Source organism: Scomber japonicus, chromosome 5 (genome assembly GCF_027409825.1).
Source record: "Scomber japonicus isolate fScoJap1 chromosome 5, fScoJap1.pri, whole genome shotgun sequence".
NCBI classification, from domain to species: Eukaryota; Metazoa; Chordata; class Actinopteri; order Scombriformes; family Scombridae; genus Scomber; species Scomber japonicus.
The window spans coordinates 32,217,847-32,459,131 of NC_070582.1; the positions used below are offsets into that span (position 1 = coordinate 32,217,847).

The following is a 241,285-nucleotide window of genomic DNA, read 5'->3' on the forward strand; positions in this document are numbered from 1 at the left end:
CCCTACAGTCATAAAGCGCCCAGTGTTTCAGTCTTAAGACTTGTCAGCATATTTCAATAGCTGTAAAAAACAATGTAAAAAAGTAATGTTATTAAACAGCCAAAGAAGAAGATTTAGATATGTGCTACATGTTAGTATAGTAGTAGTGTAGTTACTCTAATGGCATAGCAAATGAAGCATCTGAACATCCAAAAATTAGATGCTGAATGCATTTTTCATTATAGCTTTACTAAAACCTTTTTTGTTAGGGTTAAGGCTATTAATGACAAATTATAATAATTGTTAAATCAATACATTTTAATTATTACAATTGCTTTATCATATTTAAATGTGTATTTAAATTATTGAATTATTTTTATTATTATTTAGACATCCACCATCATGCACAGGTTGCCAACCAATTACAATTTTAAAAGTTGATACATGCACAAGTAGCGCTGACTGTGTCCACAGCGAGCATCATGGGAGATTTGCATTGCAAATAGGAAACATTGCCAGGCCTGCAGGTAATGCTAGAATATACTCTAACCACAACTCAATGTTTAACTTTAACTATTAAAAGAGTATGACCCCAAGATTTTAAAAAAGAAAGAAAAAAAGCACCTTGATGAGCATAGTAAGTAATAACTTTATTTTGTAGAGCACCTTTTATACAATAAATGCAGCTCAAAGTGCTTTACAACAAAAGCAATTACATACACCAAGTGCTTCACAAAAAAAGAACATAAAGCAATGTTAAAAAAAGAACAGAAAAGAAAGAGGAAAGAAATAAAAACATGAATATAATAATAGTACATAATAAAAGTAGCTATAAAATAGAATAAAAACTATATAAAATCAACTAAAACGCAACTATTAAAAGAAGTGATAGAAAAAAATTTGTTTTTTTGTTTGTAAAAGTGTTTCGTGTCTTGTTAGTTTTCTGAAATGTCAATTTGTTTCAGGACTTGTAAATATGTTATGGTAATGTCATTTAGTTTTATGATATGCAAAAATGTTTTCCAAAATGTAAATTTGTCTCAAGCTTTGTAAAAGTGTTTCACATGTTGTAATCTTGGTTTGCACCTCCCGGGCCACCGTACTAGAGTGAAGAGATACGTTTTTAGCTTCCTCTTAGAAATATTCGGTGGACTGGTTTCCCTGATAGCTATAGGTAGTTTGTTCCATAGTTTTGAGGCATAATTGACAAAGGCTGCAAATAGTTAACAAGGGAGTTCGCCATGGAGCTTGGTCCTAGCCCATTAAGGGTTTTGTATGTAGAAAAAGTCACTTCCGAAACTGACAGGAAGCCAGAGCATAGCAACTAAAAATGCACTAATGTTTGTGATGCAAAGATAATGAGCCCTGACATTCAAAACCACCTCCTTGAAGGACTTCCAGAAAGATGGCGGAGAGAGTAGGAGCATAATTAATAACTCTCTCAAGTAGGTTCAAATAAATCCACAAAATACAACTCAATAAAGAAAAAGCAAGACAATGTTAGAGAACAATCTGTAATGGAAGAAATGTGTGAACACCATGCTAACAAACACAAGGACACAATGGGGGAAATGGACCAGCAAGACCTCACAGAGACACTGCGGGTTGAGCTTGCTACTATCAACAAAGATACAAAAAAAAGCTCAAAAGGAGTTATGACAAGAGCTAACCACACTTTTAAGAAATCTAATCTCTAACAAGAGATAGACCATAATCTAACAGAGAGCAACTGTGAACTACAGACACAAAAGGTGAGCATTGTCCAAGTCCAGTCATACATAGCAGAACTGGAAGAGTGGAAGACAGAGGGGAATGATACAATGATGGTGATGTTGGATCAGATACCTCAGATGCTAGAAAAACAACTGAACAACTCTCAAAGGGAGATCAAGGAGAAATAATATGAGAATTTAACTGGAGTTCCACTATCAAATACCTGGAGCATCTCCTAAACATAAACTGTAGCACACTTACTACAGCAGCAAATGAAGAATAAAGAAAACATAATAATGACTAACAATGTTAAAAATGATGTTGCTGATTGTGAATGGTCTAAACAAACCAATACAAAGAGAAAGGGTTACGACAAATTAAAAAAGAAAAAAAGCACAAATCATATTCCACCAACAAACCCATTTGTGGATAAATGAGTTTTTTTGTGTCCATGTGGTTTAGTTAAATTTAAAATAACATTTACATATGAATAACTTGCACACATTCTTTTTTTTGTGGACCCAGCATCAAATTTCTGCTTTTAATCCATTATAAGAGAATATATTAGAGGATTATGGCAAAAATGTCTAAGTGGTGTAACCATAAAAACTGTGTACCAAATCATTCAACTTGCTTAAAAACAGTAAATAGTCAATAAAACAGCATATCAACTAGTTTGGCATGATCTTACATTATAACTTTTATATTAAATAAACATATATAACAATATAATTGTTCTAAATATTACATTTAATCTGGAGAATCATGGAGATCAGGAAACATTTTTTCTTTTTTTTTTTTATTAAGTAATTATTTGTATAAGTCCACTTAAATACACTGTAGGTGATAAAATATTAAATATTTATCATTCTTTTGTGGTTACACCATTTGACATTTTCAGGAGCATTCAGTCTTACTTTTGGTTAAAAACAAATGGCGCAAATGTCATTTCAAATGATATAAAACCAACAAAAATACTAAATGTACATTTTAACAAACCTGATGCTGCTTTAAAAACTAAAGATATTTTTGAATTGCTCATCTTGTCAACCCTTATTTATCACTGAGCTTTATCACACTTAGAACATGGGAAACTAAAAGGTATGGCTATAGGAATTCATATTTCAGTTCCTATAAAGAGGGATGCAGAAGAGGAGTCGTAACATTAATATCAAACACAACCCAATTTGATTATGAAAAGGAATTCAAAGATAATAAAGGAAGAAAGAATTAAAGAATTAAAACATGAACCAATGACACTGATAAATGTTTATACACCCCCAGAAAGCAATAAATACCTTTTCAAGTCCCTGTTTGGTGTCATAGCTGTAGAAACAGAGGGAAACTTAATTACAGTCTGGATACATGGAGTCTCCCAAGAACCAAAGTGTAGTTAACAAGATTCATATACACTGGTAGAGGTGGAGATGATAGATATATGGAGAAGCCTAAATCCTTTGGAAAAAGATTTTAACATTATTCCACTGCTCATAAATTCCATTCAAGGATAGACTATTTTTTTTATGAATGTAGGTGATAGCCACAAAGTGAGGGACAGTAAGATTGGAGGAGCAGATGTGTCACATCATAATCCAGTCCATTCAAAATATGCCTAAATAACAGAAAGTGATGTTACAGTATGGAGACTTAATGTTGGAAATATTGAATAATGAACAAAGTAAGGAGAAGGTAAAATCTGAAGCAAAAAGATACACAGAGGGAAATTACAATCAAGCTGAAACTGCATATGTAAAAAGAGTGAAATTAGAGACATATAGAACATTTAGTGAAAAATGAATGGAATTGGAGCAGAAAACAAAGATAAATGACATAGATGAACCTGAAACAAAATCCCACTATTAAACATTGGATTTGTAATCAATTGGCTCTCTACAAAATGATGACTTATGGAAAAAAAGGTTAAAGATGCAATAAATACACAAAAAATGAATAAATCTCCAGGTAGTGATTGATACCTCACACCAAGAATACTAATTTCAATACTGAATGTAGACTATAAAATATATACAACCAATCATTTATAAATGACTGACCAACTTTACAACAGAAACGATAGAAGAAGATTCAACAAGATTTAAAAAAGGATGTCTATCACCATCATTTTCATTTTAGGAACCTACGTATTGTAGATCAAGCACAAAGTCAAAAACTTCTGTATTAGTAATCATTGATGCAGAAAAAGCATACAACATTTCTATAAAATGTGTTAGAAGATTTAGCAGTAAATCAATGCAATGCATAAAGACACCATATCAACAGCCCACTGCTAGAATTACTGTAAAAACCAGTGTATAAGACGCACCTGCACGCTCCAGCTGTGTCTGCAGCTAATGAAAATAGATAGGCTATTGATGACCAGTTAATGCTGTATACTGATAAAAGCAGGGGGGTTCACCGGCAGGTGCTGATTCAGTGTGATCAGAAGTATTTCAGGCATTAGTTCGGGACAGCAGCAGATGTTTGATATGCAAAAGCACACAGAGGAGCAGCTTTTATTGAGCTATGACAGAGACACACAGTATGAGCACAGATCTGAAGAATAAAAGATTCACTAACTTTCTTGTTTTTCCAATGGATGGAACAGAGGATGGTGCTTTATTTGTCTCTGGGACTGACACACAGTCTGAGGACAGTGAGCTTGGTGAGCCTTACAATGACTCAGGCACAATATTGGCGCACATCGTTTTTGAAACTGGAGTAAGCATCAGGGATGGGCAGTATTTCTAATACATGTATTTAAAATACGTATTTCAAAGACAAAATACTATTTTGTAATTTGTATTTGTTTATTGAGATTATGAAAATGCCTTCGTATTTTGTATCAAAATACCTTAGTGCTGTGTATTTTTGAATTTTCAAAATACTGTAAAATACTTTCTGTGAAACACCGTGATGACATCCATCTATCTATCTATCTATCTATCTATCTATCTATCTATCTATCTATCTATCTATAAAGCACGAAATCTCTGTCTCTCTGTCTGTCTGAGGCACCCTCGCATGGTCAAGCCCCTGTGTTACCGCTCTCGCTGTTTTACACTTGCTATGGTCATGCACATTGCACACGCTACAGGCGGGCGTTTATTTTCCTGAATGCAACACTGTTTGAGAAGTTAGTTGTGCTTAAAGACCATGTAAAGTGAATTCAGACATTTTCTTCTAAACACATTAAATAGGTCATAAATGTATTTCTAAAAAAGGTGTAAAAAGCATTTCAACCATTTAGATTTGAATTGTGGAGCTAGGCTTCACAAACTGTGTTTCAAGATTTCTGTGTTCAGGATTTAGTGATTAGCATAAACCCGCCCCTGCTGCTGTAGAGGTATAAATACATTCAGCACACACTACTACTACAGTCTACAGTTAGCCAGTTAGCCGCCGAGCTAGCAGCTGAGTTATTAGCAGAAAGCTCTCAGACGGAGCGGAGCGTCCATGTTTCGGGTAGAGGTGGTGACTTTGATTGACAGGTGACACTTGGTAGAGGGCGGGGTTTCAGCGAACTCGGTGGGCACTCCCACAGTGTTTGGGAACAGAGAAAGAGACTGATTTTTACACAACTTTGAAGCCTAATTTCATATATTTGGCATTCAAATTTGGCAGGGTGGTTAACAACCAGTGATGACTAACGCTGTACACTCTGTGCTGGAGACAAAGTATTATCTAGCTTCAAAAACACAACGTCAAATTTGAAGAAACAGAGTCGCGGCACGGCACAGTCAAACTCATGGAGAAAGTCCCACCAGGTGGTGCGAAGGAGAGAGCTGTGACTAATGCAGGAGGTCCCCCACCACCCAAACAACAAAAGCTAGACTTCGGTGCAAAACCGGTCAGTGGGGGAGAGTTAAAGAAGTTGGTAGGGCAGTATGTTGTAGAGGAAATGCTGCCCTTAAACACAGTTGACTCGCCCTCGTTTCGTGCCATAATAAACAAGATCCTCACACAACATCTTTTTCTTCTTACCTGGAGCTAGAGTAACTAATAAAGTAACTTGTAATCTAACTTAGTTACTTTTAAAATCAATTAATCAGTAAAGTAACTAAGTTACTTTCCAAAGTAGTAATCAGTAGTCATTAATCAGATTAGTTTTTCAAGGTAGCTGTGGCAACACTGTTAACAACACACTTTTCTGTGGTATGTCAAACTCAGAACACATATTTATTCTTACTTACACGGACTTTAAGGTGGCTAAGGTTACACATACTCCTTTGCTCACACAAGGACAGCACAAGGACTTGAGTTCACAAGCTTTGATAGCAACACTTGAGTTTGCTATTTTTCTTTCATTTTTCTGTTTTACAGTTTTTTTCTAGACTTCAAATTTGTCTATGTTCTCTGATCTATGAAATATTTCAGTGCTATGGTGACTTGACAAGATCATTTCTTATGATAATGACATTTCCAACCTCTTGCACATTTCAAATAAGAAATGATTGATCATTTCATTACTGGCTTCTAATTGGCTTAACTGATTCGATGGTATTAATGTGACAACCAGATTTTTTTTGTATTGACATTGATAGAGGTTGTGCACACACCAGTTTCACGTGTATACAAAATTATTCAACTGTGGTGAAACTCACCATAAGTTTGGTAGTGATGGTGTTAAATAACTGAAAAGGTTCAAATGCTACCTAGTTTAAATTTGTAAATAAATCATCAATTTAGATTGTTTATCTTTGAGTTAGTGTCACTGATTCATAGTAATCTATTACACCAAGAGAGTAAATAAGTATACTTAAGGAACATTTCTCAGGGCAGAGGTTTATATTGGGATGTCTCTAACATGAGGGGTCAGCATAATGTAATCTGTTGACTGATTATGAGAGGAGTCTCCTGCTTTCAGATGTTTTCCAGGTAGTGAACAAGTGAAGGGACAGATGAAAAAGGCTATTAGAGAAAGGTTGTTTAAAAAACTGCCTTGGGGAAAGAAGTATTTTGCAGTATTTTGAAATACAAATATACAGTATTTTATTTTGATACATTTTTTGGCTGCACACTGTATCAAACAGCTGTATAAAGTTACTGTATTCTTCTAAAAGGTTTAATTGATACTCATAGACTAACGTGAACCTGGTCTGAGTTAATACACCAGTCCAGTTCAGATAAGCAAATCATGACCGGACCAACAACCCAACACACTGTTTCAGGTGCAATATGTGTGTTTTGTTGTGTTTCAAATCAAAGTAAATTGAATAGTTTTGAAGTTTAAAAGTAAGTGTTTATAAATGAATAATTACTGGTGCATTCAAATAAAGCAGTCTTTAATAAAAAAGCATTTTCCCCAGCATGACACTCCCTAAAATAGATAATAATTTCCTGGAAACCTTACAATATTAATTAGTATACAGAGGTCGACTAGAGTTATGTTAAACGACATGAAACATAAAATAAGACTCTTTGCTGATGATGTCATAGCCTTTCTTGAACTCCCGAACAAATCACTTCCTGTACACCCAGTAATGGCGTTTCTAGAAATGTGGACACCCTATAGGATATAAAAAATAATAGTTCAGAAACACAGGTCATAACCCTTACAACAAAAGTGTTTCAGGAATTACATTTTTAACAGGAATTGTAATAGGAATTTAAAGAAAATTAAATATCTGTCACTAACCATACAAAGCAAACTATAACAACATAAATCAAGAGATTCAAAGACATTGAAAGATGGTTTACTCTGCCACAAGATTTTATCATGAGAATTAAGATCATCAAAATAAATGTGCTTCCTAGCTTTCTTTCTTTATTCCAGATAGATATGTTTATATGGGTCGCCCAAGACTGAGAGAATACTTTTATGCTGCCCAGTTTAGATATATTGTATGTTGATGCAAACCAGATTACACAGAAGAGTGGAAACAATTGAAACATATAATCCAGAATATTGTTTGAGTTAAAGAAGCAGACAAGAACATTAAAAATGATGTAGATTAAATTACATAGTTTATTCTAGAACTATGGTTCATAATAATAAAAAAACTACAGGATAAAAAAGATACAAATTTGCTTTGTAATTGAAGGAAATCAAACCCCTCCATGGAAGTGTGAACGGTGTGACCCAAATTATTACCAGTTCATACAAAGAAAAGAAAAATAGAATTATAACTGCATTACATCAAACATTTATGACAAATAAGTATTCAACTAAACATATATTTTTAAAAATGGGAATCAGTCAAACATAACAATATCAGATGATGGTTGGGAACAAGTGTGGAAAATACACCAAACATCCACCAATTCACAAAGTATTGAAATTTTAAGGATTAGATGCAGATCACTCAAATATATTTGGAAATGCCACAAAATATGAATGTTTTGCACAAATGGCATACAAAATGTAGCTAAAAATACTAGGATATGATATCCATATGAGCTACATGCTACTCTAACTGTGTCATTTCCCTGGAGAAAAAATGTACAAATAAGGGATCGATATCTGGTCAAAATAATGTTACTAGCTAGTAAAGTTTTAAGGAAAGTGGATCCCCCTACTCAGAAACTGTGGATAAAGATAATAGAGAAAATCTACAGAATGGACAAATTGAGATTGCAAAAAGAACCACTTGAAGAAAAGACCACTGGGAAATGAACAACTGATTGATGATTGTTGTTTCTCTGTTTGTTTGCATGTTAATCTGTTTTATATGTTTTATAAATGCTGAAATACTCAATAAATAAAATCTGAAGTGGGGGAAAAAGACAACTTGGGAGGAGGAACTATTTGCTGTGTGTGTGTGTGTGTGTGTGTGTGTGTGTGTGTGTGTATGTGTGTGTGTGTGTGTGTGTGTGTGTGAGGTACATGCATAATGGAAATCTGAGAGACAGAGCTGTACGGATTTGTTGCAACAGAGGATAGGACATTATCTGGCAGCACTAACAAAACGTTGGAAGTAAAAGAACCGCTGCAGCTGGACCCTGAATTGTGTGTGAGGTTTTTTCAGTTTTGATGGGATGTCAGTCACATCAGATGGGAAAGCAAGGGTGCTTTTTCTCCCAAGCAGTGAATGTACATTGCTCATTACTTTTGATGTCTATTATGACCCGTTTTAGATTCATCGCACCCTTTCACAGGCCTGCAGCCTCGCTCTTTAAGCAGCGTTCCACATATATTAGATATTAGATGGAGTTCTTAATCTGAGTCTGTCAGTCGAGTTTTGACTTTATGTGACGTCATATTTTAAACACTGAGTGAGTTTGCAGTAGAAGCTTGCCAGACCAAAATAGACGCCCAGTCTCTTTTGCAACAAATACAGACCAAGAGGTTCGTCTTTCTCCTTGTGGCATTTTCTAAACTGATCATTGCCAGTGATTTTGCAACAAAAAGGCCTAAAGTCCCCATCTGTTTCAGTCACTGATTGCATGCACGTGATTGAGGGCCTCAAACAAACTTGTACTACATTTAAGAACAACTTGGATGAGTTTTTTTTTTTTTTTGAGAATCACTGGGCTTGTTGATGACATCATGGAGAAAAATGTGCAGAAATGGTGCTCGTAACAGGAAATGACTTCCTCTACAATGGGCAGGTCTGCACCAATTAGGAGTGACTTGGATTTGCATTCATTGTGGAGATTGACTCTTGACTCTTGACAGACAACGATTGAACCATTTTCAATACAACTGCTGATGAATGATGAAGTCTGCTGCCTCCCTGCTGCCTGCATCAGACTTGTTGGGCCAGATTGGAAATTGCATTATGGGCTCGGAGTGGAACAACATGAACTGAACAGTATTTGGGCAATCGATCAAGTGAAAGGTGAATGGGGGTCACTCGTACCGTCCCTATTTGTAGTCTACGACTCGTGATGAAGACGTATTCCCCGACAGTTTACTTGGTGTTTGGGTCACATTACTTGTTCCAAGCTGCTCCGTGGAGCGTTTGTTCTACAGGAAGACTAAATAGCCTCTTGTTGCTTGTGTTTGAAATGGAATCTAATGAAATAATTGAATAATTTAAAGCCAAGTCACACCGTCTTGCCCTTTTAAACCTTCAGCTTACACAGGTAGGCTGTATCCCAACAAAGTTTACTGTAAATGTTATTTGGGGAATGTTGTGTATTTTCTAGTTTCTTTTGTTTTTTTAATATATAGTGTTGAAAATAATCACTTTTAATACTGTAATGTTGTAGTCAAGCCTATATAAGGAGAGCAATGGATGCATATCTTTTTGCAGAGGTGCACATCAGTCTAGCCTTCTCTGTGCTGTAGAGACAATTACATGAGGCACACCCAGGTTCTCTGATCCACACCCACACTCTTTTTTTTCTTGCTACACTGGTGAGTTACTCACAAATGCATTCTATTCCCTTTTAGAAGTGGGGATTTCCTTTACAGATCAACAGGAACCAGATTTTTCTTACCTTCAGATAACAACAACAGTTTTTTTTTCTTTCTTCTTGTGTGTCTGTAATTTTTCAGATGATAAATTTGTGGCTAATGAGTTATTCTGGTATTTGTCTGCCATGTCCGAAAGCATGTGATTTGCTTTGTTTGGATGGCATCCAACGTAAATATATAAAGACAAGAGTGTTTGGGTCTTCAGCCCACACAAATGTTATCCCTCTGTTGTTGTGTCTTAGACAGAGGAAACTATCACACCAGCTTCCATTGTTGACATAAAAACTATCAGACCACTGATGGCCTTTCCTTACAGAATTAAGTTTTTTGTTTGTTTTGATTTGACTTGTTTGGTAGGTCTGAGTGTCTCAGTTCCTTGTTAGTTTGATTTGTTACAATGATAAATAAATACAGTATATATATATATATATTTAAATGGCATGCAGAAACGTCTGTCAATAAATGAACATAATTTAATAAAAATGAGTAAAACATTTGAATCCGACTGTAACATAAAAAAAATAGTAACATAAAACACATTAAATATCTATTTATTTCCAGACTTGTTTATAACAACTTCTTCATTAGTTTTTTTTAACTGCACATAGTGTTGATCATTCAGCTGTTGTAGCAGTTGGTCATATTGACAGTTAACACATAGTCAAATTTTATTGTGTCAAAAGTGAAACTTAAAATTTATTATGATCAGTCATATGTAAAATTCATTTCAGCAAGACACCAAAAACAATCCAATTCAATCCGACTTCATTTGATAAGCACTTTAAAACAACCACAGTGGACCAAAGTGCTGCACAGAAGAATAAATCAAAGACGTATCAGCTCACATGAGGCATCAAATTACATATAAATTACAAATAAAATAAATCAAAGACATAAAAAGTAGAATATTAATTTGTCGTTACTCACACAGTTTCATGACCATATTACAGACTAACATTTCAACAAGACAGACAGACAGACAGACAGACAGACAGACAGACAGACAGACAGAATTATTTAGAGTGATGGTTTCTTTCATTCATATCTGTTGATACTGCTCTCACAGTGACCTGAGTGATTCCATGTGATTTGGGACAATTTTTTATTTATTATTTAATCATTGAATCTGTGACTTTGTTCAGCTTCACATTGAATAGAATCTGTTATTTTGTATTGATCCCAGACATACACATACATGTGCTGGACTACTTTTCTTGGTTAACTGGTTAACTGTTTTTGATGCCATTTATTTATTGATTATGGGTTATGGTACTAATACATGCACCCAGTGACTGAGCATGACTTAATTATTATTATGTTAATAATTATGTGATTTGCACAGGATTGCATTGGTTTTAAGTAACCAGTAAGCAGAATTTAATTATTGTGTTTGAATAGGTTGCAGTTAAGTATGAATAACATTTTTGGTACATAAGATGCAACTGATAGAAATAAATCCTATTGAACATGATACTGTTCACATTAGTAAGCTTCACCCATAGTGTTTTTAGTGATTTGAAACCGTTCCTCCAATTAAAAATGCACTCTCTTTACTGTAAGATGACCAGTATTTTTTGGCAGTGCTTCTGTTTTAGAATAGCAGTGAGTAAAATAGAAAGTACAAGTCATTCTTCACGAAACAAGACTCATGTTTGTGAAGTGAAACATATTCAAAGCCTCTATTTACTGTAGATGATTTACCATCACATTTTGGCCAACCAGCGTTTACCAGGGCATCAAAGCGTGGCTCTCAGGCCACGGCAAGTAGGTCAACAAGCATCTAAATCCATCTAAATAAACTCGTTTGAATGCGTGCACACAGACCTTGTTTATTTGCAGAATGTGTTTGTGCCTTTAATATTTTTTAAAAATATATTTAAGTAAGAGAAATTGCAATTTGTATGAAGTTTGATACTCTAAAGTATTTCAGTTCCAGTTGGAGCTCTTGTCCCAGGTTAACCAAAGCATTGCATCAAAATTGCTTAACAATAATTACACGTTGGAACATTCACATTGGACATGACACAATCAATTCTAAGCATCATTGTCTCATTTTTCCACAATATTTTTTGTCAACATCATAAAGTCCTACAGCTGCGTCTCCAAGAACTCCCCAGCAAGGCCCCTGAGTGCCAAATCAAGTCATTTTGGTACCCCACCTACAGTACCAGTTGTCCAGCGTTATCATAGGATGCACATTAGATATAGATACTCTGACCCCTATCACTGACTGTAGACTGCAGATTAGTGGAGGTGGGCCTCTTTCCTGCTCCCATTTATCTTTCTTTCACCTCCCTATACCCCACCTCCCCCCTCCCACACCCCCCTCCCTCTCTCTCCCTCTGTAATGTCTCAGCTGTTCCCTGCAGGCAGGGCTCTCTGACTGAGTGCCTGCTCTGTTATGGGTTCATTGGGCTGGTATGCGGCAGGAATCTTTGGATCAAGGTAATTTCACACTGTTCAACTTTTTCCCAGGCTGTTAAGCTTCCCTTTTACCTTTGTGCCACTCGGAGAGCGAGATAGGGAGCGACACATGTAGACGTTAAACACACACAGTGGCTCAGGGCTGACGCCACCAGCCGAGCCGAGGGGGAAGACTTAAAAGATATGGCCTATAAATTACAGTCCAACACCTCAGTTTCCTAAAAGGATCAGATTATTGCAGCTTGATTCAGAGCGGTGGGGAGGATGGTGCACATTCATGTGTGGTGCTGTAATGAAGCTACACGTCTGCCAGGGGAGCCACTGTGGTGGGCCCCCCTCATTTGTCTCTATCAGTGATCACTAAGAAGATGAGATGTGTGTGTGTGTGTGTGTGTCTGTATGGGTGGTTGCATGTGTTTCCCTGCTTGTCTGTTTCACTGTCTATCTTTTTTTGTTTTTGTTTTTTTTTAAAAGTCTGATCAGGTGTTTTCTCCTTTCTGCCGCAACATCTGCATCAGTATCTTCTCTTCTTCCATCTGACACGTGTGTGATTTCTTTATTAAGCCCTCCACCTCAAAGCAGAGCGCTTGCTGTTATTATTAGTGACAGTAAGATAGGTGAGCATCTGATGCGCTTTTACAGCAGGAGGGAAGCACTCTGTAATTGTCGGGGGTAATCGTGTTCTCATCTCCTCTCTCGCTTTAACATCCTATGTGCCATCTGTTACCATCTGCAGCTGAGATAGGGGAACAAGGGCAACAGTAGCACCACTTTGTGCACGCATGTGTGCACGTGAGGGCCGACATACGCTCAGGTGTTCAATATGTCTGCTTTTTTTGGGGGATCTATTTTTAATGCCTCGGGTTATTTTGGTAACTATATGGTTAACTTTTTTTTTCTGTTTGCATACCTCTCCATCTGTTTGACAGACTTTGTGTAAATAGGCAGGTTTTCTTACGTTCATTATTGGGAGCGGTATGTGAATCATAGATTAAACAAGATTTGTATGAATGCCTCGACTTATTGGGTTATTCTGTTGAAACTGCCTGAGGCTCAATCACTTTGCACGTGATGCATGGTGCAGATATGTTTTTCATAACATCCTATAATCCTCCTTATAGGTGTAATGGCCATATTTTATTAAGATGTGTGTGTTGAGATTAGTTTCTGCTCTGATAGGTGTCATTATTCTCATGCCTGTAAGCTTTATTGATAAGCTCAGCCGTGAGATCTCTTTGACCTCAAGTCCAATGTGTTATAGTCTGAGCTTGTTGTGATCCCAGGTGGAAGTCTTCAGTATGTTGATCCTCCCAAAGCGCCAACAGACACAATTTTCAAACAATCTTGAGAGGGTTTTTTTTTTTTGTGCAAAAATGTAGTTATTGCCTTGACGTACATTACCTCTCCCTAAAAGTCCTTGCGTTCTGCACCAAGGACTCGGCTGGATTAACAATGCCTTTGTTCTTGGTGCGTGTAGTGAAAGAAGGGAGAGTAATAGGCTGGAACTGTGGTGTGGTATCAGCAAGCAGCTGTTGCATGAGTGACAAAGTCAAGGGCTAGTGATATGAACATGGGAAAATCCTGGAGGAGCTGGAGGGGAAGAGACAGCGGCAGCAGCTGAGCCACTCTCTGCAATGCTCTGTGCACAGCGAGGCTGGCTTCACTGTTGCTGTTTTGTGGAGAAAGAGAAAAGAAAGAGTGAGAAACAGAAAAGAAAGCAGTTTATCCTCGTTTAGGACAAGGAAATATTGACATTATTTAACAGCCACTGCTCAGAACCCACCTCTCTATGTGGCTCATTTAGCCTTCATATTTGATGACCGCATGAAAGGTTGTTGGTGGAGTTCAGCAGACAGGGTCAAGCATGTGAAAGAGGGGAGGGATGGAGGCTAGGATGAAGGAATGGGGTGGAGGGGTAGAAGTAAAGGTAAATGAATACCAGACGGTTCGTTTCTTGTGTTAACTGAAGGTTTGGCCAGAGCTACTAGACCTTATTGTTCTAATGACGCACCTTCCACAACATACACTCTGTGGAGAGGCTCATCTGTCTCTCAACAAGCTGTCGCTAACCTCTGTGATGGATTGAAACGTAGGACAAGGCTGCTTTTAAGTTATTAATGATGATTTGGGTGTTCGGCTTTCCTGAAGGGGCTGATTGTGTGTGAGAAGATAGACCAAAAAAAAAGGTCGAAGGTTCCAAACCTTCGACTAAAGTAACCTTTGGGTTTTTTTGTGTTGTGACGACCGGGAGAAAAGTGAAACAAATGACTCAAAGTTGATTTTTCCCAGAAGCAGCTGCACCTGCAACATGGTGAAAACCAGAGTGTAACACTGTGACAAGACCAACAGATACAATGGTTGTATAACTGAGCCATTAAATTATCTTTCTGCAACACCTTCTTTGTGTTTAATAAGAGGAGTCAAGGATAAAGGCAGCTACATGTGTGATGGGATCATGGCAGCGTTATTGTTCAAACCCAGTGACGATGAATGTTTGAGAAAAGAAAAGAAAAGAAAGAAAGGCACTTAACTCATTGATGCATTATGTTTTGGACTTTTCACCTGGGCAAAGTTTGATGTGAAGCAGCAAGAAGTCAACCTTGCTCACTTTGAATAATGCACCAAATATCTATCACACAACTCGTCAAGGCTGAATGAATGATTGAGTTTATGGTTGATAACGAGACGAAGCAATACAAGGAAATGGTCAGCCCACCTGAGACATGCATAGAGACATGTCGATGATGAATATAGCCTGTTTAAATGAATGTCATGTTTGATGTGTGCACCCAACCCTAACCCTAACCCTAACCCCAACCCTAACCCTAAGCCAAATGTAAAAAGGTAGCACACACACAGATCTCAATTTCACCAATTTATTCTGAACATGTCCCCAAACATGCTAACCGTAGAGGCAAGTGATTGGCTTAAAGGGTCACATGGTAGTTAACTCCCTAAAGTCCCATATACATCTTTTCTTGACAAATATGGCAATAACTAAAAACAGGGGAAATGGCAATTATCATACAATTAAACAGTTCTAATTCATGTTTTGTGATCTACAGTCTATGTTTCCATGTGTTCATAAGAAGCATTTGAAACTGAAAATCATTACTCAGTGCAGCAGGTGTCTTAGGATTGGAATGTTGAAATCTAGTCCATCTCTCTTTGGGAGAGTAGTTTTGGTAGATCGCCCCCTCTGGCTGGAGGAGTTATATGTTCTTAAGTCCAGAGTGGCTGGAGAGCCGTGGTTGGCTTTGTGATACATCTTGGCTCAGGCATACTCCTTTTTTTCTTGTGTGAATGTCTTGTTTTATGTTCTGAGATTGGTTTTTTGAGTGCTCTCTTTCATTGTCAAACACATGCTTGTGAGTATAGATTACTGATGTTGTGTTGCCATTTCTGAATTGTTTGAAACCTTTTACCAGTGTGCTGATGGATGAAAAACTTCACATGAACAGTATTTATATTACAATGACTGCATTTTTCCACATCTGAAGTTTCCTTTTCAAGTGAACCCAATGATTACATGTAGTGGGTTTAAATGTATGTCCGAGGTTGTCTTTGATTGTTGGTGCTTATCAGAATAATAGCAGAGGGGGGACTTTTAGTGATCTCACACAGGGACGATTCTGTTTTCAGGATGGACTGAAGTCTGAACTGTTTGTTGATGAAATCTCTGGTGATAGTGATTGAATTCAGTTGTGAAGGTTATTCTTAGATCTGTCACATACTGATCAGCTTACATTCATTTTCATATTCGTTATTAAAAACGGGAAAATAATTGTCGGCTTTGAATCAATTGAGAGTCATACAGGGGGAAATCTGGCTAATACTGTAATGGTTAAGCACCACAGTTTAAGCATAGATTTTGCTAACTATTAAGACCTAGCCTAAAACAATGCTGGTAATATGGCTTAAAGAAGAATCCATTCATTTATTATATTACCTGCATGGAACATTGTCTCAATTTAGTTGGTTTCAACAGTATGGAAGGCAGAAGTCAATATATAAATCCAAGGAAATGATGTCAATATGATTCAACTTTATTTTATTTTATACAGCAGGGGTGTCAAATATGCAGCCTGTGGCCCAGAACTTGCCCGCCAAGGGGTCCAATCTGGCCCACTGGATAACTTTACAAAGAAAGAAAATTGTAGAAAAAGGATTTCAATTTTTCTGCTGCTTCGGAGATTTTTTTCCCACCCTTACCAGAACACACATATACATATTGTGGTCATATTTAAAACATTCATATGTTAAACATTGTGTAAAATATTGGCAATCAGCAGCTTCTGTGCAAAATAATCTCTAAAAGACATGAACATAAATTGCACTCAGTTTTCTTAAGAAATCTCAATCTCTTCATGTGTTTCGTTAATAGATGGTTTATTATAGTAAAGTTATAATATACATATAAATTATATACAATTTTGTACATTATTATGCAGTGTTTTTTACTAGTCCACTTGAGATCAAATTGGGCAGTATGTGGCCCTTGAACTAAAATGAGTGTGACAGTCATGTTATAAGGTAATGTTTGTCATTAGGAGGAGAGAGGTTGGGTTGATGGATAGATCATTAGTTAGGAAAAGTTTCAAAAGCAGCAGAAAAGTACTGTTCAACTCCACCGACCTGACACCGACACATTTGTAATCCAAACCATGATCTGTCCCTAAACCTCACCAAGCGCAGCAGTTATTGTCACTGATGGTCAATGAATTTGAGCTTGTGAGGAACTGGACGTTGAGGAAGTTGTGATTCCTCATAATAGGAAAGAGGAGAGGTAGAGAGGACGAGATCATCAGATAGAAGACATAGAGACAGACCATGGATAGTAGGAGAGGAGGACAGAAGACAGACTGATAGAAAAGAGACAGCATCAAGTGTGTGTGTATGTGTGTGTGTGTGTGTGTGAGTGTGTGTGTGTGAGGACAACCTACATTAAGCACAATATTATCATAAAAAAGGAAGAAGGAAGAAGAAAAAAGAAAACTGGCTGTGTTATTTATGTATATTATGTAAGACATTTTTTAGTCAAGTTGTATTGTAATAAGTACTTTGAATGGTTACTCTCATAATGTCTGATTTATTAAAGAAAGGGGGAAAAAAGCCTGCCATCACAAAAAAGGGAGATGGGGTTAGATTTAGGTTGATCTGTGCCATTTCCATCCTTTTTTATAGCTAGAAGAGGAGGAGGAGGAGGAGGAGGAAGAGGAGGAAGAGGAGGACATGGTCAGACAGACAATCAGATAGGAAAGAGACAGCAACAGGTGTGTGTGTGTGTGTGTGTGTGTGTGTGTGTGTGTGTGTGTGTGTGTGTGTGTGTGTGTGTGTGTGTGTGTGTGTGTGTGTGTGTGTGTGGACAACCTGCATTAAACGTAGATTTATTGTTTTGAGAAAGGGAAAAAAAACACTTTGGCTGCTTTATTTTCCATTAAATATCAGATACTTTTAGGCTTTTACTGTTTTATTGTATTATAATGGTTTCCTTTTATTTTCCAGTGAGGTACAGTGCTCTGCTATGTCTGATTTATTACAGAAAGAAAAAAAGCCTGACCACAAAACCAAGTTACCTAGGGGCCAATCAAAGTTTTGGGCACAGGAGTATCAGGAGTATGTAACTTGATGATGGGGGGGGGGGGGGGGGGTTAGCACCACTGCACCACCCTGCAGCTGATGCACAGTGAGGCAGAGGCTCTGAAAGGGATCCACCTGTACCACACATCATCAAGTCAACATCTTAATCCCAAAGTTGCCCAAAAAACAACAATTAAGACTTTGTTCCTCACTTATTTTTTAATTTTTTTTCCTTTTTTTGTTGTTGCTCCCTCTTGTTTCTTTTCCAGTTAATGAGATAAGGGCATGTTTCAAAGAATTCAGGGAGGACATGTTTGCATGAAGAATTTCTGAGGGAGTCTGAGGGAAGTCTGCAGAGCGAGAGCGCTCAATGCCAAAGCTGCATTGTTGTAGCATCAGTCATTGGCAAAGGGGGGAATCAGAGAAATCCCTCAGGTTGGTTAGTGGAGACGTCAGGGACCAGCCTCACAACACTGCTGCAAAAAACACTCACATCATACAGGATCAAAACAGAGGGGTAACAGAGGCGCAGGAAGTTCAAACAAAACTGTGGATTTGAGAGTAGTCATTTGGGGGAAAGTTCATCAGCTGATTGTTGGACAGATACCTCAAAATTTTTAGAGCCTCCTCTTTTATCACCATTGAGATGTTGAGAGATGGTAACTATATGATTGTTGTCTTTCTCTATCTCTGTAGGAATGTGTGTGTGTGTGTGTGTGTGTGTGTGTGTGTGTGTGTGTGTGTGTGTGTGTGTGTGTGTGTGTGTGTGTGTGTGTGTGTGTGTGTGTTAGTTATTTTGGGACAAAAGGAACTGCTTCTTCCCCCTCAAGCCATCAGCAGTCTGAACACACCCTCCCTCTCCTCCCCTCCCCTTCCCTCCACAACACCACTAAACCGAAGACACACACACACACACACACTTTTCTGATTGATATCACTCCAATTATTTCAAGTACTATCTGTTATTAATGAGCTTATATATTTAACTGAAGCCATTCTTTCTCCCAGGGACTGATATCAAACAAGCACCTAGCCACTGTCTCATTATCACTGGGACTGATGCTGATGCTGATGCTGATGGTGATGATGCACCAATATCACCCCATTTTGCTATTATTTATTATTTCCCACTTTTAACACCACTAATTATTGTCTTTGTCATATTGATTTTTAATGACTTTTTATTAGTGTGTTGTTTGTTGCACATGTTAAACTGTGGAGAACGCTATTTCGCTTCTATGGAAGTGAAACATGATCCAACTGTCTTTTTTTATTTTTTTATTCTATATATAATTAAGTTAAGAATCCAGGATGGTTGATCATTTAGATTATGATTTCTGTTAAAAACATTTTATAGCAGAAGGCAGTAAAGTACGTGTAAGCTCTTTCTATCTATCTACAATTGACCAGTTAACTGTGTGGTGTTCGGTTGGGGAAGAATTTTTCCAGTTACGCTTTGCATGAAGGCTGGTGTTTTTTTTATCGTGGATGAGTAACCCTTCTTTCTATTGTTGTTCTTTGGCGCACACATCTGCTGTTATTCAACCACAGAAAAATAGAAGAAGAAGAAGAAGAAGAAGAAGAAGGGGGAAATGTTGGCATGATAAACAAATGATACGCATGTGTGACTGATGTTTTGACGTGACAAAATTAGTGAGTCATTTTAACCATTTTACCGGGCCCCCCCTCCCTCCCCAAGATGGAACTGGATGAATGTACAGTTGTGTATTTGTATTTTTAATTGTAGGTTTTACAGCTGCTGGTATAGTTCTGTTCAGTAATCCATGATGACAGTGTGTTGTTGTGGTGGGATGCTCCTCTATGAGATGTCTCCATGTTTCTTCTGAGACCTGCTCTGTACTCACTTGAGGAAGTGACTTGAGAGGTTTAGCTAGCAGAGGAACCCCCTAAATTGGGGAGGAGTAAGGATGCTCATGTATCAGTGCTGTGCTATAGACCTGCTGGAATAAACTGCTTTCTTATCAAGCTGCTTCTTTTTTGTTTCATGTTTCAACACCTGTTGTGTTTCTACATGTGAAGACATATTTATTCAGGAAAAACTGCAACACTAATTACATGAAATTCGTTTTTCCTCTTCAGATTTTCACCTTCCTAAGCATTACTGCGTGTGTATTGTATTTTTATTTTAATAGTAATACATTTGATATGTTCTTAGAATCTAAACAAAACGGAAATTAAACAGATTTCTCATCCAGAAAATTAAGAAATGAGCACGTGTGAATTTTAAGTATGAAATGTTTCATTTTATTTGTGTCGTTTTGTCACAAATAATTAAATCTCTGAATTAATTTCAGGCGATCAGTCAGTTCTTCATCTGTTCAACAATAAACTATTACAACTAATGAGTTCAAATCATTCTTAAAAATATTCTAAAAATTATTCTTTAGATGAATTGTCATAAAAATGAGGACAATGTGTATATAAGCCGTTTAAACACAGATAGCCAAAAGATTAATACATAATTCAAAGTGAATGGACACAGGTGGAATTTCACATAAATCTACAAATGTTTCTTTGTTGCATTAAATATATTTAGTTGATCTGTTACTTTGAATGTTTAAAAGAAACATGATGAAAAGTGGGATCATGTCAGAGTGTAATAACTTAGCAGATATGTTTTTAATTGTTTTATTTTATTTAATTTTTATTGAATGAAGATGTGTGTTTCCTGTATAACAGGTGTGCTGTTTTTACATTGTGTTTGAAGTATTTTCTTTCCACATACCTGAACAGATCTTATCTATTTAAACTAGTTTAACTACAGTTTTGAAAAGCTTTGTGAAAAAGAAATTTTAAAAAAAATTAAAGAAGGAAGGAAAGAAAGAAAGAAAAAGAAAGAAAATCTTGTCTTGTAAATTGTAGTTTCACTTTTAAGTTGACATGTAACCTAAGAGAAAAACATGAAAAGCTGCTTTGAATGATTAGTTGTTTTAATGCATAGATTTAGCCATTTATTGTATGTAAATTATTACATTAAAAACTCATTATTTCTTCATTAATTTTGGGAATAAAATTATATCAAATGAATGTTCCATCTGTTTCCCATCTGATCCTATAAGAATACCTGACTGATTGATAGAAAAGAATCATTGACAGACTTCATTTAGAGGGCAGAGCTGTTTAATTTGCCACTCTGTCTAACCTGACTCCAAACACAGCGATTCAGATCTGAGCTGCTGTCATTTCACAACTCACTCTGCATCGATACAACTCTGCTAAATTCCCCTCCGACACTTTTTTTTCTTGTCTCATGTGGGACATTTTTTCTCAGCGTCATGCCATCCCATGTCGGTAAGAGGAGAGGAGGAGGAGGGGAAGGGGAAGGGGAAGGGGGGGGGCAGCAGAAACAGTCATCCTCCTCCTCATCCTCCTCATCATCATCGGCATGCACAGCGGGGTGTTGGCTGTTTGTGTGTAGAGTGTTCTAACGGTGCTTTAAACTGTGAAAGGTGCGGTGATGATGAGTCACTGGTCGATTCTCAACTCTCTAAAAAGTGACCACTCTGAACTCTTACTCCTCTCTTCTCTTCTCTTCTCTTCATGTCTTTTAAATCTTTCATTTCTCTCCACGCTGAGCAGACAAAGCAGCAAGGAAGGGTTAATAATTTAGCTTGATCTGAATCAATTAATTTCGCCCATTTTTCTAAAAGCCTTTATTGTGAAATAAAGAATAATAAAAGGCAGATCCATCACATGATTTACTGCTTAATATGCTGCATGTATGTAAACTTCTCCTGTGCGCTCTGGTAGATTTATTTTATTTTTTTTTTCACTCATGACATTAAGATGTCAAAACTCTTCATAAAACAAACTGACCCGATGGACATTTCTTGCAGTGTGCAGCGCAGGAACTTCAAAACTTAGCAAAACATTCGTTCTCTTTATTGACTGTTTACCTCCCAGGAAACGTTTGACTGTTAATGCCAGAACCTTTGTAACGTTTCTAACCTGGGGTGTGTTCCGATTTCATTCTGATATGGTAATTGAAAGCTTCCGGGGAAATAATGCGCCACCACCTCTGCTGCTGCTCATGCTGCTGTTGCTGCTGTTACTGTGGCGTCACTGCTCCACCACAGGAGCTACAGGGAAGCTGGGAGGGAAAAAAGCGTCCTGACAAGTGTGCTAATACAACAGAGTCATGATAAGTTGTGTGGTAAAAAAATGATAATAATATAAGACCACTCAGGGGTTCGGGAGGATAGTGTTACTCTTCTCATTTTGGCACATTACGCAAAAAAAAATCTTTAAACGTGTGAATTCACTATTTTTTGGCAGATTGTTTCCCTTTTTTAAAGATTCAGTTTGTACAGATATGCTTGAGTACGCTGCTGCACGTTCACTTTCTTTCACTTCACCACTAACAAAGCAGAGGTGACAGACATCAGCCAATGTCGGAGAGTATGGCTCTGTGATGCGTAATTGCGCATCCTGGTTGAGCTGAGAGGGGAGAAGTAGGGGAGAGAGAGATGGGAGGAGGGGCGGGGGGGGGGGGGGTGCCACTGTTGGATCCTGTGTTTTTTGGAGCACCTGCCTCTCAGCCCGCAGCAAGCATCCCGTTTAGCCACATTTCATGAGGTTGTTTTAAACTGTGTGAAGTTGTCTGTTTTTTATCAGAAGCAGCACAGCTCTTATACTTTCGATTAGATTCTGTTTTTTTTATTTTCTCACCATCTTTGCCTGCGACGTCATTTTAATTGTACGTGTGTAAAAGTAGAAACATGATCATTTAAAGTCAAGAGAGCATTTATGCATGTTTAGATGTATTAATGAACTATATATCTATCAATTGGAATCATTTATGTAATGCATTATATAGAGGAGAATTTTTTTCCAGCTGAAAGCATCTGCTACTCAGGATGAAATCATTTCGATTTTTTCCCCCAATTAAATTAAAAGTTTTACAAATGCTCTAGAAGAAGGGAGAGTGATGTAATTGTGTCTTGAAGTTTCTAAAATGTTCTGCAACAATTCAGTGTGCTCTGGGCGTGGAAATGTATCACTCCTGTCGCAAAGTTTCTCTCCTCTTCTGACTTTCTAACACTGAATATGAGACTATGAATTCTCATAAAAGCTTCATCGCAGCTTCTTTTTCTGACCGAAAATGAATTCGTTTGAGCAGAGTCGACAGAGACACCGCGGTGTACGTGTTAGATAGGCTGTCTGAGCAGCAGCAACATCCTTTTAAAGGGTGAGACTGATAAATGACCACAGCAGTGGAAGGAGAGCAGAGAGAGGAAGGTATAGTCTGCCCAGTAACAATCGCACAGCCTCGGTCGAGCGCTGTGAACTATTGGCTATATGCAAATAGACACACGGGGAGGAGGAAACAACTTAGACTGGAAAAAAAACTTTAAAGAGACATTTCCCCCACTTTTCTCACAAGCATTGCTATATAGCCAACAAGCTTCGGATGGAAATTAACAGCTCTAAAGCTCTGAGGACTTTACAGTGCCCAGTCTTCCCCTGATGCACTGAAGTCTCGTTTCATTCAAAGCTCCGTCTTTGAAGTCGACTAAGAATAGAAGGGGGATTAACATATTTACCCATGCAGATTCTCTTTGTGACTGTATGTGAGGCTAAATCATTTGGCAGTCATTTTTTTAATTATCTGCTCAATGACCTGCACTCTTCAGCTTCGTTTCCACCTGCTTGTTTTTCCATGTAAATTATTACAGAGATCTAATAAAGAAAGAAAAGAGGAAGAAAAAGAAAAGAATAGTGATGTATGGCAGGAATTGGTGGATTGGTTGATATTATTTGGGCTGAGTAAAGCAAGTGACTCTCATCTTGGTGTTATCTTTAACAGAAGATTATGCAAAGAAAAAAAAATCTAACGCTGCTTCTAATTTCCTAGAAAGCTATCGCTGTAAACCACAGTGGCTGCTATAAAAAAAACATAGTTCATAAGACCGTGTGTGTGTATGTGTGTGGGTGTGTGTGTATGTATGTGTGTGTCGTGTGCGCGTTTCCATGCGCGTTCACAGTCCCCTTTAAGTTGACATGCGTGTATGTCACATACGTACAGTATGCGTCATGCTGTGCTCTGAGGTTCGCTGAGTTCATTTTCAAAAAAGTTGGCAGGCACATTAAGAGCAAATCAATACAAATTAGTCGCTTTTTGGAGCTTTTTTTCTGTTGAATCCAAACTAATATTCAAATTACTTTCACAAGGGGGCACTTGTTGCACTAAAGCAACTAAAGCTGGCCTCTTGGGGGCTTTTTAATGCTGAAAATATGCGAAATAATAATGATGCAATAATGAATACAGTAATCATTTATTTCATATTTAGTGAGTGTAAATGATAGTCTCATGAGACAGTGAAGCAACATGAATAAATAATGAACAAATACATTTAAAAAACACACAAAAGCATCATTTTCTCAGTAATCACTTTGCTCCCCTTTAACATGAATCAATCACATACTTTGATATAATAACATAAGTTTACATTATAGATCCATGTCAGCTTTAAACAGCAGGTAAAATGTAAAAAAAACTGGCTAAACTCCAGTTTAAATGCATGTAACGCTGTGTTACTGTAAAATTGTAGTGGTGTCTAGTTTTGGGGGAAAGTGGCACCCTTTTAAAATGATAAATTAAAGTAAAGTGCAACTTGTCTTGCAAGGCAGAGCAGAGGAAAGAGGGACAGGAGTGTAGCATGTCTGGTCCATACAGAGGTAATGAAGTGCATTGCGTCAGTTGCGCATGCAGGGCAGGCTTGATCTGGCCAGGCGGATGAAAGTAGTCTAGAGGCGCACTGTGGGGAGAGAGGAAAAAGTTCTCAACAAGGAGAGGCAGGACTACTCTTACGGAGCCCCTGCAGTCTCACTTTTTTATGCCTCTAAAAGACTTTCCCTTCCATCCTTTTGCATTTTTGCTTTGCAACACTGCTATCGCGTTTCCGAGAGAGTAAATCCTACTTTTTTTGTGTGTGTCTGTGTGTGTGTGTGACTTAAGTGAAAGCACCAGCACCATGGAGCTGCTCTGCCTCGAAATGGACACCAACATACGAGCTCGTCCCGATCCGAACCTCCTGTGCGATGACAGAGTCCTTCAGAGCTTGTTGACCATAGAGGAGAGATTTCTACCCCAATATTCCTATTTCAAAGGCGTCCAGAAAGATATTCAGCCGTTTATGAGGAGGATGGTCGCGACTTGGATGTTGGAGGTATACCGAAAGACCCGAGTGCTGACAAGTCTTATTATTTCCGTGCTCGACTTTAAAGCCTCCTGATTTTGTTTCATTACTGCTTTACTGAGCGCTCTTTGCAATTTTCGGACAGTAGATAAGACCTATAGCTCTCATTTCCGACTGCTTATTCCTTAGATTAAGCGAATGTGTCGTTTTCTGTCATTTCTTCACCATTTGTAAAGTCCGCTCATGTACACCGTGTTTATGATCCAGCGAGCTTCCATATGTGGGACAGCCGAGAATTTCTTTGCCATGCCTCACATGTTGTCTTTACAAGCTGCCTGTTGATTTTTTAATGTTATTATTTTAGATAGCCTGAATATTTCCATGCACACGTATGCACTCCCCAATGCAATGCTGCTCTGTGTGTTCTATCGCCATGTTGGTTTTTTACAGGAGCGCCTGTGCTTTAAAGAGGACTTTACAGTGTCATAAACGCAATAACAGCGGTTCAAAGCCATCTGTAATGACAGAGGAGGGTCTTGGTCGTCCGCAGAATATAGAAAGGATGATAAAAAACGTTGCAAACATTTTAGGTATCTATTTTAAATGTCGGAAGGGCGAGGGCCTTATCTGTCGTTTTAGTCTTCCCCCCGTCGCTATGCTTCACTCTGGAATTATGTTCGATTTTTGACACTTTGTCCAATATTTCTGATCAACATCTATCTGTAAACAATCTTGAACCTTTTGGCTTTATTTTCATGTAAATATTGTCAGGGTCTGACCCACTGGAGATTTTTAATTAATTTTTGAAATAAATATATCGGCTCGGCGGTGACGCACACCAGACCTACCTCTTGCGACTTGCCGTTTATTTTGACATTTTATTCCTATTTACCGTGAATAGATTTGGATATGAAGGGTCGGGTTCATACCCGAAAGCCCCCCTGAACATTATGGTGCGAAAAAAATCGGTCTAGACAATTTATTTATATTTTTAATTATTTTATGAAAATATGACGAATGAAAAAAAGTGTGTTTCCGTGTGCTGCGCTGTCGGGGTGGTTTTTTGGCTCGGCTGATTGTGACTTGAATTCATTTCTTAGTGAATGAACTGCAGGAATGCGACTCTATTGACAGTATGTGTCTGAGACCTAATTCATTCTTTGTAAAATAATCTATTTCCAATTAATTTATGATGTCGCAACCGATTAGGGCTGGGCGCAAATTCTTGGCCTGGCCCCAACTATGTGTGTCATTGAATTTATATGTGCTCTTTATGTGATTAGTCTTTTGTTTCGTTATCCCATGAAAGTTTTATATACATTTCAAGTGCTGGAAAATAAGTGAGGTCACTGCAGGGTGGGTTACTGATTCCAAATGCTGAACATTGCTGCATTGTCTGCTGTCTCTTTATTCAGGTTTGTGAGGAACAGAAGTGCGAGGAAGAAGTTTTTCCCTTGGCCATGAACTACTTAGACAGATTTTTAGCCGTGGTACCCACCAAAAAGTGTAACCTGCAGCTGCTGGGAGCAGTGTGCATGTTTCTTGCATCCAAATTGAAAGAGACTCGTCCATTAACCGCAGAGAAGCTTTGCATCTACACAGATAACTCCATCAAACCCCAAGAACTGCTGGTAAGCAACAGTTGGTTCAATACATTTCACAAAATTCACACTGCCTCCTCTGAGGATTCATGCTTGTCATCATCAGCTGGTTTAAGCCAAACATACTCTTCATGACATATTCTGACTTTTGTTTTGTGTTCCTTTTATTTTCATCATGTTTGCTTTTGGAAACCAGTGTTTTATATCTGTTGTTTTAAGGTGTTGTTTGACTCAACATATGTCCATTTTAATTATGCAGCACAAAACATCACACACTAAACACCAGAGCAGTTCTCCTTTCTCTCAAGCTGTTGTGCAGACTCCACTTTGGACTGCAGCGTCATCAAAGGTGCATGAAAACTGAAAGCCTCACGGTGGATTGTTCCACAAGGGCTCTCTTTTACTGTACAAGACCCTCTGGGCTTTACTTTACAGTATCCATCCAGCCTGTGCAGTGGTCTCCATCGCCATCTGGTGGCAAATATTTGCACAGAGCAACGAGGTCAGCTTGAACTGCAGCCAAACTTCTGACTCTGTTCCTGTCAGAGAGAGAGAGAGAGACACAGAGAAATTCAAGTTTGCCTTTTACAGTTGAGCTTTCATCCAAAAATAACCATAGATGCACACATTTCTGATATTATGTCATGCTGTGCTATTTCTGATTCGTGCACATCTTCCGAGCACAAATGGGCCATACAGTCACAGCTACAAATATAGCTGATGCAGGGTGGATGATTCTGTGTCGTTTGCAGTGACATAATTTGTCATTTCCTCCTGTCCTATTTATAAGAAAAAGGCCTGTTCTTCTCGATAATACCAGCTGCCTTCACCAGCGCAAACCAATTAATTAACTCAGTTTCACATCAGATAAGTATTTCCCCACTGCTCTGTGGTGCTACATAAACATTCCTCAGTAAACAACAGCCAATCCCACCCATGTTGTGAAAGAGGCCACATATTATGAATCAGATGTGGCTGATGGTTGTAGCCCTGCCTCGCCGCTTGACTGGCGGCTCTACCCGCTGGGCTTGATTGCAGCAGTATATGCAAGTTCCTGACGAGCTGCTCTCGGTTTTGTCGGTTTCTGATAATTTTCTGGAATGTATTTATGCCTGAGAATATTTTTTCTCAGATTTAATTCCCCCACCACCATCACCACCACCACCTCTCTCCTCCAGTAAAGGGCTCAATGGTCAGCTTATGATAGCTGTTTGTAGAATTGTGCATTTACATTTTTTTTAAAGCCCAAACTGCAGCACTGTTAGTCAAAGGCAGACTCATGTAATGTGTGTAATGCTGCACTTCACTAGAAAATGATTCCGTCCTACCTTTATGTGCAGTCTGAAGACAAAGCCCTCAGTCCTTGAACTGGTTTACTGAGGCCTCTTCACTGTTTCTGTATAAGGCAGTATTTTGGCTGACATGCAGATACAGGAAACAGAGATCAGCTGCTCGGGGCATGTGATCGTTTTTTTTTTTTTGTCCTCATCTTTGGTAACAATTTCTTGTAAAGAGAACCACAAAGTTACAACGAAGGTGTGACCAGAGGAAGCAGTAGCAGAAGGAAGTGGGTGCCACTCTGTCAGCACCGAGCTTGTGTTGCAAGGGTTGTCACAGCTCTCGCTTTAAGGCTTCAATCTTTCAAGTTGGAACTGATGGAAAAGGCTTTTTTTGAGAGCAGGAGGCAGCCATGTTTCCATCAGAAAAAGCAGCCGCAACAACATGACACAACGCCACCGCCGACGCTGCCGAGCATTGTGATTTGCATATGATCAAATAATTGAATCTTTGAGATACAAGCAGGAAGATGCGTTTCACCTTTAAATCAAATGTGCCTTCCTCCTTTTTATGAGTAACTGTGGGTATTTACAAACCCCCCTGTTTAAATACCCTTCCTCCTCCCTGGCAACAAGGAGATCAGGAAACATTACGAGGCTGAAAAGGTCACTTTGATTAGAAAATTGCAGGCTGGTAGCAGGGTTAGTGGCAGCCATGTTGAAATCGTCTCATGACTGAGTCCATGTGGTCTCTCTGGAGGAGAAAATGAGTAGCATCCGTGGTCCCAGTCACAAGGCTCGCAGTCCGGAACCAAACCACGAAATTTTTTCCCAAATTAGTCACCGACTCTTTCGTTAATCACCTCCTCCTCTAGGAAGTGAAACTGACAATACCCTCTAAGAGACGAGAACACCACACCTAGTGTCCCCTCCAACTATACGCAGCCACACACAAGCCAACATGTGTCATCACGCTTTGCCAAAGAAATGGGCTTAAAAAAAAATACGTGAACTTTACAGCAGTTTATGCTGGTGGATCTGATGCTGTTGAGTCATGCATGATTCAGAGTCACAAATATGCAGCAAATTATTTGAAATAAAGTGTTACACTTTATTTGGCGCTGGACACTGTTGATATGAAGCTTAACATGGGCTAAGTGGGCGCATTCATACAGCAAAACACAAGATTCAATGAAGAAAAGTAATCACTCATTAATCTTTACCTATTGCAACATCAAATGGAAGAATTTAGAGTTTATGTAAGATAAGATACACAAATAAAATGCTGTTTTTTTGAAAGATTTCTTCAATTTTTTAAACATAACACAGCAGATTTATTGCTAATTCTACCCAACAAGCACAGTCTTCCTAGTTCCTCTCTCTCTCTCTCTCTCTCTCTCTCTCTCTCTCTCTCTCTCTCTCTCTCTCTCTCTCTCTCTCTCTCTCTCTCTCTCTAACACTCTCACACACTCACACACACAGTAGAACCTCTGGTGGGCCTCTTTAGGAAAGTCCCCAGATGCCAGACAGACGGGGAGGGAGAGACAGTGTTGTGAGGTCACCTGGGTTGGTGGCGCTGCTGGTGTTTCTCTGTCCCAGAGCCGGCCAAGCAGACACTAACGTAACTAGAAGAGTGCACTCAGTAGAGAGCAGATCTCCGCCAGGTGTGTCTGGGGGCATGTACAGTCTCACTTTTAGCGTAATGGTATTGTAAGCGAGAGTCCTCCAGGGACGGCCTAACTGTCTAAACTTAATAAGGTAACAATAAACAGGGCGATGAGTCCAGACTTCTCAATTGTTATTTATTTAGAACATTTTGTTATAACACACCACACCAGAATAAAAACCCCTCACTACCTCCCCTCTCCCCTCCCAAACAAAGAAGAGTTGAATCTCACTCCCTCCAGGCTTATTTACAGTCAAGATGGTGGCAAAGCTAACGGAAATCACGGATTTATTCTTCTCGTATCGTGCTTATTTTTAGCCGATTGTAACATATCGGTAATGGAATTAATCTGCAGATTCTCCACTTCAAGATGAGACCAAAAAAGTCTATGGATGTCAGTTTTTGAGCCATGACAAAAGCCAAAATGTGGCCTGCAGCAGACTTGTTTTTAGCCTAGCCCATTGCCAGAAAAGTCTTTTTCTGCAGCTGTTGATCACTTGTGGTCCGTACCAGCAGGTTAAGAGGAGTGAGGAGTCAGCAGTCAATGGTGGTATAAAACATTATAAAATAGGTTTTCCAACAGTTGTAACCACAAGAGGTCCTTGAATGAGTCATAAATGTGCACAAAAATATTAGACTGATGAGAGATTAGTTGTAGACAGATACACACAGACATTCAGACACACACTTAATGCTTGGTGGAGATAATAACAATAATGCTCAGCTTTCACACACTCCACACCCAACAGGGCCAGGGGCCCCACAGAGTCACATTCACACACTCTGAGCTGCAGTGTAACCGGTAAAGTGCAGTGTTGCAGCTGAGTGCAAGCTGCTTCATTATGTAAATATGTGGTTATAATTTGTGTCACTTAATCATTCTGAGTCTTTTTCATTTTCATTTATCTCCGACTCTACTTTCTTGCGCTCTCTCTCTCTCTCTCTCTCTTTCTCTCTCCCTCTCTCTCTTTCTTTCACTGTCTCTCTCTCCCCAGGAATGGGAACTGGTGGTGTTGGGGAAGTTGAAGTGGAACTTGGCAGCAGTGACACCAAATGACTTCATTGAGCACATTGTGAGGAGGCTGCCACTACCCGAGGATAAGCTGGCACTTATACGCAAACATGTCCAGACCTTCATCGCCCTGTGTGCCACAGGTAGGCCATGACGAGGGCAGATGACACACACCTGTCAATGTATCTGTCTTACTGATGTCCTGCATTACTACACGTTTATCCTGATGATGAGTTCTAATGTTTCATTGGGAAGACTGATCCAGAAGATGACCATAAGTGCAATGTAATTTTGATACCATGTCTCTTTTTTTTTCTCACTTGGGTGTTGCAAGTGATACTCGTCATGGATTAGCTGCCAAGTAAAACCAAGCGATCAACATACTTTCTCATGTTGCAAAATATCCCGATCCGCACATTCTTCTTTTAGTGCTATATCAAAGCCCTCTTCTTTCAATAACATGCAGCAACAAATCTGTTCATAGGTGTGCTGTGGGCCAGTCACGGCCCGCCCAGGTGTGGCATTATGGGTGGGTCTAACGGGCCTGGGACTACCCACTTATACAACTGGGCCTTGCTACATGACTGCGAGAACATACGTTTTCATAAGTTTTATTTTTATCAATTAAAATTAACACTTAAATGCACAATGCAGATTAAAAGATGATCCCCTTTCTAAAAAAGTCAAAAATAGCAGTCTGGACCAATCACATCAGACTATCTTAGGTTGGCCTAGGCCTATTAAACCTATGCACGAACATCATTGTACTAGGGCTGGGCAATTAATCAATATATCGATATCGTGATATTTTATATCGTCTTAGATTTTGAATATCATAATAAGATGATATGGGTTAAGTGTTCTTCTTTTCCTGCTTTTAAAGGCTTCATTACAGTGAGCTTAACAGACTGTTCTATTATTATGTTCATTATATCCATGACTTATTTATCAAAAACGTAATTGCCTAAATATTTTGTGAAAGCAGCCTTAGTCATCACTACAATATTGTCAAAATATCGATATTGAGGTATTTGGTCAAAAAATATCGTAATATTTGATTCTGCCCGTATCGTCCAGCCCTACACTGTACAGGGATTGTTCAGGAGTAGATTTGGTTTTTCGTGTGTTTTCATTCAGGCTTTCAGCCAGCGTTCAGTGCTGGCTATCGTAACACTTCCAGTTTCCAGCTGTGTAGAATGCGTGTTTTAGTGGTTTAGAATCCAGATGCAGTCATCGTCTAATTTCATAGTTGCTATTTCATTTCCTATGGAGACTAGAAGAACCTTAAAAAAAAAAAACAAGAAGAAAAGCATGTGTCATGAAGGACATTTCAGCATTAAACTCTTCAGTCTTGATGTCCATCATCTGTCTTCTCCCAGGCTGGTATGTGGTTATGTTTTAGAGGCGTATCAGTGGCTTCCAGAGCATCCAGTAACACTTCAAAGCAGATTCCGCCTGGTTGAGGGGTATTCCCATGTCGCACAGGGTCGAGAAGAGGAATGGACAGGGGGTGGAGGCGGGCAGGCCATTGTCTCTCTGCTCTTGAGGTGAATTGTTCCCTCAAGATCAAACATCCAGTGAGATTGTGGGAGAGACGGTGGGGCGGGGGGGGCTTTAACATGATCTGACGAGACAGCAAGATCGAGGCGGAGAAGATGCAGGAGGGAACAGGGGAGTTAGGGAAAGCCAGAGGAGTGTATTGTTTTTGCGCTGCCAATTCTAAGGCATGTCATGTTTTCATATCTCTTTCCCCTACCGCCTTCCTTCTCTCTCTCCCCCACCCCCCACCCTCTAACTTCTCACGCCTCCCCACCCTACAGCTGGAGGACATGATAGCTTTCCCATGTTGAGATTCTCTAGGCAGGTTCCTCCTGTTTGCGTCACCTCCCAACACCACGTTTAAAAGCTGTATGCAAAGGCAAGGGAGGGGAGTGATGGGAAACACCTCCACCAGGATGGATTTATATCAACATCAATGAGGAATATCAGACTGTTTGCCACTCCTTTTTTCTCACTTTCTGGATGACCCCCACCACTACCACCACCAGCTTCTTTTCCTACAGGCCTCAAACAGGAATGCTAACTACCCCCTTCTCTCCCCTCATGGGAAACAGTTCCTTCTACTGACATCTTTCAGAGGAGTGTGTGTATAGTTAGATGAATAGGTACAAGGGAGGTGACAAGTATTTAAAACAGAAAGTGATGGAATCCCCTTTGCCGATTGTGCAATGGATATTATAGTGAGAGAAAATGCTAATTATTGCAAGGTTTGCGGTGAAAAATACTTCTATATCTCCTCTTTTTGCGTCTGCTTTTACTTCCCTTTTACTTATCTCTCGCCGTCTTCCTCTCTCCATCTCACCCCGTTCTATTTCGTGCCAGCGGATTGATGTGTGGAATGACAGCGTGTCAGTGATCGGACCTATTCCCAAAGCAACATTGTGAAAGACTCAGCGTGCACTTTGTCCTTAATTGCTTCAATGAGGCAGTGGAAATAAATTTACGAGCCTCCTGGAGTCATCCTCCCGACATTGTGTTTTAGGAGAGAGACTTTCTGGAGATATAGCTCTGGATTAGCAACAGGCCATTTATCTGTTGTATGCTCTCCTCAGACTTGTATCCAGGCAAACAGAGAGCGAGCGGATGAGCGAGCGAGCGAGGGCAAGACAGAGGGAGAGGGAGAGAGAGAGGGAGAGAGGGAGAGAGAGAGAGGGAGAGAGAGAGATAGAGAGGGAGAGAGGGGGAGAGAGAGAGAGAGAGAGAGGGAGAGAGAGAGAAAGAGAGAGAGTCAACAATTTGGTGCATCTGAAGATCTCTGGGAATTCGAAACCCCATTTGTGGAACGTTCCCAGCCGTAAATCTTGAGTTATCTGGTGAGAATCCTCCTTGAGACATCCTTTTTGAGCGGAGCTGAGAAGGTAAAGACACAGCAGAAAGAAGGAGGGTCTCTTATGGAGGATTTACATTTGCAAGACAGTTGACAACGGCTCACCTGTGGCCTTCCTATTTCATACAGTCTCATTCAACCCACTACCACCACCACTGCTACCTCCCCTCACCCACTGCTGCCCCTATACTGAAAAAGAAAACATGCATAAAACCACGGCTCGCTGTTTTCAAGGGAACAAGAGAGAGAGAAGAAGAGGAGAAGTGGAGAATAAGGCCTCTCATTCCTAATGGCTCCTCTCTTTTGATGAAACAGTTCCGTTCGGGCCACTCGGTGGGATTTTGTCAGGTGGCGCAGGCTGGCTCTGTATTAATTAATAACATTGGCTGGTCCATTCAGGACTATGCAAATGGCTCGGGGGCTCAGCTAGAGGCTGGGAGAAAGGAGACAAAAGGCCTGGCCCTTACATTTCATATGCAGAGCCATGCGAGGGTCAGCACTGCAGGGCCACTTGATAGGAAACACCAGCGTTTCCCTCAGGCAGGCCGCCGGATAATAGCCCAGAAACAAGCTCATTAAGGGAGATTATGAACCTCCATTCCTACACACAGACACCAAGCACTCCGAGCTTCCTCTTCTATTCTTATTCAATTGAGGTAAAGTGGGAGAATGGACGGGGTGCATGGGGCAGACAGATGCACCCCAACCTGTCTGCCATGGTTATTGAGCTCCGTCTTCTTGCCATATTGGCAGGGATTATGGTCTTCTTTTTTTTTTCTTTTTTTTTTTTTTAAACCAACTCCAATAGCTCTTGCTGTAATGGTATGCATGGAATGGTGACAATGGTCATAGAAGTTCATCAAAAGAAAAATCTGGATCAAGGCCAACAGTGCCATCCAAGAGAGAGTCAATTGTCCCGGAGGACACAATGAAGATTTTGCTACAAGTTGTAAATAACAAGTCGTTCAGCTTTCTTTTTTTTTTACCTGTGAGTAGTATTTGATTACTTTTTTTCCCCCTGCGTGCTGAAGCATCTTTGGACTGTGAAGTAACTTGATGATTAACTGGTTAGTTCCTCTAAGAGAAACTAATGATTCACTAGCTAACAGGTGTCAAGCTTTGCTGCATGGGTTCACTTCGCCTCTCGCATAACTATAACTATCCCTACTTATGGAGCGTGTAGAGTATATAAACTCCACCCTTTATACATTTACTCACAGCTGTGCCTGGATTCGCCATTCATATACTCTGTAAACTCCAGACGTACACTCCACTATATTCTGCTGTTTGGTTATGGAGCTTCTAATCCATGAACCAGTGCAAAGTTGGATGACATACTTGCATACGTTTTTTTTACGCTGTATTTCATTTTTATTTCAAAGTAATGGATATATGCACAGAGGATCAGTAAATCTATCCAAAGATGTCTTCAGAGCCAGACAGATCTTGATCTTTTCTCCTGTATTCTGCACTTCTCTCAAAGTTTTTTTTTTTACCTCAAATCCGGTGTTTTTTTTCTTTTGGATACACAAAAAGAGACAAGCTGTAGGCAAAATTGCCCATTTTTATGCAGAGCTCCCACTCAAATATTTTCAAATGATTCATAAGTCCTCATTCATCTTGGCTGTTACGTCTCACTGGTCCAGAGGCTGGAATGCTCATAGTAGCTTCCTCTCTAAGTAGCTGTTGCACGGAGAATCCCCTCCAGGCTCAGCCCCTCATTCTAGAGATGAATGATTCATCTCAGATGTGGTCAATGAAATGCTCCTTGCTGGTGTTTGTTTACATAAAACCCTCTTCATGTTTGATGAGTCAGAACCCAAACAAATTAGCCACCTCCTCCAACAAATTATCATCTCTCGGTACGCTCGACTGATGTGAGGAATCGCGTCCGGTCCAGCCGCGTCGTCAAACAGATGAAGCAGGATGAAGCTTCCTAACAGTATGCGCCCAAAAATGTAACACACAGTGTGAATCATCGAGTGGCATGTCCTGAGTTCTACTCCTTCACTTTGCTGGTGTAATCAGCACCATACTATAAATACTGCGGCCAGCTGAGTCACACCAGAAACACAAAGAGAGAGATTTTTTTGCTTTGGGTGCTGCAATTATGCCTCCGAAAAAGGTTTAGAAATCTAAATCTTTTTAAGCTGGGGTGTTTACCTCAGAGGTCACGTTTAACCACAAAGACTAATATTTGCAATTTGAAGAAGGCAAATGTTAAGGGCAGCTAGTCTGACCTGAACATTTTTGCCATCACACCAGAGCGTCTCTTCATTTGCCTCTTCATCTATACACACAACTGCTCCTCTGATCCAGTTTTTAATTACTTCTGCTAAGCTCCTTTTGTCCAAATCATATCAGCTACAGGGATAGACAGACGTAGGAGAGAAAGAGAGATTTAACAGCTTTCTTAAACTGCTTTCACCCAACAATATAACCATGAAGAGAGACTGGAGTATTTCGAGCAATGCAAGTCACCGATCCGGAGAAAAGTGAACTCTTCTGCATCGCGCCCCTCGATCTGATCCAAATGGTGTATGCTCATCAATGGCTGACATTACCAGTGCCTCACAAGGCTGCAGCTGTGACAGTGGAGATGACAGTGCAGCAGTGAAAACAACTTGTCACAGGATGCCACGATTATGAAGGAATTCTCTTTTCTGGCAAATGAGTGGAAATCATAGTTCGAGCAGGCCCGCGTGACTCAGAATCTCCCCCAGTTTTGTTTTTTGTTTGTTTCCAGAGTGACAGTCTGGAACAAGAAATGATGGAGTATGACAGATCGCTCTATCAAATGATTATTTCTTCAGTCATGAGTGACTATTCCCTATGTTGTTACATGTGGAAGAGCGCTTCGAGCCCAGTTGGGAAGTTTTTGTTTTTGTGTCTAAAGAAACTACACTCGGTGTACCGTCTGAGTAGCTCTCCACAGACCTTGCTTTGACTACATGACTGTGTTGCATTAGTGGTGAAACATACTGTCATGCCAATACCAAAATGATGTTTGTTTTTGACCTTAATCAGTCAACAAGGCTCTGAGTCCTCGTAATGCTACTCCTTTAATAAACAAGGTCAATAAGCACAACATGTATAGAATACAAGACCCTGATTTATGCCGCTGGAAAGAGAGGAGAGGGTGAGAAGGAGAATTTGGGCTTTTTTTTTTCCTTTTTTTTTTTTTTTTTGGCTGTTGTTCAACTTTCCAACTTTAATTAATTTACAAGTTTAATGTGCATACTGTGCATTGCAGCCACCCAGAAGGAGTGGACCATGTAGGGCAGGAGACTGTGTGACCAGAGGCCTGAGGATGAAGTTTCAGGGGGCAGGAACACTGGAGGAATGGAGACGAGGGGGCACGGGGAGGAGAAAGGGCCATTGAAGGGGGTGAGAGGCGTGCAGGCCAGGCCAGCCAGCCGCTGCTCACAGGGAGCTTTCCATCGCAGGCGTCCCCACTCAGCTACATACACTGTTTATCCTCAACATGAATATCAATGAGGGCCTCCTAAAATACAGCCATTCTTCCCCCCACATGCAGCAGCCACCAGGCCAGAGTGTCAGCCCGCATCGGCTGCACGCGCTCGTCCTTGTTCTGCTACAGACCTGTCTTGTCTTGAGTGCGAAAAATCAGCTTGCTGCCCACTGCCCCGCCACTCAGCTTGCCCACAAACCTATGTCTGTGCTGCGTGTGTGTGTGTGTGTCTGGGTGTCGCCCTGCATCTTAAAGCACGCAGGCATATCGGCGCATTGTTTCTCGCCTGCGTCTCCGAGGTGTCTGCCTCCTCGCCTGTCAGTCAGCGCTCACTGCACACGTACAGTAAATCCATGTATGCCTTTGTCCTTTTACCCCTCTGTAGAAAGTTGTGCTCTTACAGCAGTGATGTAATGCTGAGAGGCTTTGTGTGCGCTTTCCTCTTGGCTCGAGGTAGCCTTTAATAAATCGCCCCTTGGCAGAGGCCCAGCGGCTAACACAGGGGTGTATAATAAGTTCATTTATTTGTCAACACTGAGCCCACAAGATGAGAAAGCGCCTGGCTGTGCATGTTAAAAAGGCAGTGAGGGGCTGCCTTTACAGCTATCAAAGGGCCTACCTCTTTGATTCCAGATTTTAAAAAAAAAAAAAAAAAGGAGGAAGAAAAATCTCCTTCAGAGCCATCGCACACAGTTTGCTTTGCAATTGAATATGGCAATATGTTAATGTGCAGTCTGTTTCTATGCCCCCACTGCCCACTCCTCCAGCCCATAGGTGGCCCAGGAACAGAGGCATACTTGTGGGGGGCGGGGGGGGGTTGATGGGAGGCAGGAGGTGAGGGTCGCTGGAGGGCGACTCTTTTCTTCTTCCAAAACCTCACAAGGGTCTGGACACAGACTTGAGAGTGATGTGCAACGGAGTTGTCTACCCCCTCTCCTCTCCCACCACGCCCACCACCTTCCCTTCTTTTCTCCTTGTTGCCTTGTCGCCATACCGTCCATCCCTCCTTCTTCATCCCTCTCCCCCCGCCCCCCCTGTCCTGCCGCATTCTTTGTCCGGCCTGTCTCGCTGAATTGGTATCGGCAGAGAGGGGATGGATGCTGTGTCTCTCAATTGGGTGAAATGAGGTGATGACTCTAGACAATGGAGTCACACTCTTCTGCCTTCCCTCTTGCTGGCCCGCCACTCTATTAATATGCTAAAAGATAGGAGGACCGCCAATGCAAACCACTGCCTGTTGTAGCAACAAAGACTGGGGCATGTGTGCCATTCAGTGGCCCCATCTAAGCAGGCCATGTGTTGTCCAAAAAGAAAGGTAGAAGTTGAGCAAGACATAAAGAGAGAATAGAGAAAGGAGAGTGTGTGTGTGTGTGTGTGTGTGTGTGGGTGTGTGGGTGTGTGGGTGTGTGGGTGTGTGAGAGTGTGCGTGCATGTTTTTATGTGTGTGTCTCTGTTTGTGAAGAGAAAAACTCTCTCTCTCCCTGTCTGTCTGTCCCCCTTGCTCTCTCTCCCTGTATGCCAGTTGCCTTGCCTTTTCGGGCTTCTGGCCCGTTCACAAGCTGTCTCATTTGCATTATGAATGACAGTGAGGGGAGCTAACAAGGTTATTGGTCTTTGAGACGCACGCCTGTGACCACACGTGGAAAAAGGACCTACAGCAGTGAGCATTGGCAGAGGCACTGAGCCTCTTTATTCCTCCCTTTCCAAGCGCTATGGGGCTTTTTTCAGCGAGCACACGATTTACTCAGGAGATGGAAGAAAAGGGGCCGGGCTGGGGAAAGGGGGACTGGGGCGGGGAGCGGGTGAGGGTGGTTGCTTTTCAGCTCCTTTACAAGCCAAGTGAACCCTCATTATCCAGGCCCCTGGTCATTAGTGAGCGCTGCGTTCAGACCCAGTGCAATAGAAGGATTATTTATTAGCTGACTGCTAGATTACCGAATCATATTGTCTCTGGGAGGGACGTGTCTGTACCCTTTTTGTGGAGCGTATGAATTGAAAAGTGCAATTTAGAAACTGCAGGTGAATAAAGAATTCTGTAGTAAATCAACAGTTTTAGTCATTTGATCCACTGAACTAAACATTTTAACTCCTTACATTAAATGCTTCTTCATGGCTTACCTAATATATTATATCGTTAATAGCGCTGAAGACACATGAACTCACTTAGTATTTCTTCCTCTCACAGATTTCAGATTTGCCATGTACCCTCCCTCCATGATTGCCACAGGAAGTGTGGGGGCAGCGATCTGCGGCCTACAGCTGGATTCAGCTGACCAGTCACAGTGGGGCGACAGTCTGACAGACCTGCTGGCCAAAATCACAAATACAGAAGTGGTGAGTTTGTTTTCTACTTCTCCGTTGCATCCAGAACACCCATTGCAGCTCGGTTGAAATATTTCTTCTTTTTTTTGTTCTATTTTCTACATTGAATTTCTAAGAGTTTAATACTTCTTTTCATAAAATTTGGGGGATGTTTCTGAGTAATATTTACATGAGGGGGAGAAGTATGAGCAGAAATCAATTAGGCGTGTTTAAGCACAATTATTACTGTAACCCATTATTCATTCAGTGCTGCTGTCATAGAAGCTTTTCATCTCTTCACGCAGTTTACATCTCCAGTTAAATGCCCCAGTTTACTCATTTGATTACCTCTGAGTCACACAGTTTTACTGGGAACGAGCAAATGAAGTTTTTTTTTTTCTACCAGACTTACTACTACTCTGAGAGAAAACATCTCTGTTATTTATGTCAAAAGTCAAGAAATGCCACATGCTTGTTGAGGTTGTGTGTTTGCCTCAGACAGTAGCTGAAATGTTGAAATGTCACACTCACATTTGGCTTCTTCTTCGCTGGGATTTGGTTTCCCATGAACCCATTTTTGGAAGGTTGCGTCAGTTTCGGGTGCGTTCTCTTTTCACACACTTTAACTGGACTTTAAGGTAGCGTTGTGGCAGGTTTCTTTTCCTTTCCTTCAGTCCGGTCCGGCTGCCTCGGGGCCCCCTCGTATAAAGAATCCTCTAAATCGAGCCAGGTTGAGAGCATATACAGTATGCTCTGTCGCTGACAGGAATGCTGGCCAGGCCGTTGTGTGGCTGTCTGGGTACAGTGAATGTTGCGGTGGTGGATGAGTTGAGTCCAAACACATGCAGGGCCTCTACTGACTCTGAGATGCCTGGCTTTCATCACACAGATGCAAGAAGGCTTCAGCTTGCTATAGCTCATTGCAGGCATGGGTAGGTGGGCAGAGCTATAGAGGGTAAGGAGAGTGCGACTGTGATAATAAGTGAAGCTATTAAGTTATTCTTTATTAGTCCCTGAGGGGAGGTTAGTCTTCTTCATTTGACCCATCTTGACTATTGAGGAGAAGTGGGCAGCCACAGAGCAGTGCTCAGGGACCAACTCCAGTCCTGAGGCAACTGCCTTGGCAGGAGTGCTCCTAATACCAAATATGATGAAAAATGCTTTTGGTTAGTAATGGCTGACTTAATTTAAACATGAACGTTTGAGTTCATGTGTGCACACTGCGCAGGGAGTGGATCAAAGGGCATGACACTGATCCCAGGCCTCAGCCCTGGTATGTTAAATTCTGTCCCAAAAGGAGGCAAAGGAGGAGGAGGAGGAGGAGGTGGTTGTGGAAGAAAGCTGTTGAAGTGTGAAAAGGACACTGAGGGGGTGTCATGCCTCCCTCGCGACAATCAGCCCTCTCTCGTCTCCTCCTATGGTCCATAATGCATCGCTGCTGGAAAGCATGGCTCCCTCTGGTGCGAGCTGTGTGAAGTCTCGCTCAGCAGCTGAGGAAAAACAAATAGCTGGCCTCAGCAGCACAGGGCCTCAGTGTGTTTAGGCTGCAAGGTCTTAGACTTGAGGGAATTAAGTCGCTCTGTGTCTCTGTGATCAACCCCTTACATTCCTGGATTCAGACAAGCCATGGCTCGCAGTAAACACAGGAGGCAAAGCAGAGGGCACCCTTCCTAATTCAACATATATGAGGGGCTTTAGTATAAACTGCTAAGAAGCCAGCCAAAAGTAAACACTTGGAGTATCTTTTGGTTTAAGAACTTATATCAGCCTTGTGCACCACTTGTAATACAGCGTATATAACACAGTTTCATGGCAGATGCCCAGAAGTAGTAGTTGGTGTTGATATGTTGCTTTGGTGCTTTTCATGGTGTTTGTCAGCTATAGAGCATTTAGGCTTTCACACACTCAAAAAGAGGAAACGGTGATCATTGGCCATGTCATTTTCACACTTACCCTATCTTCTTTTCCCAAAAGTTGAACCACTTTTATACGTCAATTCAAAACCCACGGGACACCTCAACCTCAGTTTTGACTGTAGTCATCAGGGTGGTGGTTTGAACCTAAAAGTGTACACATAACATACTGTATTTGGTTTTGGCCGGCAGTGTAGATGCTCAGCAAGATGGTAGCAACGTCTCGTAGCCAGCGAGCCAAAGAGCCAGGCAAAATATGAAGGGAAAGCAAGTTTCGCCAACCTCTGCAGCTGCTGCTGCTGCCAACAGCATCATGGCCAACGCCACCCCCCTGGCACCCTGCTGGCATCTGTGGTATCCAGAAGCTGTGGTTTTCCAGTGGAAATGTGATAGGGCCAAGTCACCATCTTGGGCCGCTGGAAGAATGTGTGTAGCCTCACATACACCTGGTGTGGCCAAGAGGGGCTCCCTGTAAGGGACAGCAGACGAGGCTGTGAGTCTGTGAGCCAAGTCAAAATGTCCAGAGAGAAAGTATGAAATTTGTACAAATATGTTGAGTTGGGACACAGATCAGTTGTGATCCCTCTGAATTGCACAGGCCATCTGTAGTGTCTGTAAGAATGTTTGCTGCAACATGAACTGTAGACAAACAGACAAACATTTGAGGACTTCAGTCTTACATTAAGGTCAAATGTGAGGAACTCCGCTTTATTCTTGAATGATTAAAACAGGAAATAGAGCTAAGGGAAGTGCAAGGATTTCTGACCAACACTTCCTAGATTTTATTGTTTTGACACTCATTATCTCTCAGTCGCTCATTCATCTTTTTTTTTCCTTCGGTCAGGGTCACACACTGAGACACCGGAAACACATTTTCCCATTTCTCCCATTCTTCCTGTTTTTATTCCTCTTTTTTTATCACTATGGTTTCCACTGTGGTCTGACTATCACAGAGATGGTTTCATATAAGTTGCACGCTGTCTAGATGTGAAATAGAAATGTGACTTATTCAGAGGAATTCAACAGTAACCAAAATGCTTGCAACAAAGATGCATTTATTAGGAAAGATTATCTCTATTAACACAGCCTGTGGCGTCACCACTTGCGGTGTTTCGGCATGCAAGCTAAAGAAAGAGAAAGGTCACATTTTCTATTGTAACTTGTGGAAATTCGAGTCATGTGGTGACTCCTTATTTCCAATGTCAGCCTCCGGATATTTTGTTTTAAGATTCCCTGAGATCCGTAGTGTGTGTCATCAGTGTGTGTCTGCCTGTGTGTTTGTTTCAGCTGTCTGACCACCGAGTCCTCCCAGAGTAGCTAACGCTGTCTTGTGTGGTACAGTCAGCAGTTAAAACACATTCCATGGCTTCACACATTTCTTCCTTTTGGTTTTGTCTGTCTGCACGACTTCCCCCTACTGCCAGTGTCACAAAGGCCGCCCAGGAATAATGTGCATGCCTTCATTTGTCAGAAAGGCAGATTGTTGCAGTATGATGTATGTTTGAGGTGGGGCCGATGTACGACTGTAACGACAAGAGAGGATCTGAGACAGTCATGTGTTTTCCGGGTCAAGGCTGCAAAATAAGATGCTTCAGTAAAGCACTGTACCTCCCATGGCCCAGTTATTCAGTGCTGTTGGCCCCCCCTCAGCCTCTCTGAAAACAGTATTGGTGTTTCCAGTAGTCACATATTGAAGTCATTAAAGTTTCTCAAATAAAGCCCATGGGGCTTGGCATAGGATTCGAACTGCCGCTCTAAAGAGCAGCAGAGACGGGGGGAGAATGTCTTTTAAGAAGTGAAGGCGTGCATTCTTGCGGTAAGACACAGGCAGTTCCTTTACATGTTCTGTGCTTTACTTAATTTTCTCACAGGAATTGAGATTTTATGACCAATGGGGCACATGTTGATGGGAAGATTTTGTGTTTTTCTTTGTGTGTGTGTGTGTGTGAGTGCGCACACGCCCAAGTTAGCGGCCAACCTCTGGAGGAGATTAAGGGACAGCGCTGGTCGGGTTTCCTCCACGTCAGGCCCATTGCTGGGGGAAACGTTCTCCCGGAGGCACCCAGCCCAGATCAGTCCAACCTCCTCAACATCAAATCAGTCTTCATGGATTGTGACCCAAAAAAAGAAAAAAAAAAACAACTCACTTGGCCCAATCATTGGTAGATGCTGGAAAAATGAAAGAGATGTCAAGGCAGGAATTACTTCATACATACTTCAGATAACCTCCCCTGTAGGATGAATCATTTTGTCAGAGGTCCTGTGAATTAATAGATTTTTTTAACAAATGATATTAATTAGTGTTGTCAGAGTTCAGAAACTTGTGTAGCTTCCCTCTGACAACATGGTGCATGTCTCTCCTTGTATCGTGTCATGCTGTTTGAACTTTGACACCGTGACCTTTTGTCACTCATCCGTACGCAGCTTGCAAAGACCAATTCCTTGATGTGAGCGAGGTCTCCGTTCTCTTTTACATTTTTTTTTTTTATTTGAGGCTCAGTGGCACCAGAAGCTATAACACAGGTTCAAACTGTGGCCCATCAGGTTTAAATTAGCTGTAAATTTCTAAAGAATGTTTCCCCCACTGCTCCACAAGCGGTACACTTTCACCCATCCCTCCGGCCATGGGGCACTCTCAGTCATGTTTCCCACAGACGCCTGGTGCTTTAAGGCAGGGGGTTATGCATGTGTGTGTTGGCTTCAGTTGTGGTACAGTATTTCACCACTTGAGGGCAGTGTTCACTTTCTCTGTCGCCTCTCTCAGGCAGATTAGTTTGTGGTATTGTAGCAGTGCACTCTTACTTTAGTGACTGTCATCACTGTTCCTCACCACACAACAGTTTGACCTCCCTCTGATGCTCTTGCCAACAACCCATTCAGCACTCTACTGACCCCTCTTGCCCCTTCCTAGCCTCCCCAACTTCTCCCCCCTTCCCCAACTTAGTTGCTCTCTCTTCCTGCACTGGGCTGTCCCCCTCAGTCAACCATCCATCAGGGAAGGATATGAGGGCTCAGCGCTGTTGAGAGGCTCCTCTCCCAGGTGGATTCTCAGATTGCCGCGGCTGCCTTTGATGGTGAAAGGCGAGCCGGCCGGGTCTCACATGGATCCCCTGCAGGCAGGCAGGCACACAAGACTGGCTCTCGTTAAAAAAGCACCACCTTTGTGTTCCCACAGGAGGTGGATGTAATTAACATAGCTTTAGTACTACCTGTGTTTTCAGCCCGCCGTTGTCAAGGCTACTTCTGTTTGGGTTTCGTGTGTGTTTGGGAATGGCGGAGGTGGTGGGGATAGGTGGGTGGTTGGATGGGAGCGACGACAGAGCGCGTGCACGGGTGTGTATGCGTGTGTGCATGCTTATGTGTGTATGTGCACTCAAGCACTATTAGGGGTGGTGTTCAGTGCACAACCCTGGTGGGCTGATGTAATGCTTGGGTCTGGTCCGTGTCTGTGCTCAGCCTTGGCGGTAGCTGGAGCTGCTACAAAGTCAGTGGTCATTTAAAACCCCTGGTCTAAACTTGCTCAGAGGCCCCTCTGCTGCCACATCAGGGGCCCCTATTTCCCATGCACTGACTGTTCTTTTCAGATTTCTCTTGTTACTTACAACATTGGCACTTTGTCTCTCATTTAGGACTGAAGTGCAAGATGTAATGCAAGCTGAACAATCTTCTAGCTTTATTAAATACAGAGCAGATCAGTAACTATGACAGCAGCTGTTTTACTCACCTGTGGAAAACATTTGTGGGCTTGTCTGACTTCTATTTGCCAAATAACTCACCCAGATGTAAAATCCCAGATGTTAAATCTTAAACCTTGTAGTCTTACTCTCTTAAATAGACAAATTCTGCTCAGATGATAAGATAATTCATGTTTTCAGAAGTGTGAAACAAAGTTTAGCAGGCAAAAACCGGACATGACAACATGTATTTTCCTGCCCCCCCTCTGTAAGCAGATGAAAAGGAATATATTTTTACAGCCCTCTCTTGCTACATTGCAGGATGTTCTCAAAGAGTGCCAGGAGCAGATCGAGCGTGTGTTGGTGAGCAGCCTGCGTGAGGGGCGGCAGCAGCAACAGCAGCAGCAGCAGACACAGAGAGGCCCCAGCGGCAAAGGCCTGGACGAGCTGGATCAATCCTCCACCCCGACAGATGTCCGTGATGTCAACTTGTGAACCAGCAGAGGGCGTCATTGCACAGGATTTACAGAAAAAAAAGAATCATGAAAAAAAACCTCAATTTTCTTAAAAGCAGAAAAAAAGAACAAAAGAACAAAAAATGTTAAAAACACAAGCCCTTTAAAAGAAAGAGAACAATGCTTGCTAGTTTTTTTGTAGATTTTCTGTTCTTCAAGTCAAAAACAGCTGCCCACGAAATAGATTTTCTATGATGTTCGAGTCTAAAAGCAACAAATTTGATACAAGATGAAGCTCTGTGGTGCCTTGGATATACAGAAGGGAAGCCAATCATATTCGCATTCTGCCTTGTATAGTATGACCTTTAAGTTATATTTTAACCATAGCTTGATAATGAGGCTGTTATGGTAGAAAATGTGGAAACCATTCAGAAATTGCATACGTGGGATCACGGCGGGGCTTTTTTTCTCTGTTTTGTTTTTATGAGTATTATCACTATTACATTCGAGACTGGTCAAAGAGAAGACTCGCGGTTTGAGCTCCTCGACCATCACAAGGTTCACACTTGTGTTGAGGATGAGACGGAGGAAGCCTTGAGAACAGTATGCTTAACGTTGGTGGGTCCCAATTCCAGGGAAGAGACAGGATTATAATAATTATTAGTAGTATTAGTAATTATTATTATTATTATTATTAATATTATTATTGGATATATTTTGGAACTGAGTAGTCGAGATCAATAAGCTCCTTTTGTCAGGCTGCTTGTGTGTGTCAGTTTGTAGATGCTGTGTGCCTCAATGTGTGTGTGTGTGTGTGTGTGTGTGTGTGTTTGTGTGTGTGTGTGTGTGTGGTCTGAATGCTACATGTGATCCTGTATCTATATTAGCAGTGTGCATTCTAAAGTGTGAGGCACTTGAGCAAAGTCGTAGACTTACGGTGTTATGTTAAAAGACTATGGAGCAAGCCGAGGCTACATATACTTTGTCCATCAGTATAACAGGGCATCTATGCTATATCACTGCCTTCATGCATTAACAGTGTACATGGTCCATTGTTGGACAACAATAAACTCATGTGCATGGACTATGAGTGAGTAAGAAAAGGCGAAGGGGCTTCCTTTGACGCCCCTAGCTTTCTAAGAGCATTTTGCCTGAGGTGTTAAGCCTCAGACTCAGAGGTCATGTGAGGTGTTAGAGAATTACTGCCATTCTGGTAATGAAATATTACCAGATACTTCACTCTTTTTCACGTTTGTTACAATATGGTGTTCCTTAGTTGTGAAAGGCTGCTTTGAGTCTGAACAGAGCAGTGATGACCTCTCACGTGTGCAGCATGTATGGCACATGTGAAAACATGAGGCCAATGTCTTGAAGAAAGTGAGGCAATGCTTTTTAAAAGTCTGGAGGATGTTAGACTCCTCTGTATTAATTAGCAGGGAGGGGACAGGGTGTGGCGTGGAAGGAATTGGAGAGAGAGGGACAGTTTGCAACTAAGAAGCCACTGTGGAACTGTGGAGGCACATGAGTGCACAGCACAGGATGGTAGGACAGAGAGGATTTTAGTGGTGCAGGAGCATGCTGCTGTGTAGGAGACGAGGATGATGTACAGCCAGTGGCTGGAAGATGATAATGAACAAAAGACACCCAAAGGCTTCATGATAAAACTTTGATATCTGCATAGTTGGGTGGTATCAACATTAATTTCTCATAACAGATGTCAACAGTGACACAGCTAAGTGAACAAAAACATTCTGAGTTTCCATTTACAGTACATGGAAATTAAATGAGGAACCAAGACTGTACGCTGCCAGATCATGCGAGGATGAACTTTCTTGGGGGGGTTTAGAGGAGTACAAGATGATAAAATACTGTCAATGCATCTGGAGTCCCACATAGGGTTGTGTTCAGCTCCCCTATATGATTTCAATGGCAAAGCACTTTGAGAACATGCTCCCCAGGAGACAAATAAAATGAAAATGCGTTGGGTGGTGATTGGAGGTGAATAGATGTTTTCTTTTTTCCTTGTTAGCTTTTTCTTTGGTTTACTTTGTAGGGCTGGTTTCCCAATCGTCAGACATACCCTTGTCAAGCAAGAGTCAAACAAAATAAGCTTTCCACAACTTGAGATGAGAGGACATTCCGATCAAAAAAACATTCCTATTCAAGCAAAGTGCAAGTTGATGGGGAGCCCGATCGTTTCAGAGAATTCGAACGAATACAAAACGCTGATATGAATTGGCAAAACGCCTACACACACAGCTCACTGATCCATGGGTTCTGTTTTATTTTATTTACATTGTCAAGAAATGAATGATTTGTTTTACTTGAATTTTTCTTTTTATTTATCTGCATCACAGCCACAGATAGTCACACAGGGCGGCGATGAGCTACAAGGAAGGGTGGTCGTAACATCCGATATTTGCACATGTTCTTCAGAGAGCAATGACATTTGCATTGTTCACCAGAACAGAGCTTTTGTTCAAAACCACCTTAACTGATGTGTATCCTAGTGGTTGGTCAATTTCTTTTTTTTTCTTTTTTTTTGGTGCTGGCTTGAATTTGCAAAATGTTAAACATTGTGTCGTTCAGGCCTGTTGTCTGTCAGTCAACACATCAGTCCCCTTTGAGCTTTGCTGCTTCAAATCATTGGCAAAGGGGCTTCATCAGCCAGACAGACACCAGCACAAAACAAGAGACGGATGATTTTTCTTTTTTTTCTTTATTGTTTTGTTTTAACGGGACACACGGCTTTGCCACAGCAAGGTGTCTTTCACTTGTGCTTGAGTTTTTCATGACGGTATGTGACTTTGCTGAGTGTATGTTTGTCAGACTGAAGAAAATTGCGGGGATCCAATGTTTTAGTGATGTTTTGTTTTGTTTCGTTTTTTTTAGTAAAACTGGGCAATTTAATGACACACTTGCCAAAACATCCCCTTTTGAATATTTGATGTGACCCTTCATTTTTGCCTCTGTTTGCCTGATGTAAGCTCTCTCCCAAACTTAATGGTTGTGATTTTTCTTTCCTGCAATGTATTGTTGCATGTGTTATATATTGAGACCACATTTTCAATTTGTCTTTGATATATTATATGGGGGTGACCAGACCCACAAAAGGGTTTTTCTAAGATTTAGAGATACTGTATTCCAAAGTGAAGAGAGGACAGAGGAGGAGGTGTGAAGACATCAAGAAAAAAGTGTCAATATTTTTATTGAATTATTGTTGTCTTTTTGCGCTGCTAAAAGCTATGAATTTGTTTCATTTATACAAAAAAATAACATTACCTAGTTGTGATGTGTCACTTGAGTGTGCTGCTATTTTATAAACATTTGTATTATAATATAATTATTTTACTGCTTAAGAGATACATTCAAAAAACGAAGTAGATGGTGATAGAAGAACATGAAATGAGTATTCGACTGGAAATGTTCTTTGTACAGTTTGACAGTTTGCTTAGATAGCATGTCTCCTTTCCCCCCTTTTTTTTATCTATTTTGCTCTATTTCTTCAGTCACATTCTGCATCAGTGGTATTTTCTATACCTCAGGATTACTGGACAAATATTAAAAAAATAATACACAAACAAATCCATCATCTATACCTCTGCATTTAGGGAGCCTGGAACAGAGAAGAAAGAGTACAGTGGGGGAGGAAAAGAGCAGCGACAAATTAGCATTTTTGCGGATGATTCCCACCGTTTTGGTGGAGAATCAACTCGTTCAGTGAGATGGAAATGTGCAAGGCTTACACTTGGAGGTGGGAGGGGGGCACAATGGAATCTCAACATTTTTTGGGGGGTGTTTATGCTGTAAAAAGTTGAAGCATGTTCACTTTTGTTCATGTTGGTGCTACATCTGACTTGTTGTGTGCAAGGGAGGGAAAAACAGCATTCCTATATGATGGCCAAAGTACAGTCCTCACTTTGTACAACCACAATCACTCTGAATGTCAGTAAAAATGGATTCTGTATGTGAGAAAAGTTTTTGGTCTGAAATATTGTGTGCGCGCACCATTGTAACTGCCGCAAAATAATGGGTTGAGTTGCACCTGTCATAACCAACCATAAATATCCTGATATCTGGAAGTTTCAATGGTGCAGATTTCCCTTTGAGTTCCCACCCCCTCCTCCCTCACCCTCCTGCCCCCCTCCACTATAACTCATATCATGTACCTCAAATGTCTGTTGCACAACCTCTGTTCAATAAACTTCTGCTTTAAAGGGTGTGACACCACATCAGTTCACTGGTATTTCCCACGCCTGCGTTCCTTTTCAGCTGTATGTTTTCAATTGTGTCATGATCAATAGATTAGTTTGTGTGTGTGTGTGTGTGTGTGTGTGTGTGTGTGTGTGTGCAAAGATACTGTGGGGTAAAGTTCAACAGAACCACTCGTATTACTTAAAAGCTACACAAGCAGTCATGGCAAACATCAGACAGTTTCCCTCTCACCAGAATATAAGGAACAGTTATAAACACCACCTGCTAAATGTTTACACATGCACGGCAAAAATAATGGGATGTATTGATTCTCAGTACAGCCCAATAAATCTTCAACCAAAGACACAGTAATGACTGACCGTAGTTTTATTTCATAATTGTGTACTGAGAAACAGAAATGTGATAGAGAACATACAGACAACTAAAGCCAAGATAAAAATATTAAAATGAGCAGTCAGCTTTCCTCTGTGTTCATTCATTGTGGTCATGATAACTGAAGAGTGATAAGAGGATGGCTAGAAGGTCACTAAACTCCTCTGTAGACCTGGCTGGGCCAAAGAAAAGGGTCTGCACTACTGCCATTAATGCTATAAAGCCAGAAGATAGAGTACAAATGCCAAACTATGCCATCTAGTGGCTGCATTCATTAAAGTAGAATTAAAAATAGAATGAAAACATTAAATACCAGAACAGATATTGGTTTTGAAAGCATTTTTGGCCACAAACAATAGACTTTTACCCCAAAATAATTCAGTGGGGGGTTTCTATTCAAAATCTATGTAGAAATTGATCAAATATCACAGGTTTTTGGCTTATGATCCCTAAAAAAAACAATACCCATGAGTTGTGAGCAAAAGCAGACTCATTTTCTTTCATGTGAAGATTTCTTAGAAGCCTGAAGAAGTGAATGTATTCAAGACTGTGGAAGCACTGGAGGTTTTCTTGGGAACCACTGGTCTAAATGTTTTTCAAGCAACGCTATGTTCTTCACACTAGGGAAGGAGACCATTAACTCATACAGATACTCCAGGAGACGCTTACCATGGTTTCAAAAGATTTCAGAACCTGTTTCGAGATGTTAAGTCTAAAGTTAGTCCTGAAAACGTCAGACCAGAAATGACTAATATAGAAAAAAAAATAGTAAAAACCATCCCATGTTGAAAAAGACAAAACACGTGAGGTGTGTCATGTGTTCAATAACTTCTTTCAGTCAATCACAGGGCTACTTCTACTAATGAGCTTGGGGGCACCACACATGCCCACAATATGTTTCTGTGGATAACACGGGTTCAACCACATTTTTATTTTATTGAGTGTTAGTTAATATTGGTGCTATATGTAGAATTAATTCATTAAAGGATTATTTGCGCAGTCAACTGTTAAAAAAAAAGGAAAACATCAACATTCAGGTGGTGTTTGATGGCAGCTACAATCTACTTGACATGTAAGTATTTTCTGTTTAGTTCAATACTTTCTTGTGTAAAATCTGACATCTTATAAAAATGTATGTGTGTATTAAAATGTAGTTTGTCAAGTGAATTTTTATTAAATGTAATGTCATTTGACTTAGCATTATTATTTTATTAATATAATTTAGTGTCATTTGATACTTTTAATTTAAATTAATTCATTTATTTTACTGTATCTAATGTATAACAGAATAGAATAGTCTTTGTCATTGTACAAGTACAACGAAATTTAAAGCAATTCTTATGGTACCATAAGTAAGATTTAAAAAAAGAAAGAAGGTGCTTATAAAAGAAAAAAATTTAAAAAGTAATTAGTACTAAAAGGAAGGTAAAAACACACAATACAGACATACAAGACATTCCACATGCTGCCATCAATATTAGACAATTCCCCTTAATATTACACATGCAATTGTTGTTGCAGCTATTACAGGATGAGGTTTTTGGAGCATTTAGAGCAGTTATTGACTTAGAGTAAAACTCCTTTTTACAAATCTGCTCATCTGTGTTTTAACTGTCCTGTAACGTCTGCCTGAGCAAAGCAGTTCAGAGTGTGTCCTGGGTGGGATGGATCTTTGAGGAGACTGTGGGTCTTTTTGAGACTGTAGGACTTGTAGAGATTTTCCAGGGAGGGGAGAGGGCACCTGATGATTTTCTGGGCTGTGGTGATGAACCTCTGGAGCGCCTTCCTCTCTGCTACTGAGCAGTTTCTGAGTCAGGTGGTTCTTCCTAAGATGTAATTAACCTAATTTAATACAATATATTTGAATCAAATCAATGTTTTATCTTCACACACACAAGCGCATGTTTGTACATATTATAATTTAGTTTCATTTTATACAGTAGGTTAACATCAGGAAGAGACAGTAAAGTGAGGTGCCCTTCTTTTTAAATGGAGCCCCTGCCCCTCCTGTCTGTGAACGCACCTGCATCTTCCTGTGCATGCGGTGACTTCCTCTCAGGCGCCCAGAAGTGACTCGAGACTTTCACCGTCAGTGCAGAGAAAGTACCCGACAGTTAATGCGTAGGGTTAGTTACTTTGTCCCTAATCTCCACAGCATGACAGAGTTTACATTTGGGATCACATTCGTGCGACAGTAAGTGCAGTTGACATCATTATAATAAAGGTTAACCGCAGCACAGGCTGTTGCTGCTGGTCATCTAGTTAAATGCTGCATACAATGTGTTAATATTGATAAATTCATGTGGACGACATTAATTTATAGTTGATAGCCAACATGTTGAGCTTGTGTGTAGTTTATAATACATGGTTGTTTAGTCTGCAGCATGCATGTGAGCTATAGGTTAGATGTCACAAACACCTCAGCTGTGTCACATGACAGCCTGGCTATTTATACTGCACTCTAATTTTGTAATAATATCAGTGCACCAGGGAGGTATAAGAGATTCATACTAACTGAAAGTAAGGACCCCTTACCCTCATGAAGGGAGGGCTTACTGACAGACCTGTGTGCTTGTATACAGCTTTTGGAAATTCGCACTTCTTGCTCTCGTTTTCATTCTCTTCCTCCCCCTGTTGCATAGGTTTTCATTAAGTTTGATTTTCAAAGCTTCACTGGTCAGTTTTGGCACTTCCTCAGACCATGACACAGCTGCATGGTGCTTTAACAACACCGGCATTACTGTCAGGAGGACTTTGTCCGGGCTGGAGCGCCACTGTCGCACTTAATTTGTTGTTGAATTCTTTTTTTGAAGTTCCTGGACTGGAGATACTATTGTTACACTTTTTTCGGGGGGAGGGGGGCGTCATCTCACCCGTGGCTACACCCTATGTACCTTTTTACTCATTCTCGTTGTCCCAGACACACTTCAGAAGTTCAGTCTGTGATCTGTGGACACTGCAGTGCATCAAAATGGCCACCAGGGGTCAGAATGAAAGTATCAACCTTACAGTCAGTGGGATTAATGAATTCTGGATCTAATGCCAAGCAAATTTGTCATGGTAATAATGTTTTATAATGATAAACAATCCTTTTGGGTTACGAATCCACTTCCTTCCTAATATATTTTGTTTGTGGGTCACAAATGGAACCAATAAAACTAAATGAAGCATTTCTATCAATTGAGTACATATCAGTAATGTTACATGATAATGTGAAGAGGATTTACACAAAACTACAATCCATACAATACTGCTATAAGTGGTTAACACCACAGTAGAGCTGAAATGATGAGTTGGTTGACAGAAATTTTTAATTAATAGATTTATATTTGAGGATTTACAACTTTTGTCTTAAAAAAACTATGGATATTTGGGCTTTGTATTGCTGGGTGGACAAAAACAAACATTTGAAGATGTCACCTTGAGTTTTAGGTAAAAGCCATTTTAAACCATTTTATGACATAGATTAAACAATTACTGAAAAAAATAATTGAACAAATTGATAACGAAAATAATTGTTGCAGCTGCCAGACAAGTTCACATTTGCCCTACTGACAGGTGCCCGAGCAGAGCAGCTAGGCAAATATAAGATAATAATCCTGCATGAAATCTAACATTAGACTTTATGAGTTTTCTTCAAATGTTTATGACAAAATTCCCTGTGTTTTGACTTTAATAAATCATTTATTTCCTGCAGTGGGGAGACGCAGTATAATAAAGATGGCGTGCTTCAAGGTACTGTATGATTGAAATTAACTGTACAATCAAAATGATGCAAATGACTTTTTGTGTAGATATCAGCTGTACATTGACAAAAAAGGTGTTGTTTAAAAGAATGTAAATTTATCATGTCTTTGTTTGTTTTCTAAAGCGTGCTCTCCATGTCTCCATCTTGTTTTCATCTTCACCTCTTCCTTCTCCTCTTCCTCCACCCAGGCCAGACTATTGACTCAGACTTGTCAGAGATTGGGCTGCAGCAGGCTGAGGCTGCGGGATGCTACCTGAAAGATGTTAAATTCCACAACGTATTTGTCAGCAGTATGCTGCGAGCCCGGCAGGTACGATGCTTTAGTTTCACTGTGGGAGTGAAAAAAGAAAAAAGAAATCAAAACATGGCAGAGAAACATTAATTTTACTGTATAATTACATGAAACGTCTATTTACTGTGTGAAGATATATTGGAGTAATGGCTCTGGAACAGAATTAAGCCACACTCCGTGTGTGTGTGTGTGTGTGTGTGTGTGTGTGTGTGTGTGTGTGTGTGTGTGTGTGTGTGTGTGTGTGTGTGTTATGTGTGTGTGTGTGTGTGTGTGTATCTGAGCTTCTGTTCTTTGTTTTGGTTGTCGCACCAGCCACGCATGTGTGTTAGTTCATGGGGGTCCCTTCATGTCCTCTTAGATGACAGCCACGTCACAAACTTTCTCAAATTACATTTAAACAGTAGAATCTTGATCCACATTTGATCAGCACTGCCTAGTTTGACAGTTTGATCTGAGTTGCATGAGTTATGTCTTTTTTTTTCTCCAACTTTATTGAGAGACATTTGATTTGGTCTGAGATGTTGGTGCTATAGTGCGACATCTAGTGGTTGAATGTGTGTATTTGACAACCTCTCACATTGGGATATTTATTACACAGGTGTAAATCATGAATAACCTGAATTATCTGTCTTCAAATCAAATAACTGAGAAGGGTTTAGTTCAGTTTATTAGGATCCCCATTAGACAAATATACACAATACAAATCAAGAACAAATTAAAAGAAAATAACAATGGACCATGTTTTAACATCATGAAGTGAAATGGTGAAGAAAAGAAATAAAAAAATGTTTAAAAAGTAATCTCTGATTAGGGGATAGAGAGGCTAGAAGTATAATTCTTTCTAGCAGAGGGGCAACAACAGATGGTTTTCTCTTCAGTCATATTAATATAAGATGATTGTGTGTTTTGTACTTCCAGACTGCAGAAATGATATTGAAACACAACAGCAGTTGTTCTGGTCTACCAATGGCATGTGACCCTTTACTGAAAGAGGTGGTGAGTGGCACTTATTTATTTTCTCCTTTACATATTTACTTATTAATAAATACCCTGACTCATCCAGTGAGTGACTTGCTGTTTTGTAGAACTTTGGGGTTGCTGAGGGGGGGCGAATGCAGGACGTGAAAGATATGGCCAAGGCAGCTGGTCAGTCATTTCCAGGCTTCACCCCTCCAGAGGGAGAGACTCAGGAGCAGGTGAGGCTGTTGTGTCTCAGAAAAAGTTGATGCAACTGTTTCTATGTCATGTCATCATTTGTTCCCAGAAATTCAAATAGTTGTGTGTCGGTCTCTTATCACTCTGACTTCTTGTTAGTTGGGATATTTTCACACAGTTTATTGTTGGTAGAGCATGTTGTGCTCTGAAAATACTGTACTATAACTAATCTTTTTATTTGTTTACTTGGTGAGTAACTAACTGATTTACATATTTTAATACGCTACCATGAATAATCCAACACTGAAAAATCACAGCATCAAGGCTGACAGATGTGTTGTACTGCTTTGCTATCAGTATTTAAATCAGACTCTTCCCCACACTTTATAACCTTGTCCTGATATTAAATGTCTTAATTTTCAAGAATTAGTTACACAAAAAAGATTAACCTTTTACTATTCATCTGTGCTTTTGGGAGCATTTGGGTGGTGGTAGAAATAACCAAAAATGTTGTGTCTTTGTGCAGGGCCATTAACCTCTAGGGGCAGTAAAACATATCTAAAATGATGTAATATTGTTAATCATATTTGGTCATTTTTTGGAAGTAAACCTTTAATGTTAAGACCATCTTAGACCATAGATTTGAAAAAATGGAAAACTGGACACTACTTTTCTGCCACTAGATGGTAGAAACCTTCTCACTCAGCCACTTGCGCTGCAAGGGGCGTCGTAAGGAGGGATGTTCTATTTAAGAGATAAGCTTCATCCATTAGATCCTGGCTTGGACGTTAACTCTGGTCCAGCCCAGTGCGTGACCAGAACATCATGATGATGATGCAGATATACAAAGATAGATTTGACGTAAGCACTGAGCGTCCCAATCAGTGTGGGCTACAGGCCTCCCTCCCAGTTCTCCTAAAAGAGTTACAGGTTGTTGAGTCAGGATCAAACTGGAGTTGGTATGTGTGTTTTTGACAGAAAATCTTGTGACTTTGTTGTAGTGTTTTGAACACAAGAACGTTTAACTTGGAGTTGGAGTAGTTGCATGTGCTCACACTTCCATGCTGTTAAAAGAAAAAACACAAGGTGCAGTGTATAACTGGTTTTTACTCTGTTCAGGTGAAGGAACGGTTCAAAAAGTTTTGGGAGAAAATGCTCCAGCAAATCCAATCCGAACATTGGCTTGACAGAGGTGAGGGTGAAAGTGCCGTAGCTGTGACACCACAACCATCTCCTGTGGAGGGAAAGGCAGACGATGGGGTCAAAGGTGTTCCTGTCCATGTACTGGTGGTCACCCATGGGGCTTACATGTGTGTGGCAATGCGCTACTTTGTGGAGGAGTTACATTGCCCATTACCTGAGGGTTTTGACAAAACACGTATGTTCTCTGTAAGTCCGAACACAGGCCTCTGTCGGTTTATACTAACCTTGAGGAAAGATAAGGACACTCTCAAATCATCAGGGATCCACTGTGTGTTCATGCACAGGGCGGACCATATTAAAAAGTAGGAGCTGCATGTATCAAGGTTTAGAGGTTAACCCTAACCCTTACGAAATGTATGGGAGTACAATGTGGAAAAACTCACAGAAAGTTTACAATTTACATTATGTATTTATTTATGCATTCTGTATTTATTTTACATTTGGTCAATGTAAAATACAATTTATTTAACTTTTTTTGATGGATTGATGGATGAACAATGAAGTTTTTTTTACTTCTAGTTCTTTGTAAGCATGTTAGTGAAAGGGGAGGAAAAAAGGTGAATTTAGTGAAAGAAAAATATTAGGTCCTGTTTATTACTGTGCAGTTTACCAAGTGGAAACATCTTTTTTTAAACCATTGTGCACCTAAATTCATTTAATTCATAATTCATGTAGTAAATTACAAAGATAAAGACTTAGACATATAATCTATTTAGATGATTTTATACATCAACTGTCAATAAAACTTCTTAATTCAGGATTTGAGTGCTGTTTCATGATTTGGTCATCATCACTTTGTGACATTCTGGTTGTTCATTACTGTAAATGTGGGCAGCTTTGTGCTATAATGAGTCTGTGTTTCTATATTTAACCTCCAGGATTTCGTAGGAACACAGCAGAGATGCAGCTGTGTTGACTTTTGGGAAATCAGTGACTCTTTCATTGTTGCGAATTAACACTCCGGGTCAACAAGGACAAATATATTCCAAAACCTTGTGTGTTGTACTGATCCTCTTAGGGTAGGATATGACCTTTTAGTGGATTGCATGTCTTTTTCTGATAAAATACCCCCCCCCCCAAAAAAAACAAAAACAAAAAAAAAAACACCTGTTTCTCATTTTTTCTTTGATATATTTAAAAATCTAAATGTAGAATTGATGCTAAATAACAAAGTATGTTTTGACCTCATTGGCTTCTCTATTTGTATCTTGAAAACTGATTTGATAGGTGATTTTATTTTCATTTAGGCATTTCCAGTATTTGCCAGTTACATAACACATTTTGTTAAGTTCAGGTTATTCCTTCATGCTGTTTCACATGTGCAAATGTTCCTGAGTAGATTCATACATGTCTGTGAAATCACTGTTGTCAAAAATGTAGCGCATGTCACTGAAATTTATGCTCTTTTTTTTTAAGCTACTTAAAGTAAAAAAAATACAAGCAGACTGATAAATGCTAGAACAGTTACCATTTAATTTTTTCACATCAGAAATAACACAACATGAAATATATAAATAATAAAACAGTAGACTAAGAAGGAAATTATTTTACATATTTCAATAAATAAATATATTTTTCATTCCTGTGACTTATTGGTGTCCGGCACCTGACATAATTATAGATCCTATTTATGAATGGCTGCACACAGAAGATGGTTTCTTTCAGTAACAACAGTATGTACTGGTCGATCTCTGTTCATTCAACTCCTTATGAAACATTACTGTGTCAACACGTATTTTGCATAAATATTCATAATTACTCACAGATTACACATTTTTACATATACAAAACAAACATTGCCACATCTGGCCCGAGGTTTAAAATTTAACTAACAAAAGAGGTTAAAGGACAGCAGGACGCTGGACCAAACTTGCCTCATGATTATGTCAAATGTTGCCAAACTTCTCCTTCATCAGCTATTCAAACAGAAGATCTGCACAAGCTGCAGTGATGTAACATGGTTTGTGAGGACATTAACAGGCCATATTGCCATAAACACAAATTCTGTAGATTTTTATTTCTTTTTTTTGTGATGTTTTATTAAACACTATGTCCTCTTCCTAAAAATTGTTAGATATTTAATGATTTCATGCCACTTTCCAGTGTCAGCCCTTTGTTGGACATTCTGTGGCTCCCATTCATTCTGCAGTCCACAAATGGAGGACAACGTGTACTCATTCACACTATACAGTCAAAAACAAAGTTTTCAGAACAAACAACGACTTGCAGCCTCTCTTAACTTTTCACCTTTTATACCCAAGTTCAGTATCTTAGTTCTGTTGCGCCTGGTCTGCAATATTAGTCTTGACGGGACTTTCAGGCCCGTTGGGCTGTAAGACCCGCAAGGGGTCATCACAGGAGGTGATGGTCTCTTTGGACACAGCGCCAGCCTGGTCCTGTTCAGGCTGTCTATGATTTGCATCTTTGTGATGTTTGATAGAATGTGAGGGACGTGACTGTGATCTTAATGGGTCAGAGGGGTTCACCTCGTGACTCCTCCTCTGTCTCTTTACCAAAGGACCCAGGAACCTCTTCAGCAGGTGGGCTGAGGTGGGTTCAGGTTGCTTCTGGTGAACAACTTGCAGCTCAGCTCCCACCAGTTTGAGCATCTGGCCCCCACTTGTAGAATAAAACACATTGCGGTGGTTCACCAAATCTAACCAAATGCGCTGGAAAAGGCAGTCTTCTCTGTCCTTTTGTCTCTGTAGTAATAGTAGTAGGAAAAAATAGACAAATACAAAAATTTAAATATGAATACAAATACAAAATATTTTAGATTACTGTTTTTTTCTGCAGTCATTTTTTCTGACTTCACTCAAATGAAGTGCATTGTAAAAGATACTCACAGAGGTGTACAGCTCTCCCTCTAAGTCCATGCAGAGAAAGCGTTTTCTTCTCAAGTCAAATATTGACACAAAGTTGCTTGTATCTGTTCTTACTGGCAAAATAACTGCAAGAAAACAGATTTAAACATAACACCATCAGTTAAATGAAAAAAGGACATACTGAAAAATGTATTTCACATGTTGTAGATTTAGAATAGTTTTAGAAAGGTGTTGGCTGCCAGAAATCTTGCTTGTTTGTTTTGGTGACATGCAAAAAAATCATTTGGACGCTCAAAGTATCAAAATACACTTTTACGTTTTTTCAGAATATATCATACAAAAAATATTTCCAAACTTTCATCCTTATGTACAAATTATATCTTTTTTCTTTCAAAATACTTTTGGACATGTGAAATATGTAAATGTGTTAATTAGATGAATGAATATATTAAATAATTTACAACATCTTAACAGCTACTGTCTGAAATGACTTCATATAGGCCAACTTACCCAGAAAGTCACGGTGAATGCCTTTTCTCATTGAACTGCTTAGCTCCAGATAGAAACGTTCCATACCGGCTGGTGTATCTGCATGTGCTCCTGTATTAAGGCTGCTCTGCTGATGTAGTAGCTGTCGTGGATCCTGGAGCCTCGGTTTACAATCCACTGGTACAGACACATGTACAGCAATCAGGAAAAGTGAGAAAAAAGGTTGCATGATCAATGGGGATGCCGTGCTGTCTTTACTCTAGCAGAACAAATGCTCAGGTTGGTGTTTGGGCAGCTACTGGAGGAGGAGAAAGTCCAACAGGCCTTTTAAACAGACGCAACTGTTTCTATGTCATGTCATCATTTGTTCCCAGATATTCAAATAGTTGTGTGTCGGTCTCCTATCACTCTGACTTCTTGTTAGTTGGGGTATTTTCACACAGTTTCTTGTTGGTAGAGCATGTTGTGCTCTGAAAATACTGTAATATAACTAATCTTTTTATTTGTTTACTTGGTGAGTGACTAACTGATTTACATATTTTAATACGCTACCATGAATAATCCAACACTGAAAAATCACAGCATCATGGCTGACAGATGTGTTGTACTGCTTTGCTATCAGTATTTAAATCAGACTGTATAACACACTGTATAACCTTGTCCTGATATTAAATGTCTTCATTTTCAAGAATTAGTTACACAAAAAAGATTAACCTTTTACTATTCATCTGTGCTTTTGGGACCAAAAATGTTGTGTCTTTGTGCAGGGCCATTAACCTCTAGGGGCAGTAAAACATATCTAAAATGATGTAATATTGTTAATCATATTTGGTCAGTTTTTGGAAGTAAACCTTTAATGTTAAGACCATCTTAGGTCATAGTATTGAAAAAATGGAAAACTGGACACTACTTTTCTGCCACTAGATGGCAGAAAAGGCTAACTTCCTCACTCAGCCACCAGCTCCGCAAGGATGTGAGGTGGTATGTCATGGCCTCTTTACATCCATAGGCTTGTATTTCTTCTGTATCTGCCAGAGCACTTGGTGTGAATCAGGGGGATCAAAGTACATGCCCTTCTGCTGTCAAACAACTGCAGAGTGTTCGTCACTGCCCCTGATTAAAAAGTCACCACTTTGTGTTATTTGTGTGAGAGGTTGTGTGTGTGTATGTGAATGTGTGGGGGCGTCGGAAGGAGGGATGTTCTATTTAAGAGATACCTCGTCAGGCTTCATCCATTAGATCCTGGCTTGGACGTTAACTCTGGTCCAGCCCAGTGCGTGACCAGAACATCATGATGATGATGCAGATTTACAAAGATAGATTTGACGTAAGCACTGAGCGTCCCAATCAGTGTGGGCTACAGGCCTCCCTCCCAGTTCTCCTAAACGAGTTACAGGTTGTTGAGTCAGGATCAAACTGGAGTTGGTATGTGTGTTTTTGACAGGAAATCTTGTGACTTTGTTGTAGTGTTTTGAACACAAGAACTTTTAACTTTTACCCCTCATAGTTGCATGTGCTCACACTTCCATGCTGTTGAAAGAAAAAACACAAGGTGCAGTGTATAACTGGTTTTTACTCTGTTCAGGTGAAGGAACGGTTCAAAAAGTTTTGGGAGAAAGTGCTCCAGCAAATCCAATCCGAACATTGGCTTGACAGAGGTGAGGGTGAAAGTGCCGTAGCTGTGACACCACAACCATCTCCTGTGGAGGGAAAGGCAGACGATGGGGTCAAAGGTGTTCCCGTCCATGTACTGGTGGTCACCCATGGGGCTTACATGTGTGTGGCAATGCGCTACTTTGTGGAGGAGTTACATTGCCCATTACCTGAGGGTTTTGACAAAACACGTATGTTCTCTGTAAGTCCGAACACAGGCCTCTGTCGGTTTATACTAACCTTGAGGAAAGATAAGGACACTCTCAAATCATCAGGGATCCACTGTGTGTTCATGCACAGGGCGGACCATATTAAAAAGTAGGAGCTGCATGTATCAAGGTTTAGAGGTTAACCCTAACCCTTACGAAATGTATGGGAGTACAATGTGGAAAAACTCACAGAAAGTTTACAATTTACATTATGTATTTATTTATGCATTCTGTATTTATTTTACATTTGGTCACTGTAAAACAATTTATTTAACTTTGAAATTGATGGATGAACAATGAAGTTTTTTTGCTTCTAGTTCTTTGTATGCATGTTAGTGAAAGGGGAGGAAAAAAGGTGAATTTAGTGAAAGAAAAATATTAGGTCCTGTTTATTACTGTGCAGTTTACCAAGTGGAAACATCTTTTCAAAAACCATTTTGCACCTAAATTCATTTAATTCATAATTCATGTATTAAATTACAAAGATAAAGACTTAGACATATAATCTATTTATATGATTTTATACATCAACTGTCAATAAAACTTCTTAATTCAGGATTTGAGTGCTGTTTCATGATTTGAGCACCTTCATGGTTCGTGGAGGATTTGTGTTGCAGGGCAATGTCATCATCACTTTGTGACATTCTGGTTGTTCATTACTGTAAATGTGGGCAGCTTTGTGCTATAATGAGTCTGTGTTTCTATATTTAACCTCCAGGAGTACGCAGGAACACAGAGCAGAGATGCAGCTGTGTTGACTTTTGGGAAATCAGTGACTCTTTCATTGTTGCGAATTAACACTTCGGGTCAACAAGGACAAATATATTCCAAAACCTTGTGTGTTGTACTGATCCTCTTAGGGTAGGATATGACCTTTTAGTATCAGTAAAACATAATATCTTCAATATCAGAATTAAGAGATTGTACAACATGCAACGACTGAAGTGGATTGCATTACAAAACCCTTCACAGATTGAACCCCTATTGTTGATATAGCTGTTGCATGTTCCTGTATCAAAGTGGTATCTGTGGAGACTTGCCAATAGAGATAGATGTCTTTTTCTGCTAACCCCCCTCCCCCCAAAAAAACCCTCAAAAAAACAAAACAATATTTCTCATTTGTTCTCATTTTTTGTTTGACTGATATATTTAAAAATCAAAATGTAAAATTGACGCTAAATAACAAAGTATGTTTTGACCTCATTGGCTTCTCTATTTGTATCTTGAAAACTGATTTGATAGGTGATTTCTTCATTTAGGCATTTCCAGTATTTGCCAGTTACATAACACATTTTGTTAAGTTCAGGTTATTCCTTCATGCTGTTTCACATGTGCAAATGTTCCTGAGTAGATTCATACATGTCTGTGAAATCACTGTTGTCAAAAATGTAGCGCATGTCACTGAAATTTATGCTCTTTTTTTTTAAGCGACTTAAAGTAAAAAAAATACAAGCAGACTGATAAATGCTAGAACAGTTACCATTTATTTTCACATCAGAAATAACACAACATGAAATATATAAATAATAAAACAGTAGACTAAGAAGGAAATTATTTTACATATTTCAATAAATAAATATATTTTTCATTCCTGTGACTTATTGGTGTCCGGCACCTGGCATAATTATAGATCCTATTTATGAATGGCTGCACACAGAAGATGGTTTCTTTCAGTAACAACAGTATGTATTGGTCGATCTCTGTTCATTCAACTCCTTATGAAACATTACTGTGTCAACACGTATTTTGCATAAATATTCATAATTACTCACAGATTACACATTTTTACATATACAAAACAAACATTGCCACATCTGGCCCGAGGTTTAAAATTTAACTAACAAAAGAGGTTAAAGGACAGCAGGACGCTGGACCAAACTTGCCTCATGATTATGTCAAATGTTGCCAAACTTCTCCTTCATCAGCTATTCAAACAGAAGATCTGCACAAGCTGCAGTGATGTAACATGGTTTGTGAGGACATTAACAGGCCAAATTGCCATAAACACAAATTCTGTTGTTTTTTATTTCTTTTTTTTGTGATGTTTTATTAAACACTATGTCCTCTTCCCAAAAGTTGTTAGATATTTAATGATTTCATGCCACTTTCCAGTGTCAGCCCTTTGTTGGACATTCTGTGGCTCCCATTCATTCTGCAGTCCACAAATGGAGGACAACGTGTACTCATACACACTATACAGTCAAAAACAAAGTTTTCAGAACAAACAACGACTTGCAGCCTCTCTTAACTTTTCACCTTTTATACCCAAGTTCAGTATCTTAGTTCTGTTGCGCCCGGTCTGCAATATTGGTCTTGACGGGACTTTCAGGCCCGTTGGGCTGTAAGACCCGCAAGGGGTCATCACAGGAGGTGATGGTCTCTTTGGACACAGCGCCAGCCTGGTCCTGTTCAGGCTGTCTATGATTTGCATCTTTGTGATGTTTGATAGAATGTGAGGGACGTGACTGTGATCTTAATGGGTCAGAGGGGTTCACCTCGTGACTCCTCCTCTGTCTCTTTACCAAAGGACCCAGGAACCTCTTCAGCAGGTGGGCTGAGGTGGGTTCAGGTTGCTTCTGGTGAACAACTTGCAGCTCAGCTCCCACCAGTTTGAGCATCTGGCCCCCACTTGTAGAATAAAACACATTGCGGTGGTTCGCCAAATCTAACCAAATGCGCTGGAAAAGGCAGTCTTCTCTGTCCTTTTGTCTCTGTAGTAATAGTAGTAGGAAAAAATAGACAAATACAAAAATTTAAATATGAATACAAATACAAAATATTTTAGTTTTTTTCTGACTTCACTCAAATGAAGTGCTTTTTAAAACATACTCACAGAGGTGTACAGCTCTCCCTCTAAGTCCATGCAGAGAAAGCGTTTTCTTCTCAAGTCAAATATTGACACAAAGTTGCTTGTATCTGTTCTTACTGGCAAAATAACTGCAAGAAAACAGATTTAAACATAACACCATCAGTTAAATGAAAAAAGGACTGAAAAACATATTTTACATGTTGTGGATTTAGAATAGTTTTAGAAAGGCTGTCAGAAATCTTGCTTGTTTGTTTTGCAAAAAAATCCTTTGGACACTCAAAGTATCAAAATACACTTTTAAGTATTTTCAGAAATATATCATACACGTGAAATATGATGATGTAGATGAATGTATGAATTAAATAATGTATAACAACTTACCCAGAAAGTCACGGTGAATGCCTTTTCTTATTGAACTGCTTAGCTCCAGATAGAAACGTCCCATACCGGCTGGTGTATCTGCATGTGCTCCTGTATTAAGGCTGCTCTGCTGATGTAGTAGCTGTCGTGGATCCTGGAGCCTCGGTTTACAATCCACTGGTACAGACACATGTACAGCAATCAGGAAAAGTGAGAAGAAAGCTGGTTGCATGATCAATGGGGATGCCGTGCTGTCTTTACTCTAGCAGAACAAATGCTCAGGTTGGTGTTTGGGCAGCTACTGGAGGAGGAGAAAGTCCAACAGGCCTTTTAAACAGAGGGTCGATAAACCGGCTAACTCATTTACCAAAATGACACAAAGCCTGCCTGTTTTTCAGTGGTTAAGGGTTGCTGATGTGGAATTCCTGCAGTCTTGAACTCACAAGACACCATTTTATTATTATGAAGGAGTGCAATTGCTCCCTGAATGGAAATACCTTGATAGAAACCATATTTTTCTGCCTCCGACGGAAGTATAATTTACTGTACTGTTCTCTACTGTTTACTACTCTACTCTACTGTTTACTCTATGTGTTCAAACTTAAAGAAATCTAACACAATAAATAAGTGTAACTGTAGGCTAGAGCAGAGGAAAAAGGCTTCAGAGACAGCAAAGGCAAGGATGGAGAGGAGTGTTAATTCATCTTTACACATATGTGTCCATGGTCAAAAAGAAGGAGTTAGGTAAGAATAACAGGGTTCTCATATTTCATTTAAAGACTGTGTAAAGTGAATTCAGACATTTTCTTCTAAACACATTAAATAGGTCATAAATGTATTTCTGAAAAAGGTGTAAACAGCATTTCAACCATTTAGATTTGAATTGTGGAGCTAGGCTTCACAAACTGTGTTTCAAGATTTCTGTGTTCAGGATTTAGTGGGTGGGTCTGAAAATCACTGCTGCGTTAGCATAATCCCGCCCCTGCTGCTGTAGAGGTATAAATACATTCAGCACACACTACTACTACAGTCTACAGTTAGCCAGTTAGCTGAGTTAGCCGCTGAGTTAGCAGCAGAAAGCTCTCAGACCTAGCATCCATGTTTCTGGTAGAGGTGGTGACTTTGATTGACAGGTGACACTTGGTAGGGGGCGGGGTTTCAGTGGACTCGGCGGGCACTCCCACAGCACTTGGGAGCAGAGAAAGAGACTGAGTTTTACACAACTTTGAAGCCTAATTTCATATGTTTGGCGATTTTTTTAATTATTCAAATTTGGCAGGGTGGTTAACAACACACTTTTCTGTGGTATGTCAAACTCAGTACACATATTTATTCTTACTTTACACAGACTTTAAGGTTTATTGTTTGAAGCCTAAATCACAAGTCCACTACTCACAATGTGAATAAGAGAAACAATCTTTAAGAATGAAAAATACAGCAACTCCATGATATAGGTCAAATTTTTAAAAGTTATTTTATTTTATTTTTGTGCAGCTGGTACACATTTTTGCACATAGAGAGTGTTAAAGGTTATTGTGAAGCCTAATATTCAAATGTTGTATCATTCACTTTCAATAAATGAACAGAAATGATTATGGCTGTTATATTTTCATTTTAGATAACAGGAGATCATAATATAGTGTGATTGTAAATGTATTTTCACTATTATAATGTCAAATCTTAACATTACACATGAACAAACATACACTGGTGGTTCAAATTTGGCACGAACTACAAAGGAATACTTAAACCAGGTCAGAATATGAACAGTCTGTAAGGGTTAATTACTGATGCCTAATGAAGATTTTATTCCGATCGATCATGTTGCCCTAATGACTAATGAAAAGAGAAATTAGCGGGAGTGGTGCATCTGTGTGTGTGTGTGTGTGTGTGTGTGTGTGTGTGTGCACGCGCGTGTTTGTGTGTATTTTAGCCTTTATATATATCCATTGCAGATTGAGTAGACCTGTATATAAGGAGGAATGTGATTATTTATACAGCTTAAACATGTAGCCAACAAATCTTTTGCAGCAGCAGATGAGGAAGAAAAAGACAGGGCAGCAGACCTGCCAAAAAGAAGAGGGTCCATGTCCTCCAGAAGTTTTTAATGACCCTCTAAAGTCCCATATCATGCATTTTGCACAAAAAAATTGTAAGCATTGAACTGTTAAAATAAAATTCAATACATTGAACTTACCTGAGTTTTTATTTGCATGCCATTATGGTACTTGGCTACAATCCCCTATTAAGAATAATTAAATATGATGTGAAATATGATACACTGATATATTTACTCAAATGTTGCATATTCTCTGAAAAACAAAAAGCACTGAGAAGTCTGGAAATTAGGGTGTGGAAAAGTATGGAATTTTGTAATTCCAAATGTGTAGGAACCCTGTAAGCCCATCACAAGGAAAGAAACATGCACTTGTTATGGTAGATATGTGGTCAAAATGGGTGGAGGCATTCCCAACAAACAGACAAGATCCCAGAAATCTCCCACACTCCCACAGCACTTGGGAGCAGAGAAAGAGACTGAGTTTTACATAACTTTGGAGCCTAATTTCATATATTTGGCGATTTTTTTAATCATTCAAATTTGGCAGGGTGTTGGCAGGATTGTATTTGTTCATTAAATGAACAACGGGGATGTGTAGTAGAGAAATAATATTCATTACAGTTTCATATCCACTTTAGTCTTTTGAAAGAAAACCTGTACTCTTTGCAATGCTTGTGTAAACAATGTATCTCTCTCATAGTGTGTGAAAGTCCTGTGACTCATAAAATCAATAGAACTGATTAGCCTACATCTAAGTAAGGCTATAGCCTGTGTGTGTGTATGTGTGTGTGTGTGTGTGTGTGTGTGTGTGTGTGTGTGTGTGTGAGAGAGAGAGAGAGAGAGAGAGAGTGTATGTGTGTGAGACAGAGTGAGTGAGTGAAACAGTATTTACAGTTTTATTTTTAGAAACTTGAGGGACACAAAAAAATTGTAAGCATTGAACTGTTGAAATAAAATTCAATGCATTGACCTCACCTGAGTTTTTATTTGCATGCCATTATGGTACTTGGCTACAATCCCCTATTAAGAATAATTAAATATGATGTGAAATATGATACAGTGATATATTTACTTAGATGTCACATATTCTCAGAAAGAAAAAAAAACGCTGAGAAGTCTGGAAATTAGGGTATGGAAAAGTATGGAATTTTTGGAATTCCAAATGTGTAGGAACCCTGTGTAATGTGAGGGGAGTGACTCATACTTTACTTATTAATTAACTGGACATACTTATCCCGCCTCTCACTTCCTTTTACTAGAGCGCTTTATATGGTGTAAAAAAAGGCAAGGACCTCACTTCGGTGGTTTTCAAATTTTCACCTCAGTGAAAAAGAAAATCTTGACATCACATTTACATATTTTTAACTTTTTCGTAGAGATCTGAGGATTTCACTGTACAGAAACAGAATGTAGGGTATGTCTAAATGACTACATTATTATATATTATTTATTATACCATGTTCATTGAGGTTGTGCAGGCAACTTGGAGCTCTCTACCATGAGTAGCAGACTACATAGAGCCCATTAGTGTGTAGAGGCATATACATTTTAAATACTGCACTACTGGGATGGTTCAAGCCAATGTTGATTAGAACAGTGTCAGTGTTTTATTTATTTACATTTACAGAACTAAGTTTTAAGGTAATTTCTTATTGAATTATTGAAAGATTGACTATTTTATTATTATTTACTATAACTATTTTAATGCAATTATTTATTTTAGGATACTTAGTGATTTTAAGATATATTTATCATTTTAAGACTATTAGGATGCTATATATGCTGCTGATATTGTTTTATCAGTGCAATGACAATTAAGTATCTATTCTATTCTATTCTACTTTAAAGGCTCTGTGCAAGTTTGGCACTTAAGTAAAACTAACTAATTATGAGTGTACCAGTTGAACTTGTTGAACATACAACTTATTCATTGTTGATAATTGGTGCCAAATTTCTAGATGTTCTAGATGTTCTAGACCAAAGTGTTGCTGCAGTTTGCCCTAATCTCTGTCCAAATGATTGTTGCTGTCCTACCTGGTGATGCCAGAAGAGGGCGCTACATACTGATTCATGATGATTCACTGGGGTTTTTTAATTCTCTTGGTCACCCCTAAATGTTCCTCCCCAATTCTTGATATCTGACATTAAGTGTAATTAAAATGATATCATAATATCAAATCTGTGTCATTCAGTGTCAAGAGGTGTTTAAAGTATCCAATCACCACAGCTTTTACAAAACGTCTTTTATTATCATTTCAGGAATACAATTGACTGCTGTGCACAGCACATACGTACAAAAATAAAAGGAAAACCATTTGTAATATAGTATTTTACTTACTCGTCATCATATTTTTCAGAAACAAATGATTGGAGAAGTCTGTTGTTTCAAACTAATTTACAATCATTTCAATAATCGGAACTAAGGCAGAAGGTGAGGTATATGTTAAAAAAGAGGAGGGGGACTCAGAGGAAGCACTCTCCCCTCAGTGCAGGAATAGAAAACTGAGAGAGAAACACAAAGGCTGCCGGCACACAGGGACACACACACACACACACACACACACGCACGCACACACACATGTACACAAATCTGATCCCAGATCCTTCCACAGACCTCCAGTTCCCTGTGAACCAACACATTTTAAAACCAGCTGAACAGGTATGATAAGCACAATGGCAAAATCCAGACACTGGATCTTCAATTAAAATGGGTAACTCATACTGAGTCCATTCAAAACTCCATATGCATAATGGGGAATTTAGGGAAGTGGGAGTTAATGATGAAGAGTGATATGTTTCTTCCCATTAACTACCTTCTCTCAGTTAATGCAATATCATACAACCTTTTCGGCCTCGAAACAACATCATGCAAAAGTTGTAGGACTTAACAGAGTCATATTTCTTTTTAGATTTTAAATTTTTTCTAGCTTTAAAAATTGGACACTGACCTCTGTTGTTTTTGGTGTAAACAATAAAATTCTTATAATATGAACTGATCAGGTGTCCTTTTACAGCGTGAGGAGACAGCCACTGTAACTTTGCAATTCCCATTCTGCCCCTCAAAATCATGGCTTGTTGTGCTGACAGTGTCCTCTGAAACATACCATAATAAACCAGAAATGACATACAGCAATGAACACATGAATATTACCATCAAAAACAAGTGCTTTTGATTTTGCGGGTCAGCCTGTTTTGATGGAAGCATAGCAAGGGAAAACAACATGTACCCCCTGCTCAGTGAATTGCACTGCATAAAAAAAACAAAACAAACAAAAACAAAAACAAATTTGCACCTTTTAGTATATTTTGACAAATTTGCCAAAATACTTCTCCAACTGACTCCTCACTGACACAAAATCAGCGGGGGAAAAAAGCTACAAGTGATCACTTCACTGATCATCGGTGATGTGGTAATGGCTGGTCAGTCAAACTGAGTAATAAAATGTTCAAGGTAAAATCCCAAAAAACACAGTTATCAATGGTGATAATATTTAAAAACATGAAATGTGACATCCTCAGTCTATCAATTTGCCCTCTTGGATCACAGTATTCAGTCTACCAAACAGTCTCTTTATCCCAAGTGTCCCTTTCCTGGAAGCATTTGACTCTTTTCTTTATTCTTTTGCTACATAATGACCAGCTCAAACCCAAGGCTGGATTAGTACCCTGAGGGGCCCCTGGGCACTGAAGCTCATGTGCTCTTCTCGACTTTTTACTGGACTTCACTGTCCAATTTCTACTAGTTCATTATTTTTCCCGCACACTCATTGATACAACCTAATCACAGTGCCGTCCTGCCATCAAATTGACAAATAAAACAGTCAATCATGAGACTTGATTTTCTTGACAATAACTTTTTTCTTAATCCAACTGGATAATTGCATTGCTGTCAGGGTGGAACACTAGGTTTCCAACACCACCTAGAGGATGGGTCAGGCCTTGTGTCTTATTTCTGTAGAGCCTGACCAAAAAAAAAAAGAAAAGTATTTTCATTTGGTGCCCCTTTCTGCTCAGGGGCCCCTGGGCACTTGCCCAGATTGCCCGTATGGTAAATCCGGCAGTGCTTAAACCACAGCCTTTTTTTTTTCTTTTGACAGATATCCCTCAGTAGCTTTTGTGTTGCTTCTTCCGCGCCTTTAACCTTTATCCTCTGCTGTGAGGAGAGTACAGTACCTACATCAGCTTGCACAGTCAGACAATGCCCTGTTATTCCTGACTCAAGGTCAATTGATCTGATACCATCGCTACCGACACACACACATACACATGCACACACGCTAACATACACACATTCACTCTGACTAGATACTGCACATTCGTCTCTGCTACTAGACATAAGCTGGGAGCTTAAAGGGCACGTAAACCATTGCTCACAGACATTTTGTCAGTGCGCTACAGTAATGTTAGAAAGGGCATGAGGTAAAATATGATAACATATATCTGTAAGAGCTTTGCTTTCCTTCTAATCATATTTCACCAAGCTGGCCTTAGTGGTAGTTAGCTACTCACAGAATATTGCAGGTCAAGTACTAAAACATAACTTAAATAAATAATAATCAAAAAATAAGCTCAATTGCACCTCATTTCAACATTAAAAAGACTCTACTCTGAGGATTGTGCAGAATCGTGACTACTACTAAGTTTCATTGCACATTACAGTACATGACAACCATTTTTGTCTTGATCAAGAAATACAGGTGCAGAGCTCTGTAAAATAACAAGTGGTGGAGATGGACCAGAGAACACGCCTACATCAGTAACACAGAGGACAGAAAGCCAACATCTCCAACCTTGGTACAAAAATGGCTCAGATGGACGGGACAAGAATCCCAGGGCCCAGCGCTGACTGTCCGGTCTGACATCAACTGACGAGTGGGCCCACTTGTCTGTTGCTCAGGTATTTTACCCGCAATATCCACATACACGCCAAGTTAAACAAACAACGGGTGCCACATGCAGAGTCCCATATAAGTCCTCTGTACGTCGTTGCTATCTTCTTCTTCTCCCTACGCCGCTCCACTGAAAGAGGAGCAAGAGCGGCCGTTGAATTCAAGTACGCTGCGCACACAAAGCCTGAATGAACATGGCCATTATAACCCTTTGGTTCACTGCTTTTTTTGCAACATCGCTCATATCCTTTTCCTTTCTTACGAGAAGCCATAACGACTCAAATAATGCATAAATATCTTAGAAATCTGGGAATAATAAGCGCAATCCAACATCATCTACATCTTCTGACTGAGTTACCTGAAATATTGTTCACAAATCCCAGAATCATGAACAGTTCAAGTACCACCAAAGTGGTACATCGTTTCATTTCAACACAACAGGCTTTCATATTTACAGTGAATTGACTAATCGACAGCATCCACTGTGACCTCGGTACTTTCTGCATAAACACTGTGCTGACGTGCCAGATAATCATCAAACCAGTGTCTACAAGTCTACAAACCAGATTGCACCAAATCCATTTGAACTGGTGGTGGTGGTGGGGGGGGGGGGAGGGGGGTGACATACAGCAGACATGAATGGAGGATATTTCGCTTCATAATATCAGGTCTGTGATATTCTGCTACACTGATGCCCCCCCACCCACCCACCTTCAAATTAAGCAGCTCTCAAACTGAGCAACACCACATACACACTAAAAACAAACGCATGGCCACATATACAGCGCACACTTACACACTCAATCTGGCTTGATGATGATCCGGCTAGAAAAATTTGTGAAAGTAAAACCTGGGATTGTCAAAGCTCCCTTGGACATGATGTAGGTGGGGGGGGGGTTGAGAGGGTTGGGGGTAGGGGTGGGGGTTGAGTGCTGACTCTAAATCTAACTTTCCATATTAACAAGAGGCTCCACTGGGTCCTGTGCAGCATAGAGTCTCAATGACTTAATTGATCTAATTATGGAAAGAAAATAAAGTAGAGAAACCTCTGGCCCTCTAGGAATTGGGCTAAAGCCCCCCGTTGGTGTCTGAGGGAGTGATGACTTGCCTTTCATTCCTATTTCTGACTCGAGCACCATGTTTCTCAAATGCAAGGGGAAGGGGGCCGCAAGTAGGAATCCAAGGCACCGCCACCTCATGACAAAGCAAGTAAAAACCACTGCCACATTTGTAAGTGCTCTAGTTAGCTCTAGCAAATACATATAGGGGGAGGAGAAATGTTCAAGTCCATAATGGATGACAACGAAACATTTTTTAAGTAAACAGGCATTCTTCTCTGTAGAAATTTCATGCACACATTTCTCTTCTTCTTCTTCATCTTCTTCGTCTCAGGATATGGTGCTTTGAGGTAATAACGTATCCATTTCATTTCCAAAAGGATTGAACTGTCATCCACTGACAGGACAAGGACTCAACCAATTCCAGCAAGCACCCATATAAACTGAGGGGACAAATGAAGCCTCTCCATCCCCTTCTTATCACAAAATGGTGAAAATCATAAAAGCAGCAAAGAATGGCATTTCCATCATTTCTAATACAAAGTAAGCTACCCAAATATACATATAAAGTTTGAATAAATACTATCAGATATAATGTATTTCTTTCTTTTACAGTCCATTTCGTCTTTTGTGTTTGTACGTACGTATACGGTATTTATGTTACCTGGGAAATAATCCACATGTGCAAATAAGTTTGTTATTGCCAGTCTTTGCTCATCATATTCGGGGTAGGAAGTGCGTTACAGTCATGGCAGTGGTGGCCTTGTTGCCCCTCTTCACGCGGCCATGCTTGCTGAGTGCTATGTAGAAGCCTCTGTAAACCAGAGACTCGTAGGCGTTGTAGTTGTTTGCGAGCAAGCTCTCCTTGAACTGGCACTCGTCATGGAAGACTGTCTGGAGAGGACAAAAGGGACAGAAGACATGCATTTTAATTAACAGCTTGATAAATAAAATATTTTTCAAAAGAGAGTTTGTGGTTTGAAGCTTTGGTGACACAACATGAAAAAGCAACTTTTAAAGGATCCTGAGCGAAGCGTAAAAATATAATGATAAATTTAGATGAGACACCAATTAGAACAATGAATTAACATTTTTGACAATGTCAGGTTATCTTTGTTCAGTCTCCCAGCAGCACGGCTTTTACATGAATATCAAGTTGTATTTAGTTTACTCCTAAATCAGATCAGGTAATATTTAGCATATACAAGGTATTTCTATTGAGCAATGGTCCATTCACAGAAAGAAAACTTAAAGGAATAGTTGGAAAATTCCCTTCATTTCACTTTCTTGCCGAGAGTTACAGAAGATTTATACCACACTACGCTAAATATGAATCTACAGCTAGCAACCAATTAGCTTAGCTTAGCTCTGTCCAGACATAACAAAATCTAACGCTCACTAATGAACACATTGTACCTTGTTTGTTTAAAACACAATTTTTTTATGTTTTCCACAGATAAAAGAAACAGAACAGGCTATAATGTTGTTATTAAAGAGCTTTAGAGGTGCTTTTGACAGGGCCAGGCTAGCAAATTCCCATAGTTTCCAGTCTTTATGCAAAATGAAACAAACATATTTTTTCAACAACAGATATTCTGCGAAGGCCCGCCCTACTATGTGTCTGATTGGCTGTTATCCTAACCATCTCACTCCTCATGCCTAAACCTAACACTTCTTCAGATCGGCCCTACTCTGCCTGAATATTAGGTCAGAGCCAATCAGGCGCATTGTAGGGCGGGTCTTTGTGAAATGCAGGTGAGCAGGAAAAAATTTGCAAACCTAACCAACTAAGCAATAAATACGCTACTAGCCAAACAGAAGCAGAGAAGGGCGGGTCTTCACTGAATACTGATTGAGAAAAAATCTAACTCTGCAAAAAAGTCAATGTCAAACTATTTCTGTAAAATGACCATTTCAATACTAAATTCTTGAGGAAATATTTAAACTATACCATTAAGCTAAAATATAGTATATTCTTATATAAATATAGTATATATTTAAACAGCACATTAGGAATATTTTTGGTCCAAAAGACACACTGATCTCTATTTTCCTCATACAGCCCTTCAATCTTAGAATAATCTCTAAATATCTGTCATTATAAAGAACAATAAGACTGCTCTGCTCTGCTCTGCTGATCTGACAATACATGACTCGCACAGTGTACAGCAGCAGCAGCAGCAAAGCCAATTCTCCCCATCAGAGGCCACGTGGCCTAATTCAATCTCTTATCAGATCATCAGCCTGCTCACAAGCTAACGCTTCATCACTCAGATAACCGACTCGCATTCTGTCTGTCAAATATGTTGGCCACAGTGAGCAAACCGCCAGCCACGTGTCAGCTGAAACACAATGCTTACTCCACGCACCATGCACATTTATTTATTAATAGCTGTCATTGCTCTAGATGCAAACTAATTGCATTTTCTAAAGGTTATCACCAGTAATTCTACAACTCATCTGTGGGATGAGAATTAAAGTTTCAGGTTTTAATTTAATTACACTGTCATTTCATCCATTCATTCATTTTTCCATCATCTTAAAAGTCCTTCTCTTACATATTGCTGGTGGCATTTGATATTTGAAGGGATCAAATAAAACAACTTATATTTTAAGCAGCAAGATTAAATTAAGGCTTTTGGGAATTGAAATTTACAGCGTGATAAAAGCACTGTCATTGTATACTGAAGGTTTGTGGGAATGTATTTCTAATTATATCTAATTATAGCCTGTTATTGACATTTTGCTAGTATAAAAAGACTTACAAATACACACCCTCACTCAAAACATTCAGTAAGTAGCTGATGCTTTTGAAAACCCTTTATCTGTCATTGTGACATCAGTAATATTGAGCTGAAGAGTTTCAGCGGTTTGTCAGACTTTGCATTGCAGTAATTCTGCAGTGCTTGTAAATTCAGGTGATCTTTGAGTGAGACACAAAGAACTGCAAGATACAGGAAACATCCAAAAGCTGCTCTGCTTTGAAGTGCCTTTGCAGCATCCTCAACCTCATGACAGGTGCCAAATTCACCTTCAATAACATGTTTTCTAGTATTGGATGCTATTTTTTTTTTGGAGGTTGGAGATGAGAGAAGCTGGTGCTAGTGGGGTGGAGTAGCTCAGTCTTTACCCATCAGGATGTGTGTGATGTGCTCTACCCTGCAAAAAAAGGGCTTTGCCATTAAAATCGATTTCCAACTCTGCTGACAGGTTTCTTTCTATCAGGGAGGGGGGTTTCCCTTCTCCTCACATATGACCACATTACAGCCTTGTGGGCTAAATCCTGCATCTGTTAACCTCATCATTATTTACCCATAGGCCACCGGGCCTAGCCTACTTGCTTGAAATAGAGCTGTATAAGTTCCTGAGAAAATTAAAAATATATGGATTTCACAACACATTTTGGGCAGCCCTCCTTCTGGCAGATAGAGCCATCCTAAAATCTTTTTTAAAAAGGAGGATCAAGCTGCAAGTGCGTCCTATTTTCAGACTCCCATGAAGTAACATTGCTGGACAATAAATGAAATACTGTGCATAGCCTACCTACCGTTCCGTATAACCTCCCACGGCTGTTCATTGCGACAAACAGCTCACTCTTCACCCCGTATAGGCTCACCACTCCTCTCTCCACCGTAGAGATCTCTATTAGACCTGATACAGGACAAGGAATTATTACATCAGAGTGAAATGTAAAAAAATAATAATAATAAAATACCAACCCATCCTCCTGGCTGATTCAATGTTTTAATCACTGTGACTGTAGCATTGTGCTCCCTCTGCGTCTGTATGGGTGTAACCTTGCAGATTGCTGCGCAGCATGCCGAGCCTTTGTTCTGCATCTTTCACCCCATCCTACATTTGCATCCAGGGCGCGTGCCAATCAAGCGCATTGTGGTTATTGCAATAATTGCAGTAATTGCATTGACGTGCACGGCTATTGGTCATTGGACCGCCCTCACAGGGGCTGCGTAAAAATAAGTTGTGTCTAAAAGCGTCCATACATTCATGTCATGGTTGAGCTTTGGGGAAGGTGGGGAAGGTGGGGGGGTTGAAAGGGGGGTGAGAGGGAAGGGGGGGGGGGGGTGTTCAGCACTGATGGATACTTGTTTTTAATAGATTTGTCTTTGCCGTGGAAGAAATTCAATGCTCCCTCAGAGTCGGATGACATATGATCATGCAAATGAATAGAGGGGATAGACTAGCCTGCTCATCACAGATCCATGCTTATTGACTCCTGCTTTCTCTTTTTTATGTCTATTGCATTACATTGGTGGAGGCATAACTCACTGTACTGGTTTTCATTATGTACACCGTTTATCCTGCCGTCGGGGAGGACCTGAAGGTGAAACCCGATGCCCACGTTGCAGTAGAGCCTCCGCACTCTTTTGATGCCCAGCAGATAGTCACTCTCCCAGTTCAGCTCCGGTTTCTCCCCGGAGATCCCCAGTACAGAGCGTGAGAAGAGGGTCTCCCATCTTTTCTCCAGTAAAGTTGCATTCGTCCTGCTGCTCGGTAAAGGGTACGCTGACACGATCCCCAGCAGAAAGCCCAGGAGAACCACCGCGGTCAGCGTCCAGTGCGGCGTGCCGGCCTCGCAGGACATACTGACGAGGAGCCTTTGCGCAACGGCCATCCGGTTTACCTTCGGGCCACGTGGTCGAAATTAATGACCCTAAAAATACCGCTCTTCTTGTTTTGCTTCCTTCGGCATGCTGGCTGAGGGTTATTTTTGGAGCGCAGATCAGGGCTTTGGGCATGAAACGCAAGCCCCGGTGCAGAGGAGGAGAGGAGACGGGAGAGTGCGTGGCAGAGCTGGAGGTGATGGTGATGGTGATGTTGGTGGTGGTGGTGGTGATTACCATGTTTTGCAGCTCCTCCGCGCCTCTCTCTCTCTCTCTCTCTCTCTCTCTCTCTCTCTCTCTCTCTCACACACACACACACACTCCCTCCCTCTCTCCCTCTCTCTCTCTCTCTCTCTGTCTCTTCCCCCTTTCTCTGTCTCCCTCCCGGTAGGAGTTCCGAGTAAATCCTGTACCAGTCACCAAAAACCCAGTTTCAACCTTGCCAGGGCTCTAGCATCCCTGGATGACATAATGCTGACTTCACCGCTGGGTTAATACATGGGTAGAGAGGGTGCTGACAGCAGAAAAAAATACCAAGTCTATGGAGAGTTGAGGGGAATAGTCTACTGTCAGTGCAGGACTGTGGAGGGGGAGAAAGCTTATTGGTGGCGATCAGCGGCCGTGGGACGCGATGGGGCACTCGGGCTGCTCCCAAATTGGGTCGGTGGTCATATGTCTGTCAGGCCGCTTCCTTATTTAGAAGGAAGGTGTAAAAACAGGCCCACTTGTCACTGGAGAGCAATGACAGGGCTCTTGTGGTCCCACTTCTTCTTCTGCTTCGCCGTTCAAGAACTTTTCCCACCCCTAGCAAACCCGTGTTTTTCTGAGCCTAAAAAATGACACATCAGCTGGAGCAAGAGAGCCAGCGGGGCGTCCGCAAGCCCCTCACACCGCAAAGATCAGGGTTCAAGACCTCACCGCCGCCCAGCATCCGCCCTGCTGACGTGTCCTTGAGCAAGACACTGGATCCTTCTCAGCTCGGTTGTACAGGAGGCCGAGAGTGGCATATTAATATAGTAGTACCATATACATTTTGGAGTGCGCTACACCATAACCCCCTGCGTTTCCCATGGTGCATTCGTGAGAACTGTGAGGAGCAAACTGGAGAGGCCCGTAATGAAATGGCACACATTGTCAGCATGCCATTCCCTGCGACATGAAAGCCTATCGTCTTTTCCATGTAATAGATAATGCCAGCAGCAGCATGCCCATGCGTCAGTGGGGCCAGGGGCAGTTGCGCACCAGCAGTCTCCCTTGCACACCATCAGTTCCTCAAGATGTCCAAAGGATGGCACCATTTCCAAGTTATTTCTTCATGCAAGCCACTAGTCTGTGTGTGTGTGTGTGTGTGTGTGTGTGTGTGTGTGTGCCAAATTGGACAAAGCTTTACAGGTATTTTACCTTCCAGAAGTCTCAAATAAAGAGTCAGAGTTACTTCAGATTGAATAATGAACAATTACTCAAGGACAACATCTTATTCACAATGCAGTTTTTTTTTATTTTGTATAAAATCTGTTTGGCAACTGCATATTTATACACAATCTGATGATGTACAACATAAAATAAACATTTTTTTTGTTATGGCTGAATGCATTAATGATGGTGACAACTAAAACTGTGATGATAAAAAAACCCCAGATCAATCGCATTAGAACAAAATGATTTCTGGCCTTAAGGTAGACTGACCACTGGCACTTTGCTGTCTTAAATCAAACAGGACATTTGGTTTGGAACAATATGGACATAAAAACAACCTCCACCCATTCAGTTAAAGATATCTGTAGAGTTCATCTGTTAAATTAAACAATGTAACAGATCTCTGATAGGAAACAAGTGGTTATATAAGACCCAGATAAAGCAGTATTGACAAAATAACAAGGTTTCTTACTGTATTTGCACCAGCTGCACCAGGGGGTGGGGGTGGGGGGGGTGGGATCACAAAGCCTCTCAGTTGTGTGACGTGAGTTAAGTTTTCAGCTGATACAGGCTACATGGATGATGTCCACAGGGGGAAATCTGATAACTTTAAGTATTGAATATTCTCATCTAAAACTGATCTTATACTTATTCTGAGTGACAGCAGTAATCAGTAACAAAACTCTGTGATGCTGTCAAAGCTACAGGATAATGTGGGAAATGTTAAAATAAATTATAGCTTTCAGGATGCTTCTATACCACATCTATAGAAATAATTTATCTTTTTCACAGCCTTCACCCTTGCACCTATGACAGATGCCAAAGAGGCCAATAGTTTAATACGTGCTATTTTTGTAATAAAAGCATAATAAATAAATACATTATGTACAAAAAATGTTGAAAAATGTACAGGCACTTGAAAACAACCTTTTTTTTCTGAAGCTTCTGCTACTGACAGACAACATTTTCCTGTGCATTGCGGGGTGGAAAGGATAATTCTTCTATGCAGTCGTGTAAACATGACAAATCCTCTGCCGTTTTTGCTTCCCCCATGCTGAGTGCACCTCAGGCAATGAGATCCTTGAGGATCCTTCTGTTCACAACACTAGCGTAGTGTTTACACCCACTGGCCAATTTGAAAAGCTCCACTGAAGGCCACGACACATATGAACATACAGCATCACATGGACTATAGTCAATACAGTTTATTATAACTGCAAGCACTCGAGTCACATCGCTTTTCATTAGCCTCACACTTAAATATTACTTATGCTTTCTCACCATCTACACACACACACACACACACACACACACACACTCATACATACACACACTCACACACTCAACTTGACCTTCAGCCCATCAATATACAGTGCCTACTCTCAAATCATTTTCAGTAACCAAATGTTTCCATATACTGCATGACTTTTTTGGTCTTTCAGGAATGGGTGCTATGAAGTGGGCGTCTGTCAGACATCACCCTACATGTTTACGTCTACATACAGCGTTACATAACAAGCCCATCTGGATGTCCTAGATTGTCATTTGAATACACAGTAAAACTTGAAAGGTTCGTGCAACAGGGAAAGTGTTTTATCAGTGGCATATAAACAGCGTGGGACACTAACCTGAGACGACAGACCTGATCAGAAGCATGGTTGGACGGGATGAGCAGTTCACTAGACTTGACTACTCTTGATTATCTCACTACAAAAAAGGACGTTTGACGCAGTATTCCAGTTCCAAGTATAAACAGCTTCATTCTTAAACCACCACAGTCGATATCCCCACCTCAACAGGTTGCATAACAACATTCCCATAGGGATATACAGTAAATTTGTATACAAGATATTTACAGTAAAACTGTTCATTAATTAATAAATGACACTAGATGGGGCAAACATCATAGCACAGGCAAAATTTTTAAAGGGGTAGTCCATCAATTTTACACATAAAAGTTTACTCGCCATGGAGAGCACTACTCAGCCTGTGAAAACAGGTGTGAAACATCTTCTGGGGCTCTTAAGGATCTTTGTAGAGTCAGAGAAAATGACCCTGATGATGTTATTAGGGTCATCTTGAATTAGGCTTGAGTATTCCAATATTTGACGGAAAACGTGTGTTACAAACTGAGGACATGGAATATGAAAGCTGATGGCAATTCAGGCCGAATGAAATATGCTTATGAGTTGCATTATGGGAAATGTAGGATCCAGTGTTTTTGGAATTTGACAGAACTAACAGGATATATTAACCTTTTTAAAAATGTATCTCTAACAAGTCCTCTTGGCTTCATGGAGTTGCCATAACAGATCACTGGAGTGTGTTTTTGATGCTGGACAAGTCCAGTGGTCCCACTTCTGAATGGGTAGAAACATTGCGCTAATCTATCCATTCTGCCATTGTCAGGAAAGACAAGCCTCACTCGGTAAGAAGAAGACCAGTCTCCAGAGTAGCCTAGCGATACTGCAGATGAGTCTGTATAAGCAAATACTGTGTTTGACACGTTGAGTACAAACAAACTACTTTAAAAAACTGACGATAAAAACCATTAAAAGTGAGTAGCAGTGTATCAGAGGTTGATGAGTTCTACAGTAAATCTGTCTGATGGTACCTGAGGAAAAGGACGATGGACAGAAAAGATGTAACAATAAAACTTTTAGAGAGATAGCGGGTACCACACCTGACTTGAGCACATCTTCCGTGGCGACTCTTCAGGCAACAATTCCTGCTGTTACGGAAACTGCATACATTTCCCTGGTGACATATTCTCCTTTGTTACCCACTTCATCTCATACTCTGCAACACACTGACTGACAAGACACGCAGGCTACGTCCACACTAATGCGTTTTCATTTTAAAAACTGTTTCTGAAAACAATCTCTGTTCACATGAGCGTTCCTATTTCAGAAATAATCTCCATCCATACTAACACACCTGAAAACGCATATCACATTACCACTCATGTGCTGGTATGAACAGAAAGCAGATTGTCTACTCGGCAGTCAGTTGCTTAGTTGCAGAAAAAAGTACAGAGGGAGAACAGCAATGGTGAAGAGTAAGACCAGAGATTTCTTTGCTTGGACCGATGAGGTGGAACGGATACGGAAAGTAACACGTAAGCACAAGTTGTGACTGACAAGAACCGGGAAAGATTCGGACGCGAAGGTGGGTGCCTGCGTCATCGTTTTCAAAAGTCGTCGTTTCCGCCCACCCAGACTAAAACGCAATCCCGGAGTTTTCAAACTAAAATGCCGTCACCAGCATTTTCAAAAGTCTCCATTTTGGGGGTTCGAAAAACGCCAGAGCAGTGTGGATGCTAAGCATAAACCTAGCATGCTAAAACCAAAAATGTATGGGTGTGGATGTAGCAAAACATTTCCTCAAGGCAGAGCTTTCGCAAAAAGCAAACACATGGTACAAGAGCAAGGCATTCTGGGAACAGTAGTGCATTATTGAGAGTTCCAACCCATGGAACCTGAATGATTTGATTGACATTTATGCTTCCATCGTCGCTCCCACAACTTCTCCGTCTGAGTCTCAGCTTTTGAGGTCCTTTTGGTCAAAGACGATATGACGGGCCAAGTAGATGGCGACAGCACCGAAGATGGCAGAGAAGGCGATGTAGGTAGTGACGGACTGTGCGAACTGAACGATCATGCCCATGAAGAGGGTGGGGAAAACCTGAGAGAGGAGGAAGGTGCTGTCTAAAATGGCAAAGTCCAAGCCCACGCCGCGTTTCTCGTACCCCGATTCCGCCTCTTCCTGCTCGGTGCCACCGGAGCTATGAGACGAGCCATTCTGGCTGTGAGGACTGGGGTAGTACTCAAAATTGTCGTTGGTGAGGAAAGCATGCCCATAGGTGCCTCCCCCCGTTTTGTGATTTAGTCCATTCTCCTCTTCCACAGGAGTCAAAAACACAGAGTCCCGCTTGGATGTAATACCATTTTTATGCACGCTTTTGGTTTTCCTTTTTGGCATGTAGACCTGAAATGAGACAACAAAATAATTAACGATCACAGATATTTCTGAACAGACTTTCCTTGTGTATAAAGTTATTACTTCTATATTTACCTCTTTCTCCTTGTGGTAATGGCAGGTGAGCGTGTAGGGCAGAGTCTGCAGCGTAGCATATGCATAGCCAGTGAGGGCTGCCATGGCTGTGACCAGGACCACACTTTTGGACAAACAGATGACCAAAGCAGAGACTGTGAAGCTCACCATACTGCTCATGTAGACCCATCTTGAGCCAAAATGGCGAACCAAATGACTCATGACCAGGGAGAAGAAGGTTGAGGTAGCACACTGCAGGAACAGGCCCAGACTGCCCATACGGATACCTGAAAGAAGAATGTGAACTTGTATCAGACCTATGAAGCTGATAGTTACAGAGCTTTGTCCTATTTTCTCATCAGAGACAGACACTATCTCACATAACTCAAATTATTTCCTCTTAAGGCCACATCTAGAAAAAGAAGCTCAGCATGCTTGAACACAGCTAATCCTAGTGTATGTCAAGTTTAAACTGTAATACATTAACTGCTCTTTGGTTAGCTAAAAAACCCCTTGTGTTTGCTCAAGCCCATAAACACACAGGCACAGATCCGGTATGGGAGATATTCACAGAGCTCTCAGGCATGGGTACGCTGTTTGGGTTGACTGACTTGGACCATCACAGACACCATTAACCTCAGATAAATCCCCGAAAACCCCAGAGAGGGAGGAAACACACAGGCCGGTCCGTGTTTAGTGAGGCAATGTGTGCCTCCTGGCCTCCAAGTCTGGCTCAGTCAGCCAGCCAGCCAGACAACAAGCATTTGGATGAGGTTTCTGCAACTAACCCAGGCGGAATCTGAAGTTCAAACAACAGGGAGAAGAACTGCAGACTCCTTAAAAAAATTTGATTGATTTATGTTGCGTGCTGCAGGGCGTCGACATGTTTTCAGCTTTCATATAAACACGTGAATGGTCCGTCCTAGTCTTGTTTTAAATGTTGTTATGCATCATGTCCTAATTGATTTATCTTAACCCACAAAAATACAGTGATGCATTCACATCTTAACCCTTACATACTGCTGAGGGTCAAATTTGACCCATTTGAGAGCTGTAAAAACATCACATACACATTTCTGCCAGGTGGACTTTGACTAATGTGACCCACAGTATATAAAAATGGAAATAAAATGCTTTAAAAAAATGTGTAGAGCTGATACACATTTTTTATGGCTGCAAATGCACAAATTTGACCTGAGAATTCAAACATGTTGTATTCTTCCTATTCAATAAAATGTTTTATTGGACCATAAAATAGTGATTGTGAATCAAACAGAAGGCTTAATCAAACGTGAATTGGTATAGAGACTAATTATGAGTCAGAATATGAGCAGTATGTGAGAATTAGGAAAACCTAAGCAATATGTGAAAAACATTGCTTGAGTTCTCGACCACAGTACAGTCATGAGTGTATTTATGTTCTCCCTTTGAACTCGGTCTTTCAGCTAGATCCTAATATGAAAAATTTGATTCCCATCTTTTGACAGAGTCACACTATGCGACAGTTTTCAGTGATGACAAATTTTAAAGAAGCTGTGGGATTTAGTATGCTATGGGAAAACTCTTCCCTTTTTAATAATGTTCCCTGTTTATCCCAATATGTATTTTACCCCCTTTAATTAAGTTCTTGAATTTTAGCACCAAATCCATGGAAACTGGACTGTCTTCATGTCTGGACTTTTATTTATATCAGCCTGCTATCAGCCTGATCTCTCAGCTCTCTCTTTGGTGAACAGAGTGGGTCAGAAGTTCAGCAGCGGAGCAGAGAATCACTTGTGTGAAAGGAGTATGTGGATCACATTACTTCAGGAAAGCAAAGCTGCTGAGCCCACTTTACAAACACTACAGAAGTTAATGAGGACCGAAATTTAAGCCAAGTGAGATACAGGACAGAGCCAGAATGCTACTGAATTTGTGCAAAGCAGAACTGCTGCTTTCAGTATGGGAAGAATAGCTATTTTTTGTAGTAAAAGCTTTACTTTAATAATAACCCACCTCAATAGGAAAAAATGGCCGCAAAAATATTAGTAGTTACTGTAATGAAGTAAAACTGTCCATGTAATTATGAACTTGAAGACAAAGATTGAAGAATGATTACTTTCATTCAGACGAACATCTGCAGGCTGAATGATGTGGTTTAATAACATACACTGTGTTTCAGATTAAACAAACGCGACTCAGACAGACCTCAAAATTGTGTGCTTTGGCTGTCTACCTGACTTGAATGAACATGTTCTTTGTGTGCTGATGCCTTGACATTAATTCTTTGTGAGTGTGACATTCCTCGTGGTCCAGCAAGCACAGGGAGGAGAGACAGAGAAGAAAAAAGTAAAAAGTAAACAAAAGTGTGGAGGGAGAGAGAGTAGGGGGGGGGGGGGGAGAGAAAAGAATGCGGATGGAAGGATGAATGAAAATGTCAAAAAGGGAAAGAAGGAGAGAGAGAGAGAGAGAGAGAGAGAGAGAGGCTGAGAACAAGGATTAAAGGATGAGAAAACACACAGAGCTTGTGGACAGCAGTAAGAAGTTGATGAAATGAGAGGGGATGGCGAGAAGCACATCAGTGAAGTAAAGTGATAATGACAGAGCTGAAGAGAGAGAAAAAGGAGGGTGTAAGATATAAAGTTTTGCTGAACGGTAAACAAAAGGAGACTAAAAACACTTAACTCAGACATGGCCCCGCTATGTTAACAAATCTGCAATGTCTCAAGGTGGTCTGCCTTACATCTGTTTACTTCAGCTCCATTCTTCCCCATCTACTGTTCTTTCTCAGGTGCTGTCTGCTAAAACACATTGAAGAAAGAAGTCCTTCCCTGCATGCATGCGATCTTACTAAAGGCTTATATTTAGGTGGACTCATACTGCTTGGCATTTGATTGCATAGCAAAAAGATGTAGTCAATAGCCATACAACTGTCTAGCCGGATTAGTGACAGCTCTATTTTGCACATTTACAGAGCGGGAACAGGAAAGGATAAAGACTGTCTATTTTTGTTTACAATTTCCTGAAGTGCAGGGGTGGGAAGTAATACCTGGAATGCCTTTGGATTAGCTTGAGCATACTTATCCAAAAGGATTTGTTAGTTGTTCAGTGGCATTACTACACAAAATGCTCATCATCTCATGTGAAGTCTTGTATTAAGAGTGGATATTAATGGTGGGTCTTCGCTCCGTATGTCCTGTACCTTCACAAGAGTCTAAATGAGGGTGGCAGGAAGGCATGTAGGCATGTAGGCATGTAGGCATGCAGGAACACAGGAACACAGGCTATGACTCCTGTCTTCCACCTGTGCCCGAGGAATGTGAGTGCATCCTGCCAAGCTGTGACAGAGCAGACAAGCACAGCCGGGAAGGACCCCCAACCAGCTGTGTGTTCAGGTAGCGGAGGAGAAGACATGATGAGAAAAGTGTAGGCTATGTCTTGAGTCTCACCAGCGCAATGTCTGTTTCGTGATATACTACTAAGTAATTAAGTGCTTTTTTTGGCTGTGATGTGAAAATGTGAAATGTGCCAGAACAAAAATGAACTTAATAGTTACTCATTAATTGGTGAATTGGGTCATAATACCTAGTGTCTGTACAAGAATGAGCTATATCAGAGGTCACTAATAGGCGGACCCAGATGCTGTCCTATCTGGACCCGGACCTGTAACTGATGAAATATTGAGGATGTTAAATTTTGTCAGAGCGTTTCTATTTTAATGGGCGCAGATTCTCCAGCTATTATATGATGCTAATCAGCCAATCAAATACATGCATTCCGACATGCGGGGAGACTCGACTGTCAGTGAGATACACACGGAGAAAAGAGGAGAGACGTTTTATTATAAGTTATTAGAATTAAGTTTATGGTCTAAGTTTGAGTTAAGTTTAAAAGTGAAAAGGGATTCTTTTATTTTCAAAACAATGAAAAGCTTTCTGCAATGCACTTTATTTTAAAATGTCATCTTTATTTGATAAGAAAAGACAATTTAATTATCTTATTCTTTTTATTTTATTTTATTAATTTTATTATTTATTAGAATCCCACAAGTTCAGTGTAAATATTAATAAATGAATTGTACTGTATTTATGTGACAGTCTATAATCTAGCTACTAGACACAGATGCTAATGGAACACAATGCTACTTCAAGATACTGAAAAATAACTCAGACATCATGATGATCTGAACCTTCACTTGAGGAGATTCTCACAAATTGGATCTCAGTGAATTTGAAGTGAATACCCCTGAGCTAAAACATTTATTAAAAATAAAGTATTGTTTCAAGACAAAAAAAAAATCACAGCAACAAATAAAAGGAAATCTGACCTTCATCATATCTTTGCCTGGACACGCTTCCTGGTGTTGCACTGGGTACGCCCTCATACAGGCCTTCCCCCACAAAGTCTGTGTAGAAGAGCATGAAGGACATGACAGCCATCCAGCTGCAGAGCTGAGCCACACACAGCTGCCTCATCACCTTTGGGACATGGCAGTAGCTCCTGTAGATGGCCGGAGTCATGGACCAGCACGTCCTCAGCAAGCATAGCACGGGTCCAGACTTTAGCAGCCTCAGCTTGCACTTCAGCAGGTAGCAGCATGAGCGTGGCACGCCGCACCGCCCTGACTCCATCGCTCCGGCTCCCGACTCCGATAAAGATCCAGACCCTGTCGAGGTGCTGCTGGCAAAAGAGGGTTCCTCAGACACCTTCATGGTGATCAGCACACTGGAGATGAAGATGAGGATAAGGAGAAAGAAGAGGCACTCGGCCTGGCCTCCTAGGTAAACAGAGAGCAGGCTGTGACTCCAGTCCAGTGCGGGAAGCAGGTAACCCACACAGCCTCCCAAGCTGACCATGAAGGAGAACATCGCAAAGGCTTGGCCGCAGTCCTCCTCGTCTCGGTACAGGTCCGATAGAAGCGCCTCCAGTGGTGTGAAGCACACTTGTCCACAAAAGTCAAGGAGGCCCACACCAAGGATGAGGAAACCCACCTGGAGGAAAGAAGCAATGACATTAAAGAACGTTTCATTTTAAAATCAACTCTCCTTCCCTTGGAAGAAGGACAAGCTGCAGGTTTCTCTCCAAATCCTTAAGGACTGTTGGCGCTGCTACCAGAATACTGTTAAAGAGACCAGAAGAGAATACCTGTCAAACATCATTGAAGCCAATCGTCATAACCCGCGGGTGTTATTTAAAACCATTGACACTGTTCTCAATGCCCCACAGCCTGTCAGCTTGGAGGCATCTCCTGAAATGTGCAATACCTTCCTGCACTTTTTTATTGATAAGGTTGCTACTGCTAGGACTCTCATCTTAGCTACTGCACCTGACCCCTCTGTCCCTGTTCCTTGTTCTGCAGCTCTTGATAAGTTTGAGCCTGTGTCTATGTCGTTTTTAGAAGATCTGGTTGGCCATATTAAGCCATCAGGCTCTCCCTGTGATGCTGTCTCTCCTAGCTTCTTTAAAGAGGTTTTCCCGAGTATAGGGCAGTCAGTGCTGGCTATCATAAACAGCAGCCTGTCTTCTGGTGTCGTTCCCCTAAGTTTTAAACATGCTGTGGTGCAGCCGCTACTTAAAAAACCTGGCCTTGACTGCAGCGTGCTGGCCAATTTTAGGCCCATCTCCAAGCTGCCTTTTATCTCAAAATTATTGGAGAAAGTTGTTCATGCCCAGCTACAGTCATTTCTGGATGAACACAATGTCCTGGAGGTTTTTCAGTCAGGCTTCAAAACCCTGCACAGCACCGAGTCAGCCTTACTACGGGTTTTTAATGATATTCTATTAACAAATGACTCTGGTGATCATGTCATTCTTGTCCTGTTGGACCTAACAGCTGCCTTTGATACAGTGGACCACAACACCCTAGTGGCTCGGCTAAGCCACCTAGTGGGTATCTGTGGTACTGCGCTGGACTGGATCAGATCCTATCTGGTTGACAGAACCATGAGCGTGAGCCTTGGTACTTCAGAGTCCAGCTCTGCTCCACTGCCGTATGGGGTTCCACAGGGGTCGGTCTTAGGGCCCCTGCTCTTCTCGTTGTATTTACTGCCACTGGGCTCCATCCTGAGAAAGCATGGCATCTCTTTCCACTTTTATGCTGACGACAGTCAGATATATGTGCCGCTGAAAAAGAAAAACGCTTTCTCCCTAACACCACTTCTGGCATGTCTTGAAGACATCAAAGCCTGGATGGCTTTGAACTTCCTTAACTTTAACGAGAAAAAAACAGAAGTGATGGTGTTTGGTCCCAGTGGCCTTTGTGAACCCCCTCCATTTGACTTGGGTCCTTTGGCAGATTATTTTAAGCCAACAGTCTCAAGCTTGGGTTTTAAGATGGACAGTGATTTTAAATTGGATCGGCAAATTAGTGCTGTGGTGAAGTCCAGCTTTTTTCATATTAGACAGCTGGCAAAAGTAAAACCCTTCCTCACACTACAGCACTTTGAAACAGTGATCCATGCCTTCATCACATCTCGGCTGGATTACTGTAATGCACTTTATTTTGGAGTCAGTCAGTCCTCCCTCGCACGTCTCCAGTTGGTGCAAAATGCAGCCGCTCGCCTCTTAACTGGAGTACGTAAGAGGGAGCACATAACGCCCATCCTGGCATCCCTCCACTGGCTACCTGTGCACTTTAGAGTTCATTTTAAGATTCTTTTATTTGTTTTTAAATCTTTAAATGGACTGGCCCCGCTCTACCTCTCTGAGCTCCTTCACCCCCACGCTCCTGCTCGGTGCCTCAGGTCAGCTGATCTGCTGCTCCTGGAGGTACCGAGGTCAAAGCGGAAACTCAGAGGGGATAGAGCATTTTCTGTAGCTGCTCCTAAATTATGGAATGAGCTTCCTTTAAATATTAGACAAGCCTCCTCACTGTCTGTTTTTAAAACTCGTCTTAAAACCCATTTTTATTCCTTAGCTTTCAACCGTGCATGAGACTCTGCTCTTGTTTTAGTGTTTTATGGTTTGTTTATTTTAATTAGTTTTATTGTTTTTAATTTGTTTTAAAAACAATAAACAATTATCTTAGTATTTATTTCCTGTTAATTGTTTTACGTTTCCTGTGTTGTTTTTATGTATTTATGTACAGCACTTTGTTTCAGCTGTGGTTGTTTTAAAGTGCTTTATAAATAAAGTTGAGTTGAGTTGAGTTGAGTTGATAAGCAAGGAAGTAAAAATAAAGATAACCAAGTTCACATTTAACATTTGTATTTGGGATTTCTCATAAGCCCTACTAGTACACATTTTCTGATACTAACTTACAGGGCAGCTTTGCAAAAGAACATGAACAGTGTCAAGTTCTGTGCCTTGCTCATGCTAAACCACTGAATTACAATTGGATTATATCCCACTGTTGTTGCCACGCGATCTCACTTTAACTTCACAGTTGGCCACTAAAGTGTGAATCATAACCATGCCAGAAAACAAATGAAACTTCTTGTCTTTTCTGCTTTGTAGGCAGAATTCAACAAAAACGCCAACCGCAGATGACGATGGAGTTTCCTACCTGGACGGTGCGGCCTCCCCAAGCCAGCCGTGAAGCCAGGACGTCGGCGTGGGGAATGACTAAAAGCGCCACGAGGACTCCCAGAGACAGCAGCCAGATGAAAGGCCGCCTTCTGCCATAACTGCTGTTGCAGTGGTCACTGGCTGAGCCGATCAGAGGGATGAACAGGAGACCAAGCACTGGGCCAATACCTGTGGACAGAAGCAGGGATGTAAAGGTCTAATCAAAGAAAGCACCAGTGTAAGACAGGTAGTGGAGAAAACGTAGAGGAGATGGCCTAAGTAGAAAGCAATGCAGAAAATGAACCTGGGTGAGAGGAATAAGGTATTTTATTTCCAAAACTCCACCACACTTATCAGTTAAGTATGAAAACTTTAAATCACATGCTGTATTTCCACTCATTTTCATTAAATCATTAAATTAAAAGCTACTAAAAGCATGTTGATGTCTTGCTGATGTGTTTCTACCAGTTCTGTCAGGTCCTCCTTGCTGCTGCCCTAGCAGGGGATGAAATGCCATCATCACTGAATGTTGATGGATCCTACAGATGGCCTGCTGCCTGAAGGTAACCCACCATCAGCTCATCCTCCACAGGTGGCCAAGTCTGGCTAATTAGAACACAACACGACACATGGGGGTGTTCGCATTCAGACATACACGCAGTGTCTAAATTGACCTGATCTTGGGGCTAGAGTTTGGCATTTAAAAAGGCTCCCCGTTGAGTTTTCATTACAGACAATAACTAGTGTGTTCCCGCTTGATGTTTCTCATCAAAAAGCACCGTGTGTAAGATTTAAGAAGATGCTGAACACATTTCCCCTCACATAACACATTTCCACTTCTTTTTTTAAATGTTTCATGCAAGTGCTGGTAAAGCTTTCTCCAGCTCTCCAAGACACTGAAACCAAGAAAAAGGAAGAGGAGAGTTGTGTTTCTGCAAAAGCGTTCATGACAAAGGCTAAGAGAAACGGAAATAGCAGAGCGCAGACAGACAGACAGACAGACAGACAGGCGATATGAGGAAGACAGACAAGCTGACTGCAGCCAGCCAGTCATCAGCCCCACTGCATTTCTTTGTGCTGCAGCTGTGGAGGGCCATCATAACAATTCTCACCATCTATAGCTGTAAGACTTACTGTCTCACACACACACACACACACACACACACACTCTACTCATAGCTGTTCTCTAGTCTCTCTCTTCAATTACCATATATCACACACACACCAAAGCATGTTTCCCAGCCTCTCAATTCATCGCAAGCTGTTTTCCAGCTCTTGTTTTCAGACACATACATAAATCGGTTTGCTATCTAATCTAACACAGACACACACACACACACACACACACACACACACAATACAATCCTACCCATTATGAAATGTGTGCGTTGTTACTTAAATACACATCTAAATATACTTTAAAAAATACATGAGTAATGGACACCACAGTGCTAAAAAGCACAGAATATCTCCTCCACTCACAGAGAGGAAACTAGAGAAAGAAAGAAACAACTGGGGAATGAAGCAGCCAACAAATGGCTATTAGATAAAGCAGAAAGAAGCCATCGGAGAACCTGACACTACTGCTTGGGGAAATTAGCTTTAAGCCTCCCAAGACACAATATCTGTCTTCATTCAAATAACACTCAGGCACTCCATTATAATACGGGGAGATGAGAATTAGGTTGAGTGCAATTCCCCAGATTGGCTTACAGTGCAGTGCTGTTTGGGAGGAACTCCACAGTGATATCATTTGTATTCATATCTCCAGCAGCTGAGAAATGGGAGAGCAGAAGTGTAGATTGTTTAATCTTCGTAGTTGAATAGTCACTTCTATCATCCACACGGAGCCTTTTACTTTGGTGGAGTTGTATCTATCATCTGTATGGGTCACAAGACAATGTCTCAAAGAGAAGCTTTTAGTGGCAACCACGTGGATGCCATTTGGGCTGACAGGATAATGCAACTATTCACATCGCTTACAAGTAAACTCAGTTACAGTGTACAAATATATACCATATGTGTGATGCTAATTGTGTGGATGTACACACATGCCATTAATTAGTGCGCACCGAGATAACATATCTGTCTTAATTTTAGGAGGATGACCAAATACTTTGGCAAATAGTCACAAACTATTGTTAGATTGAGAGGTCTGGGGCAACAGAAGCCACAAATACACCAGCCGAAGCCAAACTGAATTATACCTTAGCCAGATATAATGGTGCGGTCATCACTTACTGCAGTGTATCTGCTGTTCCACGAGGCAGAAGATTATCTACGCATCATGGCTCTTCCCAGAATCCCGAGGTAGAATAATGCAGTCAATTTACAAATAAATAAAAAATAAAATGTTTTAAAAGGTGGGAGATAATATCATTCAAGACAGGAAATATACAATGTTTAAAGTTTGTTGAGATGAAGACTGATTCCACTTGTTGGTATTTTGAAGCTGTGGTAGTAATATTTTTTCCCTTCACACATATAAAATAACGCACCAGTGAAATATTATGAGCTCCACATATGAAGCTTATGAGATGTAGTACTATAATGGATTATGTGGCTTCTCTTTTGCTGTAATTGCATTCAAATAATACTTTAAACTAGGTTATGGTGAACAAGCAAATAACTTTGGTTCAGCAGCAATCTGACAGATATTACAACAGCTTAAAACTCTGTGAAACAATGACATAAATATGTCCCTCACCTCTCTATTCCCATTTCCCCATAACCCTCACATACTGTTCATATCCACACAGTATACACAGTATCCCCTCATAATTAGTATCTACGAAATATCTCCACAACAAATCATCCATAAATACGTCATCAGTCATAGATAATAAGCGAGATGAATCCTTAATGAAGCTTTCAGAGAGCTGAAAGAGTTTATTATTCAGTTCTTACACTTTTTGTTCATGGAGAAAAAACATGAACTATATTAAATGTGAAGAGTGTAGGAATGTTTGAATAAATATGGGTCCAAAACTCTAAAAAATAATATGCATCAGCTGCACTCAAATGTTTTAAGGAGAAGTCATGAAATTTCAGGCTAAAAGTAAGATGTATTTAGAGTGACCCTGAACAGTATGTGAGGGTTAAAGGTGCAGTATGTAGACTTTTGTGGCATCTAGTGGAACGGTCTTGGCAGAGATGGAACATAATATTCATAATTATGTTTTAATTAGTGCATAATCACCTTAAATTAAGAATCATCATGTTTTTGTTACTTCAGAATGAGCCCTTTATATCTACATAGGGAGCAGGTCCACTCCCATCATGCCCACTATGTTGCACTGCCATCTCTTTATTGGTGTTATTTACCAAATTCAAGTACACTCGTTTCATTAAGCTCAGTGTGAGAGTCTCTACTGTGTGGGTGTACTGCATGGACCAAAAATGTATTCATAGAATTAAAACGTGCTACATCAGGATAGCTATCGTTATTGAGATATGAGATTATGGTCATGTCTCTCAGGCCGACAGTAGTAGAGCATTGTGGACTGACAAACATGCTGCTTGCATGATGAAACTTTTTTCACTGTTTACACTCCAGGCGGATTGTCCACATCTTTAAATAATCTTCAGCAGCATTTTTTTTTAGTAGAGAGGTGACAGGAAATGAGGAGAAAAAGAGAAGGGGAATGACATGGAGCACAGTTCCCTGGCCGGACCGACCTAGAGATGCAGTGACCACGGCACACCAAAACCACTAGGCTCCAAAATCATCATTCTTAACCTCTTGCACTTTGTACTTTTTAGCACTACCAGTTCCAGTAACCAGACTGACTCTTCTGGGCTGTGAGTCACACAGGTGATGACTGGAATGGTGTAACAACAAGGACAACACAAACATCAGTATATATATTTTTTAAGTAAAAAGCCCATTAACAAGCCTTTTAAATAAAGACCTGTAGATTAGCTTAGGCTGTAAATGATACTACGATTATGTAGCAATAGTCTATTCAGTGAATAGTGAAATCAACTCATCCCTACACAATTGGATGGATCTAATTTAATCTCTACAACAGATTGAATAAAACTGACTGAACATTATAACCCTCATGGAGGTAGGATTTATTGCAGGACTGTATTATACTTCATTTTATCTAGCCTACTAAACTGGCAACTGACTGTCTGTCTTGAGATTGTGGCTCTTCCTCTAGCAGTTTACTCTCCTGCTGCTTTTCAATTAGTGCCTGATTACCACCTCAACAACACAACAGGTGATTTGACCAGTGATTTGTGTAATGGCCTCAATTATGTCTTTATGACCTGAATGGGAAAGAAGATAGGAGCCCCGAGGCGACATCCCCCCACTACAATGGAAAACTTAGCTGGACAAGGTCACATCTTTATGTGTCAAACTAAATTCCAAACACAGGCGTTCCTTGGAGGGTACGTCCTATTTTGATTTTCAGTGTTCTCATGAATTTATTAGCGACTGATGAAATTATTTTCCATTTGTATTATAGCTCTAATGTAACCACTGTCTTATTTATTTTCAGCCCCGTGACAATACACTATGCCAAGTGATTAAAAAGGCACTCAAGGGCCATAAAAATCTATCATTTGAAAATCTTGGATGAGAAACAATCACTCATGTGGTCAGTAAACAAGCCACAGAGGAGATAGTTGTATCTTAGTCGTTCGCTGATCTATCTTTGCAAGTGAGCGTGTGCATGTGAACGAGGGAAGGCCCACCTCTGCCTTTCATGTTTTAATGAATATCCTGTCAGAAACAGAAAGGGACAGAGAGAAAGACATTATGTGTGTGAGAGAGAGAATGGGGCACACACACACACACAGACACACAGACACACAGACACACACACACACACACACACACACACACACACACACACACACACACACACACACACACACACACACACACACACACACACACACACAATGAGGTAGTAATGAGGCCTGGTAACCAGATTAGGGTTGCAAAATTCTTGGAATTTTCAAAGTTGGAAACTTTCCATGGGAATTAACGGAAATAAACTGGAAATTTACAAAATAGCATGTTAGCCTATACCAGGGAACTTAAATGTAGTTAGAGAAAAACATCTTGTAGCATAATCTGGTTAAAACAACCAGATTTAATGTAAATACAGTTGAATATCTCCCCTGTTCCTCAATCACGTAACTTACTGCAGGGTCACACCTACATGCACTGTGCATTCCTCCATCACATGCACTGATGATTTCTAGAACCCTGGACTACTGAAGTCACACATTTGAACCCAATTCTTTCAATAATCAAATCACAAATAAATCAGAAATACAAATGTTGTTTTCCTAATTGTAATAGTGACTGTCTGCTTATGACAAAACAAAATATTTATATTTATGTTTGTTGATACAGTTACACAGTATAAATTACCCAAAATTTCCAGTTAATTCCCGTTAATTCCCATATATTCCCAGAATTCTCATGGAAAGTTTCCAACTTGGAATATTTCAAAAATTCCTCCAGCTTAACTTCCCATGGAAAGTTTCCAGGAATTTACCCGAACATTATTGGAACTGTCCTGCCTTTTGTAACCCTAAACCAGATCCCACTCTTTTCCCAGATCCTTACCTAGCACCATGGTCATGTAGCGCTCTTCCACTCCCGCCTCCAGCAGCAGCGGGGGCACGTATGTGATCCCAGCTGCCACGCAGATCTCCAGGCCACAGGTCAGGGAGTTCAGCAGGACGAGACGCCACTGAGACCTCCATCCAGGCATATTTACAGGGGCTGGCTCGCCTTTCCTTCCCCTCTGGGATGGCCACTACTGGGGGCAGGGGAGGAGGAGGAGGGGGGAGGAGGAGGAGGAGGGAGCTGGACAGGGGCGAGGGGGGGAGCGTGGGGAAGCAGATGGTGCCCCAGTGGGACGAGAAGAGGGCTGTCGGAGAGGGACAGCAGCGAAGACACGTGGATGTCTCAGATGACCTGAAGGATTCATCCTCTTGTCAGCATTGTGGATCTGAGGAGCAAGGGGAGAGAAACGGAGAGACGTGAGACATGGAAAGAAGAAGTTTTTGCAACTTTAGAAACAGTCCAAATGTAAGAAACACCAAAATATGACACACAGCTTCCACACAATCCCTCTTCGTGTCATAAACTGCTGCAGTTTCAGACCGTTAGAAAATATGAGTCAAGCCATGTTGCGTTAAGAGAGGTCATCCCTGATTACTAACCCCGACTGCTGGTGGCCTAGGGTTGCATGTCCAATGTTAGCGGCGACAGAATCATATCTATGAACATTCCTGCATATTTTTTCTAGAAACGCAGAAATGGCAGCGACGGTGAAAAAGGAATATGATACTGATGTATCCTCACTGCTCCTCACCCAAAAAAAAAAAGCTTCAAGACAGCAGGAACAACAACAGGCGGACAGAGGAGATGAGTCAGCTGGAGCGACGTGGCAAACACACCAAACCATTTGTCAGGAGATTTTTTTTTCCTCCCTCTGCTGCTGCTTTGCTTTGCATGACACACATTGGAGGACTGTTTGAGTCTCCTTCTAAATCTCTCCATGTCTCTCTCTTTACTGTATCTCCATTTCCATTCTCCATACTAGCTGTACTATTAGTGGGAGGATCTAAAATGCAGTCTTCCTTTAGCAGACCCTGTCATTATCTGTCCTATTAAGCTCTGATTGCAGTTATAAGTCACATGTGTGAGTCCTCCTTCTGAAGACTTTTATTAGGTTACTACTATTGTTCAGCTGAGTGCAAAGGAGGCAGCTTTTAGCATCTGCAAAGACAGACTTAACAGAGAGAGGCTATGAGGCAGGAGGTAGATGAAATCAGATGTGAGGCGGGTGATGTAACACAGCATGTTGCAGTAGATTTTAAAAGAAAGAAAACCGTGTTGTGCCACATACAGGAAATGTGACAACAGTACCCATCAAATGGTGTCGTCAAGGTGATGGGGTAAAGTCAATCTATCCACACGACTTCTCTATCAAGATGAACACAAAACACCAAGGTGAAACCGCGACAACTGTCTCCTTGTTTTTTCCTGCACACTATCCCACGCTGACAGACGAGTCGACCGCATGCCTTATTCTTGAGACAACATGTGTTTATCCTGTCTCTATTGGCTCTAAACATAGGCCCATATGTGTAATGACAGTCTCTCCAGAGTGATTGACTTTCATCTGATGGAATTAGAAAAAAAAAAGAAGGGAAAAGCGCTAGAGTTTATCCGTGGCAACGCCCCGCAGCTTCTGTCTCACGGATCAAATATTAAGTGTGACTTCAATTTGTCTTAAACTAGTTGGTTCATTTCAAAGTGAAATGGATTTAAGCTGTGAAGAGAGTTTGAGGAGGCAGATTTATAGTCTGTCTCCAGTCTGTGTATATTTCACACATTGGATCTCTGCAAGAAACAAAAAAAATAACAACCAAAAAAAAAAAAGAAAGTAAAACCAAGGTAACCATTATCGTCATCGTCCGCCAATGAAGACGTGCGTTCTTTTAAAAGCAGAGGGAGAGAGAGCGAGAACAGTCAGGAACAGCCGCAAAACACAAGAAACAACAAGGTGCTATATTTGCATTTGGTGTGACATTCCTCTGCCAATGCTGCCCATCTGTTCTCTCCCCAGCAAACTAAATGGATGTCATCGAATCCAACGAGACTTGGTAAATCACAGAACTGTGGCTCGAGCTCGGGTAAATGATCTAAATCGGATTCATACAGCGTTCCGAGTAAATGCACTTTGCGGGGGTGAAATTGTTAGGCGATATGTGTGACGTGTTGTTTTCTCAAGAAACTAAAGTGGCTTAGGGCATCGCAAGAAGAAGTTTTATCAGATAAAGGGGTACGATATCCTGAAATACCTTAGTTTGCCCCTCACTGTCATCAAGCATCCAACACTCACAATTTCCATCTAAAACGTTTTGTGGCATTCCCGTCGCTACAATCGAAAATGTCATCAGCGATGCCATCTGAGTTCCTTGCAGCATTCATTCATTCATACATATCCAGCTTAGTCATTACGAGCCCTTTGATATACAGGCTCTTTGAGAATGTGAAGGACAAAGCCACAGTGTTAGCCAGGCTGGACCTCGCAGGGGCCTGGGTCACACGGAGAGAGGACCATTTCACACCCGTCACATCTCATTCCCGCCCCAGCCTGGGCACGCTGAAAGACGCCCATCAGGGGACCAGCCTTCGCCCCCTACGGCCTTGTCTGGCCACTATACCACCCCCCCCTCCTTTGCCCACATATTCACTGTGTATGTGTATGTGTATGCTCCACTCTCTCCCTCCTCCCCTTGCATTTCTTCCTTATCCTTCCCTCAACCCCTGAGGTCAGCTTCGTCTCTGACCTGCATTCTGAGAGGACCCTATTGACATATCTGCCCACGTCTGGTTATGCCTTTATGGCATCTAAAATCTCTGTGTGAATGCTTTCTATTGCGCCTCCAGCTGACTCCCTGTCAGACTTTTCTCATTGGAAACAGAAGGGCCTCCGAGTGGCAAGAATAGAGAAATCTGATTTGTCTACCCCGAGCAGCCGCGGCTTGTCTGGACGCCTGCCCGAAATGCGAGTCAGATTCCAGGGGTTGGTAAATTGAATGGTTGCTTTAGTCCTGACCAGAGTGGCGGTGGCAAGTCAAGAGTCAGGACGGAAAGACGGTTGGCAGGGAATGCGTCGAAAGTAGAGAAGAGCAGAATCTATCAGTCCTTTTCCCTTACCTTAGAGTCAGAAAATTCATTTGTTTGTTTTGAATTTTGTACTCTTTGACCAATGAAATCTTTAGACAGAGCTGTTGAGATGCTTGTTTGTGTTTTAAGATTGGAAGAGTGAAGAGTGAAGAGTGAAGAGTGAAGCGCACGCACGCACGCACGCACGCACGCACAGCAACCCACACAGCCGTTCCACTGCTTGCTTAATGACACCTCTGACTCGACAATGTATTCCAGTCATGCCCTTAATCGTCTTCCCATAGCCTTGGAGACGCAGACGCACGAACACACTGTTAGACAAACAGCTCTCCTTGTCACCTCATGTGTTTAAACACTACAATCAGAGCCAGGCCGGTGAGAGACGGGGGCGGCTGGGGGGCGGTGAGGGGGTGGGTGGGGGCATTTGCTGCTGCTTTTGTCAGCTCTCCCACCGCTCCATTACCGAGCCTTATTCAGCCACAGGCCCCCCAAAAAAATGCTTTAGTGCAAAAGCTCCTAATGACTCTGAGCGGTATTCTTACAATACAAAACGGGCTTTGTATACATTGTGCCAGGCAGAGTAATGTGATATAGTGAGGTATCAAGTTCAAGTTCCAAGTCTTTAATTGACGTGGGGGTTTATATAGATGGTAGGATATTAAAGGTGTGTATGTTCGTGTGTCAGTGTGTGTGTGTGTGTTTGGGTGGGCTGGGGTGTGGTGTGGTGTGGTGTGGTATGGTGTGGGGTCTCCCAGCAGACAGCAGAGCTTGGAGGAGTAGAAGGGAAGGAATTGCTCTGAGATGACATCAGAGCCACAAGCACAGTTGAGACTATGGATGCAGAAACCTCAGCAGGAGGCTCTGGTTGTGTGTTTGGCTCCAGCTGAATGGCTGCAGCACTGTGGCTTTCCTCCCCCTTTTTGAGTTTGTGCACATTAATGGACCTGCCCGTCTGCATTGGAGGGACAGCAAGCCCCAGCCTTTTATATGCTGACAGTTTTTTCCCCCCTTCCTGGCTTGCTTCCTGCAAAACCTTTCTCTGTGACTCTCCTTTGCTGCTCTGTGAATAACATAAACAAGCTAAATTGAAGCAGGCCCTAATCAACAGCAGAGGACTGCGGCAGTCTACAGTGCCACCACAGCATTTCTTAATGGTGCCAACTTGGCGTTGTCGCGCAAGTCCTGGGAAGAGGGGCATCACCGAGTGACGCTGTGCTCGAAGGGTGCCGGATAGGTTCCTTCTGGACACGTCCTCAAATGTCCTCTCATCAGACGTGGCAACTCCACACAGAGAAATGTAAGAGTTTCTACCTGATGTAAGAACAAGAAAAACCTTTTAATAACTTAAAGCTGGATGACTGAGATTCATTTATAGACGTCTATAAATCTTCCCCGTTCTGTCAGTCCCTCTTCGCTCTGGCATTTCACTTTTTTATCGTTAACAATTCAGCTGACAGTTCAACTGCTTTCATCTGTTACACTTCAGCTTCAATTAGTGCTTACTTGTCAACGTTTCGGCTTCTTTTCCCTGCTTACACGTCCATTAACATTTCACCCACTTACAGTAACTCGCTGTTTATATGACAATTCAGCAACTTACAAGGGCTGGAATTTGAGACTACAGGTGTTTACACTGATTTTCACTTCAAATAAAACATAAGCTCCTTTTAATGCCTACACTTCAACAGCTTTAAGTGCTAAGCTACAACTCCCAGACAACATTTCACATGCACACAGTAAAGAACTTAAACTGTTTTAACCTATATAGCAGGGGGATTCCATTAAAATTGATTGAGGTCCAACTTTTGAACATTTCTTCAAGTGAAGGTCCAGAACATCATAATGTCGGAGTTATTTTTCAATAGCTTGAAGTAGCATTGTAGTTCCATCATCATCTGTGCCACCACTCTGTCTCTCCCCTTTTCTCCGTGTGTATCTCACTGACAGTCGACTCTCTCCGTGTGTCCAAATGCATGGATATGATTGGCTGATGAGCATCACGTGAGAAGATTGGCTATGGACAGTGGTCTGTGAGTTTCCGAGGGCCGCTCCACTTTTACTGTAATAGCCGGAGATGCTGCGCCCGTTAAAATAGAAACGCTCAGACAAAATTGAACAATCCTCAATATTTCATCAGTTACAGGTCCGCCTATAAGTGACCTCTGCTTTTTGCAGCTGACATTTTCCAGCCAGCACACTCACGTCAATGTTCTTGAAAGAATTGTTTTAGAGCTGCAATGATTAAACAAAAGTAATCAGCAGCAACTTTGATAATCCAATAATGGTTTTAGTCATTTTTTCAGCAAAAATTCCAAACAATTTGCTGTTTCAACTTCTGAATTGTGATGATGCTTTTATTTGCAATACATGATAGTGTTCATTGTTTGGACAAAATGAGATACTTGAAGACATCAGCACAGATTAAATGATTAAATGAGGAAATAGTTGGCTGGTTAATCAATAATGAAAAGAATCATTAGTTGTAGCTCAACATTGTTTTGACTCTCTCTCTATCTTATCTTTTCTCCATTTCTCCTACGTTCATCCATACCAGGTGTTCTACATCACTCCACAGTCTGTCGTCCAGATAAACACCATGTTGGACCTCTACCACTGCTTTCCAAAACACGCTGTTTCCTTCTGTTACTGACAACTGGATAACGACATGGAACTTGTTTAACCTTCTTCAACAAAAAAAAAAGTTAAAAAAAAAAAGTTAAGTGTGTGATTTGTGTTCTGTCTCTGCTCACTTGAAAGGCAGCCCTAGTGTGCTGACCCGACCCCCCCCCCCCAAGCCTGTAATCTTAAGCCTGCATCCGTCACTGTGACCCTTGACCTCGCCTTTCACCACAAATCATGTGACCAACCTAACATTTCAAAGACAGTGCCAGCAGGCGGATGACAGTCTGCTGCTAATACTCTCCTCTTGTACTGTGCTGCCTTGTGAAAATGAAAAGTCAGCCTTGTCGCCAGTTATTTTAAAGCAGGGCTTCTGGGAGGAGATGTGATGGGAGGGACATCACATCTTACATTGGAAGTGGAAAGTCGACCTTGTCTTATCTCTGGAGGGTCCTGTGGCACTCTTTGCCGTGCCTACATGTGAGGCGTTCTTTCCATCTTTACACCTAATTAGGACGATGACTCAGAATAAATTGAAAAGAGCAAAAAGGATGACCAGAAACTAATGGTTCATGGTTCCTGAGAGAGCAATGTTATCACTGACTTCTAGAACTATTGCTTCACATTGCATTTATCTGCATGCACAGAAATAACCCCCCTCTACTTCTGCTACTGCTCTAGCCAGAGACCTCCGAAGATTGGAGAAGTGAGAGGAGGAAAAGTGCTGGTGCTTATCTGAGGGGGGAGACTACAGAAGATCCACACACACATACACACACACACACACACACACTCCCACACATTAGCACTTATCAGGTGAACATAAGAAGAATGCAGCCTAGGTTAGGTTGCCCTGGCATGTGTGTGTGTGTGTGTGTCAGAGAGTGAAATGAGGAGAGCCGTTCCACCTTTGTCCACAGATCAGGGAGGTGACCGTTATCGTACTGGCTCATGCAAATAAAGCAACAATGGAGTTCAGCCGTGTAGCCTCTTGTGAGTCAATGTGGCTGATAACGTGGCTCCCCGCGGACTGTGGCTTTCCACTCGCTGGAAATCTATTGTGTGGAGGTGAAAGGACTAATAAAGAGGGAATGCAAACGCTAATGAGTTTCCATTCAACCGTGATCAGGTGTGTTTACACTTAGTTAATAGAGCGGTCACAGTTTTAGCTGGGTTTAATCAACAATAGTGAATTGCTGTTAGATTCTGTAACATTTAAAGCATGGCGTTTTATGATTAATTTCTCAGTATTGTAACCTTTCTTCATTTAATTCTTCATCTTTACAATGGCGCTTCTTTTTCCATTTTTCTGATCAAACTAACTCATGACATTTCAGAAACACACCTCAGTTTGTGGTGATACTCTTGCTCAGTTAGTATCTGCAGATGTTTCTAAATTGCTTGACCTTTTTAAAAAAGAATTTGAAGTCAAATTATTAATGTAGTGATATAATAAGAACTGATGCAATATTCAAGAGCTTCTCTAGGCTTGTTTTAATCAAGATGGGATTTACTACTCCTAAGTAAATGGCAAGCTAGAACTTTTTTGGCTTATGCACCAAGTGAGTATGCAGCTAATCCAGGCAAACAGCTAATATTTCCATAGTCACTGACTGACTGAGTGATGAAGTTTCCCCATTGGTCGTTACTCTTTCTCAAAGAATCGGCACAAACAGTTTCAGTTACATCCTGAGGGGGCGTTCACAGAGAGCGTTGTCCCAAAATAAATTCTAAAAACACACATATACTGACCAAAGCGTCTCACATGGATGTTCTGATACTGACAGGAGAACCAGCTAGCAGCTAGTTAGCATGGCGTGGTTGTTAGTACAGTCATGCCATGCTTTGTGAAGAAGCCCATAGACTGAAACATAAAGGTGTAGCCACAGTGTTTCCAGTTTAACAGCACCATAAAGCACAGGAATACACTTTATAGACTTCCACTGACTATCCCCTTAACAAATTGGCCAAACTTGCACATGTTGACCATCGTATACTCAGTTTTGACCTATACTTGTTTTTAAGTCACATCAGAACTTCGCAGTCAAAAAACACGGCCTACATTTTAGTTAGAGCTGACCTTTACTACCACACAGAGGTACAGTTTGATTTCTTACGCTACAATGATCTCATCACATTGGGCGGAAATTCATCACGCTTGGCTGAAGGACAGCGTCTGATAATCCCAAATGTCGATTCGTGTCTAAAATTGTGTCTCTTTCCTATTACAAAAGAAATGGATTTAATCCTGTACATGTTATTTATTTTCAGCTCTGGTCTTTCACACACAGAGGTAAGATAATGTGAGGAAAAAGTGTGATAACAGAAAAAATAACGTAATGAGACGTAATGGAGTGGAGTTATTTGACAAAATGATACTCACCAGCCCAAGAGCAGCTTAAAAGGTCCATCTACGGACTCGCGTGGCTGAAAATTGAGGATCTAATCTATTTTAAAGGCCGCTTGCACTCTTTATCCAATCAACACGCTCCAATCACACGCAGAGCATATCAGCACAGACTCTTTTTGACCACCTGCTTCAAACTCTATGCTCAAGAGTCTGACTCTTTTTTTAATCCTGCTTCTGTCTGTATCCCCTGTTCCCTCCTCTCTTATTTAGCCCACCTCCTTTTGCATCCCTCCCATTATCCCCCCCACCCATCTCTCCTCTGTGCCTCAGCCTGTAAGGTGGGAATTGGGAAAATCCCAAAGCACTTGAGGAATCCTGTCTCTTTCTGGTTATCCGTCTGTCTGTATCTGTCTCAAATTGACTATATATTTTTTTTGTTTTTCCCCCTTGCGATTTCTGTCTCAAAGGCAAAATTCAGACGAAAGCTAAAATCGTGACACAAGGCATTTAGTTAAATACAGACACACACACACACACACTCACCTGTTTTGTATAATAGGAGCACGAGAGGCAGTTAGGAGACAAAGAATGAATTGATATCATTTTAACAACCCCACAAAGAGGCCACTCCCCCTCATCCCTTCTCTCTCACTATCTATAACCACTCCCTAAAAGTTCTGTATTATACTCCCTGACCCAGTATCATGTTCAACTGCCTATCAGGGCAGGGGGCAGCTCTCCCCACCCTCTCTCATTACCTCCCTTCCTCCAAGCCCAGTCTTAGTTAAGCTCACACTCCTGCATGGCCGCTTGTCCGTGGACCGCTTTAACCCTTTTCACGGTTCACCAGCTCAGCCGCCAATAAGCCTATTTGAGTAGACACGTATACACACACACACACACACACACACACACACACACACACGCACGAGTTTGCGCGCACTATTGCTTCAGTCCACCTCCGGCGGCTGGCTGCCATGTCTGTATCCCACGCCTGCAGGCCAAGACCAACCCTCTTTAAAAAAGCTTTTAATTTGATAACAGTGAGAGGAGGAGGGGGGGGGGGCAGAGGGAGATCTCAAATGGGGAGGGTTGTTAGTGGCGGGCGGGGGTGTGGAGTAATGTCATTAGACTACGGCTGGCTTTAAGGAATCTCCGTTTCTGGAATCCAGAGGCAGATCAATATGAAGACAGAGCGGAGGACGGCTGCTGGCAGTGCTTCCCCCTCTGCAACAGGAGTGGCTTGCCTGGAATTAAGAGAATTCTGAAAATCCCACTTTAGAGAGGAAGGCCGGGCCTCACTCGCTCAGCTGGGACCTCTGTGCCCTAACATTTCCTCTTCTCAAAATCTTTTACTCAAATAAAATTGGCACATGTAAACACTCACACACACACAAGCGCAAACGATGTCCTTCCCTTTAAAATAGTTGACTGAGATATATTATCTCAATTTCTGTGCAAATACCCACCCAAAATATAAATATACGTGTCTTGAATACACACACACACACACACACACACACACACACACACACACACACACACACACACACACACACACACAGTAGCCTAATAATTCATTAGGGATGGAAAATTCCAGAAAGTTTTCATTGTGTTGTTTTAGGAGAACTGTATGGAAGTAAGAATAATGAGGTATACACTGTAAAAGCCAAAGCTCCAGCCAAAACGCCCTGAACCCTCAAGTTCCACCCATACCAGACACTTAAAGTTGCCAAGCAGCTGACAGCTCTCTCTATAAATGACTTTGTTACTACATAAACTGACACAGTAACAAAACTTTACACATCCCTGAACTTTTTTTTTTTAATCTTTAGCTGTGCTACCGTGATGTTTCTATTGTTAACATGTGTGTGTGTGTGTGTGTGCTTGACTACAGCTTTGGCTAAAGATGACATGAGCAGTCTAGGCAGTCCGAAAAAGGTTTTAATTCCATGGTAGCCTTTTCCACAAAACCCTGCTTCTCCAAACGCCAGCCAAACCCAACATACCCATAATAAGCTACGACACACTGCTCTATGCTTTGATAAACCGAGGAAACCAAAACTGTGTGTCAGAAATAGAGCCCTAGGGCCACTGCTCTCTCGGTGTAGCAGCAGGGACCCAATAAAGCCTAAATGTCACCCACATTATACAGAGCACCAAGGATGGAAGGAATCAATCACTCATTGTGTGCTTCCACAGCAAATTAACCTTTAAGTAAATACGTGACGGAGATGCTTAAAACACAGAGCTGCTATACGTACCCCAACAGCTTTTAACATGTAGAGCCTTCATGACTACGACACTACCACCATGCACCATCAAAGACCAGCAGACAGTTACCATTCTCCAGGAGTCATCTATACTGGGACATAATTTAGCTGGTCTGTGACTGAAGGCTTGAGAATGCCGCCACTTGGCCATCTGCTGCACACTGCCACAGAACTGTCACAGCTGCCACACTATCATAAATAATGAAAATCCAATTATGAAATGTTGAATGTTGACGGTCCGCAAAGCTGCGCCCAGAGGCACGAATGATGTTACATCCTTGTAGGATCAATTGTACTTTACACAAGACTGCTTTGCGCTTGTGTGTGTGTGTGTGTGTGTGTTCTGAGAATGAACTCTGATCAACACCTGTGACACTTTTTATGCTACTTACCAAATATAACGTGTCTTGTTTCCAGTGTACCAAGGGTGTAAATCCTATCATATGCCTTGTAAACTTGAGTGTGTCTTAAGGTGTTTAATCCACTTTAACAACAACAACAACAACAACAACAACAGGTGCTACTGGTATACTTCCACCTCTAATGCATGATTTTATCAGATGTCTCACTAACGACAATGAATATGACTTTATCCCAACTAGGGCTGAGAGATATGGGCAGAATCAAATATCACAATATTTTTGACCACATAACTCGATATAGCGACAATATTGTAGAGTCGACTATTGGTGCTTTCACAAAATATCAACAGAATGAGATTTTTGATAAATAATCATCAGTGATGAAGATATATGACGAAGTTGATAAAGGCAGATCATAAAACAGTCAATATCATGATACTCAAAACCTAAGACGATAGCTATAAAACATCACGATATTGATATATATCGATTTATTGCCCAGCCCTAATCCCAACTAGATCTGTGTGATATAATGATATACTGTTTATCGTGTGATGACAGAAAAACATCTATCGTTTCATAATATGCTCTATTGTTTATTTTGTAGTGCTGTACATTCAACGTGACACAGAACAGGCTCATTTCCAATGGGGGAAGGACCCCCACCCAAGATAAAATGAGGAACTTGTACATAAAAGACGGACTACTTCAATCACATGGTCGTGAGTATGAAAAGTCCAACACATACTAGTAAACTGTACTTTGCAAATGATGCCACAGACCAGTCCCCACAACAGTAACACTCAATTACTTATTTTTATTCATTCATTTCATTCATTCGAATTTAAAGAAAATGTGCTCTATCATAGTATGTATTGTCATCTGATGACCTATATTAGGATATGAGATTTTGGTCATATCAATCAGCCCTAATCTCAAACATGTGAATGGCTTCTTCTCAGCACAAATGTAGTTTTCCTCTTAAAAATGCTTTTTGCAAGTCTGTCACAGGGGATTTTTCACTGGAAACTGGAATGAATCACCCCCAGATCTGGTCCAAATAAAACCTATCAGGCAAAATCACACAGAAAATACGTTTCCTCTTTTCCTAGAGAGTCACTGAGTGAATAACCTTACAATACCTCCATGTATACCCATTAGTTGGAAAAGTAACACCAGAAACAGCAGCAGAGAGAGCACTGCTTTCAAGTTCTCTGAATATTTTCATCATTCTTGCTGGTAGCATCTCTTCCTGGAAAAAAACAGCTTGAGTACAGGAGATGAGCTGAGCTACTGTCCTCTCACAGGAACATGTATTGACTGCTGTAGAACAAGCAGAGAGATACTCACAGGGTTCAGACAGAGATGCTGTTAAAAGTCCACTGAGGATCAAAATCTATTACTTATAGCATCCTTTAGAAACATCGCCTCTGACTTTAGGGGACATTTGTGGACAGTGTGTCAGTTAATTAAGCTATCAGATCAAGGGTGTGGTAAACAAACTGTAACTAAATACTAATATGAGACAGATAGCATATTTAGTGAAGATAAAAATGCAGTATGTTGGTTTATTCATATAAACAGCAATATTAATCACATTTAATTTCACCTGAGGCAGAATTTTAATTTCAGCTCAGTCTGGAGCTTTATGAATCAATAAATGAGACACTTTCTGGTTCATTTAACATGACACCTACTCAATCAATCCAGGCTTGTCTTACACTAAAATTAAAAGTTGTGGATGTTAACTTGGGTGAAAAAAGATGTCTGAAGATAAGCCCCATCTGGTAAAAACAGGATGTGGTACCATTTTTTCCCCATTGTGTCATGTTACCTAGAGTTGTCTCCATAATTGTGTAATGCCCAACCAATGTCAAGTAGCAGTGTGTGTGTGTGTACGTGTATGTGTGTTTGTGTCCCCAAAATGTATTTAAACTATCAAAAAGATGGATACACCCTGGTTTTAAGAATGAATATGGATAAAAGCTAACTTTACTAGCTTTCTTCTTATATTCAGCAGTTAACAGTGGTTGTAGTTTGCCATTACAGGCCTGTGTTTCCTTATTAGATTACATCCTTTACAATGGGACTACTGCTTATGTGCGCCTTTCATTGTTGATGCTGAGACATTATACTGTTTAGCCCTACAGCCGTGTTATAGAAGACACTGGTTGGTGGTGTTACAGCGTTTTTGCACTTTCTTGCAATTGTCAGGGATGAAGACAAGTTAGCTAACCATTCTTGGAAAAATAGCAGTACTCGATCACCCGGTGACTTGAGTGCCGAGAGACATTACCGAGAAGAAATAGTGCAGGGAAGTACCTCAAGCTGCTTTTTGAGAAACTGGAAACATGAGGTCATGAACCTTACAGCTGCATGGATACAGTTAATACAGCAGTACACAGAGGACTGGCAGAAAAAGAAGGACAGATGCACATCAACAGGTCCGTCTTCCCTTTTTCCAGCTGTTGTCAGAGTGAGAGCGGCCCCAAGGCACAATGATTAACGCCTCAGTCAAAAGCTACACAAACCAGATGGTAAAGATGGAAGAGAAGGGCAAAGTCCCCTCTCTCTCTCTAACTAGTAGCATACACAGGAAGTCATGAACCCCCCCAACACACACACACACACACACACACACACACACACACCAAAACTCTCCTCATAAAACTAATCTTGTGCACACACACGTTTAAATCATTTTTAATAAACATCCTGCCCACAGTCATGAACTTCTGTGCAGGCAAACCCTAATCATATATAATGTAGCCTTTTCCTTTAAAAAAAAACAAAAAACAAAAAACAAAAAAACAGGAGCAGCAGCATGAAAACACAATTATACAATAGGACACGTTTTACAACATTACTATCTTTGTGTACCCAGCCCATAAAAAGGCCGACTAAAAGGCGGAAGGCTACTCTAGGCCTGCTGGGAAAAATAAGAAATGTCAATCAGCGGCTTTAAAAGACGAAAAAGCCTGCCAGGAACAGAAACATGTAATCAAGACAAATCTTTCCTTTTCCTTCATTTTAATCATATCCTCTGAAGCTTGGACAGGACACTCGATATCAAACTGCCCAAACAAGATCACAAGAACGATATTGTTTACCATCAACTATGATGGAACGGCAATTCCATTAGTTGCGTGTGTGCGAGCGACACACACACACACACACACACACACACACACACACACACACACACACACACACACACACACACACACACATAGCTGTCAGTGACCCGTCATAGCTCGATCTCACGAGTTCGCCGTACAAAACATTTCGGACAAAACAAAAACAAAAAAACACACTGGTCTGGCAGAAACAAGCGTCGGAGCACGCACGCACATATTGACTCAAATCATGAGCTTGATCCTTTCACAAGGCACAGAGCATCTCACATATCAAAGGTCTCCCTCAAACACTCAATAGCATCCCTTTCAGCTTGCTACATGAAAGAGAACACTGTGGTGTCTTATAATATGCAGTTTTCCCCCCCTCCTCCTCCTCCACCCCCCCACCGACCCCCCTGTTTTCATAGAGCCAAACTTGAAAGAGGGCTAAATCAAGTTGGAAAACCTTTCTCTGTTCCCTTTTGCTCTGTGTTTCCTGATAGCTTCAAGTGAGACTTTATCAGGAGGTAGCAGGGTTATTCATAATTTGGCACACTAAAAATGCCTTACCAGATCTGCCACTTTACATGCTCTCTGGGGCGTCTCGCGAGTCAAGAGAGAGAGAGACAGAGAGAGAGTGTGAATATGTATTGCGAACATCTGGCCAAGTCCTTATCACCATGGGAAAAATGTCTAAGGACAAGCCTGTGTTATCCCTGCTGCAGGGCCCATACTTGTGTCATCTGGACCTCAACTGTGGTTTAGCAGCCATGTCAAACCGTCAAAGTAATGCCTCTCATTAATGGGGAATTACGGAAAGGCGATAGGCTCGTCCGCCTTCTGTTCTCCGCTTTTTTTTCTCGTGAGAGCTGGACCTCGAGGCTGTTTTGCCTTCAATGCCACGCAGTCCCCTCCACACTTGAACCATGCAGGCAGAACTAAGTAAAGTCAGTAAATTGAATTAGGCTAGGAGAGGCAGTGTGTGTGTGTGTGTGTGTGTGTGTGTGTGAGTGAGTGAGTGAGTGAGTGAGTGAGTGAGTGAGAGAGTAAAGATAATATGCAAAGAAAACAAAACTGCTTCTAGTTCTAGACATGGGATTTCTGATTCAATAGAGTACATGTAAACCCTGAGTAACTCCTGACATATCGAATGCTTATTTTTCCTTTTCCTTTAAGACGTGAGACAGAACACCCCCCCCCCCCCCCCAGACAGACAATTACTCCTGCCAGCCAAACTCACTGAAAAACATTTACATTCCCAAAATATACTTAAACGATCCAGGTTTTTTAGAAAACCGCTCCGCTTCTTGGCATGTTCTGCTCATTGTGTTACAGTGCATTTAAGTTTGAATGACAAAAATACAGAGCAAGCAAATCAGGATGAAAGAGAGAAGCAGTTAGCCAAGCAAGCCACTAGAGAACTGAACCGGTGCCAATGCGCCCACACACGTTGGCATGGAGGCGATTTGAAGCCAGACTGAAGAGAAGATAGGGAATATTCATGTCTTTAATCAGACCGGATATTAAAAGAGTGCAGATAACCTAGATGTCTGGATTGAATATGCCTCGCTTTGCACCAGTTAAAAAGTTAGCCGTGATCATAGGAGTGGTCCCGCGAGGGTCTCTCTGACAGAAGCTCTGCCCCACGCATCCAAGCTGTCAGAAGACTTTAACGTCTACCTTTGCCACAGATACAGAATAGATATTTTATAATGAATGAACAGATTCCTGAACTTTAAAATCATATCCTAAAGGAAATTGTCTGGTTAAATTCCTGGCAACAACCATGAGAAAGAGGCCATAATGCCAAAAACAATGGGGGAAAAAAAAAGCTGAATGATAACAATGTCACAAAGGTGACATTCCTTGGTGGTAGGGTAGCTGTCATCCCTTCTTTCAGCTTTGGCCCATTAGAGGAGTCTGTAAGCGGCCTTTCTCTCTGGCCCAGCTGGCTGCGAAGCACTATTACAGGGAAGCTGTTTGGACTTTGACCCTGCAGCCTGCAGAGAGCTGGGAAAAAACACATTTGCACTCCTCTGCTTCCCGTCAATGAGAGAGAACCAGGAGAAGAAGCGAGAGAAAGAGAAAAAAAAAGAAAAAAAGACAGGTTGCTTAATATTCAGTCCCTTTCTCCTGCTGTTAGTGAGTTATGGCGCTCTAATAATGTGCATTCCAGCACTTGCGAGATGTTCAAATCTTGCAGCAGGTGTTGTGTGTTGCTTTTGATTGCTTGTTGTCCTCCGGGGGGAAAGGGGTGGGGGTGGGGGGGTACACACCAAACGGAACGAGGAAAGAGGGGAAAAAAAAAAATCTAACACTTTTTCCCCTCATCAACTTTCTTTTGCCATTACCGTTTCTCTCCTCCCTCCTGTTACAACAAATGAGCTCACTGTTTTTACAATGATTAGCGCTTGAGGGACACATTCACTTCAGCAGTTAAAACGCACAAGGCCCGAGTAGTACCAATGTTTGCCTTAAGATAACAACAAAATACACCACCGACAGCGCCCCCCCCCCCCCTCTTAAAATTGGAGTTCACACAGAGATAAAGGAAATAGAGGCAGCCAGCGTGGATTTTGTCAATATAAAGCCAACAGCTCAAGTTACATGAAACACACCCCCCCACCCCCTAAGGCAGCTGGTCCAATGTAAGTGCAAGGTAGATCTAATCTAATTTCCTACAGGCATACAAATAATTAAAAAAGTAAATATAACCTTTTATCATGCGTGAAACTGAGATGTAGCAACAACCATGAAGGGAGGATAAATCTCAGGTGACACACACACAATATAAAACCAGTGGGAAACACATTTAGTCAGTGAAAGCACCATCACCTGACTAATCTGACTAAACTGGGACATGAAAGTTAAAACCTGACAGCGATGTAAAGAAATAGGATTGTCACAAGAGCTGTAACGCCCCGTCCCGTGCTCATGTGATGTGCCAGACGAGCATTGTGCAGATGGCATACCTGTGATTGTTCCTGGCTACACATGATACCAGAGTGACAGCCAATCACACAATGCTTTGAAGAGGACACAGGGCTTAAAGAGAAAAGAAAGCCCCTCCCCACCTTTTTAAAACTTCCTAAAAACCATTCCAGCAAAAACCTCCTCCCTATTAGGAAGCTTTAAAAAAAAAAAAAAAAAAAAAAAAAAAAAAAATCACACTCGCCACATAATCCACCACCTGTCTTCAGAAAACATACGCGGGAGTGCAGGGCCGCGATTTGTTGACAATCCAGGTACACAAGTGAAGCATGGGGAGGGAGGGGGAGGGAGGGGGGGTGCGCTCCGAGCCCAAGATAAACAGCCTACGACTGATTAAAAACTGCAAAGCCTTCAGTGTAGCTTAAGTAGCTTGGTGTCCTCGACGGAAGGTGATTATCCTGTGCTTGGCTTGAGGAAGGGTGGTGGTGGTAGTGGTGGTGGAGGTGGAGGAGGGAGGTGGGGTGAGGGGTATATTAGACTGTCAGAAAGCAGTTAGAGTACAACCAGCTGGTCTAGCCACAGCATCCTGGGTGAAAAAAAAGAAGCATTTCTATCACTGTGGAGCAGATGAGCTCTGCAGAGAGCAGAGCAAATCCCTCCCGGGGCAAAACACACAGAAAGTAGTGAGAGGTATGAATGAGGCTGCTCAGAGACAACACACCAGTTTGATCATTGTGCAGCAGGCGCATTGATCATCGGGGGGGGGGGGGGTCGTACTTTTAGATAAAAAGGTAACACACCCGAGAAATCCCCACTGCTATTTTACAGTTCTAACATGGGAGCTAGTTCTATGATTTGTGTAGTTATTTAACCGCTTACATACTGTTTGACATTTGACAGCTGTAAAAACACCCCAAATGTCTTTTACTCTGAAATTTGATGACTTTTAAATATTGTTAAATGTTATACTTTTGTATAGGTGCTACACATTTTTGTCCATTGAGGCTGTTCTGGGTCAAATTTGACCCGTATATATTGACATGTCTTTTTGTTAAATAAGTAGTTAATAGTTTTAATAAGATAGTAGTTATGAGGATGTTTTAAATGATGCAGCATTGAAGACTGATGACTCATGTCTTAGGTAAAATAGGACATGGTATTGTGTGATAGTAGCTGTTTTTTCTCCAAAAATGAATGATGTAAAACCTAAAAAAATACACTCTAAACACATCTGTGGTTCAAAATTTGGTATGGACAGTTGTTAATGAGGTGATTCTTAGAGTGGGTCAAACTTCACCTGGAACATACCTGGGTGTAGAATATGAACAGCATGTAAGAGTTAAGGAAAAATGGCAGTTTCAGGGTTTTGGTATACAAGGTTAACCAGATACTGAGGAAAGAAGAGAAGAGAAGAGAAGAGAAGAGAAGAGAAGAGAAGAGAAGAGAAGAGAAGAGAAGAGAAGAGAAGAGAAGAGCTGCCGGGGCCAACGGGACTAGAAGAGAAGAGTCTATTTTCAAGCGCAGAATGAATAACACACTTGAGTGGTCCATGGAGAGGGGAAAGAGGTCTTTGTGTAATGGCAGAGTCACGGTCACGGTGACAATAAAAGTCCCTCTGTCATGGGCTAGAGCTGTTTAACCTTTTGATCCTCCTCCCTCTCAATGTGGGGTTTGAGGCTTTTCAAAAGGGTTCTAGTACAAGCCAAAGATTCACTAAGAAAAAAAAACAACCAACCAACAACTTTTAGCTCTTCCCTGGCGTTTACCTTGTTTACATGTAGTTTACATTGCTGCTATGTTAGTCTGCAAATAGAGAAAGTAAAGTTGTCAGAGAGTGGCTTTAAAAAAAAAAAAGAAAAAGTGAGAAGAAAATAAGAAGAAGGATGTATTGTGTCCACTCAGAAGCAACAAAAGCTTTTAACTTTTTTTTTTTTTTGTAATTGGGAAAAGTCAATCCAATCAAACAGTGGATTTCATTCCATGTAATTTACAAAAATGAGTAACTGTGCATCACTGAGTGAATAACAAACTCATAATAAACACCTAATAATTGCTGGAGGCTATTTTGACAAGGATTACTGCAAAAGGTATCAGATGTGCCAGTCACACTACAGTCACAGTTGCTTAATATTAAGTTGATGACACCATATTAAAAAAAAGAAAGTGTCCAGTCATTATAGCAAATAAGGAAAGTTTCTGTCAGTATCTGATCAGGGTACCAAAGACGTTCAAAGATCCTGACCAGATTAGATTCACTCGGAATTTGTAGACAAGAGCAGTGAACGCTTCATTTTTTTTCCAGCTTTGGCAACTACACAGCTGAAAAACTCCTGTTAATAATAATGTAATGTTTTCCTCTCATTACACTTTTTCCCTTAAAAATCCAATACAGTAAGTCTTTAGCCACGTGAACAATACAAGATGCTGTTCATTTGCCAAGAATTGTGGTCACAGCTGCATCAGCATATCTGAACTCAGTTGACTCACACAAACACTGAGACCTTGAATCAGGCAACAGTGTCCACACACACAAGTAACATTATGACCATATCTCTTAACATTTTTGTTTACTATTGGAAGTACGCCCTACTTCATTAGTGTTTTCAATATGATTTATTTAAAAAAGAGCATCACTGACTGAATGATAAACTGATCATAAACACACAATAACTACTTGAGACTATTTTAACAAGGATAAATCCAGAGTTTGGGTGCAACTTTTCTGAACAGGGTGTCCTTAAACGCCTCCTCCTCCTTCTATTCATGTGTCAAAACAGCGGGGGTCTTGCCAACACGGCTACATGTTTACAGCGAACAACACGGAGGCTTTCATGTAGGCAGAAGCAGGTTTTATCGGTCGGTAACGTATCGCTACATGAGTGAGCGGGGAGCATGGTGGAGCATGGTGGAGCAGGAGCAGCAAGGCAGTAGGAGCAGCGACGCAGACTGGGGGGGAAAAAACTTCCAGAAAGCACCACGCTACTGGCTGGAGCCCGGCTATAACGATACACATTTCAGCCCAACGCAGTCCCTCTCTCTTCCCGTCCTCTTTTTAAAGCGCGGCTACATCACTGTTTCTGGCAGGCAGAAAAAAACCGAGCGACACACGCTGACGTGTGGGTCAAAATTTAAACCCTGTTGTCTGCAGTTTCATCGCGGTGGAGAAGAGCCTCACATACAATGAAGAAGTTTTAACCGACAAAGTGAAGCACCGCTGTATTCGTGTATTATAAAAAAGGTAAGGAAGCTGTGGAAATAAAAGATGTTAGTCCATTCAAACATTTTTTTAAAACGTTAACTTCACCTTAAGTTATGCGCAGCTCCGGGAAATCCGTGCAGCAACTTGCTCGTACCCGACGTATTTACCGCTGTTGCTCAACTTGAGGAGAGCCAGCAGCGGCCAATCTGTGACAGCCGTGTCAAGCGTCCATAATCACAACCGTAACTTCCGCTTTCGACTTTCCAAATAAACGTACCAAAGCACGGCTGGCAACAATATTTGCTGTTTGTACGAATTAATAATTCAATATAAACAATAAACTGACCGAATAAGTAATCTCAGAAGAGCTCATAATAAATCATGATGTCAACTAAATATAGATTTTAATGTTGTACAATGCAGTGTTTCACGAGACTGAAGTGGCACACCAGCTTTTATTTTTTTAAGCAAAACAAATGGCATGTTCCGGTAGTATAACCTGTGGCATGAGAGGAAACTGCTGTAAACAAACAAACATAAACACACAATTAAACACATGAATACATGAATAACTAAATAAATAATAATTAAACAAACAAATACATACATACATTAATAAATAAATACATAATGTTTTTATACCTTGGTTTTGGGTATTGGCCAATACTGGTACCAGTGCTTAATTAATAAGCTATATATCTCACTGTGTGGAAGAGACTGGGGTCATTTTTTTATGGATAAGGCAACAACAAGCCTGACTTAAACATTGCTTTTCTAACTTTGTTAAAACAAAATGTAACAAATAAATACAAATTTACTCAACTGTTATTATCAAAATGAGTGTGTACCAGATCCAGCTGGTTGAGTCAGTATCAGCAGATATCCAATATCAGTGTCAGTATGTGGTGCATCTTTAGTTTTTATTTAGTCAAATGTTTTCTAAAACGCTTCTGATATTATTTGTTGACTCCCAATTACAACTTTTTCCTCAATCAATCTTTTGATTACACGTCTTACACTGCACTGTAACTTTTATTCTCCTGTTTTATCTTATTAAATTTTAGCTTATTTATTTCCCATTTTGTATGTCTTTTTATATTTTGCGTTGCTTTTATATTGTCTTGATGCCTTCTATGGTTTATGTAAAGCGCTTGCTGAAATGTGCTATAAAGTTGCTTTGCCTTATTACTCCTAAAATTCACCCTGCTTCAGATAATACAACCTTTACTCAATAATAATAAACAGGTTTGTGTTTTCAGCTGTAATACCACATCGTTTCATCTGAAAATTACTAATAGTTTAGTTTCCTCATTTATACTTCATGGCGTTGGTTCACTTGATAAAGCAGAAATAGCATCATCTGACCATAATCACACAATTTCAAAAACAACAACCACCTTTTTCTATGAAACTGTGTAAAAATGTTGTACTGGTTAGTCTCTAATCTTCACCCATTCAATTCAGCATCCAAATGTAGGAGTTCCATCTGTCTATTACTCACAAATGTAATGTCTTTTCCTTCTTATTCACACTATTGTGTAATTCCAGAGTAAAAATAGAAGTAGAAACTGACAGATTGCTGTCCAGTCAGTGCTGGCACGCACGCTCCACAGACTCGCAGTTCCCAGGGAAGTCGAATTAGGCGAGGTACATTCCTTTGAAATCAATTTAGATCTAATAATTTTGCTCTGTCAGGGTAAATTTATGCACAGAAAAATCTTGCTTTTTGTCTCCGGAGGAAGGACAAACTACTAACATATAAATAGCATTTCTTCTTATGAAATGTGTTCCATGACATCCTCTTTCCTGTAACAATCACTGTGGTTTTCCTCAGTTGATCCATACACATAAATGTAGTGACTGTAATGTAATCTTGCTTTTAATTCCAATTAACTACTGATGAGTGTCCACTTGGACTGGTTTGAAACAATGTTACCTTTAAGATGGATACATTTATGGACTATCACATGCCATGTTAATTTTCCTCTGGTCATGTGACTGGACATCTTCATCCAACAAATGTTTCCACCAGAGAGCCTTTGGTTTCACTACTGTTGAGCTAATAGCAGGTGTCTCATTGTACTGTCGTTCTTTACATCTTTATGAATGAATACTTTACATGTCCAGTTTGTGAAAGTTAATATGTGTCTCTAATCACAGCACAGAGAGAGCAGAGAGCTCAACTATCGTGCTGAATCGGCACTCTGGAACCTCTGCTCATGGAAACCCAACACTCGTGGCCACTGAGACCAATTCCAAGAATGCCAAACACTCAGCAATACATATTCTTACAATTTTGTGGGTTCTCATGGCATGGCAGTGTGATATTAACAGTTGCAGGTTTCCACATTAAGCTATTAAGAAATCCTATAACTCTCTCACGACCGCTGGCCATCACGTTTATCTTGAAAGAAGAGAAGGCAACTCGTTTTGATTGCTACACTCTTTTAATCAGCCTAATACCACCCAACATGGCTGTGGTAAAAACTTTCTGACAAGCTGAATTGATTTCAGTCTGTCTGAAATGGCTTATAGGCCATCATTAGATGTGCAGGGAAGTAATTCCAATGAATGACATGGATTATTAACTTCAGAGAGATTATGTGCCTGTGGATAACCCATCAACAGTAAATGAAACGCTGAACCGAATGCCACTGGAAGTGAATCACTGTTGGCAGAGGGATAGGGGTGAAAAAAACGTAATCATCCAAAATGTGAAATCCTGTCATGAGAAGTTTACAGTAAATCAGTGTTACTTTTTTTTTTATTAAAACATAAAAATGTAAACATATACAGTAAATAAACACTACACATCTGAGTAGGTTCAAGTGTTCAACACATTTGACAAATATTTAGCACTGGAAATACAAGATTACTGAGGCTTGCTCATGATGAATGCAGGCTAAAATGATTTGACATCAATTCTAACATAGGCAGTAAACCCTTCTGAAAACTTTCTCTCTATTAATAAGAGGAGTTTGGAAGTGACTGTGTAGCCCCCATAGGTAGCCCCCCCTTTTTCACATCTTTGTCTTTAAGAACAGTGCCATCTGCTGTTACAGAGGTAGAGGGGCGGGACCACACACACACACACACACACACACACACACACGCACACACACTCGCATAAACAGTGACCCTCGCTACATCTCACCGCAATGCAGCAGAAAAACACCTGCGTATCAATCGTCTTTGCGGCAATGCGATTCATCTTTAAGGACTAGATGTGCCGATTCACATCACTTCTCTTAATGGATGACCACCCAGCCCCCCCCCCCCAAAAAAAAAGAAATGTCGCCAACCACCCATGAGTCAGACTGCTAAATCACATGTCACGGCTTAACTGTGTGGTCATCCATTTAAGAGTAATTCATGAACATTCAACAGGTGGAAATTAAAAAAAAATTGGCTTTAAATCTGAGATGAGCCATGATGTTCTCTTTTTAATCAACATATTATTACTATTTCCAACTTTGGTAGCGTGAACTGAATTCCTACAAAAGTCACATTAAACATGGTTAGAGAGGTTTCCATTGGGTCGCACCTGTGTAATTCAAGGTGCAGACTCCATCCAACTTCATCCCTTCAGTAAACAACACAGTGTATTCACATTTAAAAACCCTTTTCACTGCCTACCAGCCAGCTGAAACGACTTCAAAGCAGTGCTGGATGCTCCGTTGTGCTGAAGCTTGAACATGTGGGAAAGTTACAGATTGCAGCTTTGAGGGGAAAAACTAGAAAAAAAAATAGTTGAGCACTGACGGCTGATGTCATGATGTCATAAAACTGTCACCGGGACCGCACCCTGGAGACTTGAAATGATAATTGCAGCAGCTGCTTTGGGTAAGCCACTCAATCCAGTCCTCTTTCACCCAGACGTGCAGTGTGTGTGTGTGTGTGTGTGTGTGTGTGTGTGTATAGCGTTAAGCAGTAGCAGAAAACACCCAACATTTAAAATCTCTGCTGTGCTCTGAAACACCACCACAATATTTTGACCCAAACTCACCCACATGTTGTAATTTTGTGGAATAAGTGAATGGGGCTTATGTGCTACCTTATCAAACATCTACTCCCTTCATCTTCAATTCCCTTGTTCTTCTTCAGAATTACAAGTTTGCAAAAAAAAACCCCAAAAAAACAACATAATTGAAACACATATAGCTTCTCCGTGGCTTCGTGCCTTGAGGATGCAACGCAGCTCATCCGTATCCATCAGTGCTTTGAGGTGAGAGTTAAGGTGGAGGAGACACGGAAGATCTGAGGCAGCATGTTGCTCAATTGGTAGAACATCTCCTCTGAGATACTCTGTTGATAAAAAAGAGAGAGAGAGAAAAAAAAAAAGACAGCCGGGTTATTTTATATCATATGAGACTGGAAACAAATTCAACACACATTTGGCAACCTTTTCTGGGATACATAGAAGAGGAATTAGAGTTACCTGACTATAGGACAACCACTGGTTTTGCTTGATTGTTAATATCCCACTCAAATGATCCTTTTTATATATTTGTTTTGGATGTGTCTACCTGTTTTTAATCATCTTATCATTTTTGGTGGTTGTTTTTCCTTCTCTTTCTTTTCTTTCGATGATATTTCCCATACTGTCAACACTGAAATTTGATATGTAAACTGCTGTGTTATTTATTCATTTGTTTTGTGTGTCTCTGTTTTATTTACTTTTTGGGAGGGTGAGGGGTGTGAGGGGTGGGAGGGGTTTGTCCTGTAAGTGTTTCTATATGTTTATCTTAGAGCTGGGCGATATGGACAAAATCAAGTATCATGATATATTTGACCAAATACCTCGATATCAATACTGCAACGATAATGTAGAGATGACTCTTGATGCTTTCACTGAATATTTCCACAATGAAATGTTTGATAAATAATCATAGGTAATGTGGATATAATGACAAAGTGGGTAAAAGGTAAATAAGAGAACAGCTAGAACAGTTTGGTAAGTACAGAAAATGACACATTTTTACAGTAATGCAACATTTCAAAGCAGGAAAAGACAACACTGATGACATATCATGATATTACCATATCCTAAATCTAAGACCATATCTAGTCTCATATCACGATATCCATATAATATTATTATACTACCCAGCCCTAGTTTATCTCTTGAAAAACGCAATAAACAAAGTTAAAAAAAGAGAGAAAACAAAGCCAGGTTTATTGAGTGAAAAAATGGAGTGAGATTTCTGCAGCACAGATGTTTTTAAAAAAAAAGCTCTTGTATACACATTTTCAGTCCACACACTGTGTTAATGCGAGGGAATCGATTACCAGCTGAAACTGTGCCCTTGCAAACAATGATACATACGGACTATTTGTGTGTACAGCCGAGTGTTAACAGCCCCTGTGGTGCCCTTTAGTTCAACATCACAGGATGTTTTCTTCAGGGAACAGTAGTGTCAAGAAGATGCTGGAATGATGTGAGCTTTCAGCAGCTGCCACTATAACCGAGGAGACATACCGCTTAGCTCTAAGCATCGCCACCCGTCAAATAAGAATGTTAAGTATTAATCTTTAAAAGCGCGCTAGCATCATTCAACCACACACAAGCTCACACAACGTATATTTAGCCGCCGCGTTGGCTTTGAAGGCGTAGAAAACAATGTTGTTTGGGTCAGAAGTGTTATTTTTGAACGATGTCTGAGCATGTGAGCTGACAGGAAGCCGATACAGTCGCCTGTCAACATAAAATCATGCTATATAGGCTCTGCTGCCTTCCTGACAAACCACAGAAGCTATAGGTATACAATACAACATCCAGCATCCAGCTAAATAAAACATCACTTATGCTTCACCCACTATAATTAGTTTTTTGGAGAGAATGGAGCAAAATAATATTCAACACATGACTTTTTTATATTATTAAGAGAAAAGGTTAGACCTGAATTTACAAGTGAATTGAAGACTGCTGCTCAGTGGTGGAAAGCTGCATGTTAACCCCACTTCTTATCACACATTTATGTGGCTCCCAACTTTCTTTTTATCAGAGCTGTGTAAACACCGGTCAGGAGAAGCCAAAGCTCTTATAATCTATGATTTATGACATGCTTTTCAAACAATGTCTCTACTCTGTCTGCATTCAAATGTATACACTCAAAGGCCAGGTGCAGCTTTTGTGATCTTGTGTATAGGTGAGGCCTTTAGGTATACATTTCTGTCGAATTACCCAGGCGATCGCTCAAAGGATGCTCGTGTGTCAGCTTGGCTAGAAGTTGTGAAATCGTGAACATAGATTGTGATCTCACCTTAGGCACTAGGAACTGGACCGTGCGTGATATACCTCCATCCCACGAGGCCATCTCCATCATGAAGCCTGCCAATGAAACAAGATTGAATTTGAGAGTAGCTGAACCAAAAAAAAAAAAAAAAAAAAAAAAAAAATCATCTTTCATTGAAGTTCGGGTTCACTCCAGGCAATATTATGAGTTAAATGATGTGATTTTGTATAAGCTCAACCTGCCTTTTCCACAAAGAGAAACACCAAAGAAAACAGTACAGAGCCATGGAAATGCTTTCAGTACACCAAAACTAACAGAGGGCCAAGAGAATAGCATAGTCTCCACAAATGAGAAAGGGATTTACCAATTAAGGGGAAGTGGGCTTTGTGCTTCTTACAAGGTATTACATTTTTGAACTGCATTGTTTATGGGATTTTTTACAGTCATTAGAAAGGCGGGAAAGGCGGCCTCTTCAAAGAATGATTACAGCTCAACGCCTTGCACATTGACTTTAAGAAAAAATGAAAATAAGACAACACACATTTCAGATGAAAAGTTTGAGTTTCAGCTACAAGTTTCATCTCCTTTTCTAATCTTTCCTTCTGATTCCACAGATCACTGCGACTCTCTCATCTTACCTTTGACACATTTGAACACCAGCTCGGCTCTCTTAAGACACCACGGTATGGTCATCTCCTGCAGAGAGGAAACCAAAGATATATAAAAACACACAATCATTTTGTTAGTCGTGTTTAAAAACCGTATGAAACATCTGTTCAGTCTGTTGTGTTGGAACAGGAAATTGGATGAAAGGAGTAATAATGTACTTAAAATTAGACAAAACGTAATAATAAGAACAGGAGAATGCACTTTACAAAACATGGTTACCATTCATAGAATACACTAGAAAATAAAGTGCTGTTATTTTCTTTTTTTGAATCATTTTTTGGGGGTGAATCCATGTCTCTTTCTCTTCTTTTTGAAATACAATATACAGTACTGTGCAAAAGTCTAAGTCCACCATTAGATCTGTTGTTTTAGCAATGCTATAATGACCATATATAATAATGTATCTGTCTCTTTATTAGAATACAACCAGAAAAATACAGGAAATGTGTATGGAGTATTAAAAAAGAGAAAAAACAGCTTCTAAAGGCTAAAGTAGCAAGTAGCAGGAACCTGGCTCTCTTAAACCTAAATGTAATTAAAGTCATTGCTAACATCTGTATTGGTCCTGCTATTTCATGTCAAATGCTGCTGTGGAAAAGGTCAGTTACATCAGGTTTGTGTAAGACATGCTTGAGCATTACATACACATGTTGTTTAAGTCAATGGAAGCTTGCTAATATGTATAAGACCAACTTTCAATCACATCATTCCATTCAAAATGCCAAAGATCAGAGAACTGTACATATTTCCTGTATTTTCTGTTTGTACCTTAACAAAGAGACCCAAAAATAAATATGAATGGTTATTAAAACTTTGCTAAAAGAACAAACTAGTGGTGACCTTAGACTTTTGCACAGTACTCTGTGTGTTTATTTATTCACATGTGGTTTAAAAGCTTTCCTGCTGCATATAATTGTATTGTGTCAAGTGCACCTAGTGAATAATGTTTTCATATTTTGTATCACCCCCATACACGGTTTGTTTTCTGTGCTGTAAGTGTTAAATATCAAATATGTGCAGCCAATTGTGTTGGTGGTATTAGTATGGGGGTCAATTGTGATCCATCACATAATGTGCTTGGTTTCCAACAACCCTCCCTCACATAGAGTGTTACACAGTTATGCAAATAAGATGTTGTATATATTACATATTAACTGGGTCAAACACAAAGTCCTCCGTCAGGTGACCGCAGATCAGATTTGGCAGCTGTTACAAATGTGACTATCCTCATGCAAACTGCCACTTCCATATCAACTCCACTTCAGTTTTCAGTTAGATAGGTTAAGTCTCAGCCCCACACACACACACACACACATACACACACACACAACATAGTTTTTCTCCCACTGAGAAATCTGTTGCTCCCATCCCAAGTCAACAAACTGAATCCGGGAACTGGAAGGCAGGGGTGCGAGTCTCATGTTTGGGCCAATTGCGTCACCTGCTAACCAGTTTGCTCTGGAGATAAACTGCGCTGGCTTGAGCAATGGGTCTGATGAATTGGCAAGTTTACCTATTATGACTGAAGCTGGGTAACGGTAAACAGCAGAGCAGCACTAAAAAAAAGCAGCAGTTCTCTTTGCCAAGTCACTGAGGCTAAGAAAGAGGCATTTTTTACAACCAGAAAACAAGAACGCAGGAGTTGTGAAATTGTGTAGGAGTCATTGTCTTCAAAGTGGCTCGCCTCAAATTGCTTTACATTGTTTTCAATTTCCTCCTCACCAACTTTTTAACGTGTAGCGCGTTGTGTCATGAAGCAATTCATCCGTCTTCCTTCCCCTTGTGTTGTTGACGAGGAGGAGAAAACATCATGTCGTATTTTGATTGCAAGTCTGCACTTCATATAGACCGTGTCAGTTGTTTTAACGCCAAAACACAAGAAGAGGCTTGTACAAACAGGCAAACGTCTTCACTAAACGGGAAATGAGACCAAAAAGAAGACGACAGATGGAAAGTTTTGATGTGGAACCAGAAGCTATGAATTAAAGACCCTCTATTTTCCAGAGGCTTCAAAAAAGTTAGAGGACTTTGGTTATGTAAACAGACCCTTGATTAGACATGAGAAGAAAAATTGTGGTGGGCATGTTGGGGCAGGAGTGCATGCCAGCCAGAGGCTTGCTGAGAGTTTGCTTTCAATCTTAAAGGGATTCTCATTTTATTGTATTTTCCTTTTTTAATCAGCTGAAGAAGCTCTGATGAAGCTGCTATTTCAGTTCAAAGACAAACTCAATTCCAATTACTTGCACGAAATCAAATAATATATGATCTTAATGGCAAAGATTGTCTTCAGATATAGAGGAAAAATCCAATTTATTTTGATCGGCCTGAACTCATCTGGATCCGGGGGTCGGTTCATCAACCGCTGAAGGCTCCCTCTGTTACGCTACCTCTCCTGTGTGAGTACTGCTGTACACACACACACACACACACACACACACGCGCTGAGGTACTGAGTAAACAGAATAGTTCACGACTCTCTACTTTGCCCTCTTGGTTTTCAAACCTGGGAAATGTTCAGTTGCAGGGTGAAATTCACAGCCAGTGCTTGTGGAGCCAGACCACAGCTGAGGGACACAGTGCACAAACAAACAGAGGCAGAACGGAGGGCAAGAGACTGTGAACCAAGGTTAAAATTCATGGAAACTTCACCCATCATCAACTCAACGATTCTATTATTTCATGGTATGCATCGAAACCAGAGGTCACTAATAGGCAGACCACGGACCCGAACCTGTAACTGATGAAATATTGATTATTGTTCAATTTTGTCTGAGTGTTTCTATTTTAACGGGCGCAGCTACTCCAGCTATTATGGTAAAAGTGGATACACATGGAGAAAAGAGGAGAGACAGAGAGGAGGCAGATAAGAGCTAAAACTAAACACTTTATTTAACAAGCACAATCAAAAGCATTCTGTAATGCACTTTATTTTAAAATGCCATCTTTATTTGATATAAGAAAATAAATTTTATCTTACTATTTTTTTATTCCTATTTTAACTTTTATTATTTATTAGAATCCCACAAGTTGAGTGTAAATATTAATAAATGAATTGTACTGTATTTATGTGACAGTCTATAATCTAGCCACTAGACACAGATGTTAATGGAACACAATGCTACTTCAAGATACTGAAAAATAACTCAGACATCATGATGTTCTGGACCTTCACTTGAATTAGAATTGAATACCTCTGATCTAAACCACTAGGCCTCAAGTTCAGTCGCCCATGTTAAAACTAACACAAAAACTCAACTAGAGTGTTAGTCATGGCTACAGTCATGGTTACACTGTAACTCTCACCTAATCTGTTGATGTCAAATGTTAAGTAGGCAAACAATTGTACTGTCCAACTCAAACATTTACTTTACTGTGCACTCTATTTCTCCATGACAATGAAACGAAAAGGATTAACTATGTAAACAGTTTGCAGAGCCACACACAAAGATGGATTGCGGTTTTTTGGGAACTGTGCGTCTACAGTATTCTCATCTGCTCTTCAATCAATCTATATATATATATATATATATTTTAAGCGCCAAATCTTTACACACTCTCTTACCTCTGACATGTCGTGGACCAGCAGCAGAGGGACAGTGACGGTGGTGACGTCATGAGTGCAGCAGACCTTCAGGATGTTTCTCAGGCCCATGATGGCCGGGTCACGGGCCGTGATGTTCCCCGATCGCACGTTGTCGTCCACGCACAGGTGGAAGACGACGTGGACCTCTGACAGGTTGGAGTGCCGCGAGATGTAAAACTCACCTGGAGGAAAGAGAGACAGCGTGGACAAATGAATGAATGAAATGAATCATTTAGGTTCAATAAATAAGCGATATTTTTTTTTGTATTTTAATCTGACCACGAGTCGGTTTTCATTACCTGGAAGGATGTTAGAGGGATTCCTTTCAACATTTTTGCTTTTATCATCACCTCCATTCCTCGGAATCTCTATAAGGGCAGAGGAGTGAACAATAGAGTGTTCAGTATGCAAAAACTACTATCTAACTAGATACATAGTGGCAATGGCAGCTCTACTTTGCATAAAAGGCTTGTAAACTGGCATCGTTGCATTAGCAGTGAGAGAGAAGTTTCATCCCCTTCTTTGTATTGCTTTCCTCTTACTTACATCCTCCAACTCTCTAAAAAGGCCTCAAATTGTTACATTTATGTGATGCAACGCTGCTACATTCATGCATTTACTCCCCTTCATTTCATTTTATTTGATAAGAGTTTGAATTTTATTCTCTATTTCTGTTCCTTTCTGTGTCAAAGTGAGAGCTACGGAGGCAGTTTATTGTCTAGTATCAGCTAAACATCCAATCAGATAACTTCAGGGATCATCATCAAAGTGAGTTAGAGGAAGTGAGGCAAAACAAACAACTCTAAACAGTTTGGCGCTCGCATGGCGGATTTCGTATGACTGCTGCACTGTTAAACTAAAGCCGTGAGTGAGAATAACATTATTAGCAAAGCCTTTTATAACGCATAGCTGGCTAAAAGAAGGCATCTTGGCTGTTGTTGTTTTAGTTCTGTGTACATGCTCACTCTACATTACAGCAAAGAGAACTGAAGAGGAAAGTCTAACCGGGTTGATCTTTGTGCTTGCTGCTCCGCTGGGCTCTGGCATAGAGCACCACCTGCTGCACCTCCTCCAAATGCTGCTCCAGGCAGGGAAAGTGGAAGTCTGTGCACTCCTTGGCCACTGTTGCAAAGTCTGATTGAACACAAAGGAGGTCAAGGATGAAATGGTGCATAAAAAGCATGCTTCGAACATCACTCTAACATAACAGTCTTTACACATGTGAAATAACCAGCTGGATTGATGCTGATGCTATGTATTACACTATCATTTCTTTAAGTGTGGGTGTAGGTATGTTTCAGTGTACATATACATATCTATGAGTGTATGAGTGCATGTGTATGTATACATTATTTTAGTGGATGAGTGCATCCATATGTTTGTGAGTGTGCTTGCACATATAGATATATACATTATTTTCTTCTTTTTTTCCCCTTCAGCCTTGTGAGAGGCGGATGGCGGGGTTGAATTCTTGTTAATTGTTCATTGCTCTATAACCTGTAAAAAGACTATAAATAAAGTGCTGGTTCGACTTTACTCTCTCTCTTTTTTTTTACTTTTTTATTTTTTTAAATCAAGCCAGACCTTATCTGTTTCACAATGTCTCCATACTCCCTCTCTAAATAAAAAAAAACTTGATGAATGGAGTGTTTAAACCAAACATCCAAAGAAGTGTGAAAGACTAGTGTTACTCTCACAGTAAAAGTGAGAGACAGTCAATGTTACAATTCACTGGTGCTAAAGTATAACAGAGCACTGCAAGAATTCATGTGGAAAACATTAACATGCTGATCATCCAGTAAGAAACTACACAAAAAAAACATTACTTTACATTTTATTATATATATATATATAAATTATACAACATGCAACCGGACCTCTCTTGATGCCGCTGTAGGAGTTGACCCTGTTGTCTACCAGCAGCACTAGACCACAGAGCGAGGAGGAGTACAGAGAGAGGGCCGTCTGGAGCCGCCGCAGCTTTGTCCCGCTGCTGCCGTGGCGACGGTGCTTACAGAAATCCAGCACGTCTGCTCGGACCAGCCGCAGGTTGTGCATGGTCTTCAATTGAGCTCCTGGTCAAATAAATAGCAAGTACACACAGATACAAACACATTAAAAAAATCAATATAAGTCATGTTTATACTGAGTCTAAAAAATCTTAAGACAACACAATAAAAGTGTTTTATGCAGATGGTTACTGATGCGTCAGCTGTCACATAACTGTGTATTAAGCATGTTAGACGTCAAGCACCTAAGTGTATGGTGAAGCTCTCCTCCAGCTGAGGCTGCTCCTCAAACATCCTGGCTCCAGAATCTGGAGGCTCTGACAGTTGGCTCTGCTGCACCTTAATCTCCTCGCTGGGAAACCAATCACACAAACAAATCAATCAATAAAGATCAAAAACAAAATACGAAATTCATTTTTTTAAATCGGTTCAAAGAGAGACTGAAGAGTTTCATGCAGGTTTCGAAACAAACAAACTGCTATTTGAGCATTTCCTTTTTTTTTGTGATCAAATGTTTTATCTTATAAATAAAAAAATTAAAAACAAATAAAAAATAATAATAATAACAATAATAATAATAATATTAAATAAATACATACATACATACACACATACATAAATAAATACAAATAAAATAATACATTAAATAAATAAAATATACATACAAAATAGATAAATACAAATATATATTTGAGCATTTTCATAAAGGACTTTTTAAACTCCCTGAACGAGACATGATGGGGTTTATCATGCACTCTTCGTAACGTAAAAAGGAAAAATGCACCCTGGCAAAAAAGTAAGCAGTATTTTTGTAATCATAGACGCTCAAGCAGCAGTTTCATGGCTACTTCTGCAGACAATAAACTAGATGAAACTAGATGAAAGGCAATAAGATAGTACGCTATTTGATTATTACCAGATATTAATGTTACATACCATTCAAAACAATTAGCTGGCATGACAAATGTTAGTCTAACTTGTGTGGATTCATTCAACACTTTTGCTGACAAAAACATACGAAACAGTATCAAAAGGAATCAAAAATCCAATGTTAATTCCGTTTGCAAGTTGTTGTTTGTTTTCTTTTTTTCTAGTGTACAGCTTGAACTAAAATGCATATTTATAAAGTGCTCTCTCAGTGCTGATGTGGAATATATCGAGTTCCTCCCACACATAACAAGATAATGATATTCATCATTAAAGATAAACTGATGCAGGGTCAGCACATTTTTGCCTACAAGCTCTTAGCACACAGGTCGACGTTGTATGTGTGTTTTGATGGATTACCCAATATATGCATGAGGAGGGTGAAACCTACATTTAAAGTCTGTGTAAAGTAAGAATAAATATGTGTTCTGAGTTTGACATACCACAGAAAAGTGTGTTGTTAACCACCCTGACAAATTTGAATGATTAAAAAAATCACCAAATATATGAAATTAAGCTTCAAAATTGTAACTCAGCCTTTTTCTCTGCTACCAAACGCTATGAGTGCCCGCCGAGTCCGCTGAAACCCCGCCCCCAACCAAGTGTCACCTGTCAATCAAAGTCACCACCTCTACCCGAAACATGGACGCTACATTAAAGAGTTTCTGCTGCTAACTGCTCACTCAGCTGCCAGCTCGGCGGCTAACTCAGCTGCTAGGTTGGCGGCTAACTCGGCTGCTAGCTCAGCGGCTAGCTCGGCGGCTAGCTCAGCTAACTGGCTAACTGTAGACTGTAGTAGTATACAGTCTATGAGTAGTACTAGTGTGTTGAATGTATTTAATACCTCTACAGCAGCAGGGGCGGGTTTATGCTAAACACTAAATTCTGAACACAGAAATCTTTAAACACAGTTTGTGAAGCCTAGCTCCACAATTCAAATCTAAATGATTGAAATGCTTTTTTAGAAATACATTTATGACCTATTTAATATGTTAAGAAGAAAATGTCTGAATTCACTTTACACGGTCTTTAAACCAACACTATGCTGGGTTACATTACTATTATCCACTAGTATCACTCTTCTTATCCCAAGATGTCTCAGTCTAAACATATTGACTTCTTGTAATCACTTCTCTTTCTCTGTAAATGGAGCGTGTACTTCAAAAGGGCCGGCAGACATGTCTTTTTTTGTGGATTACATCCTGTTGACATCCTGTTAGTGAAAGGTCAGTTTGATCTGGAGTCAAGATCCAAATAGCCACACTTTCCCATAAGGAACATTCAGAGCGTTTTATTTTGTTTCCTTTTATGAGTCACCCTAAACTAGATGCTACTGTTTTCTTTTAGATTCTGCTCCCCAACCTACTCCCCCGGGCTTCCTTCCTTTTTTTTTTTTCCTTCTAATCACTCTGTTTTGTCAGTGTTTTTTTTTTTAAAGATTGTTTTTTGCCATTATTTGCAAGTCAGTGTAGCAAGACAGGAAACAAACAAAGAGAGCGGGGTGCAACGTGTAATGAGGCGTCCCCCTTGCCAGGAAGTGAAGCATGGACATTGTGGTTATACAGCATGCCAGGGTGGGTATCTGCACATTTACAAGTACAAATGGAATGACTTTTAAGACCTCTTTAAGGAAAGAAATAATACCATTGCTGCGTCTCGTATTAAGCAGTGGTGGAGGAAGTATTTAAATCCTTTACTTATGTAAAAATACTAATGACACTTCAGTAATAGTATGCGTTTCCATGGTGTAAGATTTTCAAGTACTTAATACAAAAAAGTGTCACATGACTGTTGTACTCATATACAATATATTATGAGACAAATAAAAATGCTAAAGCAGGATTTTACTGTTGTAGTGGGTTGAAATCATTTTAAAGTCATTTATATAGGACTGCAACTAATGATTAGTTTCATTATAGGTCCAACTGCTGGCTGGTTGGTTATGTAAAATAATCAGAAAATAATGATAATAATGATAAATAACATAAACTGAACAAATATAATTAGGCTTATTAACTCTGTCCCAGCTCAAATCTAACTTAATAGCTTAACTGCTATAATTCCAGACATTTTAAGACATATTTATACCATCAAAAACAAAACTGAAGACATTCTAAGACTTTTTAAAGGATCTGCAGGGACTCGCCCCTGATTCATCAGTGCTTCATAGTTTAATATTCACTCTAATTCAAGGCTTAATCACTTTACTAATAACCTAAATTAAACCTTACAATCAACGCTACAAGCCTTTTTTTCCTTCTTTTTCTTTTTTCTATAATAACGTTCCAAGCTGCTGTATCCACACGTTGAATTCATCCTTATCTGCACTGCGCCTCTTTTTTTTTCTCAACCTAACAAGAGTAAGCAGCCGACTCCGGTGTTCATTATCTTGAATCAAATGTTTGCGTTTTCCCCCCTCAGATTTGAAAGAGTGAGTCAGATCGTCGCGGAAACGAAAGAGCCCGTGTGGGTGTTAAAGCATGTCTTCAGATTACACATGTGTGAATGCAAAACAAAGGCAGCGCTTCACTTCACACACACAAATATGATATTGTAACAGACTTTTCTTGTTGGTTTTTTTATGTACACACTCATACATGGAGAGAAACTCACTTAATTTGGCTGCTGTTGCTGGATTTCCTCAGGTCTTGGTGCAGTTTGATGACCCATTCCTGATACTCCTGCTTTTGTATACTTGTCACTTGCTTCAGCTCACTGGCCCACTTGTTCTCCAGCACCTGTTTAAAACGAGATCATGTCAAACACAGGCACTAACAGCATAGTTTGACTGGTAAAGATAGGATCAATTGAATCACAGCAATCCAGATTCTGTTTTTCTGTTGTTTTTTTTTTTTTTACCTGCTGAGCATCAAAGTGTTGAGAGGCTACTGCATTTACATCCTGGTCACTCAGTGTGTTCCCCAGCTCATGCATCACTTTGTCCATTTCTGCTGCTTGCCTGCCAGAAAAGAAAAAAAAAATATATATATACAGCTTTTATTAGACCATACAACTTATGAGTAGCAGAAATGAGAAGAAGTATCAAATCTGTTTCAATGACAGCTGATTGACTTTTCGTTCCATCAGAAATTGAGAAAACCTTTGGTAGGATGATTTAACCCTTACATACTGTTCAGGGTCTTTAGTAAAAAATAAACTCTAAGGACTAATCACCAACTTATTAATGATTGATTAGGTATTCATGAATGAAATGCGGTTCAGAAATGATGTACAGAGACTAATAATGAGGGGAGGTTGTGAACACTATAGGGTTAATAAAGACTAACTGATCTACCATAAAAAATATCTACTTTGATTTCAGTGAAGTTTAGAGATTCATCTATATAAATAATTTACAACTCTTCAAAAGAAATATCTTGATAAAAGCAAAGTGGAGGTATCTTTGCCCTCTCACATGTCTCTTCATGTATGAATGTATGTTACTACATTATATTTTTTTTACATTATGTTTTCTAACCTTAAACTCATCTAGAAATGCCTAAATAAGCCAGCTTCTCAGGTGCTCAGTGACATGATGGGACTTTTCAGGATATTTTTTGGCTCAACAACACTGAATAATCACTGGACAAACAGCATTTCTGTTCAGAGGATCAACATGTGGAATTCTTTATGTACAGAGCTCAAAATGGATCGTGACCGGGAACATTTTAAAGTCAAACTGAAGCAAGAGGGATTAATCATGTAGTCATGGCCGATCTGGTGCTTGTTTATGAAACTTTTACAGTATGTTTGTGAGTGTTTTGCGCTGCTTTGTATGTACTTTGCTGTTGAGCTTAATGTTGTAATGTATGTGTATGTGTTCTTGAGTCTTGTGCAGCTTCATATGTATGTTCCTGCAAAACAGCTTAAGCTATAAATGCTGTGGTGTGTGGCATAAGTTCATGCTGTATACTCGTCCCTATACAAATAAATATTAAATAAATAAATAGAAAAACTATGCAATTCAATGCTGCTGCTCCATTATTGTAAGAATTACTAATACTAATAATACAGGGTCACACCACCTACATACACTGTGCATTCCTCCATCACATGCACTGATGATTTCTAGAACCCTGGACTACTGAAGCCACACTGTAGAACTCACATCACTGGACATTTGAACCCAATTCTTTCAATGAAAGAACTGTTCAAAGTTCTAATCACAAATAAATCATAAATATAAATGTTGTTTTTATTAATTGTATTAGTTTGCATTCATGTCTGCCTATGACAAAACAAAATGTTCATAGTTATGTTTGTATACAGTTGATACAGTTTGTAAATTGTCCCAAATTACTAATTAATTCCCGTTATTTCCCATAAATTCCCATATATTCCCAGAATTCCCATGGAAAGTTTCCAACTTGGAATATTTCCAAAATTCCTCAGCTTAACTTTATATGGACAGTTTCCGGGAAATTTACCTGAAATTTTTCGGAAATTGTACGCCCCTTTGCAACAACTTTACAGAAACAGATCTGGAAGAATACAGTATGTTAAGATCACCTCTCCTGCAGCTTCTTAATCTCCATGTCTCTCTCACTGATCAGCTCCGAGATGCTAACAAAGTAGTTGTGCTCCAGGTTGAGAAGGGTATCGGAGGCAGGGGAGTGGATGAGCTCATGATAAACATCTGCAAAGTCCTCATCCCAGCTGGGCTCTTCAGGCCGAGCATGCTCCAGGGTGGTCTGAGAGGGTGACAGAGTGGGTGGGTGGATGGGTGGATGGATGGATGGATGGATGGATGGATGGATGGATAGATGGATAGATGGATAGATGGATAGATAGATAGATATTTAGATAGATAGATAGTTTGATTATTGCAGTGCATTATCTTGTGATGTTATCATTGTAAAGCATGATGGCTGCAGGTACAAATGGGGTCATCATCAGGCTGCAGAGTCGAAATTGAAGAGATTCTTTATTGTATGAAACATGAACGTGTCATTGTGTCTGACGATCTGCTGCACCTGTGAGTAAAAGTGTTTGTCCAGTAGAAAATGTGAAAGTACTTTCACTAAATCATCACTGTGTTGTTAAGAGGAACGCAAAAGAGGAAGAACTAAATGCAAAACATGCTACACTTTTCTTTTTTTTCTTCTGGATGTTATGCTTCACTATATAAACCAGGGCAGTTGATGTACCACGTCCATAATTAGAAAAGCAACAGAATCCGAAACTCCTCTATTTATACAGGCTCAGGAATCTTTTGGGCCACAAACATGATGGACACTGGAAAGCATCCATGTGTATTTCTGTGTGACTGCAGTAAAATGTGAACGGTTAGCCAGTCCTAAATGTGTGAGTGCAGTGGGCCAGAGGGGGCTTCACAGCAGCCCCTGAGTCTTTTTATAAATGCCTGCGCTGGTTACAGCCCAGTTTAGACGCCTGAACTTTGAAGTATAAAACCAAATGATCTTATTCACTTTCTCTAAAGTTGAAATGGGAGACGTTCATTTTCAAAGAAAGGCGTCAGTGAGAAGAGCGTGCTCTGATGGAAAAGTGACGGCTCCGTTTTCAACATATTGGATCTCTGGGAAGTAAACGCATCAAAGTGTAACCGAGCGAAAATGAGTAAGGGAGACACTAAATGCAGCAAACAGGCTTATGTAACAACTTTTTTTTTCTTCCCCAAAAACTCCTGAATAATCAGTTTGCAAATGCACCGTCTATTTAAATTACTTTAATGATCCGTGACTGCCCCGAAGTTAAACGGGGAGCATTCAAGGACACTTCCGCAAAACACTCTGCTGTGCTACTACACAAACATGGAGTAGTGGATATATGATCAGTGTGTGTGTTAAAGCAGCCGCTGTCTGAAATTAACTTTTTGGAACACCTGCCAAGAATACAACATGTTGTCCAAATTATTTGGCTATTCTTAGAGAAATATCAGACTTTTTTTAAATAATTTGGGTGTAGAATGAATTCAGGTCACTCCCTTACTTACACTATATTCTAATAATTACTCATGAACCATAGAATTTGAATTCAATCAAAAAAAGATTATAGACATTGGCGTGCTTGTGCTATAAACCGCTAATAGCTGACAGAAAGGTTGATGTTAGATTTAGGCACAATAAAATAGTGAGATGTGACACCTCTCACCTCTACATAAGATCTGGTCCATGCGCTGGTGAGCTGGTTTACATCCACATCTCCTGTTGTGATTCTGTGCAGGGCCAGCTCCGCCTCTCTGTCATAATCCAGGATGGTCTCCTTCTCGATGAAGTTGGAAAGTGACACTTTAAGCTCTAAGAGAAAGAGCAAAGAAAAGAAAAAAAAAAGAAACAGGAGAAATAATGTGCTGGATCAGAGAAATGATTGGATTGGATTCATTTCAAATAAAGTGATGTTTCTTCTCCAATTGTTTACATTTAGACGGAGTTTAGGGGGTGTACAGAGTAGTATGGGGGTCCTGCATCAGTCTAAATGTAGTAATAACATTACTCATTATTTCAATGGTTTTGACAATTTTCACAAACTGCACATGATGGTGCAATATAAGTGTTTTGGATGCAATATATGCGTGTGTATATATATGCATGTGTATGTATATGTGTATTTTTTCCACCTAAAATATGTGCAATAACATTACATTACTACTATCATTGTTTGTTTTATTGTTTGTGTACTTACTTCTCATTTATTGTTCTTTATACTGTCTATTGATGTTCTTCTGTTTCTTACTGTCCACTTGCTACAATAATGTCTATTTCACCACTGTGGGACTAATAAAGGAATATCTTAGTTTTCCTACATTTCTACATATAATGTGGTTTCAGGAATGTAATAATAATAATATTTAAAATGTGTTATTATTTCAGTAAAACAGTCATGCTTAATGATAGATTATAGGTATTTAGAACTATGTGATCATTTTTGCATTCACCAAAAATCAGTTAAGTGTCAGTGTTGTTCAGTAGTAGACTGTGACAAATATTACCCCTTATAATAATCACAATGTAGATATTTTTTATGATTTGTTGATTTCACTTTTACAAAACAAGTCAAACTTTATTTGTACGGCACATTTAAAACAATCACAGTTGACGTGCTGAACAAGCCAAAAATACCAAAGTTAATAAATATTCAAATAAAACAAAGAAATTAGGATAAAAGAAAACAATAGATGTAAGAGTTGTTGCACAATACACTGGAATTGATAGCTAGTGAGAAGAGGAGGGTCTTCAGCAGAGACTTCAAACCTTACAGGGTCTGAACAGTCCTTATATGAATAGCATCTGGCTGGCCGACCTCAGAGTATGATGATGCACGAGTTCTGCTAGATAAGGTGCTGCAAGAATATTTAAAATCTTAAAAAGCAGCAATATTTTTTTAATTTTTTTTTAAATGAACCCTAAAAACAGGGCAGGGAGCCAGTGTAGAGAGGCCAGTACTGGAGTTATGTGATTACGCTTTCTTTTACAAGACAGAAGACGAGCAGCTGAGTTTTATACTAACTGTGCACATGATGAAGAGACGTCTGATCCACATCCATATAGAATTACAATAGTCTAACATAGTCTAGCATGAATAACTCTCTTGATATCTTTTGGAGAGAAATCAGCTGTCACCTTGGTGAAAAGTCTTAACTGGAAAAAGATTTGACAATGGAACTATTCTGTTTATGACATTTGAAAGGAGCTGTCAAAAATCACACCAAGGTTCTTAACAAAAGCTCTATTGTAAGAAGCTAAAGGGCCAAGAAGAGTACCAGCAGCCATCCAACAGATCTCAGTCTTATTTTCTTTAAGACTGACAAAGAGTTTATATTATTCATTTGTTCACATGATTATACATGTGTTGATGTCTTCCATTAAGAGGAAAGGGACTCTGTAAGAAGGGAATGGAAATAAGGTGAGAGAACTGGGAAAAAATGAATTATGTATTTTGATATCAATGAAAAGATGATTACAAAAAAAACAACAACAAAAAAGACTGAAAAAGTTTTAACCCATCCAAGTTTAGATATCTTTTAAACAGACTAGTAAAGGCTGCACTGATTATTTACTTTTTGTTTTTATAAGCAGGTTGATTTGTATAGTCTGCAAAAAAATAAGTTGAACATGAAGTGAAATGTAACCCCAAATAAACGACCTGCATTAGACATTATTTTGGAAGTACTGAAGATATTTTTGCAACTGGCTCCCTTCTAATATGTTGATTTCATGGCATTGTCAGGCAATACAGCAGATGGCTGATGTTAAGATTAAGCTTTGATGTTAAGATTAAGGTTATAACAGTTTGCAGTTTGGATCAACCACTCCTAGCAAAAGAAGTGGATAGAGTGCAGTAGGTGAAGGGGGTTTCAATTAATAAAGTAACCAACTGCACCAACTAGTTGTGTAATGGATCTACTTGTTCTGAGTGGAGCACTCACCGTGTTCTATGTAGCAGGGTATTTTATGTAGCAGCATCAGGCGTCCATGAAGATCACTGATGTTCTCTTGAACGGGGAACTGCAGAGGTACTTTAAGGACACAGTTATGTTTTCCTGCCCTGAACTCAAACACAAACTCCTTCTCAGCTGTGCTGCTGCTGCTTTTCCCTTTGTTCTTTTTCATGGTTTAAGCTGAAAAACAGAAGCCAGCAGTTACACATGAATGGAAATGATACTCTTTGAAAGCCTCTGTGAAGAAATAATGCTCATATGCGGTGAGACAAATACAGTTTTCATTGAATCTGTCCCTTTTTACCAAAAGTCTGATGCTCGATTAAGTTAATGATTAATACAGTCATGCGCACACCATCTTCTCACTTTTTCTATTCATAACCTCCCCTACTATTATTAATAATCCAACTAATTAGGATAGGTCGAGTGTTTTCTTCTTCTTCCTTTAGCCTGTCATCATTAGCAGCACAGCTAACGTTTAGGTTGGAAGCTACAACTACTGACAGCAATATGTATCAATCAGTGGTGAATATGTATAGCTCGTTAAAGCGTGTGCAATCATTAAGTGAACATAGAAATGTTCTAAAAAGCAGATTTACCTGAGTGTGAGTGGTTGCAGTATTTCCTGTTGCAAACACAGCTCTGGTGTTTGGTTCAGTCAGCTGACTGTTTCAGTGTGACATGTGACAGAAAAAGCAGTTTCGCGACTCAAGCTGTTTTATTTATGTTTTAATTGTATATCAGAGCTATGGTGATATTAGCCTGAGCGCTTGATAAGTTCATTAAAGTGTATAGGTATTTTTTATCTGTGTGTTTTGTTTTTGTTTTTTAAGCACAAAGCGGCGGTACAGAGTCACGAATCATACATCGAGAACCCAAAGCTTAATTTACAAGAATGTTTTTGAGACACTACCGCCCCCTGCTGGCAAAAGTGCTCAATCACTTTATGAATGAAAGTCACAGAAAAGCGATGGTTGGTTTATTTTACTATGCCGACAGCAAAACTTAAAGCAAGGGAAATGTATTTATTAGTAGGAAAATTACGAAAAAAGATACTCTCACTTAGGTCTTAAAACTGAAAAATATAATAACAGGTCCAAGTATAGTAGTTTTTAGATTTGAATCTAGTCTAATGTGGGCTGTATGGGGGGGGGGGGAAATAAGTGAAATCGCCTTTATCACAAATCTGAAACTGTGTTTTAATGTCTCTTGAGTGTATTTGGTACTCTTCCCTTCCCTTAACTTCACCTTAACACTCGTGGATAACAAAAACATGACTTTTAGAAGTAGCTGAGTCCCTTGGATCTGTGATTTCCATATCAATTACAACGCATTTTTGAAGATTATATACTACTACTACTACTACTAGATTAGTATCAAGATGTTTATTGAACGTGTTAATTAACATGTCAACTTTACACTAATAGAACTGATGGACATATAAATTCCCATTTGCATACAACCTTCAACATTCCTTGTAATGGTGGTACTATTCCAAAAAGAGGTGAAAGGATAAGAGAAGAAAAGAGTTTCAATTTTTCCTTTCGGTCAGATTTCTTTTCTTTTTTTTCTTTTCCTTTAAAAAAAAAGTACCCTCTCCTTTTATGTGTTTCGGGCGTAGTTGCTCTTGGTGGTAGGTTGAGAAGTTGTGCATCTATTTATTTATATAAATTGATATTTCATACAATTTAATTTCTGCTTAAAAAAAGAAGAAGTAGGCCTAGTTTAAATATGGAGTGTGCATCTTACGGTCTTCTGGTGAGCAGATGGAGTTTGAACAATTGGCAAAGGATTTAAATACAGTTTTCCACATACATGCCTTAAAACGAATGAGTGTAGAATATATTTTATTTTATATGGCTAGAAAGTGACTTTATGTGTGTGCACGCGCGTACTGTTTATAAGTGCACGTATGCACGCTCCTGACGCGTGCGTGTGTTTTCTTCAAGTTTGAGTGGATAAGGGACCGTGTACAAGTAACAGCTCCGACAACACTTTTTCGGTTTAAAATAAACTAAATAAAAAGTAATCCTTGTAGTTTATAGATATTCAACGATGATTAAAAACATAAGTAGATTAGAAAATATGTGTTGAGTTGATTTTGTTTTTATAAACGCACTGTTGTTCTGATATACGTTCTTTTAGGGGTGTATTTATTGGCTGATGATCCCTCCGCCGGTTGAACCGTCCCGTCATACCTCGCGTGGCCAACGGCTCTTCCACCGACTGATCGCTCATTGAATTACCACACTCAACCGGTCCACGGCGTTTTACTGAAATCATTTGGAGCAAACCGGGTCGGAATACGTCGTTAACCACCTGTTTATCCGCCGCACTCTTTCCTCTGGCCTTCTGTTTGCCTGACCGCGGGGGGGTTTGGGTGTGCTTTTTCCTGGGCTCGCTGGCCGGGGTTTGGTCGGTGAGGCAGGGGGGGAAGTACGAAGCTGGTCCCGGGTGATGATGGAGCTGGAGTCGGCCAGTAACAGAGGCGAACTGGGAGCTGTGGGAGACTCGCTCCAACCACAGACCCCGAGCAGACACGAAAAAAGCCTCGGGCTGCTCACTACCAAGTTTGTGACTTTGCTACAGGAAGCAAAGGACGGAGTGTTGGACCTGAAAGCTGTGAGCATGAGAGCCTGTCTTTGTTGTTAGCTAGCACATGTCATTTGGAGGCTGCCCGCTGTCGTTAGGTTACATGCACTTTCGTTAGCTTGCCCGCTAGCCTAGCCTAGCTTGGTGACAGGCTAATTTGAATGGGCTATAGCTCTTATCGTATGGCTTTGCAGTTTGCATATGCCATGGTTACTTCACCTCCACTTCAATGCCGTGTCGTTACATTATCACGTTTCTAACAGGGGAGCAATGTGAGGTAACAAACCGTGAGGACATTGCCTGGTCAACTTTTCAGACTGCCCCCCTGCACAGTCAAAGTTTGAAAAGTGGGTCAGCTTTTGTCGCTCCCTCCTGAGCTAACGCCGCTGCATCTTCACACATGAACAGTTTTATTTCTGATTGACAATGTCCTTGTCACTTAACGCCATGCGTTCACTTCAAAGACGTGCACTTTAACAATGGTGCGCTGGCTTTTTGATTAAAAGTGTATTATTTAATGTTAGCAGTGTTCACCACTAATAGCAGTTAGTTAGGGCTTCATTAAAGTAGTAGTTTAAAGGTCACATTAACAGCACTAAAATCCAACTAACAGAGCAGGCTGTTAGTGTTAGAGCTGTTACATTGACTTAGAATTAGTGTTTATTTCTAATGAGATACATATGGTTAGAGTAAGAGTCTTTTCAGCCAGTGTCACTAACGTTTAATACATTTGTAAAACCTAACTGCAGCCAAGACTTACCAAAACATACACTAATCAATCTGTAATATAATTAGAAACATTTTTTTTTTTTAAATCATTGGCATCCATGTTTTTTAACCATCCGTTTAGGTATTTGTATGGCAACTTTCAACAACAAGGCAATTCAAAGTGCTTTACATAAAACCTAAAATGCATTAAGACAGAATATAATAATTTAGTTAAAACATTGGAGTTGAGATTGTCAACGGACCAGATGGGTGCTAGACCAGCCAAGCATTACGGTTTCTTTGATAGACCAGTTTTTGTTCCAAAGAGGCCTCAGTGGCTTGACAGACAGATTGGCTTCGTTGGCTGTTGACCATCATGTATGTCGCACATAGATAATAAAATACCAGACTTTTAAGGCCTGTTTTTCTTTCCGTTTCACTTTAATTTTTACCTGTCAAAAAGTTTCCTTTTTCTTCCCCACATTGAGAGAGAAGATGAGAGTTAAACTCTAATGTTGGTGATTTGTGTGATGAATCTGTTATAATCCCTTTTTCACCCCTTGAAAGTCTTTTATATTTAATTATTTTAAAAAGCAGTCACATGAATTAGGTTTGTACTGATAAACAGAACTCTTCTCTGGCTGATGTCTGTCTATATATTCACACCGCAGGAAGAGGTTGCAATTTACCTTTGCCACCTGTGATCCCTGCCACGCTGAACTACAAGTCCATTTGTTTTGCATTAGTGAATAATAAGATTAATTAAGTGAACTGTGTTTTTGAAGCATCCGTACAGTTTAGTGGCCGTAATTCAGTAGGTCTTGGACTGCAGTGCATACATGACAAAGCCAAGACTTATCAGTACCAGCCATATGGTTATCATTAGCTTGTAAAACACTTAAGTTAGGACAATACTTTGGCTAGGAAGGAAGTATAAATGACATCCATCATATTTCATATTTGGTGAAACCTCATAGTTTTTAGTTGCAGGGTGCTGGACCTGTTAGTACAGATACAGCAGTCTTTGTGTTAGTGGGTTTTTTTTTTGTTTTTTTTTGTTTTTTTTTTGCTATGAACCTTTAAAGGAGATGTCAGTAATCACCATGATATTTTCCATTGCTTTTGTCCCGTCATGCAGGCAGCAGACACGTTGGCAGTGCGGCAGAAGCGACGAATCTACGACATCACTAATGTGCTGGAGGGAATTGGACTAATAGAGAAGAAGTCCAAAAACAGTATCCAATGGAAGTGAGTCCATAGTTTATTTCTGTTTCCCAAGGTGGAAAGATCCTCTGACTATGTACCAAATAAAAAAGGATTTTTCCACTTCATTTAAATGCTTATTTTAAATTAAAAAATATTTCCACAATTTGTGTGTGGTGATCTCCATTAAAAATAAAAAATTTATTCGGACCTAACATGGCCTTCATCACAGTGAGGTATTTGCTTTCATGTATTATGAAGGCTGAACTATGTGAAATCACACTATTAAATGCAGCAAACACCCCCCCCCCCCCCCCCAGCCACTTTCACTTTGTTATAGAGCACAGAAGTATCATAGCTACAAACAAACAGGCGTGAAGCTGAATCATCTGAAGAATTGCAGGACTTATTGTTGCTGTCCCATTTTTTTCTGATGTGCAAGGCTCATGAGTCTGTCGCTATGTATGTGATTCATAACATAAAGAGAGACTCTTAACAGAAGAGCGAGAAGTCATGAAACAAATCAGAATGACATGCATGTTGTGTTTTTTGACAATCAACAGTATCATAACTACACTGTAACATGGCATGAACAGAAGAAAAACGTGCTGATACTCTTGATGAGAGGTGTAAATATACCGTACATGGAAATATCTAAACGAGTTTGCTCAGTGCCATGCATTTACATTTCAACTGCTACCTGTTTGGAAAGCAGCACATTTTTTTCATTGTTTTGGTTCTATCATCAAGAACATTGGATTTCGAATCAATCAAAAATCATTTACTTTAACTGTCAGTGGTCATTTCAGGGTGTAGGTAATGTGTGTAATAAACTGTAGGAATTGTTGCTTTATATTTGTTTTTTTCATATGCAAACATTAAATAATATGAAGGTCTGTGATATTTGTTTAGAAATGAATGTCTCCTATCAGTGTAGCTGCAGTCCTAATAGAAGAAAGTGACTGAAGATGCATAACTGTAGTAATACAAATCAGGATGTGAAACTGTCTGTACATGATGACCACATACAGTATTTGCTTTGCGTTCCAGGGGTGTAGGTCCGGGCTGTAACACAAGGGAGATAGCCGATAAGCTGATTGATCTGAAGGCTGAGTTAGATGACCTGGCTCTCAGGGAACACGAGCTTGACCAGCAGAGAGTCTGGGTCCAACAGAGCATCAAGAATGTCACAGACGACTCCAACAACAGCCCATATCCTTCACTTCACAGTCTGTGTATTTGTGTGCATGTTACAGCTAGACATTGTTATCCTGCAGTTAATCACATGATCTTTTGTGTGTATTTTAATGTTTCAGTAGAACTTTTAAAAACCCATCTGGACTATCATCTTGATTATGGGGTTAACTGTTAACTAACACCTGTTGGGGGACAATATTGAGTGAATTAGCGAGCTCTGTTGTGATGAATGCTTTGTGAAAACCATTCATGGTCACTATTTTGATATGTGTGTTTGGCACTCTGTGACACAGAGCAACAGGAGTGAAACACATAACCAATCTGAACACCATCTGGCATCTCATAGTGGATAATCCTGGGCACCCCCCCCCCCCCCCCCCGGCTCTGCCAGCTCCATGGAACAGACAACCAACCCTTATTTAGGCTCTCTGTCCTGCTCACTCCATAAATCTAGTATAAATAAATCGAGTATCCAGTTAAGCATCATGGCCTTGGTTAACCAAGCATCCTGGAGATGACATGACTCCACAGCCCACCAATTACATGTACTGATGTGCAGATGTTCTTTTTTCTTGGCAAACATGTTTACGACAAATCGACCCTTAACACATTCATACTATGGCATATGTTAAACACGAAGACCTCTGTGGAGCTTTCAAAGGTATTTTTTTCTCCCCTGATGCTCAATTTATTTTATAACATTTGTCTTTTTCTGTCACGATCAACACAGTTTCAATCTGTCACCACACGCCTGTCCTCCTTTCACAGGTGACACACTCCTAGCAATCCGTGCTCCCATTGGCACACAACTAGAAGTGCCCATACCAGAAGCTGTAAGTCATGTGTGCATATCAAATGTCCCTCAGGTCCCTCTACGTGTTGTTTTCTCTCATGTCTCAAACCGGGTGTTTGTGTGTGTGTGTATCCAGGTCCTCAACGGACAAAGAAAGTACCAGATACGTCTGAAGAGTTCGTCTGGTCCCATCGAGGTTTTGCTGGTCAATAAGGACCCGTCCAGTGCCTCTCCTGTTGTTTTGCCCGTCCCTCCTCCAGATGACGTCCTTCAGAACCTCCCAGCACCAACGCCTACCTCCCAGCTGCCCTCTTCTGCCTCCCAGGTCCACACAGATATCAGTTTTCTCTATACAATCAGTACTGTTTTAAGTATTGAACTGCTTACTACATAATTCCTGCAGTAGTCCCATGCCAGAGTTTTATTCATGCAAGACTATCTATGCACTTCAGTTCAGTTTTTTCTCAGTTTGCGTAATTGATATAACAGTTTGAAAAAGATTTAAAACTTCTGCTTTTTTTTTTATATCCCACACTTTATTGTGTAGTGTCATGACTTTCCTCCTTTTTCTTTCTTTTACTTTTTCATTCTCCAGACCGCCAAAGTAGCTCCAGCCACTTCTACAAAACCTGGTGTCACCACAACATCCGCTGTTGCCAACCAGACGGCCTCAGTGACAGGTAGGAAGGACATGATATTCATGCACCAAGCTGAAGTATTGTAAATGATTATTAGACTTGTACTTTGTTACCTTCTATAAATGTCTTTCATTGTAGAAAATCTCCAAATGTCTGTTTTTATTGTTATATTTTGCAACCATTAGTGATGCACTGTAATACATGGCAAAAAGCCAGTAATTTACAGCATGTTGTCTCACTCTTCGCACCTTTTTTATTTTTAGAAGTGACGAGTACCACGCCACTCACCCCAATAACAGACACACCCGCTACAGTTACTCAGCAACTTCAGTCCTCTGCCTCGTTGGATGGATCCGTGTCCTCTTCAGCCTCTGCAGTATTTGAACCAATTAAGTCAGATCCCTCTGAATGTGAGTCTCTCTTTAAAATTGATTTCATTTTTTTACCCTAAGGTTTGGTGCCATATAATTCCATTGGGCTCACATCTTCTATACAGTGATACAGATATTAAATTAATTAATTCATATCATAGACTTACATACGGGCTATATTGCTGTGTTGTTCCCTCTCTAGTGCTGGACTTTCCCAAAGAGCTCTCTGAAATGTTTGATCCAACAAAAGGTAAAAGTCTCTTTAGTAAATGACAAATTAGATCTATTCTTCTACAGTAAAGAACCTGCATACCACTTTCTCAGTGTCCTGTAGACTTCAAGTCACTCAGATATTTTCTTTCTCTCTCACAGAGATCATGAGTGGAGATCTGTTGGAGGACTTGATGTCATCAGAAGGTGAGTTTGGATAAGGAGTTGCAGAGAACAATTCAAGGAAAATAAATGAAAAAATTGTGAATTTGTTTCTCATGACGTCCTCTTATTCACCCTGTGTATGTTCTTCATGCCTTTCTCTGTTTTCCACCTCCAGTGTTCTCGCCTCTCCTCCGTCTGTCCCCTCCACCCAGCGACCACGACTACATATATAACCTGGATGAAACAGAAGGCCTGTGTGATCTCTTCGACGTCCCCATTATCAATCTCTGACCCCTAAGATCGTTCTCGGAGCGAGACACCATTGCCCAAATATGCTAATCTACCTTAATTTTCTCCAAATTTCCCCCCACACCGACAGTGAAGCAGAGAAGAGGTGCAGTGTTGACGGACACCTCTGCATTTACACTGTGAGCTCAGCCTGAGCTCGGTCAGACAACAGCTCGATGTACAGCCATGTGAAAGAAGTACAGGCGAGAACAAAACATTTTATTAACTGCTTTTCCAAGGAAAGTCAAAACAAGTGACAGATAATTATATTTTTGAATTACTGTGTATGATGTGTATGTAAGCGCTATGTTTGTATCAGCTTTCATGTGCGCTTGTGAGTGAATGTGTGTAGGGCATGCTTTATGTAAGTGTGCGTGCACGTGTGTATGTGTTTTGTCATGAACGCTTTTTTTTAAAGGACCTGTGTGTAGAATTTTATTGGCATCTAGTGGTGAGGTTGCAGATTGCAGCCAAATGAATAGTCCTCTCCTCACCGTCCCCTTACAAGCCTGTAAGAGAACCCAGAGTGGCAAAAAAAAAAAAAGAAAGAAAGAAAGGCCCAGTGTTTGGTTTGTCCATTCTGGGCTACTGTAGAAACATGACAGTGCAACATGGCGGCCTCTGTGGAAGAGGACCCGTTCCCCATGTAGATATAAAAGGGCTCATTCTAAGGTAATGAACACAACAACTCTTATTTTCAGGTGATTACACACTATAAAAACATTGTTATATATAATCTATTCAATTTCTGCCAAGTCCGTTCCACTACACACAAATTCTACACACTCCACCTTTAAAGTCAAGATGTCTTCAGGAAAAAAAAAAAGAGAAACCCTTTTCCTATCAGGTCAAGTGTCATGGCAGACTTAACGGAGAACAGCCTTTATCACCCGGCAGCTGCTCACGCATGGCTTGTATGAGTCCAAACACAGCTGGTTAAATATGCACTGTCCTCATGTACATAGAGAATATATATTTTGTATTACCAGCACACCAGACTATTGTGTAATAATGAACTACATTTGTAACACAGAAAGAGCAATAGTTTGCAAATAAAACAACAAAAGAGAAGGTACCAGACTTAAAGTAAAAGTGCTTTTAATCATACTGAATGTATGAAGTGCTTGTTTTATAATCACAGAGGAGTAATTTGTCTTAATTAAACCTTTCAGTGTTTAAGTGTTTTGTGCGCACCAGTTAGAGAAAAAGGATGGTAATGCTGAGCTACTGAAGCCAGTAAACTTTGTGACATTAAGCTCGAAGGACCAAAAAGTAATACAGGGATTGGGAGAGGTTTCTGGTTGGGTCAAATCCTGACATTTTATAACTTTTAGGGTTTTTTGGGGTGGGGGGTTGTTTTTGTTTTTTTGCTTTTTTTATAATTGAAAGTTGAAAATGCAGAGAGAAGCAGACAGGAAATATAGGTGGAGGTGATTGCGGGGGGGTTGTATCATTCAACAAAGGTCCGCAGACACTGGTAATGTGTGAAAATGTCTCCACATCATGACTGCTGGTTGATTGTTAACACTTCTACACTGAGAGGATTGATTATTTAAAAAAACAGACTGGCTTTCAGTTTCATTTTGCCTCTGAACTGTTGGACCTTACAGATTTTTATTGGCTCTGATTTATATATAACTTCAAGATCAGAGGACTATCTTTTTTTTTACCCCCCTTCTCCAAAACGAGAAATCTTTCAGCTATTGTGTATGTATATGAATACCATTGTACTCAGTTAATTTGTATGTAAAAGGCCATGTATGTATTTTTAATGATGCAGTGAATATAGTCATGTCATGAAATATGCTTCCTTTTTTCCCATCGCTCGTCTTTGTATATCTGGCACAGATCCCTTTCAATCATTTTCACTCTTTCTGTTTATAGTAAATGAAATACTGCCTGTCTCTAAAAATGAAAAATTGTTTTCGACTCTAATTGTTCTCTCTGTGCATGGGGCAGGTAATGAGTAGCAGTTCAGGATGAGTTGTTACTAGTCAGACTGTTAAAAGTAAAAATGTCAAAATTGCTCAACGCTTTTTTTCTCTGTAAAATCATTCGTGTTTAAAAAAAAAAAAAAAATGCCCTGAATGATACGTATGTACAGTATGTACTGTGTATATCTCTCTACTGCTTGTATAGAATAGCATTTATTTTTTTATACCTTCTAGATATATTATTACAGGATTGTTACTACTAATTTGGGGCTACACTTCAAAACTTAAGGAATTTCTCCACAAAACCTCCTGCTTAATCAGAGCATTCTATCTCATTGTTGCACTTTACATCACTGTGGACAGATTGGTTGCTACTCATGCACTCCTTGATCAGTAGCCAGTCATTGTGTTTGGACAGTGTTGTGAGTTCGCCTAATCCTTCAACAGAGCAGCCGGAGAGTTCAACAGAACTTGATTGAATGAATCGTGTCTGTATGTGTGTGTGTGTGTGTGTGTGTGTGTTGGCGTGTCAGACTCAGTCCCACAGACTGCTTTTAACAGGCTCACCATTGCTAAGCTGTAGATGCATCAAATGAAATGAAAATAAACACTTTGGTATTCTTTGTGTATCGTCTGGTTGTCTTGGTTTTCACATTGAGAGTGTGTGTCGGTGAGGATTTCCTGTTGATATGCTGTTACAGTAAATTCAGTTGAAAACAATATGTACTGATATGAGCCATTCATTAGTCATTTATAACTTGTGTCTGTAATGTTAATAGACAAAGTTATGAGTTATCTGCTTGTATAAGACAAGTCAACATAATGTAACAAGAGATGTGATGGTGAATTTAATACTGAATTGTGTCTCAAAAGAAAGAAAGCTGCTTACCAGAACTCTGAACAGTTACTATGTTAAGAAACTTGATAATATCCGCAAATCTACAAAGAGCCAGTAAAGCCGGCAGGTAGAATTCTGAGATTATGGTGTATTATCTCCTAAAACTCCACTGGTCAACATGAAGATGGGTCATATTTGTGACTGAAGGTTTGAATCATTACTAGACACTGACAGACTACAGATGATACAGTATGAAGTGCACAATAAGACTCAGTCTGCAGTCAGGAGGGACAGCAGGGGGCAGCTGTGACCAGCTGTATCCGACCCGGAACTTTGAATTATAGCCCCTTTACCACTTCTTGGAAATCTGGAGGAAAAATTAGTTCAGCTAAATACAACCAGCAACAGCATTTCCCAAAAAGCGTATTGTATTTCTTTAAAAATAAAAGCATGATATCAATCATGATTAGTTGAAATCATTTTTGGAGGTCTTAAAAGTGATGTATTGAAATGTATAGAGGTTAACTTTTACATAGACGTGTATGAATATAATTAAACCCTTAAAATAAATACATAGTGGCAGTTTTGTTGAAGCTTATGGTCACAGTGAAACACGTTGTCTTTATTTTGAAACTGAGTACCGGAAGACGTTCGGTAGACTCTTGCTAGCTTCACACAAACCCTCGACTGAGTTACTCTAACCAACCCGGAACTTTTAGGTCAACTTATCATTCCCGAAAACTTTGTTGCAAGGTTTGCCTCCTGTTTTTACCGAGCTGCTCACATGTTTCTCTGAGTTAAAGTCACTTCTGAGGACTGAGCTGCTTGTTTCTGAGGAGGAGAAAACACACCGCGGCAAATGTTTCTCGCTCCGACTGCGGCGGTTCCTGCAGGACAGTAAAGCCTCGACTCGCCTTTTCTAACCAGGTAGGACGCAGAAGACTGTGCAGCTGACTCTCACATTTCTCTCTCTCTCTCTCTCTCTCACACACACACACACACACCCGCCGTGACTCTTTCATAAAGTGTGGCAGAGCAGTAGAAGTTTTATACAAGTACAAACAGCTCAGGTGTTCTTTCGAGCCTTTATTAGTTTACCGTAAGTGAATGTTAAACCGGTTTGGTGGTGTGATGTTTCCAGTGTATAAAACAATTGTCAGCAGTATACTACACTACATTGTACAATTTTTGAATGTTACACTGATATATTTTTTTACTTTGAAATATATATATAAAAATACAGATACATTTATTGATCCCACAGTGGGAGAAATGATTCGCTCAAATAGATAGGAATATGACAAGAAAAACACAATTGATACAACAATAACAACATTTAAATTTAAATTAAAAACTAAAAAAGGACCATAATAAAGTCCAAATTATAGTGCAGTATAGTACATTCTGATTTCACTCAATCTCAGTAGCCTCCAATTTCCCCTTTGCTGTTTGTCCAACTCATTGTATTTAGTCCTGTGTTTGAGATACAACCTGTGTGTATGTGGGTGGCACCCTGTCAGGTTATGAGTTTCAGACAGCTGAGGCACACACACACACACACAGAGGGGGGGGGGTCTTCAAGTCTTAACAAAAGGTCCTCTCCAGACAGATAAAATACTCTACTTTGCCTTTAAAAAAACACTAAAAAAGTTAAATGATCTTGTTAAAATCCTTCCTTCTCCTACATTAAAATGTCCAGAATCTATAAATCTGTAAATATGCAAATAGTTTCAGAAGAAGACACAAGACGTCTCCTACTTCACTGTAAAGTTCATTCTTAGTGTATGAGCACTGCAGGCTTTAATTCCCCACATCACACACAAGTTGAATATTGGACCAGGATGGCTTCAAAACGAGTTATAATGTCACAAATCCTGCTCATAGATCTGCTCCTTTAACTCAGATTTGCAAAATGATCACAGAGAAGCTTTTCCACTTTTAGCCGATGAGTGTTAAATACAGCCTTCTAGTGCCAAAGTCTGCACATACATCATTCTGCACAGCTGAAGGAACAAGATGAAAAACATATATTTGAGTGGAATGTGATTTTAATGAAAAGACATGGGGAGCTGGTGCATTTTTGACACTTTTGCTTTCCAAAGACCAATAAAATAAAAACTGTTGCTTATACAATTTCTTTTGTGTAATTTCAGCTCAAAAAACCCAACTGGATATTCTATTAATAGATAAGCTTCATTGAACCCGTGTTAACCTCAATCGTTGCATCGAGAGTCGAGCACAAACACCTCAACTTCACTTCTGTCTAAAAGCAAACAGTTTCACCTTCCATGTACCTCATTGAGGGGAGCTAACAGACACACAAGCACAGACAGGCACAAACACACTCAGTTTGTGGTTAACCTCCATGGAGACTGAGATCAGAGAGGTGAAAAACTTCCCCTCTTTCGTTTTACTGATCAGCATAATTTCTGTTTCTCACTAACTGAGGTTACAACAGACTTAACACCACTGCCACCTTTCATACTTAAAGATATAACCTTATCTAGTGTGCTGGGTTGCCCTGAAATTCTACCACTTCTAAACTACTGAAACCTGTAGGAACATCTAAGCATTTAATGATCTCAAAACAATGTTTGGATGTTGGAGGCGAACATCTGATTTGTCTGCCTATTCGTACTTCTTTGAACACTCATACTTTAAACGTGTCACTAATGTGATTAAATGTACAGTACGAAGTAAATCTAATGAGTCAGATCACAGGTTACAACACTAATCTTGCTGAGTGTGTGTTATTTTGCTGTTGAGGAAACGAGCCGAGAGCTCAGAGCTCTAGCTTAAGTATAGACTCGTCTTTGCTGTAATGAAGTGAGAATGTCAGGCAAGGCTCAGTGCTACGGAGCGTTACACCAAGGTTTCAAGCATGTACCAACAGGTCATAATGAACGGAGACTAATAGTGCTCTGTCATCAGCCCAGGGAAAATCCAGTCTGGTGGAAATCTTGTGAGTCTCTCGTTTTAGTTTCTTACACTTGTCTTCTCTTCTGATTCTGTCATTATGTGTCTTCAGTTTGACACATTCTCATCTTTTTCCATTTAGCGTGTAATAGTGGTATTGTAATATGAGACCAGAAACCATTTAAGGTTACACATGTGTATTTATTGTACATATTTTAGTACTTATATGATTAATTAGGAGTATTTTGCATATGCTTATTTCTAAATTATATGGATACACTCTTAACTCTTATACTGTTCTAACTCATAATTCACACTCATAAATTCCCCATTGATCATTAATAAATGTTGGATTCATCTATAATAAAGCAGTAGGAGTGGAGACAGAGTGTATTCTATAAATTTAAGGAGAAAAGACATTAATAATCACTATATCATGGTCCAGTAGAACATTTTTGTTGATATATATTTTTAAATACAGTTTTTTGCAGGTCAAATTTGTACATGTACATACAAAATGTGTATCAGCTGTACAAAAATTGAAAAAAAGATACATTTTGTGTCCTGCGGGTTACAGTAGGATGTTTTTACAGTTGTCAAACTGAGAGAAAAAAGGTCAAATGTGACTGTGAACAGAATGTAAGGGTTAACTCTTTCCTTGTTGTTGAGACTGTTATGGGTGGATGTTATGTGTTGTGTTTGTTTTCAATTTAAAAACCCAATAAACAAAGCATTAAAAAAAAGAAAAACCATGTAGGGTTTCAATTATAGTAATACCAGAAAATAGTTGGCATTTTTTCTTTGCTTGAAGGCAGTTTTCAAAAAAAGTTCTTAGACTTGGGAAAAGTCGAGTGCAATGAAGAATGAATGACTTCACCTGCTCTGCCGCATTATTGATTAAAAGCAGCACAACAATAACATCACATAATTGCCTGATTCAATTAAAGCACCTGAAAACTTTATTTAGAATCTTCAAATACTACATTATAAAATATTCATTAGATAAGCAGAAATCAAAGTTCATACACACACACACACACACACACACACACACACACACATTTCCTTTCTCTCTTTGTAGTGCAACCAAACCGATCATTTGGCACTCAGCTGCCACATGGAATCACTTTCCCATTCATTACTATACAGCTCAGACAGATACACAGCTTAAGAACCACAGGCAGTCTTTGTTGTTGCAGAGACATCACATGCCATTACCCACAGTTTGCCCCTTGAATTTGCTGACTCATAAGCTGCCCTCTAACAAATCTACCCCCCCCCCACCCCCCACCCCCCCCAACTCATTAAGATTAAATCTGCAAACTAACTGTTAGAGTTAAGTTGATCTCTGTTTGCAGCAAAATCACCGATATACACCAGCGAGATTTTAGCACCTCAGGGTTTCATCGTCTTGTCTATGTAAATGATCTCAAAACACACTCGTCATGCTCCTGTTTACATCTTCCCGTTGATCAAAATCAGCAAGAGTGGAGCTTCAGTCGACCCCCGATTTTCATGATTGCTTTGAAGGCGTCCTTTATCAGGAAGGATGCTGCCTCCGGGCGAGCGAGGTGAGAAGAAGGTAAAAGGCCCGGGTGTTTTTTTGACAGGAGCGTTGGCTTTGAAACCTGCCATAAACTGTGCGAGGGCTTTCTTTTCAAGAGCGGAGCGATGGTATGCGAACTATCCGGGGGATGGGGAGGGGAGGGTGGGTTATTAATCACAAGCTGAACACAAGCAGGCACAAGCTCAACCCCTTTTTTTTTTTCTACTTCTTCTTCTTCTTCTTTTCATCGCGAGCTCATAGAACGTACAGAAGAATTTAGGCCCGGCTGTATTGTTTCAATGTGCCTGAGAGTCGGGGGGGGGGGGGGGGGGGGAGAGTAGGACGAAGAAGGAAGGAGTGGGAGGGGGGGGGGGGGGTTGGAAACACAACAAGAGCTTCTTCTGTATCCTCTGGGAATGCCGAGTGAAGGCTTGAGGAGGAAGTGTGTGTATGATGTGTGTGTGAAAGGGAGAGGAACAATCCATAGTACGTGCACAGGCAGCAGTTAACCTTAGTCAATGCACCATAAATACACAGTAAAAAGAGGAACACAGTGTTCTATAACTTCATATTGAAAATGATAGTTGGATTGGCTGATATGAGTCGTTGATGAAAGGACTGGACTTGTTTAAGTGAAGACTAGGTCCTCATTATCATCAGTATTCTGTTAATCATCAGTTTGGACCCACCAGAAACAAACTCAATCTGTAATTGCAGCAGGGTGGGAGTGTTTACTGGTTTTGTTGTTGGATGGTTTCACATACACATCCTCCCTAGTAAGCAATGATGTCACCATGAAAGATTTTCCTCTTTTTTTTGTGTGTGTCACTTTCTATAAGGTGATGTAATGAGGCGACTTATTTTCACTTATCTTTTCTCATCAGCAGCAGCAGCAAGAGAGCGGTGGAGTCAAGAGGTGCCAAAATGCCACAACAGAAAGACATAGTGAAGATAGCCATCCAGATGCCTGGGGCCTACCCCCAGCTTATACAACTGGACCAGGTAACACACACACTGACCAACACACTGACCAACACTCAACAATTCCAAATATTCCCCCCTTTTAAAACTGTAAATACTGGAAAAAGGTAGGTGAATTATAAAAATGTCATGATAGCATCTCACTCGTCCGTGGAGAGTCTCTGGTGTCTGCCTGCTGTCAGATTTCGCTCCAGCTGGCTGCTCAACACTGTCTGTGAACCAACAAGGGGATTTTCTATGTTGAGCCTCCCAGGCAGCACTTCTTTCTCCAGCTGCTTAATTTACTGGTCTTGGTAAAAGCCCCAAATACCGCTACAATGACTGTAACGCCAACCTTTTTAAGGGATAGCTTGCATACACTCTGGTTTGCTTTTGCTGTCAGTGGGACATGATCCCAGAGATCACAGGGGATGGGCGGACATGTGCATGAAGCAAGAGCATCTTAAAGCGATGACATTGTAGTTTATGGTTGGCGTCTTAATCCCTGAGCTACAAGAGCACCCTTTATAACAGAGTTTCACATCTCAGAGTGTTAAATTCTGAAAATCATCACTGTACTACACACCGGAACCTGTTCACTGTTGTGTTATTTCTAAATTTGAATGATAACGATGTAGCTATATATATATAGCAGTCTGAGAAGTGTCAAACAGAAGCTAAACAGTAGTTGGCCCTGTTGACGTATGTGTATGTATGTAATGTGTGTTCTAATGTGTTTGTTTGCTGATCACATTTGTAGCAAGCTGCCCCTTTACAAAGTGATGTGACCAAACGACTGCTGCCTGAGATCATGTTTATGCCTCTATATTACATTAAATAAAACTAAACATGACTTTTTCATTTGGAGGAGCTTCATAGAGCTGATCCTGAGAACCTGAGAACTCCTCAGCGGCTAAATTTAGGGCGGTAATGTTACTCAACACTGTCAACCAATCAGATCAATTTTTTTTTTACTTATATCCATGGCAACACACAATATTATATTATTTTGGCTGGTGTAAAATTATTTTTGGCAGAACGCTTTGTTTTTTTGTTTAACTGCCTTTGAAATTTTTTTCACACACTAATGTGCACTCTTTTTCAAGATGAAGCTCTAACATATCAAACCACGACGTTGGCTGATATGAAACATATCAGGTATTAGATATGTACACATACACATTTTTCCATTCACTTAAATTGAGAAAGCGGTCTCAGACTTTTGGATCCTACTGTACATATTGTACAAGGTTGTAGTAGTAATTTGTTTATTGGTACCATGTACACTGTTACATAACATAAACACTACCATATGATACAGTGTACTGTTATAGTAGTTAATTTATAGCTAATTTTCATCTGTAGTCTTTTCAGAACAAACAGCAACAAACAGTGCTAAGCATAAAACACACAGCACACATACAAAATACACAGCACATACAATGTAGAGTCAAAATGTGTCAGGGCTGAAGCTGAGATAGTTATTGTCACACGTGAAACCGAAACAAGAAGGAGATAATATTAGTTGTGTACTACTTTTTGGTGAGTGTGGTGTGTGTTGCCTAGAGCAGGTAGCTGTCCCCACTTCCTTACCAATGTGGTTTATTGACTGGTGAATAGACCAACACGGCTATTTCAAGATCTTTTTCAACATTGTCTCGGTCATTCATTCTCCCTGCTGCACACCAAACAGCCTATATTAAAACTCATTCATTTCAATTACAGTAAAAGCTACTGGCTTTCTATTAAATGCCATGGTGGGGAAGTTTTTTGTGCGTTTCTCAGAAACTTTGGGGAAGTAGTCCTAATTTGCGCAAGACACATGGGTGTGATTGGATCTCACGATCACAGTCACATATTGTACATCACTAGAGAGGATTGTAGCAGGTACTATCGGACTTTGTTAACTTCAATAATTGGAAACTTCCACACAATGTAAACCATCACTATCAATAAAACTCATATCGTCATTTTTATTGTTATTATTTTGAATGCCAGTGCATCACAACCAATCCTCCCAGGCCTCGCAAACACTTCTCATTGGTCCATCCATCTTCACCAAACACATCTGATTGGTTGACCTTCTCAGCCGCCACTAATAACAGAGCAGGCACTGGGTCTACCGCAGAACCCCCGAAGACATTTTGATTGGTTGACCGCGGGGCCGACCACTAATAGCAGGATAGCTGAGAGTCAGACATGGAAGTAGTCTGGCTTTTATTTGTGTACAAAGAGGGATCTGGGCACCGAGTGTAACATTGTTCAGAAAGCGTCAGGGAACGCTAGGATTTCCTCTTCTCAGCAAACAAGGTTTGCAGCCAGCGAGAATAGCTGTGGTGCCGTGATCCCATAACAGCATGTCATTACTGTAGCATGTGTTCAGCTCCCTGACAGACAAAATACTGTGAGTGTAGAGTCTAAGTCCTGCTGGTATGATCCACATGTGTGCAACAGGTGTGTGTTTTTATTTGCGTGTGTGCGTATCTGACTATAAGGTGTTTGTTGTGTTTTTTTGTTCAGAAAAAGCCTCTGTCTGCTGTTATAAAGGAGGTCTGCGATGGGTAAGTTGATGATGGCTTTTGTGTCTCTGTGGTCGTGTTTGACATAATTATCATTCAGCTTCATTTTACCATGATGGATTATATCAAGAGTGTGTTTGTGTGTGTGTAGCTGGAATCTCCCAGGTCCCGACAACTATGCTCTACAGTACGCCGATGGAGTGCAGACGTACATCACTGAATCGGTGAGTCACATCTCTACAGAAATGAATGCAAGTATTTAACCACGCCTGTGAAACAATCCAGCACATCTTGAAGACATTGAGCAACATACCTGAGTCAATCCTCAGATGTTTCTACGTTTTAAGAGAGCGATGTAAATCTCTTTTTAAGATGTCAAAGCACAGCAGTGAATCAGGGAATCACTATGTTTGTCAGCACTTTGGGAGTTCTGTCAGCTTTTGTGTCTGTTTCCCCCTGAAACTGAAACCACTTGAAGTTACTTGGCATAAGAAGGATACAGAATGTGATTAATGCTGTTAAAAATGAATGAGACAGACTGAAAAAGGACAGAGAGAGAGAGAGAACGAAAAGGAGAAAAGCAGATGGAAAGACACTCTTCAACAGCTTGTTGATATTAAATGACCTACTGAAAAGGTTGTCACTGGCAGCCCCCCCACTCTGTTGAAGGCAGGGCTGCAAAAGCCATTAAATGCACAGAAAGATGCTTCATTTATTGCTATAAATCGTAATGAACTGCAGTCAGATCGCTCACAAGTGTGCTGTTATTTCAGACGTCAGACTTTGAAGTGAAGTCAGAGAGTTTGCCATTAAACACAGATGTTTCCATTCAAAGGCAACTTCCTGATGAATGTGAGGAAGAATTAGCTTGATTGCATGCAGTGTAACAATGTGATTATTTCCTGCTTTCAACAGCAACCTTCAGAAAACATCCATGTGAAGATTTGTTTCGTTTAAAGTAGAGCCAGACCGATACTGGATTTTAGGGGCCGATGCCGATAATGATATTAGGAAGCAGAAAAATTCTCATATCAATATATTGGCCGATAATATTATATGTACAGAATATGACCATAAATACACATTTTTTTGCAATGATCCCTCAAATTTGGTTATCAAACACTTTTGACAAAGACATATAAAGGATATTGATACAGTACAATTTAACAAAATTTATTTATAATTATAATTAGCTATGAATAAAAAAACATACCTATGCTAAACTTGAATAAAAATATATATCGGACAACATATTCACCAATGCCGATATATCTGTGTTAGGCCAATATCAGCTGACCAATATATCGGTCAGGTATTAGTTTAAAGGATAAAACACACAGGAGGAAATAGAAGAACATGTTGTTTCAGGGAAGATCGTGACAGCAGCCCTTGGCGTCTCTGCTCAATCTATCTCTCTCCTCGCATATTTAGATGCTTGTGTAAATACAAACTTACACACTTGTATCAACACGCATATGCACATGCACACAGTATGTTTGTCTGTTGGGTTGTTTTTGTTTATTTGTTTGTGTGTGGGGTTTTTTTCTTCCTGAAATTTCTAACTGTCACTAGTAATGAGTCATAGCTTTCTCAAGTTTTTAGGTTTTTCAAAGTGTGTGTATGTGTGTGTGGGTCAGCGGTGTACTCACATCCCACATATTTCAGTTCCCCGTGGTCTGTGCATGCAGCTAACCTATTTCTATCCACTTCACTTACCTTATGGTCTGAGTGTACGTCAGTGTTTACTTGTTCTCACCAGTTTTAAAAATACTTTTTCCTCTTTCTGTTTGTGTGTGTGTGTGTGTTTGTTTGTTTGTGTGTTTGTTTGCCGTAGAATCGTCTGGACATTAAGAACGGCTGCATTCTGCGTCTGACCAAGGCACCGGTGAGTCTGCATCCACCCGGCTCTCAGCCACATCCCACTTTCACCTCCCTCTTCTCACATTCCTCCAGCCGTCTGTCTCTCACTCCGTCTCTGTGCCCACCCTTCAACTCTCTACGTCACTCCTTCATGTACATTCCACATAAAGCAAACTTACAGTGAGCTGAGTGCACTGACAGGAGAGTAAATCAGCTCATCTGTCACTGCCATTGCAACGCAGCTGAGTTTTAAATAAGAGCATCAATGATATATGAAGAGCTGGAAAAAGAATATTGTTTGTGTGAGCATATATGTTTGTTTTTGTGTGTTTTTGTTGATGCTGGGGAAACACAGGGACGCTGTGCAGAAGACTTGTACAAAGGAATCCAGAGCTTGGACACAGGCGTGCGATGTGATTCGCTGAAGCAGCTGGCAGGCGTTTCCACAGACGTAACCTTTGCTCAGGAGTTCATCAGCAGAGACGGACACCTCTTATTGGTCAAGATAGTAGAGGACTCTAATGAGTTAGTACTTGTTGACTCTCTTCAGTTAATGAAATAGCGCACTGATGTAGCATTGTAGCACTCCAATAACATTGTGAGGATGGACAGTTTAACAAAAAGAATCAAAATTGATGCAACAAAACTAGCAATAACATCCATGTAGCAGCTGATGACATAATAACGACAGATAACGTAATAACAGATGATAACGTAATCATTTTGCCCCGTTTTTAATGTAATAAACCGATGACTTAATAACTTGCCAGTTACGTAATCAAATCCTGAACCAGTAACGTAATAACTTTTTGTCAAAAACGTAGTACGATGGAAGTGTGAAAGTTTATATCCACTAAATCAAACTTAGATAAAGTGATATCAGTATATTACGTTATCGGCTCCAGTTATTATATTTGTAACAGATTTTTTTTTTTTACCAGGCCAATAACATAACATAATAATGCCAGTAACGTAACTTATTACGTTATTGGCAAAAAGTTGTACGTTGTTGGTTCAGGAATGTTCTCATGTTATTGGCAAGTTATTACTTTATCAGCTTATTACATTTAAAAAAAACGTGAATACGTTATCTGCGGCTACAATCCTTTTTTGTACTAGATATTCTTCTTTCTTGTAAAAACCTAGTGCCTACATTACCCACAATGCAACTTGACCAACAACAGGTCAGTCAGCGATTCGAATGTGTTCTTCAAGCTGACAGCTTCAAGTAGACATAAGGAGTGGGATGAGGTCTGATAACCTCACTTCTTTTTTTGATTTTGTCTTCATTTTCAAACTTGTACTCTTCACAAACATATAAACAGATTTTGATGTGTAAAATTAGTGGAGTTGCACTTTTAAAGCCTGTTAATTGGTCAATGTTGAGCAGTTTCCATGACCAAAGTTACTGTACTTCTGTAGCACGTAGGAACAGCACAGAGATCTGAATAGTACTCCATGACATGATTTGAAATGTGGCTGAGTGCATTAGTATAAATATTTACTCTTTAAACCATTAACAGAGGATTCCACTTATTAAAGCAGTCACTTGAATACTATTTATACGCCTGTACTTGTGTGTATCTATGTGTGCATTTGTGTTTTAATGTGTCATTGAGTTCACTTGCATATTATTATATACACTTCTTCATATGTGTGTGCGTCTGTGTTGTTCAGGAGTGCCGTGATCATGACCCACACGCTGACGGGCTTCATGGAGCTGATGGATCACGGGATAGTTTCTTGGGAAAACCTCTCATCAGTCTTCATCGAGAAGGTAGTTGAGCCGCTTCTCTCCGACGAGCCTGTTTTGTTTTGTCACATTTTGTTCTCTCCGGTGATAAACTGCACTTCCTTTCTTCCTCCCTGTCCTTTCAGATCGCCAGCTTTGTCAACGCTAAGGCGACCGACGCATCTATTCAGCAGGTGTCCTTGGACATTCTGGAGAGCATGGTCCTGAGCAGCCACAGCCTTTTTCTGCAAGTCAAACAGGGTGTCACCATGGAGAGGCTTATCGCTCACCTCCAGGTGTAAGTAATCTTAACAAAACACATATATGTGTTTTCAAACTGTAAACACTTTGAAAGCAGTGAACAAACACCAGATACACAGCGAGCAACTACACAGCAGCTACATTGTAGGTTACGTTAGCACGCTGCTAACATTAGCTGCGAAGCTAATGTACAGAGCGTCAAACAGCTGTAGTAACAACTCTGTTACTTTACAGCTAACGTCACAATATCCTGACTAACTAGACAGAGAGCTGAATGTCAGCAGGTAATGTAACAGTTTATGTGAAGCAGTGCTGATGTTACTCACCTGTCCAGCAGAGCAGCGTCCGCCTTCACTCTCTGCTCCTCCGCCGGGTCTCCATCTGTCCCTCAGCCGGGTCTCCGTCGGTCCCTCCGCCGTTAGAAAACCACACTGATGCGTCCGCGGGTCCTTGTCTAGTCAAAGTTCTTCTTTTATATTAAATGTTCTTCTAACTTTCTCCTCTCTGGATGTTTCTTGGTCACCTCTCCCCGTCTCCACTATGTTTGTGCCAGACGTTTCTCGCTCTGACTGCGTACACTACGTAACCCCCCCCCCCCCCCCCCCCTCCCCCATATGTCTGATCGTGAACGTGCATGAAGACACGCTCCCTGTCTCTGATTGGCTGGAGCATTGTTGTGTTGGCTCACTCCGAGCCATTTATCTTCTGAATCTCAAAGCCAGGCTGTGTATTGAGACCAGACTTTTTTTCAGCGCGCACTTAGCTAGCGGATAGTGAGGAGAGATTCTGTGATTTTGACAAAAAATGTATTGGATTATTATCCCTTACTACCCCTTTAAAGGCCAATCATACATTTGTTGAATACTTAAAGCATCTGCAGCTACATTTACTTGATAGATGAATAATCTTTTTGTCTTCAAAGTAGCCATTTTTATCTTTTACGTTACATTTTAACCTTTACATACTGTTCATATTCCAACTCATAAGTCTCTGCACCAATTCACATTTATGGGAAAAAACTATTTTATGGTCCAGGAGAACATTTTATAGAGTATAATGAATACAACATGTTTGAGTGCTGATATTTGAATATTTTTAATAAACACAGGTCAAATTTGTACATTTGCATATATACAAATGTGTATCAGCTGCACACAAAATAAAAAAGATGCATTTTATTTCCATTTTTGTACACTGTCACATTTAGGGAGAGGTCCAGCTAAAAGAAATGTAACATTGAACAGCATGTAAGGGTTAAATCAACACTGCATTCGATTTAGCTGCAACTGTCCAGAGTTTCTCTCAGTGGCAAACTGAAAGGAATAAAAGGCACAATTCCAAAAATAAAATCACTCAGAAAATGTTGATCTGGTCTTCACTGAAGGGAAAAAGAAAACAAACTCTCACTCCCTGTTGCGGTGATGGGGTGAGGGGTGATTATTGGCAGCATTGTGTCTTCAACAGGAAGTTCTATGTAATATGTAAAACACTAGTGCTGACAATACCACTGATACAAAACAGATGGTACCATTTGTTTAGCATTAATCACATTGAAGTTTCACATTCAGTCACCATGCACTGGTAATAGATTCAGAAGCTTTAAAATAAGAACACCTTTTAAATCTCAACCTGTTTCCCTTTCTGTGGAACATCAGATTTTTTTGTCTCACACTCTTCTCTCTTCTTTCAGGACGAATCAGCAAATCCAGACTAAAGCAATGGCCCTACTTATGGCACTACTACAGACAGCCGGAGACTTGGACAGACAGGTGCTGCTGCAGTTTGTTTCTTACTTTCAGACTTTGCTCTTCTTCTCTTTTATAGCTGTTCAAACTCACGAGCACAGTTCCTCAATGTCTGCTCCTCCAGACGCTGCTATCTGCACTGTTGCACACTTTTAACTCGGCTGATGTTTTTCATTTTCAGACATCTTAACTCTTTACAATGAGACAGGCTTAGATTGGTATGCAGTCAACTCTCAGTGAAAAGTGGTGAATTGCAGCAGCCAGACCATTATGGTACACATGAGTCAGAATCCTGCAGGCACTACTTCTTACAAACCCAGCTATCTCCCTCTGTCTGGTGTTACTTACTCCCCCCTACATTTCATACTGCCTGTAGACAGTTGAGGCTTTCTCTCTCTCTCTCTGTTCTGTTCCTGCTCCTCTCTCATTGTACAGAAACAGTTCCTTCATTCAGCCCTCTGTCTCCTTTCTCTCATGCGCTCTTTGTTACACACACACACACACACACACTTCCTCACTTTTATAGTAGGTCAACAAATCCACCCTTTCTTATCAGCAAATCAGTCTTGACCAAAACGAGGTTGGGTTAGAGACGCATGTACCAGCAAGTGATGATTTCGTCACAGAGGCCAAAGTCTCTCACCAACGCTTGTCCAGCCCACTAATCTGATCCTATATCGCCACCCCATGTCAGAAATGTGTCATTACGTCCTAATAACTCTCAGTGTCTCTTTTCTCTTTGCCAGGATATGTTTGCGTTCCTGAATAAGAAGAATCTCCGGCAGTACATTTATAAAGTAAATTGCCTTCATATTTCACACAGTTTTCTTTATCTCAGCGGTCATATTATGAAAGAATACCTCACTGAGTAAACACTCTTGGCTCTTTGTTGCAGAACATCATCCATAGTTCTGGTTCAGTCCAGGATGAGATGGCCCACTACCTCTATGTCCTACAGTCACTTACCTTGAATCACCTGGAGCCTCGAATGAGGACGCCTCTGGACTGCTACAGCCAGGTGAGCTGTGACACCAATAAGAATATTTGTATAACTTTGTTATCTGTTATCTGATAGATTTGAAGAATTCAAATGATTAGGTTTCTAACTGCTGTGCACATCTCCTTTATGAAATACTGTTCTCAGATTCACTTTCAAATTGTTATAGATCCCCTCCGGACATGTAAAATATTAACAAAAAATTGTGTCTGATAAGTTTAATCCACAACAAAAGTGCCATTACCTTGTTGAAATCCTTAAAGACATCTCGTTTTTCATTGACTTGTGGACACACGATGTCTCCTACTTCACTGTGACATCTATTCTCAGTGTTTGTGCTCTGGAGACACACTCTTGGTTCATTTATATACTGAGGACCATGATTAGCTCCAAACTAGTTGTGATGTCACAAATCCTGCTCATAGGTACACACTTTAAATTCATGTTTAATATGAGCACAGAGAGGTTTGCTTCTTCAGCAGAAGAATGTGAAAACCATCTCCTAGTGTCAAATACATATAAACACAGTTTAAACATTCAAGTGAAATGACTAGAGGAAAACTAGACTGGAGTACCACTGATTAATGATGGAAAATCCAGAACTGTAGCACCTTGAAAATTTAAACTACTCCAAGTCAAAAGACTTCACACTTAGTGGAACTGATCAGGTGTTTTCCTTTATACTACCAAGCTGCATACAGGACTCTAAACAACAGTTTAGCGACAGTCTTGAACTACAATCTTAGGTCATTTTAATGGTAAAACTGTAAAATAATAGCAAATAATTTGTTTATTTTATAAACAGTTCAACAACAGTTTTAAGACCACTCAACATCCACTTCCCTAGTAAACATTTTCATCGTCTTCCTCCTCCTATCACTCCAGGAACAGAGAGACATCCTTCACAGTCTGCGGCAGGCAGCGTTTGAGACAGAAAGTGAGAACAGTCTGAGCCACGAGAGGCGACGCTCTCTCTGCGCCAAAGAGTTCAAGAAACTGGGCTTCTCTGTAAGTGTCTGCTGTCACTGTCAGAACTTATTCTTTAATATTTGTTTTTTAACTCCCATTATATTATTCCTAATAATAAAAGTCATATTGTTTTTTTGATCCTGTCTTTACAGAACAATAGTAACCCCGGTCAGGACTTGGTGCGAACGCCACCTGGTCTTTTAGCTTTGGACACCATGTTTTATTTCTCCGCACGTTATCCTGACGCCTACAGCAGGGTGAGTGTGATTTATCTTGTGTTTATTCAGTTATTCAAAGAGTTCAGGGTTTAAACTGATATTTCTGTGCCACTGATATGTATGTATTGGTTTTTTTCTGAATTCCTGTATCCAGAATCTGTCCATAAATAATAAGTTTGATAACTGGTTTGACCACAAGGACAGGAAATTATTAACATGACAAATATGATGTAATCGTTGGAATCAAATTGAGTCTTTGCAATTTGTTCCCCCCTCTCAGTTTGTCCTGGAGAACAGCAGTAGGGAAGACAAACACGAGTGTCCGTTTGCCAGAAGCAGCATCCAGCTCACGCTCATCCTGTGTGAAATCCTTCGTATCGGAGAGCCCCGTAAGTAGACCATCAACCTGCTATTGTCACAGCCTTGTTTTGCAACTGTCTTTTAAAACTGATTCTTTTTTTTCCCTTTTTTTTACCATCCCCTTCTCTGTTAACAGCCTCAGAGACAGGGTCAGACTACCACCCCATCTTCTTTAGTCAGGATCGGCTGATGGAGGAGCTCTTCTGTGTCTGTATTCAGCTGCTAAACAAGACCTGGAAGGAGATGAGAGCAACACAGGAGGACTTTGACAAGGTACAATAGCCTAGCCTTGCATAATACAGCATAGCACGGCTTGCTTCACCAGTCAGTCCTGGACACCATAAAACTATTTTGTCAACATGAAGATTTGACAATGAAGCATTGCTTCAAACTCATCCCGCTTTCTTTTTACTGTAGGGATTCAACTAAAGTATGAGGTAGGATGACCACAGATTTAAAATATACACCCCAAGGCTGTATTTTGTGGCTCCAGCACCACCTAACACACAGCATGTGTTCGTATACCAGGAGTCTTCCTGCTGCTGTCATATTCCTGCACACATTGGACTTTGCTTCCAGTAGTGGATTTTAATATGGGTACTTGCCCAGGGTGGCATCTTATCGGAGCGCACACACCAAAAGGGAAAAAAAGATGGGTTTTTTGGGGATTTTCTATCACATATTTGCACATCATGTCTTCATTCTTCATCATACATATTTGCGTTTAAATGTAGAGAGTAAAAGTAAAACGTTGTCAGAAAAATAAATACTCAAGTAAGGTACAGATACCTGGAACATCTACTTAAGTACATCTACTTCCCACCTCTGCATTTCTCCTCAAAGGACCCAGCAGGAAGAATACTGTGTTCATTGGTAGGTGATTTAATTTGCTTTAAAACAAGCCTCGTTTCCTAAGGATACTGAAAGTGATAATAGTGGAAAGATTATTGTTTGTGGCTTTTTAAGATCATACAGTCTCAGGCAGATTACAGACTCTCCTACACTGTAGACTGTCAATGTCTCAGTGGCACATGATGGTGTTAAAGGATCTTCACAGGTTTTAAAATAGAGATAAGTCACCTCAATGAACTATGAAGGCTTAATTTAAACTAACAAAATGTATTGTAAGGGCAAACTCCTCCAAATAAGTCATAATAATAACTGTATTTACATAGCACCTTGTAAAAACTAAGTTCCAGGGTGCTTTAGAATAAAGACAGATAATACAAGTACATAAGATTAAAAAAAAAGATATAAACAAAATAAAATAATTGAAAGACCTGTTCAGACCCAGATAGATCAGCTCAAATTAGTTTTTAACACTATTTTATGGTGGATTTGTGTAAATTCGTGCCTTGCTGATAGGTCCATTCTTATGCTAATCCCCCAACCTGCCCCCACAGACAGAGGTCTAGCCTGCCTTTAAGGACACACAGTCACCTTACAACCACAGAGTGGTATTTGTACCATGGTAATAGGTTGAGCCTTTAGCAGCAGGGTCTAGTCTGGGAGAAATATTGAGAACCGAGGCATCCTGAAAGAGAGAGGGGAAGAGCTTTTGTCCTGATTCACATTTCAACATCACACACAAGCGTCCATCATCGACAAAGTGCTCTCCTGACGGCAATAAAAAAAACTGTGACCTTTTGACCCGTCAGGAGCGGGGCCAGTGTCCCGAGCGCCAGGCCAGCAGACCGGCTTTTGTTTTTGCCCACGGCCCCCTACCCAGGGTGCTTTGGGGCAAGGACAAAGGGGCATTAGGTGGACAAAGAGAAGCGTGGTGGGGCAAGCAGAAACAAGAGGGAGAAGGAAACAAGGAAAAACAAAGCGCCCGGGGCATCAGCAGTAATTACACAACAACAGAGAGGGGAACGTAAAACCTCTGGAAACAATATGAGAGGGCCGGACTGCAGGGAGCACAGCGGTACAGAAACGAAAGAAAGAAAAGAGGTGCTAGTGGTGTTGATATCTCAAATTTAGGTTTTCATTACTTGGAGAATAAAGTGAAGTTTTTGCGCTGTTGCTGCTGCGTGTCAGTGACTCTTTCTCTCAAAGCCCCCATCCAATATTTACAAGCTGCTGTTGACCAACTCACATGAACGTGTTTGCGTAGATTGTCTAGATCTATACACCCCCCCTCTTGGAGCACACACACACATGTAGACACACCAATATAGCATTAGTGCACATGCTGCAGGGTTTTAGGGAACAGAGACAGCTGCCAGTCATCGCTCCTATTGGCCAGTTCAGTGAAATGACAGAGGGGCTGGACAGCAGCGGTGTGTGTGTGTGTGGGGGGGGGGGGTGCATGTGTGTGAGAGTATCAGGGTGTCTGTTTACAAAACAGCCACAGGCCTGCACCCTCTCCTGTCATGTAGGTGATCTCCGTCTCTCTCTCCCTCTCCGTCACTTTCCCCCCCCCCCGTCTCATTTCTCTGAGTCGTGACAACAGGCAGAATTCAGATTTGGGATTGAAACATTTGTTGTAGTAGTTGGCACTAAAGGAGGAAAGATGGAGGTAAGATTGTTACTTCTTTTTTTTTAACACTGTTTCTTGGTTTAAATGCGTATGAAGTAGTTTGTTTATTGTGCAGCTGATATCAGTGATTTCTGTGAATGTGTCATCAGGTGTTAATCCATACTCGGAGGTTAAAAGTAGATGATAGACATAATTAAAGACAGAAGAGTTAAGATGACATAACAGAGTGTGTATTGGCGGTCTGAGGCTTGGGTCCCTTGAAAGCTGCTGGACACTGAGGTTATTTTGGCTCGGGGGGCTTCAGCAAAGCATCACGGTGTGAAACTTTAGCCACTGGTTTTGTGTCTTTAACATGTTCACACAATATAGAATGACGGTCTGGATTTCACCGCTGCAAGATGGATAGACGTAAACGCTTCAGTCATATTAAAAAACTTCTGCTTTTTGCTCCATCATGTATATAAATGAGCAATCTGCAGATATTTAATCATAGCGCACAATCACTTTGTATAAATAGTGGACTGTGTGGAGAGAGGTATCTGAAATGGACAGAGCTGTATACTAACTGGTTCAAATTACACTTTAGTCACTGATTGTTAACAATCAGTCAAATTGGGTGTGAACAGGAATGATCTAGGTCAGCAGAGTGTGTGTGTGTCAGAGAGGCGAGAGCAGGACAAATAGTGCTGGAGTCGGCTCGGCCTATAGAGCACTATAGATTTATTTAATATAGATTTTCCATTATTTACAGCTGAGGCGCTTATACTGAAAGGAGATATAGATTTTGCTCACAGTTGGACCAACTGCCCCTGAGCTCTCTTGCTCTCAGGGTAAGCAGGGTCACCCCCCCCCCCCCCCACACACACACACACACACACACACACACACACACCCCGTCCCTCTGTGTGAGCCTCACATTAACAAGTCATGCAGAAAACGCACACAAACTATCTCACCAGTGTAGCAAACGCTGAGTCATGGCAACAGCAGCGAAATGTGGAGGGATTTGTTTACTTTTTAAAATTTGTTTTTATTTTTTAAATTCCATTTTTTTGCCCCAGCTTCATCAGGGGTTAACATCCTTTTGTAAAGATAGACACCTTAATTGTTCAATAAAATAAGCGCCCAGCTTAACCATCATTGATCGTGCTCCATGGTGGGTATGAGGGTGTTGGTTGGATGTTGTGGTTAATTGGGTTAATATAGAGTGCACTCATCATTGACTGACCCCCTGTGTGGGTAAGAAAGGAGGGGAGGGAGGTCTGGACGGTGGGAAGCATGGGGGGAGTTGGCTCTTGAACTTAGCTGTTAATAGAAGTAGGCGGGAAAATGCATGAATGGATGGGAGCCAACGGGTGTGGTTTAGAAGGAGAAATGAATGAAACAGCGGAGGAGAGGTTGAACAGCTGGTAAGATGCGTTTGGTTTCTTTTTATCAATGTATGAGACATGTGCTGGATTAGTAAACCGCCAGAGCTTCTTCATGAGGATCTTTGAAGAATAAAGGTGATTATCAACCAAAATGGCATCCATATAAACCTCTAAATACCAGCTGTTTTCTATATTTCTGTTATTTCATTTCATATCAGATACATTTAGAATTGTTTTTGATCAACAACATTATTCTCCTCTGAGACTGGAAGTTTATTCTCGACCTAAGAGACGTAGTACGATCAAATAATCTTTAAATAATCTCTCATCATCTTTTGCTGATGAAGACTGAGGTGTGGTTGAAAGCTCAGAAATAAAAAGCCAGAAAGAGGAGCTTTGAGTTGAGATTATTTTGTCAAGCACATGTGCATCATTCTCTATTACATGGATTTAATTAAATGTGATGTGATGTACAATACAATGGCCACCAAAAATACATTTAAAAGTGGGGGAAAATGTACGTTTAGTTTTATTTTTATTGAATAAATGCATTGCTTGACAATCCATTGAAACAATGGATATGAATTATTTGGGTATATAAAAATATAATTAATATATTTTTGAAAAAGTAAAGAGCTTGAGGAAAAAGATCTGATTTAAATCAGACCTAAACTTCCCTGTGTGAATTTATGCATGGCTTGAATTCTGCTGTCAACTTCTGATGGTGTGTTTAAGTTATGAGTGGAGGACCTTCCCATCACCTCTTACACAACAGTTCTGTTTTTGAAGGGTCAGTCAGGCAGCTCTGAAACAAGGGGAAGTGGACAAATCCAACAAAATTAAACTAAACATGACTTCCCAACAGTGGTTTCTTATTTCTCCTTACAGTATATAACCTCTCTCTCTCCAGGTGATGCAGGTGGTGAGGGAGCAGATCACCAGGACGTTGTCCAGTAAGCCCACCTCCCTGGAGCTCTTCAAGAACAAAGTCAATGCTTTGAACTACAGCGAGATCCTCAAACTGCGGCAGACAGAGCGGCTGCACCAGGAGGAGACTCTTGCTCCACCCGTACTGTGAGTTGACTGGATGTTTACAGACTCATACATATGTACAGTCTCATACTGAGTCCTCAGGGTCACATTGTCTATATGAAGCATGACAAGGAAGTTCATATCACTGAGAAGAATGATTCTTCAGTAGAGAAAAAAAAAGTAAACTGCTCTTGTGGGAACAATAACATAATGTCTAAAGCACATAAGAGCTGGAGACTGGTTAAAGTGGATGTTTGTGCAACGCAGAACTGATCAGACTTGATGATTGATGCACGCAGGAGTCAGAGTTTAGAGATGTTTCCATCCATTTCAGTTTCCTGCAGCAGCTATTTTGGCACCTCAGTCCAAGAGAATAAAAAAGAATTAAAGCTGCAAGCAGCGATGAACGGGCCCCCGCTCCCCCACCCCAACGCCCATTCCCACAAATGCTAAAATATAAACATTTTCACAGGGTCCGGCATGTGTGCACATTTTTTATTACTTTTCAAGTACATTTAGACTGTAAAAATGTGTTTGTTTTGGGAAAGGAATAATAATAAAGAAGAATTCCTTCAGATCAATAGGGCCTTCACACTGTTAGTGCTCGGGCCCTAATCAGCAGGTTAGGAGTTGAGATTCTTGTCATTTAAGTTGATTTTCAAAACATGAAAAAGTGAAGTAACACAGTGTCTGTAGCAGAACCTGATCAGCCGCTGTATTGACAACTCAAGATATTTTCCACCCGTATGGAACCAGCTGACAGGTCAGCAGCAGTGCTGCTGTTTATCATGTCACTGTTTGTCATTAAACACTGAGTGTATCAGTGTGTTAGAGGATCAACCACACAGGTTAGATTAAGTCTTGGCCAGCAGTGTTTGGTCCGATCCCTTTGGTTTGCCTTTACTTTAAAACCCTATCCACAAGTTACAAACAATAAAAAAACAATATGATGAAGCATTTTGTTTTTATTGTGCTTCTTTCCAGTGAACTCAAAGAGCGCCTGAAGCCAGAGCTGCTCGAGCTGATCCGCCAGCAAAGACTCAACAGGCTGTGTCAGGGAACCATGTTCAGGAAGATAAGCAGCCGACGCAGACAGGGTGAGATAAAAAATTCACACACACACACACCTTCTAAAGACAGTAAACATGGCCTTTTATGGCTAACTTTGGTGTGTGATTGACTGCTTTTTTATTTTCAGATAAACTGTGGTACTGCCGCTTGTCGCCCAATCACAAAATGCTTCACTATGGCGACTTGGAGGAAGACATGGACAATCCACCAATTGAAACACTGCAGGAAAAGAGTGAGTTAAAACTGGGCGTGTGTGCGTGTGTGCGTGTGTGCGTGTGTGCGTGTGTGCGTGTGTGCGTGTGTGCGCGTGTGTGCGTGTGTGTGTAGATGTGGCCCCTACAGTACTAATGCAGGATAAGAGAGGACTGATGTTAAAGTCCAAAAATCTGTATTTTAATGTCATAATAAATTATGATATATTTCTATTTTACTCAAATTAACTTCATCTTCTCTGTTCATCCTCATTTGTTAGTTCCAATAGCAGATATTAAAGGCTTGCTGACGGGTAAAGACTGTCCTCACATGAAGGAGAACAAAGGCAAACAGAACAAGGTCAGCAGCGCTCCTCATCTGCTCAGATTATGGTCACGTTCAACTTCCTGCCACAGATGGGAAGTTTCATTGTGTTTACATGTGTGCGTGTCTCTCTGTTATAGGAAGTGTTGGATCTGGCATTTAGCATCACGTACGATGTAGAAGAATACAGCCTGAACTTCATCGCCCCGTCTAGAACTGACGTGAGTCCTGCATGACATTTCCTGATGTTGCATATTCATGATAATACACAGCATAAATGAGATATTCACTCATTTATATTTTAAGACTCCACACCAGGAAAAATATGAGAATAAAAGTTTGTGTTGGAGACAGTGCAGGGTACTGGGAATGCCCTAAACTGAGTTCATATTGGAATGTTATCCACAAAATATTGTGCAAGGTATTCCAAATTCATATACCCATGAACATGCAGACACTTTACTTTTGGCCACGTTGTGTTTCTGATACAAAGGAGGGATATAAAGCGGCTGCAGGACTTCTTTGAGGACTCAAAAAGACAAATTCTGCCATATTTGGAACAAATGGAGTGAATTTATAACCCCAGTGGCCCCCCCTGGTGGCCCAATTGTTGAAAAACACGTGATAAAGTGCCCTCTTGGGAGGCGGAAACCCATGCTATAGTGCCCTCTTGGGTGGCAAAAACGTGCACTAAAGTGCCCTCTTCAGTGGCGAGAACACGCTGTATGTTTTTTTTTCCCCGCCCCTGCCCTTCAAAAGGTCTGTGCATGCCACTGGCTATAGCCTTACTTAGATGTAGGGGCTGTAGTAAGGCTGTAGCCTTACTTAGATGTAGGCTAATCAGTTGTTGTGATTCTATGAGTCATCCACACATTGATCTCATCAAGGCTATACACACAAAAAGAGATATTCACTGGTTAACTCTCTCTCTCAGTTCTGCCTGTGGACGGACGGACTGAGCGTCCTCCTGGGTCGGGAAATGAGCAGCGAATCCATGCGCAGCGAGCTGGAGATCCTCCTCTCTATGGAGATTAAGCTCCGCCTCCTGGATCTGGAGAACGTCCCCATCCCAGACAGCGCGCCAGTCGTCCCCAAACCACCGAGCAACTACAACTTCTGCTACGACTTCAGCCAGACTGAGCAGTAGAGTGTGTGCATATGCTGCAGTGCACCTACGACGTGTGTGTGTGTGTGTGTGTGTGTGTGTGTGTGTGTGTGTGTGTGTGTAAATATATATGTGTGTGTGTGTGTGTGTGTATGTCTGAAATAAGAGGATTGTGTGGTGAGAGCTGACCTGTGCATCCATGCACTTATTACTTTAACACAGATTCCTAACATAACATGGCAATAGATTCTTCCTCTACTGATCTTCTACACCCAATGAAACATGGAACAGGATAAAACGTGGAAAACGACTTTGTCTCTTGAGCCACAGCAGTAGTTTTGGATGTGAACTCCTATCAAGTAACGATAGACTATACTAATGCTGAAGATTATCACTCGTCATCTGGGACTTCTGTTCTTAATCAGCTGATGCTCAGATCTCCTTCTTTCCATTCATTACTCCTCCTCCTCTGTGCTGTTCTTCATCCGTCTGGAAACTTCAAGTATTTTGTTTTTCCAAGTGTCTGTTGTTACTGGAGCTGTGTTTATCTGCTACAGTACAGCCGACCCATTCAAGTGATGGTACTTTAAATTAGTTTTGTAATCATTTTATATATCTAAATCTATGTATGATACATGGAATATTCCTGTGTGCACAGCGGCTTATTACTGCTTGAAGCCACAGACGCTCTGCTAATTTCTTGTCTTCAGCCACTCTCTTGTATTTCCTTTTGTGTCTCTTTTTTTTTTTTTTTTAAAGGGCATTAACCAGAACACTGCTTTCTCAACTGAACTTGAGCTGTAGCTTTTAAAAGCCCTCATTTGGGGTAAGATGTGGTACAAGTTAGAATCATTTCCAATATCTGAAAAGAGACTCAATAGGTACTTCGTACAGATCCCAGTGGTTCAGTAATGATTACTGTGGGGGCAGAGATGTTCTCAAACATCTGTGTGACTTTTATCATGTTAATGCAGATTTGCATTTGGTACCAAGCTGACTTTTTTTTTTCTTCCTTTAAAAGGTTTAAACAATAATATTCCATTGCACCTTTGCCACAATCAACAGTTTGATGAGAAAAACGACCAGCAATAATCACTCTAAATCTATATGACAAGCAATCAGTGATGTTTAGGTTTGACTGAACAGACTTGAATCAAATCCTGGTCCAATAATGAAATGATCTGTATTATACAGGGTACTTATAAATTATAATGTGATGGAGACTACCTGCTCTTTCTCACCAGGATTCAGTGGCCAAACTCGAAGCAGCTACTCAAGAACTGACAGGTCTACAGTATATCATGAAGTGTGTTTGGGGGTTCTCTGCCTGTTTTTGTCATCGGGTTATTTCATTTCAATCAAGATTGTCCTCTGCAGTGCATTCCTGACACACTGTGATAATATTCACTCTGAATCGTACGCTTTGGGTGTCTTGACATGAATAAACAGTTTGATTCATACTGAAGAAATACAAGGATGTGTGTTTTACTCTGCAAAATATAGTCAGGCTTTGGTTTATTTATAAAATCAACATGTATTCTACTTGATTCTTCATTAAACCATTTCTTCATCATCTATAATCTGTCCTCTCTGTCATCATACGGTGTTAGAACAGTACAGCATTATTTAACAATGTACAGAATAAAGGGATACTGTTGCTGTAATTAGGCTACAGTGCATGGCCATGATGACAAAAAGGAGGGAGGGATGGTCTTTAAGGTAACGTCCAGTGAGACTTTTCACTTAGACACTATAGTATGTACTATTAAAATAGGCTTCAATTTTGCAGTAATAAAGCAAATATACACAAATCGTAATTAAAAAAGGTTGTTACATGATTTGTATGTTAACAGTGGTCTGTTTAATTCAGGCAGAAAGGTGCAGTCTGCAGAATTTATTGGCATCTAGCAGAACAGACTTGGCAGAAATGGAATATAATATTCATAAGTATGTTTTCATCTGTGTATAATCACCTTATAATAAGAATAATGTTTTTGTAACATTAAAATACCAAACACCAGCTCTACAGACATCGACAGGCTATTACACACTTGGCAGGGAAGGCGGGATGTATTCAGTTTGGTTGCAATCTTCAACCTCACCACTAGATGCCACTAAATCCTACACACTGCACCTTTAAATAATTCAAATTGAAAAAAAGTAGAGGATACGAAAAGCAAAATCGAAATTCTCGAACACTTCACCTTAAGTAAGGACTTTATCTTTGTCTAAAAGCTGCTCTCGATTCACTTCATTTCCCATTTTTACTTTTAATTTAGCAGCACAGATCTGTCATTGTTAAAAAAAACATTTCTCCCATTGTGTTAAAAGCAAGAAATTATCTGGAAAAAAATCTAAATCAGAGCTATATGGAAGAAGACGAGAACAAGCATTTTTAGTGATAAACACAGTTGAATTTTTCTCAAATTAAGCAATATAATGGGAATGTTAGCAAGTGGAATTTAGTCTGCAGGGGTTGTTTTTTTTTACCAACAGAGCCACTTTGGTTAGCTAAAGGGACAGTTTGTTATGTCATTTAGTTTTCTCAGATCCTGCTAGCCTTTTAACTACAGATAAAATTATCTTGCTACAATGAGACCATTTATAGAACCAACAAAATCTCCTTTAGGCAACGTACTTCCTAGAAACAAATGTAGGAAAAAAATTAAGTGAGAATATTTCTTTTTCACTGGAAGTTTCTGCGTTTCTCATTTGCACGGATAGTTCTACTCAGGCACAAACCTTTTAAATACCCTGGTTATATTAAATCTGTACCTTCAGTGGTGATACACCATATAAACTCAACTTAATTAGTCCAAACCTTTTCTCCTTGTCTGTTAACGATCAGTTAACAGTTAATGATCTTTGAAGATAGTTAGATTCCTGTTATGTCTGATTGTTTGAATCCAACAGTGAACACATGTTTCTGATTCTGCCGTCGGACAACAGTAGGATGAAAATGTACAGATGCATGCAGATGTTAATCCAAATCAGCCTCATCCAAGAGTTTGTAGTATAACCCAACACAGAAGAGGTGATTCTTACCAACAGCTTTTCTACAGTTCCTTCACTTTTTGGGCAAATTACTGAAATGTGCAAAGGCCTGACTCACAGCGTGGGCTTTGGTCCAGCAATCATCAAGGATATTCAGTCAGTCAGTCAGTCAGAGTGTAAGAGTAAGATCCATCCCACCTATGTATTTGTAGTGGACATTTTCCAAAAAGGGCAGCTGTGACTGAAGGAGGTCCACGGTTGTAACGGAGATGTTTTTGCACTTTGAGATGTCGAGTGTTCTCAGCCGCTTACAGTGTTGAACCAGAAGGAGCAAGGATCTGTCAGGTTCAAAAAGGTCATCAACTTAGAAAATGCATCTTTCAACTTGGGCCACAGACGGACTTACAGACTTGAACAGCTGACTAAACCCAGGGTTGTGTGCCACTCACCTGTCAGTGACGTTGTTACAACAGGAGAAGTAGAGATGCTGCAGTCTGTGAAGGTACGGCGCCGCCTGTGCCACTCCGTGATCGCTGATTTGTGGACAGTGGCTGAGTGCCAGACTGGTGAGGCTGCGGCAGTGCCAGGCTATCGACAACAAGCTGGCGTCAGTGATCTCTGGCAGCATGGAGAGAGACAGCCGTTGGAGGTCTGGGTAGCGCACCACCTGGGAAAAGAAATGAACAATATAAACTCCATTATTTCATCTTTTTGAAACTCTGACATCTTGAACAACCTCTCCTCTTGCCTCCCACCTGTACGATGCTGCTGTCAGTGAGTTTGCAGCAGGCAGTGAGGTCCAGCTCCTGTAGCCTGTTGAGGGCTAACAGCGAAGCTCCCGCCTGCTGTTTAAACTGCTCCAGGTCATCCTGAGTCACCAGCTTGGGCCGTTCCTCAAAAGGCAAACGAGGAGGCTTGAAGAAGCCCATGTTGCCAAAGGTCCGCGTGAACCTGGGACCCTTGTCTCCCTGTAAAATTGATAGAGTATTATAACAGTTATGACACCCTTTACTAAAAGCATGAAAGTTATTCTCTTCTTTTCTTACCCTCTCATCAGGCTCACACTTGGTCGTTTCCACCATCCCCAGCAGGCCCCAGTCTGTGACTTCTTTACACCAGCCCAGTCGCAGAACTACCAGCCCCTGCAGGTAGGTGGTGATAGCGCGCACGGACACATCAGTCACATTGACGCACAAGGTCAGGTCCAGCTCACGGAGAGTATTCCCGAGAAGCTTCGTGAGAGAGAACACGGCAGCGTCCTGAAGAGAGAGGAGGGAGAAACAAGGTTGTGGTTGTTTTTACATTTAAACAAATAAATACACAAACTGACCACTGCTGACTGACCCTGATGTAAGTGCAGTTTTTGAGGTTGAGCGTCTCCAGCCGGGCTTTGGCGGTGTTGGATCCCGTCAAGCCTTTCACTATCTCTGCTCCACTGACGTGCAGACACTCGGACAGATCCAGACTCCTCAAAGACGACACGGACATTAAGTCAGCGAGGCCTGTGGACGACATGAAACCATCATTATGAAGTTGAAAACACTGGAAGTTTGTGTATTGATCTGCATGGACCCACTCATAAAAACACTACTGCTCCACATCGCCACTTGTGGTCGAGAGGGTGCCTTGAAAATATCACATGCAGATTGCTATGACTTTTACTAAGGAAACTCATGCTCCCCAGCAGGTTCCCCTTTTTTGTACTTTGGACATAAGCTTTTCTCAGCTTTGCACACAATCCAGCAGAATATTAATGCTCAGCAAATTTCAATTACCGGTAGATCGTATAAACTATCATACATTAAAGTCTGTGTAAAGTAAGAACAAATATGTATTCTGAGTTTGACATACCACAGAAAAGTGTGTTGTTAACCACTCTGCCAAATTTGAATGATTAAAAAAATCACCAAATATATGAAATTAGGCTTCAAAGTTGTGTAAAAATCAGTCTTTCTCTGCTACCAAACGTTGTGGGAGTGCCCGCCGAGTCCGCTGAAACCCCGCCCCCTACCAAGTGTCACCTGTCAATCAAAGTCACCACCTCTACCAGAAACATGGATGCTACGTCTGAAAGCTTTCTGCTGCTAACTCGGCGGCTAATTCAGCACTTTCGTCACCTTTTTCAGTGATCCTCCAGTCACGAGACAAAGAGAGGTGCGTCAGTGACTTCAGGCTTCGTGCTATGGCCACTACAGCCCTGGCTGTCAGCTCAGTACAGGCACTGATGTCCAGTCTCTGGAGGCACGGCTGGTGCTTCACCAGAACCTCCACCGAGTAGTCTGTCAGTTCCTTACAGCCGTGCAGACACAGTTCCTCCAAGACCAAACCCTGAACCTGGGACACAGAGAATATGAAGAGACGTGCCTTAAATCTTAACCAGTGTAAAAGTATCTTGTAAGTAGGGGTTTGAAGTTTCCTGACCTGGACAATAGTGCGTAGTGACTCAGGGGTGATGGAGGTTCTGCTGAGGTCCAGAGAAACCAGGGTGGATTTCTGCTCCGTTAACAGCTTCCGCAAATTCCTAAGTGACAATAAAGCAGACGAGTCCTCCACGGCACCCACGGGGCACCCTCGGTACGGGTCAAACTCGAAAGCGATGTGGCAGCCTGCCAGCGAGAGACGTTTGAGGCGAGGGGTGCAGCCGGTGAGCCGATTGAAGGTGAGGTCAGAGAGGTAGCGCAGGTCAGACAGGTCCAGCTCCTCCAGACCAGACAAAGCTGAACTGACCTGGAACAAGAGCACTGATCATTATTACAGCTGGACAAACAATAAATCTGTGTTAATGTGATAATAAAAATATATTGGAGAGGAATAAGTATGAAAGGTAATGTGTATGGGCTGTCTGTCTATCTATCTATCTATTCCCCATCAGGGTGATTTTTCTATCCAAATGTCATTGTCATATAAACTACAGTGCCTTCATCCCCCAGTGTTTGATTGTCAAATTGATTTTATTGGGCTTTTTGCCTTTTGATTAACACAACATACACATGAAGCACTTTGAAGGTACAAAAATAAATTTCTTGTGACGCAGACATCTATTGATTGATTAGACAAGTATTCTCTCCCCTCCACCACCAGCTTTGCACATCTAAGGCCTGATTTACAGAAACCAAAAAATGTGTAATCTGATCTACTAACACGGTGCACTGAAGCTTGCATCTTTCAACTGTGCAAGATAATACACACTGTCTATTTAGTACATTTGTCATAATGAATGTGTAATATGGAGTGTTTTAACCCCAGTGTCCAAAATACAGGGAGGAGAAAATGCTACTATATTCATTTAGCACATGCATTGTGATTTACCAAACCTGAAGGTAATGTTGCTGATGGTAACTGTGTCTATAAATAATACGTTTGAAAAGGAGAGTATTAACCAGCTGCTCACAGATCACTGCTGTTACTGTGGTGAGGAGGACACAGAGGTAGAACAGCATACACAGACAATGCTTTTTTTCCACCTCTGTTCATATTTTTGGTTTTACTAACAGCATTGACTTTGTCACAAATACTCTGCCATATAGAGTTTATTTCTGGTAATAGTTTTTAATAAATTAATATATTTGTTATCTTCTTCCACTAAAACCTCTAATTCCATGGGATCAGGTTTCATTTTGTGCTTGTGGGCTTTCTGCTCATCCAAACTCTCCATTAAGACACAAAGCCCTGGGGTTGAGCATAGCTCAGTGGGTAGAGCGCCCGCCCCATGTGTTGAGGCTATAGTCCTCGTTGCAGGTGACCCCAGTTCGAATCCCGCGCCGAGGGGTCTTATCCTGCGTGTCATTCCCCCTCTCTCTGTCTCTCTTCCTGTCTATCTCCACTGTCCTGTATATCAAAGGCAAAAAAGCCCCCAAAAATATACTTAAAAAAAAAGACACAAAACCCTCATTTAAATACTGCGTCTGCACCTGTTGTTATATGCCCAGTTATTCCAGTTATTCTTAGTAGATCACCTGCAAAACACACGCTAACCAAACGTGCTATCTGTTGCACTGCACACGCTATTTAGTAAATCGGATCCAAGAGTTTTGCAACTGTTTGTTTTTAGCTCAGTTTTTGTAGATGCTGCTTTGACCCAATTGTGTCTCCATGGCCGAAAATGATGGCTTTATCTGAGTTTTACTGTTTTATTGTTCATTTATTGTTTGGAACAGACTATCAGGGCGGTAAAGAAATCTTATTGAAAACAATGACGTCAGCTGTCAGACTGTGTAATAACCTGCTGTCTGTGCTCCTCCCTGGAGAGGAAAGCTCCGGACATGAAGAGGCTGTCCAGACCTCTGAGGTCCAGCTTGCGGAGTGACGTGAGGCGAGGGAGGAGGGCCAGCAGAGAAGCCTCTGTTATACTGCTACCAGGCAGGGCCAAGCTCTCCAGCTTAGAGCCTAGACACAACCCCACCTGAAAAGGAGGCAGATAAAAATAGAACAGAATAGAATGCCTTTATTGTCATTGCATTAGTTTTTAAAAAAGCCAGTTAAAAAAGAACACATCCTCCACACATTCACTCAGACATATTCCACACAAAAACAAATATAATAAATATAATAAATAAAAACAAATGTCACAGTTCTTTAAAAAAAAGTGCAGAGTTCAGAATATTGCACATAAAAGAAAACATCATCAAAATGTTGGAGGAAATTTAACGGGAGGGAAAAGAGTTGCTGTGTCATTCACTTCCTGCAATCTTCTTGTCATAAAAATGGACTGTGGTTGATTTCATCACCCAATTTCCCTCAAATTATCCAACAGTGACACTTATTCTACATAAACACTGCTAGATTAGACTGTGTCTTTATCTTTCTGGGCAGCAATTGACATTTTACAGCTTGGTAGAGGACTGAATCAATGCTTTCATGTTCACATGTACAGACTATCAAAGTAACCCTTGCAGCTGCTTTGGACTTTGAACCGCAGCATGTCAAATTTCCACCGTGCTCCACCATGGTCAGTATGACGGGAAATTAAAATAATAAGAGCATGCAAACACTCAGAACAAAGTAGGCTATGTTTTAAAAAAATATCTTTAAAAGTGTCACAACGTTAGCCTTTCAGGAGGACAGACGGTTCAGGACGCCTTCATAAGCCCTAGAGGGGGTGTGTGTGTGTGGGGGGGGGTTCTTTTCCAGCCAGAAAGAAGCATGTGATCATTTGAAGTGAAAACACAACACTAATTAAAATCAGAGTAACTAGGTCTTCACATGACAGCAGCAATATACTTTATGTCAGTTTGAAGGTTGGACAGTTGGAGAAATGGAAAAGAATGTCTACTTTAAAGGACTGTGCTGTCAAAACACTACTCTGCCTTTATCTTCACTTCTGGGAGCGCTAACCCCATAATTCTGTAGTGACATGTTTTTGAACAGTGTGACGCACCTCCAGAAGCAGAGATCTGGACATGCTGAATCCATCCAGCTGACTGATGATCAGACTGCAGCGAGACTTCCTGCCCAGACCTCTGACCAGCTCCAGAGACGAGGCTGAAGCCGGGAAGCTAAATGTGACATTCCTCTGCTCGAAAAAAAAAAACGAGCAGAAAGAGAGGTTAACTATTCAGATCCATCACTTCAGCCGTCTGAAGTATTTATTATGCAGGCATCCGTCTCTCTGGAGGAAATTACCTGAAAGCGAAGGTCCTGGCTAGCATGGTACCAGCTGCGGCAGACGAGTGAGGCTTCCTTTCTGTCTGAGGTGTGAAGGAAGCTCAAGATGTAAACTATGATCTGCAGGAAGAGACGGAAACACAGGAAGATATTACATTAACGTTTATTGATCCTGGAGGGGAAGAAGTCCATTTCAGTCCATTACCTCACAGCATTTTATGAAGTCAAATGACAGCACAGTGTATAGCTGGACTGAGGTAGCTGCTTTTCTATGTTTGGGTCAGTGACAAATAAGGGTTGGCAAGATGAGTTTTTAAATAGTTTGAAAAGGAGCATCAGGTTTATTTAAATGTACATTTAGTATTTTTGTTGGTTTCATGTCATTTGTCATATACTTTAAAAAAAAAAAAAAAAGTAAGACTGAATACTCCCGAAAATGGTGTAACCACAAAAGAATGATAAATATTATATATTTTATCCACCTACAATGTATCTGAGTGCACTTCATTTTAAAACATCACATGAAAAAGAAAATTGACAATATTGAGCAGGACAAATCTTTAAAAACTGCATTTTTTTCTATTCATTTTGACAAATGATGTAAAATTTGTTACAAAACAGTGTTGCTTTGCAAAAGTGGATTACAGTTATTCTATTTTAGTTCACATTTGTTTCCCTGTGTATAATCAGATTTTTGTGAATAAATACTGGTTACACCAATTTGACACTGGATTACATCACATCACAGGACCGTTTGCATATTGTGTAAATTGAACACTTTGGGCTAATGGTCTGACAAAACAAGACTTTAGGCTGTGGAAAACTACAAAAGTCATTTTTCAACATTATCTGACATTTTACAGTCTATACTCTTCATTGATTAATCGACATAGCCAGAAGGTTAATCGATAAGAAAAAGAATCATCATTTCCTACACTAGAAAACCAGATCATTATTATGTCATGACTTATACTCAGATGACAGTGAGCAGTCAAGTCATTACATATGACTTGCAGCTCCCATACAATGTGTGTGTGACTGCATGAATATGAAGCAGCCTGTTTGTGTAAACCAGATGGAAAACTGAATGATTTTCTTCACTCACCTCCAGAGGCAGCTCAAGTGTTTCTACAGAGTCTTCCCCATCGCTGTCTTCCATCTCAGCGTCTCATGTAGTTACATCATACAGGACTGAAGACCATCACCGGTGATTTAACGAGCCAATATACAGACGCCCTGTCGAACTAACTAGCCTTAACGTTTAACACAAGCTAACAGCTAGCCATTGATGACAAGGCGTTCACTCGTCCCTAAAATAAGTCATTTCTGATGAGTGGAGGCCAGTGAAGAGCCATGTTGCCCGCTGTCATCTCACTAAGCTACTTTACACGGCGGTGCCATCAGCTTGTACATTTCCGTCGACTTCACTTTGGTCAGCTGGCCGAAGGGAAAACACTCTGACGTCACGAGACGACAGTGGGCAGAGAATTGTGGGAAATGAAGTCTTTCGTCTTACTGGATTTTCCAACCGCACAGTTAGTTGGTACCGGTTGGTACACTTTGACCTAAATAAACTGGAACATGATTGTATTTTCACAGTCAGGGTAACTTCCTGTAACATTTGTTTCATACAGGAGCGGGAATATTTATGTTATGTATGATTGGATGGTTTTGGAGTCCAAAAATTCCCCAACTGAGAACCGTTGGCCTACTCTGAAGAAAAGTGCACTGTGGTCAGCTGGTTAACCACTTACATTTACCACATTATATCTATCAGAACAGATTCACAGGAGGCTACGTTGACTGCAAACCCACTGCATCCTGTTGATGCAGTGGGTTTGCAGATGCAGTTGTACCAATCTGCCCTGTTTTGTCAAGGTTTCCATCCCTGTCAGTAAAGTAAGACATAGCTAAAAGTCAGGCTGAAAACAGTCGTTTATTTAAAGAAAATGCACAAAAGACATGGCTATATAAGTGATCAAATCGAGTTTATGGGTATTATTATACACATACATTTGTTAGGAGTCCGTTCATCTATCATCTCACACACACACACACACACACACACACACACACACACACACACACACACAAGAGAAATAACATTTGAATTCCTTTCTACAGATTGTCTGGCAGTTTGGTTAGCTGGTTAAAAAGCCCATCTTCTGTGGCTTTTAAAAGTATTAAATCTTTAAAACATTTATACATAAAAGACACACATCACACATCATTACTGAGTCATAAACATTCACAGCACAAATTTCACATTTAGCATTTTTACATGTCATGACAGCGTAGAGCAGTACTGGGAGTTTACATAACTGAGAAAATGAAAATGTATTCAATCTAAATTTCAAAAAACAAATGTATTTACAGTATAGTACAAAACAAAAGAAAACATGAAGATAACTATATTTTTTGTACTTGTAAAATGTATAAAGCAATGGTAGTCAATATATTCATGACTACATTTTTAAGTTTAGTGATAATAAGTGATATATTGATTGCTTCGAGATGACATACAGTAAATACATATAAAATCCAGAGTTGAGGTAATAAGAAGCTAAATGATGCTCAAGCTTGCTATGCTTAAAGTTATAAAGGTCAAAGATGGACTAAAAATATATATCAGATGACCTAACATTGATTCATATTTGTAACATACGTTATGATGACAATGCTGTTCATAGTCATGTATAACCTTAAATGCAGCTTTACTAGGTCAGTACAGTTTTTTAGACAAACTTGTAGAAGCATTAGCAGTGCGAGCTACTCATGCTAACACAACACAGAAGTAAATGACCAAAAAAAGTAAGGCAAACTGTACTTTCAAGTTTACAAAAAAAAAATCAGTAAACATTTAGTATTCAACAACAGCAAAAACATAGACAAAGACCAGATGTTCAATTGTGTAGAAATGACTGAGTTAACTGTTATGGCTTAGCTATGCCATCCCATAAGTCTTCATCACACAGTAAGCTACACTCAATTCATATTAAAGCAGACTTTAAACTCAGTGTAGACACAATGAGTTTAAATCCTGAAGAGGTAACCAGGTGAGAAATGGCTTTCTCCTATATTAGTTGAGCTAATAATAATAATGACATTCATAAAGATGTGTTGAGGTTAAAAGGAGAATGAAAAGCAGCGGGAGATTGTAATCATGACGTAGTAGTTGTAGTTTATGATATGGCTCTTCCAGCAAAAGTTATGTAAATCATATCAAGTGATCATCAAATGATAGAAAAATGATTTCCTGCAACTACACAGCATGCTGTACATAGTGAGCTATAAGGATATAATATGCAAAATGGGTGAGAATGGAATACAGTACTACTTTGATAGCTGGTAATTACTGTAAGCTGCAAGCCTTCACTACTTTAGGAGATCAGGCTAAAAACAGGACCGTTTTTGTACATGTTCGCTTACAACACCTCTGTTTTTTATTTCATTATGCCCTTTTATAGCAGATAGTCTCTGCATGGTTTATTCCTCTGGTGTTCCTTTATTCCCCATTGATTACACTCACAGCTGTCACTTTTCTTTATGCCCTACATAATTCCTCTTTTAACTTCCTCTTTTCCACATTCCTCAAAGTTCATAGCTTTCTCACTCCTCTTTCCTGACTCCCTTTTTCTCTCCTTGCCTTGCTCTTTCATCCCCGCTTCTTTTCTTTCTCCTTCCCGCCCTCTTTCCCTTCCTCGTCATGGTCGTCCTCCTCCTCCTTTTGACACGCCGCCGGTTCGTCTGTGGCGCTGTGGCGCTGCGATGCAGAGAGAGGCGTCGCCGAATTGTTGTTGTGGTTACGGCAATGTGAAGCAGGGTGAAACGTAGAGCTGGCTGACATGGGTGACGGTGTGTCATCGTCTCTTTCCAGTCCGGAGCTGGAGGCGGGAGATGGAGGAGGGAGGGAGGAGGAGATGGATGGCTAGACGAGGAAGGAGAAGAGAAGATGTTTAACTCAAGTTGCTTTTTTTTTTTTTTTTTTTTTTTTTTGCTTTTATGTACATTTACCTGCAGTGAGATACTGGACTTGTTGGTCTTCTGTTTGACTTTAGCCAGAGCTCCTTTAAGTCCAGAGGATCTTTGTTTCATCTCCAGGGCCGCTCTGAGCAGTTTGGGGGTCTCTTGCTTGACAGGGGCCGCCTGTATTGAGGGTTGCTCCTTTGCCTCTTCTTTGGGTTCAGGTTTCTTTCCCTTGTTGAGCATTTTTCTGTGGTTGAAATCACTTTTATCAGAATGAAGAACAGTGTAGTAAATACATCCAAGCATACAGTCCCCTATGTGCTGTCACTAGCATTGCAGAAAACATGCAGTTTGATTGTGTGTGAGTTTGGTTTAATCTCAATTTGTTACCATCTCCAAATTTCCACTGTGTGATGTTATACTGTGTTGAAATAAATTAACAAAATGTTCTTTACTGGTTGATCTGACACACTCAGAATCATTTCTGCTTTTGCATTTAGCATTGTCATTAACAGGTGGCTTGCTTTGTGCATGTGATTGTAAAATGTTTATTTTAAAGGCTCATTATTAAGGTTTTGTATTTCCCTGTAATGTAGTGCAGGGTTAACAGTGTTACTTCTAACAACTTTCTCAGCCCTGGAATTCAGAGTACAATGATCATAGAGTTATTGTGGCTTCTACATATTGATATTTTGGTTATGCGTTTGTTTAACCTGGCCTTCTTGCGGAGTAGTTTCTTGGACTCGGGATAGTGGACTAGGATCTCATTCAGGTCTTTCTTGTCTAGGATGAAGAGATTGGCAAAGCCATGAGCAATCACATTGGCTGTGCGTCTGTTCCCACCACCAACTGAAAGCAAGCTGCCAATCAGAGAGTTATAGGAGTAGAAATGAGATGAGTTATAAGTAAGCATATCATCTTTTTTGTCATTTGTAGACAAGAGCATGAGAAACTTCGAAGTGTGAAAATTACTCTGATTGTTTGTGGCTATTTTAAGTGTGTGTGTCTATGTAAAGAAATTCTATTCAATTGTGAAAAATACGTAATTTAGTTTTAAAACATTTTGTACCTGATCTCTCCAAAGACTGAACCTGCTCTGAGAGTGACAAAAACTGTCTTTCCATCTGGTCCTCCAACCACTTGCACCTCCCCCGCCTTTATGATGTACATCTCCCGACCGACCTCACCCTAAATAAACACCACAACCGTTACAACTTCTCTCATGCAGTTGCCTTTTACAAACAAAAACGAATGCAAATATGAGTACACAATGTACCTTTTTGCAGACATAATCTCCTGGCAGGTAAACAACAGAGCGAAGGCTTTTCAGCATGTCAAAGATCATCTGTCTGTCACAACCCTGTTGAGAGGAGGGTCAAAGAACAAAGAAAAGTGTCAAACTTTGGCTTCTGTTTATGTCTGGTTAATCTCCATATGGGTGTCTACCACAACTATGTTCTGCATTCAGATGAGATAGGGGAGAACAGGGTTGGTAGTCACACTTTTTACTTTCCTTTGAATTCCTCATAAACCACTGAATAGATTCATTTTAATGTGTAATAGAAGCATCAAGTGTCAGGTAGGAATAGAGTGGTCTGACTGTCCTTCAGCTGATTCTGTTCTAAAGATATGAACCATCAAATATGTCTTGTGCATCATGGGGTTGGTAGTCACACACTATGGAGTTGTTTGTCTCTGTGTTGTTTTAATGAGGAAAAGTCAAAAATGTAGACAATCTTAAACATTATTTAAAATGTTTAGTTTCATTGAAACACAACCTAACACATCTCCTGCACCAAGAGAACATAAACAGGAAAAATCATTCCTATAAGAGCATTTTTTGTCCTTATATGACCATATTGTACATTTCCACCTCTCTGACTGCTCTGAGCTTTACATCCTGAGGAGTCTGGCTCTTGTTTGTCTTCTTGACAAAGTTCCTGCTCATTCTGCTCTCTTAAAAGAAAGAAAGAACTAGATATATCAAACCATATATGTATATATGCCAACATGTGACAACCAACCCCAAAGAGAATGTGACACACTTCCCCAACTGGGATGTTTTGCTACCAACAAAGCTAACAACCACATGATTTAATGTAGCTAAGAAAAAACCTACCTAACTATAGCTCTCTCTTCATACTTTTTAATGCTGATGATTGTTTGATTATAAACTCATTGTGTAAAAGCCTAGAAGGGAAACACTGAAGAGCTGGATATTTACATTTTCACATGAAAAACACTAAACATCCTCTCACCTCAATATCAGGTGGTTTACTCTACCAACACTTTTTAATAGCGCCAGGGACAGAGATCTTATGAATGTGATAACCAACACTGTTCTCCCCTACTTTGTATTGTAGCTTTAAGAAAACTATATTGCACATACTCCGCTATTTTTTTGCATGTGTTTCTAAAGGATTCCTACCTGGAAAAGAGGAACTTTGCTGACAATGGAGTAATTGACATCTACAGCAATGTCTAGACGCATCTTATCTGGCAACTGAGTCAGCAGCTCCTGCTCATCTGGGTAATAGAAGATAAGAATTTAAGTATGACTAAAAGCTCAGATGTATATAATATACTCTATATGAACAGCTCGCGTTTTACTCCTCTTACCCAGCATGCCTTGTGATTGCCAGGTGTAGTTGTACCAGGTTTTGACACGGTTCTGGACATCTTTGGGGATGCGGTATGAGGACATGTATTTAATAGTGTTGTCCACACAGGTGCGGTAGTAGGTTTGACCTGCTGTGGCTGCTCCAACAACATCACGCATCTGAGAGACAAATGAGCAAATTTAGCCAATCAGAAGACAAAGCTTGTTAATTCAACATCATATTTTGGAAGAATCACATGCCACTAAACAGCTCAACCATTGTGCAAAGAGATCTATGAAGTATTAGTGTCCTTGCTGCATTAAGACTCTTGAATAGTGAATTCATTTGCAAGTCTCCTTCATATTCCTGCACCTACCTGCCCAATCATGATAGAGAAGGCAAAGACTCCAACAAAGTAGTTGATGAGTTGGAAGACTATCTCAAACAGGGTGGTGGGATCAGGTAGACCCCCGATGGTGATCAGAGTCTTCACTGCAAAGTAGTAACAACGGATGTAACTGGGCAGAGGAAAGGAGGAAGGCAGAAAAAGAAAGTCAGTAAAGTCAAAAGATGAAACAAGAATTAAGCCAGAAAGATGTTCTTTGTGTGAGTGTTTATCCAACCAACCTGTTGCCCTTGCCATTGTAAACCCACTTGGTGGAACCCAGTCCACTGAAGGCAGAGCCCCAGTAGTAAAGGCAGGCGTTACAGTGGAGACAGTAAAGAAGATAGGTGGTGGTACGGATCACCCTGAGAGACAGAGAGCAATACAGCTGAATGAACTGATCCTCTAAAAACACATATTTGTTCAACTGTGTGGTGTTTTTCTGTCTACTGATGCTTTAAAAAGAAAAGAAGATAGAGGTGAAAGGATTCTGAATAAGAGCAGGACACACAGGAGTCAACACAGTAAAATACAATCAGTTTTCAGCTGACCTGTAGATGTAGGCTTTGGTCAAGATGGCCTCTAGACGCTCGTTGAACTCAAAGAAAGAGTTGATCTGTGGAGGAATTGATAGAGAACACAGCAATAGATGTAGAGTTTGGGTTTAAATTGGGCTCTCCATTATTTAAAAAAAAAGATACATAAATGACCAAAATGGATACAAAGCTTTGGAGACAAAAAAAATGTATTTTTAAAACATTACTGATATTATGTTTAATATTGACAGTGTCATGTGGTTATGTGTGGCTCAGTACATTTTACACCCACTATTTCTGAAAAAGTCCATAGTGTGATAGGTTTTAATGGATTTTAAAGGGGAAATGATTGAAAATGCAGTGAGAGAGCCTCACCTTCAGCAGCCTGGGTAAGCGGAGCAGAGGGTTGATACCAGTTTTGAAATAGAAGAACTCCAGAGGAACAAGACTGGCTAAATCAAACTGAAACACAGGAAGGAGAAACTTCACTCTGACTGCTGGATGTGCTTGTTGTTTGACTGATTTGATGTGAAGCACAGAATATGTGATGAAACAGACTCTGATTGCCAGTGTTGGGGGTTACTTGGATTACTTTTTTGATGTTGTGACATTGTGTGTGTCATCCCTGCTATTAGTGTAAAGATTTACAGATTATGGACCAGACTTGGCTGTGTGATGATGGTTTAAAGGTCTTGACTTTAACAACATGTGTGAGGAATCACAAAGAGGTTTTCATTTTTGGTAACACAAAAGTACTCTAACCAGTTACTTTTCTCTGAAGGTAATGCTTTAATGTAACTAGTTACTTTTTAATGGCAGTCATTCTGTAATGTAATTAATAACATTCCCCAACACTGCTGATTACTCACCTTGAAGCGTTTGGTTTTCATGTAATTCTTTCTCATCTCTTTTTTATCATACTGTAATGAAAACAAAACAAGTGCAGATATGAATTTCACATAGGAGCAAATCATAGCTTTAATATTAAGAAAAAACTGTTTAAATTCTGATTAATAGCCTACAGATTTCATTTTGTGTTGTGAAAGTCTGAGTTAATCATAACTAGCAGCAACTTTGAGACTGAGACTTTTCTGTAATTCCATGTTTCTATCATGAGATGGCGCTCTGTTACTATGATAGCCTCCAGTCTCCTAACTCACCACTACGTCCCCTCCACGGACAAACTGCAGGCGTGGCTGGAAGACGGTGAGGTCAAGGATGTAAATAAGGTCACACAGGTAGTCAGTCAGCAGCCAGTAATAAATATTATCTGGAGTCTGGTAGGGGAAGGCCCAACGTACTGGGATGAACCACGCATTCCAGTTCCACGCCAGAGAGACCAAAAACATCCACAACACGTACATTAGGTCTGAGGAGAGAGGATGAAGGGAGTGAGGGAGAAATGTGAGATTTGACAGAGGTGTAGAGGAAAACTCCAGAGAGGCTTTATAGTCTACTACACACACACACAGTTAATGTCAAAAGTAGCAAATGAGTGTTAGTCACAAAGCAAGCACCTACAACCATCACACACTGTTACATAGAGAGGTTTGGTATATGAGCCTGACAAATCTCTCAAGCATTATTTGATGGTTGGTTTTGTGCTGAAGGAGGAAGCATGAAACAGGAAATGGATTGGCTCACTAAATCCTTATAAATGTGAAAGGGAAGAGAAAAAAGTAAATGAGACGATTAGGTGTTAAAGGTGTTAAATTAAGAGGACAGTACAGTAGATTCATCTTTACTCAAACCCCATCACTTTTAATGATCTCTGTTTTTCTTCCTGCATGTATGATTTTAAATTGCGTCTCTCTGCATTTAATTGTATTGTTTTGTGTTTTTCTCAACTTGGATTAATTTCTGAGTAGCTCGAGTAAAGCTGATTCTATTGCACAGTGCAGTACAGTTCAGTATAGTACTGATCAGTACAGTACAGTACAGTACAGTACAGTAGGTGGCAGCAGGTAACCGGCTGGGTTCTCACTGGTGAAAGGGTCGATGCTGGCAGGGAAGCGGTAGTGCATACAGGCTTGTATCCACCGAGGAGCTTTCACCTTGCAGCAGCCGCTAGACTTCTCCTCTGCCTCACTCTCTCCCTCTTCTTCTAATCCTTCTCCACCTCCTCCTCCTGCTCCTCCTCCTCCTCCTCCTCCTCCTCCTGATGGACCTGCTTGTGCCTCCTTGTCTTGCCCGTCTGCCGGCTGAGCTGCAGGGGCAGGAGCCTGAGGAGGAGCTGATGATAGATCAAAGAGGAGATGCAGAATGTCAGAACATTGGGGAAAGAAAAAATTAAAACATACAGGTCCAAATATACAAATGTTTTGGGAATCAGGATGCAGGGAAGAAGGTTCAGTGGTTGATGTAGAGCTGTATGCTCTGTTTAAGGGCTTGTTTGAGCCACAAATAAGTGACTTTGCAGGCATTCCTTTATATCAGTCAAAAACAACAATCCTAGTAGATTTTACCCCCCAAGGGGTACAAGGAATTGTCATTAATAGACTATAATCCGAACCGTGCTGATGAAAATACAATTCTTTGACAGAAAATACAAATACAGACCTACAAGTGCTTTCTGCATTACTGTCTGGCTAATACATGTGGAAAAAGAGAAGTCATGAACACTCTCAATTTTACAACCTCTGCATTTTATTACAACAACATTTCCACCTTCAATAGATAATCTTGTGCACACTGTACTTCTGCATTTTTCCACTGTATTATCTGTTCTGTTCTGCACTTACATCTAAATAGAGTTAAAGGTGCACACTGTACTAGCATACTGCAAATGCTACATAGCCACAAACAGGCTTGCTAAAAAGTTATTAACATAAGATTATCTCCATGTAATGCTGAGGTGCTTTTGTGGGATCGCGGGACACCACTGAGGGGATAAATTAGGGATGCTACATGCTAAATGCTACAACTTTGGGGATAAAGGAGAGGTGGAAACTCTGAGAGAAGCTACTGCTGCTTCAACTCACCTGTGTGTGACTGTCATTAAGCTTTTTGTGTAAAAATAGGGCAATCCAAGGTGTAGGTATGACTTTAAGGAGTGTGTGTTTTCCAGGCTGGGCAAAGTTGATTCTTTTAACCTGTAAATACAATGTACTATAACAGCTGCCACTATATCCCAACAGCATGATCTGCTTGTGTATTTTTGTCTTGTGTAATTTTTGAAAAGCGCAAAGGTTTGTAGGAGATAAAACAGGGTCTCTCACTCACAGTGGATGACGCTATCTTCGTCAGAGCTGTCAGGATCGATGAGTTTCTCCTTGGCCTTCTCTGTTCTCTCTTTAAACATCCTGACCAGCTCCTGAAGACGCTCATTGACCACTGTGCTGCTCTGACTGGCTGAAGATGCCGGACGTTCTTTCAAACTTGGATATAAAGGCAGAAATAATCTTAGATCACGCTGAACTTTTTTTTTTTTTTTTTTTTGTCATTGAGAACATCCATTTGGTATGTGTGTGTGTATGAGTGTACAGTACTCACACTTCATCTGTGTTGTGGAGGCTGGACTGACTAGGCCAGGCTCTGACAGGGATGCTTGCTTCATCATCATCATCCTCACTTTGAGACTGCAGCCTCCTACTAAAGTTAGGTAGACACATCACTGGTTCAAGATTGGTTTGAGACACTTTTGCATTATTTAGTTGTTTTTTGTTGTTGTTGTTGTTGTTGTTGTTGTTGTTGTTGTTGTTGTTGTCATTGTGAATGAAACTACAATGCCACACAGATTGGGACAGGACATAGATGCTCATACTAAAAATCCTATATGATCTGTTTAATGAGTGAGTGGAGACCAGTTAAAACAGGTGATGGTATCAACCCAGAGGCACAATGTGTGGATGGTGAGACAGATGAACACTAGATGATAGAGTATTTTAGTAAGGGTTGGATATCTTACATCTTTGTCCAGATAGTCCTACGATTCCTCCCACTATTGTCGTGGATGTTCAGACCAGGGTTTCAAGTGTGTTGTTAAAGGAGAGGGACAGGTAGAGGAGGGGTGGGTTGTATGTGTGTGTGTTGTGTGTGTGTGTGTGTGTGTGTGTGTGTGTGTGTGTGTGTGTGTGTGTGTGTGTGTGTGTGTGTGTGTGTGTGTGTGTGTGTCCAGAAAAGCATGATGTTAATCCAGGAAAGAGATAACAGGCAATAGTAAATCACCTACAATATTTTTTCAGGTAGGTGACACAGTGATGATGCTGGGTGCGAGATGGTCATGCATCAGTTTATTGACTTTTGCTTCATCATGCCGACATCCATACAGTAGCCAAAAGCACCAAAGTATATCATGCAAAAGTGAACAGAACTGTGCATAATCACAATCACAGAACACATTACAACAAAACAACATGAGACAAAAAACCCCCAACATCTTCCCAATCCTGAACACAATGATCCATTATAACAAACTGTGTGCATCCTGCAAAAACCTCATGTGCTGGTTTCTGTGTGTCACATTAGCTGCTCTTACTGTATTTTCTTGTATGTGCATAAAAGATTTCATAACCTCGGGAACCTCATTCTCCTAAACAATTATTGCATACACAAGGTGGTTTCTGCAGGACATTCACAAAATGATAATAATAAATGCTGATGAATTAAAACCATGATGCATAAGAGTAGGGCTGGGAAATTAATCAATATTATATCGATATTGTGATATTTATAGATATCGATTTTGACTATCGTAATATGATGATATGGAATAACTGTCTTTTCCTACTTGTAAAGGCTGCATTATAGTAAAAATGTAATTGAGCTTAACAGACTGTTGTATTATCTGCCTTTATTCATTTAGTCATTATATCCATATTACTGATCATTATTTATCAAAAATGTCATCACGTAAATATTTTGTGAAAACACCAACAGTCATCCCTACAATATTGTCAAAATATCGATAGTTTAATCAGAAATATTGTGATATTTGATTCTACCCATACTGCACAGTCTTACATTTTGTCACTAAAATTCTTATCTTTTATGAGCATTTTTTTAATAATATTGCAATTAGAATTCGGCAGCCGTGAATATTTGATTTTGGATCAAATTGCTTTCCTTGCAAACAGAGAAGCTAATACCCTGACAAATTACATTGCAGTGATTCTACTTTCCATTTCTGTGTTAGGAACTGTTTTATCATGAATGCATATGAGCACTGTTGTAAGAAAATGAAAAGCACACCGCAGCACAACAGAGACAACTAGAACCCATGCAGTATTCTTACTCTTTGTCTCCTTTACTGTAGATGCAAAGCATGAGGGGAGAGAAAAACATACATAAAAACACATATTTTAGACTACAACCAGAGAAATAAGGAGTCTACATCACCTCTACAGTCCAAAAGCTGTCAAAATTATTTAAATATACTACACATTAGTCTGTTTATAATGTACAAACAGAGATGCAGTGTTGTGTTTACATACTTAACAAGTTCATTTTCATATTCTGTAAGTTACTGTATGTAATTTGGGGTTTGTGCTGCTATTTCTCACCTCTGACGACCTCCTGATGGGGTCACAGGGACAGTGAGGGTTGTTACTTTAGGGTCCTGAGGAGTGAGGATTTGGGGGATACAGCTCTGTCCCTCCCCTCCTTCCCCCCCTCCTCCCCCTCCTTCTCCTGCTCTCTCATTGTCTGAGTCGACATCTTCTACGTTGACGGCCGGACGGAGGCTGAGGCTGGAGCTCTCTGTAGAGGTTGACAGACGCCAAATATTTGTCAAAGGGCATCGCGAATAATGTCAAATAGGGACAAATACAACCAAAGTAACTCTAAGTGAATGATGAGACATGATGGTACACTCATGCTTCATGTAACGGCACTGCGAAGGGCCAAGCAGGTCACAAACACAAGCAGAGGCAAGGTAGGACAGTGCAACAGGGGAAGAAGATTTACAAGGACCTACATATAGCTAATGCAAGAATTAGGCCATGAATAAGAATGCTATTATAGCTCAGAGGACTGGTTTACTCATCTGGCAAGCCATTCAGTCAGTCTAATCTGGCTCAAAGTACACTGACACAGGTTGTCCTCTTCTTTAAAGACCGTGTAAAGTGAATTCAAACATTTTCTTCTAAACACATTAAATAGGTCATAAATGTATTTCTAAAAAAAAGGTGTAAAAAGCATTTAAATCATTTAGATTTGAATTGTGGAGCTAGGCTTCACAAACTGTGTTTCAACATTTCTGTGTTCAGGATTTAGTGGGCGGGTCTGAAAATGATTAGCATAAACCCGCCCCTGCTGCTGTCGAGGTATAAATACATTCAGCACACACTACTACTACTACAGTCTACAGTTAGCTGCCGAGCTAGCCGCCGAGTTAGCAGCAGAAAGCTGTCAGACGTAGCGTCCATGTTTCTGGTAGAGGTGGTGACTTTGATTGACAGGTGACACTTGGTAGGGGGCGGGGTTTCAGCGAACTCGGCGGGCACTCCCACAGCACTTGGGAGCAGAGAAAGAGACTGATTTTTACACAACTTTTAAGCCTAATTTCATATATTTGGTGATTTTTTTAATCGTTCAAATTTGGCAGGGTGGTTAACAACACACTTTTCTGTAGTATGTCAAACTCAGAACACATATTTATTCTTACTTTACACGGACTTTAAAGATAAAATGTGTCGACAGTCTGTATGCTGTTTTCTCTTGAACTATTTTAATAATGTCTTTACCTTGTTGGTTTAATAGATATTTGATCACCTTTCAGGACTTCAGAGGCTCTGTAGTACAGTTTGAAAATGTGCATCTATTCCTTTTTTTTTTTTATCCAAAAATACCATTTCTTACCTGCATAGCTTCATACCTCAACTGAAGAAACTAAACAGTTATTCTGAGGCACAACAGAATGAGATAACGTAAAAAAATGTACAAAAATCCTCTAACACAACACAAAACAGCCATCATCTGAACTCACTTGATTACTTCCTGCTTGCAAACTGCTTCATCTATGACTATTTTTACATCAACTTTAATATCAATGATCTGTTCTTATCATTTTAGAGATATTTTATTCTGATTCCACCTATCACGACACAACTCTTTCTACATTATGATTGGGTTCAGGTATGTACAAAAGGACAGTTAACTTTTCACTGCTGGCAAAAAATCACCTGCGGGTCTTATTGCTGAAATGTCTGAGTCATCTTCAATGAAGAACGCCGGGTTAGAGAGACCTGAAAGCTGGCGGGACGGAGAGGTGAGCTGCTTAGACGGGGGGCTGACGATCGGTGGCAGGCGAGGGTAGGACGGCACATTGGGCAACTCCAGGGCGCTACTGTTGGCGGAGGATGGAGATGGGGAGCGGGATCGGAGGTGGGGATGGTGAGGAGGAGGGAGAGGGGAGTGACGGACGAGCTGGTTGAGTTCTAAATCTTGCTGTGTCTTCTGTTTTTGCTGTTGTTGTTGTTGCTGTTGTTTCTTAGGCATCTTGAGGCATAAGGCTGTTGAGGCGGTTCCGGACGTTGATGACGTACTGCTGCGTTTGGCTGGGAATCTGCGAAAGCTTCTGCGGGAGGTTCGAAAAACTCTGAGAGACGGTGGACAAGTTGGGGCTGACTGAACCCTCAGAGTCTCTGGGCAAAAGCTCAGTCAGAGTCTGGGCGATACTTCGGGGAACCTGCGTGAGTCTGATTTGAGAGAGCTCTTGGCGCAGTTCAGGTGGTAGGGAGGGTAGGTACTTGGTAACGTCAGAGAGTTGGGTGGGTAGCGTAGGCATGGAGGGTATTTTGGGAGGGGAGATGCCGTTCTCTTTGAAGAACGCGTTGATGTTGCCGAGGCACTCGGAGGTGTGAGGAATGCGCATCAGGCAGCTCTTAAATGCATCACAGCTGACTGGAGCTACAGAGGAGACAGGTGGCATATAGACAGGTAATATACAGTCAGGCAGAATATAAGCAAGGTGGGATAACAGCAAACAGCAATGTATGTCAGACTTTTTATAGACAAGAGAACAGATCATGTACTGCAGAACTTTTCAGACATGCAGCAATAAAACAATGATTCAGTTACTGAAACGAAAAAGAAATAATAAGAAATATCTTCTCATTCATGTGAATAGGAAGATGCCCAAACTTCTGACTGGTACTGTGAGTGAATAATACGTACCACCACAGCCGTCCCCAGAAGCTTCCTCCTCCTGCACAACACACAAAGCACATGAATTAAACAGCAGGTTAGTGATGAGCACCAATGAGTGGATGGATCTCATATACTGTATGTGGTTGGTAAAAATGAAAGGAACAGGTGAGTAGGAGGAGAGAAGCCATAAGAAAATTCATGTAAACTTTTGCTATGATTTCATTAGATTTGTATTTATTTATTTAATTTATATACATATTTTATTTATTTATTTATTATTATTATTGTTATTTTTTAAATTCTATTTCATTTTATTTATTTATTTTTATAATTATTTATTTACTTTTATGTTCTATTATTATTTTATCTTAGTTGGTTGTTTATGTGTATATGTATATATATGCCTATATATGTATGTATGGAATATATATTTATATTTATATGTGCATATACTTGTTTGGGTTTTTTTTTCTCTCTTTCTTTCTTTCTTTCTTTCTTTCTTTCCTTCTTTCTTTCTTTCTTTCTTCTCTTCCGCATTTTGTATGTTTGTACCTTTCCTTAAAACAAAATAAAACATTTGATCACAAAAAAAAAGAAAATTCATGTAAGCAAAGGGATGTGTTACTTTTTCAGCAGCGTTGTCAGGTTTGGTGTCTTGGTCGTCTTCCTGTGCTTTCTGCGGCTGCTCAGTTACAGGCTCAGCTTTGACTTCCTGGGTTTCAGTCTCTGGTTGTGGTTCGGGGTCCGGCTCAGGGGACTTCACTGGTTCAGGACTTGGAGGTGGAGAAGGGGATTTCTGCTGTGGCTCTTCCTCTTCTTCCTCGGGTTCTAGATTATTATTATTTTTTGTTTAATTTTAGATTTCATGAGATTTAAACATTTGTATAACTTATTTTAGAAGCATGTTGATGTTCCAGATGTTCCAGTGATATCAATAGTGTTAAGCTAAAGGTACTGCAGTATGTACAGTGATAGGTATCTGGATAAATTCCTCTCTACCTGGTTCGCTGACGATAGGTTCTTCAGTCACTTCCTCCTCTTCTTCCTCTTCCTCCACAGAAAGGTTCTCCTCCTTTCTGCAAGACAGGACAAGATAGTTGAATAAGTCAATGTATCAAGCTGGCTGGCAGTATAAGGGGAGCACATATAGCTGGCACACAACATGATCCATTAAATGACTGTGGGTTATATTTAATATAATTAACAGGGTACGACAATTAGGATGGATATGCTGATATTTATAGGGAAACCCTGCAGTCAAACAACATTTTTAAAGGTGTATGTGACATTAAAAAACTGTGATTCAAGACCTGTAGTGTAAATCAGATGGCATGATTACTGCAGTTAGAATAAACAGGAAACATTAAAGACTGCATGGTTTGTACTTCAAGGCACATTTTCCGCCTTGTTTGTAGGTTTTTGGCCTATGTATCTACCATTTATTCAACACATTTAGTTAACATGTGATGTGTTGAATATTACTGTTTGTGAAAATGTGCAAACATTGATATATTTTCTAGACTAAATGTATGACATGCAATGCCCTGCAAGTGTTCAAACTCACCGCTAAAGTACTCATTTCACTAGATAATGTAAATTACAACAAAACATATGAATAGATATATAAATGGTCTACTCTAGTGTATAATAATAATAACGATAGTGGTTCAGAATAATCAGATTTCTACAGAAAGGACTCCAAGATAGTTAATGAATCCCGAAGCAAACACAATATTAATGACAGAACTATCCAAAGTACATTAAACCTGTTAAAATAAAACCATTTGAACCTGTAGCATAAGTGTTTGTCCCATCTCTCACAGACACTAAAAATACAATAATCATTTATTTATTTTTAGTGGTGCTGAAATCAAATTTAGTGGTGCTTGAGCACCCATAAAAAGGGTCTAAAATCACCACTGTGCAAATGTATTCAATAATATGAGATATGTGACTGGCTCATTTAAGACTCAACCCACCTGTAACATATGAGAGCAGTAATAAAGTTAGTATTAAGTCATTGGTCAAACTTATTCATTTAATAGAGTATGTCTGTCCATTACTCAACCCCGACCATTTAACACGGTAACATTACTCACTTTCTCTGTCAATGTGCACGAGCGTATCGTTTCAGAAAATGTCCACGAGCGACGAGACGCGACAAGTGAAGCAAACTCAGTCGCGAGGTCGTTTAAACCACATCAGGAGATTTTAGAAATTTTACAGAAACAACTGGGAAAATATCCCATAACGTCTCCATCCATCATCATTCTCCCTGTGTAGTCAGACGCGACACAACAGCAGCAGCAGCAGCAGGTGCACACGGTTACCGAGGGAACCGTTGAGAGGGGGGAGGAAGGCTGTTGCCAAGGGAAGCTGCGGTTGCTATGACAAGGTAGTGTGATGCTGCGCGCGGAGATCACATAACGAGAGCCCACGGGATTTAGTGCGAGACCCGACAATGAAGAAGCTGGAAACTGAAACAACATGAGTGCGACAGGAAGTGGAGATACTGAAGCTCAAAGCTCTCAATAAGAGTTCTTTCATCAGCTCAACAAGCTCTACATGCTGGAGACAATGACAACATGTGGACATTTAGATCTGAGGTTAAACAATCACCAATTACAGTTTACAGCTCAATGTATAATAGAGGCCTTGAAAACACACACACACACACACACACACACACACACACACACACACACACAGAGGTGTTTTCAATAACCATGGTTGATTAGATGTCAGATTAGGGCTGTCCCCTTGTGTATTACCTTTGGTTCCCAGTGCTAAGCATTTTTTAAGCATTTTTTCCCCTGAAGCTCTGAAGACAAAAGTTGTGCTTATCTGAGTATTTCCATAATGTTCGAAGACTCTTCTATCTTATTTGCTAATTATTTATTTTTGTTTTTAGAAAGAAAAAAAAAGGAGATTTCTGGGATTCTGGGAATATTAGCAGCAAGTCTTGTCCAATTACCTTTTGTGTTTTTCAAAGATTGCTGCTCACTGTTTAAATAATGAAACATACTTTGCTCTGTGTTACATGAGCGGTGCAGCTGTGTCACAAATGATACAAAACAATAATGTATTAAGTTGTCCTGTCCTCACAGAAGGGCCCAGTTTGCACCTCCCACACAGTCCAGAGGAGAGGTCTGATCAGCTGGCAGAAATGAAAACACCTGTGTGTGCGTGTGAACTACAGGTGTGTAAGGGCTTTTTAAAAAATCAGTGCTATAAACACTCTTATCTAGTAGACACAGCTACAGCTCTTCTTAAGGGAGAGGGTGAAATCTCCTAGGTAATGCTTCTAGATAAGTGGGTTAAGGGTCCTGAACTGAGAAGCCTTTATATTTGTGTTCTTACTCATTGACGTTGCTGTGCTCCATCTCACTCTCCTCTCTTGACACCGGCAGCCTGCTCACAGAGAACACACACAGTCACACATCACTTCACGAGGATGCTGTATAGTGCCAACATACTGCCACACATGTACACATGCTCCATCTAAGTCTCTGTCACACAGCTCTCAAGCGTCTTACTCGACTTCAGGCTCCTCGAGCAGTTCTTGACTCCCCAGTGAGAATTTGATGGACTGTCCTTCAATGGCCATCTGTCTAATGGCGTTCTCAGCTGTCTGCCGGGCAACCTCCTCAGCCATACGTGCCATCTCCATGCGTTCCTGCAGCAGGCTGGAGACAGGCAGGGTGCACTGATATGATATGATGCATATGATGTGATATTCTGAAACTTTAGATGATGCAACTAAACCACTTGGCTCTAAACCAGTTCTGTTTATTAGCCTATATATCTCGATTGCTTCAGCTAATCTCCAAATCTTTTATGTTTAAGTGTCATTTCAGAGCACACATACATCAAACTAGATGGAAACTGAGACTATGAGGACATAAAGGGAGACAGTCCTGTGCACATAGGCCGAAACAATAAGTAGCAGGTTCTATCATCACTGATATTGTATTCTTTAACCCTTACATATTGTTCATATTCTCTATACTTCTTCACATTCATAAATTCCAGATCAGTCATTAATACATGTTTGATTCATCCATAATGAAGAGTGTATTCTATGTATTAATTGAAAAAAAGACATTCACAATCACTATTTTATGGTGCAGGAGGACATTTTATAGAATATGAAGAATATAACAACATCAAAAATCAGCTGCACAGAAATAGAAATAAAAATATGCATTTTATTTCCGTTTAGGTATATTTGGGGTCACAGTAGGAAAAGCCCAGCTAAAAATGTAACCGTGAACATTATGTAAGGGTTAAGAGAACTTGGATGGATGTAATTGATGATGATTGGAGATGTCAGATATTTTGCACATATCAAATATAAGGACAGAAGACTTTAAAAATCCCATTTAAATATTTTTGAAAGCATGAAGCTCAGTTTGTTGGCTTCAAAGCAACTGAAGAAGCTATTGCTCAGAGTCAGTACTACTTTAGGATTTAGTTATCCAAATCCATTTAATAAACAATTTAAATGTATTCTTATTTAAATTGAGCACCTTCAGCACCCTTACCGTTCCTCCATGGTGGCCAAAGCCACATCTTCAGCCTCCCTCTTGATGTTTTCAATAAATGGTGTCCAGCGGCCCGTCTGGGTCTCAGCATCTTCCAGAGATAATTTCGTCTGGCTCTCTCTTGGTTCTGGTTCTTGGGACCGCATGGATGCTACTGAACTGCTTCGTGGCTGCTGTATCTCTTCCTGTTGTTGGTGTGCTGCAGGTGATGGTGATGGTGATGGTGATGGTGATGGTGATGGTGATGGTGATGGTTGAGGCGCTGACGCAGATGTTGGTGGTGACGCAGATGTTGCTGCAGCTTTGGTCTTACTTTTACATTTCTGCTGGCCTTCGTTGTCTGAATCCACATCTTCTAGTACCATGTCAGGTTTGAGTTTGGTTGAAGCTACAAGAAGGTGACAAGGGTCATTTTGTGTGTAAGAGGTCAGTGCAGTGTGGTTGGCTTTGACTGGGCCTATGTAGATTTGACTTAACTATAGTGTAGCCTGCTTAAGTACAATTCTGAGGTACTTTATTTCAATTTTCTGCTACTTTACACATCTACATTTCAGAAATATTATATTTATTTGACCGTTTACAGAAGAGTATTAGGGCCATATGTGAACTTTTATTTATTTTTTTACATCTGAGTTTACAGTCAGAACTCTGCCTGCATCTGAAACTCTATACTAACATGCTGTTCAGTACGCTAAAACAGAATATGAGGTTTTTTAGTATGTCCAAAACTATGTGATGTGCATACTATTTCTGGACACTATAAATATCCCACAATGCAATGCAATAGTGGTGACAACAGTAACATAACAGACAATGACGGACAGCGATCCATGCAGCGTTTCAATTCAATTAAGGTTTTGCTTTGCTGGTAATATATTTTTTCTAAATTAGTTAAGACTCTATGATTGGCATGGGTTACCATGGTTACGCATCTCCAATCAGCAAGGAGGCTCTCAGGAAGTGACGTGTTAATTATAGCTTAAGTGTGTCCAAGATGATACATACCATTGTTTATTAACCATGAAGTATGTTGAACGATAACACACATATGGAGTATGTAGAACTCAAGAACTCAAATACATTTTTCACATGTGGCCCTAATTCTCTTCCATAGCAACTGTAGTTAGTTTGCCAACTAGTATTTTACATACAAAACATTTAACCATGTTATAAAATACAATGCATTGTTATAGATTTAACTATCAAACAGTGTATGATAGTGTAAGAAGTTAAAATGAGCTCCACTTTAATCTGCCACAACACTTAAATGCTTCTTACACTTCCATGCATGTGAATAATAATTGAGTTTACAATAAAAGACTCACAGTTATGAATGACTTTGATGATTTCACTATGATGATTTTACTTTCAATACTTGTAAATGAGTATTTTTAGATTATGGTTTTGCTCTTCTTGCACATGTCAAGAATCCTAATTATTCTACTTCACTGTTAGAAAAAGATTTTAAATAACTTCAATTTTAAAATGACTGTGTTTAATTGACTGTAAGTTGGTAAGGGTTCAAGTTGGTAATGGAAGGTGCTATGTAGAGATGCTGTCAGATAAAACCACCACATGGATCATTTCACACACTGAATCTTTATTATTCCTGCAATATCCTTACATCACAGTATGTTACCTTATGGGTGTGTTTTACTACCTTCTCTGCCTGACAATGAAAATATGTTTCTCCAAAATCATTTCAAACTAGGCTGGAATAACACCATGCCACACCCCCAGGCCACATTTCACAGTTCAAGGCCATAGACACAGATCAAGTGGATCAAAGCAGACCTTACACTGCATACAATACTCTTATGTTTGTGTTGTGCAACCTCAACAAAACCTTTGTAAAAACTACATGTACAGTTACATGTCAAGACTCAAACTGAACTTGCTTTGAGCACAATAAATAATGAAAAATAAACTATTTTGACACTTCTCTAAATGTCATCTGTATCTGTGTAAATACAGGTATAGCTTATACTGTCCAGAAACAACACAATAATAAATACACATAGCTGCCATTTTTCATTATTATTTCCAGATTTCTGTCAGTTAAGTGGGAAAGGACAGAATCATGTTTGTGTATTAATTTATAAATGGTGCATCATCTTTTGATCTCCTATTATTGTTCTTTTTCTGGATATGAAAACGGCAATATGAATGCATAGTGCACATTGCCATAGGTTAAAACACAATAAAGATGCAGAGACGTATCCTGTCTGCAATCCTCTGTGTATGTAACCTACAGTGATTTCAAATCAATGGCCGTCACTAAATATTTCTGTCAAACAGAAAATGTGCAAAATCACAAAGATCCATCACACTTAAGACAAAACACCTCTAATTACGCTAAATATAATACAGTACACACGTTTTAAAGTATATCTCAAACTGTGCATAAATGCTAAGTTGTAATACATTCATATGAAACTGTATTGAGTACAGTAAGGTGAGTTGAATATATCTCAATATTCTTAGTAGTGTAGTTTTTGACAGCTGCCTAATGACTGTACTTCGCTGCACATTTTACAGCAACTGTGTCTCTGCCAACAATACAATATGTTTATCTGTATATGTCTGTCTGTCTGTCTGTGAGAATCAGAGCGTCCCCCAGTCGTCTCCTCCTGCTGTTTAAGGGGCTCGCAGCGCCTTCCCCCCTGAAACAGAAGGAGAAGAGGTACTGAGTTAGGCTCCGACCGTCCGGCCAAAACACCTCTTCATAAACTAGGGGGGCAGAAACAAGAGGGTGCTTCAACAGAAAAACACATGCAATGGGGTTTTTTCGTTTGTTTTTTTTTGCAAGGGCATGCTGAGATAAATGTTACATGGACCCACAGAGGGTTACTCAGAGGGAGAAAAGACATCTGTGTAAATGATTCATGTTTTTTATCTGTTCATCAGTTGCAACACCCCATGTTGTTAAAGAGATGCTTTCTGCCAGCTGGGGGCATTATTCTCTAGTGACTTCAAAAAAAGAAAAAAAGTAAAATACTGCAGATCCACTTGACTGAACTGTGAACTGTGGCATTTAAGAAAAGCGGTATTGATAAGAGAATGGCGTGAATAGGGGTTTTTCTATAACTAAACCAAAGTATAATAAAGTGAATAAAACCTCAACTCACCTTTCTGTAGAACTTCACCTGTACCCTGAGAGTTCAAATACAAAAGAAAGCAGTGTTATACGTTCAATTGAAAGACTAGATGGTAAATGATGAATTACAGGACAAGTTAAAAAGGATGAAAGGAAAAAAAAAAAAAACTTACCAGAGCTTCATTTTTGGGTTGAGTGGTGGGTTGAGGTATCTTCAGGCCCAGTCCTGACACGAACCAGCCGACCACACTGTGGAGAGTGGAACTAATGAACTGTACACTCTTAAATTGTTACACAATTTAGATATACAATATAAGTCAATCTGGCATGAGTCATCTGCATTCTCCATGTACTGCAGATACCAGATGAATAGATGACAAATGAAGCTAATTATGACCCTCATGCCTGAAGCTCTATTTGCTGTGTAATATTATGTTGAAGCATGTTTTAGTTTTGCTCAGGGCAGCCAACATTTTTAGTTAAATTGTGCTTAAATATGTTGAAAATGGGAAAAAAGGAAAGCTGGAGACAAAGCAGAGATAAGTTCAGTACAGGACCAGCCTCTGAAAAGCCTCAACCAATAGACATTAAGCATAGCAGACATTGAAATGCCATAGAGGAAATTGCACAGGTGTAACTAATAGCATTAATCATGACTGTATTTACCATTTACTTTGCCAGTTCAATGCTGTGATATTTTGCATGATGGCTCACTGGTGTTGCTCTCTGGGACATTTTAATTAAATTGAGTCCTCATTAGCATTATTAGTTCCACCTACACCTATCCTGCCATGACAAGTCAAAAAGTCTCTTGTGAAAAAAAAAAGCCTGTTCTGGATTACCTACACATCACCTATAAACACACACAGTCAGACCCATGGAGATCATGTGTCGTTATATCTCGTGGCAAGAAAGAGTTACACTCTGTCATTAAAGTCCGTGTAAAGTAAGAATAAATATGTGTTCTGAGTTTGACATACCACAGAAAAGTGTGTTATTAACCACCCTGCCAAATTTGAATGATTAAAAAAATCACCAAATATATGAAATTAGGCTTCAAAGTTGTGTACAAATCAGTCTCTTTCTCTGCTCCCAAACACTGTGGGAGTGCCCGCCGAGTTCACTGAAACCCCGCCCCCTACCAAGTGTCACCTGTCAATCAAAGTCACCACCTCTACCAGAAACATGGACGCTACGTCTGAGAGCTTTCTGCTGCTAACTCAACGGCTAACTCAGCTAACTGGCTAACTGTAGACTGTAGTGTGCATTAAAATGTTTAAACACATTAAACACTTTCATGTGTTTAGAAGAAAATGTCTGAATTCACTTTAGACAGTCTTTAAAAAGGACAGTGAATCCAAACATACCCTGAGGCCTTGCTGTCAGTATCCAGTGAGATTCCACTGAGAGATTCAGGTGGTGGAGACAGAACTGCAGAGAGGAGAAAACATGTGTCCTTTAAATGAAATCAAAATTAAAATGTGTCTCTGGTGTGTGTGTGTGTGTGTGTGTGTGTGTGTGTGTGTGTGTGTGTGTGTGTGTGTGTGTGTGTGTGTGTGTGTGTGCGCGTGCGTGCGTGCGTGTGTGTGTACTTTTGTCCAGAGAGTTGCGGGAGGAACCGCTGGGTTGTTGTTCTGGTACAGCACCAGGGGGCAGTGGCTGTGGGATTATTTGCTTTATCCAGTTCACCACACTGCAGCAGAAACAGAGACATTTACATTTTAATAGCTGATTTAACAACATGTATTTGTGTGTGTATGTCTTTGGGTTAGGGTTAGGGTTAGATTAGTTGGTTCATTGTGGATGTGTAGTAAGAGATACTCACTTGGGAGGGAACTGAGTTGGGGTTTGAATCTCCACCTGTGACTCCTCGTCCTCTGACACCATCTCCACCACCGGGATGTGAGGGAGGGGATCAAAATCTGAACATACACACAGATCAATGAGACACCTCAGTCAGTAAGGAATTTATTTAGCTATATTCTAATATTATATATTATAAAGCTTACTTTCTCACTAAAAGATATGATATTCACATGTATCCATTTGTACATTTCCTCTGTTTTATAAAACAATTCAAATTTTAACCCTCACATACTGTTCATATTCTGACTCATAATTAGCTTCTACACAGATTCACATTCATAAATTCTCCGTCAGTTTGATTCATATTATCGAATTATTAAAATCACTATTTTATAGTCTAGGAGAACATTTTATAAAATATGATGAATACAACATGTTTGAATGCTGATTTTTGAATTAAAAAATAAACACAGGTCAAATTAGTACATCTGCATATATAAAAATCAGTTTGTGCATCAGCTGCACCAAATTAAAAACATGCATTTTATTTCCATTTTTGTACACTCTGGGTCACATTAGGAAATGTCTGGTTAAAAGAAACATTTCATGGTGTTCAGCTCTCAAATGTAAAAAAGGGTCCTCAACAGTATGTAAGGGTTGAGATCGATTGAATGAATCATCTATTCAAACATCAGCCTTTATAAATTGGAAAAATGTAGAAACATGATGAAGAAACTTACCTGGCAATGTTTCTACATCGTACACCTATAACAGCAGAGAAAGATGCATTCAAGTCAAACCAACAGACAACAGATTGTGTTTAGTTTCATATTTTATTCTTTATGATAAAAATGTTTCTAATGGGAAATGATTAATTAGTCAATTATTAGGAGTTGGCTACAGAGGTAATGTGAAAAGTCATCAGAATGTCAAACATGGACTTCTGTCTGTGTTCATACTCACAGAATTTGGTCAACTGTAGATATAATTCAAATCATTTCCCAAGTTTAGTTTAAAACAAAGGTAGATTATAAACTTACTTTTTACTTGATCAATTTAACAATGTTTAATTTTTGTATAATTTACAAACAAAACATCAATGAAATGCTTTAATATTAATCATCTGACATCGTTACAGTATTTATTCATTGAGAAACTATATAATGAGTGTATTGCGTGTATTGCGTGTATTGCTCTGTTCAAACTGGATAAATCCCCTGTAGCTTAATCCTTCCAAATGATTACGTCTTAAAAACCTGTGAGACAGCATTAAGTTGCTCTAGTCATGTGTCACAAGGTTCAGTGACATAGTTTTTGTGTTGTTTGGCTTAATCACTAGGTCCTATTAGTCTATTTGCTCTGGTTTTCTGGTCAATCATTTTATGTCATGTGAGTTTTAAGGTTGTATTGTGTGGTAGTTGAATCACTGGTTAAATGGCTTGAGTCTCACCTCAGTGTGTTCATCATTGTTGGGACTGTTAGTCTCTCTGTACTTGTCATCGGGCTGAGGCAGAACCTTGGTCAGACTCTGAGCCACCCAGCCTATCACACCAGACCTGGGAGAGAAACAAGCTTTTATTCAGTTACATCTTCAGATGGCATATTTTGTTTAAAATGTTCATTTATCTAATCATACTCTACCTTTCTCCATCCTCTGTGACCTGGTGGATGGAAAAGAGAGAGAGAAAAAAGAGGTACAGTATGATGAGCCATTACTGCTATTACTCTATCATGATGAGGAGAACTGACAGGGCAACATGTTATTCCCCCACAGATGAGCCTGGTTTCCTTTGGTCTGCTTTTTGTGAATGATAAAAGTCTGATAATCTGTGTCATATACTGTCATTTAAATACATGATGCTACATTCCACATTAGAATCTGTGTGCTTCATACAGGTCTGTCAAAATACTATCACCCAACATATGACACTGTAGTATCCATTTAACTATCTTATTGTGAATAGTCATCAAAGTAAGTGAAAAGACAATCATCATTATGTAATGTTTAGCATTAGTTTTCCATCCATGTGCAAAATTAATATTATCTTGAAATCTTCAAAGATTTTTTGTATAGTCTCTTATCATTCCTTATTTTTCTACTTTTAAGTCATTTATCTTTGCTTGGAAAGATTTCTGAATATGTTTGATTGATGCTTACTTCAATCTGCTGTAAATCCCACTACACCCACTCAATTAAAAAAAAAAAAAATGATAAAATATTTAAAACAAATGTTAAAAAATTGAAATGCTATCACTGTCTGAGATGTCATAGGAATGTCATAGCGGGCAGCCGTATTCATGACATGCTGAGAGCTGGTAGTTAATGTAAGCCAAACATCAGGCAGGCTGATATATCAGCAGGTGTTTGCAGGTATTTGGTTGTCTAGTTGTACAGTTCTTTTTGTACTTTTTGTATTATTGGTGGACGACTTGTTCACTCAGACTATTTATACACTCACCGCTTCTGAGTTGGATCTGCTGAGTCGAGGGGAGTTAGCAGGCTGGGGCAGGGAGCTGGCGAACCCATTAGACAGCCAGCCTATTACTCCAGGCTGGCCCTGGCTGGAGAAGAGATGAAGAAAGACCGTAAGATCCCACTGCATGTACACACACACACACACACACACACACACACACACACACACATACACTCATATACAGGTCAAAGTGGTGTTGGTAGAGGTTTACCTTTCCTCTGAAGCCTCTTCTTTGTTTTTCACTGCAGGATTCTTTGCTGTGGGGGTTTATAAGTTAAAAAGAGTGACAGTGAAGGGGTGATCCAATTTAGGTGTACATAAATGTTTACAGGTGGAGAAAAAAAAGCATGACACAAGTCATAATTCTCACCTCCTTTGTTTTTGGAGCAGTCCTGTAAGGTCAGAGAGACACAGAGAAGAGGTGCATTAAGTAAGTGACACATTACACATCCTGTTAGTCTCTATGCTCTACTGTACGTGTGCAAGTGTGTTGTCATCAATTTGTGAGGTAACAAAGTTTTATAAGAGTTTTTTTTTTGTGTGAGTATGTGTGTGGGTGGAGGTGGGGGGTTAATTTGGGACCTGATTGGGTCAGTGGTTAAGGTTAGAATTAGGGTAAGTGTCCAGGAAATGAATTTAAGTCTATGTAAATACCCCCAAACTAGACTCAACACCAGTCCAGTTGACTGGAGACAATTTTTGCAACTGGGGACAAAAGCCATGTCCCCAACTGGTAAAACACTGATTTTTCGGTCAGTGGTTAAGGTTAGGGTAAGAGTTAGATTTAGGCAAATAGTGGTTATTGGTTAGGTAAATCTCAAGGAAATAGGATTACGGTTGGGGTTAGGGTTATGTTAGTCTATGTAAATACCCCAAAAGAGGTTAAACTCTGTGTGTGTGTGTGTGTGTGTGTGTGTGTGTGTGTGTGTGTGTGTGTGTGTGTGTGTGTGTGTGTGTGTGTGTGTGTGTGTGTATTGTCATACAGCAGCAGGGTCGTTGTCAGCTTCATCTGTCCCGGGGGGTTGGGGGACCACTTTCACTACCCAGTTAAACATCCTGTTGAACACACACACACACACACACACACACACACACACACACACACACACACACACACACACAATAAAGCCCTTTATCAAACATTGCTGATAATGTTAATGATAATGATGATAATGGCGATAATTCCCAATGAACTCTTTACTCATGTCTTCATTAAATCAGCTGCTTCATCTGGCAGACAGAGAGCCCTCAGCTGGAACTAATGAGCACTGATGAAGGTCATTCACCTGCCGCCTCCTCCTCCTCCTCCTTTGCTTTTATCTCAGGAGACACTTTTGGCCTGTCTCTTTTCTGAGGCATAATTGAAAACTGGCTTTTACAAACATTTACAGTGGTACATGCAGGGATGTGATTCAGACTCTACCAGTTAACTGAGAGATGAGGAGAACAGCAGTCATAAGTCAGATGAGAGTCAGGCAGCAGTGCACCATAAGCTGCTTTGACAGGAGCGCGTCCGCAGGTGACAAAGGGTTAAATCAGTGTGATAGGGCAAGAAATTAGTCACAAATGAACACCTACTGTGGAGGAGAGAGATTTACAGAGTCAGCTCTGTAAATCTCCTTGTCTGTCTTAATCTCAATTTTGCGTATTATCCACTGTGACAGTTTATCAGCCTGTTGAGATAATCCAGCTAGCAACGGGGTAAAGGGCCACTCAACCTGCAAGATGGCCTGCTAATGCTAACGGACCACAGGAAGCAAGCTGAGGACAACCAGGACAGCTTAATTTATCTGTCATGACAAACACAATGGTTATTTCTAATTATCAAAAAGTGGGACCATAACCCATAATCACAATTTTATATATCAAAGAGAGCTTTTTGGTTGGTACAGTATAAGTTTTTAGTTTTCCTTGGTAGCATACTATAGGATAATTTTATTCGGGCACAGGAAAACTCATAAAATATTTCAAATCTCATCACCAAAGACTTAAAGATCTGGTGAATGTCTTCAACCAAGGGGACATTAATTGTATATCTGATATAACCGAAATACAATCAGGCTAATAATAACAAATCATTGCTCCAGGTACAAAACTAAAGCATACATTTGCCTTTCAATCATTCTTTCCAGTAATCCACTGCTTTATTCCTGGATTCAAACTAAATTCTAACACACATCTTGGAGCATTATGTGTATTCTCCACAAATTGCCACAGCTCTGATACAGAATCCGTTCATGGAAAATCCACATATAAGGCTTTCTTAACAAAGCTGCTTGACCTCTTGTTGTGATCCCAACATGATTCTTGACACAGTGTCCCAATCAGCAGAGATCAGAGGGGCTTCTTCCTGGCCTAATCTCATTTTTGTACCATTGGATTAAATGGTGCAGCACTGCCCACCGACTAATCTACAGCCCTGCTTGCTGCTAAAAGGCAACTCCTGACATACTGTACATCCTCTTCATTAGCCATTAAAAAAAAGAAAATGCATCAATAAGAATCAGAGAAGAAGAAAAACAACAGAAATTATAAAGATATAATCCATCTATTGATTTTAAGAATTAGTGAATGATTTGTTACAATTTATACAAGCCTCTACTGTATACCACACCTCTATGTACTATATAACCATAATGACATCTACAGTTCAGCTCTCAAAAACACTGTAATTCAATCACCAAGACACTCACCTCACATCAGCTCTCAGGTATTCATTTCACCACTCAAGCCATCTATACATTAAATGATGTATTTCCCTGCTTACAAAATAACACACCTGTTCTTCTTACCTGTGTGTCTACAGGTGGTTCTGCATGCCGGTGGCGTAGAGATCCAGAGTGCGGCACAGCCAGCACAGGTCTGCTGGGTATTCCAGTGTGGTTCCCTGGGGCTAACGGGATTAACCAGCACCACCTGAAGGTCGAGGCACAATCCTGGCCTGTGAGCTATTGCAGATTAACAGCAGGAAAAACGTATCTTCATCCCCCGTAACTGTAGAAACTGTTGTTGTCATCCGCCAACCAGGAGGGAAGGCAACAAGCAACATGTGGTCACTTCAATGAATTAAACGCTGCTGGAGAAACTGAAACTGTTGGAAAATGAAAATGCACTATTCAACAAGTTATAATATTAGTCAGGTATTACCTTTAACTCTTCTGTAGGTGTTTAATGAAGGACCTCCCAAACCACTTCTCATGCAAGTGATGTTTCTCTCTATGATCACCTGGAGGTTCAAGCTATTTATTTGTGTTAATTAACCCTTACATACTGTCCAGGGTTCAGATTTTGACCTATTTTTTTTTTCATTTGAGAGCTGTAAAAACATCTGATACACATTTCTTTTATCTGGAATTTTCCTTATGTGACCCACAGTATACAGAAATGGAAATAAAATGCAGCTAATAAACATTTTTAGATATGTAAATGCACAAGTGTGCCTTGTGTTTATTAAGAAAATTCAAAATTCCTGGACCATAAGGTAGAGATCATGAATGTCTTTTTTCTAATCAAACAGAAGAATTACTCAAACATTTCTTTTGAATGATTGATGGCATAGAGACTAATTATGAGTCAGAATATGAACATCATGTAAGGGTTAAGTTATTGCTTCTGGATCATTATGCAAAAGAAGTAAACTTTTTTGTTATATGTTTTGTCTCAGAAAAAAAGATCATTTCTTTTCAGTGTCAGTTTTGTCACAATAAAGTTACAAAGAAGAGTTAAAAATGAGAAAAAAGCCCACTTTCTGTCCAATAAGCACTTTCCCTTGGTGCATATGGCAGACAGTCCACTACTCTCTTCTCCACGTTGTCATCTGCATCCCCTATTATCTCCTATCCCATCCTCATTACAGTTTTATCCCCAGCAAGTGACGCAGGACCTCTTGCAGACCGCCCAGCGATAAGCTATATAAAGTCAACCTTATGACTGAATAACAGTCGGGGGGTGGAGTGGGGTGCGGGGCAGACAGGAAGGCAAAGCTTATTAGTCTCAGGGTCTGCTCAGGGCTCTGATGATTGACTTTCTATCTATTGTTGACTTTCTTTCTATTGCTCCCAGCTCTGAAAGGAATATCTGAGCAAATTCTTCCAAAGATGTCTAACAGCATTGGTGAAAAGTAAATATGTACATTAACTAAAGTGCTGTAATTAAGTACAGATTTGTATTTGAGGTACTTTTTTTTTAGTAGATTTCATTTTTTGCATGTGAGAGAGCATTTCTGCTTATTGTATTGGTACTTAAAAAGCATAAGATCTGAATAGTTCTTCCATCACTGTTTAAGTGCGATGGATGGAGAGAGGAAGGTGGTGGGATGGATGAAAGTGAGACAAACAGTAAGGAATGAAGGAGAGAAAAAAAGAGGAGGAAGATGAGGTAAGAAGAAATAAGATAAAGATGATTAGATGAGAAGAATTGGAGGAGGAGGAGGAGGAAGAGGAAGAGACAAAGCCTGGTATTGTGCCAAAAAGTGATTAGCAGGGATCAAGGACTGCCCTCGTTAACTGAGCCTCTGGTAAACAGCACCTGACACGTGTGTTTTTATTGATTGTAACAATGTGAACTTCCATCTTCACATCCAACCAAATAACCTACAAGAGCATAGGTGGAAAAAATGTACATGTGGACGCTCGGTGAGTTTGACAGACAAGCAGGAAGTCAAGAAAACCACAAACGGGAAGAAAAACATTCCACCCCGTATCAAGCGAGGCCTGCTGTTTTGTGTTTGAGAATGAGAACTACAGAACAATTTATGGTGCTGATGAAGCAGGAGGTAGCACGAAGATCCCATTATCAGCTCAGCAGGAGATAAGCTGGGTGAAAAGGTTGACAGCACAGACCCTTGGCTGGAAAATGACAGCAACACACTGAACACTGGCCTCAATCCTAATTTAACATCTGGTAAAGACAGTGGACAGGGGCAGTATAGAAAAAGAAGAGTGGATGTGTGTGAGAGTATGCAAACTGAACAAGTCTCCAACTTTGGTGACACTTTGCAGGAAACTATAGTAGTTCAAACGTTTTATTTTTTGCTAAATGTGTTGATAATAAATTAATTTTATTGTAAAAAAAAAAAAAGAAAAAAGTGTGAAGAAATGAGGGAAGGGTATCAGAGAGAAGATGAAAGAGAAAGCGGGTGCAGAGGTAAAGCTCCAGTGGATGATCTGTGACAGCAGCTAATCCTGATTACCTCTGACATAAAGACACACAGAGAAGAGAATTACACACACACACACACACACACACACACACACACACACACACACACACACGCACACGCACACAGTTTCTTTATTAAACATGGTTACGTCGCAATATAATACTCTTCTGCATTAAAGAAAAGGAGACATTGAGAAGGATGAGCACCAAATATGTACACGTTCTCATTGTGTTATGTATTTAAATTCACATTCATATTAATAATCACTGCTGTATGTGCACCAGAATGAACCAATGAGATATGTTTTCTTATGTAATCCATGGACAGATGTTACTTTGTCAGTCTATAAAAAAAAATATAAAATGAAAAAAATATATAATATATTGTAATATTTTATTAGATTACTCTTGTAGTTGGTTAAGGTGTAATGTAAGTACTTTACAGAGTGGTATTGTAATCTATAAATGAACATCATATCTTCTAAACTGTTGCCATCATCTACATTAAAAATAATTCTTTTGAAGGGAAGAAATGTTTGCACTTCTTTGCAACTTGAACTGAACTATTTATAACTTGATATATGAGTACAACCATGTACCTAAATGCAGTGATTTATTATAGATATCACATCTCTTGAAGGTGTTATTTTATCAGCCTCAGGACATGAAATCAGTTATATTAAGCAACTGAAGACATTAAGATATTTAGATATTCAGATGTACATGTGGAGTATTTATACAAAAAAGGGAAAAATAAGTCTTAAACTAAAAAGTAAGAACTAGTAACCAGTTGTTAAAATAAGATAATACTGATCCATACACCTTTCTAATACTGTATCTGTGTATAAGCACACACACACATACACACACACATACATGTTTTTTTTATGAGTGTTCACTGTCTGCTGTAGTTTATTATTGTGTTTATTATATATGCTTTAAACAGTAAAATATAATAAAGATTTAGTGTGACATTTTAGAGGCAATGACTCCCTCTTGTGGTCAAAAACAAGACCTTGAACTTGACATTTGCACCACAGGTTAAAACATGAAGCTGTTAACTTCCACAGTACGACAAACAACAAGACGTGTGTTGCTTTTACCTGTGAGTTTATTGTGAATTCCTTAACGTACTCTACACAGGAGTGCACAGGCCTTACAGAACATGCCCTGCATGCATCAACAATCAGTCATCTACTGCTGTTCTCCACAAAATCCAGAACAGAAAAAATGTACAAAACTACAAATTATAAGTAGAATAAAAAAAAGGGAAGAAAAGCATTTAAAGAAGACTTTCCCTCATGCTATTTGTAGTACAAAAGAAAAAAAATGCCCCCCGATATTCACAGAAAAAAAGGCACAATATGGCAAAGTAAGCAAAATGTAAAGGCACCAAAATGAAGTTAATAAGGAACAAACAGACAGACATCTAGTGGGAGGAGAGACACACACACCAAACCCTGCACATATGAAAGATGTGCGTTAATTATCTGTAAAATGCTTCAGCCTACTTTCCAGAAGAGTGGAGGAGAAGATTAATACAATTGGGAGCAGAGAAAGAGGTTTTAGGTAGAGCATGGAAACAAAAAAGAGAAAAAAAAAGAGACTGAGAGCGGACAAACAACAAGGAAAAGAGGGGAGCGGACAGAAAGATAGAAGAGGAAGAGGAGGAGGAGGAGGGGGGCTTCAGAGGAAGTTATCTCCATCTCACAACAATGAGCAGAGTAAAAACAAGATGAGTTTAAAAAAAAAAAAAAAAAAGGAGGAGCGGACTTTGGCTAATCTAGGTCAGGAGGCACAACGCCAGCGCTGCCCCCCCCCACTCCCCTCCCCTCCTGCTTTCCCCTCGCTCCTCCTTTTCAAAAAGAACGCTGAGGAGGAAATGCTGGCAGAGACTTCTCTATCCCCTCCTCAATCTGTTTCTTTCTTCCCCTCCTCATCTCATTCTCTCTCTCTCTCTCTCTCTCATTTCCTCCTTCTGCCTCACTCCCCACCACCATTTTCATTCCTCCTTCTTTTGCACCCCCCCCCCCTTTCCTCATGCCTTACACTACTAAATCAGCAACATGTGGGCTTAATGGAAACCAGACCTCGACCCCATTCTTCTCTAGCCTGCAGCCTTCTCTCTCGCACACTTAATTATATTTGACTCTATTTAGCTTTAGCATGAAAAAAGGGGATGCAGAGAGTTGGAGGAAGACAGATACTGCTTGTTTTTTGCTCCTCGCAGGTTGACTTTTTTACAATCTGTAAAAAAACAAACAACCGCAACTTTTTGCAATTCTTCTCGTTAAAAGTGAATAAAAACTCCCCTCTTGTATTTCATCCGGGCGCTGGCACCAGTCATATATCAACATGTCTCTGCTGGGATTGTGTTTTTTAGTGGTGCAGTCTGAACAGATATGGTGTGATGGGAGGAGGGGAGGCTGGAGCCCTTATGTCTGTGTGCAAAAAACTCTATATATGTGCCTTTGTTTGGGTAAGTGGTCTCTTATGGGTGCGTGTATGCATATGTGGACATGCATGCACAAGTGAGTGCAGTCGGGGGGGGGCTGGGTTTGAGATCATGTGACATACATGTATTTGGTGGATGAGTGTGAGAAAGGCAGACATAATGGGCTCAGTGGGAGATGAGCGGCCATGGACGCACACAGCTGTCTGACATTCCTGTGCTGGTTTCGGAGGACAAGCTTCCCCTGTGAGTGTGTGTATGTGTGTGTTTAATGAACACGCGCACACGTCTGCGGTCGAGCAACCTCGGCAAAACGAAGACAACATCAACAACAACAACGACAAAAAAATAAAAACAGAGTGAGGAACATTAAAAGTGCAAATCTGTTCTAAACAGAAAGAAAAATGTAAAGATTGGTCAAAAAATACGGATTTGTTCATATGATGTGTATATTTGTTTTCATGGCTATAAGCAATCATGGTCGTGTGCATGTACTGTACAGTATGTTTCTGTATAATGTATGTGCGTTATTGACTTTGTCTGCATTTACACTACTAATAAACCCTGTCCCTCCTCTGTGTTATGACAACTGATAGAAACGGCCATTCCTAATGTGTCATGTGTCTTTTACAGTCCACCTAAAGTGGCTGACACACTGGTTTGTTTTTTTCAAAGTTGCGATGGAAATTTTTTTTTATGACATAGACGTACTTTTTCAGACATTTGGAGGCGCAGGAAAAAAAAAAACTTCTGTCAAGACCGAAATCAAGGCCAGCAGGGGGAAATGCACCGCAGCTCCAACCTTAACAACTCCTGCATTATTTCACATCAGCTATAAAAGTTTCTCACAATGAAGCAAGGGGCCAAAAACGGTGAGGTAAGTCCTCATTGGCTTTATGAGACTAAAGTAGTACTGTGTCGAAGCTTTCTTTCCACCACTGCCATGAGTCAAATTTTTAATGCCTGCGACTACACCACATAAATACCGATTCTATCTCCTCTAACTCTTCACACCCACTCCTGTAATGAGCGCTTGCAGTGCACCAAGGCCCTTGGTGTCTCTTTGTTCTGCAGAGTCCTGAGGATGGCATAGATTAAGATGAGGATGCACAGGACGAGCACCAGAGGAACAGCCACCATGATCAGGGTCATGACTTTTGATTCGTTGTCGGCCATCGTCACGACGACGTTCACTTTGTCGTCTTCTTCTTCTTCTTCTGAGCCGTCGGGCTTTGAGTCTTTGCCTTCGTCTGGTTTTGTGTCTTTGTCCAAGTCCCTGTCCGGCTCATTGTGCTTGTCTTTGCCTCTGTCTGAGGGGTTGACGGGGGTGTCTTCAGGTTCCTGGTCCAGGTCTGTGTCGGGCGGAGGGTCGGGGACCCCAACACAGCCCATGAAATCCTTCAGGATGGAGCGAGGGTAGCCTTTGTCTGGTGCCGTCTTCTGGTTGTCAAACCTCCAGTAATTGCTGCCTTTGTAGAAATATGTGAACGCTGCATGAGAGAAAGGTAAAAGAGAAATGTTTCAGACTTCCAGTTGTTTGATCAGCTCTAACTGAACAAAAGATGTTGTGTATTTTGGGTTACTATGAGATCCGTAGTGGGGATCACCCAATGCACTATGGGTAACTTTTAGCCTCAGGTTGTTGTTATAAAGCCATGTGCTATAAGGTCGTGTTGCTGCTCCAACAAACAGTTAACATTACAGCATAGTCTGGATTATCATTATTATATTAAGTAACGTTAAACAGTTAAAGATATAACATAAGACACAATTCAATGTAGATATTAGCAGGCATGCAGGCAGAGTCTGATATAAAGCCATAAAACAGGCAGTGCACTAATTCTTCCCATTTTTGTCATTTATTTAAACATTTATCTTGACGGGGTAAATGAAGTTCACTTTTTCTGTGCAAACAAAAAGCAGACACAGGAATGTTTCTTTAGAGACCATTTTAGCCTTTTCCCTTCCTTCAGCATTATCAATATTACCACATTTCCCCCCCGAGGACTTTCTCTAATAAGTAGAACACAAGATTAGACACTAAAAATGTTCATATCACACTAAAAGAATCAGTCAGTAAAACAATAAGATGCTTCCATGTACATGACATGTATATATATATATATATTAAAGTAGGGGTGGAGATGAGATCTGACTGTTACATAGCGCATTTAGAGCAGCTCTGCCACAAATCTAATTTCCAAAGGAAAGACGAGCCAACCCTCAAACCAGATCATTCCCTCCCTCCCCTCTCTCTCTCTCTCTCTGTGCGGCTTGCTCCAGCCTAACTGGTCTCAAATGTAATTTTTTCCCTCTCTCTCCTCTCTTTTACACACCCCATTTCACCCCTCTAAGCTTTCATTCTTTCCCTCCCACCTCTTTTTGCCTCACCCCGCACATGCTGTTTTCCTGCATTACATGAGAGTGCAGCTTTTGGTGTCTTCATAATGTAAACACAAACTGCTCTGATGTTCCTTTCTTCCAAATAAAGTCTGTATTTAATACATTTCAAGTCATTATTTACCTCCGTCGTCACTAAGGAAGGCTCCTTTGGGTGAGGGAGGGATCCTGCCCCATCTGCTGATTGGTTTGGGAAAGTCTCGGTCTGTAGTCTGCGTCTCCTCGTTGTATCGCCAGTACCTACGCACACAAAAATAAGATGTAATACAGTGTACAAAACCTTTTAAAATATGGAAACTGATCATTAAAAGGTGACAAAAAACACTAATTCTTTATATTATTAATAAATGTGTTCATGTCAGTGGTATACCTGTCTCCAGTGAAGAAGTATGTGTATCCATTGGGCTCCCACCAGATTGCTGTGTCGATGCTATGTGGTGGAACTCCTTGTCCATACTCATACAAGGGCTGTGGGTATCCTGGCAACACGTCAGCCTCCCTAAACACCCAGTATTTATCATCTGTGGGGACAAAAAAATATATATTCAACACAAGGATGGAAAGTTAGTGAGGGAGACAAACAGAAACAAAGAAGTGCAAAGAAAAAGCTGGAGCAGATGGAGAGAGAGAGTGCTGGTGAGAACATATGGCATGGGATTGACTCACTCCTAATGTAAAGCAGAAAGGGCAGGCATGGTAGAAATGGTTGGCGTAATACTTATTTTCCAAGATTTTCTCATGTGGCAGCCAGTTTCTCCACAAACCCTAACCTTCGGACACACTTTAAGCCACTTTCCACCTCCACTGCCAGGCCACTGAAGCAGTGCAACATGGGAGCTTTTAGTAATTGGTGCACACTTGTATTTAAATACTTTTGACCTCATGAAAATCTGCACTGAGAGCTTTGAAAGGAGGACCAAAGACCGAGATTGATCACAGCATCGTTCAAAACAAATAAGCAGAGGATCAAGATGAACGTTATCCAATGCTCAAACCAATAAATGATAGTGGAGAAGTGATAGAAAGATGAGACTTCAGAACATCCTGGATCAATACTGTCACCATCCTTATGGGAAACTTTAACGCAAAGATTGGAGAAGATAATATCATAGGTGATGGGAACACACAGACTTGGAGAAATGAGTGAGAACTGAGAAAAGCTCATATATAGTTGTCGTTGGGGGCAGTATCTATCCCCATAAGAAGATCTACAAAGTGACATGTGTATCACTAGATCATACTACAGAGAACAAAATAGATAACATCTGCATAAGCAAGAAAAGGGGAGCAGATATAGCACCAGAACATCTCTTTCTAACTTCTAGACTGCAGTTTAAGGAAGCACAGGACAGAGGAAAGGGGAAAAGACAAAAATAGACAAACAGAAGTTCTCTAGGATTTGTTTGAGACCAACACTGACAGCAAGTCGCAAAATCTTAAAGATACATTAACATCAACATGTCAAGAAGTTATCGGCTGCAGGAAATCTCAACAAAAGGAATGGATATCTGCTGAAACTCTTTAAAAGATCAAAGTAAGGAAAGAGAAGAAAAACAGGCACTCAAGAGCATCAAAGGCAAGTATGGCAATCTGCAAAGACCAGTTCAAGATAAAGCAGGTAGCACCCTTATGACCAAAGAAGGTCAACTCAATAGATGGGATGAACACTATGAGGAACTGCTTAACAAACCCCTCACCACTAAACCCAACAGATAGCCAACCAGCAGAAACTGATCTCCAGACCCAGCTGTGACAAACCCTATAAAGTAGAGATCAGAAAGGCTGTGCAGAAACTAAAGAACAGTAAGGAAGCAGGGCCAGATAACATCCTGGCACAAGCAATAAAGGCAGATTTGGATATCACTGTAGGGCTGCTTTATCCACTCTTCGGAGAGATCTGGGAAGAAGAAATACCGTTGGACTGGAAAGAAGGCTTTATCAGCAAAGTACCTTAAGAAGGAGACCTGGTTTTCCAACTATTGAGGGATTACCCTCCTCTCTGTGTCAGGAAAAGTATTCAATAGAGTCATTGTTGATAGAATGAAGGATGCAATTGACCAACAGCTAAGAGATCAACCAGCAGGATTCAGACAGAATTGATCTTGTGTCAACTCGATTGCCACTATGATCATCAAGCAATCATTAGAGTAAACTTCCTCACTGTATGTTAACTTTGTCGACCATTGTGTTTGACGATGTGAACACTGGAAGACCCTCTGGAAGCTTTTGAGACATTACTGAGTGCTCACTAAGCTGGTGGACCTCATCAGAAAAAGCTATGCTGGAATGTCCTGTAGAGTGATACATGAAGGACAGGTTACCAGTCCATTCCAGATCAAGACCAGATCTCTATTCTTCTTTCTAGAACAACTGAACAAAGGAAAAACAGAATCCCGAGGACACAGCTAGATGATCTGGACTTTGCAGATGACTCAGTGCTACCGTCACAGCCACCATCAGATGTGGTTTAAGACCACAACACTTGCAGCTAGGGCTGGGCAATTAATCGAAAAATAATCTAAACCGACATTTAGAAACTCTAATCGACTTGCTCCTGTCAATTAATCGTGTTGTTCACTGTTGCCATGACAGTAAAGGTTGCATATCTTTAAGGAATTTGAAAACGTGTCTCCAGTGATGATTTGAACCCAAACCATGATCTTTACATAGTTCTAAGCAAGTAAACTAGACATTAACCACAGCGTCACACCTTAAAACAGCTTTATTTTCACTCCCTAAAGATCCTCATGTGTGAGGGCAGCAGTGGAAAATACTAAACTAAAGAAACTGAAAATACATCATTGTTCATCAAGGGTGGAGATAATCCTTCATTAATCGTAATCGAGGTTAAAAGTTCAATTAATCGTGATTTAGATTTTTGCCATAATCGTCCAGCCCTACTTCAGCTACCTCCTCAAGAGTAGCACTTATCATTCATATGGGAAAGATGAAGATCATGAGGATGAATGCAACCAATGTTGAACCAAGGCGAAGTAGAGTCCTTTACCGACTTGGAGGCTATCATTGACAGACAGGGAGGTTCAGATATCAATAAAAGAATAGACAAGGCCAGGACAGGCTTTTTACAGCTCAAGAACATCTGGTGCTCTGGAGTTATACAGCAACAACAAAAAAAAAAACAATCTTCAACTCCAATGTAAAATCAGTGCTGCTTTATGGCGCCAAGACCTGGAGAAAGACGAGGACCACAACCAATAAAGTGCAAACTTTCATCAACAACTGCCTAAGAAGAATTCTTCAAATCAACTGGCCAGACTAAATCAACAATAACAAAATGTGGATAAGGATACAACAGAGGGAATTGGAAGAAGATAGAGATGGATCAGGCACACACTACGAAAACTAGTGTCAAACACCATCAGACAGGTTCTGACATGAAACCCTCTAGGGAAAAGGAAAAAGAGGGCAGCCAAAGAACACCTGGCGACGGGACTGAAAGAGACTAGGAGACACCTAGTATCTGATAGAAAAGAAAGCTAATGACTCTGGAAGTCCCTGTACTCCAGGAAGAGTCTCATGCATAAATAAGTAAATCAATTTGGATTCATATGGCCGACATTGCTGCAGGTTGTAATCCATACACCATCCAAGGATCTGATGAGTAGATGCAAAACATGCGTGACCATGAAGCAGGAAAAATGGCAACAACAGAAATCAACATTAACAGAACTCTTCTGTTAAAGTTAATGAGGTAATATGTGATGAAAGGTTCCAGACATTCTGAAAATGCACAACAAATCGTCTCATGGCCTGATTGTAAAAGTGAAAGCGCTGCAGCTGTGCACATCTGGAGCAGTGCAGGCTGATGCAATCCTCAACTTTCCTCTTGAGGCCTTTTGGGGCTCAGCTGGACTGGAGTCGTACTGGGCTGGCGGCAGCTGCCACGCTGCACAAGCGTCATTCAAGACACTAGATGAACTCAGTAACACACACTAATAGACACGCAAACTCAGCCATGCAGTCCTAGGCTCGCTGCTCCGTCTCTCTTCATAGCTGTATTGTCAGAATGTTGAAGCGGTAAATCATTCAGCCAGAGGAGTTATTTTCTTTTTCACATAACTTCTAATGTTTTAAATATTTTGCTGTGTGTGCATATGTGTGCCAGATAAGTAGAGTTATCGCTGTGTTGAATTATTACCATCTTCTCGTAAATCAGACTGCACACAGGGAAAAAAAGAAAAAAATGCTGAATTTGCACTGTTTTCTTTTACTTTGACCAGTTCAAATCAAAGCACACATTTGTTTCACTCCCCATTTTTGTGTTTATAGAGCATATTCTTTAACAGCTCTGTGCTGGCTCCAGCTTTGCCCAGGGAGACAGAACTGTGAAACTTTGTGTAATCTAACCGACCTTTTGTTATGCCCTTAAGCGAGCAGCTAAACTATAAAATACAGTCTAACGAGAAGGTTTTTTTCATAGTGCATTAAGTAGTCTGCTATGCGTGTGGGCTGGATGCAGCACTGGCTCCATTTAATAGTATTAAACAGTTGTAACATACCTTTAAAGAAGACAAATTTGCCATCGTGACGCTCGTACGCTGCATCGATGTCACTGGGCAGACCGATCCAGAAGACAGATATTGGCATGGGGTAGTTATCCAGGACCCGGTTCCTGCGTACCCGCCAGAACCAGCGACCCTGCACAAGCAAGAAAGCAAAATAATGTTTATCTTTCCCCAAATGTATTCATCATTCACTTTTCCTCCCGTGACTGTGTGATTGTGACTTGAGCAAAGGTCCTGACAGAGCAGTCTTGATCTGTTCCTCACCTTGAAAACAAACATCTCCCCCCTCAGCATGGTCACGGTGTCAAAGTCCCCGTCGCAAATGTTGGGCGGCTGGTTGTCCGGCCGTTTGGGAGGCCGGGGTGGAGCAGGGGGGCGGGGTGGTGGCGGAGGAGGGGGGACGTCTTTTCTAACGGGCGGGGTGACGGGTTCCGGCTCGGGTCTGGAAGTCGTAGGGTTGGGGAGGAGATAAGGCGAGGTGGGCCCAGGTCGAGTCGGCCGATCCGGGTTATTGTCGGTCGGGTTGGGGGATTCAGGCGGGGGGTCGGTGGAGGAAGAAGAGGGGGTGGGTTCGTCGTCGGGAGGGGAGGGGGAGGTGGGGGGTTCGCCGTCGGGATCGTCGTCAGGGTTGGGAGGAGAAGTGGGTGGAGCATCAGTGACGAGAGGAGGACCTGGGAGAGAGAGAGAGAGTTTAAAATAAGAAAGGAAATGTTTTTTATCTCTCATATTTTCATTTAAAACACACATTTCCATCCAGGATTAAATGAATCCCACCAGCTTTGTGTGACATTAGACATTAATAACATATTTTTTACTATCCCCCTTCTCTCTCACAATATCCTCTCTATCACTCCCTCACACAAAGAAAATGTAATTTTCCATCTTGTGCAGCAGCTATAAGCTCACTTGATTGACTGTGACTGAGCTGGTCTTTGGAAAAATCGGCCCTGCTGGTTGCTAGGAGAGCAAAACACAGAGATACAGCCAGTTATGTAACATGCACGGACAGCTGATGAGCTTGAGGACGTATTGAATAACACTGAGGCTAATATATTGCTGAGAATATATCAAGGCTTGTGTTGGCCTGTGAATATCAATATGTGGAGACATTCAGCTTCTGCAGCATTTCAACCTGCACTGTAATCTCCAACCCATAAAGATAAACAAGTTTGTGTTTGTTTCCTATGCTCTGCTTTTTCCACTGAGGCTTTAGAGTGACTTAGAGCAATAAGGGGTTGGGGGGGGGGGCACCATGGTACTCTGCAAAATCTCTGTACGCCACACGCATTACTTCATTTGGTTACTTAATGTGTGCATTTTTCAATATCTGTAATCAGTTCATTGTGTCAGATTGTGTTTTATTTTCCTTGGGCACATAATACACAGTTCCTTACAATACAGTGTACTGTATTTTACAGCCTTCAACAGTTCACTGACATAGCTGATGAATGATCTACTGTATTAGTTGGCTATTTTCATCACAGGAAAATGAATGACTGCTGCCAGCTGCCAGGAATGGAAATATGTATACGGCTTCACACAATGGATGAGACAATGCTTTGAAAAGCCGATGTGCAGTGACAGGAAACACTGTTGATGACAAATACAGTCCTACTACGACTTGAAGCTCCATTCATTGTTTGGGTTTTTGGTCACTGGAGAGGCAGCAGAACGAGCTGTAAACACAACACTGATATATTATTACTAGGGCTGGGTATTATTTAACAAAACATGATGATACCAGTACCAATCCAAGTACCCTTAAAGTGATACTGATACCAACTGAGTACTTCATTAGATACTCATTACAAATGTTGTGTACTGTGTTTTTAACAGGTGTGTAGTGTAGATACACTTTAGAGTGTTTAGGTGGCATCTTGGTTTGAACTGTTAAGTGTGCTAACTCAAATTCAGCACCACAGACGGGTCGTAGCTGCTGTGGCAGTGGACCAATCACATGTGGCATTAAATCGAAGAAGGCTTGTACTGATTGGCTGTGAGCAAGTCAATACAAATAGTCATATTTTCTAGCTCTGGGTACAAAAACTATCATTGCAGGTATCATTTGACTGGAGAACAGAAAAGTGTGTTGTTAACCACCCTGACAAATATATGAAATTAGGCTACAAAGTTGTGTAAAAATCTGCCTCTTTCTCTGCTACCAAACGCTAGCTCCACAATTCAAATCTAAATGGTTGAAATGCTTTTTACACATTTTTTAGAAATACATTTATGATCTATTTAATGTGTTAAGAAGAAAATGTCTGAATTCACTTTACACGGTCTTTAAAAAGGCATCGAGTACCAATACCCAGCCATAATTATTACCTTATATTACTGCCCAAAAACTGCCTATATATGCATTTAGCACTTACAGAGCAACAGTAACATTACTTTAAAGTTCTTTTTCTCACCACCTGACAAAATGTAAGTTTAATAGTCACTCTTCTCATAACTTTGCTTTTCCTGGAGAGAAATATGTTGCCCATCAGCTGTTAAATGCTCCAATATGCTCACCAGCTACAGTAGCTTGTCACTAAATTTGTCTATCTGTTGTTTGTTGCTGGGAAGTATAGTGGGGTTTTTAAAGCTTTTTTCTGCTGACTGGAGTGGATAATGATGACAACAAGTGGTGAGAGCGAGCCAAAACGAAGCATGCGAACCGAAACTATGAGCTGAAAGATGCTAAAAAAAAGTAGGTGATCAATTCTCTTATGTTTGTCACTACAAGCAGCTCATTCAACATTCATTGATCCATTTAAAGGAGAAAAATATGTATTAGTGCAGCCTTGAAGTAAAGTAATGACTGCTATATTATATATTTAAGCTACACATTAACATACAGACGTATAGCAATATTGGTGTATTTAAATATCAAGTATTTTAACACTAAAAGGATATATATTATTTCACAAGTGTGTTTGTACTTTTACAGCAAGTAACAAGGCAAGTAGTGGATGCTCCAGCATTGGGCAGGACTTAAGCCTGATAATCGTTTCTGTTGAGGATCTGTGCCCATCACCAAAGTGATTAGGCGATAAGATGCTGATGAGGACAAACTCAGCTGGGAGGGAGGAAACTGCCAATCTCTTGTATAAAAATCTCTTCAAAGTACCCAAATGTTTATTTATACCATCTAAGTTTATGCTGAGTTAGCCTCTATTTAGAAGGCACAGATCCTTTCCTTTAGCACAGTCCTTTCAACCTGTCTAATAAAGGAAACTACTGTATAATTCAGGCAAAACATTTACATGTACCAACAAGATGTTTTCAGATCTAGTTTGAAAAAAGAGACGACCTCCTGCTAAATATCTAGTTTCCTCCGGTGCAGACCTCTAGCGTAGGCGTATCAATAGGCCAAAATGATGTGGGTGTGGAAACATTTTGAGTGCACTAGGGGAAACTTAAAACCATAGACAGCATTCCCAAACTGAATTAGATTTTTGATCCATTATGTGAATACGAGAATTGTGACCAGGACACCACAATGGGCAGTAAAAGAAATGTGGCTAAAAAAGCTAAACATGATTTTTTTTTTGTCTAAAGCAAAAGAAATCATAAATCGCTCAGTATAAACTGTGTCTGAGATAAATTCATGTCTGCAGTTTAACAAAGACACTGATTATTCTCTAATAAGAGGGTCACTTCAATAGAGATACACAAATCCAAACAGTACACTAATAGATAAAGGCTCCTTATTAACACACGCGCGCGCGCACACACACACACACACACACACACACACACACACACACACACACACACACACACACACACACACACACACACACACACACACACACACACACACACACACACACACACACACACACACACACAAATGTCATCTGTCAATTAACAATGCCATCTATTCACATGGGGAAAGCATGAGAACATCATAATGGCATGCATGACATATGCTGTTTTGAGTGAAATCCATTGGTGTTATGTGCAGTTGATGTGTGTGTGTCTTTACAAGGCTTCTTGTCTTCCGCTAACAAGAGTACATTTGTCATACGAGTGTGATATAAGCTCAAATTGCGGCTGACATTCTGCACTTCCAACCACACAGTGATTTTACAGCCGGAGCAGCCTGAGCATGAAGCCAAAACATCAAAAAGCTGGAGTGTGTGTTTGTGTGTGTGTGTGTGTGTGTGTGTGTGTGTGTGTGTAAGAGAGGGAGACAAAGAGAGATGTATATGCATTTTAGGGTGTAAATTATACCAGAACAATAGAAATACTTTCACCCCACTATTAACTGAATCGTATCAGCATCCAAATATGAAATATAGAGTGTGCTTCTCACCATACATGTACTGTATTCCCTTGATGTCATCCTCATGCAGTGAGAAGTTATGTGTGTGAGTCCACTGGTAGAAAGGAGCCATTATGGCACTGGGGTTGTCCGAGTGCTCCAGACCCAAAGCATGACCGAGCTCATGGACCGCAACCAGAAATAGATCTATACCTGCAAGATGCACACAGTGTAGGATTCATATTAGTCAAAAAAATATTCAATTAAAATAAAATGCTAAAATGGAGTGTTACAATAAAACAATATTTGTTGCAGAGGAACTTTTAAATAGAGTTTGTGTTTCTGCTGTTCGCTTTTCACAGACTGTAGCATCTCCTGCAACAAACAGGAAGTGGTGCTAATTGAAAAACAATTAAAGAGAATTTGCTTTCATTTGTGGCATCTGTCCTCCTGCCAGCTTCAGTGGCCTACTTCTCAGGACACTTGTTTATTCACAGCGTTCCTACAAGTTTTACATCACAAGAGATCACGCCACCTCAGCTCCAGACATTCACTAGATTAAAAAAGGCAGAGAGGTGGAGTTGCGTTGAAATAAATACCTTATAAAAGCAGCCTGAGTGAATCATAGAGGAGTCATATAACATTATTTCACTCTGTGTGATCTCTGATAATGTTGCTGTACAATTTGAAGCATTTCTGAAACACATAATATGATCTTCACCATGTTACTAATCATGACATGCTGCAAGCTGTGTAGCAGTATGATGTTTACTTTGTACTTTTTTACTTTGTACTTTTTGAAGATAAGATCTTTATTAAATGAAGCTAATGTATTGAGCTAATCAGCTAGTTAAATCTTAATAGGATGGGTTAGGGTTAGATTGCATGTTCACCCAAATATTTGTTCTGAGTTTGACATACCACAGAAAAGTGTGTTGTTAACCACCCTGCAAAATTTGAATGATTAAAAAAAATCACCAAATATATGATATTGAGCTTCAAAGTTGTGTAAAAATCAGTCTCTTTCTCTGCTACCAAACACTGTGGGAGTGCCCGCCGAGTTTGCTGAAACCCCGCCCTCTACCGAGTGTCACCTGTCAATCAAGTCACCACCTCTACCCGAAACATGGACGCTAAGTTTGAGAGTTTTCTGCTGCTAACTCAGCTGCTAGCTAGGCGGCTAACTCAGCTGCTAGCCCGGCGGCTAACTCAGCGGGTAACTCAGCTAACTGGCTAACTGTAGACTGTAGTAGTAGTAGTAGTAGTGTGTTCTGAATGTATTAATACCTCTACAGCAGCAGGGGCGGGTTTATGCTAATCACTAAATCCTGAACACAGAAATCTTGAAACACAGTTTGTGAAGCCTAGCTCCACAATTCAAATCTAAATGGTTGAAATGCTTTTTACACATTTTTTTAGAAATACATTTATGACCTATTTAATGTGTTTAGAAGAAAATGTCTGAATTCACTTTACAGGGTCTTTAATATTGTTTAAAACAAGGTTTAGTTCCTACAAAAGAGGAAAAATCGGACTAACCTTTTGGATTTTCGTTGTCCAGTGTCCAAGGCTCATCCGCATCAAAGTGTGTATCACCTCCTATTCCTGGCCCGGGGTAGTAGGCGTGAGCCAGCGACCCTCCCTCGCCATCGAACAAAGACATATCACCATGGAAACCAGAAGCAAACAACAACAGGATGTCAGCGAGGTCTTTCTGGCTGCTGTTGTTAATGCTGTGCTCAGCAGGTAGCTGCTCAAAGGTGAGCGGTGTGACTCGTCTCCACACGTCGAAGGCCTTACGGATCGCATCAAAAGTCCTCTCCTCTCCCAGCGAGGAGGGGATGTGCTGGTTCATTATACTAAAGTCAGAAGACACAGTATATTAGATTTGGTATGATGGACAATCTGCTTTATTGGATGTTTGTTTCTATAAATCAGTGGTGTAAACCTGTAGGTGATGTGATCCTTGTCCCACTGCTGTCCAGTGAGAGCGTAACGTTTCCTCCTCGTTCCCTCGTCCATTTCCTCTGCTCTTCTGTCAGGGAGGCCGCAGCGAGGCCGACGCATGGCCCTACACACACACACACACATTAAAAACACTGTGAGCTGTAAAAAAGTGCTAAAAAGTTCTTCAAAATGCAGAAGCAGTGTCATTTTTCTCTTTTACAATTGTTCGTTGTTTGGTTTTGTGATTACTGTAATTTCTCATCTTGTTTTTTCAGTCTTATCAGGACGGAAATAATTTTTTCTCAGCCAGGACTCACGTTGCAATTTATTCCTTTCCTAATCTCTGAAAAGTAAAGCAGTAAAACTTACTAAACCTAAAACTAAACTAAACCTTGAAAAACTATGAATTGGTCATATTGAAGGTTTAGTTTGAAATTGTGGGGAGCAGCAGCTAACTGGATGCTAGTTGTAGCTTTATTTAGCATAAAGACATGAAAGTGGTATAAGTCTTTTAATCTAACTCTCGGCAAGAGAGTGAATAAGTGTATTCTCATAATGTCAAACTACAGACAGTGTCTTATAGTAAGGTGTTTGGCCACCACGAGCCACCATACAATAGCTTCAATGCTCCTTGTTATTGATTTTACAGTCTGAGAACACCATTCTTCCAAAAAATATTCCCTCATTTGGTGTTCTGATGGTGGAGAGCAATGTCTAACACATCGCTCAACAATCTCACATAGGTGTTCAACTGGGTTCAGATTTGGTGAGTGTGAAGGCCATAGCATAGCACCATTCAGTGACCCCTCATGCCCTATGGATTGGGTCACTCCCATCATGATAGATATGTATCATCATAGGATAAAGGTGATCACTCAGAACAACTTTGTACTGATTTACAGTGAACTTGTCCAATTGGACCCAAATTGGACCCAAACCATGCCATCAAAATGCCCCCATCAGCATAATGGAGCCATCAGACCTCCTCGTTGTAGAAGTCAAGCATGCAGAAACGCACCAGCTTTTCCTTTAACTTGTCACCCATCTTTGTAATGTTTCCTTACACCTTACATACAGCGTGAGAACAAAGGCCTCACACAAAGAATCAAGGTCCCAGCTGAATATCAGGACGTGACGCAGTAACATGACTAGCCTCATTAGTCAAGAGGAGACGCAAGCAAAACACGACTAAAACCTTATCACCACAAAAACTTATTAAATGCCGGTCCTGTTTCAGCAGTCAGTGGTAATATGAACGCATTAGTGTGGCAATAGTACTGTGCTGTGGGGAAAAATCCAGTGTTGTGAAAGAAATGACTTCATGCCTGGTTGTTAATGTGAGGTTTGATGACTCTGCTTTCTAAACTCATAACTGAAACTTGTGGCCATCCACCATTCCATCTATACCATAGTATACGTTAGAAAACAAGACAACTTTTTTTAAACATCCCACAAGATGTTTGGCTTGAGTTTGAGGTCTGTGTTTGGTATTGCTGCATGTTTTTGAGGCGAACATCCTACAGAATAAATACCACAGCAGAACAATCTAGAACTTACGCAACAGTAGCAGGGTCCATCTCGCCGGTCACCTCGAGACCGTAGAAGCGCTGCATGTCACTGATGGCTTTGGACAGAATCCGAGCCGACTGCATGGTGGACATCTGTCTGCTCGCCTTGGACAGGTAGCCGAACTCACGAAGCCACGTCTGGGAGAAGATAGCAAGGAGTCAGTTTTGCTTTGTCTGGCTTGAGAAACATTGCTTAGCACATGTGTGAGCAGAGGATGGTTTATACATGGGTGCATCAACCGCAACTATAGGGGAGAGAGAGAGGCAGGTTTATGCTAATGGAGGAAGAAGCAGATGTATGATGACTGGAGAGAAAGCATCGGAGGAGTTAAAAGAAAAACAAAGTAGAGATAGAAACCAGATGGCTTCCATTAACGTTACGACATTCCTGCTCCCTCATTCCTGCGCTTTCTCCTCACTGACAGCCAAGATGAGATGAGGAGAAGAGAGGAGAGGAGAGGAAGGGAGAGAAGAGGAGAGGAGGACTTGAAACAGTAAAACCAAAATCTTGACAATAACGAAACTTTATGACAGTCCTGTGGTCCGCAAGATAAACACACAAATCCTGGCTGACACTCATAGTGACACGGCACTGAATTGTTTCATGTTCACTGACAGTCAAATTGAGTGTGTGGAGCCACGTAGCCAGAAAAATAGAAAGCTGTAGATGTGCCTTTTTAAGACAAGTGTCAGAAACAACAGCACAGGCCTTCTCACACAGTCGGATCATGAGGCTTTCATGCACAATACACACATGCTGGCTGAGAGAGGACCACACATGCAACACACACACCCTCAAGCGTGCACAAACAAGGATAGAAAAGTTTCTGCATAGCATGACAAGTTTCAACCGATCTAATGTCAGAGCAGGTTAATTCAACAAAGTGCCTGAAGAACACGAAAGAGAGGAAACACACAGATGAAAGCAGTATTGTGTTTTTTCAGTATGAACAGTATATCACAATAAGGCAAATTCATACAATGTATATGCAAAATAACAAAACTGATGTTCAATACAATGAATTTTGTTGTTTTTACAATGACTTAGACTAATGGTAACACTAACTCTCCCCCCTTAACCTTGAAGAAGTGGGAAGTTGTAAGCAGATAACAGGACATTTTCAAGTCTTTATTAATGTCTTTGTCACCATTTATAACTTTCATCCATCTATAACTGGTGAGTGATTGGTAGTACAGTTCAACATCACTCTAATCAAATTGAATTAGTGTGTTAGATACATGTTCAGATCTTTCACAAGCTATTTAGAAGTGTTCATAACTCTTAATGTTAAGTTTGTAGGTTCTTCCTTTACCTTCGAATAAGAGGTTTGATGGGAATTCTTGACTAATGATCAACATATAAAAAAACAACTAAAACATCAAAGTGAATACAACTATTCATATTGGTATTAACTATAAAGACATTTCATATTATTACAACTGTCTTAAATGATTTGACAGTCAGTCACTATTAGTTACAGATGTTTCATAGTAGAAGTTATAACTGTGCCTCCGAGGACATTCTAGTGTGTTATAAACTATACTGCTGTGTATAATCTGCTTATAAAAGATAAGTAGGGAAATTAAAATAAATTGTCAGTGGAATAATTGTTATGGGCCGCAGACTTTGAAAAACAATGCATGATCTTGAACTTTTCTCATGTGTGTGCCACATGTTCACAAGTGTCACATGTGTTATTTGGAAAAAGTTCAATAGGTCAAATGTCATGCCTGCTGTTCAACAACACAGCTGATGTTTTCAAGATTTGGAAACACAAACATGAAGATCTGAAGCTACTAAACTGTTTATGAAGAATTATAATTCTACAAGAAAATACACAAAGTTGAAGAGAGATTTACACAACAATATATTTTATAGTCATATTATCACAATTGTAAAGTATTACAATTACTACTATATTGGAATATTTTAACCCTCTACATGTACTGTACCTCTGCACTGAAGCCTTCTTCTTCTGGAACATCTGCCACTGTGCTGCACAGCATCAGGGACAATAAAGAGGCTGATGTGACAATGATTTGTGTCCAGGTTTGTTGGGGTGCCATCTTCTTCATCATCATCATCATCATCATGATCTCCAGGTGGACACAGAGTTATGGAAGTGATGAAGAAAAGCAGCCTGGCAGCTTCCTCCAGCAGGCAGGGATACAGGACAAAGTGCTGGACGCTTGTATTCTTTTCTTCTCTTCTTACATTGAAATCAACAAAGCGGCTATCTGCTCATTTTTCTTTAGAGGTGGCACATCAGAAACCTAGAAAAAGTTTAGTACGCTGCTAAAGTGAAGGCGCATTTAAAAACCCTCCAAAAATCAACGATACTAATCCATTCCTGGTTGCAGGCAGTCCGATGTGACCCGGGACATCAGCCTCATGGCTCATCCAAGTGTTCACACAGCAGTTTGTTCATGCACTCAAAGAAGAGTGCAGCCAGCAGGCAGATCAACTAGTCCTTGCCCCTTTCAGACGGTCACAATGGCTGATCAGCAGCACAGAGGACACAACATCGTGCAACAAGTCTCCTTTCTCTCTCTGCAAACCCAAGCAGCTGAAGCACATGAATCAACAGATCTTTTAGGTCTAAAGTTAAGCAATTTCCGAACTTACTGAAAACTAATCGCACACAGGAAAGCAATCCTGCAACACTCTGCCAGGCGATCACATTTCCTCCGAACTGCTTTGTACCAATAACACACGTCTCCGGTTTTTAAGTCGAAACGGAAAAGCGTTGTGCAAATGTTTCTAAGACCACCATCAAACAGCTGTATAGACTATCTGATGAAAAATGTGTAATGATTTCCTAAGAAGAGGGCCCTCCTACCTCTTAATAAAGCAGACCTACAGCTGAGGGGGCCAGATGGTCAGTGTGCCATCTGCTGTTCTTAATGGAAAACTACAGTAAAATACCAGCAGCTGGTGCATGACTAGAGACATACTAAAAAACTGTTAATGTGTGAAGGTATTTGATTTGATTTAGACATACATTATCTTGTGATTATGTCTTAGTTGGCATCATTGAATACAACTAGGTTAAAAAGGCAACTTCCATGTTGACTTGCTGCAGGAGAGGCACAGCTGTGACAAATCAAACTGTTACACTACACCAGAGCACTGAAACTGCCTCAAATAACAGCCATTACTAATGTTACGAGTTGCACCTGTGTGGATGACTTGACTCTGTTAACCTCCAGGACCTACAGCACAGTTCTTGTTTCCACCCAGAGAAAACACAGATGTCTCCATTGCCTAATACTTTACATTTTGGTCACATGTATGCCCAGTTTATAGCTTTTTTTTTGGGGGGGTGGGGTCAAATATCAGGACTTGAATAAAAGAGGACATGGACAGTCTTTAAAGTTTTATTCAAGCTGCAACAGCAGCAGTTACTGTTGCCAGTCCGACTTAGTTTGTGCAAGCCTCCTGCTGCCAGCCTTGGCAACAGTGATGAGGATGATGAGGAAGAAGCCCACAGTCCAAACACCTGCTATAGGCAGCAACACCACCATCAGCATGCCTGAAACAAATGCCAAAGAGATATCCACATATCCTCATCAAATCCAGTGAGAAACAGTCTGTTCACATCTAAAGTATTAACTTATGTTTGAAATATCAAACACAGTAAACTCCCTGATCATATGACGAAAGGAAACACAGAATGGCAACAGTCACTGGCTTACTGGATTGAGGTCGATCGGGCATTTCGATTCTGATGGGTCCATATGACAGGAGGCCCTGTACCGGGTCTGCTCTCACTGCTTCTCTCTTACTGATAGAATTACAATTCTGTAGAGAAGCAAACATGTGAGGTGGAGCCATAACAGCAACGACAATATATCCCATTAATGACACAGATCCTTTCATGGGTAAGCAGAATGCTGATGAGCTCACAGGTGTGCAGGACTTGTGGTCGTCTGGCTCACAGAGCTGCACGGTGCAGTGCAGATAGAGATCATGAGGTTCAGCCGTGAAGCGAAACATGTCAAAGCTGTAGCGAATGGTGGAGCTTTCTCCGTTACGGCCAGACTGTTCCTTACTCATGTTGAGGAAGGAGACAGTTTGGTCATTCACACATCTGGATGAAGAGATGAAAAAGAGGGGTCATTGTGATACAGTATATGTCAGAGTTATCAAAACTGAGAAAAGTGTCAGTACTGAGATAAGCTGTCTAACCCATTTTGAAGCAGAGTGTGAACCGATTCCTCTGTGGTGTTTGGCTGGGGAGACTGCGTGGCCCAACACTCATTCACCCGCAGCAGGAAGAAATCTGCAGGCTCTGTCACCGTCACCTCCACGTACACCTGCAGACATTTTAAAAAACTGTAAAAGCCATCACTGACAGGATGCAAACGCCACAATTTGCTCAATAATAATAATAATAATAATAATAATAATAATAACTGTTCAACTGAATATTTATTTACCTTTTCTCTGAGTTCAATGGTGGGAGCGCTGCTGTAGGCCTTAGTGTAGGTGTGGTCTGTATACAGCATCATCTCTATCTTGGCATCAAGTTCATGGACACGCATCACTGTGTCACTGTTTGTATACAGGCGAGTGTCAAGAAAATAGAGTGTTTGTACAGTGACTCAGAGCTTAGATTAACACTACTGATAGCTGCAATCTGTACCAAGTCATTTCTCCCAAAAAAGGGATGAAGGCTATCATGGCTTCCTGTTTTCAAACAGCTCCTTAAATCTGCCTGATGTTAAGTCTTTTCCATTCCTACCTGGAGAAAGGGACGACAGGGAATGGCAGGCTGAGTCTTCGGATGTACGGGTAGACACACGTGTAGTTCAACTTTATAACTGGATCTCTGATGATGTTTCCAATAACCTGAGGGTCTGATAGTAGACTCAGGGAATATGAGATGTGAGTTAAGTTTTTCTGGAAGAGGGAAGGAAAGAAAAGTCAGTAAGATAACTGTTTCAATGTTTCTTGTTTCTGCAGTGAACAACAGTGGCATTGATTGGAACTTGTGTATTGGAAGCTAAATCTGACATATACCACGAAAAGTAGACCTTTGCATGATATATAATCCTGCGTGTTGTGGATTTAAGTAGATAGAAGTTAAGTTCTACCTCCAGCTTGCCTCCACAGGTCAAATATTTGTCTTTGGATATCCTGGACATGTAGTACGACACATCGTTGATGACTTCTCTCTGAGCACGACAAGATTTATTGGGCAAATGCAAAGCCTCCAGTGGCACGTTGTGATACTTGAAGAAATCTTCTGCAGCTCTGATTGCTATGTAGTCTCTGTCACACATAACTTTGATGAGAGCATCTGGGAAATTCAGAAAAGGACACACAAACTGTTTAGATCCAACATCCTTGAACATTTCATGAAGGCGCCAATAAAACTACACCAGTTAGTCATCAGTTTTCATCTGGCTAATCTTCAGTAATGTGAAAAAAAAAAGTTTCTATTCACTTGGTGATTGTTAGTCCATATTCACTATTTTTAGCTCAGTTTTGGTCTCCACTAACTTCTGATAATAGCCAACTTTGTCAACTAACCCTTGAGCAAAAAGGGGCCCTGAAGGAAAAAGTGGCCCTCAATGATGGGAGATTTGTCAGGCTCCACAGTAATATGACAAGGCTTGACCCATTCCCTTGATGTTGATAATTATCGTCACTTTTGGAAACCCAAAACCATGGAGTTACAAGATTTCCACCTGACAGCAGCATTTTCCATTCAGAATGAAATAGAAGTTGTTTGGGGGGGGGCATAAGATTCAGTGCTCAGGGGCCCCTTGGGGTACTAATACAGCCTTGGATAAAAGCAGTGAAAGTGAAGGCAAACAGTAAATTTGCAGGACAGAAAGTCAAAACAATGAGCTGAATGACACTTAAAAGTTCAGCAAAGGGGACCTGCAGAGTCTGGTGATGATTCTCTTACACATCATATAAACACCTAATATCATTATGAAAACCTCAAGATGTTCCTTTATTTAATCAGACGACAATTTTTAGATATTGTACTCAAAGGGAAAATGGGACATAAACCTTGTATTAGTGTTCCTTGTGCAAAATGGTTTCAGTATTTGTGGATTTTCTAATCTGGGATAGTTTGCACTGAAATCTGCGGCACTAACTTTTAGGCTTTTACATCATTTGATGTTCAAAGACATCAAACATAATTAACAATAAAGAACATTATTTTATTCATGCCAGACTTATATCATTAACATTGATTTTGTGTAAATTCTATATCACTGATCTTTAAGTGGTACCTCCTGTTTGGACCCACAAAGTCACATGATTTCTACTACATGAAACCCCTGCTTGGATTAAACACCAATCATATTCACTTTAATGTGGTAAAAAAAAAAAAAAAAAAAAAAAAGAAGAAGAGATAAATGCATTGGAGCTCAGGTGTCCCATATTAGTCAATGTCCCACATCACACCAATCCATCCTATTTAATGAACAAGAGTCAGTTTGTCCTAGTTGCTATCTTGTAGACATCGTTAGTGACAAATCAAGTAATTCCAGCTAATATTTGAACAAAAACAACATATGATCAAATCAAATAGAAACTTTGCCTACTTTTATCGCACTGGTCAGCATAATATCCTCTGGCACATTTACAGCTTCTTTGGTCTTTAGACAGAACACATCGTGTGGGGTCAGTGCAATGCTCCACGCTGCAGACTCCTACACACAAACACCACATGAAATGACTCTTAATAACACAAGCAAACAGGTCACACTTGACATTTCACAGCAGTGCGTTCAGACCTCTTACCTGCGACCCAGTGGCACATGAAGCCTAGAAGAAGCATGAAGGCCAGGCTCAGCTGCTTTGAAGAATGAACATTTCCACTTTAACTGAGTTAATCTGTCTTGTACAAAAAAGCAACACAAACATTTAGCTCTCTTTCTTTGTTGTCAGGCTATGACACTGTTTTCTCTACACTCACCTTTAAGCTGTTCAGCATCATTGCTGTAATATTTTGCGCAACAATTAGAAATATCTTGTTTTGTTTTTTAAACTTGTGATATTTGCCTTCAGACAGGAAGTTCTCCTCTGTTGCAGCTGGTCTCATTACCTGCTGCTCTCCAATTATGAACACCTGTTGTTTCTGGCAGTGCTGGACTGCTCCTGAGCTTGTTTAAACATGAGGAATAGTGACAACTTTCTCCATAAAGGCAATGACTTTTTAGTTTTCATTGTGTTGTATTAACCCTCAGTTAATTGTATTAATTGGCTAATTTAACCTATTTAACCCTTACATACTGTTCAGGGTCAAATTAGACCTGGGAATTAAACACTTCCTATACACATTTATTTTTAGACTCATCATAATAGGATCTAAGTACAGTATATAAAAATCATTATTTTTTTTTTTTAATTGTGCAGCTGATATCCTTTTTTTTATATATGCAAATGTACGCATTTGACCTGTATTCACGTTCACATGAAGAGTCAAAATATGAACAGTATGTAAGGATTTAGTATATTTATAAAACTATTAAAAAGATTAAAAAATCAGGTGTGATCACACATTGCCGTCTCCATTGTAAGGGTTTACTGCTTTAATTATAAATGATAGATTATATATTTTGGAGGTTTGGACTATTGATTTGAAGCACTTTAAGGACTTCACCTTGTTCTCTGAGAAATTGTGAAAGGATTTTTTTTGTGTGTTTTCTGACATTTGTGTATTGTTCAACACATTAAATGCACAGCAGCTGCCATAAAATCAGCCAAAATGACCATGTGAGGAGGAAAAATAATCATGTATTTATATACGCTTTACTGAATAAAGATAGTAGTGAGTTCACATGCATATAATTTGTCTCATTTCGACATCATGAGCATTTGTCTTGAATAATACAACATCATGAGTGCACCAGCAGATGTCATTGTCAGCCACCATTATGGCTATATGGTGTAAATGTTTCAGCACTATAAGCAAATGCAGCAATTCATACATTAAATACCACAAATCAATACTCAGATTTTTGAAGTCAGTGGGAAAACACAGCTGACTTCTTTTGGATCTCACATGAATTATTTCAGAAAACAGTCAAATACTCAAACGTAGCCAACAAAAGATTTGGGTAGAGGGGCTAGAAATCAGGTTTTTAGTGTCAGCAGGTCACATCAGTAGGGTGTGCTGCCTGGTCTGTGGTAGGAAATGACAGCATCTATAGGGAATGCCATTAAGTGGGTCACTGTATTTCCTTCATCGCCAACTCGTCACACCCCGAGGCTGGAATCCATATTCTCTGACATCATCTGGGCCTCTGTGATGTTAAGATGCAGACCATCTGTTTTAAACAGTGCAGATCAGAGACAGGAGGAAGGATGATTGATGAGCCAGGTTTGCAAGCAGCCTGAGATAATGCACGATGCTTCCTGTCTCTCAAATGACGTATTGAGCTGGCTGTTTTTGTTTTTGTGGTGAAGGACAAATTTACTGTTTTTCCAATTCAGACATTCCCATGATTGCCAACTGGAAAACACGAGTTATTAGACACTAATCCCACTGCTGCAGCTTTAACATACTGTAAGATTTATTTGCACATTTCTCTAATAACATTTTTTATATCTGAGAAATTAGATTAAGATGCATAATTATAATGTCAAACTAAAATGTTTTAAAATGTCAAGTCATTATTCTTATTGCTAAAATGTTTTAGCACTACAGCCTTCAAACTTAACTATAAAACTGGAAGGAAAAAATCTGGAGGAAACATTGGTATATTTGAAGAATTTATTAGTCAATAAATGGTCAGAAAATCTTTACATGTTTAAGCTTTACAGACTTTAGTTCAGTGTCCACACATTCTTGCCTTGACATAATTTAATTCAGTGTCCAGCACGTGTGTGATTCTGGAAGTGAATGTGAGTGAATGGAAATTATGAGGTGGAAACAAAATGTTATGAAGGGGGAAATCAGACAATCAGCACAGGAAATAAAATAAAATCTAACCTTTTTTCCTCTTTTAACTAAGTAGTTAACGAGCTCTGGGTCAACTGATTTGATTAGCTCTTTTCTTGCGGCATCGTGTAGCGATTCTTGGTCTCGTCGGCAGTGGTGCGGTGCCACCCTGGTGTTGTGAAATAGCCGGGTAATAGGAGGTGTCTGTCATCGGCCTGATTCACAACACCAGCTGCAGCACACACACCTGAGAGGCTCATCTTCTGCTGCTGGACGGAGTGAAACACACACACACACACAATGACTAAATAGATCTTCAATTCTCTTCTCTGTTAGAGATTATACAAAAAAATCTAATTTTAAGAGTCAATGTTGAGCTGCTACCATTACTAAGGCATCATTAAATTAAGGACTGCCTTTATAATAATAAAACTGCAAAGAATAATAGTTTTGTGATTATTGCCAGGGTATTTTTTAGGGATATTACCTATTATTAAGTGTTGGAGGGTTTCTGCTGCAATAATGTAGCTCAGCTCTGTCTGCTGCCCTGAATGAACTCCACATCTCTGTACAGTATGTGGAGCAGCCAAGACAGAATGAGCCTCCATCTGTGTTCTCTCAGGCCAGACTGAAGGACAGAGAGTGCGGGCCACATATTTAACAGAGGGGATTGTGGGTGACCGTTTCTGAAGAGTTAAAAAAACAAAAAAACAAAAACCCTGTTAAGTGTTTGGACCGGGTATTTGCTTGGTTGTTGCTTAGACAGTTCAAGCTAGATCAGGTGGATTATAAAAAGGTACTGCTGGGTGGTTTCGGTGTATGTTAGGTAATACTATTCAATTCATGAACACTGATTCTTAGAAAGTATAAAATCCTAAACTGAGATTTCTTAAAAAGTATAACAGATATTAAAGTTTTAATTATATTTATAAACCAAACAATGTAAAAATTTCAAGTAGAGTGAGTGAGCAGGACTATCAATGGTAAAAATATAGCGCTCAAAGTGGGACAAATTCATTCCTTCCTTCTTTAAAACAGGCAGAATTTCTTATTGAATAGTCACTGCTTTTCCTCCCAAATTTAAATTGACCTAATATAACTAATTAGGATGCATGTTTAGCAGTTTGTGCTCAATATGTCTCCTTCCTTTGTTACCCCACAAATCACCCTTCTGATACAGAGACAGACAGAAAAATCCCTCCAGTCCTTGCGGCTAAATTCAAGCCAACCAACCGACCGACCATCTGCCAGGGGACAGGAAGTGTCACAGATACTGTACTACAGCCTGTGGGGAAAAAAACATGGCTGTGGCCCACAATGCATACAACGTAATGATTTATAGACGGTAACATGTCGAAGCAGAGGGAGTTCTCAAGACACCCTCAATCCTATATTTCATCAACACTTCACTGTGTAGATAGAAAAGCTCGAGGTAGTGTCAAGAGTTGTTTGTGTAGATTGTATTCACACCAGTGTTGCAGCAACATGCCTTTTCTTTGTGTCTGATAAAAAGGTTTCTCTCTGCATATTCCTCTGATCTAACAGTTGAACTGCTGACTGTCCCTCTGGTGATGTTTATATATCCAATATAATGTCTCCTCTTTCAAAGCAGCTGTACTAATATGTTGGCTGTGGTTTGACAGAAATGGA

At 40.3% G+C, this 241,285-nt stretch overlaps 13 protein-coding genes and 1 long non-coding RNA gene across 15 annotated transcripts; 4 read left to right on the forward strand and 10 right to left on the reverse strand.

Moving 5' to 3' along the window:
- Positions 1-24,837: 24,837 nt before the first annotated feature.
- ccnd2a (cyclin D2, a) lies at positions 24,838-49,719 on the forward strand. Its single transcript, XM_053318698.1, has 5 exons — positions 24,838-25,245; positions 26,631-26,846; positions 30,755-30,914; positions 39,316-39,464; positions 45,340-49,719. The coding sequence occupies exons 1-5, from the start codon at positions 25,051-25,053 to the stop codon at positions 45,511-45,513; spliced, it is 894 nt and encodes a 297-aa protein (XP_053174673.1). The 5' UTR covers positions 24,838-25,050; the 3' UTR covers positions 45,514-49,719.
- A 2,469-nt stretch (positions 49,720-52,188) lies between these two features.
- On the forward strand, positions 52,189-56,896 carry tigara (TP53 induced glycolysis regulatory phosphatase a). Its single transcript, XM_053319521.1, has 6 exons — positions 52,189-52,254; positions 53,758-53,795; positions 53,997-54,118; positions 55,019-55,096; positions 55,186-55,296; positions 56,375-56,896. Exons 1-6 carry the CDS (start codon positions 52,217-52,219, stop codon positions 56,762-56,764), a joined length of 777 nt encoding a protein of 258 aa, XP_053175496.1. The 5' UTR covers positions 52,189-52,216; the 3' UTR covers positions 56,765-56,896.
- A 1,240-nt stretch (positions 56,897-58,136) lies between these two features.
- On the reverse strand, positions 58,137-60,052 carry LOC128358647 (fibroblast growth factor 23-like). The gene is made up of 3 exons (XM_053318987.1): positions 59,794-60,052; positions 59,305-59,408; positions 58,137-59,160 (listed from the first exon to the last, which is right to left on the reverse strand). The coding sequence occupies exons 1-3, from the start codon at positions 59,999-60,001 to the stop codon at positions 58,729-58,731; spliced, it is 744 nt and encodes a 247-aa protein (XP_053174962.1). The 5' UTR covers positions 60,002-60,052; the 3' UTR covers positions 58,137-58,728.
- A 3,049-nt stretch (positions 60,053-63,101) lies between these two features.
- Positions 63,102-65,090, reverse strand: LOC128358691 (fibroblast growth factor 23-like). The gene is made up of 3 exons (XM_053319045.1): positions 64,825-65,090; positions 64,468-64,571; positions 63,102-64,345 (listed from the first exon to the last, which is right to left on the reverse strand). Exons 1-3 carry the CDS (start codon positions 65,033-65,035, stop codon positions 63,914-63,916), a joined length of 747 nt encoding a protein of 248 aa, XP_053175020.1. The 5' UTR covers positions 65,036-65,090; the 3' UTR covers positions 63,102-63,913.
- An 8,314-nt stretch (positions 65,091-73,404) lies between these two features.
- Positions 73,405-77,628, reverse strand: LOC128358874 (fibroblast growth factor 6-like). Its single transcript, XM_053319267.1, has 3 exons — positions 77,097-77,628; positions 76,357-76,460; positions 73,405-73,703 (listed from the first exon to the last, which is right to left on the reverse strand). Exons 1-3 carry the CDS (start codon positions 77,440-77,442, stop codon positions 73,527-73,529), a joined length of 627 nt encoding a protein of 208 aa, XP_053175242.1. The 5' UTR covers positions 77,443-77,628; the 3' UTR covers positions 73,405-73,526.
- Positions 77,629-79,844: 2,216 nt separating this feature from the next.
- Positions 79,845-81,812, reverse strand: LOC128358680 (uncharacterized). The gene is made up of 2 exons (XR_008321411.1): positions 80,164-81,812; positions 79,845-80,131 (listed from the first exon to the last, which is right to left on the reverse strand). It is a non-coding gene; the product is annotated as an uncharacterized LOC128358680 (long non-coding RNA).
- A 4-nt stretch (positions 81,813-81,816) lies between these two features.
- On the reverse strand, positions 81,817-116,100 carry LOC128358679 (solute carrier family 45 member 3). The gene is made up of 6 exons (XM_053319033.1): positions 116,012-116,100; positions 95,976-96,363; positions 90,384-90,574; positions 87,207-87,870; positions 82,922-83,187; positions 81,817-82,834 (listed from the first exon to the last, which is right to left on the reverse strand). The coding sequence occupies exons 2-6, from the start codon at positions 96,121-96,123 to the stop codon at positions 82,388-82,390; spliced, it is 1,716 nt and encodes a 571-aa protein (XP_053175008.1). The 5' UTR covers positions 96,124-96,363; positions 116,012-116,100; the 3' UTR covers positions 81,817-82,387.
- A 2,502-nt stretch (positions 116,101-118,602) lies between these two features.
- c5h12orf4 (chromosome 5 C12orf4 homolog) lies at positions 118,603-138,380 on the reverse strand. The gene is made up of 14 exons (XM_053319634.1): positions 138,328-138,380; positions 137,717-137,908; positions 135,442-135,587; positions 133,840-134,021; positions 132,190-132,289; positions 131,944-132,068; positions 128,649-128,755; positions 128,272-128,469; positions 127,400-127,528; positions 126,694-126,762; positions 126,374-126,576; positions 122,781-122,838; positions 122,170-122,237; positions 118,603-120,211 (listed from the first exon to the last, which is right to left on the reverse strand). Exons 2-14 carry the CDS (start codon positions 137,898-137,900, stop codon positions 120,119-120,121), a joined length of 1,662 nt encoding a protein of 553 aa, XP_053175609.1. The 5' UTR covers positions 137,901-137,908; positions 138,328-138,380; the 3' UTR covers positions 118,603-120,118.
- Positions 138,381-140,129: 1,749 nt separating this feature from the next.
- e2f4 (E2F transcription factor 4) lies at positions 140,130-147,947 on the forward strand. The gene is made up of 11 exons (XM_053318776.1): positions 140,130-140,350; positions 142,167-142,276; positions 143,282-143,442; positions 144,045-144,089; positions 144,197-144,261; positions 144,358-144,546; positions 144,817-144,901; positions 145,123-145,269; positions 145,433-145,480; positions 145,603-145,647; positions 145,781-147,947. The coding sequence occupies exons 1-11, from the start codon at positions 140,186-140,188 to the stop codon at positions 145,894-145,896; spliced, it is 1,176 nt and encodes a 391-aa protein (XP_053174751.1). The 5' UTR covers positions 140,130-140,185; the 3' UTR covers positions 145,897-147,947.
- A 1,432-nt stretch (positions 147,948-149,379) lies between these two features.
- Positions 149,380-173,089, forward strand: elmo3 (engulfment and cell motility 3). Of its 2 annotated transcripts, none has more exons than XM_053319341.1 (21): positions 149,380-149,592; positions 154,018-154,129; positions 156,608-156,648; positions 156,758-156,830; positions 158,441-158,491; positions 158,822-158,991; positions 160,144-160,243; positions 160,345-160,496; positions 162,150-162,228; positions 162,951-163,001; positions 163,100-163,222; positions 164,087-164,209; positions 164,323-164,427; positions 164,669-164,777; positions 164,885-165,021; positions 169,508-169,671; positions 170,614-170,726; positions 170,828-170,932; positions 171,173-171,252; positions 171,357-171,437; positions 172,151-173,089. In XM_053319341.1, exons 2-21 carry the CDS (start codon positions 154,052-154,054, stop codon positions 172,361-172,363), a joined length of 2,148 nt encoding a protein of 715 aa, XP_053175316.1. In that variant the 5' UTR covers positions 149,380-149,592; positions 154,018-154,051; the 3' UTR covers positions 172,364-173,089. The 2 variants fall into 2 exon arrangements, with proteins under 2 accessions (XP_053175316.1, XP_053175317.1); XM_053319342.1 differs by having other exon boundaries at positions 154,021-154,129.
- A 1,652-nt stretch (positions 173,090-174,741) lies between these two features.
- fbxl9 (F-box and leucine rich repeat protein) lies at positions 174,742-182,325 on the reverse strand. Its single transcript, XM_053319242.1, has 11 exons — positions 182,025-182,325; positions 180,938-181,039; positions 180,693-180,827; positions 179,538-179,717; positions 177,737-178,042; positions 177,433-177,649; positions 176,660-176,817; positions 176,362-176,574; positions 176,071-176,283; positions 175,765-175,982; positions 174,742-175,653 (listed from the first exon to the last, which is right to left on the reverse strand). The coding sequence occupies exons 1-11, from the start codon at positions 182,076-182,078 to the stop codon at positions 175,485-175,487; spliced, it is 1,965 nt and encodes a 654-aa protein (XP_053175217.1). The 5' UTR covers positions 182,079-182,325; the 3' UTR covers positions 174,742-175,484.
- Positions 182,326-184,574: 2,249 nt separating this feature from the next.
- Positions 184,575-209,473, reverse strand: LOC128359503 (cyclic nucleotide-gated cation channel beta-1-like). The gene is given in 39 exon segments (XM_053319997.1): positions 184,575-184,847; positions 184,934-185,132; positions 185,599-185,745; positions 185,955-186,073; positions 186,162-186,245; positions 187,314-187,411; positions 187,505-187,664; positions 187,862-188,003; positions 188,113-188,235; positions 188,422-188,486; positions 188,782-188,868; positions 189,276-189,326; positions 189,567-189,775; positions 190,391-190,511; positions 190,514-190,628; positions 191,625-191,783; positions 191,899-191,997; positions 193,908-194,103; positions 195,528-195,857; positions 195,943-196,254; positions 196,522-196,552; positions 197,120-197,322; positions 197,494-197,570; positions 199,855-199,905; positions 200,031-200,180; positions 201,039-201,237; positions 201,352-201,426; positions 204,167-204,191; positions 204,309-204,384; positions 205,503-205,566; positions 205,728-205,828; positions 205,961-206,057; positions 206,682-206,706; positions 207,392-207,497; positions 207,583-207,602; positions 208,401-208,503; positions 208,630-208,675; positions 208,789-208,810; positions 209,402-209,473. Coding segments are annotated over 39 exon segments (4,632 nt in total).
- A 6,156-nt stretch (positions 209,474-215,629) lies between these two features.
- mmp15a (matrix metallopeptidase 15a) lies at positions 215,630-232,865 on the reverse strand. Its single transcript, XM_053318736.1, has 10 exons — positions 232,680-232,865; positions 230,716-230,864; positions 229,160-229,282; positions 228,751-229,070; positions 227,263-227,424; positions 223,221-223,627; positions 222,951-223,089; positions 218,801-218,951; positions 218,555-218,670; positions 215,630-217,520 (listed from the first exon to the last, which is right to left on the reverse strand). The coding sequence occupies exons 1-10, from the start codon at positions 232,818-232,820 to the stop codon at positions 217,039-217,041; spliced, it is 2,190 nt and encodes a 729-aa protein (XP_053174711.1). The 5' UTR covers positions 232,821-232,865; the 3' UTR covers positions 215,630-217,038.
- Positions 232,866-234,147: 1,282 nt separating this feature from the next.
- On the reverse strand, positions 234,148-237,688 carry zpd (zona pellucida glycoprotein d). Its single transcript, XM_053319998.1, is given in 11 exon segments — positions 234,148-234,173; positions 234,176-234,259; positions 234,423-234,528; positions 234,634-234,817; positions 234,916-235,043; positions 235,167-235,281; positions 235,472-235,629; positions 235,824-236,029; positions 237,294-237,401; positions 237,493-237,547; positions 237,668-237,688. Coding segments are annotated over 11 exon segments (1,191 nt in total).
- Between the last annotated feature and the right edge of the window lie 3,597 nt (positions 237,689-241,285).

Excerpts from the sequence above, each read along its gene's own strand:
- ccnd2a (XM_053318698.1), top strand. The coding sequence starts at position 25,051 with ATGGAGCTGCTCTGCCTCGAAATGGACACCAACATACGAGCTCGTCCC. Across the intron at positions 25,246-26,630 it reads TCGCGACTTGGATGTTGGAG|GTTTGTGAGGAACAGAAGTG; the intron begins GTATACCGAAAG and ends CTCTTTATTCAG. Across the intron at positions 26,847-30,754 it reads TCAAACCCCAAGAACTGCTG|GAATGGGAACTGGTGGTGTT; the intron begins GTAAGCAACAGT and ends CTCTCTCCCCAG.
- tigara (XM_053319521.1), top strand. The coding sequence starts at position 52,217 with ATGACAGAGTTTACATTTGGGATCACATTCGTGCGACA. Across the intron at positions 54,119-55,018 it reads GTATGCTGCGAGCCCGGCAG|ACTGCAGAAATGATATTGAA; the intron begins GTACGATGCTTT and ends TTGTACTTCCAG. Across the intron at positions 55,097-55,185 it reads ACCCTTTACTGAAAGAGGTG|AACTTTGGGGTTGCTGAGGG; the intron begins GTGAGTGGCACT and ends GCTGTTTTGTAG.
- LOC128358647 (XM_053318987.1), bottom strand. The coding sequence starts at position 60,001 with ATGCAACCTTTTTTCTCACTTTTCCTGATTGCTGTACATGTGTCTGTA. Across the intron at positions 59,409-59,793 it reads CATTCACCGTGACTTTCTGG|TTATTTTGCCAGTAAGAACA; the intron begins GTAAGTTGGCCT and ends GTTTTCTTGCAG. Across the intron at positions 59,161-59,304 it reads AGGGAGAGCTGTACACCTCT|AGACAAAAGGACAGAGAAGA; the intron begins GTGAGTATCTTT and ends CTATTACTACAG.
- LOC128358691 (XM_053319045.1), bottom strand. The coding sequence starts at position 65,035 with ATGCAACCAGCTTTCTTCTCACTTTTCCTGATTGCTGTACATGTGTCT. Across the intron at positions 64,572-64,824 it reads CATTCACCGTGACTTTCTGG|TTATTTTGCCAGTAAGAACA; the intron begins GTAAGTTGTTAT and ends GTTTTCTTGCAG. Across the intron at positions 64,346-64,467 it reads AGGGAGAGCTGTACACCTCT|AGACAAAAGGACAGAGAAGA; the intron begins GTGAGTATGTTT and ends CTATTACTACAG.
- LOC128358874 (XM_053319267.1), bottom strand. The coding sequence starts at position 77,442 with ATGGCCGTTGCGCAAAGGCTCCTCGTCAGTATGTCCTGCGAGGCCGGC. Across the intron at positions 76,461-77,096 it reads ACATAATGAAAACCAGTACA|GTCTAATAGAGATCTCTACG; the intron begins GTGAGTTATGCC and ends GTCCTGTATCAG. Across the intron at positions 73,704-76,356 it reads GTGGGAGGTTATACGGAACG|ACAGTCTTCCATGACGAGTG; the intron begins GTAGGTAGGCTA and ends TGTCCTCTCCAG.
- LOC128358679 (XM_053319033.1), bottom strand. The coding sequence starts at position 96,123 with ATGCCTGGATGGAGGTCTCAGTGGCGTCTCGTCCTGCTGAACTCCCTG. Across the intron at positions 90,575-95,975 it reads CTACATGACCATGGTGCTAG|GTATTGGCCCAGTGCTTGGT; the intron begins GTAAGGATCTGG and ends TTCTGTCCACAG. Across the intron at positions 87,871-90,383 it reads GGGGAGGCCGCACCGTCCAG|GTGGGTTTCCTCATCCTTGG; the intron begins GTAGGAAACTCC and ends TCTTTCCTCCAG.
- c5h12orf4 (XM_053319634.1), bottom strand. The coding sequence starts at position 137,900 with ATGAAAAAGAACAAAGGGAAAAGCAGCAGCAGCACAGCTGAGAAGGAG. Across the intron at positions 135,588-137,716 it reads ACCCTGCTACATAGAACACG|AGCTTAAAGTGTCACTTTCC; the intron begins GTGAGTGCTCCA and ends TCTTTCTCTTAG. Across the intron at positions 127,529-128,271 it reads CTACAGCGGCATCAAGAGAG|ACTTTGCAACAGTGGCCAAG; the intron begins GTCCGGTTGCAT and ends GTGTTCAATCAG.
- e2f4 (XM_053318776.1), top strand. The coding sequence starts at position 140,186 with ATGATGGAGCTGGAGTCGGCCAGTAACAGAGGCGAACTGGGAGCTGTG. Across the intron at positions 143,443-144,044 it reads AGACGACTCCAACAACAGCC|CTATGGCATATGTTAAACAC; the intron begins CATATCCTTCAC and ends AACACATTCATA. Across the intron at positions 145,270-145,432 it reads TAAGTCAGATCCCTCTGAAT|TGCTGGACTTTCCCAAAGAG; the intron begins GTGAGTCTCTCT and ends TTCCCTCTCTAG.
- elmo3 (XM_053319341.1), top strand. The coding sequence starts at position 154,052 with ATGCCACAACAGAAAGACATAGTGAAGATAGCCATCCAGATGCCTGGG. Across the intron at positions 158,992-160,143 it reads ATAGTAGAGGACTCTAATGA|GAGTGCCGTGATCATGACCC; the intron begins GTTAGTACTTGT and ends TGTGTTGTTCAG. Across the intron at positions 170,933-171,172 it reads TGAAACACTGCAGGAAAAGA|TTCCAATAGCAGATATTAAA; the intron begins GTGAGTTAAAAC and ends CTCATTTGTTAG.
- fbxl9 (XM_053319242.1), bottom strand. The coding sequence starts at position 182,078 with ATGGAAGACAGCGATGGGGAAGACTCTGTAGAAACACTTGAGCTGCCT. Across the intron at positions 178,043-179,537 it reads GGGAGGAGCACAGACAGCAG|GTCAGTTCAGCTTTGTCTGG; the intron begins GTTATTACACAG and ends CTCTTGTTCCAG. Across the intron at positions 176,575-176,659 it reads AAAACTGCACTTACATCAGG|GACGCTGCCGTGTTCTCTCT; the intron begins GTCAGTCAGCAG and ends CTCTCTCTTCAG.
- mmp15a (XM_053318736.1), bottom strand. The coding sequence starts at position 232,820 with ATGATGATGATGATGATGATGAAGAAGATGGCACCCCAACAAACCTGG. Across the intron at positions 229,071-229,159 it reads AAGGATCACATCACCTACAG|TATAATGAACCAGCACATCC; the intron begins GTTTACACCACT and ends TTCTGACTTTAG. Across the intron at positions 218,671-218,800 it reads TACTTCTTCACTGGAGACAG|GTACTGGCGATACAACGAGG; the intron begins GTATACCACTGA and ends TTGTGTGCGTAG.